Raw genomic sequence first — 288,358 nt, forward strand, 5'->3', positions numbered from 1 at the left:
TTGACTCGGTTTCAGACTGGAACGGTGTTTACGCTGACGTTCCCTGGCCTCTCCTCAGCAGGCTGCAGGTTCCTGGGGAGGGCTCCCACAGGCCCTGCTCATGCCTTTTTTTCCAGGCACTGTGGAACCCCATCTGTCCTCTGCCCCATTTTGGGGGGCTTTGGGGGAAGGAAAGAGCCCTAGCTCCTTAGATTTCCCACTTGGCTTCTTTAAGGTGCCGCTTCCTCTTGCCTTTCTGTTTTCTTGTGCTCTATACTCTTGTGCTTTAAGACATGTTCAGATTCCCAAGTCCCTGAGGGATAGCAGCCCAGGTGTCTATACCGGGTGCTTCCTAGGACCCCAGCGTTTTGAGAATCAGGGATCTGGACGGCAAGGGACTTAGCATTCCCAAGAAATCGGTGTGGTGTGTGTGTGTGTGTGTGTGTGTGTGTGTGTGTGTGTGTGCGCGCGCGCGTTTGCATTGGGGGTGGGGAGGGCATATTCCGGCTTCAGCACAGACCCTTTCCGACCATCCAGGGCTAGTCTCCTGGCGCCCCCCAGGGCAGCCGTCCCGAAAGGGCCACCCGTCTGTGCGCGCACCGAGCGACGCCCCCGCGCGGCGAATCTTTGCCTGGCAGGTGCCGGCCGGGATGCTGAGGAACCGCCAAGACTTGCAAGAGTTGCTATGGGAGTGCGAGGCCGGCCGTCTCCTCCCACCACGTGTGCGAGCCTAGCCCAGCCTTCCCTCCCCTGACAATGGGCGTCTCTGCAGGGGTTCTCCCTTTAGGCTACTTGAGTCCCTCCTCCACCTCCCCCGCCTCCTCTCAGCCTCCGCGAAGCTAAGCGGGGGCGTGTGTGCGCACCCGGGAGGAGTTGCCCTCGCGGCGGCGGCGGTCAGAGGCAGTGCCCTGGAGCCCCAAACTCCCAGCAAGTTTCCGGGCTCTGGGCGCGCGCGCGCTCCGGCCTCTGGCGCCTCGGTCCCCAAGAGCGGGCTCGGGCGGGCAGGCCCCGGCGGCGGGGCGGCTGGGCCGAGCGCGGCCGGCGGCAGGACCCCTCCGGTTCTGCCTGGTTGCGCCGGGGCGGACGCGGGGCGGAGTTCGGTGGTCCCGTCCCGGACTACGGCGTGCGGATGGCGGCGGCCGGCTCCGGGCCTCACCTGGGCTCGCCCACGCTGGCGGCCCGGGACGCGCGCCAGGCCTCGGCGCCCCAGGCCCCCGGGCCGTGCGGCGCGACCCCGGGCCCGCCCCCGAGCCAGGACGGCTACACGTTCGTGCCGGCCGCCCAGGCCATCCCTCTGCAGGTGGACATGGCCATGGCCCTGCAGCGCGTGAGGATTTCCGAGAAGTACGGCCAGAACTACCTCTGCCTCCTGCAAGCGGTCTTCATCGCAGGTAAGTGCCCTCCCCGCGCACGCCGCCCCGGCGGTCTCGGCTCCCGCCCGGCTGGCCCGCGCCTCCGCTCACCGCTGCGGTTCCAGCCCGGCCGGCAGGCGGGCACACTTTGTTTGCGCTCGCACCCCGCACCCCCTTCCCCACTGCAGGGGCGCCCCCGGCCGCCAGCGGCCGTTGTTCCTCGGGCCGGCCGCGGCGCTGCGGGCGGGCGGCGGTGCGGGGAGGTGTCCGCCGCTGCGGGGCCGGAGTAGCCTCCCCCCCCACCTCCACCGGCCCGCGCGCTACCGTGTGGCACCGGACAGGTGGGGCCGGACGGCTTCTTCCCAGTCCTCATCCCGCCGACCAGAAGCCGGCCTCCCCCCGGGCTGCACTTCCCTTCGAATAGTCCCTGAAGGCCGGGAAAGCGGGGCGGGCGGGGGGGTGAGCAACACGTGCGGGGGAAACCGAGTCCAAAAAGGCGCTGGAATCCGAGACCCGCAGTTGGAGGAGGGGTGGAGAAACGGGGCGGCCGCCGCTGGGGCTTTCCCCCAGAGCCGTGCATCTTTCCGGCTGGGTCCGCGAGCTTCCTGCCTCCTGGGGTCCTCGCTACAAAGGCAGAAGTTTTTGTTTGTCTGACAGGACAAACAAGAAAGCCAACAAATTCACAGAACTTTCAGGGCCGCTGCGGCGGTTTGGGAAAGGGGTGTGAGCGGCGTCACGTGGACCTGAAGCACCGGGCGGCTGCGAGGCACCCGCGTTTACCTCGTCGGAGCTGCCAGGCTCCGGGGCTCTTGAGGAGCTGCGTTCCCGTGGGACCGTGCAGACTGGGGCGCTGGGGCACCCCGCGAACAGGGTGCAACTCTGGGACCCTAAGTTCAGCCGGGGCTTTTCAGACAGGTCCCCGAGGTACCGCTGTTGATGGACGTGTCTTCCTCCGCTCTCGTTGTGGTTTTGGTTGAGCAGATGCTCAGCCCTGCAAGGGGAGTTTTGGCATCCGAAAAACAGAGTTGGCGGTTTTCTGCAAAGCACGTAGCCACAACACACGTTCCAAATATTCCTCCTTATTCCGGATCATCCACGAATCCAAAGGAGGCCATGCACCGGAGCCGTCTGTGCATCTTCGTAACACAGAACTTGCTGGTCTTGCCTGTTTGGTTTTGGAGGTGGTCAGTAGTATTTTCTCTGTATATGTAATAAATCATTAAGGGGGAGTGTGGTGATGGGACACAAACTCTTTCAGGTCTTAAGCAACTGAAATGGTTTTTGGATGCCACACAAAATCGTGTGCAGCTCAGTGAAAGTGGAAGGTACTTTGTGCCTTGTTCTCATTTACCCTCTGCATCTTCCTGAGGGTTCCAAAAAAAAACAAAAACAAAAACAAAAAAACTAAACCAAACAAAAAAACCTCCGTAGGAGATATGTATGCTTTATCACAGAAATTAAGTTAGCTATGCTATGAAATACAAGCTGACATTTCTACAGCCAGTGACTTATTCCTATAGTTCGTGAAGTTTCATCCTTTCCAAAGTTGTGAAGGCTCCTGCATGTGGCTGTTTTTTACATGGACTTGCAGTAGTTTTCTGCCTTTCAGCCTTTTTTAGCAGTCACGTCTTCCACCTTACGCACCGACAAAGTGTCCTGGAAGTGGTGTGTACCCAGGCTGTTAAACACATGCCACAGTACAATCATTTTACATGTGCAAAGGGTTTCACATGTAGTTCATATATTTAAAAAATATTCACATATTTTAAAAATATGTTTACAAAGCTTTTCATTGTGGTGCAGAACTTTCTGAAAGATTGTTCAATAATGATCATTTATAAACTACTCACTACTAGGAAAATGGTACCGTGTAATAAACTGAATTACACGTGCTTGTGCAGTATCTGCTGGGGGGGGGGGCCGCCAGAGAGGAAATGGTTGCCTCTTTTTGAGTCTTCAGGGTAGACCCACTTCCCGGTGGATTGGGGATAGGGGATGGAGTGTGGTGGGGATAGGTAGGGAGAGGGGTATTCTAGGCAAAGGAACTAAGAGTTAACAAAAATAAGCAGAAAGGAAGCAGCATAGTAGGTTTGGGGGGTTGTTTTGTTTTTTAATGATTGGAGTAGAAAGCGTAGACAGTACGAGAGAGAGAAGTTTGCAGAGGTAGGGAGGGACTGGGTCAGGCAGAGTCTTGCAGTGCATCCTAAAAGGCTTTACTTTATTTGTGTAGCAATGGGGAGCCAATGGAGGAAGCAGAGGAATCCAGCAAGGTTGCTGCATGTGGTTGTACAGCTTGTGCACTGCACAACCTTTGGGGGCTTCATTCACACTGACTGCATCATGAACAATGCCCTTGCTAGGGTTGTACAGTGGACAATGTGCACCATGGTCAACAGTGGCAGTGCCCGGTGGGGCTTCTTGTTTTTATGACTCTCGCTCTGGCGTTTGCGCGGAGGCCACAGCGTGTGGACTGCAGTAGAGAGGGAGCCCGGAAGTAGGGCGGCCAGGTAGAAGGCATCCGTAGAAGGCTGAGTAAGTCTGCGTGAAGGCCCGGACTTGACTTGTTCTGGGACCTGGGTGAGGAGGACAAGTTTGGGGAATTGAGAGAGTAGAAGAGATTTGACTTGGTGCCTGGTCGTGAGGTTTGAGGGACAGGGAAGGAGACTGGGTTAATTCCAGGTTTCTGGTTAGGGTGACTGGGTGGAGGAAGACGAGCATATTTTGGGTTCAACTTTGGGTATGTGGTTTCTGTGGAACATTCAGAGAGAGCTGACCCGTAGGCCTGGAGCTGGGAAGAAGGGAATCTTCCTTACTCTCACCTCGGGCATCCATCCTGTCACTGAAGTTCATTGAAGCTCTTTCCTCAAATGGACCTATGAGATGGGTTATTTTGATAACTCAGAAAGTCTAGCATAGAAGTAGCCCACATTTATTATAAAACTACCTTTTGAACTTGCCCCCAGATAAAGGTTTTTTTTCCCCCCTCACACTCTCCTTACCTGATGATGGGAAGAAAAAAAAGGAAAAAAAAAAAGAAGTGTTTTACATTCCTTACAGGACAAAAGAATGCAAACTATACTGATCTAAGGTAACCTCAGATAACTCAGATAAGTAGTTGTGAAAACCTGTTCACTGCAAGGTTTATTTTGTAAAAGTTCAGCTCCAGAAGACGTATAAATCACAACAGGAGTTAATTATTCATTATACGTGTGGTATATGGTGTACAAGTGTATTCCCCTGACGGGGAGTAATTTACCAGGCAGCACTGTGCTCTGAGTTGCTCCATATAACTGATTTTTCAGGGTCACTGAGGTTTAGCACTGTGGGGCTCAATCACCTCCTCCCCCCATCCTCTGTCCCCAAATCTGTAACCATTTTGGGTGGGAAGCTTTTCAGAAAGAATATTTCCTCAGCTGACTCCTGAACCTGGTAATAATTGCATCTTTTCTTGATGATTCAAGATTATCCTCATAATAACATTAGTTATTTCAATGTGCCGTATATAGTGTTGCCTCAAAGGCTCCTAAAGTCTGGAGGGCTGTTTGTCCCTACATTGAATTGGGCACAGATTGTTCTGCCTCTTAATTTGTAAAGCCTGTTTTTCTAATCTTTTCATATATCCCCTCTCCGTTAGCTGTCGTTTCTTTTCTTTTCTTTTTTTTTTTTTTTTAATTATTTGACACAGAGAGAGAGAGAGCAAAAGCAGGAGCACAGGCAGGGGGAGTGGGAGAGGGAGAGGGAGAAGCAGGCTTCCCGCTGAGCAGGGAGTCCGATGCGGGGCTCAATCCCAGGACCTTGGGATCACAATCCAAGCCGAAGGCAGATGCTTAACGACTGAGCCACCCAGGCGCCTGTTAGCTGTGTTTCTAGATGCTGTTGTTTTAACTGTTTCTGCCAACCAGCAGTTCGTGCCTAATCTTCGGGCCCCTCTGCCCTTGCTCCTTCTAATGTGTTGCTATGAGCTGGGCATGGAGATAACCGGTTAGAATCGTCTGCAAAATATGAATAAGTAGACCACAAGTAGGGCCATGAGGGGTCTACTTCTACTCCTGTATATGAACTTCAGCACATGGACTCTGTGCTATCCTGATTGCATAAAAGCCTTTTATTTTCTGTTTTTCTACTTCTTAGTTGTGTTTTAGATGGTTGATGATGTTAAATAAGCTATCAGTAAAACCTATGTTTCTCCTGTAAGTGAAGATACCACAGTATGTGAAATTGTAATATTTTAGTGTCTTGTAAAACAAATGAAGTTTGTTCAAAATCTATCGGGGGGGGGGCGCCTGGGTGGCTCAGTCGGTTAAGCGTCCAACTCAGGTCATGATCTCAGGGTCGTGAGATCGAGCCCCCCCCCTTCAACGGGTAGTCTGATGGGATTCTCTCCCTCTCCCTCTGCTCGCCTTCCCCCACCCCGCTCTCTCTCAAATAAATAAATAAATGTTTAAAAAAATCTATCAGGAAATCAAGATGCATTTTCCCCATTGCATTTCTCAGGCGTGCCTGTAAGCACTTGGCGGAGGAGGCATGGCAGTCTTAGAAGTTGCCCCCAAGGAAAGCAAGTGTCCCTATTCTATATATATATATATATATATATATATATATATATATATATATATATTTTTTTTTTTTTTTTGCAAGTGTCCCTAATCTAGCATCTTCTCAAACAAGTACCCTCTGAAGGCTCAGTGAGAAAGCTGCACCTCACCTGGCCCAGGGCAGAAGCCCAGGTAAGCCCCTTAAGGGGAGAGGCCTGCTATCTGACTGGTGCCAAGGTGAATTTCCCCTTTCTGTTGCTGCCAGGGGCTTGTCCTGGAGGCAGTTAACTCCTGGCGAGAGGCCAGCATCACAACACTTCCTACTATTTATTTTTCACCCAAACCATCCCCTCATTGTATATGTCTGACAGGAGTAAGGATCTGACAGGCTGGCTCCTTCTGGCACCAACAAGGTGGGGGCACCAACAAGGTGACATTGAGCGAAGACCTAACGGAGGTGAGGAAGTGAATCCTCAGCGGTGTTCCAGGCAAAGGGACAGTGGGTGTGTAAAGGCCCCAAGAGGAGAGAATACTGACAAGTTGAAGCAGTGTGTTTGCATTGCTGTGTGTGTGCGTGCGTGTGTGTGTGTGTGAGAGAGAGAGACAGAGATGGAGAGAGAGAGATACAGACAGAGACAGTGAGGGACAGAGACAGAGATGAAGTGAGAAAGGTAACGGGTCTGGATCATATAGGACTTGGTAAGGAGTTTGTCTTTTACCCTGAGTCAGCTGAGGAGCTCTAGGAAGGTGCCGAGCAAAGGAGTGACTTCTGTCCCTCTGGGTGCTGTGTGGAGAATAGGCCAAAAGTACGACAGAGGCCGAAGCAGGGAGACCAATTAGCATTGATAATGTTGGCTTGAGCCAGAGAGGTAGTAACGGAGGTGCTCAGATTCTGGAAATATTTTGAAGGGAGAGCCAAAAGGATTTGCTAATGGTTTGGTTTTAAGGTATGAGAGAAAGCGGAAGAGTCAGGGATTGGCTCTAAGAATTTTAGCTCGAGCAACAGGATGGCAGGAATTGTCATCAGTGCAGACTGAGATGCGTGCAGAAGGAGCAGGTCTGTGGGAAAAATCACGAGGAGCTGGAGTGTGGTTTGGGACCTGTTAACTTTGAGGTGCCTATTAGATATCCATGTGGAGGTGTCAAGTGGGCAATTGGATATAGGAAGGAATCTGGCGTTTAAGGAAGGGATTTTGGATGGGGATACGGACTGGGGCGCCATCAGACTTCTGGGTGGTATTTAAAGCCTGGTGGAGTGAGTACAGAGAGAGAAAAGATCAGTCAGAAGAGACCGTTGTTTGTGGCCCACTGTGAAGGCTTGCAGATGACCTCTCCCCAGAGCAACATTTACGTGAGGAGGACGGAAAGCACAGAGAAGAAGCTGTGCTTCAAAAGACAAAGCATTTCTGTGGTTTGTTGTTCAAATGTTTGTGCTGTCAGATCGGCTCACAGGTCACTTTGACCATCATGTTCCTTTGCTCATGGTCTGGAACCAGTGTAATCTATGCCTCGGGGTGAAGAAGAGGGCTTGTGTTCCAAGCTCTCCAGTGAGAGGAACCACGGCTTCAGTGGTAACCGGTCCTCCTCTCTGGCTTCACGACATCCGTACTTGAGTGTTTTGTGGTTTAAATTCATGCCGCAGATGAATCCCTTCCCATCTTATTCTTCCTCCAGTAGAAATATTAAGCAGCCACTCTTGCTTTCCAATGGAGAAGACCTTTATTCATTTATCTCCTGTCATTTTCAATACGTGGTATGATTTTCTTTAAAAAATTGTATTTTAATGGAAAAACCAAAGGCTGATGGCATATTGGGAAGAAGGACCACTTTACACTCACAATAAAGTTTGGGGCTTAGCTAATAGTTGAGTCGTGGTTTTCCAAGGTACCCCAGATAGCACAGTGGCATTTTAATATCCTGAAATGTACTCTTAAGGATCGAGTATCTTCTCTTTGACTTTCTTTCAAATATTTCGTGATGATATTGTCGTCTCTGCCATGAAGAAGTGAAGTTGGCTGTTAACCCTGCAGATTCTGGGAAAGCAGACTTTTTAGCCACACTTAGAGTTTACATATGTGTATTCTGTCTCTGGAAAGTTACGTTCAAGAAACTCTATGGAGGGGCGCCTGGGTGGCTCAGTCGTTAAGCGTCTACCTTCGGCTCAGGTCATGATCCCAGGGTCCTGGGATCGAGCCCCGCATCGGGCTCCGTGCTCCGCAGGAAGCCTGCTTCTCCCTCTGCCACTCCCACTGCTTGTGTTCCTGCTCTCGCTGTGTCTCTCTCTCTCTGTCAAAATAAATAAAATCTTAAAAAAAAAAACTTTATGGAGATGTGTCTACTCTGTTTTCAGATAAATTTTTGCATGATTTGGGGTTTTTGTTTTTTGTTTTTTTTTTGGATTATTTTGAAAAGGGAACAAGGTCAATTCCTAGCAAGGAGGAGCAGAAAAGAGTTTTTTTTTTTAAGATTTTATTTATTTATTTGACACACAGAGAGAGACAGTGAGAGAGGGAACACATGCAGGGGGAGTGGGAGAGGGAGAAGCAGGCTTCCAGCGGAGCGGGGAGCCTGATGCAGGACTCGATCCCAGGACCCTGGGATCATGACCTGAGCCGAAGGCAGACGCTTAACGACTGAGCCACCCAGGTGCCCCAGAAAGGAGTTTTGTTAACAAGAGAGCCATGTAAGAGAACCAGGATCTCATTCAAGTTTCTTTTTTTAAACAGCTTTATTGAGATATAATTCACATACCATGCAATTAACCTATTTAAAGTATACATTTCAGTGCTTTTTAGTATAATCACAGACTTGTGCAATGATTACCAGAAGCTTAGAACATTCCTAGCACCCCAAAAAGAAACGTGGCACTCCCCGTTTCCTCCCCGCAGCTCTTCCCACCAGCACCAAGTAGCCAATGCTATACAATGCTTTCTACCTCTCTAGACGTGTCTATCCCGGACATTTCAGAGAAATAGAATCATATAATATGTGATCTCTTGTTGCTGGCTTCTTTCTCTTAGCATAACGTTTAAAGATTCATCCGTGTTGTAGCATGGATCGTCATTTCATTCTTTTATATGGCTGAATATTACTGCGTTGTATGGAGATACACTATATTTTAATGATCTGTTCTTCAGTTGATGGACATTTGAATTTCCACTTTTTTTTTTTAAGATTTTTATTTATTTGACACAGAGAGAGCACAAGCAGGGGGAGCAGCAGAGGGAGAGGGAGAGGGAGAGGGAGAGGGAGAAGCAGGCTCCCCACTGAGCAGGGAGCCTGAAGCGAGACTCGATCCCTGGACCCTGGGATCATGACCTGAGCCGAAGGCAGACGCTTCACCGACTGAGCCACCCAGGCGCCCCGAGTTTCCACCTTTTTGGCTGTCGTGAATAATATTGTTGTGAACATTCTTATACAAGTTTTTGTGTGGACATATGTTTTCATTTCTCTTCAGCATATATCTAGGAGTGGAATTTCCAGGTCATAGAGTGGGTGTGTTTTTAATCTCTTGAGTAGTTTCCTAGACGGTTTTCCAAAGCGGCTGTAACATTTTACATTCCAGCCAACCCTGCGTGAGGGTTCCAATTTCTTCTTCCCAGGACTTGTTAATCTTGTCTTTTTGATTCTAGCCATCCCTGTGGGTGTGAAGTGGTTTCTCATTGTGGTTTTGATTTGCATTTCCCTGATGACTAGTGATGTTGAGCACCTTTTCATGTGCTTATTAGCCATTTGTATATCTTCTTTGGGAAACGTCAATGCAGATTCTTTGCCCATTTTTAAATTGGGCTATTCGTTTTTTTTTTGTTTTTGTTTTTTTACTGTTTATAAGAGTTCTTTCTATAGTCCTTATTCAAAATCCTTACCAGATATTTGATTTGTAAATATTTTCTCCTATTTTCTGGGCTGTCTTTTCATTTTCTTGATGCTTTCATTTGAAGCACAAAACATTTTTAACTTTGAAGTCAAATTTCCCTTTTTCTCTTTTTCTGTTTTGAGTCTGTTTTCAATTCGTTTTTTATTGAGGTATAATTGACATATAACATTATTCGTTTCAGGTCTATAACATTCGATGTTTGTATATATTGCAAAATGATCACGATCACTCTAGTTAACATCAGTCACCACACATAGTTTACAAAATCTTATTATGATGAGATCTTTTAAAATTTACTCTCTTAGCAACTTTAAAATATGCAATACAGTATTATTAATTATAGTCACCATGCTATACATTAGATCCCCATGACTTATTTATTTTGTAACTGGAAGTTTGTATATTTTGACACCTGTTATACTATGCACTCCCTCCTCCCCCCGCCCCCGCCCCGACCTCTGGCAACCACCAATCTGTTCTCTGTATCTATGAGCTGGCTTTTTTTTTTTTTTTAAGATTCTGCTTATAAGTGAGATCATCTTAATGCCCTCGAGGTCCATCCATGTTGTTACAAATGGCAGCATTCCCTTTTTATGGCTGAATTTATTCCATGATATATATGTACACCACATTTTCTTTATCCATTCATTTGTGGATGGACACTTAAGTGGCATCCATATCTTGGCTCTTGTCATGAAAATGGGGTGCAGATATCTTTTTGAGTTCGTGTTTTGTCTTCTTCAGGTAGATACCCAGAAGTAGAATTGCTGGATCTTATGGTTGTTCTATTTTTAATTTGTTGAGGAACCTCCATTCTGTTTTCCATAGTGGCCACTGCAGTTTGCATTCCCACCAACAGCACACAAAAGCTCCCTTTCCTCTGCATCCTCCCCAGTACTTGTTATTTCTTGTCTTTTTGGTAATCGCCGTCCTGACTGTGCGAGGGGATGGATAGCTCACTGTGGTTTGGATTCGCATTTCCCAGATGATTAGTTACTGTTGAGCACCTTTTTATGTACTTGTTGGCTTAGTTTTGACTCATGTCTCCTGAGCTTTTGGTGTCCTGTGTAAGAAACACTGGCCTAATGCAAGGTCACAAAATCACACCTATTTTTTTTTTAAAGATTTTATCTATTTATTTGAGAGAGAGAGTGAGCAAGTGTGAGAGAGAGCATGAGCAGAGGGAGAGGGAGAAGCAGACTCCCCACTGAGAAGAGAGCCCGATGCGGGGCTCGATCCCAGGACCCCGGGATCATGACGTGAGCCGAAGGCAGTTGCTCAACCAACTGAGCCACCCAGGTGTCCCTACACCTATGTTTTCATTGGAGTTTTATACTTTCAGTTCTTATATTTAGGTCTGATCCATTTTGCGTTGATTTTTGTGCACTATATGTGAGTTAGGGGTTTCTTCTTTTGTGTGTACATATATCCAGGTGTTCCTAGCACCGTTTGTTAAAAGAATATTCTTTCCCACTGAAATGTCTTAGTACCCTGGCTTAAAATCAGTTGACCGTAATGTAAGGGTTTATTTGTGGACTCAGTTTAATCCCACTGACCTACTCCTAAGTCTGTCATGTACGTATACCGCTGTCTTGATTGCTGTAGTCGTCATACGAAAATGTGAAATCAGAAAGTGTGAATTTTCCAACTTTGTTCTTCTTTTTCAAGATTGTCATTGCTATTCTGGGACCCTTGCGTTTCCATGTTAATTTTAGGATTAGCTTGTTGTTTTCTGCATAAAAAAAAAAAAAATAGCTGGGATTTTGCCGGGAGTCGCATTGAATTTGTAGATCAGTTTAGGGAGTGTCTGATCTTCACGTTTATAGTTGTACCAATTGAGATTTTCCTAAATATGGGGTATTCACGTTTGAGGTATTTGGGAATTATTTACAAGTGGTGCATGCTGGCCCCTCAGCGCTCATTTGGGGTGGTTATTCATCTGTAGTTTTTCATAAGTGTAGAAGGATTGCAATGTATTAACTCATTCCTATTAGGAGGTTTATTCTAGAGACCCTGCTAAAAGCTTAAGAGGCAAAATGTAAATATCCACAAGAGTTTTTCCAAGGAAAAACAAAAGCACAAATGAAGACAAAAACAGTGAACTATGATCACTAACTCAATTGACTTAGTGTTTGTGGTTCAGCGTCCGGTATGCGAGTCTGTGTGGGATCAGGATGGGACAACATCGGGGCAAATGAGAGGCACGCATTTTGATAGCACATTTACTAGGAATCTGTAAAGACCTTTCCGGGCTGGACAAGACCATTTGTCAGTCAAATGTGTGATCCCCATCCCTGTGGCAGGAGAAGTCTTTTAGGAAAATAGATCGCAGGGCCTACACAGGTAAGCTTAGGCCAGCTCTGCTGTTGCTTGAAGAAGGAAAAAACATGGATTTGTCCCTATTTTGACTTAGAGTAAATCACCTCCTATGTGTAGTTCTCTTTCTGGAATGATTTAGTCCCTCTGAAAATTTCCCTCCACGTATTGGGTAACGAGTAACGAATTCATGATGCTGTTGTATTAGGAAAACCCACTGTCTCCATTGGGTGGTTTTTAATCTGAAGTGGGGGAGGAGGGTGGCAAAGCTCCAGAGCCTTGCTCAGAAATAAACACCTGCTGAAGACCTAGACTAGGCCAGGCCCAGCAGCCTGGGGCAGCAAGCTCTTGGGTGGAGGTCTTCCCCCGTCCCTTCCCACCTGCTGCACCTCATTTTCCTCAGGTACTTTTTAGCCCTTCATCCCTTTCTCTCCTTGCTTTTCTTCTCTTTAGCTCTCTCTCCTCCTGGCCGAGTGCCTTAGGTACTCATTTTTCCCTGTGGATGGAGTGGTTTTGTTTGCTTGCTTTTGGAAAGAAGTATCTTTTATTTTTCCATTTTCTTCTGTTTATTTTTTATTTATTTATTTTTTTAAAGATTTTATTTATTTATTTAACTGACAGAGAGAGAGAGACAGCGAGAGAGGGAACACAAGCAGGGGGAGTGGGAGAGGGAGAAGCAGGCTTCCTGCGGAGCAGGGAGCCCGATGCGGGGCTCGATCCCAGGACCCTGGGGTCATGACCTGAGCCGAAGGCAGTCGCTTAACCAACTGAGCCATCCAGGTGCCCCTTCTTCTGTTTATTTTTAATTAAAAATTTTTTTCTCAAGGTTTTATTTTTTAAGTAACTTCTACACCCAGTGTGGGATTGGAGCTCACAACCCCGAGATCAAGAGTTGCAGGCTCCACTGACTGAGCCAGCCAGGTGCCCCTGTTTAAATTATGTTATTTATATATGATCTTTGTAAAACATCTAAACAACACATGCCCATAAACTAATAAATGAAAGTCACCTTTGTGCCTAGCCCAGTCCTACTCTCTGGAAGAAAACACAACTAACAGTTCAGGTCTGTGGCCATAGGAAATTTTCTATGGACACAGATATATCAATTCAGTTCAGTTCAGTTCAATAATTGATCACCTCCTATGGGCTAGACACTGTTGGGATATTTCAGTCAACAAAACAGACAAAAATCCCTGCCTTCAGGGAGCTTATTGCTAACTGGTGAGAACAACAATGAAAGAATCCACATATATCTAGGTATTTTACCAACCTCGGATCATACCCCGTATGCTGATACATGGCTTACATGTGAATGTGTTTATTTTTAAATGATTTCATCATGAAATTTTTGATGTAAGAGTACAGGAAACAAAATATATGAAGTCAGTCTATTGTGTTATTTAAACGTTTCCCTTGCATAGAGCATAAAGAGGCTACTGCATCTTTCCAGCCTGAAGAAAGCATTTGTCCAGTTTTGTCTTAGTGGGCTCATATTTTCAGTAAACCAATGGAGAAGCTGTTGTTTTCGAGAATGATGCATTCTTTACACAGTTATTCACACTGCTTATGTCTGAATCAGTACATACAATTTATTTAATCTTTCTGTATTTCCTTGATAAAGACTGGCCCAATTTTATATTGAGACCACCTCCCTCTACTTAGGAAAATAATGAACATTAATGGGAGATTTTTTTTTTTAACAGAAGATTCTAATACGGACATTATTTAAGAAATCGATCCTCATTTGTCTGATATATATTTATGGATGTAAAGAGCCAGTGGCTTTAAAATCTAATTTCAGTGTCACCATTATTAATTTATTGATATTCAAATGATCTCTTACTCACTTTGTAAGAAGTAGAAGTTCGAACTTTAAAAAATCAACTTATCACTCCCCCCCCCCGCCAAGACAGTTCCCTGATAACATTTTCTTCACTGGAAATCGAGTTTTAAAATCAAGTTATATAGATATTTTTATATGTGTATGCATATGTGTGTATCGTTATATACATATTTCATCTGTATTACATATCATTATATACTGACTTCATTTTCAGTAAGTTGCTAATGACTCTCTTTGTAAAGCTTCTAGGCAAAATAGAAAACTTGTAGATGCTACTGGAGTATTCATTTTAAATAACTTTGCAGCCAGAAAAGTCTGGTCCGGTCATGATCCAGCTGCCTTTTCGAATATACTTTGGCTGCGTCGGCACCTGCTCTGTCAGCCAGCCAGTTACTGTCACGTTCGGGGGATGTTGTGGGTTTTCGCTTCCTCAAGCCTTCATCTGCACCGTTGTGCCACTGTTAGTTAGGTTGGAGCATTGGCTCTTCAGCTATTCAATATACGGTCTGATGAGAAAAACCATAGGGAATGATTTTCAATGATCTTTCCTCTGCTTAAACGGAAGCGGTGTGATTAGATATTCTTAGGCTCTTTGATGACACCTACACTTACGTGTATTTGAGGGACAGCTTTGAGTGTGCAGTTGCGAGCTGGGTCACGTGAGTCATCACAGCAAAAAGTAGCAGCCAGCCTGGTTTTTATTTGCCATTTTGTACTTGACAGTTCACAAAAGAGGGTCAGGTTTGCTTCCTTAGTTAACACATTCCAAGGACCACGAACAGATGTTATGTGTTCTTCTGCATGCCTTATGAGCCAAAGTAAGTCATTTTAATTGGATTTACCATTGCAGGTGCTATGTATTTCAAAATTAGATTTTCTGAGCCCAAGAGGAGGTGAATAGCCACAGCATAGGAGATCTGGCATTTAGTCCTGTATCTACACGGGTATTGTGAGTTCTGACATTAGTGGGTCATCTCGTCTACTTTTATAGCTTGTGCTTTAAATAGCTACTCTCGAGAGGCCTGAAGTTACAATAAAAATTTAAGAAGAGGCTGTTAATATTTACCTATTGCCAAGCTAGTGTGTTCCGAATTATCTAGTGGTGGCAGTGGCTATAGGGGTTGGGTGGTAAAATTTTGTCTTGAAGCTCATGTTCAAACATCTCCCTGCTCCTTTGTACCGTGGGTAGTGAATCAGGATGATTTGGATGAATAGGATTTTGATTTTGATTTTGATTTTGATTTACATGCCTTTTCCCCAAGTTTCTTTTGTTAAGGAATAAATTGGAACATTTAAAATTGTGTGATGAGGAGGGTTTTTTTTTTTTAACTGTGCCTTCAGAAGTATCCAAGGGAGCCAATACTCAAAGATACTTCTCTTTTTTCTTAAGGTTTTATTTATTTATTTGAAAGAGAGAGAGAGCGCGTGCACAGTGGGGAGAGGCAGAGGGAGAGGGAGAAGCAGGCTTCCCGCTGAGCAGGGAGCCCGATGCGGGGCTCGATCCCAGGACCCCGGAATCATGACCTGAGCCGAAGGCAGATGCTTAACCTGCTGAGCCGCCCAGGCGCCCCTCAAAGATACTTATTTTCAAGGATTTTATTTTTAAGTCATCTCTGCACCCAACATGGGACTCAAACTCATAACCCCAAGATCAAGAGTCGCATACTCTACTGACTGAGCCAGCCAGATACCCCTCAAAGACATTTATTTTCCTAACAGTTTTATAGTTTTGAAATGATGCCGATACAGTTTTAAAAGTGCTTTTACTATAGTTCTGGCATCAGCGAAGCTTATGTCAATTTGGGGGGACTGTAAATTTATTTTATTTTATTTCATTTATTTTTTGAGTATCGTTGCCTAAGGGGCTGCAAATTTTAAGATACATGATCAAGTCCTGAAAGAGCTTTCGTGCTGGAAGGGTAAGAAGAGGCTCCCCACTGCAGTTTTTACCTTTTCCCATCACTGTGAGCTTCGTCATACTGCAGACTGACTTTGCAAGTGATTTTAAAGATGGAAGAGGGCACTTTCCAAACAAGCCATTTTAACTGCAGTACTTAAAGTTTTCGCATTCATGTACTACATGCATGTGCATAAACACATAAACATCAGTGTTTGCAAAAGTTGCAGAAACGAATAGTTCCCCTTCATCTGCAGGACCCGGTCACAAGTATGTCTCGTCTGTGAAAAGGTGGGGCAGCCCACTGCCATGTTGTTCTCCTCCTTGGAAGCAGGGCAGAGTCCAACGACCTTGGAGTAACGTGGAGTCATGACCTGAAACTCATATGCTGAAATTTGAGTCCCAAGAGATATTCAGCATAGGTTAGGGCATCAAACCATTTGTTTCTGTTTTTGCTTTTGTTTTATTATTCTTTTTTTTTTTTACATGTGATCCCTTTTATCGGGTTAGTGCTAGGTGTCCTCTCTCAGCGTGCGCCCAGCATCCTGGGCTCGGTACTATTTTAACTCTGCACCCTGGGCTGTCACTGCCTCTTGCTCCTAGGTGAAGAGCCCTGTGGGATCCAGGCCAATGTTTTAACTGGTTTCTCTGTCCCCGGCACCGCACAGAGCCTGGTATAAGATAGGAGTCCAACGAAGGTTTGTTGAAAGAAGAAATACATGAGTGATTAGAGTGGCTGATAGATAAATGAAAGACACCTAACGTGTTGAAATGCGGATTCCTGTTTTGTATTCCTCTTCTTTCCTTCCTCCTCTCATTTCTTCCTTCCGTTTCCCATATTCCCCTAGAATTCCACTTTGTGCTCCTGGGGGTAAAGTCATCCCACGGTTCCTTCCTTCAAAGCACAATTAAAAGGTTGAGCATCTGAGGACAGCCCGATCTGTGGACGTTCTTCCCCGAACTGGAAACTGTTCATTATTATGGGCAGTGTAAACAAGTGCTAAAACGATGTTGAATGCATAGTAGGTACTCAGGCTACAGTTCCCGACGTTTGATTTGATGTTCTACAGTGTCTTTAAAGCAACCTCAGAGTTCCTTTGGTCTTTGTTGCCCTATCTGATTTTTTTCCATTTTAGACTGGTCAAGTCATCGTATTGACTCTTCGGCTCTATCAGGGTAAAAACTCTACCTGATTTGTTCTCTTACTGTTGTCACTAAAACAACTTTTAAGGTGGTCTTTCAAAATGGATGCTTCATGAGAAAAGAAATCTATGGTAAGAACCAAGGCCAAAACCAAAATAGATTTGTGATTATGTTGTTGCACCTTTCAGTGCTTGCTAATGTTGATTTTTAAAAAATTGTTGTCTAAGTGGTTGGTATAAAAGATTATCTTATTGTCCTTGAGATTTGCATTTCACACATTACAAATGCAATCAAGGATCTTTTTAAATGTTTCTTCTTTGTGAAATGCCTGTTTGTGTTATCTTTTCGCTTTTCTATGAGGTGATTTGTCTTTTTTTATTGACTTATAATCTTTCATATATCGTTGATTCTATTTGTTTGTCACTGTATGCATTGCATAGATCTGCCCATGATTTGTGGCTTATCTCATCATTTTCTTTGTGATGTCTTTGATGAAAGAAAATTTTGAATTTCGTGTAGCCTAAATTATCAGTCTTTTATGCTTTGTCCTGCTTGTATTCTGTTTATTTAAGAAGTTCTGTCCACAGGTGGTACAGGTACTCTCCTATATTTTCTCTGGTCTGATTCCCAGTGCTGTAGGCTTTGAATCCTCACCAGCGCATGACTGTTCAAGCCAAGTTCGAAGTCACTGGGAACTGGCCAATGCCGATGCCCTAGGGCGGCTGCCATTCTCTGCTGGCTTCTCTCTCAGGATATGCGCCCTTGAAATGGTTTTAGCCTCTGAGGGTTTCCTTGTCTTCGTGCCAGTTTAGCCATGCATTTGAAAGGAAATTTAGTTTTATTTTTCCCACCATGCTTTTGTGTTTTGTAACAGGAAGGTTTTTCAGGATTTTGAGTTCCCCATGTGACCAATAAGGGGAAGCTCCTCTGTGTTTTTTAAACTTGAAAGTTCAAGTCTTTTACTTTTTTTTTTTAAAGATTTTATTTATTTATTTGAGAGAAGAAAGAGAGAGGGAGAGGGGCGAGAGCATGTGTTGGAGGGGAGGGCCAGAGGGAGAGGGAGAAGCAGGCTCCCCGCTGAGCACAGAGCCTGCCTGACCTGGGGAGCCCCCCTCCCTGGGATCATGACCTGAGCTGAGGTCAGAGGACGCTTAACTGACTGAGCCACCCAGGTGCCCCGAAAGTTCAAATTTTATGTTCATATATGAGATCTTCTAAGAGTTTTCCTGTATACAAGACCTGAGATAGGGACAAGGAACCATGACGTATTCCCCTATTTGCAGATGAACTAAAAGATGGAAGTGGTATTTTGGCCCCTGCACACTTGTGACTGGGGAAGGGGAGAATTTAAACCTTTGTAGGACCGTACTGCTAACCCAGTCATTGTCTGCCGCTTCCTGAATGCTCCCTTGTACACGAAACCTTTAACATTATAACGTTGGGGGCGCCTGGGTGGCTCAGCCTTTAAGCGTCTGCCTTTGGCTCAGGTCGTGATCCCGGGGTCCTGGGATTGAGCCCCGCATCGGGCTCCCGGCTCGGTGAGAAGCCTGCTTCTCCCTCTCCCACTCCCCCTGCTTGTGTTCCCTCTCTCGCTGTGTCTCTCTCTGTCAAATAAATAAATAAAATCTTTAAAAAAAATTATGTTGGTTTTTCCTTATTCTTTAACAATTTAACATTTATTGAGCACTTACCACATACTAGGCAGTGTTCCAAGTCTTTGTATTAACAGATTTACTCATTATAATCACCCTGTGAAACAGGGACTATCATTTTCGTCCATTTTACCAATAAAGGAAACTGAGGCACCTGTTTAAGCAGGTTGTCTAAGGTCATACAACTTGCAAGTACTTGAGCTGAAATTGGAATCCAGGCGCTTTGTCCCTGGAGCATGTACTCAGAAGTACTATGCTGTATTAGCTCTATAAGAAATATTTATTTTGTGAAAAAAAATCAGAATTTTGTGTATATACATCACCTAAGATAAAAGCCATATATAGCCGCCATGTCACTGTGGCTTATCTTTATGCACAACCTTCTTCTTTTTTTTTTTTTTTCCTTAACACGTATTTCCAAAAGTCGAGCTTACTTGTTTGTTTTTCATGACTAAATTCCATAGGAAGGGGAAGCAGAAAAGGTGCATCCTTTGCTCCAGGGAACATTTTTCTTACAAACACCAATTCTTCCCCTCATTTCTTTTTTTGTCAGTTTTATTGAGATATAATTCACTTACCACACAGTTTACCCATTTGAAGTGTAAAATTCAGTGTTTTTTTTTTTTTTTTAACACATTCACAGAGTTGTGTAGCTGTCCCTGCAATCAATTTTAGGACATTTCATCATTCCTAAAAGAAACTCTTTATCCTTCTGCCGTCATGCCCCCAAATGCCCCATTTCCCTAGCCCTAAGCAACTGCAAATCTACTTTCTGTCTCTCTCTATGCCTATTCTGGGTATTTCCTATAAATGGAATAATATAATTTATGACTTCTTTCACTTAGTAAAATATTTTCAAGATCCATCCATGCTGTAGCGTGTGTCAGTCCTTCATTACTTTATTGCCAAATAATACTCCATCGTATAGATATACCACATTTTGTTTATCCATTTTTCAGTTGATGGATATTTGTCTTGTTTCTACCTTTTGGTTTATTATGAATAATGCTATTAACATTCCTCTCATGTTTTTGTGTAGATGTATGTTTTCATTTTCTTTTTCATTATATTTCATTTATTTCATTTTATTTATTTCATTATATTTCATTTTATTTTTAAGTCATCTCTACACCCAGTGTGGGGCTCGAACTCACAACCCCGAGATCAAGAGTCGCATACTCCATCGACTGAGCCAGGCAGGCACCCCTGTTTTCAGTTTTGGGGGGTGTATGCCTACATGTAAAATTGCGGGGCGATATGGTAACTGTCCATTTAACCTTTTAAGGAATTTAACACACTGTTTTTCACAGGGGCTAAACCATTTTATATTCCTCTGTACAGTTTATGAAGCTTCTAATTTGTCCACATAGTTGCTAATACTTATTATTGTCCATCTTTGATTATGAGTGTGAAGTGGTATCTGATTGTGGTCTTGATATGCATGTCCATAATGACTAAATGATGTTGAGCATATTTGCATGTGCTTATTGGCCATTTTTATATCTTTTTGGAGATGGGTGTTCAGGTCCTTTGCCCATTTTTAATTGTGTCATTTGCCTTTTTATTATTGATCAGTAAGTGTTATGTATTCTAAATACATATTCCTTAACAGATAAATGATTTGCAAATATATTCTACCTTTCTGTGGATTGTCTTCACTTTCTTCTTAGTGTCCTTTGAAGCACAACAGTTTAAATTTTGACAAAGTCAAATTAACAATTTTTTTCTTTTCTTGCTTGTGCTTTTGATGCCATACCTATGAAGGTTTTGCTTAACACAAGGTCCCAAAGATTTATTTCTATATTTTAAGAGTTTTATTGTTTTAGATCTTACGTTTCAATGTTTGATCCATTTTGAATTCATTTTTATATATGGTGTAAGGTAGGGGTCCAACTTTATTCTTCTTTTCCCCCAACTTCATTCTTTTGAATGTGGATATCCTGTTGTTCCATCCCCATTTGTTGAAAAGACTATTCTTTTCTCATTGAATTGTCTTGTCCTTGTCAAAAATCAGTTGATAATGATGTGTCAGTTTAGTTTCCTCAATTGTGACATGTACCACTCTGGTGGGGGATGTTGACAATGGCAAAGACTGTGCATATGTAGGAGTAAGGGGTATATGGCAACTCTCTGTATTCTCCCCTCAATTTTCCTGTAAACCTAAAACTCCAAAAATACAGTCTTTTTTTAAAAAAAAGATTTTATTTATTTATTTGAGAGAGTGAGCAAGTGAGAGAGAGAGCATGAGCAGGGGGAGGAGCGGAAGGAGAGGGAGAAGCAGCCTCCCTGGGGAGTAAGGAACCCTATATGGGGATGTAGAGCTCCATGTGGGGCTAGATCCTGGGACTCCTCCGGGATCATGACCTGAGCCGAAGGCAGACGCTTAACCAATGGAGCCACTCAGGTGCCCCTAAAAAATAGTCTTAAAAAAGTGAACTTGATCATTGCAGAAGAAAAGTGGAAAATATGGCCCCAAAGTGAATTTTATGGCCCAGAGGAAAAACCCTATTAACACTGAAGTATATTTCTTTACAGATTTTGTTAAATATGTACATAGTTGACATCATGCTGAATGGACAGGTTTTTTTAAAAAGATTTTATTTATTTGTTTGTCAGAGAGAGAGAGAGAGAGAAAACATGTACAAGCAGTGGCAGGCAGAGGGAGAAGCAGGCTCCCCACTCAGCAGGGAGCCTGATGCGGTTGACTTGATCCCAGGACTCTGGGATCATGACCTGAGCTGAAGGCAGACACTTAACCACTTGAGCCACCCAGGCACCCCTGAATGGACAGTTTTGATTTCTTTTTTCATGCCACATTATCTTATACTATATGACATCTAAGACAACAGTTGTGGAGGTGCCTGGCTGGCTCAGTTGGTAGAGCACCTCTCAGGGTCATGGGTTCAAGCCTTACATTGGGCATAGAGCCTAGTTAAAAAAAACAAAATGACAATTATGAAATGTCATGACATATATGTGTGACATATATATATATACATATATATAAAATGATATATATGTGTGTGTATATATCTCAACCCCAAAGAGGTTGGGAATTTATTTTGTAATTTCCTATTTTTCCTTTTCGTGTTTGTAATTGATTTGTTCTAAGGTACTTAATATAGTTTTTTTTTAATTTAAATTCAATTAGCCAACATATAGTACATCATTAGTTTCAGATGTAGAGTTCAGTGATTCATCAGTTGCATATAACACCCAGTGCTCATTACATCAAATGCCTTCCTGAATGCCCATCACCCAATTACCCCATCCCCCCCCAACCTCCCCTCCAGCAACCCTCAGTTTGTTTCCTAGAGTTAAGAGTCTCTCATGGTTTATCTCCTTAACATAGGGTTTTTGGAAGGAGAAATGCAAAACTGAATAAAATGTGATGGCGAATCTAAGATAGCTCCAGATTTCAGAAATGTTAACAGTGAAAAAAAAATTAGTATTTTAGAATAGTACTCAAGTCAAGTTTTATCTGGAGTTTATAACATACAAAAGAGGGACTTTCACTCTCCTTTTTCTTCCCACACATTTTGTTGTATAGGTGCTTATAAACAACCTGAATCATGCGGACCTTCAGTGAATTGTCTGAGGTTCTACTGTAAGTTAGTGGCTAATTGATTATGGAATCCACCAGTTGCTACATCCCTGCTTTGGTGTTACAGGAATTGCCTGCTTGGAAAATATCTTTGCACTAAGTCAGTGGTCCTGGGTCAGAGGCATTTCAGAAGCCTGCTCCCCTCTCCTGGAGGCATGCAGACTTCTCTACCTTTTGCTTCTAGTCTTGCTTTCTAGCTGTAGCTAGACCAGACTGTGCTCTAAACTCAAACCATATCAGGCTACATGTAGTCCCTGATGCCTTCACCTACTCCTGCATTGGCACCTTGTTTCTTTTACCTGGAATGCCCTCTCTTCCCCTGTCCATGTGTGTGAATCCTAGTCAATTTTCAAGGCCCAGCTCAGATGTCACAGCATCTATGAAACTTCCCTTGTTCTCACTTGCTCAATTTAGATGTAATAATCTCACCCCCTATATCCTCTCTTGTATGTTTCTCGTATAGCAGATATTGTCCTATATTTTATGGCCGGGTGTCATATCTTCTGTTAATTTGTAAGCTTTTTAAGGTGAGAAACTCTTGTTTATATTCCAATGGGCCGCAGCACCCAGCAGAGAGGAACAAATGGAAACCCAGTAGATTTTTTGGTGAACTGAATTACAGTAGATTGGAAGGAGGCTGCAGTACATTGTTAGCAGAAGAAGGATTTAGCAAGAATCTTGGCTGTCTTTTGTTAGTACAGAATTATGTGAGCCTTTCATACTGTACCTTTGTTGTAGAACAGAATCTGGCATAGTTTGTTCTATTGTGGTGTAATAGGAATTCATTTTGTGTTGGTTTCAGAATTATCCTTTTGTTTATTCCACTGTTTAAAGCATAACACAAATCAAGACAGCACTTCAATTTGTTGCATGTGCTAAGACATTACTGTTTACAGATGGGTAGTGTATCTGCCTTTCACACTGAAAGGGAAAAATTACACTCGTAGAATCCCATCTGCCTTGCAACAAGATTTAGGACTCAAAACCTAATTTTATCTGAGTTCTGCACATCAGCAATAGGGAACTTTCAAAGAGATGATTGCTAAAAGTAAGCATCATTGTTAAGAATTTCAGGCTGTAAAAATAATGGAGGTCCTTGCAAAAGATTGTTTATAAACATTCCTGATATAGTTTGGAATGATACTCTTCCTGGAAGAAAATGGGAGGTCATGGAGACATACCTAGTTAGTAATTTGCATTAGAGCTAATTGAGTATATCCTTTTTTTTTTTAAAGATTTTATTTATTTATTTGAGAGAGAGAGAATGAGAGATAGAGAGCACGAGAAGGAAGAGGGTCAGGAGGGAGAAGCAGACTCCCTGCCGAGCAGGGAGCCCGATGTGGGACTCGATCCCGGGACTCCAGGATCATGACCTGAGCTGAAGGCAGTCGCTTAACCAACTGAGCCACCCAGGCGCCCTTGAGTATATTCTTCTGAGTGCAGATTTTAGATTGTCTGAAGAAGGTTAGGGAACCAAATAGATGATGCAGTAAAAGCTTCTTCTAAGGCCACTAGATTCTACCTTGGGTCTGAATAGTGCTTGGTGCCTGGCAATTGTTCAGTATGAACTTCTTGAATGAATAAATGTGAATGGGAGCCTCTCCAAGCCTGTTTCCTCATCTGTAAGGTGAGGGCTTTAACATCCATCTTGGAGGATTATTGTTGAGACCAGAGCAAACGCATCCAAAGTGCTCTGGGCTGAGCCTGGCAAGTAGGAGGTGATCAGCAAATGATAACTATTGTTAATCATATCCGACACTTTTCCCGTCTGTTTTCATGCTGGTGGTGGCAGTGGGTTGATGGCCATAGAAGAGACTGTATCCCTCTGGTGGACATTTTCATTACTTTCCCTTCTATTTTATTTTATTTTTTAAATGATTTTATTTATTTATTTGAGAGAGAGAGAGCACAAGCAGGGGGAGCAGCAGAGGGAGAGGGAGAAGCAGGCTCCCCACTGAGCAGTCCCGATGTGGGACTCGATCCCAGGACCCCGGGATCATGACCTGAGCCGAAGGGCAGACGCTTCACCGACTGAGCCACCCAGGTACCCCTTTCCCTTCTATTTTAACCTGAGCCCCATTTTTGCTTCTTATTTTTAGGAAAACTTGAGAATATAGAGCTATTTCCCCTTTGAGGCATTTTGTTTGCCATAGCTCTTTAGTGCCTGGACAGAACGGGATGTGTGTGCAGCATGGTTCAGAACTTGTTTTCTTCTATTGCATATGAACAGAAACCCCAGAGAAAGGATAAATGTACATGAGAGAGTGTCACTGTGAAATAAACCTCAAGGTTTGGAATTATTGCTCTTATACACCAGAATCTAGAGTAAAAATGCTTTCTATAAAATGAGAATGCTTACAGGGGCACCTGGCTGGCTCGGTTGGAGGAGCATGTGACTCTTGAGCTCAGGGTTGTGGGTTCAGCTCCACACTGGGTGTAGAGATTACCTTTTTTTTTTTTTTTTTTAAGTAGACACCATGTGCAATGAGAGGCTTGAACTCACAACCCTGAGATCAAGAGTCGCATGCTCTACTGTCTGAGCCAACCAGATGCCCTGGTATAGAGATTACTTAAAAAAAAATTAAAAATCTTAAAAAAATGAGAAAGCTTATAGATACCAACTTACTTAACTTTGCATTCTTTTTTTTTTTAACTAGGCTCCACCCACAGTGTGGAGCCCATCGTGGAGCCCACTGTGGGGCTTGAACTCACGACCCCGAGATCAAGACCTGAGCTGAGATCATGAGTCAGACGCTTAACTGACTGAGTCATCCAGGCGCCCCCCAACTTATTTAACTTTCTAAACTATCATTTTCCTTATAGGAGTTGATGAACTCAGTAGAATTTAAATTCCTTGGAAAGGTGATACATACATCATGGAGGCATAGACTCTTGAAGAAGTAGGACATGGAAGATCATTTATTCTAACCCAACTACACACTTGATTGTCTTCGCTAGCCTCCTTGCCACAGAGCAGCTTGGGCTTTGCTCAAACACTATTTGTGATAGGGTAGGGCTGCTTTCTGTACCTACCATGGCAGTCATTTCATCTACAAATAGATCTGACTTTTAGAACAAAATGCTTCTTTACATGGAGTCTCGATAGCTCTCTCTCTGTTGCTTTGTCTTTTCTCTCTCTCTCTGAGGGGAAAAACCAACCAACCAATGAACCAACTACCTAATTAACCAATCAGCTAATAAACCAAAAGAGTTCATAGTCAAATAGGTATGCATACTGCATACATAGCCCAAGGAGTTGCATTGTGTGTATGTGTATGTGCTGGGAAGTGTTGCAGTATGCTTAATATTCAGTATTTCACAAATGTATTTGATCAGGAACCTGTACTATCCAAACTTAACAGTATCTAACATATAGTAGGTACTCAATAAATGTTTGTTTAAAAAAGTGAATGAATACAAAATCAATCTTTAAAAACTGTGAAGGGCACCTTATATCAAGGTGACAAGTGTTCTCCATCTCTGCAAGTGACACAACCAAAATGAATCAACTAATTGGATGGGTATACCTGCCTCCTCTGTGAACCATCCATCTAAAATATATTATTTATTTCCACACCTTTTAGGACTTTTAAATTCTTCATATTTGAATTCTGAGCTTGTCTTCTTATTTGCACAAATCCTTTTTTTTTTTTTTTAGATTTATTAATGTATTTGAGAGAGAGAGAGAGAGAGAGAGATCCCAAGCAGGAGGGACAGAAGGAAAGAGGGAGAGAGAATCTCAAGCAGATTCTGTGCTGAGTGTGAGCCCAGCGCAGGGCCCGATCTCACAACACTGAGGTCAGGACCCAAGCGTCAAACACCTAACTGACTGCGCCACCCAGGTGCCCCAATCCTTTTTTCTTTTTTAATCTCTACACCCAGTGTGGGACTCAAACTCATGGCAGGAGACCAAGAGTCCCATGCTCCACTGACTAAGCCAGCCAGGTGCTCCTGCACAACTATCTTCTATAAAAGAAATATTAGTAAAAAAAAAAAGTAATACTAGGGGCGCCTGGGTGGCTCAGTGAGTGGAGCGTCTGACTCTTGGTTTCGCTTGGGTTGTGAGATTGAGCCCCGCATCGGGTTCTGCGCTCAGCAGGGAGTCTGCTTGGGATTCTCTCTTTCCCTCTCCCTCCGCCCCTCCCCCACTTGTGCTTTCTCCCTCGCTCTCTCTCTAAAATAAATAAATCTTTTAAAAAAAAGGAATATTACTGATGAGTTTGTGATTTATGGTCAAAAGCTTGTCTCTTTTGCTTCCTAATCGTGGATTGAATGAGTCAGCAAGCACTTTTCTTGTCTTTTGTCTGCAGTTTGTACTTGATCATGCTCAACTGTGCAGGTGCGTGGTTCTGCAGCAGAGGTGAAGACCTCCTCCATCGGGGGCGTTTTAGGGTGTTTGTCAGATTACCTATGGAGTTAGTGCCCTTTTTTTGGCTTCCCAGTCAGCTCTTTTTTTGGTTGAGCAACTAGTCCAAAGTAAGAAGAAGGCATGCCTTTGATTTGTGTGTAATTGAGCTTTCCACATGGGCCAGCCTGACAAGCCTCCTGTCAAATGTGAATCTGGCCAACTAGGAACATGCTGTAAAGGAAACTTGATCCAGCTTTGGTGACCTAGGCTATTTATTTCTCAGGCCCAGATGAAAAGAGTTTAAAGGGTCAGCTAGAGGAACGTTATAAATCATATTTGTTCTCACTTTTATATTTCAGGAGGAAATGTGTGTGGAAATTCAAGAGGGTCAGATATGAAGCTGGCTGTAGCTCAGTGTCAGCTTTGTCCCGAGTCCCTTGTCTCTCTCTCTCTGTTCCCAGCAACCATCTCACCTTGTGTTTGCACACAGACTACTCACTGATAACCTTGTGTCTTCTGTCTCCTTTCCTCTGCTGTCTCCTCTCTCTTCAGTCCGTTTCCCATCCAGAACTTGATTATTTCTTAAAGTAGTGACATCTTCTCTTTCAACCATTATCTCATCCTTTTCCATTAGTACGGAAATGTGACTTGTTTTGGCGCAGTCGTGGGAGACGTTTTACTACAGAAACATCACTATGTTTTCCTTGTAACTCTGGATTTTGCCTGCTCTTGAATCTCCTAGAACACGAGGGGCCCGAGAAAGCATTTGTTGTAGCGCCCTCACTTCTGAGATGGGGGCCAGTGGGGGGCAAGTGGTGGGGCGTGACTTGCTCAGGATCACAGAGCACTTTGGTGGCCGAGCCAGCACTAGGCCCAGGTCTTTCCACTCTCAGCCCTTGGCCTTTTATTTTATGCCCTGGTGTCTCTTATTACATGACTGGATTTTAAAGAATTGGACAGTAGGTGGACGTGGTTTCTGGAGTTGTGCACGAGCCTGAGTGGCAATGGGAGGAGTCAAGTTGCAGATGTTAGTACTTCCAGAGGTGCCATCTGACATAAAACTCACTGAGTTATCTCGAGAGATCTTCCTACTGATCAGGATGGGGGAGAAATTTTGGTCTTATTATACAGGAATGTTTTAATGCCTAATGCTGTGTCATTGAAATAGTACGACACCCATGGAGCATTGCCACCTTTGCAGGCCTCCAAGGGCAGAGAGACTTCGAGGCCTCTGCGTTATCCCCATTCTCACCCCTTCTCCACGTTGCCATACCTAAGCATGTCAATGTGGGACCCAGGTTTGTGGCTGCCACAAAGACATTCTTTTAGCTGAGGAGACCTGCAGCGTTAAAAAAGAATAACTGTTCAGCGGTCTGGATGTAGAGGCTCAGAAATGTGAATGCACACGCCTTGGCCTGTCCACTTGTTTTTGTAATTACAAGGCAGTTTTAGGGATTGATTTTTATGTCCTGACAAATTGCAGATTTTTAATGGTCTGTGTCTTAGGAAGATAAATATGTCACGTAATTTTTTTTTACCTTTCAAATCAGGAGTATTTAGGTGAGGGGAGGACCATTCTGCAACAGATACCCATTCCTCTGTCAACTGTGGACTCATGGGGAACTTGTTTTTCTAATGCCCTTGAGCAGGATTACTTCTGGTAAACAGCATCCATATGGTACGATTTGAGGAGCACTAAGGAGGGTAATGTGTCATCAGCCTGACACCACCCGATACCAGGCCTTTGAAGGCCCTTTGTATCAGAGAGCAGTGGAAAATATGGCTTCTATCAGAGATGTGAAACCACAGGCATTAAAACCAACAATCCAAAATAGCCTTGTTTGATGACCCGTTTTCTTTAAAAAGTTATCCTTGCTCATGGACCAGAGGCAGGTAGTAGACTTTGATTTTTGGCCCCTGGAGAGTGCCCTGGAATGGAACATTACAAATTAGCCCTTGAGATCTGGGGCAACTACAACATATTGAGCAAAGCGTGGATGTTGTTTTACCCATGATACTCAAAGACAAGTTCGTATGTTACCGTTGACTGAACACCAACTACTATGCCAGTTCCTTTGCAGCTACTTGGCACAGCACCCTGTGAGGTAGATATTATTGTGCCCAGTTTATAGGGTAAGGACATGTTTCTACGGCCAGTAAATGCAACAGGCTGAGATTTGAATCTGTGCCTGTCTGGCCCCAAAGCAACACGCTTGACCACTCCACTGTATTCTCTCTGACGCTTTTCCTGACTTCTAAGATGGAATAAGAACACCTTCCTCAGGGTTATTTTAAGGATCCAATAAGATAGAAGGTCCGAGAAGTGCTTTGTAATCGCTAATAAACTTTGCAGAATGAAAGGCATTCTCAGAAGTAGAAGACAGTCTGCCACCGTGTGTCTATGTGACAACCTACCCTTTAAATAAATCTGGGTGTCCTGTGGAGTGGGGACCTTTGCCCCTGCCTTTCTGGTGAGTGAGAGTGGTTTATGTCCTAGCTATCGATTCTGAGAACTAGGACCCTGGTCCTACTTAGCCACTGGTATTTTCAAGGGTGTGATTTCCTTGCCGTGTAGCTGGGAAGAGGAGAGAGATCAGCAGTGTGTCTGCGGGCCCCTCAGGGCTCCTTGCGGCGTAATGAGAAATCATGTGGATGCTTCCACCTGTGCCCTAACGTGCGCGTCATCTTTCTCCCTTTCTCGTTTGTCGTAGAAACTGAGCTGCTTCTCCGTGCAAAGGACATCAGTCATTTCTTAATGCAAGATATCGCCTTCTTGTCTGGTAAGCACTTTTCATATATTTAGACCATATAAATGTATGAGCCTCTTAGCAAAATGAGTGTGGTCTTTATATAATAAGTAGTCATACACACATGCGTGCGCGTGTGTGCATGTGCGCACACACAGAGTTTGAGAAGCACTGTTTTATTTTTTTTAAGTTTTTATTTATTTAAGTAATCTCTACACACAGTGTAGGGCTTGAACTGAAGACCCTGAGATCAAGAGTCGCATGCTGAGAAGCACTATTTTGATAAACATTTATGCATTGTGCGCGTAGTTGCTAAACAAATAGACATTTAGAGGATAGAGGTTTTAAATGTGTTTAGATATGTGATGAAAACAATCTTACCGCCCTCGTACATTTGACTTCCAGGCACGCCTTTGGAAATCCATGATAGGTGCAAGTAGAGTTCATCTGGGTAGGTGCACACTGAGAGAGACGGTGGCAACTGATGTGACTTCTTGGAGATTTTCTCCTCCACCATAGCTCTGATTATTTAAGTGTTTCTTGCAAATGCTGTCAAGTCACCCTAATTAAGAGCACATACTGAGTTTTTTTAGGGTTTCATTTACACATAAAATAAGTTTATTTTTCATATATATATATGCACTGGTATATTTATGTGTATTTTATATATAATTTTTAAAAATTATGGTAAAATACTCATAAAATTGACCATCTTAACCATTTTTTAAAAAAGATTTCATTTTTATTTATTTGACAGAGAGCGAGAGAGCACAAGCAGGGGGAGTAGCAGAAGGAGAGGGAGAAGCAGGCTTCCCGCTGAGCAGGGAGCCTGATGTGGGGCTCGATCCCAGGACCCTGGGATCATGACCTGAGCTGAAGGCAGACGCTTAACGACTGAGCCACCCAGGCGCCCCAATCTTAACCATTTTTTAAAGTATGATCTCCATTTTATTTTTTTCCAGAGAACAGTTATTCTTCAGTCCTTAAGGACTTAACTCCTTACATGAGCTTCGGTGGAGGTGGTGGGGTAGCGCCCGCCGGTGTAAATCGGGTGGCTCAGTCAGTGAAGCATCCGCCTTCGGCTCAGGTCATGATCCTGGGGTCCTGGGATCGAGCCCCGCATCGGGCTCCCTGCTTAGTGGAGTGGGGAGTCTGCTTCTCCCTCTTGCCCCTCCCCCCTGCTCATGATCTCTCTCTCTCTCATGCTTGCTCGCTTTCTCTCAAATAAATTAAATCGTTAAAAATAATAAAAAAATAAAATCGGGGTGGGGGTGGGGGTGTTGGATCCTTCCGTGGTTCAGGAGAGCCATTCTGGACTACGTGTGTGTGAATGGCGCCACTCGCGCATTCTCACAGCTTGGGACGCACATATGCCTGGAAGCCATTCGCTTTTAATGCCCCTGACGGAGGCGGTCTTTACTGTGGTCCCAGTAACAAACCTTTTTTTTTTTTTTTTTTAAGATTTTATTTCTTTGAGAGCGTGCACGTGCATGCGCATGGGTTGGGGAGGGGCTGAGGGAGAGACTCCTCAGTCGGACTCCCCTCCCAGCGCAGAGCCTGATGGGAGGCTCCACCCCAGGAGCCTGAGATCATGCCTCAAGCTGAATCCAAGAGTCGGATGCTGAACTGACTGAGCCGCCCAGGCGCCCTCGAATAATGAACTTCCCAATGGCCTTGTCTTTGGGCATGCAGTGGGCGCAGTGGGCACAGCTGGTGCTGTGAATAGGCTGCCGTGGCTGCGGCCCTTTGTGGCACAACCGTTATTCCTTCTTTTCTTGGTCATCTTGGGAGCGAGGGCCCAAGAGAGCCCATCTTAACCATTTTTAAATGTACAGTTTGGTGGGCATTAAGTACATTCACATTGTTGTGCAGCCATCCCCACTATCCATCTCCAGAACTCTTGATCTTGCAAAACTGAAACTCTGTACCCACAGAAAAATAACTCCCCTTTCCCTTCTCCCCGTCGCCTCTGGCAACTACCATTCTACTTTCGGTCTCTGGGTATTTGACTATTCTAGGTACCACATAAAATGGAATCATACAGGATTTTGTCTTTTTGTAACTGGCTTATTTCACTTAGCATAATATCCTCAAGGTCCATCCAAGTTGTGTATGTCAGTATATGTCAGAATTTCCTCCCTTTTTAAGACTGAATAATATTCCATTGCGTGTATGTACTGCATTTTATTTGTCCATTCATCCATTGATGGATACTTGGGCTGCTTCCGCCTTTTGGCTATTTTAAGTAGTGCAGTTCAATAGCCTTATTTTTAGAGAGAGAACTGGTAAACCATCCCTCTCTTTTTGACTCATTCAGAAATCTAGGGGAAGTTTTGCTTAAAGACAAGCAAATGACTTTCAGGTATTTATTTGAACTATACCATTAAACATTATTATATTAAACAGATATGAAAAATTTATGAGTTTGTATTGTCTGCATGAAAATGAATGCTTCTTAGGAGTTGAGAGTATAAGAAATGATCTTATTCCTTTTAAGTAGTTTAATTATTGCTCCTGAAGTGATATCAGCATGCTCAGTTTACTAAACAAGCATTTACTTTATAGATGATCCTAACTGGACACTTTCATCTGGCCTCTGCTTTAGTGATTATAATTAATGGTAATTGTGAATTAGTGGTGACTTAATTAATGTGGCTTTATGTTTTATTTTATAAGTGCTATAAATGTGTGACATACCGTCACTCTTGAGACTTCCCCAAATCCCCAACTGTGTTCCATACACAACGACCCTCAAGGCTTGTTCCCCCACCCAGACCTGTGCCACAATTTCCTTATCTGCTTTTGGTAGTTGTTTTCAAAATGCTTCAGCATATTGGTTCTTTTGAAGAAAGGGTTTCCAGTGGGAAAAATAATTAAAACCTCCCAATTTAGAATATAAACCCTTCTCGTTCTTTTCTCACACATTTACTACCTAGTGCAGCACTCAGTGGTAATAACAGTTTATAGATTGATTGATGATAATTTACTCTTATAAGAACCTATAAGCATTCTTTCCTTTGATAGATACAGCTTTCCTGGCTAGCTGGTTCTGTCTTTAACTGGAGTGCTTACCAGCTTGCTTGGCAAGTCTGTTATATTAAATATTATATATATATGTTGAATTATATGTCATATATTATTTATTTATTTTTTATGTGTTTATTTTAAGTAAAATAAACGAGCTCATGACCCTGAGATTGAGTCACATGCTCTACCGACTGAGCTAGCCAGGTGCCCTTGCTATATATTACTCATATTACTAGTTCTATACCATACTCTACCTGTAGAGGCCCTTTGTTTAATGATTTGCTGTATCTCTTGGTTTAGAGTTGTACAGTTTCTCCTTTGAGTTCCTTTGAAACTCTTGGGTAGACGCTGTCATTGTGCATGATAATCTTCATCCTGCTCTCTAAGCCTAGAAGATTTATCATTTGATGTAATACTTTGAACTAGTTTGATTCAAAAAGACTCGGGAATGGGGACTCTCCCTCATGTTTCCCTTGGTAAAGATTAAGGTAGTGAATGAATTTGATTTTTTTCCAAGTGCACTAGGGAAGAATGTATATTCTGCTTTTGTTGGATGGAATCTTCTATAAATGTCAATTAGGTAAATGTTGGTTAAGATTGTTGCTCAGGTGTACTGTATCCTTGCAAATTTCCTGTCTACTTGCTCTATCCATTATTGAGAGAGGGGTGGTGAAATTTATCTTTCATTTTTTAATTTTTATTAAATTTTTAGAAAAAGAGTTATTTAAAAAAAGATTTATTTATTTTAGAGAGAGAGCACGCATGTGAATAGGGGGAGGGGCAGAGGGAGAGAGAGAGAGAGTGAATCTCAAGCCAACTCCCCACTGAGTGCAGAGCCTGACTCAGGGCTCCATCCCAGGACCCTGAGATCATGACCTGAGCTGAAACCAAGAGTCAGATGCTTAACTGACTGTGCCACTCAGGTGCCCTGGTGGTGAAATTTTTTGACTGAAGGTGTGGATTTGACTATTTCTCCTTGTACTTCTATCATTTTTTGTTTCATGTATTGAATTTAGCTTGCTAATAGAAATTTTTTGAGAAGTTTAATTGTAATTCTCATTTGGCTGAATTTAAGTGAATAAAGATGTAAGGCTATAAAAAAATTAAATGTGCAATAAAAATATGTCAATGGCAGGGCGCCCCGCTGGCTCAGTCGGAAGAACATGCGACTCTTGATCTTGGGGTGGTGAGTTCAAGCCCCACGTTGGTTATAGAGATTACTAAAAATATATATATATATATATAAATAAAGAACTTTAAAAAATAAGATAATGGCAAAGGAGATAAAGTGGACTGGTAGAAATACTTAACCCAAAAGAAAGCAAAAATGGAGGGAAGAAAAACCAAAGAACTAATGGGACAAATAGAAAACAAATAGTATGATGGTAAACCATATGAATAATCACAGTAAATGTAAATAATCTTGACATCCCAATTAAAAGTTGGAGATGATCAAATTGAATTAAAAAAATCAAGACCCAACTATATACTGTCTATAAGAAACACACTTTAGTTTTTAATGTAATTTTATTTTTATTTTTTTACATAAGCTCTACACTCAATGTGGGGCTTCAACTCAGAAACCCAAAATCAAGAGTTGCATGCTCTACCAAATGAGCCAGCCAGCCACCCGAGAAACACACTTTAAATATAAAGCACAAATGTATTAAAAGCAAAAGGATGGAAAAAGATATACCATACTAATATTAGTCAAAAGGAAGCTGTCTAATTTTAGACAAAATAGATTTCAGAGTCAGGAATATTACTAGGTATTAATAAAATCATTTGATAATCAAACTGTGGTAAATTTATCAGGAGAATATAACAATCCTAAATGCTTATCTGATAACAGAGCTTCAAAAGATTTCTTAATTCAATTTGATCAATTTGATCATCTCCAACTTTTAAGTGGGATGTCAAGATTATTTACATTTACTGTGATTATTCATATGGTTAGGTTTAAATCTACCATCTTACTATTTGTTTTCTATTTGTCCCATTAGTTCTTTGGTTTGGGCTAGTAAGATTTCCTTTTAGGCAAATCAAAGGCTTTAAGTATGGTCATCACCACCCCAAGTTCAAGAGTCACATGTTCTTCTGACCGAGCCAGCCGGGCACCCTGCCATTGACATATTTTTATTGCACATTTAATTTTTTTATAGCCTTACATCTTTATTCACTTAAATTCAGCCAAATGAGAATTACAATTAAACTTCTCAAAAAATTTCTGTTAGCAAGCTAAATTCAAAGACCACCCTGTAATTTTCCTCCTAAAACAATCCTTCAACTTCCATTTAGCACTGAATATTTATTGAGCACCTATTCTGTGCCCAGTTGTTGGGCCAGCTGTTGTAGGGTGGGACCTTGAACATGTATGAGGCTCATCCTTGTACTTAGGTGGCTTTCATTCTCAGTGTTCCTTATCCTCCAAGCTGTGTAGAGGGCTCTAGAGTAGGGTGCACACTGAATTTTAACCCACAGAGAATTCATGGTCTTTGTTTATTTGCATTAGTAAGAGTCCTAAACCATTGTTGCTGTTACTTCTTATGTTGTTTCTTCGACAAATCCATTAGAACAGCACTTATTTCCTGCAGTTTATATCCAGTATTCTTTCAGGCTCACCATAGCTGTAAGTGGTTGATTATATCAAGTTGCCCAGTTTGAATTGAGGCCCATAGCATCGGTATAGAAACCATTATTTCCCAGTATCCTTGGTTGTCGAATATGAGGGTCAGCTGTGTTTTTAATTATATTTATTATATGTATTCCATGAAAATTTCTTCTGACTATAATCACTCATTTTGCCTTCTCTCTCTCTCTCTTTTTTTCTTTATTACATTCTGTTTTCATTTAGAAACTACTCGGCTACTTTTTTTCTTCTTTTTTTAAGTAGGCTCCACACCCATTGTGGTACTTGAACTCAAGACCCTGAGATCAAGAGTCGGATGCTTTACCGATTGAACCACCCAGGTGCCCCTTGGCTACCTTTTTTTTTTTTTTTTAAACTTAGGGGCATGGTGCCATTTTGTTTTATGTGGAGACCGTCATCCTTATAAAAGTTACATTGGCCCAAACCTGCCCCTCTCAAATCCTCTTTCTTGCATTGCTGTCACATGAATTGTTAATTTGGTTGATTTTTTTTTTTTATACGGTTTTAGGTGGCCGGGGAAAGGATAATGATTGGATCATTACTTTTCCAGAAAATTGTAATTTCAGATGTATACCAGAAGAAGTGATAGCAAAAGTGCTGACTTACTTGACATCTATTGCAAGGTATAGCGTTTCATTACATTTCTTTGAATTTGTTATATGTTAGATACCCGTTTGAGTATAATAACAGGAAAATGGCTTTTTAGTGTGACTCTTATTATTATTGTAAGTGATTATAAGACTCACCTTCAGAGTAGATAAGAAATAAAACTTAGAAGGGGAAGCTGACGCTACCTAAATTGCTATAGAAATTATACTGAGGATCTATGAAAACAAAATTGGGAGTCTAGAAATATTCGTCTTCATGAAGAAAAACATAGGTTGAAAATGATGATCATACTTAAAGCCTTTGATTTGCCTAAAAGGAAATCTTACTAGCCCAGAGTGAGGGTAGCTGTTCTTCCAAGGGTAAAATATGAAGACCAAATGTTAAATAGACTCAAAAGTGATATTGGAATTTATTAGGAGGAACTTCTTGATATTAGAAATCATTTGAGACTAGAATGCTTTAAAAGGTAAGTTTCAAAAGCTTCCTTGAAGATTGTATTTAGGTTGAAAATAAAATTCTTATCTATTTAATTTTATTTTTTTTAAGATTTATTTATTTGAGAGAGAGAGAGAACACGAGCGGAGGGGAGGGGCAGAAGCAGAGGGAGAAGCAGGCTCCCTGCTGAGCAAGGAGCCTGACACGGGGCTTGATCCCAGGACCCCGAGACCATGACCTGAGCCAAAGGCAGATGCTTAACTGACTGAGCCACCCAGGTGCCCCTAGGTTGAAAAAGAACATTTTTAAAGGAAACATTTTCCATTTATTAACCCTGAAGACTAAGAGGCCACAAATCTACAATGGTAAAAATACAGAGTTTCATGAACAAAAGTCAAATCACAGAAAACTGAATTTGTAGTGCATCCCTTAGAGCTTGAAAGTCTTTTAGGTCTTTTTAGGGCAAATAAAAGTTTTGTTGTTCATTAAACTGCCTTCTTAAGGTGCAGGCGAGACAGAAACCTATATTTAATAGTGTTTTTCTGAGTGAATAAATGAATGGATGGATCATTAGTTCTTGATGGATTGCCACGAAAAGTTAAATCTGGTATCATAAAGGACAGCTGTCTATAAGGTTTTCTCATACCCAAGATTGCAGTATGCCAAATTCATTTTAGTGACCTATCTGCATTATCCCATCACTTGACTATTTAAAAGAATGATGTTAGTGCCAAAAAAGAAATTTTAAATATTGAGTAGTAGAACATGGAATTAAATTGGTTTTCCAGCATAGCACTTTGTGATAGGTTTCCCAACCCAAATTTATCTTTAGTTAAGATATCAAATGTAAATGAAATAGTCAGAATTAAGGACACAACCTAGCAAATTTGGGTAGTTACTAAGAAAGACATTATTTCCTCTTATCTTGCAGGCAAAATGGATCTGACTCCCGGTTCACTATTATTCTTGATCGAAGATTGGATACATGGTCTTCTCTCAAAATTTCTCTTCAGAAAATCTCAGTAAGCACCAACGCATTCTTCAGTAACTTTTTATTTTTGTTTTACATAATGCTTTCTGTTTGTGGGAGTACAGAATATTTTGATATTAGGCAATGAAGACAATAAAAGTACACGATGGAAACAATAAAGAAAAGATGGGATGGTGAGATGGGAAAGTGGGAAGAAGGGTTGGTAGAGGACAACTCATCCAAAATAAAACCTAACGGGAAAGAATGAGTAGTTAGTGGTTCAAGTTAGGAGTGAGAAGAGACTCATGGTTCCCTAATGCCTTTCAGAGCAAGGTGAGTTTTTATGCGAGTTTTTTTTTTTTAATGGAAATAACTTTGTTGTATACTCACTGTATATGGAAAAGTATAAAGAAGAAAGTTTAAAACAGGAGTCAGTAATTCATCCATCTGTAAATAAACACCTCTTAACATTTTGATGTGTGTCTTTCTAGACGTTTCTCCCCCTGGGATAGAATAGGGAAGTGACTCAACTGCAATATGACTTATCTCCCCTTTCAGAATCGAGCCCCCAGCTTCCCAAGACCCAGATAGAGGAAACAGTTTCCCTAAGAGAAAAATAGGAGACTTGCAGTCCTGCCCCCAGCCAAGATGATCTTTCACAGTGTTAGGCTCAGCTGGATTACAGCGGCATTGTCTGACATTTCTTCGTAGAAGAGGAGGGAGGTGAGGAACCCGTAGATGACTGAGCTGGCAAGACGGGCTGTCTGCAGAAGTACCATGTGGCTAACTTCCTCTATCAGACCAGAGTAGCTGGGAATCAATATATTTTTTTTTCTTTGAGAGCCCAACATCGTCAGTCATCAGAAATTCTTTGTCTCCTGACTGAAACGGGAGGCCACTCTCACCAGAGGAAGTTGATTTGGTTGTGAAGGCAAGACAAAAATCTAAGTTGTTGGACTTCTGAGCCAAGTGTTCTTTTTGCTACGCTAACCTAGCTAATGAGTGAGCATAAGAAATATACTGGTGCTCACATGGTAAAATGGATGAGATCATTATTTTCATACCCAGCTCGAATTATTCTTCATCTTGAGCAAATCAAGGTGGTTTTTTTTTTTGTTTATTTTTTTAATAGAAGTGTGTAATGATAAGCAATGGAGAGAAGAGTTAACACGAAATTCACACAAGTTACTAAAATAAAATAGCAAAACCTTGACTTCATGTAATATATTTTTGCTTTGCAGGCAGGTAATATTATAATTGTCCCATAGATGAGAGAACTACATTAATATACACACTTAGGAGAAGGTTTTGTGATGAATCCAAGGTCAAATAGCTAAGGAACAAAAAGAGGCGGAGCAAGAATTGAATTTTCATGAACTTCAGTTGGTGCTCTTTCCACCTGCTGCTTTCTGTCGTTTTCCAAATGACTTGTGGATAGACAAATACATTCAGTGTTTTTTTATAAAAAAGTAAAATTCCTTTGGAGAGAGTAAATCTGCCCAGCATATACTGTTGAGCCCTGTCAATGGGTCAAAGTTAAGTAAAAACTATTTATTTACCTTGCTCTGGCCTTTTAAGATCCGTCCTTGAGCTTGTTGAGATTTCAGTTCACGATTCTTTTATACTAAATAAAACACTTTTTTTTTTTTAAAGATTTATTTATTTATTTGAGAGAGCGAGAATGAGAGAGAGAGAGAGAGTACATGAGAGGGGGGAGGGTCAGAGGGAGAAGCAGGCTCCCCGCTGAGCAGGGAGCCTGATGTGGGACTCGATCCCAGGACTCCGGGATCATGACCCGAGCCGAAGGCAGTCGCTTTAACCAACTGAGCCACCCAGGCGCCCCTAAATAAAACACTTTTTTAATAATACAACTTTTTTTTTTTTATCACGCAGCCCAGCTTTTTTCTTTTGGCCAAAACTATCTGCCTGATTAAATTAATTTTCACTGAGTGACCGTTTGGCACATGGCATTAGTTTCTTGTTAAGGTTTTATTTTTATTAATCAAATAGGCCACTTGGAACAGGTCTTGTTCTTTTTTTCTAAAAGAGAAATATAAGATTTGGTCTTGATCCTATTGGCTGGGGGTCAACAGAGCAATAATGATTTGTTTCTTGAGAGGTCAAGCTCCCCTTTCTGTTTCCCTAGGGATGGTCTTTCAGTGGGGAAGTATGAACCATATTCAGCATGGAGCTTGGCACTCAGGGTCCCTTCATTCTCTTAACTGCCAAATTGGTGGTGCTAGGCAAGATTGGGGGCACCAGTGATGATGACATGTAATCGGCTATAGATTAAGCGTCGTTTCTTTTTAACATGTTAAATGTTTCTACTTGTGGTATAGTTTCTATACCCATACTCAAGAGCACATTAATTACATCTCAACCATGACTAGGCATTGGGCACTGTTTGCATTAAAGATAATTGAATGCAAGCTAATTTCAAGAGCAAAAGTTACATTCAGAAAGGATTTCTGGTAAAAGTTGCCACTGTATAGATAGATGTAACTATCTTTGGTATATTACTTTAAACAAGTATCTTTGAAATAATTATACAGCTCAATTTGAAGACCTTAATTTGTAAATTGCAAAATAAACTATGCAGTTAGGTTATACTTCATAATCAATGATAGGGAAACAAGATTTTTTTAAAGAGCTTTTATTTATTTATTTTAGAGAGAGAGAGAGAGCAAGCATGAACAGGGGGAGGGGCTGAGGAGGAGGGACTGAGGAGGAGGGAGAGGAAGAGCAAAAGCATCCCAAGCCGACTCCGCACTGAGCCTGAGCCCAGGTGGGGCTCAATCCCAGGACTCCGAGAACATGACCTGAGCTGAAACCAAGAGACTGTTGCTCAACAGACTGAGCCACCCAGGTGCCCTGGGAAACCAGATTTTTTTTTTTTTTTATTTCTACAGTGTGGAGAAATGTCAATTTGGGAGAGAATCCTAGCCATATTAGAAAGTTTGTGTGTTCTTCCTGGATTATTATCAAAATTTCACAAACCGTTGACCTTTCACAAGGCTTAAACTCTGAATAGAATTTAATAATTAAAAGAAAAATAAACACCAAATCCTGAAGTGAATTCTAAGTTACCCATCCGGGTAGGACAAGAATAAAGGTATCAGTTAATACTACCTTCACAAAGATTCTTAGCATTCCACCTTAAAAATCAAACTGCGCAGAGGAGAAAGCCAGTCCCAGCAAGCCCCTATGAGGAGAGTCGTGTGTTTTTTTTTTTTTTTTTTTTTTTCCATCCTCCACTCTTAGGACATGCCTGATCTTCTAGAGCAGTCCGGCACCAGCTAATCCATGAGGCTCAATCTGGCTAAGTAATTGGGGGAATGTGTCAACTCTGAATTACAATGAGCAGCCGGGAAGGCTCTGTCAGCTGACTAATCAAGGATAGTGGGGTTTTTGCAGTACTGCCGCCGTGGTAATGGAAGCAGCTACCGTAGCTTTGTTTGATAGAGATTTTTGGCTGCCGCTTTTAAATACTACCCCAGAAGCAGCTCATATTTTATCAATGTTGCATTGACAGTTGGAAAAGAAGAGTGTTCTTGTGTATAGGCGAGATGGCAGAAGCAACTCCCCCGAGAGGCAAGATGAGGTTCAGAAGGAATGCGGTAAGGGCTCTGCCTGCAGTCCTGGAAAGCCTGTATTCCCAAGTTCAAGTGCAGGGATGCTGCAGCATGGTGTTACAGCACAAACTGATGCTGAATGGGGCTTTTAAGGACAGATAGAGAGAATGGAGACGTGTATTTGCATGAATTGCATTGATGGGATTACTGCGATATTGACAGGGACATGTAAAGGAGTCCAGGAGGTTGAATGTGATTTCAAAATCTAAATGTGATCAGGTTGATGAGAAAACCTCATTAGTCATGTTATTTGTTTAAGACCATATGAACAGTTTTGAATTGTTGGGCAGGGTAGCTTTAAATCACTAGTGAGAATAATATCTAACAAAAGGATTCATCCTTTCTTTCACCATGGTCAAGTAGAGTATGATAGCATGGAAAGGTCTGGAGCCGACTTCATCAGCATCTGAAAAGGCAGCCCTTCCTGGGTGTTACTGTTCAATTGAAAAATTTTAAGTCTAATGATTTGAAATCTTTCAGATTTCCTCTGTTCTCCAAATTCAAACTTTAAAGATGCAGAATTCTAGCCTGTTGACAACTTTTTTTTTTTTAAGAGAAAAAAGTGACTCGCTTTTCATTATAGACTAGAATTTAGAAATCTCTCCTGTCAGGTTTCAAACACTTTTCTAATTAAATTTTTCCCTTCATTGTTTCACTTGAATACTAAATTCCCAGCAAATTTCTAAAGTGATATTTAGATGTATTTTGGGGAAATGTGAAAGAACACTGCTAATTTAATAACTGGTCGTCTTTTAAATGCCACTCTTTTTCTTTGAAAACTTAACATTATCGATGTTATGATTCAAAATATAATACCTGCTCGTTTAAAAACTCGAGACAACACATGAAAACATAAGAAAGTAAAAATCAGCCTTCGGAAAAAAGTAACATTTGGAATCAAAAGTAAGATAAGGGAACTAAACCAGTAAGAGTTTTATTGTTGTTGGATGAGTGTTAACATCACTGGGTGAGTGAACGATTTTTTTTCTGAAAAAGCTTTTAGGACAGAATGATATTTTAAAAACTGCAGTTTAGTATAGGGATCTTTTTTCTTTTGACGAAATTGTATCTTCAGCTCTACGTGTGATTTTGTACTATGGGAATAAATAGTTTCAGACTTTTAACAGAAAATTTCTAGCGCACAGGAAATGCCTGTGTATGTGCTTAGCGGTATTGGGTGCAACTGGCATTGGTACTTTTGTTATCAAAAGAAACTGACTTAAACTTTCAGAAAGTTCCTAATTCCTTTATATGCATAGATGTTTTCTCAGTGCCAAACCAAGATTCATCTATATGAACATATGTTAATATACACACAAATAAATATAGCACACGAGTACTCATTGAATAGACCTATCTAGTCTGCTACTGTGCTACACACAATGTAGGTTACAAAGGTGACCGTGGCATGGCTACTGAGGTGAAGGGGCTCCAGTCTAGTTAGAGAAGGTAGGACACGTTCATAAATAACTATCGTGAAAGAACTTCTAGGAGCTGAGGAAGGCTTCATGAAGATGACATTTGTTTGGACCTTAAGCAAGAGCGTGTGTTTCTTTTACTTTTCTTTGTTTTTGTCCTCCATTTTTCTCTTCAATGAATTACTTTAAGTGGCCCCTAGGGAATACATGTCTTGAAATGAAATTTATTGGAGTAAGTTCAAAGCCCAGAACTATAGTGGAAGATACATTTGTTCTGTTTACATGGGTAGGCTTGACCAGAGTGAAAAATTTGAAACTCACTGGTGACACAATGGTTTGACCTTGCGGGATCTCTGGAGTTGGGCTGATTTTGGAGGCTGAGATAGGTAGCACCTGAAAGGATGGGACAATGGATTTAAAGTCCAAAGAGGGGATTAAACGGGTTACTCGGTGGAAATTGCAAAGACTGTGGCCATCGAGAGGGAGGGGATGAGAACAGGAAAGAAGGGCAAACCTCAAGGAAGGAGTATGGCCCAGTACTCTTCTGCCCCTGAGGTTACATGGCAAGTTGTGTGGAGGTCTGTGGAGTAACTCATACTTTCTGTACTCTTTAAGGGTGGGGTATGGGAAAAGAGTGTAGAAGTACTTGATGACGTTGGAAATTCTTTTCTTATAATTTGAGGTCATGAGATTTTCCCCAGGGTATTCTGAAGAGATAGTTCGGACCTTATCAAGGTCAATCACATGCCCACACCTCAACATTATATTCTGTTTTGATATTGGATTATAATAGTCTCTGTTCAGTGGGCTCCGTGTTGCTAAACTCTTTCCAACAATTTGTTGTGACTGTTAACATTTGTCCCATTTCCTAGATGTTAAGGTCAAGTCGTTCCTAAATGCTAGGCAGCAAGTCTGAGTGTGCGTTCAGTCTATGCGTTGTTAAGTACACGTCCCGGGAAGTGTTACATGTCTTGGAAAGAACTTACCCTTAGGATTCACAGAGGCCCAAGTGCTACCGCTCACCAGCTGCAATGTTGGATGCGTTCCTGCCCCACTCTGTGCTTCAGTTTGCTCACGTGTAGAAAGGCCACACTACCTATTTCACTGCAGTGTTACCAAGGCTGCATAGGATAATATATGTCATACCAAGCCTGGCACATAGGTCCTAGGCTATCAATCACGGGTTCCCTCTGTTACTGCATTACCTTGCCCTGAAGATCAAAAAAAAGAGAGAGTCTGTGGGAACAGAAGTTGTTTTATAGTAAAGGAACCAAACTTTCATGATGTATAAAACATTTTCAAAGAAATAACTAGAATAACTGACAAGTGTATATAGGGTATATGAACTGCCTCTCTTAGATACCGCACAAAGGATTTAAATGAGGTTAATTTCCAGACTCTAGTAGTGAAATGATGCATCAAGTTTATGCCTTTTGTTGTTATTGGTGTCCTTACCGCTGTAAGGGCCATGTAACTGGAGAATTTTAGGGTAGGCTTGAGAAGGGAGTAAATTTTCTCTAGGTGGGAAAGGTGAGAGCTAGCTAATTCTGTGCCCATTAACTTGAAGAACCAGTAAGAGCTGCTACTGAGGGCTGGGGAGGGCTGGGGAGGGCTGGGGGAGGGGCTGTGCACAGTGACAGAGAAATGGCTCTGAGCCCTGTGAAGGTGGGCAGCATGTTCATTTTACTGAGGTGCCTTTAAGCAGTCACATGTTGAAACTCCAAAAAAAAAAAAGAAAAAGAAAAAAGAAAAAGCCTGCAAGAAGCTTTTTAAAAGCAGTGCCGTTTCCTCTCTCATGCTGTCTTTTTTCTTCTTTTTATAAAAATATAAACAAAATAAGGCTGACCTTTGCCCACATCCCCTTGCTTTTTTGACAGGTTCTTAAAAACGATTTATAGTTTTAAAATGTAGGGTTTGATTGTGGAAAAAATAGAAATTGTGCTTTTTCATGTTTATATAACCATACAGATTAGAGATTCTTAAAGCAGCATACCAAAGAATTTAGAAATATAGTATCCCCAAACTGAAATGGAAAACTCAATGGTCTTGTGTGATCTTTGCTGTCAGATAGGTGCATTGGATACGCCTTATGAGAGGTGGTAGGCTGTTTGTTCATTTAAACACTAGTTTTAAAATGGATTATCTTGAAACTTTTAGACAAATATCTGCATATAGAAAATACTTATGTGTATGCTCACACTCGAATCCATGCAACCCGATCTTAAATCCCTGTGGCCTTTCAGGTTAAAATTTCTCAAGTGCTCTGTCCCCTCAAGATTCTCCTAGCCAGTGATCACGGAGGAGTACATACTATCGATACTGGCCCATGTTCAGATACTCGAAAGTTTAGTTCAGAGGTTGCAAACTGGGAGTCCAAAGATGTATTTTGTTGAGACAAATGTGTCTAAACACAAGGATGTGTTTGGTTTGTTTTAACAAACGTTGAACTTGTTCACCATCTTTAAAAATCCTGAAGTTTCACATGAATCTGGATTTCTGGCTTCTTTTGAGAAATCAGTGACTTGGCAAAGCCCACCTTTCTGTCTTACATTTAGCTGAAACTGACTAGTGAGTGCCTTCCCTCCCCCAACCCCTGGAGCTTTTCAGTTCACCAGAATCTCCACCATTTCCTAATACTTCCTATCATCTAGGGAGAGTGTGAGTTGTCATTTTCTACCTCATTCAGGCTGTCTTTTGATTAAGCCCTGCCTACTTCACATGTTTACGTGGTCCCCTAACACATGGTAGGCGTTCATGTTTGTCACCTTTGCTGTAGGTTTCAGGTTTAGACTCTAGACCTTGAACCTGATCCTTACACCGTCTTTGCTATGCTTCTCCAGATTCCTCCTGTTGCTACTTTTTCTGTCCATTAGGAGTTTCTCCAGAGGAAGGAAAGCTAAAGTGAAAAAATACATCTTCTTTTTATTTTTCACTCATAGCCCGTTTGAGAGTCTGGCTTGCAGTCAGATGAATCTGGGTTCTTCATTCTGCCACTTCCAAGCTAGAAGTTCTAGTGTATTAGTGCCCTGTTGCTGCTGTAACAACTTAACTACAAACTTAGCCGTGCAAAACAACACAGATACATTCTATTAACAGTTCTGGGATCAGGAGTCCAAAATGAGTCTCACTGAGCTAAAAGAAAGGTGTTATTAGCAGGGCAGCGTTCCTTCTGGAAGCTCTAGAGGAGAATCCATATTTTCTGGACTTTTCCAGCTTCTAGAACCTCCCCATATTCCTTGGCTCATGATCCTGCATCACTGACCTCTGCTTCTGGTGTCACGTCTTCTCTGACTCTCCTGCCTCCCTCTTTGTTTAATAAGGATCCTTGTGATTACATTGTTCCCATCCCAATAATCCAGGATTATCTCCCCATCTCAAGATCCTTAATCATATTTACAACATCCCTTTTGCCTTATAAAGTAACATAAGTTCCAGGGATTAAGATGTAGACATCTTTGGGGAATCATTATTCTGCCTACCACAGTCAGTTTCTCCAGTTGTGAAATGAGTATAAAAATAGAACCTAATGTATGTAAAGTACTTAGCGCAGTGTCATAATAATGCTCATGATGATCATAATTCTTATAATAGTGCTTTCAATAAAAAGCAGTATTCTCACCCATGGCCACCTAGCCAGTCTCCTTTCCTCTACCATAAGGCCTTGAGAGGTCCTGAGTATATATGAATGTGTGTGTGTGTGTGTGTGTGTGTGTGTGTGTGTGTGTGTATTTTAAAAATTCTGTATTTGGGATGCCTGGCTGGCTCAGTTGGGAGAGCATGTGACTCTTGATCTCAGGGTTGTGAGTTTGGGCCTCATGGTGGATGTAGAGATCACTTAAAAATAAAATCTTAAACAACTCTTTAAAAAAATATTTATTTATTTGACAGAGAGAGTGAGAGCACAAGCAGGGGGAATGGCAGGCAGAGGAAGAAGCAGGCTCCCTGCCGAGCAAGGAGCCCGATGCGGGCTCGATCCCAGGACCCTGGGATCATGACCTGAGCCGAAGGCAGATGCTTCACCGACTGAGCCACCCAGGCGTCCCTTAAAAAAAACAGCTTTAAAAAAAATTTTGTATTTGAGTCTAGTTGACACACAGTGTTACATTAGTTTCGGGTGTACAGCATAGTGATTGGACACTTCTTTGGGTTATGCTGTGCTCCCCATGAGTGTAGCTACCATCTGTCACCGTACGCTATACGATCTCATTTTCTGTATTCCCTGTGCTACATATATATACATTTTTTTGCTAAAGAAAGCTATGAAAAGTAGTCATTTATGTGAGGTTGTGGATTTGCTGTAACTGCACAATATGGCAAGCACCTATTTAGGTTTGGGATAAGTAAAGGGGACTGGGATTGAAAAATCCAGTATATCTGATTTGCACTTGGGATTTGATGGGTGTGAGGGATAGAAACCATACACACGGTCTGAACTTTGTGATTTCATTTTCTAAAAAAACATAACTGACCATTCAGATGGAATTGTTTGAGTGCTACCCAGCTGTTTGGTGGTTGTATAGCTGTTGCCTACAAGGTATTTATTGCTCCAAATGGCTATTAAATTTGAGAGTAGCTATTAGTTTAACAGAGCACATGTGTTCTAGGAACATCTGCATGGTAGCAAAATAAAGATTCTAAAATTATCGTATAATGAAAAACATTGTAAATGTAATCATACAGGCAATAACTGAAGTTTTCATCCTTGATAATACATTTTCTTTAAAAATCCTAATTTTTGTGGGCTTTTTGTGACAAGCGAATCACTAACATTTTGAAGGAATTAAGGAAGGAGAATGTCTGATAAAATAATCAGGAAATTTTAAGAATGATCTGATTAGAATGTAGAATTATCTTTAGAAGGATTTTTTTTTTTTTTTTACAGGTGTCAGTGTTTGGGATAAACTACTTTATCAAATATAGGCAGTAACTGATTTTTTTAGATTTTATTTATTTATTTCAGAGAGAGCACAGAGGAAGAGGGGGAGAGGGAGAAGCAGATTTCCCACTGAGCATGGAGCCTGACGCAGGGCTCGATCCCAGGAGTCTGAGATCTTGACCTGAGCCGAAGGCAGGTGCTTAACTGACTGAGCCACCCAGGCACCCTATAAGCAATAACTGATTTAATAAATCAGCTAACAGGGGTGCCTGGCTGGCTCAGTCAGAAGAGCGTGTGACTCTTGATACCAGGGTCGTGAGTTTGAGCCCCACATTGGGTGTAAGAGATAACTTAAAAATAACTAAATAAAAATAAATAACTTTGAAAAATAAATAAAATGGTTAAAATGTTAAAAAAAAATAGCTAACATAAAATCCCTGACTTATAAGCAGCTGAATACCCCCAAACCCTGTCTGTACTTGCTTTCTTATGGATTCTGTGGGCAGTGGTTCTGCTTTTCTTTCCTCTCAACTTTGTTCCCTCCTGTGCTGTCCTTGGACCTAGCTGCTGGGACAGCATTGCTCTCCCAGGAATGGCAGGCTGGAGACCAGGGCCTTACCTCAGGGCAGAGAGTTACCACATGGCCTTCTGTGTTTCTGATAGTATCTTCACCCTGCTTTTTTGCTCTGCACCCCCTGACAATTTGGGAGGTGGGTGAGTATTCCAGGCTTCAAGTTGGTCAGTCCTAGGGCCTTGCATCTAGAGATTTCCTATGTGATACCAGAGAATATGATGTTAAGGAAAGTCGGAGAGAAAAAGATGATGAGACCAGGTCAACCTAGAGTCCATGAAAGAATAAAACAAATTTTGCTTGAAGTGTTGGCAAAGGTAGGGTGCTTTCAATTTCATTTAAGAGGAAAAAAAAGTGAAAAGGCAAGCTGGGTCAAGACAGGTAAGTATAATAATGATTCTGGTAATTTACCTATTTGAAGAAGGAAAGGCTTCACTCCTAAAGTGAATGGGATAGAAGTAGAATCTGTGCTCTCAATCTAAAAATAGGTCCAGAGTTCTTACAAGTCTCTGTCAGAGATTCCCCATCAGCAGGCCTTTATCGATATCCTACAAGTTTTCTACCTAAACCCACTTGCTGTTAGATCCAAGAATCCAAGGTAAAATTTAAAAACTCTCCTATTTTTTTAGGGTTTACAGAATGCCTTTATATTCATTATTTATTTTAATCCCTACAATAACTATAGGAAGTATGTACCCTGTTTAGCATAAAATAAAATACACATTATGTACATACTCTAGGGTAGGCTATGTCCCATTGGGGCTCTCTGTCTCTACTTCTGGTTCTCTTTCCATGTTAGCTGTGTTCTTTGAGATAAGCTTCCTCTTGCCGCAGGGCTTGTGGCCGCCAGTAGTTCTGGAACTGCACCCTCCCAAGTTTTCCTCCCGCAGCACCAGTTTGAATAATCCCAGGGTGGGACTTGGGTCCTCCTTACATCAGCTTTTCATCCCACTACTAATCATGGTGAGGTGCATTGGGAGGGCAAGGTCAGGTAGAAAGATGGCAGTTCTCATTTGGAACCCATATTAACACTAATAAGAGGCTATCTCAGTCCGTTTGGGCTGCGATAACAGAATACCATAGCCTGGCTTATAAACAACAGGTATTTATTTCTCACAGTTGTGGAGGCTGGAAGTCCAAGATCAGGGTGCTGGCAGATTCGGTGTCTGGTGAGAGCCTGCTTTCTGGTTCAGATACGGCTGTCTTTTCTCTGCGTCTTCACGTGGCAGAAGGGGTGAAGGGGTCTCTCTGGGGTCTCTCTCTCTCTTTTTTTAAGATTTTGTTTTATTTATTTGACAGAGAGAGACCCAGCGAGAGAGGGGACACAAGTGGGAGAGGGAGAAGCAGGCTTCTCGTGGAGCAGGGAGCCCACCACGAGGCTCGGTCCCAGGACCCTGGGATCAACGACCTGAGCCGAAGGCAGAAGCTTAATGGCTGAGCCATCCAGTCGCCCTTGGGGTCTCTTTTATGACACTAAAGCCCTTATGCTTGCTCCGCCCTCATGACCTAATCACCTCCCTAATGCCTCACCTCCTAATACCCTCACACTGAGGGCTAGGTTTCAACAAGAATTTTGGAGGACATAACCATTTAGTATATAGCAGAGGGGAAAAGGTTTCTCATGAAGGGAGAGGGTAGCACACACATGGCCATCTGGGGGAGTAATGAGTTGTACCATTTGTGTCTATTTAGAATCACTGATTAATTTATTGATTTAATTTTAGCCTCTTTCACCTATTTGTGAGTCTCACACTCAGTCCTCTTGCCTGCTCTGGTTCTCATTACCACTTAAATGTTGATGTTTTATTACTGTCTCAAATTGAATTTAAAGATTTTATTTATTTATTTCAGAGAGAGAGAGAGAGAGAGAGAACACAAGTGGGGTGAGGGGCAGAGGGAGAAGCAAACTCCCTGCTGAGCAGGGAGCCTGATGCAGGGCTTGATCCCAGGACTTCAGGGTCATGACCCAAGCCAAAAGCAGACACTTAACCACCTGAGGCTCCCAGGTGCCCCTAAAGTTTTTTTATTTTTAAGTAATCTCTACACCCAATGTGGGGCTTGAACTCACAGCCCCGAGATCAAGAGTCCCATGCTCCACCGACTGAGTCAGCCAGGCACCCTCAAATTGAAATTTTTTTAGTTTTTAAAATTTTTATTTATTTATTTATTTTTTAAAGATTTTATTTATTTATTTGACAGAGAGAGACACAGGGAGAGAGGGAACACAAGCAGGGGGAGTGGGAGAGGGAGAAGCAGGCCTCCTGCTGAGCAGGGAACCTGATGCAGGGCTCGATCCCAGGACCCTGAGATCATGACCCGAGCCGAAGACAGTCACTTAACCGACTGAGCCACCCAGGTGCCCCTAATTTTTAAAATTTTTAAAGAAGATTTTTATTTATTTGAGGGAGAGAATGAGAGAAGCAGAGAGCGCACAAGCGGGAGGAGCAGAGGGAGAAGGAGAGAGAATCCCAAGCAGACTCAGTGCCCAGCCCGACGCAGGGCTTGATCCCAGGACCCTGAGATCATGACCTGAGCCGAAATCAGGAGTCAGATACTTATCTGATGGAGTCACCCAGGCACCCCCCCCGTTTTTTGGGTTTTTTTTTGGAGAGAAAAAAATCCCCAGTTTTTTTTTTTTAAATATTTATTTATTTGACAGAGAGAGAGAGAGAGAGAGCGCACAAGCAGGGGGAGAGGCAGAGGGAGAGGGAGAAGCAGGCTCCCCGCTGAGCAGGGAGCCCAATGCGGGGCTCGATCCCAGGACTCTGGGATCATGACCTGAGCTGTAGGCAGACGTTTAACTGACTGAGCCACCCAGGCGCCCCTCCCCAGTTTTTTTTTTTGTTTTAAAGATTTATTTATTTATTTTAGAGAGAGCGGGAGGAGGGGCAGAGGGAGAGGGAGAAGGAGAAAAGCAGACTCTGCGCCGAGTGCAGAGCCCGACATGGAGCTCAGTCCCAAGACCCTGAGATCATAACCTGATCTGAAATCAAGAGTCAGAGGCTTAACCGACTGAGCCACCCAGGCACCACACCCCCCGCAAAATTCCCAGTTTTAAATGTGTTTTACCCGAGAGTCTAGGTCTTCTACCTGAGTGAAAGTTACTCTTTTTGTTATGAGATTTTATTTTTTAGAGCAGGTTTAGGGTCATAGCAAATCGAGCACAGAAAGTGCAGCGTTCCCATATAACCCTGTCTCCACCGTATCTTATTAATTTTTGTTTTATAGTTTTGTTCTGTTATTAATATTGCAGCATGCCTGAAAGATGGCTCTATTTTAAGCATTTTTGTCATGTTTGTCTTTGTTCTGCTTTAACCCGCTGTTTGGGGGCTGATGACTTCCAGCTCAACATTCCCAGGCCAGACTTCTTTCCCTCTGGACTTGTTCACACATCTGTCTGATGGACATCATCTGAATGTCCTGCTGACCCTTCCAGCCCCTTGTGTCCAGGAATGGGGAATCAGTATCTTGTCCCCTCCTTAAAACCTGCTTCTCCTGGGGCGCCAGGTTGGCTCAGTTGGAAGAGCGTGCGACTCTTGATCTCAGAGTCGTGAGTTTGAGCCCCATGTTGGGTGCAGAGCTTACTAAAAAAAAAAAAAAAAAAATTAATAAACTTAAAAAAAAAAAACCCTGCTTCTCCTGCATTCCCCATGTTAGCAAGGGTCATGCCATGTACCCCATTACTCGAGCGATTGGTTATTGACTGGCCCAGTCTCTCCTTTCTTATCAGACACATTCTGTCATCATGTCTTGCAGATTGCACCTCCTAAACTCATCAGCCCTGGTCTGGATTACTGGACCGGCCTCCTAGCTCATCTGGCTGTTTCCACTCTTGTCCAAATCCAGTCCTTTCCTAAAGCCAAAGCGATCCTTCTAAAATGCAGATCTGATTATCTTGCTCTGCTGCCTAAAACCTCTTCGAGTCTCCCCTTTCCCCCAGGAAAAAACCCGAGGTCTTTCCTGATCTGGCTCCTGCCCATCTTTTTAACACCACATCCCATTGCCACATCACTTTCCTCTACCTTTCCTGACTGGGGCCTCTTGAAGAGCTGGGGCAGTGCACAGTGATTAAGAGCACAGACTCGGGTGCAGATTAAGACCTCACCAGCTGGGGCAAGTTATACTTAAAGTCTCTGAGCCTCACTTTCTTTATTTGTAAAAGAGGATGGCCTAACTACTTCACAGGATTATTACGAAGAAGCTCTATGATAATGTTGGCAAAATACTTGACACAGTGAGCGTTTGATATGTGGTGGTTTATTATTAATATTGGGCCACACTATTCTCTCTCTCACTAATTTTACATAGTGCTCTCCTTGTCTTGTAGCAGTTATGCCTTGACCACCTACTGCCTGTCAGTATTCTAGAAACTGGGGGAAACATTGGTGCTCCACAATGACATTCTGATCCAATTAATTCCTTTTTATGCTTCGAAGAGACCATTTTGACCTTCCTAGGTCTAGGATGCTCTGTGCTTCCACTTCCTGTTGCATATTATTCTATAATTCCTTCATTTCACTTACCAACTTGGGTTATAGAGTTAACACTTACTGATGGACTGCACTATTAGACTGTCATTTTCTTGAAAGCTGGGGAGGGACTACATCTTATTAATTTGGGCACAGTGAATGCTAACTGCATGATAATCATGCACTTAACTACATGGAGCGGACACGTAGATGATACTCAGTGAATGTTGCTTGGATGAAAATAAAAATAGGATTCCACAGAAACAGGTTTCTTCCATCGTTTACGGCAGGTACACAGTGTTGAAGCTCCCTTTGGCTTTTAGGGTTATCCCAGGAGCCTGCCTCCTAATTCTGTTTCCCAGGGAATAAATGCAATTCAAGTGCAAATGACTAACTTTAAAATGAAGTTCAAGAATAGAATTCTTTGTAACTTGGGATTTACTGTAGTGTGAGAAAATTCCATGTCGTGGACGTTGCGAGGGTCTGATCTGATGACCTTACACTAGTTTTATTTCTGTTTCCATGTTTTTAGATTATATCAATATCCATTTTTAAAGTTTTGTCCTTTTAGTGGCCTTTATTACTTTCAAAGTCATTTCCTTTAATTACATATTTTCTGCTACGTGCTCAGTTGAGTGCATGTTTTGACAATTTTTTCTTTCTTTCCTGTGTTTCTTCTTTCTGCAGGTTTCCTTTCCTGGGAACTTGCACTTGGTTTTGGTTCTGCGTCCTACTAGTTTTCTTCAACGAACTTTCACAGACCTTGGATTTCGATTTAGCCAGGAAGACTTCATGCTCAAATTACCAGTAAGAGTATATTATTTAAATGTTTTCTCTCTTTAGTTCTCATGAAGACTTTGTACCGTGCTGTTGGTGTTTTACCTGTGCTCACAGAGCATTTAAAAGAAAAAGATAGAATTTGTCTTCCCAAACTATAAATTTGAAATGCCTAAAAGTCTTCTGCTTCTGTTGTTAAAATAAAGGAATAGTCTAATCAGTTTGTAATAAGCAATTTCTTTTGAAAAAGATCTATGTCACATACGTTATGTGTGTGTGTATATGCGTGTGTGTGTGTGTATATAAAATCAGGACATTTTATTTTTAGAAAAAAAAATTGAGTGTGTGTTTTATGTATTTGACCCCCATGAACTTACATCCTGAGCTAGTTCATAGTACCATGATCTTTTTTTTTTTTAAAAAAAGCTATTTTTATACGTTTTTAGGGTAAGGAATAGAGTCCTCATAAATTATGATATTTTTGCAAAGATTAGTCCCTCCTCATAAGTTCTAACTTACCACATTAAAGCCCTTTTACTTTGGTGTAAGTGTAACATTCTTTCAGAAGGTTGGCCATTAACAGTGCAAAATTTTAGATCAAGGAGAATTAGGTATTTGGGTTTCTATGGAGATTAATTTTGCTTTACAGAGAAATGTTTTGTAAATGAAAACTGATTACTTAAAGAAAGTAGTGCATACGTGTGTGGGGGGATGTACAGGAGAGAACTGTTAGAACCATTTATAAAAGATAACTTTGTGCTAATGAATGCTAAAGTTCATTGTACAGTTGAATGGAGGGATGCCATGAAGGGCAGTTAACAGTATCTTTCTTACTTATTTATATAGGTGGTTATGCTGAGCTCAGTTAGTGATTTGCTGACATACATTGATGACAAGCAATTAACCCCTGAGTTAGGCGGCACCTTGCAGTACTGCCACAGTGAATGGATCATCTTCAGAAATGTATGTTGCTTTTGCCCTTACTGTAGAGCCTATAGTTCATATTCGCCTTTAAATCTAGTTCTAGAATTTTTTCCTCTTGGGGAAAAACAGATTTCTGGGGCTCCTATTTTTCAAAAACATATAATTCAACATCTTGATTTTCTTCCATAGGAAATATCTAGAAATGATGAAGAGTCACTGAGGATGGCAATTGAAGGAAAGGCTTAGGGAATAAGGAGATGATGCTCTGCCCACCCCCTCCTGTGGCCATGTAGTAACTTGAAGAAACAAAGGGTTTGGGTTCAAATCGTAGCACTGCTATTTTTAGCTATACAACCTGGCACAAGTTATATAACCTCTCTGATTCTCAGTTTTCCCAATTATAAAGTGGAAATTATAGTACTTTAGCTCAGAGGGATATTGGGAAGATCATATGAGATAAGCCCTCAAAAATGCGAGTAATATCATTAATCTCATTATAGTGATGCTTTTGAGACAGATTTATAGCAGAGACTCCTGTTCTAGAAAGTTACAAATAGGCAAGGGCCCCATGCCTCAAGGTGTGAGTTTATAGTATAAGAATCTTTACTCCAAATCCCAGAGATTAGGGAACCCTTCTGAAGGAAATGATATCTAATTAAATCAGGATTCTATTTTCCTCATCTTTATTTGTCATTCAGCAGTTCTGTTCACTCATGAAAGTGTATTGTCAAAGTTAGTGGTGTCTAGCCTTTAATTACCTATGAAACTGTAAATAAAAGAGCAGATAACCTTGAGCTGAATGGGAAACAGAGGGTTTATATGGTCTCTACATGTTGCCCTTTTTTTTCTGAGTCACTGATTTTGGAAACAATCACCACCACCACCTTACTTGACATTTTAGGGCAACAGAGCTTTTGGGATCACAATTTCAAATCTTCTGCCTGAATGAATTGTTGTGACCAGTTTGTTACCCCATCACCTTTGTCCTTTGCTGTGTTTGGAATGTTAATGCTTGCTCATAAGTTATAATAAAGGAATGTCAAGTGGCTTTGATGTTCTCATCTCTTCAGAAGTAAAGTTAGTATAAAGCAATTTTACACTTGCAGAGTTTAATAGGATAGGCCTAAACAAAGGCTGAAAACAAATTTCTTAGTACATGGCATCTTTACGGAATTGTTTTCAGGGGTGCCGGGCTGGCTCTGTTGGAGGGGCATGCAACTCTTGATCTCAGGGTCATGAGTTTAAGCCCCATGTTGGGTGTAGAGATTACTAGAAAAAAGAAACTTAAAAAAATTGTTTTCAATGGTGTTCAAGAAATAAGTACAGATGTTTGGATAAAAGACATTCAAGAAGACTCTTAACCTCACATTAGTTTTGTAGAGGCTTAGATGCAAAATTAGAGTTTATTGCCAAGGGCAATGCCAACTTTCCTTAGCAGAGGAGAGGTCATAGTAAAGTAAACACAATTACTGATCCAGGTATTGATATGCTGTCAGTTTCCATGGAATTAAAAGGATCACTGGCTCTTTGCAGGCTATAGAAAATTTTGCTCTCACAGTGAAAGAAATGGCTCAGATGTTACAGTCCTTTGGAACCGAACTGGCTGAGACAGAACTACCAGATGATATTCCTTCAATAGAAGAAATTCTTGCAGTTCGTGCTGAAAGGTATCACATGTTAAAGGTATGTCTGATAGAGTTAACAAACAAAAGTTATCCATGGTCTTTCTTTTCCTAGGAAGGTGTTCAGTGCATGTCCTTTTCATGCTGATTGGTGGGTAGGGAGACAACAGGGGAGAACGTCCTGGATGTGTTGAATCTAAGTGTCCCCTTTGCAAATGGTGCCTTCTCTTGAGAAGTTCTTTATTTGTTGATAGAATAGTTTTTAAGTGCCCCGGAAGTAGAAATCCATAGTGATCTTTGTTACCGTGTATTCTTTATCTTATCAAAAGGCCCTCTCATTTAGAAAGCTGGAGAATCAAAAGGCAGACAGGTGTTCTAGTTTAATATCCACCACAGGTGCAATGTGAAATGGAGAAGGAGAACTTGAGGAGGAGTCAGGGGGCCTGTGACCAAGGCAAACATTGCTAAATGATTACAAGCTTTCTTTTCCATAGAGTACTAGTTTGTTTGTTTGTTTATTTGTTTGTTTTTTAAGCAGGCTCCACACCCAACGTGGGGCTTGAACTGATGACCTTGAGACCAAGAGTTGCATGCTTTGCCAACTGAGCCAGCCAGGTGCCCCCAGAGTACTAGTTTTTGATGTTTTGTACAATAGACTTTAGATGGCAAGTTGATTTGGCCCTCCTGCCCAGTTGTCTGGAGTGCTCGCTTGTGAAGGATTCTGAGTCACCATTCAGACAATCACCAAGTACTTTGAGATTCACCTTCCCCAGAAAGTTTAAGAATGATCTGAACAAAAAAAAAGATTGATCTAAAGAAGCACCTGTATAGTAATCCATGTCCTTCATAGGATAGTAGGCTTCCTGGAGGGCACTCACAGGTACAAGCTCTATGTAGAGGGGCCATTTTTATTTTATTTTTTTATTTTTTTGAGGTGACATTTTTAAATTAAGAAGAGAGAAACTGAAATTTTGAATCATAATCTAGAAGTAAAACTGTTCAAGGAAAGACAGCTCTGTCCCTCCTAAGCTGTGTGATTGGAGAATTTGCTTACCCTCTCTCTGAGTTGGAGTTACCTTACGTGCACAATGAGGTTGATGATGATGATGCATGCATACCTTGTAGGGTCGCTGTGAGGATGAAATGGAGTATGTGATGTAGGTACAACAGTGTTTGGCACATAGCTGGTACTTCATAAATACTTGCTCTTCATGTCTGTGTTCTTATTCATATTGGTGGTGGTGTCATGAAACTTGTCCCCAGACAAATACATGTACCCCCGAATTTTTTGCTTAACATTTCAGAGAACCCTTGGATCTCCTGAAGGAAGTCATAGATCACTCTTAGGTGCCTGAAGAATCTACCCACCAAGGTTAAGACCTTCTGAATAGAAAGAAGCATATACTTCATGAGGAATTAATTAATCCAAACGTGAAGTAACGTCATACTTATGGCAGGCACTAATTGGTAACGATTAAGGTTTAGTAGGAAAGGCATCAGACTCTATTTGAATATGCATTAAATATTATTTTAGCTCTATGCTTTCTAGTGTGCTAGACTTCATTATGCTACTTCTGCTTTATTGGAGCATATTAAAAATATTAGTAGAAAAGAATAAATGAGAACTTTCTACCAGTAAGAGGAGACTACAAATGGAGCACCAGGTACTTCTGCCCATAAACATCTTGTAAAAATCCTGATTGCAACATCCATCTCCGCAGGCGGAGGCTTCTTGGAGATCCTCATGGGTTTTAGATTCTGTGGTACTGACATACTCTGTAAAGGCCGTTCTAGAACGGCTGTTTCTCCTGTGCGTGCTGTAAGTGTATGCTTCCTTCTCTTTAGGTCATTCAGATTAGGGGACTAGCTGGCTAATTCATCCTATCGTGCTTTTTTACAGAATGATATTACAGCAGTAACCAAAGAGGGAAAAATCCTCCTCACAAGTCTGGAAGTGCCTAGCATTGAAGACGCTGTCGGTTCAAGGCTTGAACACCGTCACCACGTAAACGGTGACTGGCAGACTGTTAATAAGTGAGTACTCTCCTTTTGGTTTGGAGTTACTTATTTTATACTTTTGAAAGGGAATTATACATTTTGCTGCCATCTGTTAAGTGGGAAAATATTCCTGGACCTCTGGGAATCTGAGAACACCTTCCCTGGAAGAGATTAGTTTGCTTGTGAAAGAGGTTCCGTGGACATCAATGGTCTCTTCATGGACCAAGTGTCACGGTGTCTGACGTTGCCTGGAATTCTTAATGTCCAGACCAAGTTTGTGTACATACCTACAAGACAAATCGTTGTTGTGAAGGAATTCTAATGACTTTTCTTTGTTAAGATTGCTGACTCAAGTACATGATATGGAGATAGCTTTTGATGGATTTTGGGAAAAACACCAATTAAAAATGGAGCAGTATCTGCAACTGTGGAAGTTTGAGCAGGATTTTCAAGAGGTCAGTTAAAACATTCTTTCTACGTTTTTTTTTTCACTATGCCAGAGGTTCTTACTCCTTGATCATCAGAAATATAGTCTCACAAGATGCCCATTTATACCCAGAGAGAGATGGAAAGGGGGCAAATGTGAGTGAACCCTGCCAAGATGTCTTTCTTTAAAAAAAAAAAATTATTTAAATTCTAGTTAGTTAACATATAGTGTATTATTAGTTTCGGAGTAGAATTTAGTGATTCATCAGTTGCATATAACGCCTAGTGCTCACTCCATCACGTGCCCTCCTTAATGCCCACCACCCAGTTACCCCATCCCCCCACCCGCCTCCCCAAGTTGTCTTTCTTGCTTACTTATTTCCTATAAGAAAGCATTTAAGTGCTAACATAGAAGACAGGACTAAGTTGCCGTTCACCCTGATGTTTATTATTGTAATTTATTTTACATATAAAACGTTTTCAGCCTGAAATTTCCTTTCAGCTTTCCAAGGAAATAATACCCACTTCCTTCTTGATTTTTTTTAAATACCATATACCTATACTGACCATATTTAATACGACGTAACAAAAACGTTTTTTTTTTTGGATCCAGTAATTTATTTCTATGAAAAGCCTGGTGTATGAAGCGGCATCATGTCTAATTATACATTATTTTAAAGGTTACAAAAAAGTGCCTTCTAGTTGGATGCTTCTGGAAAATACATCACACATGGCCAGGCTCCTCACAGTCTCTATCATAGTACTTTACCAGGAGGTCCAAGGAAAACTCACTGCTTTTCTCTCTCGCATGTGGCCAGCCTGTTTTCCACTCATGACTTTCTCACTTGCTTGGTATTTCATCTGTTCTGGACATGGGGCTCGGGTCCTGGCAGCCCTTTGCCTTCTGTGACGCCAGCAGATTTGGGAATGCGGTATTCTCCGTGAAACCTTCCTTAAGGAAAGAGTAGGCCAAGTTGCTCTCAGGCCTTCCAGATATTTGTGTCTCCCTCCTCCCCGGCCGAATACATGCAAAAATCATGCTCTTCCCCCAAACACACCCATTGGGCCTCTACTTAATATGTTAATTTGTACCCAGACAAAATTCTTGTCCTGTAGCTATATTGTTTCTTCAAATCATTGTTGCCTCTAATCAGTGTTGTTGTCATTGGCCTTGGATTGGAATTTCACTGATGTGATCTGTGTCTCCTGGTCACCTGCAAATAGGTTCTATATATATGTAGGAACTTAACTTCAAAAAAATCTTATTTGTAAATTCTAGCTGTACAGAAAAGTTTGAATATTCTCAAACTTGAAATGTTTTTGAATATACAGGGTAGGAATATCCTCTTGCATAACCACAGTACAGTTAGCAAATTTAGTACAGTTTAACCATGATGCAGTACTTTCTATGACCTACCGTTGGTATTCCAGTTTTATCAGTTGATTCAATAATGTCATTTCTATCATTTCTTCCCCTGCCAGTACAGGATTCAGCCTTAGAGGGTTGGGTATTGCATAAGTTGTCATGTCTAGTCACTTTTAGTCTAGAAGATTTCCATAGCCTTTCTTTGTCTTTTATGACGCTGCCATTTTTGAAGAATCCAGTTCTTTTTTCACATAAAATGTTCTTCATTTTCCATTTGTCTGACTTCTTCTCACGATTAGATTAATCTTTGTGTGCCCAGCGAGCATACTATGTAAGTGATGTGTTCTTCTGAGGGTATCGCATCTGGTGGTAAGTGAGGTCCACCTGCCCCTCATTGTTGATGTGCCCTCTGATTACCCAGTTCTCCACTGTATCATTACTTTCCTCCCACTTGTAACTAGTAGGAAATGGGTGGGGAGAAAATTTAAGGTCATGCAAACATCTTGCTGCTTATCAAAAGTTCTTTATAGGTTTAGCATCAATTAATGATTCTTTATATGTTTAGCATCAATTAATGATTCTTGCTTCAACCAGTCTTTACTATGATGCTTGCTTCAACCAGTCTTTACTTTCCAACTCCATTGTTCCCTCCATATTTCTCAGTTCCCATAGGCGTGCTGCTGGGAGCAAGAGTCTTCCCTTCTCCCCGTTTCTTTCTTTATCTGATTTTGGGGTTCATGACTTCCTAGTTTTGTAATGGTTTATAATCCTTTGCTGTTCTTAACTATTTTGGTGTTTCAGACTGACTACTGTGTCCTTGTGACATGTCCAGACTTTCTGGCATAAAGAGATATCCCAAGCTCATCTTGTACCTACTCTGCCTTAGCCCTGGAACCAGCCATTTGCCTGAGGATCCCTGGTTTCTTTTTCTGGGTTCCAGGTGTGCTCATTACTACTAGAGGATCTTTGTTCTGAGGACCACTGACCACAGAGCTTGGGAATATAATATGCAAGTATATACACATGCATATGCTTCCGTACATGTCCGCATATAGCTGCCAGCCTATGTACATAGTGATATCTTATATATCATAAGCACACACTAAGATCTAGGAGGTTAGATTTTAATAGACTTTATCAATTTCTAGGAATAAAATAACAAAGTATTCTCCACATGTGCCATTTTTCCATGTTGCATTTTTTTTAATAGCATTTCCTATAAAACTGGATTAAGGGAAAATGCCTAATACCTTGTATGCTTTTAAGACTTGTTTTTTTTTTTTCCTATTTATAGCTTGTGAGTGAAGTCGAACTTATGTTAAACCAACAAGCAGAGTTGGCAGATGTAACAGGGAACATAGGTCAAGTAAAACAAAAAATAAAAAAGTTGGAAAACTTAGATGAAAATTCTCAGGTAAGATTACATCTCAGATGTTCACTGTTCTAACAGTTACATTTTGATGGTTTTCAGTAGTATCAACCCTTATGGGCCACCTTTCATGGCAACAGTCTGTATAATTGGTTTAATAATGCTGGTCTGTATTCTTTTCTGATCAATGTGAGCCAGAGGTGACACTGCAGACAAGTCATGTAGTTGTAATAGGTGGCTTCTGAGATGATGATGTGAATGGTTTCAGGCCCACCATTAGGAACAAAGGCGTAAATCATTTTGAAGAAGCCAAAAAAAAGTCTTATCAAGAATGCTATTTGAGGGTTGGGGCACCTGGGTGGCTCAGTCGGTGAAGCGTCTGCCTTCGTCTCAGGTCAGGATCTCATGGTCCCGGGATTGAGTCCCGCCTCAGGCTCCTTGCTCACTGGGGAGTCTGTTTCTCCCTCTCTCTCTCTCCCCCTCCCCCTGCTTGTGCTCTCTCTCTCTCTCTCTCTCTCAAGTAAATAATAAAATCTTAAAAAAAGAATGCTATTTGGTACTTGGAAATGATGGAAGTATACAAAAGCATAATTCCTTAAATATCCATCATGTGGATGTGCAATTGAAGCAAACACAGATTCAGACAGATCTGCTTAGTTTTACTAGCTGTGTGACCTTGGGTAAATTAAATTTTCTAAGCCTTAATGTCTTCATCTATAAATTGGGGATAAAGTGACTTACTTTGCAGAATGATTATGAGGATTCTTTTAGATGTTGTAGGCAAAACACTTAGCGCGGTACCTGGGATAGCTGATTAGATAATAAGTAATCAAAAGAGCCAACAATTATCATTTTGCTGGTCTAAAAGGCTTGGACTCATAGATATAATAGTTAACAAACTAGCTTTGCTCTTTTGTCTTATATGTGAGAGCAAGGCCATTGTTTTTTAAGGTGCATTCCCAGCAAACAAATAGATTTATGGGTATACCGTAAGCATCTAAAAATGAAATTTGAGAGGCCGCAGCTGTGGTGACCAGTTCTAGAATTATGCTTGTAGGTTGTTGTGACTGTGGGGCAGTTTATAATCTCTGTGGCATACTAGAAAGAGAAGGCAAATTGGCTTGGAAATGAGGGGACTTTGAGGTTTTTGTTTGTTTTTAATTTTTTTTAGTTTTAATTGTGGTAAGAAAAAAACCCCACATAACATGAAATTTACTATCATAACCATTTTTTAAATTATTTTTTTGAGAGAGAAAAGGGAGGGAGAGAGAGTGAGCATGAACTGGGGGAGGAAGAGCAGAGGGAAAGAGAGAGGGGAATCTCAAGCAGGTTCCACACTCAGCACAGAGCCTGATGCGGGCCTTGATCTCAGGACCTTGAGACTATGACCGGAGCCAAAATCAAGAGTTGGGTGCTTCACCAACTGAGCCACCCAGGTGCCTGCCCCCCTTAACCATTTTTAAGTATACAGTTCAGTAGTGTTAACTATAGTCACATTGTTGTGCAACAGATTGCCAGAATGAAATTTTTCATTTTGCAAATCTGAAACTGTACCCATTTAAAAAAAAAGAAAAAACTCCCTGGGTTTCCCACCAGCTAGGTAGGCTAATCACTTTATCATTATGGGCTTCAGTTTTTCTTATTTTACCTTGACAGATATTCCTGACCACTTACTTATTTCAGTCACTATGTTGGGAGCAAGTGGGGGACCAGGGTAGGAGGGGGGGGATGCCAGTAGTTGATAGAGTAGGGGCAAGGCCACTAAGATCCCCTTTGACTTGGAGACCCGGTGGTGTTCCCTTCAGGTATGTAAAGTAGTCAGGTAGATGATGACTAATGAGATTTCCAAGGCTGAGATGGTATGAAATCCGTTAGCTTTCCTTTGGCCCCTGTGTACCTCATTGGATAGATGCAGTTCTGTTCTAAATCTGTATATACCAGGAGAAGCAAACCTCATCCACACTCTGAGCGGGCTGGTTAATTTTCTGTTTCTGGTGCCAGAAGTACATGTGTTTCTGATGGTGTCACTGCTGTAACTAATGACTGTGACTTGGAGCCTGCAGAAGTATGACATCAAATCATATTTTTGGCACTCTCTGTGCCTTGCTAAACCAATTTGCTTCACAATTACTTTCTTGTTTCTTCTCTATTTGAACAGATATCATACTGTTCTTGTTTTACTTCTTTCTTAAAATTAGGATCTGTTAGCAAAGGCCCGTTTTGTGATATTACACGGACACCGACTTGCTGCAAATCACCATTATGCCCTTGATTTGATCTGCCAGAGGTGCAATGAACTACGTTACCTTTCTGATATTTTGGTTAATGAGATCAAAGCCAAAAGGATACAGCTCAGCAGGATCTTCAAAATGCACAAACTCCTGCAGCAGGTAGTGTCTTGAGGCCTGATAACATTTCTGAGCAAGAAGATCATTTTGTTTTTTTCTTATAGGTTACAGGGTAAAGGTCTGTGGGAGAGCTTTGGAATTACATTTGTAAGACGTTCAAGGATTGGCTCTGATGATGTTCATTTAATCCACGTACCTTTGCAGTATTCGTGGCAAGTCAAGTATTGTAAGAATTTTGGCTTCCGTTCTGAATATTGAGATCATGGTTGTGATGGCTTCCTTTCTATTTTGGGTACATCTCTGAACCTCTCCTCTGGTGAGAGTTTGCAGTCAGCACACTTTTCAAAGCCCTAGAGGCATTTTGCTAAAGCCAGAAACTCCTCCCACACTTCATAGTTACTGCAATAAGAAATTCAACAGTGACGGGAAGATAGTCCTCCATGGCTTGGCGGTCTGACCCCTTTCAGAATTAGGCAGTGAAGAGAAGAGCTGGCCTCGGAAGTGGGATGTAAAATGAGGATATCATTTACACACGTCATATCTGAACATGAACATTTTAATCTGTACATCTCCTTCTTTGGCAGGGAAACTTTTATCCTTGTCCTTGACAATCACTACACATGTATATTACACTTTATGTTTTGGGAGGCGTTTCATATTTCACTTATTGATTTGGGGAAAAATAGCATGCAGCTGAAGTGTTAGTGTTGAGAGAATGGTCAGACTCTTCACTGCAGAATGAATTCCTTGTTATGAAATAAGTACAGTGCTTCCCAGCCTTGGCTGTGCTTCAGAAATACCTGTGAAGCTCTGCAGAAATTGAAATGCCTGGCTTAGGGCCCAGAGCTACTGAATCGGAATTTCTGGGGGCAGAACCCAGATACCTTTATTTTTAACAGCTCTGAAGACAACTCTGATTCACAGAAGCCAGGGCTGGTAAACACTCCTAAAGGACAAATATATTTCTATTTATTCATTCATGGTTTTTGTGTGTGTGTGTGTGTCTGTGTGATTTGCTCATCAGGCTCGTCAGTGCTGTGATGAAGGAGAATGCCTTCTAGCTAATCAGGAAATAGAGAAGTTTCAGTCTAAAGAAGATGCTCAAAAAGCCCTCCGAGACATTGAAAATTTTCTTGAGATGGCTTTGCCCTTTATAAATTATGATCCTGATACCCTACAGTATGAATTTGATGTAATTTTATCTCCTGAACTCAAGGTAAGAGGCTTTTTTTTTTTTCAAATGAACAAATGTTTTTAAAACTGTAATTCCAGTAGTGTTGGCAAGAGTTTTACTACTTCACAGCTGACTTTATGTCAAATTGCAGTTACATGCTTCTTTTAAGGATGAGGCATGATATTAGTACCACTGTTAAGCATCAGAGAATACAAAGGCTTGAAGCGTCATGCTGGCTCAGTTGGTAGAGCATGTGACTCCTGATCTCGGGGTCACCGGTCTGAGCCCCACATTGGGTGTAGAGATTACTTAAAAATAAATAGACTTTTTAAAAAAAGCATCCCAAGGCTTTATGCTTGTTATATAATGAAGAATAAATCCTCTTTGGGCTGTGATGCCATTATTTTTCAACTCTTTTCACATACTAGGAGTTCTTACATATACATCGTTCTGTGTATCCTTAGAGAAGGGGCTAAAGCTATCCTAGGACAATACTGGGCCTTTGTCAAGAGCATTCTACTCCAAATGTCTTGTTTTTCTGCTGCAGTTACTACCAACAGATGCTCTGTGGACACACATCTGGCTTTCCTACTGAGTTTGAGATTGAAGGGATAAAGAAATGATCTGGGGCTCCTTAGGGTCAGGGTGCAAGCAGACGTTGGTATTAACAAGGTAGAGACCTACGGGTTACTGCAGTACCACTCTGGTTGGGGATGTCATGAAGCACTCTCACTACATTGTAGTTAAGAGATTTTGTGATGCTATTGGTTGCCACAATGTTTAGTTGACTCAAGTTTGGAAGAAGATCTAAAACCATGCTTAGCTGCAGATCTTAGGGGACGCCCCAGAAAATCAGAAAAGTGGCCACAACAACAACCAGGTGATTTCTCTGGAAGCAACCAAGCTAATCTCTAACTGCCTCAAATCATCTAGGAGGGTCTAGGAGGAGCTTTTACACCACACAGAGAACTGTAGAACGTCCTGCAGGCTAACACATCACACACTGCTCTGACAGTGCTTAACTGGTGGCTTTCTTGTGCGAAACGTGCCTCCTTTTCCAGCCCTTACTCTTTCCAGCCATGACGGGTAACGCACTTTAGATAGTGACCTATTTCATGACTGCTCGATCAATTTCTTCGAGTTGTTTTGGTTGAGATCTTCTGGTTTTATGACCATGTGAAGGTAGTGCATCCATCTGTTTTCTGTTGCTTTCCTAATTTTTTCTAGTTCTATTTTAAACTCTAAATTAATTTTTTGACCGTCTGGGTCTGAGAAATGTCATAAGATTTGTAATGATCTCAATTCAGAAAGTATTTCACAGAAGTCTCGTGCAACCTGCAGGTTCAAATGCAGACTGTACAACTCAAGCTTGAACACATCCGAAGTGTATTTGAGAACCAACAAGCTGGTTTCAGGAACCTGACGGACAGGCATGTGAAGCCAGTCCAGTTTGTGGTACCTGCTTCTGACAATTTGATGAGAGCTAGAGCATCGTTTTCACCTAAACATGGTAAAGTATCTTACGTTCACTCTTCTTTTCCTGCTGTTGTCTGTTACTCTTGATGTAAATACTGAATGCATTCTTCAGTCCTGATAAACTGAAATTTTATTTAAGCATCCTTGGTCACGTTTACACTCTGTTGCACAAGGCAGGAGTCATGGTCAAGATTATTGTACGACAGTAAAACATAGTGGTAATGTAGTGTAGTACAGAATGAGGACAGTCTGGACTGAATGGCCCAACCTTGCAACGAGTGTGAACATTTCATAGGCATCAAGCCCACCCCTTTCTTCTGCAGGTGGAGGAAAGCATATGAATCTGGCACACACGGGTATGCGTGTGCATGCGCACACACATCTTTACTACTTAACGTGGATAGATTATTACTTGGTTCTTATTAGCTTCTAGTAAGTGAATGGTTAGGTAATAGAACGGATTGCCTTTTCTAAGTTAAGTGCAGGTAAACAGAGTAATTTTGCTAGTAATTAACAGAGTCCATTTTCTGGTTTTAATCTTTGTAGACTAGTTTTAACCATGTGATATCCATTTCCTTTCTACATTCTGTAGGATAAAATAGCTATCCTGACTGTGGTGGTGAGCTAATCTGGAAGTAAGATGATTCTGTTGCCCAAAGTTTCCCTTGAGCTGCCTCTGGGGCCGGGGCCTCTTAGGGGAGAGTAATTTGGCCTTTGGGGCCCTAAGTTAGTTGAACGGGTGAACATGGAACTAAATTTGGTCTGTCTGATCTGAAGGATTGGAGACCTCATTAATATATGGGAAGTGCTTTGAAATTCGGAGAGAGCTTGAACCAAGCATAAGGAGCATAAAAACCTCGGTCAAGTCCCCGCATGGATCATATGAAAATGAGGTGACGAAAGCATGTCACTCAGCTAGGACGCTAGAAGTTATGTTTAGTTAATAGTTATTAAATATAAAAATAGACTCACAAATGAAACTATGAACAGTGCCGTAAGTGAAGAATATTGACTAAGAAGATACAGGGCAAAAGAATAAAACAAACCAAAAAACCAATAGAGGGCTACAAACCAACAGCTATGGGAATAAAAATAGGATAGGTTTATATTCCTTAACAGAGGACAGAGCACAGTTAGATGTCTGGCTCTATTTATCGGCTGTGTGACCTGGGGTAGTTCACTTAACCTCTTTTAGCCTAGTCTCCTTGTTTGTAAAATAGGACCAATAATGCCTAGTGACTTGAAAGGGTTGCTGTGAAGACAAAGAGGAAAAAAACCTTACAGTATTCTTATTTAATGGCATTACACTTTTTTTTCTGCAGTGGGAGTTGGATACTCTTTCTTTCAAGCATGTAAACTTTTTTCCCAAGGTACCCATCTTTATTACTTTTCTTCAGTACATTTTCTGAGTTTGTGTCCATGTGAAAAACCAGTTTGACATCTAAAACCAGCAGCAATTCATTCTTGAATTTTGCCCACGATTAACTTTCTCCCTTTTTTTTTTTTTTCCATAAAATCATCCGTATTCTCCCAGCATTAAACTTACCTTGGAAAATGACTATCTGAAAAGTAGCTTATGCTTCTAAACGCTGATCTCATCAAATGACCACCCATAAAAAGAAACCAAGGAAAACAATTGGCAATGCTAAAATAAATCAAGCTTTCTTTCATTTTAGAGACTCTTGTGTCTTCCACAGTACAACTGTTTGTTGGGAGTAGCTTGAATTTTCTTCAGTTTAAGACTGTCTAATGTATTTATGTGGAAGAAGACAGCTGACTGAATAAATGATATGGATGGATAAATGATTTTACCCATTATTTATCGTGGTTTCTAAATTAAACCAAAACATCATTTGTGCTACATTGTTTTCTTTTTACCTCATTGCTCTGTGAGTAATGGGGATTATAACAATCAGGTCTAAATAATTCTTCAAGACTGTTAATTGCTAAGCCAAATATATAAGATTTGGTCAAATCAGATTGTGTTAATCTTTCATGCAGTAAGTCAAACTGGTTTTGTTTGTTTTTGTTTGTTTATTTTTATTAATTTGCATCAAACAGAATCCTACACCTAGCACAGTGCCTGGCAACTAGCAGGACAAAATAAATATTTGTTGAATTAATTTTTTTAAAGATTTTATTTATTTGAGAGGGAGAGAGTGGGAGAGAGTGCAAGCGGGGGGAGGGGCAAAGGGGGAGAATCTCAAGCCCACCCAACGCTGAGCACAGAGCCCCATGCAGGGCTCGATCTCATGATCCTGAGATCACGACCTGAACCAAAATCAAGAGTCAGTCACTTAACCCCTGAATTAATACTTAATACAGAGGGAAGTTAGCAAAGAACACTGTGAGGGGTAAAATGTGGTTTGAGCTCCTAAATCTGTAGCTCTAGTCTGCATCTTTCTCGTAAGCTTCAGAGCTCCATTTACAATTTGCTTCCTTGAATTTCCTATAGGCAACTCAGACTCCGCCTGATAGCCTCTCCTGCAAATCATCCCCTCTGTTCCTCATCTCAGTGAATAGTACTCACAGAATCCGCTTTTTTCCATCCCCACTGCTGTTGCTTACTGCCACGTCCTTAATCCAAGCTCATGTCATCTGTTGCCTTGACAACCGCAGCGGTCTCCCTGTCTCCCCACTTTCCCTTTCACATGCCTCTACTCGCCTTGCCCGTCAGACTTTACAGTACTGTTCTCCCTCTGGGACACTATTTCCTTCCCTCTCCTTTTCCCCTCCGCTGGCATCTTTTCCTCCAGCAGATTTCCTGTCCCTAGTCCTCTTCCTTCACGGAAGCTTTTCTTTCCTGCCTCTCCTCCTTGGCGCCCAGTTTGGTTGAGCAGCCATGCTGTGTGGTAACAAGTCCAGCCATGTGTCTTCACCGCTTTCGTGTAATTGCCTGTTTTCCATCTCTCTTGTTAGACTGTAAACTCTGTAAGGACAGGGCCTGTGTGCAGTTCATGTTTGTATCCCCAGCACCAGACATGGAGCTTAGCATATAGTACAGGTGCCCCATAATTTCATGTATCTATTTATGTTGTTGAAAGAATGAATTTCTCTACCTTGCTTTTCAGAAAAAGCTGCATTCCTCATGAGTTGTGTATATATTCCTTTTTTATCTTTTAATGTAGTTGCAAAGAATTAATTAGTAAAGCTAATTAGTAAGGCTCCCTCAGTTACCTTTATAAATAAGTTTGGATCTCTGTGTATCAGGTGTCTTTAAAGTGGTGAACATCAGTGTTCATTGAGAAATTGATTTTATGTGATAAGTTGCCACTAAGTCTAACTTACATATTTATATATATGATGCTATAAACATAAAGCTTGTATATAAAATATATATATTTTTAACTTTTTTTGAGTATAGTTGACACACAATGTTACTTTAGTTTCAGGTGTACGATGTAGTGATTCAGCATCTCCATATGTTATGCTATGTTTTATACATTTTTATATATATATATATATATATATATATATATATATATATGTATTTTAAGTAGGCCCACTCCCAACATGGGGCTTGAACTCATGACCCTGAGATCAAGAATTGCATGTGCTCCTGACTAAGCCAGCCGGGCACCCCTATAAAATATATTTTTATTTTTACTTTTTTATAGAAAGTTTATTTATTTAAAGTAATCTCTACATCCAATGTGGGGCTCGAACTCATGACCTCGAGATCAAGAGTCACACACTCTTCCGAAGAGCCAGCCAGGGGCCCCTAAAATATATTTTTAAATAATGAAAGTGAAGTATAAAATTTAGAGAACCTAACAGCATAGCCTTTCCCGGACTGTGCCTTGCAGTGGTTCCTGTCAAGGAAGAAAGGGCAAAAAGTATATTTCTTCCAGAGAGAGAAGAGACCCCTGCAGCCTGTGTGGGTGGCAGCCTTTTTTAGCAGCACTGAAAATAAGGAACTCAAATGACCTGGTCTTGCACTGGACCATGCCCTGGGGTTTGTAGGAACATTTGGACTCCTTGCTTAATAATATAGGGGCTCACCCACTGTAAACAGAACAGAAAGATGAAACAAAGAAAAGGAGGGGTGCCTGGCTGGCTCAGTCGGACGAGCATGCAACTCTTGATCTGGGGGTGTAAGTTCGAGCCCCCGTTGGATGTAGAGATTACTAAAAACAAATAAATAAACTTTAAAAAAAATACAGATAACTTCACTTTCAACATGTTAAAAAAAAGAGGAGAGATGAAACAGGAAGAACAGAAAGATTAAAGCTTGGAATTTTGATGAAGTTGTTTTGTTTTAGCATTTTAATATGCTTCAGAGTTGTTTCATGTAGTTGTGAGAAGCATGTATTCTGAAAGTAGACTATGCAGATTTGAACACTACCTCTGCTTCTTGGACAAGATACTAACCTTACTTACTTATCTATGAAATGCGGATAGAAATAGTACTATCTGTTATGGTTGATTTGAGGATTAAAATCCAAAATGGGTGTGTAGGGCTTAGAACTGCCTGGCATGTAGTTATTAGTTAAAGTCAGATGTTTTCCCAAACTCTTTTTGATACAGTTAGTCAGTGAGCTACAATCTGATTAAATGCTTATGTGTCAAAATGAACACTAAATCTGCAAATAATTCCAAATTCTAACACCTTCATGCTCGCTTGGCAATCACGTGGAATTTTGATGAGTCAGAGAATGTGTGAAGACGTAGCAGAGTGATACTCAATAAGAAGTTGAAATCATATAGATGAATCTAACCAGTCAACTGTTTCGTATAGTGTGATTTAAAAATACTAATGTAAATATGTTAGAATATTCGTAACTCTATTTAATAAACATGCATGCGTTTTAATTAAAAGTATTGATTTTAATTCTGGCTTGAAATTCCTCTTTCATATTTTTCTACCAGGAAAGAAGACTTGGAGACAAAATGAGAGCAACTTAAAAGTAAATACCATTAATTAATTCAAAATTAGCTTTATTGCTGTAGTTGCAGAATTGGTATGGAGGCTTAAACCATATTTTTAATCCACTAAACCAATATTGTATGTTCGGAAGCCTATTTAATCTAAAAGAAAAAGCTGTTGCTGCATTGTGTCTAATTGTGGTCCTGGCATATCCCCAGGTGTATGAGCAGTTTCTCAGGTCTTGGCTCAAGTTCAGAATTAATTTCCGTAAAACATCTATAAATCCCAGCTTCTCTTTCCCCCACTCCACCTCAATAAACTTAAATAAGTATTGCATCTTTCTACAAAAGGAGGTTTCTTTCATAACTGATTACATTCCTGTAAGTATAAAACATGGACAAAGGACAGGTTCTAATGGTCCATACGCTGGACTCAAAAAAGACATCTGTTCATTTCTTGATCGATGCAAGACTCCTTCTTAGTTGTCCATGATATTCTGGTATCTGCAGAGAGTAGCCTCATCATAACTGTAGGGCCCTACATTTTCCTTGTGTCTTCCCGATGGTAAATAAGGACAAGAACATGTATCTCCAAGAGGCTACACTATAGCAGTGATAGAGACTACCTGGCTTTTAATCCCAACTCCATCAGTTACTGGCTATATAACCTAGGGTAAGTTCTCTGGAACTGCATTTCCTTATCTATAAAATGGGGATAATAACAGATCACCCTCAGCATAGAGTTCATGTAAACATAAAATAATATTTGGGAAGGGCTCCTGGGTGGCTCAGTCATTAAGCATCTGCCTTCGGCTCAGGTCATGATCCCAGGGTCCTGGGATCGAGTCCCACATCGGGCTCTCTGCTCGGCGGGAAGCCTGCTTCTCCCTCTCCCACGCCCCCTGCTTGTGTTCTCTCTCTCTCACTCTTTCTCTCTCTGTCAAATAAATAAGTAAAATCTTTAAAAAAAAATATTTGGGAAGTATTTCGAATAAAAGCGTGGCATATGGTAGTGTTCTTCATGTTGTATACCATTGTGAGCAGGCTAGTGAATGGCCTGTACTGATATACCATGCCTGGTTATCAGGTTGTACAGCCACAACTTCTGTTTTCAAGAAGGAAACAGGCTGAATACCAAATTCCATAGTCTTACGGGCCTTTCAGTTCCAGTTTCCACTCATGGCACCCTAACGTTCCTCTATGTGGATTTATTCGTTTACATACCCCGGGGGGAAATAGGAGGCTGTGGCTCTTGTACATTTTCTTGGTGAGATTTCTAGCTAGTAAACCAAGTTCCAAAATGCACACGTTCTTCCAATTCAAGTCAATTTGCATAACCCTTAGGCATTTACAAGTATAAATTTATGTTTCAAAACTTTCCAAACTTGTATTTCGGAAACCTGTTGGGAATAAATGATGCATACCTATCTGATGAGTGAAGAAGTATGCAACATTATCAGTCTTAGTTATAGTAGTAAAATGATGATAGTTGGTACATTCAGATAGAATGAATCAAAGCATGGTCTTAAAAAGAGGGAGCATAATGGTGGCACACCATGGGCTTGACTCTCTCTCGTCGCTTATTAGGTATGTGACCTTGGCCCGGTTGCTAAACCTCTCTGAGCCTCAGTTTTCCCATATGTAAAATGAGGATAAGTATGCCATAGCTTGCTCAATTGCTGGGAAGATTGGACACAATGATTTGTGTTAAGTACCTACAACTGTGCCTGCACAATATATAGGAAATAGTCAATAAATGTTTGTTCCTTTCCACATGTGTTTGTAATGTTTTGTGAAAATGCTTTTTAGCTGACAGATCTCATACTTCATTTTGGGTTCTACTTGTGACAAAGTAATGCTACCTTTACTTGGAGTTCAGGCATTTTGCAGCCTCAAAAGTCCAAATACAGCCAGGATCCTTGGAAAATAATTCTGAGGCTTTTGAAGAACAAATAACCACCACAGATCTCATGTAGTTGACTCAGTAGGCCAGCCCAAGTCCTGTAGAGTCTTCAAAATAAGACAGTGGTTTAGGATCAGGGAAGTCACTTGTAGCAAAAACTGACGTGTGGCAGAGAGCAGAGACAGAGATCAACATTTTAAGAAAGAATAGACAGTTACCCACATGTTATTAGCCCTGGGGTGTATCATCAGATTTTTATCACATCATTCATGTTCCTGATGATACCACTGAAGCATTAGAAAGAGAGTCAATGATGTTGTGTATCCTTGGTTAAAGAATTCAAGGATTCATGTAATATTTCCTAGAAAGTTTCCATCAAAAATCATTAAGGCTAAAAAGCTGGGTTTTTTTTCTTCAATGAGTAAACTTTAGTTATCTGGAAACTCAACTTTTTACAGATTAACCTCACTTCCCCAAAGTGCCAAATAAATGAGACATTATTTAGTGTGTAAAATAAATTATTTTTTTCTTAGAGCTCAAGTGGGGATTGGGGGAAGGTGGTGGGAGGGGCAGAGGGAGAGGGAGAGAGAGAATCTTAAACAGGCCCCACGCCCAGCCCAATCCCACAACCTTGAGATCATGACCTGAGCTGAAATCAAGAGTCAGATGCTTAACCAACTGAGCGACCCAGGTGCCCCATGTGTAAAATAAATTCTAATTAGTATCTTACATCTGTCCTCTTTGGCAACTCAAAAAATTTTTATTTATTTATTTATTTATTTTTAAGATTTTATTTATTTATTTGACAGAGAGAGACATCGAGAGAGGGAACGCAAGCAGGGGGAGTGGGAGAGGGAGAAGCAGGCTTCCCATTGAGCAGAGAGCCCAGTGCAGGGCTCCATCCCAGGACCCCGGGATCATGACCTGAGCCGAAGGCAGATGTTTAATGACTGAGCCACTCAGGCGCCTCTCAAATAATTTTATAATAATTTTTTACCAGTACAGATTTTTTTTTTTACCAGTACATATCAAAGTCATTCCTGAAAAAAATAATCCTCGTGTTTTCAAGTTACCTACACAGGACCTAGAGAAAACTTAATTTGAGCTAGATTTTCTTCAAGAAGAACTATACTTACATAGATGCTAATTTAACTTTTATTTTCATCATTTCAGAATGAAGTGGTGCATGATTGTCGGGAGAAGAGAAGTTCTGGTCAATCCTCCAGTTTGGACAATGACAATAGCTTGGATGTTTTACAGAAGTATCTTTTCTTTGTTGACATATACTCATATACACATCTACCAATAGGAATGTCTGATTCTGTGTTGAAGGCGAATGTGCTTGGATTTTGAAATCACAAAATGGGTTTCTGTTAGGCTGATGAAAGGAGCACTAGAGGAGGTGTAGAAGTCCTAGAATTAGGGCTGGATAACCTATGCTCTCTTTGTGTGACTCAAAAATTAACTAGCGTTTTCCAGAATCCTCATTTCCTCTTTTATAAAAGAGGTAAAAGTGAATGAGACAGATGTTTCAAAAACTACAAGAGTTATGTGGATATACAATGTTATTTTATAAATGTTTACTTTTATATAATTATGTTACTATTCTAGACATAAGAATATTCACCTTTTGGGTGCCTGGGTGGCTCAGATGGTTAAGCGTCTGCCTTTGGCTCAGGTCATGATCCCAGGGTCCTGGGATCGAGGCCTGCATCGGGCTCCCTGCTCCTTGGGAGCCTGCTTCTCCCTCTGCTTCTCTCTCTCTCTCTCTCCCTCTCTCTCTCTCTCCCTCTGTCTCTCATGAAAAAATAAATAAAATCTTTAAAAAAAAACGAATATTCACCTTTGTTTAAGATTTTATTTGTGGTACCTGGCTGGCTCAGTCAGTTAAGTGACTGACTCACGATTGTGGCTCAGGTCATGATCTCAGGGTTGTGAGATCAAACCTCATGTCAGGCCCTATGCTCAGTCTACTTGAGATTCTGCTTGAGAGTCCCTCTGCCCCTTCCCCCATTCGCACCCCCTCTCTCATAAATAAATAAATAAATAAATAAATAAATAAATAAATAAATAAAACCTTTAAAAAAAAAAAACTCTTACAGCTCAATGGTAAGAAGGAAAAAAACCCACAATAAAAAAAAAAAACGATTTAATTTATTTATTTAAGAGTGAGAGTGGTGGGGGGTGCGGAGCAGAGGGAGAGGGAGGAGGGGAAAGACTCTCAAGCTGACTCTCCACTGAGCCCAGAGCCTGAGGCGGGGCTTGATCCCACAACCCAGAGATCATGACCCGAATTGAAACTAAGAGTTGGATGTTTAACCAACTGAGCCACCCAGGTGCCCAGTAAATTGATTCTTAAGCTTAGTGAGATAGAAATAAAGTGGGATTTTTTTTTCGTTTAAAAATAAGCCCTGAGCCCCCTTTCCTTTCTTCTAAATGTATTTTAGAGTCTTGTGGGTGGTACTTATTCTAGAAACCATACAATTAATTTTGTATTTTGTTGATAAAACCGAAACCATTGATAGTTCCTATGCATTAACCATTTTTACCTTGGACAGTTTATAATGAGAATGATTGAAAGGTCATAATAAAATTCTGAAGCAACAAAATAACTGATAAATATTGTCTTTTCACTTTAGCCATGTCCTAAATGAACTGATACAGACAGAGAGGGTGTATGTTCGTGAGCTGTTTACTGTTTTGTTGGTAAGTGACTCAAGTGATATTTTCTCATCTCTGCCCAAATGTTCTCCTGCTACATTCAGTAGGAGGTGTTGAGTTTTCTCTTGCTGTCTGCTTCCTTGATTGTCACACAACCAGCAGTAGGTACTTCTCCCACTGTTTGAGTCTGCATGTGTGTGAAATGTGCATGTTCAGCTTCTCCCTCAGTAGTGAGAATTGTGGAACCCAGATTTTATTATGGAAGAGATAAGCTGTTTTCTTAAGGATCCCGCAGATTGTTATAATTATTCCCAGGGTGCTATTTAGAAATTGTGATGTAAAGAACTAAAAGTAGGAGTAAAACAGTCATTTGATACAAATGTCATAATATTAATTTGGTCTGAAAAACCTAAACATGTATTGCCAGTTTGAGGAGAGGTTAATGACCTATAATATATTTTTTTCATGCTTGGTTTCTGTTTTGTTTCCTACACTATAAGCTACGCTGAAGGCCAGAGAGTCACTTTATTCTACCTCTTGAGTGGGGAACCATGATTCCCTTGTCTTGCTTTCTTAAAAAAAAATTTTTTTGTAAATGGATAACTTTGGGTACTGGAAGATTTGATTATTAAAATTACCAACAGCTTTACCCACTCATTCCCTATATATTCTGCTGTATCTGTGCCTTTGGTGGCCCAAACAAATATTAATGTGAATATTTTTTAAATGAATAAATGTATTTATTTTGGGTAGGGCTATAGAGCGGAGATGGATAATCCTGAGATGTTTGATCTTATGCCACCTCTCCTGAGAAATAAAAAGGATATTCTCTTTGGAAATATGGCGGAAATATATGAATTCCATAACAAGTATGTAATTGCTGAATTGAATTTTCTTTTTCATCCTATTATTTAAAGGGCTATTGACCAATTTATTATACTTCACATAAAATTATATCATTTTTTTCTCTGAAATTTTTACAGCATTTTCTTGAACAGCCTGGAAAACTGCATTGATGCTCCAGAAAGAGTGGGACCTTGTTTCCTGGAAAGGGTTTGTTAATTATTATTTTAAAATATATAAATATGGGCCACTAAAATAGCAGCTCATTTTATAGGGCCAGATTTAGAGACAAAGTAGGTTTTTTTTTTTAATGTCTTTATGTTTTTGTTTATGTTTCACTCCAGCAAGTATTTAATGTTAGACCAAGTTTTGTTACAGAAGTTGATGCAGTGAAGTATCCAGAGCATGCAAATGGCCATTGTCTTCCGTGGTATCAAATGCTTCAATGGCTCAGCTTGTGACCACTGACCTCTGGGTGATCCCAGGAGTCCAGGGACCATCCTGGCTAGGAAGATGTGAGACTTGGAATCACCTTCGCATAACCATTCTTGGTTTGGTTAATTTTTAGTCTCAGAGATGCCTTGGCATTCCCCTTGAATGCATGTAAAGGCTTAGCCTCAAACGTAGTCTGGCTTTCAGCACCAGAGTATCTGTCACAGGAACTTGGTGAAACAGAGGGCTGTCTGTTCTTTTTATTCTACGAGATCATTTAGGGAGGCTCATTTCTCCATGTCTCAAGAGAATGCTTAGCACAATTGACTTCCCAGACTTTGTAATCATACCTCTCCTCCATTAGAATTTTTTCTTAGACTGTTCTCTGCTTATCTATTTCCTCCTCTTCCTGAAAAATCAGTTCCATCTTGCTTTGAGAGTCAATTTGATAATGGTGGTCATTTGAAAGCTTCCGAATAGGTGTCTTATCCCAGAGAGTGTTAAGGGACTCAGAATATGATAAGGTGAAGAAGAAACGATTTGTCATTACGTTTCTCAATATATTCTAACTTTAATTTGAGTGATAGCCAGATTCTTCCCTGACTTCCCTAAGCAACACCAGTCTCTTTCCTTTGGATTTGTGTAGTACTTAATGTCTGTGCTACTCATTGGGGATTTTATATTTGCTATGAATTTTGACACATATTTGTGAATTCTGTCTCCCAACCAGATGAAAAACTCTTTGAGGCAAGGTCCATATCCTATATATTTTTGTATCTCTCATAAGGTGAGCAGAGTTATTGGCAACCACTGTTGGTTTGATAAATGCCTATTGATAATGTTCATTCATTCAGTACCCATCTACTGAACGCTTACTATACACCAAGCACTGTGCTAGGCAATGTGGAGAGCAAGACCAAGACTGTTCCCATAGAAAAAGGGGGAAAAATAATTGTATTCAGTGTGAGTTGTGCTATATCAAGGATATACAAAGGATCCTGTAGGAGCCAAGAAGAGGGGCATCTTACACAGACTGGAGGTATAAATGGTGGCTTTCTAGAAGAGATGACTCATGAGAAGGATGTTAAAGAGTGAGTAGGAGGTAGCCCATTAGATGAGGGTCAGAGAGAGATGATTCCAAGCAGAGAGAATAGCATGGGCAGATGCCTAGTGGGGTTATAATATGATGATGATACCCCAGTGATGAACCAAGGACCTTGGAAGTTAGCTCCAGCTTCGTTCATTAGGGAACTGAGAGACTAGTAGCATGGAAAGAGCATGTTTCTTTGTACTGTGTTAGCTCATGATTATGAGAAAAATTCGTCTGTTTTTATAGTTCAGAGAAGGTTTTTCTCTCTCTAACTCTCAGACTTGGGAAGTGAAAGTTAGGGAATTACTGGGATAATTATGTGTCCCTCTACTCAGTCTGGTGGGCATGCTTTTCTTGGAATACAAACCGGCTGCCAGTGTGGCAGGCCCTTCAGGCCACATTCCCTATAATGCTTGGCCCCACTCATTCTTGTTCAGCCTTTCTTGATAAGAAAAGTACATGTTCACAAATTGATAATACATTTGAATTTGCTTTTTATCACAGAAAGATGATTTTCAGATGTATGCAAAATACTGTCAGAATAAACCCAGATCAGAGGCAATTTGGAAGAAGTATTCAGAATGCGCCTTTTTCCAGGTACAGTAATTATTCAGGTATTGGATATACTCCTTCTGGAAGATACTGGGGTATTTCTTATAAATTCCTTTTCTACTCTGAGTTATATACAATACAGATCAAAAAACAATTTGACCCTGCTGCAAAGCACGCACATGCGCTCAAATATATATGCTGCTTCTCAGAGGCAATCACTTTCAGTTCTTTTAGCTACTTCCTTTGGTATTTACCTCCATGTTTCCAAAAAACATGTTTATATTGCTACTTTAGCCCTCTTCACTGCCTCTGCCTCACCACTGGACACATATACGTACTTCTTTTCTTTCTTTTTTTTTTTTTTAAAGATTTTATTTATTTATTTGAGAGGGAGAGAATGAGAGATAGAGAGCACGAGAGGGAAGAGGGTCAGAGGGAGAGGCAGACTCCCCACTGAGCAGGGAGCCTGATGCGGGACTCAATCCCGAGACTCCAGGATCATGACCTGAGCTGAAGGCAGTCACTTAACCAACTGAGCCACCCAGGCGCCCGTACATGTACTTCTTTTCCTCCAAAACATCCACTATGGTTATAAGTTTAATTATATAGATATACGGTGTTAAATTATTAAGACTATGTAATTCCTATGCTCAGATGAATCGTGTGGTATAAGATGGTTGCTTTTCCATCCCTTTCGTTTTTCTTGCAATTGTCTTCTTTACTCACTTAATTTTTATTTTTTTTAAATTTTATTTATTTTTAAAGACTTATTTATTTATTTGAGAGAGAGCGAGCTAGCGCCTGCAGGAGCAGGGGGAGGGGCGGAGGGAGAGAAGCAGAGCCCCCACTTCGCTACCTGGTGAATAAGGATCTGGTTGTCAGTGTCCTGGTAGCCAAGCTGGGGGAAAAGGCTACGTAAATAGTCAAGTAATCTCTTTGCTTTCAGTATGGTACTCTGTCTTCAACTAGATTGGTATTCTCTAGCTCAAAGGCCTTCCGTTTTACTCTTTTCAGATAAACATCCGTTCTTCTGCTCTCCAGAGGGAGAGGCATCCATCCTGTTGTGCATAGCAGCATGGCTTTCGGAGAGCCTTCTCTTTCCTCACCTTTTTTTTTTTTTTTTAATTTGCCATTTTAAATGTTTTATAAAGATTTATTTATTTATTTATTTAATTTATTTATTGAGAGAGAGAGAGAGCGTGAGCATGTGAGCAGGGGGAGGAGGTGCGGAGGGAGAGAGAGAGAATTCCCAGCAGACTCCATACTGAGCACGGAGCCTGATGCCGGGCTCGATCCCACGACCCTGAGATCATGACCTGAGTTGAAATCAAGAGTTGGATGCTTAACTGACTGAGCCACCCAGTGCCCCCTTTCTCTTCCTTTTTAAAAATACTTTTATGCCCGGGCGCCTGGGTGGCTCAGATGGTTAGGCGTCTGCCTTCGGCTCAGGTCATGATCCCGGGGTCCTGGGATCGAGTCCCGCATCGGGCTCCCTGCTCGGCGGGGAGCCTGCTTCTCCCTCTGCCTCTGCCTCTCTCTCTCCGACTCTCATGAATAAATAAACATTAAAAAAAATACTTTTATGCCCATTTAATTTTTTTGTAACAGCTTTATTGAGATGTAATGAAAATACCAAATAATTTGCCCTTTCCAAATGTGCCATTAAGTAGTTTTACTATATCCACAGTGGTGTGCAAGCATTACTGCAGTTAGTTTAAGAACAATTTCATACTCCTCAAAAAACCCACCCATACCTTTTAGTAAACACCTCTGACATTCCTCCAACCCCTACAGTCTTCTGCAATTAGTAAGCTACTTTCTATCTTGCTAGATTTGCCTGTTCTGAACTTTCCTATAAATGGAATCAAAATATGTGATCTTTTGCGTTTGACTGATTTCACAGAGCATCATTTTTTTGCAGTTCATCCACATTGTAGCATGTATCAGTTCTTCATTCCATTGTATGGGTATTCGACCTTCTATGTACCCATTCATCAGTTGATGGTAATTTGGTTCTTTTCCACTTCTTGTGTACAAGTTTTTTCTGTGGACATATATTTTCATTTCTCTCAGCCATATACCTGGGTATGAAATTGCTGGGTCATTTGGTAACTCTCTGTTAACTTTTTGAAGAACTGTTGGATTGTTTTCCAAAGTTGCTGTGCCATTTTACATTCCTTCCGGTAGGGTATGGTATTCCTGATTGCTCCACGCTCTCACCAGCACTTGTTAGTATCTACTTCTTTTTTATCCCCCTCCCCCAGTATCTACTTCTTTTTTTTTTCCTGGACATCTATTTTATTTTATTTTTTCCTTCTTTTTTTATTTTTTTTAATTAACATATAATGTATTATTTGTTTCAGGGGTACAGGTCTGTGATTCATCAGTCTTACACAATTATCTACTTCTTAAACAGACTTTCAACAACCATATTTTTTTCAAACACACCTTCATCTCCCACTTTCAGGGGTACTTGATGTCTGTGATTCTGGACTCTTTGTGGAGGGAGGGGGAAACTGAGTTAGTTGTTCCTTAGCTTTTCCCTCTGTCAGCTTGAGATTCACTCTTCTCTAGTGTGCTCACTTGCTTACCACCTGTCAGTTTGGTTTCAAGGTTCCAGATTTGGTTGATGGCTTTTCCTCTCCCATCTTTGTAACTTTGGGTTTTGTCTTGTAAAAATGACTTTTAAAAATCATTTTAGTTGGGCTTCATGAGTGAGGAGAGCTAAAGGCGTGTATCAGTCCATCATCTTTAACCATAAGTTGCTAACTGAATTGTTTTTAAAGATTTTATTTATTTATTTTTTTTGAGTCATCTCTACACCCAACGTGGGGCTCAAACTCACAATCCTGAGATCAAGAGTCGTATGCTCCATTGACTGAGCCAGCCAGGCGCCCCCTAACTGTTTGAATTAGATTGTATATTGGTTTTTATCCATATCCAGAGGCAGGTCCCAGATCTTACACATGTATATCCTCTCCTACTCCCTTTGCATTCTGTAGTTCTTAAATGCACATTTCGTCCTAATCAGCCCCATCTTGCTGTCATTATGGACCCTACAGCGTTCCCAGGACCCAAAGTCACGACCCTTATATTTATCATGGCATTGAGCCAATAATCAGATGAGCTATAGCACCAGTTGATGAGGTCTGTATTTTTCTTGTGATATAAAAAAAAAAAAAAACTCCCTCTCATACCCAGTTTGATTTATATTCTGGGCCTTGGCCTGTGGAGCTGAGCCTTTTGTTAATTTTCTTAAATACATTTTTAGTCATGTTTCATTAGTCATGTTCATTTCTGGCCATTCATTGTTTTCTCATCTTTCAAGCATTCCACATCAATGTGCATTTTATGTAAAAACTTATTCGTATTTGAAATTTTAGCATTTTCTACCTCTCAAATCCTTGAAATAATGTTTACAGTAGTTTTTTTTTTTTTTACGTTTATGGCCGCTTATAATTTCCATACGGTCCGTAACAGCGGCTTTCCCGGTAGATTTTCCTCGAGATGTAAGAAACCTGCATGCATTGGGTCTAATCAGTGTACACTTGGCATTTTCACAGGTACATGTCTTAATTTAAATTTACTGATAATTATATTTTAATGACAGGAATGTCAAAGAAAATTAAAACACAGACTTGGTCTGGATTCGTATTTACTCAAACCCGTGCAACGAATCACTAAATATCAGTTACTGTTAAAGGTAATTATGTGAAGCATTTGTTTCTTTCTTTACTTACTGCTGTGGGTCAGATGTGGCAAAGCCATTAAAAAGGAAGCGGCTGGTGTGGAAGCCCCAGGAGCAGGGAGGCTCAGTGAACGGGAAGGCTGGAGTTAACAGTACGCTTCCTCGCTTCACTGTGGCACAAGTGCCCGATGCCTAGATGTAAGCAGAGACTCTCTAGAGTCTTTTTAGCTATTTAATTATCCACACAAGTTACACTGGTATATGCGTAACGAATGCAGAACTTTTACGTCATTAACTAAACAAATATTATACATGTTCACCACGTTTTGTGGTCTGTGCAAAACAAAGAAAACAAATTGTTGCATTTGGAGGGCCAAAAAAGTGTGATTATTTTAAAAATCAATGTCTAGTGTGTCCTAATGGCTGTTTTTCTGCAGCTGCAAGAGCAGTGAGTGCCCTTTACTTGATACTGTTTAGTCACTATTCCATTTCTTCCCAAATTTTGACACAGTTTTTAAAATAGAGTGTTAATGTGACAAATAGCAAATGAAAGATATGATTCCAAAATGACACTGTCTTTAGATTCCTCCTTGAAAGCATGTTAGCCAAAAATGTATTCATTTTCTCCGGCTATTAATATCTGCCTGATATTAAGTTTAATTCTTGACTTCTAATTACAGGAGCTACTGAAATATAGCAAAGGCTGCCAAGGGTTTGAACAATTAAAGGAGGCACTTGACACAATGCTGGATTTACTGAAGTCAGTTAATGACTCTATGCATCAGATTGCAATAAATGGCTATATTGTGAGTAAATTTTAACGCTTGTTGCAGTTTTGTGGGTAAGCGTGTTAAGAGGTCTTTCTTTGTCTCCTGGAACCAAGTGAGAAATAAAAAGGGCAGAAGAATGGAGATCCAAATGTCAGCATTATTATTGACAGTGCTGGATGAAGAACTGGCTTCAGATCAGCAGCCAAATGGATTTGTGATATCCCCTTGTCCCTAAAAGCCTACCTCCAACTCCAGCCTTGAGATACCCTGCTTGAAGGAACTGTTGGAGTCTTCTAAGGAAATGTATTGTCCCAGAATTGCTGCTTGTCCTAGTCTAAGATAAATGTGGAAGAAAAAAAAAAATCAAGTCTTTAGAGTAAGCTCTGCCTAGTTGTGATGCTTGCTCTGGTAGATAGGTGTCAGTCGCCAATCAGGATTGAGAAGATGGGCAGAGCTACCCTGGTTGAAAGAGTCCACGTGGAGACCGGAAGCCAGGGAAAAGGAGGTTTCTTCTGTCTCTTGTTTCCACTATAATTTTGTACCCGTGCGACACAGGGCATGGGTTAATGTAAACAGTTATGAGGAATAAAATTGCAAAACCCGTACAAATTGCATTTCACGGTTTTAGTGGCTCAAGCTAAACGGTATCATGTTGATGGCAGAGGTCTGAAAGTAGCCGTGCCTTGTACTGATGAGTGTTGATTTTCCTTCATAGGGAAACTTAAATGAACTGGGCAAGATGATAATGCAGGGCGCATTCAGTGTTTGGATCGGACACAAGAAAGGCGCTACAAAAATGAAGGATTTTGCTAGATTCAAACCAATGCAGCGGCATCTCTTCTTGTATGAAAAAGCCATCGTTTTTTGTAAGAGGCGTGTTGAAAGTGGAGAAGGCTCTGATAGATACCCGTCATACAGTTTTAAGCACTGTTTGAAAGTAAGACAATTTAAATTGTGTAACATAATATTATTTCATATATATATATATATATATATATATATATAAAGTTTGTATACCTTTGCAAGTGAAATGAGTGGGTTTTATACTTTAGTTGTGTACCCCTTTTTTTAAATGAAATCTTTTTATTTGGGTATTATTGACATACAACACTATGTTCATTTCAGGTGTACAACATAATGATGTGATATTTGTATATATTGCAAAACGATCACCACGGTAAATCCAGTTAACATCCATCACCACACATAGTTACAATTTTTTTTTCTTGTGACAAGAGCTTTTAAGATCTACTCTCTTAGCAACTCTCAAATATGCAATAGGGTATTGTTAGCGAAAGTCACCATGCTGTGCGTTCCATCTCCAGGACTTACTTATTTTATAACTGGAAATGTGTATCCTTGAACCCCCTTCACCTGCTTCATCTGCCTCCAGCCCACAAAAGCTTAAGTAGACATCTTGTGTTGAAATCAGGTAACACAGAACTTTTGGAAATAAGGGTGAGGGAGAGCAGAGCCTTACCTCCTTCCTTTCCTCTCTCACTCCAGTCCCAGGCACTTGTGGGAAATGACCCAGGTTCTCCCATGAGCACTCTCTTACCAGTGGTACTGGGTAGAGCTGATGGTCTTGGTAGCAGGGAGCCTTTATTGTACGGGAGAGATGAGGAAGAAGGAGTTTCTTCTTTTTTCTCCACGCAATTTAAAAGTGGGTAACTTTTGTGCTTAGCATACTTCCACCTTTCTTTTTGTAACCCTCCTCCGTTCCTTAGCCCTTTCCCTCCTGGGTGTCCAAAGCCACTTACAGCTGAATCCTGCCCACATCTTCTTCCTTCCTATAACTTCTCTCCTATAACCCAAACTCTTTTTGTCCTAATACTAGTTTGGTATTAAAATGAGGTCAGCGTTGTTTGAGGGAGTCACTGGCAATCCAGTGATGTTCCCAGCAGGTTTTGACATTTGACAAGAGGAACTTCCAATTCATACAAACCTATAGTTGGTGAATTTGATATTTTTTATACCTAGTTAATTTTATCTTTCAAGTTTTAAATTGTAAAATCCGGGGCCACCTGGCTGGCTCCTTCAGTGAAGTGTGTGACTTGATCTTGAGGTTGTGAGTTCGAGCCCCATGTTGGGTGTAGAGATGACTTAAAAATAAAATCTTAAAAAAAAAATAAAGTGTAAAATCAACATCATGTTGGTTATAGAAAAATTGGAACATAGAGAAAACTATTGCCTCGATTCTCCAACCACCATCGCTTGAGTCATTTTTTATGAGCATGTTCTTTCATTGTTGGCAGCCATTTGCGAATTGATGACGTTTTCAGCAGCAGTGATAAAGAGGACAAGTAATGTATCCTGAGGTGTTTGTGTCAGGAGTCTACCAGATAGGCAGGCCCTGCTTTTGATTCTCCCCAGAAGGTCAACAGTCCCGTGCTGTTCGTAACAAAGTTCCTGCCCAGAGTTATGTCTCAGACTTCTTCCTACTGTCCACTTGCCCTGCTGTTACGTTTCCTTAAAACTTGCTGTTTTTACAGCAGATGCCCAGTTGCTCCTTTGCTATTAGCAACCCACCTCCACGTCCCCAAAATCTCCATTGGTCTATTTTATGTCTCTAATAAACATTGACAGAGAACCAAGATTTTATAGTTGACCTCAGCTGGGGTTTAGATCTCTTGCTGTCTATATATCTATTTCTGGGGAAGAGACTTGACCTCCATAGGCATGTTGGACCCAAATGCATTTGATTAACTTCGTATTTGTGGAGTGACCTAGTCAATACCAGATGTGGTATCTCCAGTGTGTATTGATTTTTTTTTTTACCTTTAATTTGTCACAATTATGGGCAACAGAATGTTTCTAAAGTACATTAGAGTAAGGAGGGACTGGAATGAGGGAACTAAGTCATGAGAATTCAAACTATAATGGTTACCATGGTAACGGTGGGATAGTTGCAAGACACATTTCAGTGGAAGGTGGACAGATGGGCTTGGTGACTTACTAGATACAGGAAAGAAATAATACCTGACAGTTGAAGGAACAAAAATCAGTGTGATTTTTCTTTGGTTTCCCGGAAATGCCTAGCTTTTTTTTTTTTTTTTAAAGATTTTATTTATTGGGCACCTGGGTGGCTCAGATGGTCGGGCGTCTGCCTTTGGCTCGGGTCATGATCCCGGGGTCCTGGGATCGAGTCCCGCATCGGGCTCCCTGCTCCTTGGGAGCCTGCTTCTCCCTCTGCCTCTCTCTCTCTCTCTCTCTCTCTCTCTCTCTGTCTCTCATGAATAAATGAATAAAATCTTAAAAAAAAGATTTTATTTATTTATTTGACAGCGTGCATGAGCCGGGGCGGGGGGTTAGCAAAGGGAGAGGGAGAAGCAGACTCCATGCTGAACAGGGAGCCCGATGTAGGGACTCGATCTCAGGACCCTGAGATCATGACCTGAGCCACCCAGGTGCCCCACGCCTAGCATTTTTTTTTTAATTTTTTTATTGTTATGTTAATCACCATATATTACATAATTTGTTTTGGTGTAGTGTTCCATGATTCATTGTTTGTTCATAACACCCAGTGCTCCATGCAGAATGTGCCCTCCTCAATACCCATCACCAGGCTAACCCATCCCCCCACCCTCCTCCCCTCCAGAAACCTCAGTTTGTTTTTCAGAGTCCATCATCTCTCCTGGTTCGTCTCCCCCTCTGACTTACTCCCCTTCATTCTTCCTCTCCTGCTATCTTCTTCTTTTTCTTTTTTCTTAAAATATGTTGCGTTATTTGTTTCAGATCTGTGATTCAACAGTCTTACACAATTCACAGCGCTCACCGTAGCACATATCTTCCCCAATGTCCATCACCCAGCCACCCCATCCCTCCCACCCCCGACCCACGCCTAGCATTTTTAATAAAAAAGATTATTCAGGGGGCGCCTGGGTGGCTCAGATGGTTAAGCGGGGTCCTGGGATCGAGTCCCACAGGGAGCCTGCTTCTCCCTCTCCCTCTACCTGCTGCTCCCCCTGCTTGTACTCTCTCTCTCTCTAATAAAAAATAAAAAATCTTAAAAAAAAAGAGTATTCAGTGATGCCTGCGAAGATTTAGACCAGGTATACTAGGAAAATGGTGATTACGCTGACAGAGAAAGATGGAAGTTTGGCGACTTCTTAAGCAATACTAGTCAGTGTGTGACATAACCATCAGGGTTACTGGTTTCAGAGTTTTCTCCTGGGTAGAGAGGATGGATGCAGAATGCTCCCCACTGCTGAGACGCTTCCTTGTCCCTTTTAGTGGTCTCTTGTCTTGACTTCATCCTATCAGGCTAGAACCCCATGACCTGATGATTGCGTGCTGTATTTTAAGTCGGCCACTTCTATGCCAAGGAAAGGCCCTAAGGTCACAGTCAAATGCCAAGATTTGAGTTCCTTGGATTCCTCAGTTCATGCATTTATGATCGTCTTTTTTTTAACTTAGTAAACATACACACAGTGCTTACTATTTGCTAGAAACTCTTCTAAGTGTTTATAAATAGCAATGTTAACTCACTTAACCCACATAGCAACTTTATATGAAGTAGGAACTATTATTAACCCCATTTTGAAGATGGGAAAGCCAAGTTCCAGAGAGGTGAGTAATTTGTCCAAGAGCACATAGCTAGTAAGCTGCGCAGCACAGATTCAAACCCAGGATGATGGTTCTAGAGTCCATGCTCTCAATTACTGCACCCTGCTGAAAGGCCTTGTGTTGTGTTCATTCCTCCTTTTACTCCTTCCTTCATTCCTTATTTTCCACACTTAATTTCCTCTCTACCCCTCTAGCAACGATTCTAATTTATTTGATGTATGCCCTTCAGTTTGTGTGTTTTTGTTAAATGCATATGAATATTCTGTGTACATCTAGTTTAATTATCATAAATTATATTCTAGTATGATCCTCTTTTTCTTTCTACTCTTTCTGGTCTCAGAAACTGTTCTTAAGATATAGCCACGTGACTGGTTTATACCCAGTATCTTGCTTCTAACTGCTTCGTAGCACTTAAGTTTAGCTATATTTCTTGTTAATGTGATTCAAGATCAATTTTTAAAATTATACTAACCCAAGAAGTAAATAAACTCTATTCCAGAGATAGAAATAAAAGTCTTAAGATTGGTAGTTGTTGGTCATAATCACAGAGTTCTTGACCCACTGGGTGACTTTTAACAAGGTGTTTGACATCTTTACACTACCTTGAGGACAAAAAGTTAGGTTAAAAGTTGGAGCCCTCAACCTTTGACACAGTGAGATGTCTTCAGATCAAATGCTTTATAATAAAGCATTTATATTCATAGCTACCAGGAATATCAATGAAAATGTGAAAGATAAGGCAGAGGCCACAGTTAGGGTGTGACTATAGAATCAGCCTTGTTATCTTGCTATTTTATTATAATATGTTATATAGTATATTATATAACTATACTCATATAGTTAGACCTTTAACTGCCTCTAGATTCTAAAACTGAGTGAATTTCATGGTATAGTGAACATTTCATGGTATAGTCACATTTAATAACATTTAAAAGCCTTTCAGTAAAACCTTTATAGTCTGTTACTTGAGAAAATATATACATCCACAAAATACAAATGGACTGTATTCCAGTGGAAGAAGTAAGTGAATTATTTGGAACTCAGGACAGTATTGTCTGATAGACATCATGGTTAGATTTCCAAGGTAACTCAAAAAAACTCATTTAATCTATAATGATGTGCTCTATGTATGCAATAAAAAAATCACAAAACTGTTTTGCAATTCAAATAAGGGAAAGTTTAGAAAGCAAACTCATATACTTCAAAAAGCTCATTATATGATCTAGGCATTTAATGTAAGCTATTTAATCCCTTAATAAACTCTGTGAAGTAGGTATTCTTCCCATTTTATAGTTGAGAAAACCGTAGTTCCGAAAGGTTAAGCACTCTGCACCAGAACACAGAGCTCCTAATGGTCAGTGATGAAGTTCCAACCCAGGCCTCTCAGACTCCAGAGCCCCGCACACTATCCATCTTATGCTACCAAGAGAAAAGTATGTGTTGAAACGCAGTTGAAATAGAGATTGAACATGAGATTATTATTTATCTCAAATCCTGATGCTGGAGCAAAAGTAGGTTTAGCTAGAGCAGTTGAGTAGGAATATGAAGATATTTCTGGAGATTCTGGAAGTCACTGCTGATTACATTCAGGATAGGTGTCAGAGACTCTTGTATGTGTAGATCTCCTTTCATTTTTAAGCACAATCCCTTTTCTTTCCCTGGCTATGAGACCTCACTAGCAATACTGTTAATGCTTATCAGCTCTAGTTAGGGCCGTTTGGAGGGCTTGTAAGTGGGACAGAGAGTGAGATATTCCTTTAGGTAAATAGACTGGAATTGAACAAAAAGAGGAGGCAGAAGAGGACTAAAAGAGGATGTGTATATGAGGGAAGGAAATTGCTCAAAATGGAATTAACCAAGCTATTAGCAGCACAGGATGAAAGAAAATGGAAGAGTTTGTGCTCTGCACAGTCATATGGAGAAGAAAACTCGTGGTAAGGAAGGGATATTGCATATAAAAATTTCACTGGCTACAAGAAGATCTCACTCTCCTATGACAGATCATTTGTTTTCTAGAGAAGCTGAGAGGTTGGTAGAAATAGAGGGGAGCCTTGTGTACCCAGCTGGTTTTCCCCCACCCCATAAATTGGATGTTTGTCACTTATAAAACTTCTATAGAGATAAGTAATGATCTGTAGGATAAATTTATCTGACAAATGATTTTTAAAAGTAACCATTTAACTTAATTTTGGATGAGCTTTTTTATTGATGTTTAATTTTAGTCCTGTGTTTGACATGATAATTTGTTTTAATTGTGTGCAGTTAATTTATAGTGGGATTCAATCTTAGGGGGACTAGTTGGATGTTCAGATTTATGACATTTGTTTCGATCACTGGAATGGAGCATGTAGTCTCTGCTACAAGGGTATGGTTCAGTGAAAACATTTAAGTAGAGCTGTGATTGTATTTATCATTTCATATTCTTGAATATAAAGTGTGTATTTTGCTAAGTGAGAAATTCTGGTTCACTTAGAAGATGATGGGGGGGTAGATTTAATGTAATTTCATATTCCAAGTAAAACGCTCATGAAAATTTTGACCAAAATATTACAGATGGATGAAGTTGGCATCACCGAATATGTAAAAGGTGATAACCGCAAGTTTGAAATCTGGTATGCTGGCAAGGAAGAAGTTTATATTGTCCAGGTTGGTCACTGAAATATTATTCTAGAAACCATAGAAACCATAACCTGTGTTAAGACACAAAAGTCTGAATTTGCAAACAAAAACAATGCTAGTTACGTTATTATAAAATCCTCATTCCTTTCATCTAGATCACTTAAAGATTATTTATTAATCTTTGTGAGGCAGTTACACAGTTTTCCAGTAGCACATGTTCTCTCTGACTTGAGAAGTGCCTCTGGGGCTGTCTAGGGCTTTGAGGTTTTACAACTACACCAGGATACTTATCGACTCTAGCTGATAGTCAAGAACATGGCTCCTCTGTCCCCATCAGGTTTCTAGAGTTACCGATTGAGAATGGTTCTGGGTTCCTCTTGTGCTTGGCATTCTGATGCGGGACACAGGATGGGACAGTTCACATTTGATCCTTGTCTCTAAAAAATATGCTTGAGACTGCACTTATCATGATGAAAAAAAAATATGCTTAAAGTCCTGGCCTGATGTGCTGTAAGGTCCAACCTGTTTCAGGGAAGGGGAGAGGAATGAGAAAATTTCAAGAGGATGATGTCATCTCAATAAGTATTTGTATCAGGACTTGTGACCGGCGAATGTGCTGTTACCCTGTTGAAAGTGCTCAGTGTTTTTTCTTTGTTTTAATTCTGTATTTGGTGATTAGGATCCATAGAAACACATTTTCTTGGCTTGATTTAGATATAAGACTTCTTGCTGTCCTTCTACAACCTTGTAAGTTATCAAGATTGCAGCAGATTGTCTTTTCAGAAACAGGAGAACTTGTTTTATTTTACCAAAATGAGACATAAAAAACATGTATCGTTTTAAAAGGACCCCGCCAATAAAATAAATAAAAAAAAACAAAGGGACCCTCCTACAAAGGAAAAAGAAGTTAGATTATATTTCACTTTTTCTCTGAGCAGTATTTTTTAAGGGCAGTTTCGAAATGGTTTTGACTATTATTTCATCTAACCGATGGCTACTTTCTTGCTTCTTAGAAGTTTTAAGAAGCAAAATGGCAGAGTTTGAATATAGTGGTTTAGGATGTAGACCATGCTTGATATACATAGTGACGTTTGTTTCATTATAAAGGGTTCTTTTTCAAAGGAAACATGTCCTCCCCTCCCCCCCCCCCTTTTAAAATCCTTAGGCTCCGAATGTAGACGTGAAGATGACGTGGTTAAAAGAAATAAGAAGCATTTTGCTGAAGCAACAGGAACTTATGACAGGTAATTTCAGAATAAGTACAGTGACAGCTCATTGACTTAGCTTTTGCGATAATTGGTGCAGGGAATGGGGCTGATATTTACTTTAGACTATAACGAAAGGGTTTGTTAAACTAATTAGAAGAGGATCAAGATTCAAGGGGTTGTTTAAACTATTTTGGAAATTGAACTTTACACTACAAAGGGAACCCTGGTGCTTGAGAAGCAGTTGCAAAATAATACAGCAAACAAACTGTGTTAAATTAATTCTAAGCCCTTCTTATGAGTCGACTGTACCAAGGACCTCAAGGAATCAGTAGTGCTTGGTAGTGTTGGCATGGTGATGGTTATAGTTATAAGCCTGAATTTCTTGATAAAATATTACACAGTTCAGTCCTTTTCCATACTTGAAATCCAGACTGCCCTTTCCTCTGGTTATTTCAAGCCTGCAAAGGTTAACTCTAACAGGAATGGTGTGTATGTGTGTATGTGTGTGTGTGTGCATGCACTTGCACATGTGAAGGACATTGGTTTCCAAGGAAGAAGTGTGGCTTCTCAATGATGATGCTTCCAGAAGCTTTGTTTTCTTTCACAGTTAAAAAACGAAAGCAACATAATCCGTTAACAGAACAGGATCAGCTTTCTTCTCAGCGGAATGATGAGTAAGTGATTATTCTTTAAGAAATATCACTCCTGCAATCTTCTGTTTTCCGTATGTACAGGAGTCAACGTCATTATCAAGTAGTGCGGACACAGACTGCCCTCCCTTTTAGCAGTAACTCATCAGGTTCCTTAAATGCATCATCTTCTCAGCTCTGTCGTATACTTGGAGCCTGATAGTCCTTAATCGTTTTCCCATTGTTCCCCTTGATGTTAAAAATATTACGGGAGTTTGGGCTAATTTTTAAACATGATCACAAATGCTTTGTTCTCAGTATAGCCTGGGGGGAGGGGCGTGTAGGTGAAACGTGGCTGCACTCAAGGTTTTCTCTTCAAAATATTTTTGGTCACCTCCCATCTGACTGGAGAAAGAGAGTGGTACGAGTGATGAAGGACTGGCAGTCACTGCTGGCCCCACAGCTCCACTGTCCCTAGATGGAGACCGCTGGCTGGCAGCTTGGCCTCTCTTTCTATGTGGTCAGAGAGAAGGTATGGATCCTGGGAGGGCACTGTGCCTGCATACAACCGTGAAATCTTTGAGGAAGGTAGCGGGCCTGAATGATAGCACTGCTGCTGGTCTAGAGATGTCTTCCTATTCTGCCTCTAGGAACCCTAAAAGACGCAGTTGCCCATAGATCATGTGCATATGTGCAGAAAGAATCCCCACACTGATTCCAAAGCCTTTGCACAGAAATTCACCGTGCAGCATCTGCATGATATAGGGATCATTGATCATGACCCCGAGATCATGACCTGAGTCAAAATCAAGAGTCAGAAGCTTAACCAACTGAGCCACCAGGTGACCCCCAAAATACTCTTAAAAAAATTAAAATAAAGGGGTGCCTGGGTGGCTCAGTCAGTTAAGTGTCTGCCTTTGGCTCAGGTCATGATCCCGGGCTCCTGGGATTGAGCCCTGAGTTGGGCTCCCTGCTCAGCGGGGAGTCTCCTTCTCCCTCTCCCTCTGCCCCTACCCCCAGCTTGTGCTCTCTCTCTCACTCTTTCTCTCTCTCTCAAATAAATAAATAAAATCTTTAAAAATTGTAAAATAAAATAAAAATACTCTTCTTCTCTTTGTTGCATATTATCTTTCAGAGGTAGCTAAAAATCAGGATCAATGTGTGCTGGTCCCATCTGGGGCTTTAGAAAAATCATTTAAAAGTCACAGTGGAAGTCTTTATCTTCCAGAGTCACAATACTCAATCTTCTGTCATAGATTATGGAAGGAAAATCTTTAGATTTCATATAGTAATTGACTTTACAGTAGGTGATACAGCCCAACAGTATTAATCAGATTAAGGTTTCAGTGACATTTATATACACCTTACCTAATTCACTGAGGTTAAAAGATCATACAGCAAGCAACAGGGATTTTTTTTTTTTATAGCTTTCTGATTTTCCCTTCAAGAACCTTCTCTGCTCTATTCAGTCCATATAGCTCAGATGACCAATCAGACTATTATCTTCTCCTAGTTCAGGGATGGACGTGTAGTCCGACTTAGGCTGTGATGGGCATCGCCACAACTTTTATCGGAGCTATCAGGAAGGAGGTTTTGTTCTTTGAAATGAAAAGTTCTATTAAGCCTCTGAGCTTAGGGCCATTTCTCCTTCCACATGTGACTGGGGGAACAGGGAAGCAGGGTTGAGAACCTACAGAGAGGAAAAGCAATGCTGAACCAAATTCCTGATGACATTACTTAAGCACCTGGATCCGTATGTGTTCAGCATTAATCCTTAGACATTCAGTTACATGAACCAATACATTCCTCTTTTTATGGGATTTTTTTGTTTACATTTTTCCAACTGTATTGAATTATAGTTGACACTTAAAACATGTATATCTTTAAAGAGTAAAACTTGATTTGATATACATATGCATTATGAATAATTAAGCCCAACCATCCTCTGTGTGTGTGTGTGTGTGTGTGTGTGTGTGGTGAGACCACTTAAGATCTACCTCTTAAAAAAAAATAAAAGCAAAGGCTAACAACAATAAACAATAGAATAATTAATAAAAAAAGATCTACCCCTTAGCAAATTTCAGGTATATAATACAACACACAATAGGAATTTTAAACAATATCCCTGCCGTGGGTCCAGAAGGCATTTTTTCCTCGCATATTAAAGAGAGACCTTGCTGGCTTGGAGCCTAAAATGTAAACTTTTGTTATATTGTGAACTGTCATTCTACAGACTTAAATTAAGGGGGGAAATCAGCTGTGTTTGAATGATTCTCAGAGCATGTTCCTAACATACGGTATCAGTGGGAAAAAATACCATTTTTAATGTCTTGTTATTCTTAAACTGGATAAAAGCTCACTTATTTTTACACATTTACTATTTCAGAAGGCAGCACGGATCTTTTCTGGGTGCCGAGGAAACCGAGCCGGAACCCAGTGGCGCTCTGGTGGAAGTCCGGGAGGCAGGTGCATCGGTCCCAGCTGAAGCTAACACAGGTATGCGTAATCTCCCCAGGGAGGCGAGGCTCATGGCTGTGCACGTTGTTTTCTGCCATTGTTAGCTCTGGAAATCTACCTCTCTCTTACCTTTGTATAAAGAAACCAGAGCGAAGCCATTTTTATAAGGCTCTTTTGTTTTCCACATGCAAGATACTCTGGTGGGCACTACAGGCGGCGGGTGGGGGGTGGTTGATCAGTAGTGTCGGCATCACGTGGGGACTTGTAAGGAAGGCAGATTTTCTGGGTCGGCCCCAGACCTGAGACAGAAACTCTGGGAGTGGGGCCCCGCCATTTGTGATTTCACACATTTTCCATGTGGTTCTTTCTGATGCATGGTCAAGTGTGGGGGAACCCCTGCTGTATAGTGCAGAGATGAACAAGACACATACACCATAGCTGTCATGAATAGAGAAGAGTCATTTACAGCTGGAATATTTATTTTTCTTTTGCTCCTTATCTCATTTAAGCTGATTTCAAACAAGGTGTTTAATTCAACAAATAGAACACAGCCCAGGTGCTGGGAATTGTGCAGAGCTTTGGGCATACAGTCTAATTAAGAGACACTCAGCTGCCATCCCTACGAAGCCAGGAGGGGAGAAAGAGAATTCAGCAAGCAATTAAAATTAAATGTGATCAGTGTTATAACAGAGACAGGATCACCTGCACAACCCTGGGGTCAACAGCATAGACTTTCCTAGAGAAATGCTTCCCGGAAATGCTCAACAGATGCCTGATACTCGATGCTCAGATATGGCGGTCCTGAGTCTGGAGGGGTTCTCTACTCATTGAAGAGAAACAAGTAATGACAATCTTGGTCGACTGAAAGCCACTGCCCTTGGGTCATCTGTGTGGCGGCCCCCTGAGCTGTCAGCAGAGAGCCTGGTACCAATACCTTCATTTGACAGATGAGGAAACCAAATCAGAAAAAGTTGACATGACTTTTCCAAGGCAACATGAATGGTTTAGTATGGCCAAGATGAGATTCTGTTAATTCTCTGCCTATGTTAGGTTGCTTAATCTGTGTCAATTCAGTGTATTGTATGAATTAAGTACCTCTTACACAGAAGGCTCTTAGAGAAGATACAATGCATAACGCATGGTCTCTGCCTAATAAGAGAGATAAGACAAGTTAAAAATAATAATATCACTAGGTAGGATGTTCTAAGTGCTATTTGAGTAGGACCGATAAAAATGCCCTAGAAAAATTTGGGAAAAGGGATTATTTTCTGTAAGAAACGGTAAATATTCTCTGGAATATTGTTTAACTTATTATTTTTGATAACTCCCACCAACTCCAACTTGAAACCATCCCAAAAAGTAAAAGGAGCATATGACATTCCAGGCCCTTTCTGAAATTTCAGAAATTCTAAAATAGTACAGGCTAATCAGAGGTTTTATTATATAAAGATAATATTCTTGGACCATTGAAGGTGACAGCCTTGATTATTATAGTTAGTTTTACTTCTCTCCCTGTGTTGGACCAGCATCATTAAGTAACTGCCCCCTTCCACATTTTTCTTATAGTTTGGACCCAGGTGTCCTCACCTGCAGAAATCTCTGAAGACCCCGAGGAATGGTCAAGCAACTATTTCTACACTTCTTACGATGACAATGAAGAAGAAAGGCCCCTAATGGTCAGTGATGACATATTCAAATAAAGAAATAAAAACTCTCAGGGCAGTATTACTGATGCAATAGACAGGCATTTGGGGGCAATCTTCTGTCCGTGTCCTCGAGGTCATTTAGGTAGATTTCATCGCCAAAACATTCGAAACCGGTCTTACCACGAACACTCAGTAGTAAGCACTTCTGTCTGCAAGAGCACGTGGCGCTCCTCCTGAAGTTGATGAGACAAATTGTCCATCATTCCAGTCTCTGTATATCGACCACTTTTATCTTTAGCTGAACTTGACCACTGTGTTTTCAATCTAAGCATAGGAGATAAAATCAGAACGAAGGAGAGTCAGATATACTTTAAAAATCAGCTTAGATGCCAGATTGGCAAATCTAGGGAATAAATTTGACACGTATGAAACTACCTGAGAACATCTGGGGAATATATTTTCGTGGGCTGCTAAAATACGTGTTAGGGATACCAAATCGGCCTAACAGAGCAAGGGAGCACCCCATAAAACTAAAGGAGTTTGCTTTAGAGTAAAGGTAACTGATAGAAGAAATAGTGTGCAGTGTGGTTAGGATCCTAGTAGATTTTTGTGGGGGGCGGTTAGGACCGTTTACGGTATACGTACAATTTCCTGAAGTCAGCAGCTCGGAGGGTGGGATGCTGCTTTGTAGCAGACTGCTCCTTGGTGCCCGTCAGAGGAACACATTCAGTTTGGCAGCTCTAATGTTGGCGTAAGGGAGTAATGGCTTGGGGAGTGGCAAAGCTGCGTAGTAGCATCGACTCTGGAATGCTTTCTTTAAAAAAGTAACAGAATACTCTTTCTCTCTTTTTTTAATATTTATTTATTTATTTGAGAGAGAGAATGAGATAGAGCATGAGGGGGGGGGGTCAGAGGGAGAAGCAGACTCCCTGCTCAGCAGGGAGCCTGATGCGGGACTCGATCCCGGGACTCCGGGATCATGACCTGAGCCGAAGGCAGTCGCTTAACCAACTGAGCCACCAAGGCACCCAGAATACTCTTTTTCTTAATAATACAGTGAGCGTAATATGTACGTGTAGGGTAGTTTCCCTCATGAATTCTGTCTGAAGATGGGAGAGGCACTTGTTCAGATGCAAGCAGAAAATCAGAGGAAACCAGTTTGGGTTTAAATGTTTTCTGCCAGGTCTTGAGTCAGCATGTTCCCAGCTCGGGTGTCAGAAAATAAAGCAAATATGCAGAGTTGATGACTACTTTAATCCTCGGGGATGGGAATGTAGAAAACCCCATAAGCTCTCTCTTCTCGCCGTCACTCCCTGACTTGTGCTACTAAAGAAAACATACAAAAGAGCAATACAGTGCATTCTAGATCCTACCACCTATACCACGCCTCCCCCCAATATCCCCAAAGCCAAAAAGCAAAACAAGTTGGAATGAGATGCTCTCTTAGCCTCACTTTATCAAGGCAAAAACTAAGAAAGAATGGGTGCTGCCTTCCTTGGAGAGGCCTGTGTCAGAGATGGCTCCTAATTCGATGAAGCTGTTCTATGAAATGGCAGGTAGCTCTTCCCTGCCTGCTCCTCAGCCCATTTGATAAAAGTACTTCTCAAAAGATGTTTAAGCCCAGGTGATGTGGATATTGTTTTCAGGTTAACTCCTTTGCATGTGCACAGAATCAACGCCACATAATTCCTTCATTTAAAAGATTTTTAGCCATGGTACTCCTTTTAAATTCACGTATTCAATGTGTAAGATACTGTGCTAGAAAAATCCTCATCTCAGAATACTTTTGGACTTGGGGCACCTGGCTGGCTCAGTCGGGGGAGCGTGCGACCCTTGATCTCAGGGTTGTGAGTTTGAGCCCCACTGGGTGTAGAGATGTCTTAAAAATAAAATATTTTAAAAAAGAGTATTTTTGGACTTTAAAATTATTTCTTCTCTGTCTACTTTGTAACGAAGTGCAATCAGTGTGTCTTGGGTAATTTAGCTTAGTAATAAATCAAGTTCAAATTATAGCTGCCAAAAGATTAAGGCCAAGTAAAGCACAACAGTATGGTTTAATATGCTTTTGTTGCACCCAGAGTTTTCATGCTTATTATTTTTACCTGTGCAAAATGATACAAATCCCAGAAATCCTTTTGAGGGCATTAGTGGGTCTTTGTTCAGGGCCGCTGCCTTTAATATGTGCCTAGATAAATTTTCCATGGGTGTAGTTTACAAATAACAGTACTTAAAAATTATTTTTATGCTGGGCTTTTTCTGAGTTTATGCTTATAATTCATATCAGTTAAATTAGTCATGCTCTTATTTTTTGTGTAATTCTCTTTTTGCGAATAAAAATGAATTCTTCAGGTTAAACACATGTTCTGCTCCGTGTTTGCTCATTCCTCCCTAAGCTGCTGTAACCACCCCTATTACCACTGAAGTAAAGAGTGCATTCTTTATGTCACAGAGCATGCAGTTAATGCAAGCTGTTTTACAAGCAAATTTGTAATGTAATTTCTCGAAACAACCTTCCAGTCTCCAGGCAAATACAAAGCCCTAGCAGATTGTAGGAAGAGGGACCCAGAAGACCTCCTGATTAGAAATGGAGATGTCATTCAGTTTCTCCATGAAGATGCTGCAGGTCAATGGTAGGTGTGTTCTCAGTGCTTATGATGACCTCGGCCGGGGGCACACGGATATCTAATCAGATGTTCTGCTTTACTTGTATCTTTGTTATACAGTCTCAAGAAGCAGAAATACCACATTTCTTATCAGTGTTTCATTTTCATTGCTTCAGCTATGCCTATATAGCTCACTGAAAGGAATGTTAACCTTTGGTGAGTGAAAAATGCTTTGAAAGAATGAAATGCTACGGGTCTGCATGCTCTTTTGTGGTTTACCTTTGGCTCAGACATTTCAGCTGATAGATCTGGCTTTGTAATGGCTACAGATCATACTACATTTGGTCATTTAAGTCATTCATTAATTCATCACATTTTTAATGAATGCTCACTATTACCAGGAACCCTGCTTTGCTACTCTACAACATAGCCACCCTTCTCTTTATCAATTCAAATATTGACTTTTTAGTCTTACCATTCTATTCTGATGCATTCGACTTCATATGGCACCAGTTGCAAAGATGGTTCTGCCAAATATACTGTGTAATTATAATGAACCCAGAGCAGGAAGGAAATACTGTTTGGAAGAGGACTGAATGAAGCTTCCATAAATCTTTTGGAACTTTTATGTGAAATAGTTCTGTCTCCATTGTGTCAATAACTTTAACTGAAATGCTACATTGACTGTGTACTTTGACCCTAAAGGTGGAAGAGTACACACAAGGGTGAAAAGTAATGACGGATCATTAAAGTAATAACCATTTTTGCTAATAACCTAAGTCCTTTGTAGGTTACTCAAAGGACTCAAGCACAATGTCATGAAAGTCGTTGAATACATGCAATAGCTTTGTGAAAATTTGAACTGCAATGCGATGTATTTGTTTTTTATTACTGTATATTACCATTGTTGGCTACTAATTCATTTATTATTTAGGTTGGTGAAAAATCTAAACAGCAGAAAAGAAGGTCTGATTCCAGGAAACACTGCGCAGATTTTAATCGGTGACTATAGGTTTCGGAATGCCAAAGTTACAGGTATAATATGAGCAGACTGTATACTATTTGTTTGAAGGCTAAAATTTTTAAAGCTCCACCAAGGATGCAGTTGACATAGGGTAAGAACCTCTCTGCACTTAGAAACAGAGCTGCAAACCTGTTATGTTTGCTAGGATTTAATATTTTCCTTTAACGGTTTTAAATTAATGAAGAAAGATTTTTAAAACATGTTAAACTTTTCCCTGCAAGGTTGATAGGTATGGAAGAGAGTTTCAGATACTGTGGTGTCTTGTAAGAGATCCTTCAGAACTAAATACTGATGATATGCTTTTAAGGTACCAGCCTTAATGTCTAAGAGTGTTTTACCAGTGTGTTTTCACCTAGTTCTAAGAGCACATTATTTCCTTATGGTGGCTTTCAGCTACGCGCACACACACACACACACACCCGTGTCTATGTCCAAGGCTTAATGTATGAAGGTAGTATGAAGCAATGAGTGCTAATCTGATATTTCTTTCTATTAACCAAACCCTTAATACATACAATTTCTGGATTTTGAAATAAGCCCCAGTATTCTTGTATATTTTCCCCCTAAGTAATACTGAGCTATCTATAAAGAGGTATCACAAAAAAAGAAAACAGACTTTTTTGTGAACAAGGTTATTATCATATGCACATATTTCCTTTGAATTCCTGGTTTGGGACTTGTATTAGAAGTCTGGGTGATGGTACACTGGGTTGAAATGAATCTAATATACCGGGAGTAACTTTTTTGGTTCTGAATATCATTTATGACATGAAACAAAATCTACAAGTGACAGGGCTAAATATAAATATCTGGACACATGGGAGCCCCACAATTAGGGTCACTTCTTATTTGTTTTTTTTTTTTTTTTAGGTAGTCTAAATCTGGATCACCTTTTAAAGTTTTTCTGTACCAGTGTTGAATTATTATTAATATTTTTTAAGTAAGCTCCATGCCCAGCATGGAGCCCAATGTGGGGCTTGAACTCATGACCCTGAGATCAAGACCTGAGCTAAGGGTTGGACACTTTACCGACTGAGCCACCCAGGCGCCCAGGTGTTGAATTATTTAGATATTTATTGAATTGCTGAATTATTTAGATAATTAGTAATCAGAAGAGTCTGACATATCTGAACTAATTGACATTTACTTAAAACATACACCCAACAACTGCAGAATACAGCATTACTTTTAAGTATGCATGGAACAGTCACCAAGATAGATCATATGCTGGGTCATTAAAATAAGTCTCAATACATTTCGGAAGAGTGCAATCATATAAAGTCTTAAAAAGCATTATAGTAGAAATTGATATCTAGGGGCACCTGGCTGGCTTAGTCGGTAGAGCATGTGCCTCTTGATCTCAGGGTCGTGAGTTCAAGCCCCACGTTGGGTGCAAAGCCTACTTAAAAAAAAGAAAGAAATTGATATCTGTAGCTATCTGGATATTAAATGACATACCTCCAAAGAACACATGGGACCAAAAAGAAAGCATAAGAGAAACTCAAATTATTTCAAATTGGATGTTTAAATACTTGCATCACACACTTAAAAATCAGTGTGATTCACCATATTAACATAACATAGGGGGAAATTATGTCATTATTTCAATAGATGCAAAAAAAAGCTTCACAAAACTCCATACTCCTCCATGATAAAAACTCTCACCAGATGAGGAATAAAGGGAATTTCCTCAATCTGATGATGTACGCTCATGAAAAATCACAACTAACATCATACTTAATGGTGAAGTATTCGGAAGCTGTTGCCCTGAGATTGGGAATAAGCGAGGGATACTCACTCTCCCCATTTCCATTATAGCCAGTGCCAATACCTCAGATAAAGAGAGAAAACAAAATGAAAAGAAGAGGCAGCGCTGTCATGCTGAGCAGATCATATATATGTACAAAACCATAAGGAATCTCTACACAAAAAGACCCTACTAGAAGTAATAAGTAAATTCTATAAGGCCATAGTATACATAATCATTATACAAAATAAATTGTGATTCTATATTCTGGCCACAGAGAACTGAAAAAAACTAATTTCAAAAAATTATACAATTTACATAAGTAATATAAACTGTAAAATAAGTAGGAATAATTCTGCCAGTAGGTATTATCTAAGGCTTCTATACTGACAACCACAAATCACTGCTGAGATACATTTAACAGGACCTAATAAAGGGAGAGAGAAACCATGCTGAAGTATTGGAAATCTCAGTGTTGTTACGAAATCCATTGTCCCCAAGTCAACCTCTAGAGTCTATGCAGTCAAAATCTGAGCAGCCCCTTCTGGAAAAAAAAATGCAGGTTTATTCTAAAATGTATACAGAGAGGCAAAAAAATCCAGAACAGAAGAATCCCCCAAATCTGGAGTACTTACATACCTGATTTCAAGACTAACTGTAAGGCTACAGTAATGAATGCAGTGTGGTATGGGAGTTAGTATAGAAAAATAGATTCCTAAAATAGATCCACATATACATAATCGATGAATGTTCAATCAAGGTACCAAGTCAACTGGATAGGGAAAGGAAGGCTGTTTTAACAAATGGTGCTCCAGCAATTGGGTATCCATATGGTAAAAGAAATGAACCTTCATCCCTATATCTTACTGCATAAACGAAAAGTAATTTGAGTTGGATCTTAGACCTAAACATAAAACCTAGAGTCAAAGTTTCTAAAAGCACAGGACAATAACTTCATGACCTCGAGCAGTTAACAATTTCTTTTTTGTATTATACAAGGCGGAAAAAGCACTCACTGTAAAAAGAGAGTATCGGGCAAATAGGAAGAAATGTTCCACATGCTGAATTGAGCACTTTACTACTTTAAAAATTTATATCTGTTGGGGGGGCCTGGGTGGCTCAGTCGGTTAAACATCACCCTCTTGATTTCGGCTCAAGTCATGATCTCAGGGTTGTGAGATTGAGCCCTGCGTCGGACTCCACACTGGGCCTGGAGCCTGCTTCAGATTCTCTCTCTCTCTCTCTCCCTTCCCCCCTCCCCTCTCCTCTAAAAAAAAAAAATGATATCTCTTAAAATAAGATAAAATCTAAGCTAGTAACACTATGAATGCTTTCAGAAGCCAAATGGTTGTAATGAATCACATTTTCCCCCAAATTTCACCGATTCCATTTTCTACATTGAAAAGCTAAGTTTGAAAGTAAACATGGCCAGCTTTCTGATAACTGCTTTATGCTTAGTTAAATCATTAATGAGGGAGAAGAAATACGTGAGTCACTTGAAGTATGTGTTCAAGAAGCTGTTTAAATTAACGTATGTAAATTGTTTTTTTATGAACCAATTAAAAAATCAATAAAGCCATGTGTGTACCAGAAAATCATGGCCTTTCTTGTGCTCAGGTCTCCAAGATTCAAAACTGAAAACACCAAGTGTATTCATCTAACTTCCATATAATATAGGAACTCGGTAGGTTTTCCCTAACGTGTCATCATTTTAAATGTAGAGCCAGATGTCCTCCTACTTAATTCAGGACAAAGTTAATTATGTTACATTTTAGCTAACTGTAATGTGGGACATGTAAAATTACATATTTGATTAGTTTTAATTTGAAGTGATTCCATTACTGTAACCGATCACAGTAGATTGAGTGTGTATCACTACCCTTTGAAAAGCGCGTGGCAAAACGACAACTTAAATCTGCTTTGGGCCTCTGTTTCAGGCAGTAAAGAGCTTATATGTTAACATATATCCACGTTAGCTGGCAAAAAAAATCCCACATTCTTCTTCTGTAGTCATTTTTATTTTCTCCCATCAGTACTGTTTTTCAATGCTACTAGATCAAGGGACTAAGTCCCCTTGGTCCCTGTTCTCTAGAAAGTTCTGACTTAAGACCTTTTAAAAGTATATAGTTCTTACAAATAACATGCACTTACGACTTAGGTCAATTGACAAATTCATACTTATTGGTAGATTTTTGTTGAATGCTATAATATCAAGTAGTCTTGATCGAGATCTAGCCTATTACAGTGCATCGGGCAAAACAGTATATTGTGGCCCTACAAAAATAGAATGTGTGCCAATTCGTGGATTAGGAAATTACAGTTGACCACCTATGCAACTGTTCGTAGCATTTAGGTTTAAAAATAGATATTAGACTATCTTCTTTGAGATCTGGCAAATAGAGTGATACTTATGTGCTTACCATGTCTCCTGTTCTCTATATGCACACAGCATAATTCATATAATATTTATGAAATCCAGTTATAGGAGTTGTGAATTCTGTTGATTTTGCTTCCAGTGAAGCTATGCCACTCATAAACTAGATGCCTCTAAGAAATAATTTTGTAACAGAATGACGACTTTCATAGACAACCAAAAGACATCACCTTTGAATTCAGGATGAACCTTTTGAATCCTCCCATTTAGTGTTAGAAGCCTCTAGCACCGACAGTTTGGGCCTTAGAAGTCACTTGAGTATTAACATCATTCTTCATTACTTTGTAGATGCTGCTCTGAGTAACACAAGGAAACTCAGTTCCCCTTGAATTAAAGGAGAATGAATAGACTTTTAAAAATATTTCCTTTGGAGGTGTGAACTAGATTATATTTCTTAAAAGTGTTACAGGGCAAACAGCACGAGAGTCAGGATGATCCGTGCTGCCCATGACATTCACAGAATTTCCTCAGGCCTGAGGAGGACTTCGTCATTCAGTTTGTCTCATTCTTGCGAGAACCATCTTCACACCTTCCGTTCCCCTCAGGTGAAAAGTGCAGTGTTGCTTCGTTTCCCAGTGGGGTTTTTCATGGCATGCATTCAGATTCCATCTCAAAATCTCAAAACCAGAAATCAATGATTTTGAACATGTGCAGGTAAAAGGCTTTACCTGTAATTGTTTGCATAACCTTTCACTAGCAAAACAAAACAAAAACACAGAGAAGAGAGATCATCAGAGATTTTAAACCCCTTTGTTGGTTGATAGTTTATTTTATTCTTTGCTTCTGTTACCTAGGGGACTATAATGTACGAAAGGGATGTATGTTCTGAAGGACCTCTTTTGCACTTTGACTGGTATTTAGGGTTGTCAGAACTGTCTTATGGTTCTGGAAAGATCCAAAGCCAAAAACTCCTCTAGTTAGGATGTGTTGAAGTTTACATTTTATGCATCGAAATTTAGATACACCTATCACAGCTTTAAGTTAAATATTCATATTTGCACAAGAGGTGTTCCTGTAACAAAGTTCTACGTTCCGCTGTCTTGAGTTGCTTTTGAATTTTGTAGAAAAACCCATTCTGGTAAAGGTGTTCTTAAGTTATATTGTGTTCCTTCCTAGGGTTTTTCTTTGATGATACATGTGTAGATGTCTTTCTTTTAAACATGTAAAAAGTATGATCACTTGTTTTAAAGCCCAGGACCAGTTGTTGCATGCAGTGTTGAATTTATGCTTGGAGTATTTTATAGTCTGGACCAGTGAAGACAATGGTTTGAAATTGCTGCCTTTTGAATCACAGACTGTGAGTTTTACTGTCAATTTGGCTTATTAGGTGCATGTTTTTTGATTATTGGTTTTACAATAAACAACTATATTATACATAAATTTATCTTTTAAATAGGTTTGTGTGTCATGTGAAGATCGTAGTTTATGCCAGTGGTATCATTTGATGTAGCAGTTTGTATGACAAACCCATTGTATTTTACCTGCAAATTATAACTCTTCTAATGTCCAATTTAATGAATTTATGATGGGTGATTTATATTATAACTCACTCATGAAAATGCCCATATATTTGATTGTTCACTTAATGCTTCTACGACAATAACAACAAAATGAGATTGAAGTACATTTCTTTTGCGTGCTGATCCTGTGGTTAGAAGACAGAATTCGGAAATAAAATGTTTGATGATGCCCCTCTGCACAAAACGTTTTAATTTTATGGTATTAAACTAGGGATTTTAATCCTTTAAGACAAAACTGAGTTCTGTAGATTCAAACATACAGTTATAGTCTTTTAATGTCTTAATCACTGTACAATGAATGCTACATTTGTATATGTATTTGTATATGGAACCGCACTGTATTAATTTTATTGGGCTATAAATGTGTGTTACTATAAAACATAGCAGCAATTTCCCTTTATGTCTTCAAAATTTAATTACATTGTAAATGTACTTACAATGTAAATGTACTTGTGTTAATTCCACATTAAAAATATTCAACCTTAAATTTATTCATGTATTTTTTTTCAGTTTAGTATCAATTATACATTGAAATCTCCTTTCCTCTCATTTATTAGTGACAACCTAAAGGCACCATAAGTATTTTGAGTTAAATGTTTACCTTCAGGTTCTTCATAACGCTGTCATAAATAAAACAATGAAAATGAGCTCAACGATAGCCAGATAGAGCGGAACAGAGAAGAGAAACCAGAAACAGAGTCTTACATATATGGAATTTGCTGGGTTATTGGATGTAGTGTTGCGTGTGGGGACATGAGACTTTAATAAATGATACTAGGAAAACTAGAAAAAAAATAAATGTTTACCTTCATCCTTGCTTCACGATTCTCTGAGAGATAGACAAAGACAGGGAGATCTGACTAGAACTAGGGTAAAATGTTTTGCTCAAAAAGTTTCTTCACCCAAATTTGTAGGATAGCAGCAAATGAGGTTTCAAGGGTTAGATAGCCGCATTTATGAGTGACTATTTCTACACGCTGAAAAACAATCTGCTTCCATTTAATGCAGCCCAAGGAAACCTGGAAGACACCTCGATATCTGCCGATGTATTCTGAACCATTGCTTGCTTTTGCAAGGGGCTCATAGTTGGGTGCACAGCCCATTAGGGAGCTAGAACTTCAGGCTTAATATAGAGAAGGAATAAAAATCTATCCAGTTGGTTTGACTCAATCTTCCTTTTTTTTTTTTTTAAACTGAGAATGTTTCAGATGCCTCAACGAGCATCCCATTGCAGAATCAAATTATTTCTTTTGCCTTTAAATTTATTTTGAGTCCTTTTGAGGAAGTGTTGTCAGTGAACTAGTTAATAGGTTAATCTGTCTCCCAAGAGCTCCTTGAAGATTAAAATGTGTATTCCAGTTTTTATTCCTCTGTTGGCAGAAGAGTAAATGTTATTGTTGACATTTCCAAAATTGTGTACAAATATCATACTATAGAGTATGGAGTTGTTAAGAAAGCCACCCTGACACCTGGGCTACAGTATTCTCTTAAGAAGAGAGAACTTCTCTGAGTATATTTTTCTAAGTGTAAGGGAGTGTAAGAAATGCTCCACTTGAAGAGAAATTAGTGATTTTGTTTGGGACTTAGAAATCAATCCAGTTTCACTCAATAGACTTTCTCTGAGAAAAATGCTTATTATTAATAGGTACTAGACCACAGAAACCCGCTTCCCATGGAGGTAGCAGACCTAACAAATCACGTCGCAAGCAAGTAATTGTGAAAGCAAGTTGTTTTTATTACATTTTAGTACATTTCCGTACATTGATTTGGAATGGTCGGTTTGCAGTTGGTTTTATGGGGCCCGCCTAAGGACAGTGAAATACTTAGGAACAAACCAGCGTTAAAGAGAAACCCTAAACCCTTTATACTGGTCAAAAGAAAATCATAGAAGTGACAGCAGGCTTTTCTTTTTAGTTCAAGATGTATCTTATATATTAAAGCTCATGACGTATTCAAGCCTTAAGTTCTTTGCATTTAGAGAGGGCCTACTTGATTTGTTGATCACCTCATTTTTACATGTGCAAATTAGCACATTCCATCCTGAGGAGAGAGTTTCAGCATATGTCCACCAAAAAGGACTACTAATGTGTATTGAGAACAATGAAGTTGAACTTCATGAAGATGTATTCCTTCAGCTCAATGAAACTTTCCTTAAAGCCAACCAAAATAAAATAGAAACCATTTCAAAGATACATTTCATCTACATATTTGTGAGATAGACTCACTAACTCGATCACTACCAAAATAAGCAAACAAGTACAACCAGGCTGGAGAAGAAAGTGAGGTACCACAATGGAGCTGAAGAGAAAGTCAAAGATTTGAAACTTGAAAAGAACGTGATGTGCCTAGGATTACTTCAGTTAAGTTTTAAACTCAGTTTGATCGTGACACGCTCTTTTATATGACAATCTCCGAGAAATCAACTGAGAACCAATAAAGTGTTATTAACTGAGTGAACTGTAACTCTTCAACCACAGTGGACATTTTGGAATCTGTCATTAGAAGCTAAAATGATTTCTTTACTGAGCCTGGGGAGCATACAGGGCTATACCCACCTGTGCATTTACAACTAGTTTCAAAATACCCGAATTCAGTGCAAAACAGCTATTATACATGCAAATAGTAACTTAAAAATTTGCTGGTATTTCTAAAAATACCAAGTGTTGGGGAGGATATGAAGCAAGAAGAATTCTTACACATTGTTACTGGGAGCATAAATTGGTACAACCCTTTGGCGAACAATTTTCTAATACTAAGTGAAGTTGAAATGAATACCACATACTTAGCAGTCCCATTGCTAAATATCTGCCCCAGAGAAACACACACATGCTCGAGGAGATGTGTGGCAGAATGTTCATAGCAGCATTGTGAAGAATTTGGAGACAACAGGAATGACCATGAACAGAAGAATGGACTATTAACAGAATATCCTACAACAAAGTACTGTGTAGAAGTTAAAATGAAAGATCTAGAAAAAAAAAAAGATGTAGAGCTATGCTATCAACGTCAGTGACTCTCACAGGAAACTGATTGCTGGATAGATATAGCATTCATATAAAGTTTTAAAATATGCAAAATGTGGGGGCAACTGGGTGGCTCAGTTAGGTGTCTGCCTTCAGCTCAGGTCATGATCCCAGGGTCCTGGGATCGAGCCCCATGTCAGGCTCCGGAGCCTGCTTCTCCCTCTGTTTCTGCCCCCTGCTCATGCTCTCTCTCTCTCGTTCTCTCTTGATCTCAAATAAATAAATAAAATCTTTAAAAATATGCATAATGTGTACTTTTAAAGCATAATTTAAAGTAAAAATATGTGCTAGATAATGATGAACATCAAATTAAGGATGGTAGCCGCCTCTGAAAGTAGGGGGAGAGAGAGAAGAAATGGATGGGTGTTCCTACTTGGGAGTTCATGATACTATTCTCTATACATTTTTATGTGTCTAAAATATTTTATACTGTAGAAAACTATACTCACTTTAATTTAGTACTGGAAAAGTGCAATATAATGTCTTATCCCCTGATGATTGAAAGGTAGTGAAACCCTGCACAAAATTTATATTCCACTCATCTCTGTGGGGATTTTTTTTAAATCTTACATGCTGGCTGAAAATAACAGTCAAGAACTCTTTTCCACAGTCTTTGCTACTGTGAACTAATATACCAGCAGAAAACTACCATAGAATAAACCTTTGTCAACCTAACGTGTGAATGTGCTCTGTAGGAGGAGAAGTTGCATTTAAGAAATGTTTTATTTTACAACATAAAATACCTGTTGCTATCTGAGAACAACTTTAATGGTCTGATTTTTTAATATTTCTAACTTGTGAACACTATCCTTCCTTAAATAACTTAATTAGAGTTTTATTTACATTGTTATTTAGTGCTCACCCATAGCAATAATTGAGTAGCAGGACTGTAAAAATGAAGGCTTTTTAGTCAAATAATCAGATTGTGCCCATTGGTTTGTTAGTAAATGTTAAACAATGGAGCCTCTTTAAAAAACAAAAATAGGGATGCCTGGCTGGCTCAGTTGGAAGAGCATGTGACTCTTGATCTTGGGGTCTTGAGTTTGAGCCCCGTGTTGGGTGTAGAAATTACTTAAAAAAATAAAATCTTGGAGCACCTGGATGGCTCAGTCGGTTAAACGTCCCCCTCTTGATTTCGGCTCAGGTCATGATGTCAGGGTCATGAGATCAAGTCCCACGTTGGGCTCTGCGCTGGGTGTGGAGCCTGCTTGGGGTTTTCTCTCTCCCTCTTCCTCTCCCCCTGCCTTCCCCCCTACCCAACGCGTGCACACTTTCTTTCTCTCACAAAAAAACAAAACGAACATTTGTAGCGTTTGTCAATATCTATAGTGTAAATATCCCTCCCGTGGCAGATTTCAAGCCACTGACGTGAAGTCACTGTACTGGGAGCTGGAAAGAGATGTGCAAAATTGGTGTTTGTGAGTTGGCATAATAAGCAAGTTCTAGCACACCACCGATATTTTTATGAAATACACAGTGTGAAGCCCACAGCGAGTGCTCAGTAAAATTTCTTATTAGAATGTGCTAAGATTTCTGAATTATAACCCACCCTTATGTAATATGTAGTTGTTCTTTTAGCATATCTATAACACAAATTTACATTTTTTAAACCAAGGAAGCAGATTGTGATCTCAAGTGTGATCATCTAGGACTAGAAACAGTATATGGAAGAGTGGACAGTGAAAAATAGGGGAGGCATATTTTAATGGAAGAAATGAAATCCTTGTGGCCAAGAACAGAAGTTTGATTCAGATATAAAACTTGAAAATCAAAGTTAAAGCTAAGAACTGACTCTATAAAAACAAGGTACAACAACAAATTATCTACCTAAATGAGGATACAAAGCACAGACGAGAGGTAAGTCCAGTTTCTATTTATTTGTTTGTTTGTTTGAGAAAGAGATAGCATGAGCAGGCGGTCGGGGGGTGAGGGGGGAGTAGAGCAGAGGGAGAGCGACAAGCAGACTCCCCGCTGAGCAGGGAGCCTGACATGGGACTCGATCCCAGGCCTCTGGGATCATGACCTCAGCCGAAGGCAGGTGCTTAACCAACTGAGCCACCCAGGCGCCCCAGTAAGTCCAGATTCTAGAGAACACAAACACAAAAGCAAGAAATGTTAACAGGAGAGGAAAAGGCCAGGGCTATAAGCAGAGATAAGCAGAGTCTTCTAGGCTAATCTTTTTTGCATTTCCTAGAAATTAGTGTTAACTCCTCTTTATATCCTTGGAAGTAACTGATTGTAGAAGGTCTCTCTGTTGGTCTGTCTCCCTTTCTATGTCATATTCCTGTATGCGTTCAGGATGATGACCTCTTTGCTACCTTAGACGCCTGAATTTTGCATTGATGTGGTCTGCAGTAGAGTTTGTCCTCCCATTTCATTCATGTGTTGGTTCATTCATTTAACAAGCATGCGCTGAGTTTCTCAGAGACTTGTTGCATTCTTAATTTGGCTTCCTTTAGAGCTGAGTTTCAATATCGTGAAAATGCATGCTTATTTTTGTCATGTTCCAAGAGGAAAATAGATTTTTATATATAGATGTTCACCAAAGCACATAATGTCTAAATCATGGTATCCCTTTATCTTTATGAGGTCGGTGCTTAAGCCACTTCACGGTCAGAGATCTGGAGAAGTTAGAGAGTACCGCATTTTCAAAAGCTTAAGAATGACAGCAATTCGGAAGATTTCCTATTTCGGCAATTTTTAGAGATTAAGATTTCATATTTAACATTGCAATGAAGCAAGCTTTTGAAAAGAAGTCTTTGGCATCAAGAATATCCCTGTTTCTATTTCCATCCTTCTCTGGACCAAGAGGGAAACTCCTACCAGAGGGAAAGGATCTGGCCAGGGGTTGGAGATCCTGCTGTCTTCCTGTGAGGGTGCAGAGAAGACACTTTGGCCCTGTTCCAGAAGCCGTGGCTTCTTTATCTATAAGAAAGTCTGCTAGAGGTTGAAATAACTCTGGAAATCTCCAGGCAAGCCATAACTTCAAGGATAGGGTAAAAAGGGTCTGCTTTGAAAGTACTGTCAGAGACAATGAGTCGCGTGGTCTGTGTACCTGTATAGGTTGAAAGGGCGGGGACTCCACAGTCTCTTGCCTCCTCTGACTCCTCGGCAGCCTCCAGAGTGTGCGGAACATGCTGATTTTTGTGGCTTTCAACCATGAGATGTCTAGATGGCATTAGCTTCAGATTCGGAAAGAGCCCGGATTTCCTGAGCGCTTTGCTCAGACAGGCCTGCCAGCCGCTGAAACCTGTTTCCTGGCCGCCCCCCGCCCCCAACCCCGGCTGCACCGCTTGGTCGGGAGCACCGCTGCAGTGGGCCTCCCAGCTTCGGGAGTGGCCTGCGGGCTCCCGCGAGCCCCGCGCGCCTTCGCCAGCACAGCGGCAGCGAGCGAGCGGAAATGGTGCCGGAATGCCCGTGTGCCCACTGACACTGACACGCTGGCTCTACAAGTCAGGCGTCCCATCAGGAAGGCCCCCCGTGCCCGCAGCTGGGCTGAAAGCTGGAGTCCGGCGCCCACAGCTGTGTTCCCCATGCCCTCCCTCCCCAGTGCCTGCTGGCAGCCGGCGGCTGCAGCCCCACCCGCCTCGTTCTTTGCCGGCCACTCTGCCTCCCAGACTCCCTGAGGGTCTTGAGTCGGTCCGCCTGTGTGTCAATGAGAGCATCCCTGGTAGGAATTCTGGGCGATTTGCGGTCCCAGGGTTGGAGGCCTGGGATGGCCAGCGGGGTAATACTTTCATGGTTCAGAGCGGGAGACCTGAGTTCTAGTTCCGACTCTGCCATTGTGTCACTCTTGGCCTCCATGGCCTCATCTGTTAAATGGGCAGAGTGGTTTTGATGGTGTCTGAGGGCCCTGGCAACTCTGACATTCTTAAATTGGACTGTGAGCCCTCGGGAGTTGTTGAGAAATGCGAATTAAGCGACTTTGTGAACTGGTCTGCCATGGTTTAGGAGAGCAGGGGGGAAAAACCTTTCTTTTTCTTGACAGAGCAAATTGGACAGTACTCTGTTCCTGCCATCACGAGACAACTACTCTTCCCAAGAACCAAAACCAGTCCTACTTAAGCAGCAAGTTACAATGACTGCACTGCATTAACACACTTTTCTTCGCTCAGCAAGAGCTCTATTTTCATGTCACTTGCAATATTGCAGCAGCATGTTTCCGCCCGTTTAGGTTAAGTAGCTACAGCGATTTCGAAAGCACCAATGATTCTTCCATGGCGACTGCACATGGCCTAGGGAGAGTCTAGCGAGGCCCTGGCTCCGAAGGCTCGGGCTCTCGGGTGGGCTGAGGGGCCCCACGTGTGTAGTGCTGCAGGGGGCTCGTGATGAATCCAGTCGTGTTTGAGCTCATGGGAAAAAGGCTAACTGTGGCTTGGAGCTTTGTGGGCCCAGGATCTTCTTTGCCACCGGGAAGACCAATCACAGGAGGTGTAAAGCCACCCCCCCCCCCCCACTGCTGCCTTTGTCAGGGGTGGTCTCCATGGCAACCAGGCCGGAATGGCTCACTTTTACCAACTGCTACAGACCTTTAGTCATTCAAACGTGAAGTAACTGGTTTTCTGGCAGGAATCAGTATCCTCCTCAAACCTAAGGCGGACGATTGTAGTGTCTCCTCTCTTTCGCTCCTTTAGCTAACAATAGCAGAACTGATTTCTTTTGTTTGTTAAGCGAAACCTCAATCCCACTCACTATTGTTATTTATTATGGCCTCCTTTCAGGACTCTCGATACAAGACTGATCCCTGCCTTGGAATAAACACGGGTTCAGATTCAGCTAACATTTGTTGAGCATCAACTGGGTAGTAATGTAGCAGGGATGGACAAAGCAATGTATATACGTTATTTTAGTTAACTCACAAAATACATAAATATGGATTCAAGTTTAATGAACACATTGGCGTTTGGCACACAGTACTCCTTGAATATTTGTCGAATGAAGGAATGAAAGAGCAGGAAATCACAGACTATCAAGGTCAACAAGGGCCTGTGGAGAGCATTCTGTCAAATGCCTTCATTGTACAAATGGAGAAATCAGAGCCCCAAATGTGGAGTGATTTATCCAAGGCCATATCCACAGCTATTTAAACTCGATTCTGTCCCAGGTGGATCCAGACCACTGTCCTCTCCAGGACAGGACACACCGCCTCATATGAAAGCCGGGTGACAGTGGAGCATCGAACTCTGATGTGTCGTATTGCCCTCGGACACATTATGCTCAGCGTTCTGCTGAATGGGGTGTTTGCGGTACTTCTCTGTGAATGATGCAAAAGAAACGCTTTTTGAGAAATTTGAAAATACGTTAATCGGTGCTTACGTTTGAAAGACTAAAGTAAAAAGGTATTAACTAGAAGCACTTGAAAGAAATCAGCAAGAGTGAGGCCTGGCTGGGGGCGGGGTGAGGGCAGCAACTTGGTGGGGTCAAAGCGGTCCCAAACCTGATTTCGTCAGTGGTCTGACACATCACGAAATACGGGATGACTGATTCACATCAACCAAATTCACAAAAAGCTGCGGTATGAACCAGAACACCAGTTTATTAATTCACAAAGGGAGCCATTCTAACACATCAAAGTACATGTGTAGGTTGGTCAGCAACCCTGTAGAAGATTCCATATGGAAGGCCTAATTATAATGAAACAGTTGCCTGGAGAGCATGAAACCAGAAAAGGGGGAGTGAGCCACCAGCGCACCCTTCTCCATGGTGGAGATATGCTAGTTCAGGAGACATGATGCTCATGTTCTCTGGTCTAGGGCAACTTCTTCCTTAGCCCCGGGTGGTAGTGGAGACACACTGAGGAATTCTTCCTTGAAGAGTCTACTAGTTCTAGATTGCAAACTGACTGTTCTCTTTCTGTTAACATTTTTTGAGATGGGGGACGAGACACGTGAGGTGACGTCACCCTTCTTAGTTACCTCCATCAGAGCGCAATGACAAGCTCTTAGGGAACTATTCTGATGGGTCAGTCCTTCCGTGATGTATGTATTTTAATAACATGACTCTCTCAGAGGAACTTTTCCTCCCAAGTTCTTCGGGCACCTTACTTCATCCCTATGCTCTGAAAAGCAAGTCAAAGACCAAACTGAAAGCAAGTCTGGGTTTGACAGACATGTATAACTGTGGACAGCAGGAAAACAGCATGATGTGCCCCTTCCCTCCTTTAATCCCGTGTAGGGAAAAGAGGAGAGAGAAAGAGAGAGGGAGGGAGAGAGAAACTGATTTCGGGATTAGGAAACGGAAGAGATCGAGGAAGCAGGAATAAGGGTACAGAAAAGGAAGTAGTGTTTTCTGGTGAGTTTCCACCTGTCGGCTCCCCCTGTGTTCATCCTTTATGAGTGTGGTGCTGGCCTTGTTGTGAACTAGACCAAATATCCCGGATACAGATCTAATACGTTTTGATGATTTTGGTGGGAGAGGTAAGAAAGATCTGGAACATGGAATGCTGCTAAGGAGGGAGAATCAGAGAGTTGCCCCAGTGGAGAAACTTAATGCCCGATGGGCAGGATGAAGAACTTAACTTCACAGTTTTGTCAAGGGCTGGACCTGTGGGAATGGTCACAATTTCCTATCACAGTACATTTCTCTAGTGATTACATTTGCTAATCCGCTTACTCTAGTAAAATAGGAATTCTAGATAGATTTCTCCCCATAAAGAGAAAAAGCAGTATTCATAGAATGCAGACAGTCAAATCTAAAGAGATAGGAAAGTGATTAGTCAGTAAAGGCCCTTGTCCATCTTCAACCCCAAATATGTCAACCTTGGAAATACATTGTTTTTTCTTTAGTTGAGCTTTGTCTTTTCTTTGATCCAGTTGACATACCGGGACACCTTGGTATATATTCCGTATTTTCCTTTCATTGCACACTCTTCACCCCAGCTAATGATTCCAGTTAAGAAACTGATGCCTTCCACTTCGGTAATATGGGGTCCCCCACTATCTCCCTGACATGAATCTTTACCTCCCTCGTGGAAGCCAGCACAGAACATGTTATTATAGATGGTGAACTTTGTGGAGCGAAGGCATGTGGCTCGGTCAACAAGTGGAACTTTAAGGTACTGAAGAATTGAAGCTGATCTCCCTCTGTTGAAGACTCTCCCCCAGCCACTCACGTAGCCGGATCCAAATTTGAGGAAGATGTTCGTGTATTCCCTGTCAGCAACGCAAATAGGTGTTACATAGCTATTTAGCGTTAAGGGTTCATCCAGTTCCAAAAGGGCAATGTCATGGTTGTACTTGTTAATAGTTGCGTTGTAGCTGTGGTGAAGAATAGTGCGAATCACATTTCGCTTTTGCTCCGTAGGTTCCCTCACCTCGGTGTTATATTCACCTACGGAAAATAAATTTCTCTTCAGTCACAGGTAGACGTACACATAAGGAAACAGATTGGCCAAGATTCTCGGCATCCCTGAATTAACTGGCAGTCAAGTGTCAACAATCTCAGTCTTACATTGCTAGGATTTTGGTAAAATGTAATGAGGGCTAATGCATACATTTCAGACCAAAAACCCATTCGGGACCATCATGGAGCTGGTTTGTTCTCCCATGCTGGTGCAAACCTTACATTGTTCAGGTGGTAATGAAGCTACTTGGCATGAATTACCCTAGACTTTCCTAATTTCAAGGATTTTGACCCCTTTTTTGAGCACAGATAATATAGTCATTGGGTCATTCATTCAAAGGTCGTGCCAGGCACCAGAGGTACAAAGGCGAATGATAGGACACAGCGTTGGGGAAGGCTCAGTCTGGGTGGGGAAGTGCACACATCATACATAATTGTACCCCCGTGAGATGGGGGATGAATCTGGGCACACCGAAAGAACTATGGGGGGCTTGGAGGTTGGAAGAAGTTAGGTTCTAGAAATACAGCTCCTCTAGCACTAGCCCAACTTATTTCGCGAAGAACTGAGTAGACCTTAGGAAAATACGGTGCACCAATTACATAGAAGATCTAGTGATACTGCCGATTCCTATCCTTTTTTGTTTACTTACCTGCAACCACGGTAATTTTATCATCAGGCTCAATGCAGTGGGCTGCAGTTACCACCCATTTTTCATTGATGATGGAACCTCCACAGAATGCATCAACTTTCCCATTCAAAAGGACCTGTGGAAACAAAATCATGAAACTTACTACATAAGGTGTTTGATCCAGAACAAAATAAATACAGGTGCTATTGATAGGAGTGGGCAAAAGTTTGAATCTAGGTGCTGGCAGAACTGGAGTGTTTCTGGGAAGTGTCAGCTTTGCAGATGAGTTGGTGTTTCTGGAGCACAATCAAAAAAGACATTTCTGTAACTGTCTTGAAGAGAATGTGCAAGGAGAGCCAGGGGGAGCTCTAGAGGAGGCGAATATGAGGGAATGGCTTCTTTTGGTGATTTGGGGCCCTTGGCTGCCTTTTCCAGGTGAGTCAGATTCTCTGATGGCACAGATTGTTTCATGGGAATATGGCAGGTAAATTCAGAAATTTACTTGACTCCTCCAGATCCATAGTTATTATTGAGTCTTCTGTCGCTGCATGAGGAAACCTTGCTACAGGGTGATTTGAAAGAGAAAAAGTACTGATTTTTCCCTGAGGTTTTTTTTTTTAAGATTTAATTAATTTATTTGATAGAGAGAGAGAGAGAGCATAAGCAGAGGGGGGGGCACAGAGGGAAAGGGAGAAGCAGGCTTCCCGCGGAGCAGGGAGCCCCATGCGAGGCTCCATCCCAGGACCCTGTGATCATGACCTGAGCCAAAGGCAGACACTTAACGACTGAGCCCCCCAGGCGCCCCTCCCTGAAGTCTTTTTAAGCCCATTTCAAACTATGAATTGAGACCACTGGCATCCGTAGGAGCTGTGCTTACAGCCATCCAGGCAGTGAGGAACAGCAGGGCACATGCGCTCCTTCCCTTTCCCCTAGCCATATTCCAGTCCCCTTGGCTGGACGTGGAAGCTGCCTCTGTCCCGACAGGTCTCCTTAGCCGTGCTTGGGCAAAGTGGACAGAGGCGTTCCGGTGCTGGTTTGATCCTGGGCATTATTAGATAAGAGGCCAGTCCACTCTTTCATCTGTACATTTTATTGTATAACCAGAGTGGACAATGAATATTTTTACCACCTCAATGTCTAGACCAACTCGGAGAATTTCACTTCCAGTGTGCCCAAAGGCCTCGAGCCACCTCTTCAGGAAGGAAGCTGAGAAGTATGGACACTAGAGGGTGCACTGAACATTTGGTAAACCCTATGTGGAAGCCGGCTAGCTCTTAAGAACTCGTGCCCTTTTACTAAAACCTCCTCTCACACATAAATCCATTTCTAAACCAAGGGAAAAAAGTGGTCAATGCCCTTAAGTGTGAGTCTGAGAAGGTTCTAGTGAAGATTCTTTTTGTCCTGAGTTCAATTTACTGAACACCTACTAAGTCCTAGACACTGAAGCATTGGCCTCCTACCCGGAGACCTCTAGGGCTGACTCACTGCAAGCTTCTGACCCCTTTTTCCACACTTTAGCCTTCTCTCTCCTTCTGGCTGTTGCTTTTTATTTTGAAAAGTTGTAAAAATATAGGAAAACTCACATAATAATATAATAAACACCCGGGTAGCCACCACCACCCAGACGTAACAGTGTTAATTTTTTTGAACATTTATCGATTGCTTACCATGGACGAATCATTGTGCTGTTTTACGTACATTTAATACACCACTTTGGAGTGATATTAATATATCCATTTACAGATGAGCAAACCGAGGTTTAGATATGTACATTAACTCCTTTAAGATCAGTGGTGAAGCTAGGATGCAAACCCTAGTCTACCAGGCTTCAGAATCTATGCTCCTAAGAACACAGTAGGTCTCCAAGTGTGGTCAGTGAACCAATTGCAGTAGAAGCATCTCAGATGCTTGTAAAATGCAGATTTGGGGGCCCACCGGAACTTAATTAGAATATTTGGTGGGTGTGACTGGAGGAAATGAAGATCTCCAGAAAATCCTTATGCGTGATTAAGTTTGAGAAATTCTGTTTCAGAATTTCCAAGGCTTCGTGAACTTTGTGTTTTAAAAGTGCTCGGTCCACACAGAGCTGGCTACATAATTTGTGGGGCTCAGTGCAAAATGAAAATGTGGAGCCCCTTGTTCAAAAGCCAGGAAAAAAACATGCCATTAAAAATATTTAAGTACAATTTTTTTTTTTCTTTCTTCTATGGTCTCTTGCAATCTATCATGGGGTTTTTATTTTTTTGTTATTTATTTATTTTAAAGATTTTTATTTATTTGAGAGAGAGGAGAGAGAGAGCGAGAGGGTGTCCACAGGTAGGGGGGAGGGGCATAGGGAGAGGGAGAGGGACAAGCAGACTCCCTGCTGAGTGGGGAGGCCAACACAGGACTCGATCCCAGGACCCCGAGATCATGACCTGAGCTGAAGGCGGACGCTTCACTGACTGAGCCACCCAGGCACCCCAAGGGGGTTTTTATTTTTTATTTTACTTTATTTTTTTAAAGTAGGCTCCATGCTGGGTGTGAGGCTTAAGATCAAGACCTGAGCTGAGATCAAGAGTCAGATGCTTAACCGACTGAGCCACCTGGGTGCCCCCATGGTGTTTTTAATTTTACTGTTTCATGTCATGCGTTCTCAGGCCTGGGGGCTATTTGTTGGGAGAGCGCAGACACTGATGGGTGCCCAGGAGCTGCACCCCATGATTTGGCATGCAAGGACAAATGCCCTGGGCTGCCAGGCCCCCTGTCCCACCAACCCCATGTCGCAGCAGGGGAAGGTAAGTCAATCTGCCCTTCTCACTGGCCCACTGCAGCAACCAACAGTGGAGGCGTGATCCTCAAGGGGTTACAACTTCCATGCTGGGACGTGCTCAGCACCTGCAATGGAGGCGGGCAAGAGGCTTGCCCCCACCATCCACCCTCCAAATGAGCTGTGACACACTTCTGGGCCTGAGATGCTTTGTGCCGTGCCCCCTCCCCAAATGGCATAGAGTGTGTATACCCAGCCTCAACCCTCCCTGTGCCGGTGCAGGAGGAGGGTGACATGGATGGCTGTTGGAGAAGTGGAGGGGAGTATGCCAGCGTGCCATGGGCTGAGGGTGGCAGTGGTCGTTGGGCATGTATGGGGAGGAAGATGCAGACCTGGCCAACGAACCAGGGGACAAGGGAGTGGGAGGTGAAGAATCCATCCCAGGGAGGTGTTGAGAGGTTCCAGGCTCCCAGCGCACTGCTGCTTCCCTGTCTCATCAGACTCGAGTTACAAAACACAAAGCGTTAAACTCCAAATTTGGGGCCCTTCCAAACGCAAGGCCTCATGCCGGTCCACTGGTTTACAAGCTCATGAAGCTGGCTCTCACTGCAGGTGATTTGTATCACTAGGCAGGTTTGGGTAACACTGTCCTACACGGGGCCTCATGGTCACATCTGAATACATCCGTTCCAGTAACTGGAGTTATGAATTCACATGCAACAACAGAATGGTGCTTTTCCTCTGTATTAGAGGTGACTGGGCTTCTCTCAGCTTAGTGGGTTGGTTAGGCCAGACTGAATGATATCCACAGCTCCTGGGCACAGAGACTATGATGTAGCTAGTCTGACTCCTGCCAAAGACTTGCTGCCTGGAGCTTCTATTCCTTTTTGGTGGATGGCTGAGAAATATAATTGTGTTTTTTTGAGCCCGAAGAGCTTTTTTTTTTTTTTTTTTTTTTTTTGCCAGTCCCTGATTGGTATTAGAAATTTTAGCAAACATCTTTGCCAATAAAACGCCCTAAAATATATTTGCATTTAAAGATATTACAAATGACTAGATTTTGGAATGTTTGCTTGGCTACCACAGGATCACAGCTATCTAAATATGAGCTATTTGGAGATGAGCTGTCTACTTGGCCAAGGACAAGTTCTTGTAAGACATCACTTTGGAAAATGAAGGGAAAAATGGGAAAGCATATGTTCTGAGCAAGGCATCCAAGTTCTGATCCGTCAACCCTTTTCATGTTTGTCCTATCTTAATAGGAGCCTGTTTTCTCTCTTTCAGACACATACACAGATGCACACCAAACACACCCACATCCATCTAGAAAATACACACTCACATATCTCTTCTGATGCTCTTCATTGAGAATGCCAGCCCCGAGTAATAGCTGTCGCCCTGTTATTCTCTTCCTAACCTTTAACTTGAATCTGGCCTTTCCCTGTGATTTTCAATAAACTCTTCTCTCTACGTAGCCACCTCCAGCTTTCCAATAACATCTTTTTCTGGTTTGCACACTCATTCTCTCAGATAGAAAGTACAACCATTTCTGCAGGATGTACAGCCTGTTATGCCCACAGGTGTGATTCGCCCAGCCATTGGCCGGACTTCATTTTTCCGGGCACAGAGGGGATGGTCATTCTCTTTTTCATTTTCAGATTTTAACGGTTAACTAAACTCGTCATTGAAATAGCTTTCACCGGGGTGCCTGGGTGGCTCAGTCCTTAAGCGTCTGCTTTTGGCTCAGGTCATGATCCCAGGGTCCTGGGATCGAGCCCCGCATCGGGCTCCCTGCTCCGTGGGAAGCCTGCTTCTCCCTCTCCTACTCCCCCTGCTGGTGTTCCCTCTCTCGCTGTGTCTCTCAAATAAATAAATAAAATCTTATTTTAAAAAAGAAATAGCTTTCACCAATCCATCTTAGAGAATAATAATCTAAATGTTCTGTCCAAAGTGGTTTTGTGGGGCCAGGTGAGATTACATATGTCATGTTTTTATTTCTCTTAATTGAAAGTTTATCATTTGAGGGTTACTTTTTCCAGGTAAAGACGTGTCAATAGTCTTAGGCCCATCATATAGAATCTTTCTCCCAATCCCCCCCTTTCCAATAAAAAGAAAGAAAAAGTTCTGATTCATACATATGGTAACTGTATGCTATCTGCCATAGGGATGTGTCTTAACCTGATGGAAAGGATTGGGTGTGCGTAAGTAGCTGTGCAGGTCAAGAGCTCAGGTAACCTTAAGGATAGCTTCAGGCCAAAGCTGAGGAAAGCTGAGACTGGGGAAAGTGCTGAGATGTTTTAAAGATTTTTTAGGCCAAGAACAGAATAAGGAATAGACAGACTGCTTCTCAAGACATTTTGCTGGTTAAAACATTTGAATATTGTCAGTTGTATACGATACAAACTAATATAAAGGTTAAAGAAAGCTTAACCACTTGGCTTCCATTGTATTCCATTTCTTCAATCTGGTAGAATGATCTTCAAATTATTAAATGTACAATAACTATGGCTAATACAGAGCTGAGGCCCATGATGAAACAGAAAATAGAAAGACCAGGTAGTTCACATTCAAAGCCAGACACCTCCAAACCCAAAACAGAAGAGGCTGGAGGAGCTCTTGGGGCAAGTTTGTGCATGCCCAGAATTATTGGCTGACAAGGTCAAGGGCAAGGGACCAAAACTAAAAGCTTTAGAAAGCCAAAACATGGGGTTGTTTTCTCAAATTTCTCTTTTAAGCTGTTGATGAAGGTGGTCTTGTAGTATAGGTGTTTTGATTTCCCTTTTTTCTCTAATATTCAAAGGTTTTCATGGCTTCCCTATGTACCTGTATGAAATTTGAGTCTTGTTTTTGTTTCCCACTCTAAGGATAATAGTGACTCTAGGAACTATCCTTTCTGTTCCTGTGCAGTGCACTTCACCCTCCAGCTTCCTCTCCTGGCTCCTGGAGTATCCCTGCAGAGTCCCTGCCCCCCCTCTCCCTGAGCTCTCCAGAGGCTCTGAGCCCTCCGGCGCCATCTGGAGGGAAAATGAAGGAACTTGGCCTCACGCCCGCCCCGCCTCCCCTCCACCGCAGGGAGGTTAGAGGTCAGGCAAGTCCGCCAGCGCCTTTGGCCTTAGGTATGTGTGTGTGTGTGGGGGGGGGGGGGGGGGCTGGCCCCACGGCTGGAAGCGAAGGGGGTTATGGGAACCCCCCCGGGGCAGGGGGCAGGCCCAGTGCGGCTTCGCCTCCAGCCCGGAAGCTGAAGGGAAAGCCCTCGAATAAGGTAAGGACTGAACATGGCCACGGCCACGCTTGAGCTAGGGGCAAGGTGAACCTCACCTCTTAGGTTCTCAACCTGGATGGGGTGGCAGAGGTCCCCTAGCCTGCTCTACTCTCCCACCGGACGAACCAAGGCCCTCGATGCTCTCTCCACGGCTTTATCAGGCCGGTGCTGTCCCCAGCTCTTCACCTTAACAGTTCAACAAACATGGGTTCAACCAAAGTTGCCTTCCAAAGCTGCCCAGCCCACCTCACCGACACTGTGGTTGGGGAGGGCTTTCTTAACCGGGGCCAGAATCTGCTTGCCTGCCTCTAACTTTCACCCATAAACCCTCAAAGGAAAAGTCGCCTTCTCCCTTCCTCTGTGGCCGCTTACCTCTTGCAAACAGCGAACTTAGCCCTTTTCTGCTAAACCTTTCCAGCTTGACGCCGTTCATTACTCCAGAGGAAAGTGACCTCCCTGCGTTCTTTTTGTGCGATTTGTTCACCCAAGTGGTCGCTTCGTCCCCCGCTCCCCACCCTTTTAGGAGGCATGGGAATTGGGAATCCTTTCTGGGTGATATCACTAAACTGTTTCATATTTCGGAGCCATAGATGTACTATTTTGGCCATGGAAGCCCCAGCTGTTGCTTGCTTTCTCTTGATGCCTTGGCTGCAGCAGGTGTATTGCAGTGTTGCCTGCAATCAAATCAAGTATTTCCACCTTGCAGATTAGCGGGGATGTGGAGCTGGCTCACCCACAGATGAGAGACTCTGGTTTGTTTCATTTCCTGTTTCGTCTTTGAAAGTGACTTTTGGTACATTCAGTTTATCTCTTATTTTTGAAAACCAGTAACCTTTTGTGAGAACGTGGATGGAGGTGGGTGTGGAGAGACTGCTCTTGGGTGAGAAGGAAACAGTGCAGAAGTATGACAGGGTCTTTCTCAAGAGCTCTAGGAGCTCAGCTCTTCACCCTTGATAAAGACTAAAACTTAGGGTTTTGTGCCTATACAGTCAGTAATCCTACTTCATATGGACGAAATAGGGAGTGAACATATGCTTGAGTGGTCTTGAACATTCCAAATGATCTTAGCTAGGCTTGATGGGAAAGAGGCAACAAGTATACTATGTAAGTGTGCAGTGAGGATGACATCACAAGATTTGAAATGATGTGTATCATTTGTATCTTCTTCCTTAGCAGTACAACTGCAACCATCACCTAATAGTTTCTTCTATTTAAAAGAAAAAAAAATAGCTTGCTAGAGTTACTAAAATTTCTATTAGGAAAGACTTGCATTGTTAAAACTTTGGCGAGCATCTGGCTTAAAGGGGGTGGGTGGAGAATGGAGAGATTATGTGACTAAATTGAGACTTTTACCCCCCATTAGCCCTTATTTAAGTGTGTTTGCCAATTTCATTTCTGGGTTGACAAGGGAGCAATGCTGAGCTCACAATGTGTGCATCTTGGGATATTTTTTTAATGCTGGAGTGTTTTTGTTTTTGTTTTTGTTTTTAAAGAAAAGTCATCTTTTAGCTAATAAAACACCCCTGGGTTTATGGATCCTCCACTCTAGGGACTGCTTTATGTCCCACAACCCTAAGGAAGATAATTATTATAAAGTAGGATCTTTTGTTCCAACCACCTATCCATGGAAGCTGGATACATAATGAAGGAGAATGCACAAGAACACAAATAGTAAAATTAGATAGAATTAGATACATGGATGTTAAATAGAATGAAAGCATAATTAGAGTGGCTGGATCCAGTTGCGATTGTTCAAGGAAAGATCAGTGGAGAAGATCATTCTTATTGAAGAGTCATGAAGGAGAATAGAGATGTGGATGAGTGAAGGAAGAGGTCATGGTGAATGAGGGAAGCGGTGCTGGTAGGATGCCTAAATAGGGCATAGAGGGGTTATCAAGGAACACACAGTGTATTTTAGTGGCTGTAAGATCAAGTCCAACACATATTCTTAAAAGCAAAGCCAAGGTGGGGCTCAGTCCGTTAGGCGTCTGCCTTTGGCTAGGGTCGTGATGCCACGGTCCTGGGATCGAACCCCTTTTCAGGCTCCCTGCTTAATGGGGAGTCTGCTTCTCCCTCTCCTTCTGCCCTGCCCCCTGACTTGTGCTCTCTCTCTTTCTCAAATACATAAAATCATAAAAAAAAAAGCAAAGCCAAGGTAAAAGAACAGAAAATATAGTCTTGGTTGTGAAGGCCTACCCCCCCTTCAGTACGGTTCTCTACAATGTGCCAATCCCTACCTCCCAGGCAAAAGTTCAATATCCTGAATAGATACATAGAATCCTGAATAGATACATAGTTTCAGAGAATTCCAGTGGTGTTGCACCTGGGACATTTACCTGATCCTGGCTTAAATTGTCACTGGTTTGATGATTGAAAAGTCTTTGAAGTTACTGGTCCCTGATGGCAAAAATTCAGACCTCAGTAGAGAAAATATTTTGGAGTGAAGTATTTTGAAATAGCCACAAAATCATATGACTGTGGCCACTAGGGAGTTTTGAGTTAGACTAAACTATTATAAGCACTGTCCAAGAGAACTTTCTGCAATGATGGCTATGTTCTGTATCTGTGCTGTCCAGTACCATGGTCACCAACCATATGTGGCTATTGTGCACTTGAAATGTGGCAGGTGTGCCTGAGATGAGTTTTTAATTGTACTTAATGGCAGTTATTTAGATTCAAATAGCTACATGTGGTTAGTAGGTACGTTACTGGACAGCACCACTTTATATAAGGACCAGCCTGGCTCCTGGCCTCTGGGGCCCACTTCTCGCAGCTGGAATCACAGACTTTAGCTGTAGGGTCAATGACAAGTTTTGCTACAAACCTAGTTCTTGGTAGTTGCCTCGGAAATGTGCACAGGTGATTCTCATGTGGGTTGTCTGAAGATCACATCTGGAGAAATGTGGGTCTAGGTACCATGAGTTTACTGTTTGGTGTTTGGTTCCTTTGGTTTCAAAATGTAGTATGCATCAAAATCACCCGAAGGGCTTGTTAACTAGCACTCAAGTTGCTGTCCCCCCAGAGACTGTGTTTCAGTACCCTTCAGTGGGGTATGGCAGGAAAATTTGCATTGCTAACAAGTTTTCAGGTGATTCTGTTGCTAGCACACTTTGAGCCTTGGACCAAGCCCCTATTTCAGACTCTAGTTCTAGTAACCCGGTTCTTGCTTTACTCCTTCCTACATGAGTCCTTTTAAAAATCCCTTCAAGGGCACCTGGGTGGCTCAGTCAGTTAAGTGTCTACCTTTGGCTCAGGTCATGATCCCAGGGTTCTGGGATCGAGTCCCACATGAAGCTCCCTGCTCAGTGGGGAGTCTGCTTCTCCCTCTACCCTTCCCCCCTGCTCGTGACCTGTCTCTCTCACTCTCTCAAATAAATTAAAAAAAAAAATCCCTTCAAAATAATCCAGTTTCTCTGGACCTAGACTTTCTTTCACCAGTTCTCCCATGAGCTGAAGTAGTACCCTGAACCCCAGTACCTGTGACCTCACTTCCAGACCTCCCAGTTTCATGTCTGGACTCCTGCTATGCTTCCCTTGGTGTCAAACTCTTCTTGACCTTGTATGGTAGCTGTCCCTGGACTTCTCTTTCACTAGCTCCCCACCACTGAGGGCTTCTTCATATTGCTTAGTGTTGAAACTTGCCTAAACACTTCCCCCGCTGCAGTAGGCCTGTCTGGTGCCCTCGCCTCAGCCCCCACCTGGCCTGTCCCTTGCCCTCTGGGCTCCAGTTTTGACACACCATTAATATAGAGTACCTGCCAAGGGAATTGACCTGGTTTGGCATCTTTTCCACCAACAATTCGAGTAAGGTCGTTGAGAGGTTGGGTGAGGTTCTCGAAATTTTTTTCCACTTCAGTGGAATTTTCATAGTCCATATTGGAAAAAAAAGTTTCAGCACGGGTGCGTGTCGTAGAAACGTGCGGGACAGAGACTCTTCCACATGGAAATGGCACTAGAAACATGGGAAAAAAATTTAGTATTCTGATATTTCTCATTGGCAAGCAGAGTGTGTATTACAGAAATCGAGGATGAGGCCTGTCCTTATCACTTCTGAGAAGCAGGCCCATCAATATTTTAAAAATGCAATCAATGAATATAGTCTCAAACTAAAAGGTTAATTGCATTATTTTCATGGAAAGTTTTCAAACCCTTCATGAAAAGAACATTTGGCTCAGGAATCCATCATCTTTACAGAAATAGAATAGGTGTTCCAGAATCAAATTTTGTAAGAGTTTTATAAAGTCTAATGACTTTTTTTTTTTTTTCCTTTACTGAAAAGTCTTACTCCTAAGTACTGTCCCTAAATGGGATTCTGATGACTGGTGCCCTGTAACTTTAGAATTAGGAAAATGGGACTTCTGCTGCTTATTGTGAACCAGGCTTTGTTTAGTAGACTAGAATGCCTTCTAGACACCAAGGTGGATTTTGGGATATGCTGGGAAGAAATTATGATTTAATTATTTAATTTGGTTAAGTATTAACCAAATAAATTACTGGGGCACCTGGCTGGCTCAGTTGGAAGAGCACGTGACTCTTGATGTTGGGGTCATGAGCTTGAGCCTCATGTTGGGTGTAGAGATGACTTAAACTTAAAAAAAAAAAAACCCTTTAACCAAAGAAATTACTAATATGATTATCATAGCCACATCTGCCTGGGAACTGGCCACCTTTTTACCTTGGGTCAGTTTATTTCCTAAAGACAAGAAATCATCTCCTGATATACTGGGGACAACCAGAACGGAAATTTGTAGTCAAGCAAAGTCACCTTACATTTCATTTTCATTTCTCACTTTCCTTCTAACCACATTCCTTATAACAGACATTTCTATAGCAACCAGCTGCAGCAAACTATCATGAAGACAGCATGTGGTTGGGAAAACAGGAAATTAGTTCAAAATACTTATGTATAAATATATATCATCAACAATGGCTAGAGAAAAAGGACCATTACTATTGAAAGGCAGGAAAGCTTATTTTAGGTTTGACCTACTTACTCTGCTAAGGATAAGGCTATATTCAAATATAACAGTTAATGGCTCAAGGTGGTTCTCAGTTCTTTTTTTTTTTTTTTTTTCTTCTAACATAGAAGGGCTTATAAGGGTTTAGCTACTCTGCCATCTGTCTATGCTGGAAGTCAGATTCTGAAGGTTCAAACATACAGATCTTCTTCTCCGGAGCTGGGCTAGCTGTGAAGCAGTGCATGTGAAGAACTGGGCAGAGGGATGGGTGGGTAGGTCCCTGAAGCATTAGAGACTCTTCATTTTAGTTGCAACAGTATGTATACTCTTGGCGTCTGGCCCTTTCTTTCATTTCCTCTGCCGGGTGCTTTGGTGAGATAGGTATCAAACCCCGTTAACAGAGGAATGGTGCATGATTTAATGTATCAATTTAATACCAGGCTTTGAAAATGCAAAAGAAATGATACCTAGTTTGCTTCCAAAAGGCCCCTCATTTATCAAATATAATTGATCCTGTGGAGCCTACTTTTTTTTTTTTTTATCAAAGTTTCTATGGCTTTCATTTCAGAGAAGAGCAATATGAGTGTGGAGTGGAGATGTTCTGAAAGCACTGTCAACATGGTGGCCTGGTTGACATGACTGGGAAACATTGTTTTGTCCACAGCTGTACAGACTGACTGTGTTGGTCAGCCTGGCACAACTTGAAAGAGATGGTTGTTGGAACTCTTCGGATGCCAAGCGTGTAAACTCAGCCCGAGACCCAAGGATAGGAAATAACCTTCTCAGAGTAAGCCAGCCACACCCTGACGGAATCAGTCTTAACATTCACCATTCCATGTACTAGAAGCCTATCAGTCAGTTATGTATCTTGTATGGCCTGCGATTACTACAGCAATTTGACTCGATAAATTACAGATATACAGAAATCACACAAATTGATTGCTTCGTGATCTAAAAGTCAGAAAAAAAATGGACATGGAAAAGAATTCAGACTGAGGACAGTTGCAGAATTTCTATTTAAAATGACGATGCCATTTGGAAAGTTGTCCAATTCAAGCTACTAATCTTTTCTATGATCTCAAAAGGAAGTAGAAACAAATAGGGATTATAAAAGTATGTATGTAGTCTAGTTAAAATGCCCTGAAGGTTCAAATATAGATTTGGAGGATGGATCTCCCCAGGTTAAAAGAAAAAAGCAACTTATTTAGATTTTGACCTGCTGGTTCACAGGACCTTTGGTCTCCCGCAAGTTGGTACCCCGTGGTACAGGAGCAAACCACCTTGTTACCAGCGCCCAATTTACAAAACTGCTTGCATCTGCCATTCTTAATGTTGCACGTTACATCTGAAAGAGAGCAAAATCAACAGCAATAGCATCATTTCACATGCATTTCTCAGGAGTACATAAAACCACTGACTCATGGATAGGTCAAATATAAGCAGGGGGCATTCATGGAGAGAAGCTTGGGAGCCTCGAGCTAAGAGTAGAAGGAAAGATAAAATTCTTAATAAGGCATACAAATGGCAGCAATATATTTGATTTGGGGCATAAACTGAAGGTTTGGGTGTTCTACTTTCACTAAATCTTAGACTGCAATTTTAAGAAGCTGTTTATTAAAGGATAATATATATTCAGAGAAGTCCCTCAAAACTTCAGGGTGAATTTTCACAAAGTGTGTGCACCTGTTTAAACACTAAAGCGATCAATGCATGGGCCATTATCCACATCCCAGAGGCTCTCTGCATGCCCCCTTCCACCACTACACCGGTCCTCCTTTCCAAAGTTGCCATCCATTACCAGATTCTAAGAGGGAATTTTGCCTGTTAATGAACTTTATGTAAATAGAAGCTCACAATATGCACTCCTCTGTGTCTTTCATGTAACACTTTGTGAGATTCATCCATGTTATTTGTACAGCAGTGGTTCATTTGCATGCTGAGTAGTATTCTGTTGTGTAAATGTTACTGTTTTATCCATTTTATTGCTGATGAATATTTGAGTTGACTTTCCAGTTTTTGGCTCTTAGGTGTAATACTGTAATGAACATTCCTAATACATATCTTTTGGTAATATATGCATGAATCCTGGGTATATACTTAGGAGTGCAATTGTTGGATCATATGTTCAGGTTTAGTAGATACTGCCAAGTAGTTTTCTGACATAATTGTACAAATTTAAATTCCCAGCATCGGTGTGTGAGGGTTCCAGTTCTTGGACATATGTACTGCTGGTTTCTTCTCCCACTCTGACTTGCCTTTTTGTCCTAAAATAGTGTATTTTGCTGAATAGACGTTCATAGGTTTTTTTTTAATGTTTTATTTATTTATTTTTGAAGATTTTTATTTATTTATTTGAGAGAGAGAGCACAAGCCGGGGAGCGGCAGAGGGAGAAGGAGAAGCAGGCTTCCCAGGGAGCCTGACGCGGGGCTCGATCCCAGGACCCTGAGATCATGACCTGAGCTGAAGGCAGACACTTAATGATCTGAGCCACTCAGGCGCCCCCCATAGTTTTTTTTTTTTAAGATTTGTTTATTTATTTTAGAGAGTCGGGGGGTGCAGAAGGAGAGAAAGAATCTCAAACAGACTTCCTGCTGAGTTTGGAGCCTGATGCAGGGCTTGATCTCATGACCCCAAGATCATGACCTGAGCTGAAATCAAGAGTTAACTGCCTGAGCCACCCAGGTGCCCCACTGAAGTTCATAGCTTTAGTGTAATCCAATTTATCTAAGCACACTTGAAGCTGGCTGAGGTGGGTATATATCAGCACAAGAGAATGAAATCAGGTCCTTTAAGGTGGCTAAATGCCAAAGATATGAAGTGTAGGCACTGATGAGCATTCTAGTGACCCACATTTTCTTTACTTTCCTATGCAGTCTCCCTTATTAATATGAGGTGGTGTTCTTTGTGTCTTGTAATTCTTTTTGTCTTGGATTCTATTTTGCCTGATATTAAGATTGCTTCACCAGTTTCTTTTCGTTAGCATTTCCCTGGAAATATTTTTACATCCATTTAGTTTAGCCTCCTGGTGTAATTTTATTCTAGGTGTCTTTTTTGGTCAACAGCATACAATTAGATTTTTAACTCCAGACTGAAAATTGCCATTAACCCCAATTCACATTAACTCCGACTTCTGTTAGAATTCTGTTAGAATGGCAAAAATGGACAAGGCAAGAAACAACAAATGCTGGAGAGGGTGTGGAGAAAGGGGAACCCTCTGACACTGTTGGTGGGAATGCAAGTTGGTACAGCCACTTTGGAAAACGGTGTGCAGGTGCCTCAAACAGTTGAAAATAGAGCTACCCTACGACCCAGCAATTGCACTCCTGGGTATTTACCCCAAAGACACAGATGCAGTGACAAGAAGGGCCACATGCACCCCAATGTTCATAGCACCAATGTCCGCAATAGCCAAACTGTGGAAAGAGCCGAGATGCCCTTCAACAGATGAATGGATAAAGAAGATGTGGTCCATAAATACAATGGAATATGACTCAGCCATCGGAAAGGATGAATACCCAACTTTTACATCCACATGGATGGGACTGGAGGAGACGATGCTAAGGGAAACAAGTCAAGCAGAGAAAGTCAATTACCGTACGGTTTCACTTATTTGTGGAACATAAGGAACAGCAGGGAGGACATTAGGAGAAGGAAGGGAGAAATGAAGGGGGTGGAAATCGGAGGGGGAGATGAACCATGAGAGACGATGGACTCTGAGAAACAAACTGAGGGTTCTAGAGGGGAGGGGGGTGGGGGGATGGGTTAGCCCGGTGATGGGCATTAAGGAGGGCACGTACTGCATGGAGCACTGGGTGTTATAAGCAAACAATGAATCGTGGATCACTGCATTCAAAAACTAATGATGTATGGTGATTAACATAACATAATAAAATAAAATTTAAAAAAACCTCTGACTTCTGATATATTTGGTTTATTCCTGCCATCTTATTTTGTATTTTTTAATTACCGTGTTTTCCCTTTGTTTCTCCTATGCAGTCTCAATAGCAGGAAGTAGCGTGGTTCAGGGCTGGCTAGCTGAGACCTGCTGCATTAAGAGAAACAGGCTCTGCCCTTGGGCTTATTTCTGTCTCTGGAGCAGCGCAGGAACACAATGGGTAGGAGATGCCTTCCCCCTTACCTAGCTGTTCAACAACAGTACCACTTTCAAGAGAAACGCTCACTTGTTGGTGTAGTAAGAACACAGAAAGTTTGAAAAAGAATGACTATATTAGACACCTGCTATGTGCCACTTTAGTTCCTCTCAGCCCCACGTCTGTCTTTGCCAGTGCTGTGGTCATCCGCCGCTCTGCCGCGCCTTCTGACCTCATACAGGTGCAGCCTTGAATTGCCTTGGCTCGCATCCGCACCATGTGCCTCTCCCTTCTTACCTTGGCACTTCCCTGTTGCCGCTGAGGCATGGGATCCCTCATCACCTGGGCGGGTCCCCCCAGTGAGTACAACCTGGAGATGCGGGGGAGTTAAGGGCCCCTTGGCTAAACTTCTGACTACTGGGAGACAGATGCTGCTAGACAAATTCTTTCATCACTTCTCCCCTCCCAGATGGACTGTTTTGAAGTCAGTTCCTCTGGCTCCATGGAAAATAGTCCCAGGAGATCCAGTGATCAGTTGCAGATGAGGAGAGATGACTCTCTCTAGGATCCGTTCTCCTTTCCTCACTGCCTCATGCCCCTGTCCCTTACTTTTGCTCCCCAGGATTGCACACCCTAATAAATAAGCTCGAGTCACAGACTTGGGGAATCCAGGCTAACAGAGTGACTATACGGGTTTGGAGTATATTATGGATTGTTGAGTGTCGGATCTCACTTTTCAAATTCCATTTTACATAGGCTCGCATAGGTTAATGTAATCATTTGCTCATGTTCCTTCCTGCCACTTCAGGAATTAAGGGGAAGCAAATCAACTGTTGCCGCGTAGGTAAAGGAACCCACCTGAGCTTTAATCTGTGCTGCCAATAATCTAAGTGCGTGAGCCAAAAAAGATGGCACTTGGTCCTTCATATTTATTTTTAAAAGACCTTTCTCCTTACTCATGGTGATTACATCCCTGGCTCTTTTCATGTTTTTGGCTATCATTTTGTTGTTACAAAGCAATACTAAAGTGTTCAGCCAACTCAAATACCACCTGTAGAAAGTGTTCAGTCAATATGAGATTGTGGTCAGTTCACAGAGGTAGGTGGTAGGTGCAGCCTGGTGTGGTTCAGGGCATGTACGACGGGAATGAATAAACTCGGGGTGGTTTTCCCAATTCTGATTCTGTGTCCTTGGCTTAAGTTACTAGACCTGTCCGCCATTTTCCTCATTTGCCGTCTTTCTTCATGGCTTGTGTTGTGTGTGCAGTGGGAAATATTGCTGTCTAATCAGCAGTCTTTTGCTCTCAGAGAAAGGACTCAAGATTCTGGAAATAGAATAGTAGCACAAGGAGTTCCAGTGGGGAGGTCTCTGGTCCAGGATCTAAGGAACAGTCACTATGGGACTCATTCATCAGTGCTTTATTGAGCATTTAGATGTCCAGCGCTGTGTTGGGTATGGGTTCTCCCTGGTCCCGAGGCTGGTCTCTGTGCCTAGAGTATCTGTTGAGCCTCTCAAAGCATCTGTTCTTTTTCCCCTTCGTATTTGCCCAAACACCTCTTTCTAATTCTGCCCCTGCCTACTACCAAAGTTATCCTGTTCTGCTTTATTTTACTCTGTCTTCATGTTCCCTCATATATTCTCTGATGTGAAAACTAAAGCTCAGACAAAAGATGTTCTATTTAACAAGCTTACCATAGAATATACTGGTATTCAGCTAAACTCAAGATATTTTCTTTCTCCAATCCACTGAAATACTCAGTAAATAAGAGCGTGGTGTCTACAACATGTCAGCAAAGTGTAAAAAGTGTTTATGTGCTTGTGATGTTTTTCTCTCCCTCCTGTCTTACTGTGGGTAGATGTCTTTTGTACTCTTCAAAGGGGAATGACCCAAGTTCTTACAGACCTTGATCTCTCTGGAAAGGCCTCAGATGTGATGTGTAAATGGGGACCTATAGCGGTCATTATTCTAACCATGGGGGCACAGTAGCCAATTCATTGTTATTCTTTTAACTAGAAAGCACGCCCTGAATGTTTGTACCTCTTTCTCCCAGAGAGGAGCCTGATGAACAAGGGAAGAGGCAAATGACAAGATCTTTACAATGGAAATCTACCCCCCACCCCACCACATACTTTTTTTTCTAAGACAAGGGTGAGGCAAGAAATTTGGGCCTCCAATGCTCTGTAAACCGTGCTGCCTAGCAGGCTTTGAGGTCAGTCTGTAGATCGGTTTGAAGCAACAGCTTAAATGGGAGTTTGTATATGCTTCTGTTTTCCTCTAGTGTCTGAGATAAAAAAGATTTTTGGGAGAATTCCCACTTTGTCTCTGAACTCAGTGCACCAAGAGGATTTTTCTTGACCTTGATCAGGTAGGCCAGGGGAGATCGATGCTCCCTAGAGGCCAGATATGGTAGTAGACGAAGTTGCAACTGTAGAGCCTTTCCCAAACCAATGTGTGTGGGGCCTGAGGCCTGAGGAGGTGGCCAGTATAGACGGCCCTTCTGCTGTGTGGCCCACAGCCTCACGTGGGTAGCAAACCCTGTTACAGAAGTCCTGTGCTTATACTTACATTCCTCAGTGTAACTCTCCTCCATTAAAGTGTCTTCATTTTAAACTAAAGACATTTAGGAATATTTAATGCAAAACATTATTTTTTAAAAAATTGCTCCTAATTTTATTTTATTTATTTCTTTTTTTTTAAAGTAAGCTCTGCACCCAATGTGGGGCTTGAACTCACGAGCCCGAAATCAAGAGTCGTGTACTCTACCGACTGAGCCCACCAGGCACCTCGCTAAATACTATTTTCAATTATACTCTACTACAATGTGCTCTTCATTTTGAACTGAGACTAATTGAGTTATTCGTTCCTTCAGCTCCAAGGCTATATTATTTAAGCTGCTGATGAGTAACTACTCCACAGATTTCCGTAGGTTTCCATAATAGCAGGATCAGGTTTGTATACGGAAATCTGAATTTGAAATTAGAAACTTTCAGATGAAAGTAACACTGCAGAGATCTTGAGCAAGTTACCACAACCACAGGAAAGGTAACCCAGGCATTGGTTTGCCCCCATGCTGGGAAATTTGAAGGGATGGGAGGTACCCCGAGCCAGGGGTATCAGATCCTCGACCTGCATCCATTCTTTTCTTTATTTTTAAATGTTTTTGCCCTGCCACCTTTTCCTTTTGTTATCTTCTATTCTTTTTAAAAATCTTTTAGCTCTTAAAGGTAGATGATCTGTGGAGTTCTCTTTAGTACTGAAAAGATTTCTGAACAACATTACAGGTGACTTTTTTTTTTTTTTTCCTTTCTCTGTAGGACAACCGCAGCTGCTGAGTTTCATTTTGTTTTATGTCTTTTTCATCTGTGTGTCAGGTGGATTGTGAGAAAGTCTTAATAGAGTCCTGCCAATTTTCTACTCTTTGCCCTTAGTCAGGTAGCCTGTGCTGTTGAATTCTTTCCCTAGGATTGCATCTCCATTCTTCTGGAGTTTCAGAGGAGAGAGAGAATCTGTCATTAGCATGGTGTGCCTTTCACAACCGCAATACCAGTAATCTTGCATCCAGAGATAATAAGCAAGTAGGAGAAGGACTTGGGGATTTACTGCTCCAGTTGCCAAAATCCCGGGGGCGGCGAATAGGCTATAAGGAGAAAAGATGGACAGTGCTCCTAGATTTGCTATGCAACTCTTTCAATGTGATCCATATAGTCAAATTCAGGAGTGAGCTCCGATTTTTGTCAACAAATTTAACACGTGAAGTGGTTCGTATGTGCAGAGAAGTGGCTATTTTATGGAGAATTGGCCTTGCCATATCTCAGTTCTATATTTCATGGACTTCCACTGCCTATGTTGATAACGATTTAGTCACGAGTTCAATTTTATGGGTTCAGTTTTCTTTGCATTTTGTGGATAGGAGAAGGGTGGGTTTTGGTCAGACAAAGTGAAGTTCAAGTTCTAGCTCAACCATTTACTGCCTCTGTGATTTTGAGCTGTCTGAGCTATAGTGTCCTCATCTGCACAGAATGGGGATAATAATGGTACTGAGGGCATATGGTTGTATTGAGGATTAATAAGTGAGGGGAGCATCATTACCACTTAATATTAGCGACCAAATATTATTATTGCTCTTACTGTAGTTTCTTGAACTCATCCAAGAAACTAGGACTACAGACCCAATGAATGTTTATAAGCTTTGAAAAGTATATGCTTTACACAATGGAATACTATCAGCCTTTTTAAAAAAGGAAATCCTGTCTTAGGCAACAACACAGATGAACCTGGAGTACATTATGCTAAATGAAATGAGCCAGTCACAGAAGGACAAATACTGAATGATTCTACTTATTTGAGGTGTCTAAAATAGGCAGACACATAGAAACAGAGAATACAATTGTGTTTGCCAGGGGCCGAGGGAAGGGGAAATGGGGGAGCTGCTGTTCAGTGGGTATAAAGTTTCAGTTACGCAAGATGAGGGAGTTCTAGAGATGTGCTGAACAACACAGTGCCTAGAGTGAACAGTACTGTATTGTACACTTCAAAATTTGTTAAGACTATTGGTCTCCTGGGACACGTGGGTGGCTCAGTCAGTGAAGCGTCTGCCTTCTGCTCAGGTCGTGATCTCAGGGTCCCGGGATCAAACCCCGCATCGGGCTCCCTGCTCCTCGGGGAGCCCGCTTCTCCCTCTCCCTCTGCCCCTCCCCTTGCTTGTGCTCTCCCTCTCTCTCTCTCAAGTAAATAAAATAAAATCTTTAAAAAAAGGGTATAGATCTCCTGTTAAGTGTTCTTTACCATGATAAGAATATGTTTTTAAGAGAAAATTATGATACATAAATATTGCATTTTCTAGTTTCATCCGGTTCCACAGGGAAGCGTGGAACCACGAGTAATCAAAAAATAGTTACTTACCTAATTCACAGTTCTTTCCTTCAAATCCAGCTTGACACCAACATTCATAGGAATTAATATCATCTTTGCATATGCCGCCATTTAAACAGGGATTGGACTCACATTGATCTCCATCTTTGAGATAGGTTAAGAAAGTTGAATTAGCAAATAAACTGCTTAGAATGCCTCCGTGCACAGACTCATGGGGAGGGGAGCCTGATTTTAGGGTCAAAACTGCTGCTGCTGCTGCTGCTGCTGCTTATGGGATGCCCCCTGTCCTCCTGAGTTTCTAAGAACAACCCAAGCAAAGGTTCTTAGGCTACTACAGTCCTAGGAAGAGGGAGAAGAATGTCGGAGGTTAGAAATGGACTATCTGAGCATAGGGGGAGAAGGGTTTTCATTCCTTTCTTCGAGAATGAGGACAAGTTAGCTCTGAATCAAACCCCGTCCCTTCAACAATTGGTATCTCTGTCATACAGGCCTGTCGTGGCAGGTCTTACAGAACATGCTGAGCTGGAGAGCAGACGGGACTTCTACTCAGAGCCCTGGCAGCCTCGGCTTGGAGCAAATGCATCTACTTCTTTCTGGTATCATTTAACTTCTTCAAGTATAGTATGCAGTGATGGTTCAAAACAATGGAAGAGATGCCAGAAGCATCTCTCCCTGCTGAAAGGTATTCTGCTGAGTTAGGTCCCAAATGGTCTAGGTAAAGTGAGAAGCCACTTTTCTTTTTTAAATTTTTTTTTAAAGTTTTAGTTTTTTAAAAATTTTTAGGTTTTTTTTTAAGTGTTAATTTTAATTCCTGCTTGTCGACATACAGTGTTATATTAGTTTCAGATAAGACACTGCTTCTCCCACAAAGAATCAAAAATGAAAATGTTCTGAAGATTTGCGTTATTTATGTATAGGTCCGCTGTGTTTCCTCTCTACCTTTCCTGAAGTTTGGACATTCATGGAGTTCTTGAGAGCCTTAGAAGACACCTGGGGTAGGAAACCAGGAGGAAGGAATAGGCAAGTGGGGAAGGGTCGGGATAAGAAGGGAGCCTTTGAGTCTGGTTTCTGAAAGCTCTTGCTCGATCCATACTGCTAAGGAAGCCTCGGGAGAAAGGGGGGAATAGAACCACAAGGGAGATGGGTACACACCTTGAACTAAGAGAAACAGCTCTGAAGAAAAAAAATAAGAGCTAGGTCGGCCAGAGTAAGAGGTAAAGATGACCTAAGAATGAAAGAAAGAGAAAGGGGGCGATGAAAGAGAAATTTCTAATTCTTGGTCCAACTTTGGAGCAACCCCCCCCCACCACCACCATCTAGTGTGTAGGTTGCTTGCCCCGGGGGGAGGGGCAGCTCATCTGTCATGCTCTTGGTCAGGAGTTCCAATCCAGCTCCCATGGACTAAGGGCTCCTATCCCTTTCTCAGACATAGTCCCTCCCTGGAAAATCTGCTTGCTGTAAAGATTAGACCTTGTCGCCTCTGCCCCATGATCCAGTGTGCTTTTGCACGGATAGTTCAATTTGTTCCAATTCTATGAAAACAAAATACGTTATCTCTGGCTTATTATTATTGATGTTCAAACTGGTCTAAAAAACGAGCTACATTTGCACTTTATATTATAGACCAACGGATCTGAATTATTTAGGATGTTTCACTGAAAGGGTCTGGGCTTGCAGCCAGCTACACAGCAACTCATTTGCTGAGACATATCTTTAAAGTGAGTGTCATTTTATCCTGCCTTTAGTCCTCCTTTGGGTGCTTGTCTGTGTGTACTTTGGGCTCAGGCAAAGCCACAGACAGTAGGGGTCAAAGACAACAAGGGACAAGACCTTGACAAGTAAGAGATTCCACTGAAGGCTCCTAGGTGGTTGTTTAATGAGTAACTGCATGTAGATCTGAAGGTCAGGAGGGGGTGATCATGAGAGCAAGGCCTGGCTTGTTAGAGAAGTTGGGTTCTCTTCTGGGCTCTGCGACTCCCCAACTGGATGACCTCTGGCAAGTCTTTTAGCCTCCCTAAGCCTCAGTGTCCTCTGTAAACTGAGGTTAACAATGCTTTGCTCACTGGGTTGGTGTGTGGATTAAATATGACAGGCACTCTGTAAACTGTAAAGTGCTTGACGGATGCTAGCTAGCTCTTGTGCTTGGGCGATCTTTCTTCTTCCACCAGGCTGTTGATAGTAGAAGATAAGGCAGGCGTGAGGGGCTTGCGCCCTGCAGTATGTGAAAGCCCACAGGGTAAGAAATAGCATCGGCTATTTTGGGGTGGTTAGGAATCTCGGCTGCAACTGAAAAGAGGCAGGGAGTTATTTTCTTTTTGCTTTTTTGTTCTCGTTTTTGGTGGATGAAGCAGTAGTGACAGAATCATGCCCCCGAGGTTTCCGAGCTATCTTTACCCTGGATACAGTAAACAACGTGGCCTTTGACCCAGAAGGCAGGGCTCAGCTTCAAAATATGGTGCTTAAGAGGTTCTGACCAACCCCTGCTGGGGAGTGGGGTGGGCAAACGAAGAGGTCATGGGAGTTTAAATACAGCTGGGATTTTTTTTGGGGGGGGGATGGGGAAGTAGAAATTGATTTGCTTTAAAAATCTATCACAAGGGGCACCTGGCTGGCTCAAGTCGGTGGAGTGTGTGATTTTTGATCTTGGGGCTGTGGTTTTGAGCTCCATGTTGGGGGTAGAGATTACTTAAAAAGAAAATCTTAAAAAAAAAATCACAAGATTTCAAGTTTTAAATATAATGGAAATAAAGAATAAAAAGACTCATTTGGACTAACGGCAGGGGAACACCTGAGTAGAGAATTGGCTTGGTAGTCTTCATTACTAACAGCAAGGAAAGGCCGAGAAAGTCAGTGTTAATGGAGTGGACCTCATCCTCCCTCAGGAGTTAAAAACAAAAGTGGGGAAATTGAGTTACTAGAGTATGAACGAGTTCCAGAATACCAAGTGGAACATAGCACTGGATCTCCACTTGCTGGAACTCAGTGAATTTGCTGTCTAGGTTCTGTCCGTGTGGATGGTCTTAGATAAGTCAACCTCTGGAACGTATGCTGCCTCAAAATCCTGCTGCTGGATTTTAAGTTAGTTTTAAAGCTCGGTTGTCATGGAAGTTTTGACTTTTCCTCCTTTTGGTCAGTTCATTCAACAAATATTTATTCAGTGCTTCTGTACCAGATAGTGTTCAAGGTACCAGGAATACATCAATAAACAAAACACTTGAACACCCCTGCCAATGTGAAGCTTGCATTCTAATGAGGTGGGGAAAATAGATGATAAATAGTAGAAGTAAGAACATTCATTATATGTTCCCTCAGATGGTGAAAAGTGCTGTGAAAAATAGGAGAGGAGGCTGTGGTATCTAGGTGATGGGGTTATAGGGAGGCAGGTTGAAGTACTAACAGATGGTCAAGGTAGGTAGGCTTCATCGCGATGGTGACATTTGGGTGAAGAGCTGAAGGAGGGGAGGGAGCGAGCCCAGGGGAACCTGGCAGAGGAGCAGTCCACGTTCAAGGAACAGTCAGGTTAGAGACCAGAGCGGAAGCATGCCTAGAGTGTGCTGGGAGCAGCAGGGAGGCCAAGATGGCTGCCCCTCTCCTCCCCCCAAACCTCCCCACCCCTACATGTGAGGAGGAGAGCAGGAGAGGAGGGTCTGAGGGCCAGTGGAAAGGGAGGGCTGGGACGATCATGGAGGGCCTTGTAGGCCATCATAAGGAGGACTTCTAAGCAATAAACATCTAAGTCAGTCAGCGTTTTTCACATTCTCTGCGGAAGACTGCAAACTCTCACTCAGTGCCCAGGGGCAGTCATCTTAGTTTCTTCCTTCCAGCTGCCTGGAGTACAACAATGTCTTGTTGAAGCCCTAGGGAAGAGTAAGCTTATCTGCTAGCTCATGCCCGCCCCCCCCCCCCCCCCCCGGGCATAAACCTGTCGTATATCACCATTCAGTCTTGGGTAAAAGAGTCAGACCCTTTTGACAGCGTTTAATATATTGTCTGTTTACACAGAGAAATGATACATAATTCTCAGATGTTTCCTATACCAGCTAGAGGAAAAAATTGCTTACCAACGTATTGCTTCCAAAATTCAGTCTATAAAGAAAAAGAGGACAAGTTAGTGGTAGTACTCAAAATATTTTGGATTCGAGTCTTCCCCTTTTATAACTTTTATAATACATATATATGGGTAGACATTTTAAAATTCCAAAGAGAAGTTTCTTTCTTTTTTTTTCTTTTTTCGTTTTCTGTACTTTGCTCTGCATCTGAAGAATATTATGTGGAGATACTCACGGTTTTTTCAGTGTTTTCAAAAACTTCTCGGGCTTCTTCAAAACTACACTTTTCTTCCATACATTCTCTCTCAAGGTTACCTTGAACAAACTCTTCCAGTTTACCTGAATTATACCTCTTTGGCCGATTCAGAATTTTGGTGGCATTTTTGCGATCAAGAAAAACTGAAATTCAAAAGAACAATTCTTTAGCTTTAGGAAAAAGAAAACATCATGAAAATTAAATACATCTCTTAAGAAAGGCTTTGTTTTTAATTCAAGTAATCCCAAAGCCAATTTATCTTTGGGGCATGGAACCAAAATCTGTGATGTCCTCATGGTACTACTGTATACACATGGAGATTTAGGAATTAAAATTCAATTTGGCTTTTAGTCAAGAGAGTTCCAGTGATGAAAGGTCAGATTTTCAATCATATTTGAATTTACTTTGGATGAAAGAGAAAGTTCTCAAATAGGCAGTTAAGTTCACACTTTGTCATCATTTGAAAATAGCTAATTGCAGATCCTTGCAAGGTGATCCATCACCCTGGCTGGGCTGCATTCTCGGGATGCGGTTGCCCAAATGACTTTGCAACAAATTTCTCTTGGAAGAACAGAAGCCTAATTGTGGTCCAGCTGCAAATGCAACCCCAGTGTCTCTCACTAGATGTTAAAGAAAAACCACTGCATTAATTTGTTTGTTTTCAGATTCACAGTACCTTCGGTTGGCATGTGTTAAGGGAATTCCAGTGACCTAAGTCTTTCTCTGGGATTCAGGATGTGACTGACTTTAGCTGTGACAGCCTAGCCTTTAGGGACACTCCTGAACTCTGGAGGATTGGGGTCTCTAACCTAATTCTCTCCTTCCCTCCCTCTCTCCCCACATTCAAATCTCACTGTCTCTCTCTCTGCCTCTCTCTCTCTGTGTCTCTGTGTCTGTCTCTCTAGGTAGATATTGAAAACATATCTATATCTATAATTAATAACAGGAACTCAAGAAGTTGCTGGAGTTGTTCCTTTCTTCAGGGGACTATCTGATATGATCTGAACAGGACCAGGAGCTTATAAGATGAACTTTCCAGGCATTTTGGGACTGCTTTCTCATAAATTCCAAAAAAAAAAAAAAAAAAAAGAAGAAGAAGAAAGAAGGAAGAAGAAGAGGAGCTAAACTGTATTCCCTTATTTTCATTGCAGCTGTTCACTTTATGGAGACTTCGGGTCCCCTGACAACCTCACTTTTCTCTTGCTCTGCGAGTCCCCTTGGACTTCACATTTTTTCGGAACTTAGCTTAGACTCCTTCTCTTCAACTCTTGCCAACTTTCTCAAATCCCTCACTCCTTCCTCTGTGCTGCAATACCCTGCAGTGCCAAGCGCTAGATGAATGCGGCCATCTGCCTGTCTTCCCTCTTGGGGCCGCTGAGCACTGTGGGAGAAAACCACCGAGCTGCAGATGGATGCCACCACCTGGTGATGCCTCCCAGCCGCCCCGCCAGGCCCTTCTCTCTGCTTGGCCCTGGGCACCCCGACGGTAGCATTTATGTCCGCCCCCAATTACAGTGGGGCTGAGTGGAAAAACAGGGGTTTGCAGTCAGATCAGACACACCTGGACTTGAACCACATATTTACCACCTGTTGGCTGTGAGACGTTAGGCAAGTGACAAAAATCTCTGAAGCTTAACTTAGTCAAATGCAAAATGGGTATACCAGTGGTATAATAAGAATTATCTACCTCACAGTGTTTTTGACAGGATCCGTGAGATAATACGTGTACACAGTACGTGGTGTACGTGGGTTCTCTCTCTCTCTCTCTCTCTCTCTCTCTCTCTCTCTCTCTCTCTCTCTCTCTGATCCTCTCATGCTGGCCTGCCTTTCCGTTTCTCAATTCCTTCTAGTGCCTTAATGCGCTTTTCTCTGGCTCTTTCCCTTCTTTACTCCCATCCATATAATGAAATGACTATTGTCAGGATCAGCAATGACTTCCTAAAGGATAATTATGAGTTTATGTACTTCTTGACCGCTCTGAAACATTTCTAATGCTTGATCTCTCTCTCTCTCTCTCTCTCTCTCCCCCCCCCCCCCCCCCCCGCCCCAGGGTACTCTTTCCATGAAGTCACTCTACTGGCTCTTCTCTTTGCTCTAACTCTTGTTATTCATCCACCACTTGAATCAATGCATTCCCCTTTGGCTGCCTGCCCCTTCAACGTTCAGAGTTCTCTCAGGTTACTGCCTTAGCCTGGTCATGCCATATGTCTTTACCGCAGGGCCGGGACTAGGGTGAAGTAAACAAGGCATCTAGGGCACAACATGTAAGGAGACCCTGTCTCTCAGTGTGCACATGCAAGTACAGTTACACTCTATGTATGTACCTTGCTTACCTCCCCCTAGGCTGGCCCTCACTCTCTCAACACCAGTTTCTTTTCCTTTTTTCTTTCCTTCCCTTCCCTTCCCTTCCCTTTTCTTTTCTTTCTTTCTTTCTGTTAGTCTTCTGAGCACTTGCTACAGCTGGGCCCTATGTCAGCCGCCACATTATCCATGCTCACTCCCGGGACCCTCACACACACCATCGGAACTGCTCTTTCTCCGACAGTGGGGGTTCCAAATATCTACCTTCTGGTCAGATCTATCTTCTGAATTCCAGATCCTCTTTCCAGCTCCCTAACTCTACATTGTCCTGCGACGAATCAGAGCTGGTGTTTATCTAATGCTTCGGAAGGGCTGGACCCTGTGCTCATTGCTTTGGGGCCATTATTTCATTCCATCCTCACAGTAGTCCCACGAGATAGGTACTGTCATCTCATTGTAAGTGAGAGGAATGGAGCTTCGGAGAGGTGAAGTCACTTGGCCCAGGGAGCATACTAAAGTGTCAGAGCCAGGATTTCGGGGCATTGGCAGTCAGACTGCACAGCCCATTCTCGAAGGTACGATGCTGTGTCCTGTAATCATGTCAGATGCCCAAGACCACCCTCCACGCTTCTCTGAACCGGTTCCCCTTCCACACCCAGACGGTGATGGGGGGGGGGCGGTTAAAGAGTACACGTATCAGGATGTGCACTGAGTAATGTATACAATTGTTGGGTCACTATATTGTGTACCCGAAACTCATATAACAGTGTATGCTACCCATACTGGAATCGAAATAAAAAACTTAGTAAGAAAAAAAATAGTAAAAAAAAAGAATGTTGCCAGACGGAGCATTCTAGATCAGCCATCAGCATTATTCACGTTTACACTTCTGATGACCCAGTAATTGGGTTCTGGTGTCCAACCTCCTTCATTTCAGAGTTTCATTATCTGATGACCTGACCCTGTCTAGCTCTCCTACCTCACTTGTCATATTTAATATTCAAAACCTACTGAGTTCCTGAAAGACCTCACATTCTTTGTGAATCTGGATCTTTGCACACATGTGATTCTCTCTGTGTGCAATGCCCTAGATCAGACATTTAAGGAGAGTGAACCTACTCATCTTTTAAGACCCATCTTTTAAGATACTGTCTGTCTGTCAAGTGTTTTCCCAGTTAACATATTCCTTTCTGTATGGTCTTTTAGCACCTGGCACACATTTTGTCACCTTACATTGAAATCTCTCACTTGACTTCGTGGGGCTTTAGGTCAAAGAGGGAGTCTGGATTATCCCCGTGCCCCTGATACCTCACCCCGGTACCTGGCACCATGTTAGTCACTCAGTTTTGTGACGTTTTGTAAAGTGTACGGACCGAAGCTGTCTTTCATTCGTTCATTTCATGCATTCATTCTGAACGAAAGACACCTTCAGCCCATGCGCCTTATAAAACTGAATTGGTTTCACAGAACAGTTTTGATTTCAAAATTCTAAACAGATGCAAATAATACCTAAGGGCCGTGGTCATGAAAATGTAACATCTCTGTAAGTCATTCACAGAAACAGCTTTTCGAAGCCAGTGACAGTTTAAGAGCAGAAGAGAGTCATGCATCAGTGCTGCCGTCCTGAGGGAAATCTCCTGGCTCTCTCCTCAAGGGCCTGTTATCTCCGACTACAAGGACTCCAGAATCACACTGCCTTTCTCCTCACTATTGTCTGAGGGTCATATATTTAGTCTCTCTTTGGGTTTATCTCTTCTAGTCCCTCCCCCTGCCCCTCCCCACCACCATACCTCTCCTTTTTTCCAACATCTGAGGTCTTCAAGGGAGAAGTAGCCCTCTTGAAACGTCCATTATCTCAGCACTTATCTTGAAGGAGGGACTTGGATCTTTTGTCCTCCTAGATCTCACACTGATGAGATATGTGTAAAGACTTAGCTTTATGTCCTACTTGGTGAATTTTCCGGCTAAATTTCTTTATTTCTTCACTCTACCCACTTGGCTAGTTTGATTTAACCTTTGCGTGCTCGGATCATCATTCCTGCATTTCAGTCTGACATCATGTCTGGAGAGGGAAACACAGGGCCAGTCTGCTTTCCAGGGACCCTTAGGGTTGGCACCCCTGATCCTGGCACTGTCAGCTACTAGATTTGATTAGAGTAGGTTGACAAGTAAGGGTGATAAATGTTTCCTGTGAGAACACACTGTCTGCCTAAATGGGGTAATTTCTTCCCTGTGTGCCTTCCTTTGGGAAATGCATAAAGTCACTGAAGTTGTGAAAAAACCAAGTGATATACATTGCATTAACTAAGTTCCTACTCCTTATGTCAGTTCTTGGACTTGTTTTGCTCAAGTGAGTATTGGGTTTCCCCATGTATTAACTCTGCGATGTTTAGAATCAGAGACAAAATAATTTTTCCTAATTCATGAAAAACTTTAGGGATAAGTAACAACTTAGTAATGAAAAGTTTGTTGTAAGTAAAACTTAAAATTGTAGGTGTATGATTTTAGGGATGTTTAAAATTAGAGGCTTGCCTCATTATGTAGTTCTAAAATTTTGAAACACGTCAGATACCTTAAAATCCAACTTTGTGTGTAAATAAAGCCATTGTTTGTAGCTTTAATGTGACACATCCCATTTTGATCTCAAAATGGTGAGTTAAAAAAAAAAAAACCAAAATGACAGGGTTAATGTCTTCTTCACAGTCTGCTGTTTCCTGGTTAAAACATTTTCCCACTCTTACTTTTCTTTAACCAAGGAGGTGACTGTTTTCTAAGCAGAATTACATTGTCAAATCACAAGCCTACCAGTGTCCATTAAAAATAAAAGTACCGTAAGCATTGTAGATCTATTTAGTTTTAACAATTAAGAAGACACAGCTACCAGAGAACGAGTACTTAGCAACCCACATGCTGACAACGAGAATCTTAAACGTTGCTGTCAAATCCTATAATCGTTATTTAGTGAAGATAGCTCCAGACATTTCTATATCTAAAAGACAAGCATACTCAATGTATCTTTAAAAAGGAAACAAACCTGTACATTCAGCACTGAGTAGATATCCTAAAAGGCAGATGGTGATGAGGCCCAGTGATTCTGCCATGATCCTATTCAGGCACTGCATAACCTTTGCTGACGAATTGTGCAAGTAGCAAGGTTGACCAATTGTTCCAAAGTACAAGCCGAGCTGTATTTACTTCTGGGAAACAATGTCCATCTCCCTCAGTGGGTCTTTGGGCTATTTCCAATGGCCTCTTGGGTGAAGTGAAGAGTATAGGCAGTGTTCATCTTTCAACTTCACCTCTGATTCCCTGGGCTTCTGCCACTGTGGCTGATGGGAGGCTGAAGCAGGGAGCAACACATCAGAACAGGGGGAGGTATAATGGCAGTTGCTGTGGCAGCAAAATTCATCAGTGAGATCCATCTTTATCCTTGTCAGGGAGCACTAATGTCATAGAGTTTAAAAATAAAAGAGACAGGGGCGCCTGGGTGGCTCAGTTGGTTAAGCCTCCAACTCTTGGTTTTGGCTCAGGTCACGAACTCAGGGTTGTGGGAATGGAGCCCCACACTGGGCTCCGCACTCAGCACAGAGTCTGCTTGAGATTCTCTCTCCTTCTCCCTCTGCCCCTCCCCTCCACTCGCACTCTTTCTAAAATAAACAAATCTTTAAACAAAAAAGTTATAGAGATAGAACCAAGTCATTTGGTGATCTACCTTAAAACACTCCCAGTGTTTACATACATTTAATCACCTGGTGGATCCTTTATGTTCCTCCTCATAATGAGTTTATAAACTTTATTGTGCCATGTTCCCATAGAGTGAAATGTGAGGACCCTGTCTCAGAACATATGTATGTGTGAGCATCTGTGTATGCATGTATACTTATATATTATGTATATAAAGATGTATGAATATTATAATAGTTTGTGGTAGTATATTATAATACCACTTCACGTATAATATAAAAACAATAGTAAACCAACATTTACCTGTCATTCTTTGTGCTGTTGTGCTACCTTTTATTTCTACCTGTTATAAACCCTGTATTACATTATTCTGCTTTAAGCAGTCAAGTCTTTCAAAGAAGTTTAAAAATGAGAAAAAACATTTTATATTTAGCCACATACTTACCGTTATGATATTCTTCATTTCTTTGTGTAAATCCAAGTTTCAATCTGTTAAAATTTTTCATCACTCTGAATAATTCTCTTTAATAATTTTGATAGTGTAGGTCTTCTTATGATGAATTTGCTCAAGTTTTATTTGAAAATGTATCTATTTTACTTTTCTTAAAGATTTTATTTATGTATTTGTCAGAGAGAGAGAGAGAGCACAAGCAGGGAGAGTGGCAGGCAGAGGGCAAAGCAGGCTCCCTGCTGAGCAGGGAGCCCGAAGCGAGACTCGATCCCTGGACCCTGGGATCATGACCTGAGCCAAAGGCAGACACTTAACCAACTGATCCACCCAGGCATTCCAATTTTACCTTCATTTTTAAAAAGTAATTTGGCTGCATATATAATTCTAAGTTGACACTTTTTTTTTTCCTTTTAACACATTAATGTCATCCTATTGCCTTCTGGCATGCATTGTTTCTGATGAGAAGGCAGTGAATATCCTTATCACTGATTTTCGGCAATTTGCCTACGGTGAGTCAAGGGAATTCTTGGATCTGTGGCTGGATATTTTTATTAAAATGAGGAAAATTTTTGGACATTAATTTTAAAATTTTGTTTTGAAATTATCATAGGGTCCCTGGAAATTGTAAAAATGGTTCAGAGAGGTCCCATATACCTTCCACCCAGTTACTCCCAATGTTTATATCTCACATAAATATAGTATAACATCAAAACCAGGTAATGAACATTGACAAATTGTATGTGTGTAATTCTAAGTAATTTTATCACATGGGCAGATTTATGTAACCACCACTACGGTCCAGATACAGAACAATTCTATCACCACAAAGATCTCCCTGGTGCTACTATTTTATAATCATACCCACCTCATTCCTCCCAATTATTCCTAACCCTGGCACTACTTACTAATCAGTTTTCAGCCTCTGTAATGAGAATGTTGTATAAATAGAATCATGGAGTGTGATCTTTTGAGATTGGCATTTTTCATTGAGCACAGTGCCTTTGAAATCCATCTGGGTTGCTGCACGTTTCAAAAGTGAATTCCTTTTTGTTGCTGAGTAGTATTCCACGATGTGGATATACCACAAATTGTTTATTCACCTACTGAGGAACATTTTGATTGTTTCCAGTTTTTGCTATTGAAATAATGTGCTATAAACATAAATGTACTGTTTTCTCTATGGATGTAACTTTTAAATTTCTCTGGGATAAATGCCCAGGAATGTAATTTCTAGGTCATATGGTAGTTGAATGTTTAGCTTTTTTTTTTTTGAAGGATATTATGCCAAGAGAAGAAATTTTTTTATTTTTATTTTTTAGCAAGAGAGAAAGAGAGAGCAAATGGGGAGAGGGAGAGGGAGAGAGAATCTTAAGCAGGCTCCACACTTGGTGCAGAGTCTGACACAGGGCTCAATCTCACGACCCTGAGAACATGACCTGAGCCAAAAGCAAGAGTCAGACGCCTAACCAACTTAACCACCCAGGTGCCCTGAATGTTTGGCTTTTAAATAAACTGCCAAACTGTTTTCCAAAATGGATGCATCACATTACATTCCCACCGGCAATGGGTGAATGATCCAGTTTCTTGGCATCCTTGCCAGCATTTTATATTGTCACTGTTTTTTTTTTTTTTTTTTTACTTTAGACACTTTGATGGGTGTGTTGTGATAACTCATTGTATTTTAATTTGTATTTCCCCAATGGCTAATGATGTTGAACACCTTATAATTTACTTACTCTCTGTATATCCTCTTCAGTGAAATGTATGTTCATGTTTTCTGCCTATTTTCCAATAAGACTGATATTTTACTGTTCAGTTTTAGAGCTTTTTAAAAAAATATTATGGATATGAGTCCTTTTCAGATACATGGTTTGCAAATACTGTCTCCAAGACCATAGCTTATCTTTTCATCCTCGTAACTGAGTCACATAGCCAAAGATTTAGGTTTTGATGTAGTTCAATTTATCTTTTAAAAAAAATTTTTATTTATTTATTTAGCATGCATGTGAGCTGGGGGAGGGGCACAAGGTGATAGAATCTCAAGCCGACTCAACGCTGAGTGCTGAGCCTGACACGGGGCTTGATCTCATGACCCCAAGATCATGACCTGAGCCTGAATCAAGAGTCAGACACTTAACCAACTGAGCCACTCAAGGGCCCCTCAGTTTATCATTTTTTAATGGATCATATCTTAATGTCCACATTTAGAACTCTTCCACTAACACTAATCCTGAAGCTCTTTCCCATTTAAAAATATTTTATACTTTTAGGTTTTAGATTTATTCTGGTGCTCCATTTTGAGTTAATTTTTATAAGGTATGAGGTTTAGATTGATTTTTTTTTTTTTGGCCTGTGGATGTCTGATTCCTCTAGCACCATTTATTAAAAAGATAATCCTTGTTCTGTTGAATTGCTTGTGAAGTTTTGTTTTTTTTTTTTCCACAAATCAGTTGAGTATATCGGTTTGGGTATATTTCTAGGTTTCCTCGTCTGTTCCATTGCTGTATGTGTTTATCCCTCTGCCACCCCCACCCTGTCTTGATTACTTATAGCTATATAGTAAGCTTTTGTATCAGGTAAAATGATTTCTCCCACTTTAATATTTTGTGGCAAGATTATTTTGGGGGGGGTTTCCAAATAACTTTATTTTGAAGGAATGGTACAAATGAAAGAAGTTAAATAGATGTTTTGGTACAACTTATAGAAAAGGTAAATGTAACCCCACCATGCATGCACTGCCTTGGTGACGAGGGAAGTCACCCTTGGGGCTATGGGAAGACCCTAAGGTTTAGCTCTCGTTATCACTGTTTCCCAAGGTATGTTTGTCAGAGAGATACTCTCCCATGCCAGATTCAGGAGCCCCCATCTTGTGCGGGTTGGTTACATGGTCACCCAATTCTTTGATGGATTTCACTTGTTTATTCAGGTAATGAGTCTCAGTGAAGTCCCACAGATGGGGTCATTTTTTTATCAGTGACAAGTTTGTGTAGTTCCAGTAGTGACTGATTCACACTCTTTTCCAAGTGTAACGCACACTCCATTGCATTTGGTCCCTTTTCCCAGTAATCACGGTCTGGTTTCTTGATATCCTGAGGGTCTTCCCTGCAGCTTAATCAGTTTCTCAGCATGTTCCCTCTCCTCATGAGATGGGTGAAGAAAATATTTGGCCAAGTTCTACAAAGCCTTCTTAGCAGTCAAAGTAGTAAGACATGGACTACAGGTAGACATAGGCATAGAGCTCCAGGTTGATCTGGCGGTCGAGGGCAGCCTCCGAGTCCTGGTGGTAGTTCTGGTGCACCTGTAAGAGGGACGCAGTCATCATGGCAGCCGCTGAGGAGAGGCAGTGTCAAGTGGTGGTGGCTGCAATGGGGATGGTCTGTGGGCGCTGTGAGGAGATGGTGGAGGGTTGACTCTGAGCAGCCACCAGTGTGGGGGACGAGTGCCGGGGTCTGTCCAAGCACTGTTGAAGCAGGAAACTTCAGTGACTTTTGGTGGAGACTCAATATTCTGTGGCAAGATTGCTTTAATTATTCTAGGGCCCATAAGATTTTATATAAATTTAAAAATAATCTTATCTGAAGCTACAAAAACTTTTGCTGGGGTTTTTTTGGTTTGTTTTTTTAAAGATTTTCTTTATTTATTTGACAGAAAGAGAGACAGCGAGAGAGGGAACACAAGCAGGGGGAGTGGGAGAGGGAGAAGCAGGCTTCCCGTGGAGCAGGGAGCCCGATGCGGGACTCGATCCCAGGACCCTGGGATCCTGACCTGAGCCGAAGGCAGACGCCTAACAACTGAGCCACCCAGGCGCCCCTTGCCGGGGTTTTGGTAGGGATTTCGTTAAACCTGAATGTGAATTTGGAGGAACTGACATTTTCACTGTGTTGAGTTTTCCACCTGATGGATGTGGTATGGACATGCATGTCCATTTCTTAAGGTCTTTGATTTCTTTCATCAGCATTTTGTAATTTTTAGCATACAGATTTTATATAGTTGATCTTTGAGCAAGACAGTTTTGAACTGCACACAGGTCCACTGTATGCGGATTTTTTAAAAGATTTTATTTATTTGAGAGAGCGCATGAGCGGGGGAGGGAGCAGAGTGGGAGGGAGAGGGACAAGCAGACTCTCACGGAGCAGGGAGCCGACCCGGGGCTTGATCCCAGGACCCTGAGATCTTGACCTGAGCTGTAGTCAGATGCTTAATTGAGTGAGTCACCCAGGTGCCCCTGCGGACTTTTTTTTTTTTTTTTTTTTGAGTATAGTTGACACACAGTGTTACATTAGTTTCAGGTATACAGCATAGCGATTTGACAAATGTATACATTATGCTATATCCACTGCAAGGGAAGCTACCATCTGTCCTGATACATCGCTATTACAGTATCGATTGTCTTCCTTATGCTGTGCCTTTTATTCCCATGACTTATTTATTCTGTAACTGGTAGCCTGTATCTCCCCCTCTCCTTTACCAATTTTGCCCAACCCCAAACCCCCTCTTCTTTGGCAACCATCAGTTTGTTCTCCGTATTTATAGGTCAATTTTGCTTTCTGTTTATTCTTTTTTTTTTTTTTAGATTCTACTAGTGAGTGAAATCATATGATATTTGCCTTCCTCAGTCTGACTTATTTCACTTAGCATAATACCCTCTAGGTCCATCCATGCTGTCTCAAATGGCATAACCTCATCCTTTTTTATGGTTGCATAATATTCCATCATATATATGTGATGTGATATATCACATCTTCCTTATCCATTTGTCTATTGAAGGACACTTCAATATTGTAAATAATGCTTCAGTAAACATAGGGGTACTTATGTCTTTTCAAATTAGTGTTTTCGTCTTCTTTGGGTAAATACCCAATAGTGGAATTATTGGTTCATATAGTATTTCTATTTTTAATTTTTTGATTAAAATTTCTAATTTTAATTTTTTGAGGACTTTCCATACTATTATCCACAGTGACTGTATTAATTTACATTCCCATCAACAGTTCCTTTTTCTTCACATCCTTGCCAACACTTGTTTCTTGTCTTTTTGATTTCAGCCATTCTGTGAGGTGTAAAGTGATATCTCATTATGGTTTTGATTTACATTTCCCTGATGATGAGCGATGTTGAGTATCTTTTCCTGTGTCTGTGGGCCATCTGGATGTCTTCTTTGGAAAAATGTCTGTTCAAGTCTTCTGCCCATTTTTTAATCAGATTGGTTTTTTGGTGTTGAGTTGTATAAGTTTGTTATATATTATAGATATTAACCCCTTGTCAGATGTATCATTTGCAAATATCCTTTCCCATTCAGTAGGTTGTCTTTTTGTTTTCTTGATGGTTTCCTTTGCTATGCAGAAGCTTTTTATTTTGAAGTACTCCCAAGAATTACTTTTTGCTTTTGTTTTCCTTGCCTCAGGAGACACATTTAGAAAAATGTTGCTATGGCCAGTGTCAGAGAAATTATTGACTGTTCTCTTGTAGGATTCTTATGGTTTCAGATCTCACATTTAGGCTTTAATCCATTTTGAGTTTATTCTTGTGTATGGTGTGAGAAAGTGGTCCAGTTTCATTCTTTTACATGTTGCTGTCCAGTTTTCCCAGCACCATTTATTGAAGAGACTGTCTTTTCCCCATTGTATATTCTTGCCTCTGCTGTCATAGATTAATTGAACATATAATTGTGGGTTTATTTTTGGGCTCTTTATTGTTTTCCACTGATCTATGTGTGTATTTTTTGCCAGTGCCATACTGTTTTGATTACTACAGCTTTGCAGTATATCTTGAAATCTGGGATTGTGATACTTCCAGCCTTATTCTTCTTTCTCAAGACTGCTTTGGCTATTTAAGGTCTTTTTTGGTTCCATACAAATTTTGGTATTATTTGTTCTAGGGTTGTGAAAAATGCTGTTGGCATTTTGATAGTGATTGCATTGACTGTAGACTGGTTTGGGTAATATGGACATTTTAACAGTTAACAGTATTCTTCCAATCCACGATGGAATATCTTTCCATTTGTTTGTGTCATCTTCAGTTTCTTTCATCACTGCTTTATAGTTTCAGAGTATAGGTCTTTCACTTCTTTGGTTAAGTTTACTCCTAGGTATTTTATTCTTTTTGGTGCTATTGTAAATAGTGTTGTTACTTTCTCTTTCTGCTACTTTGTTATTATATACATGGATTCTTTACAGTCCTGTAAATGTATTTTTCTTATTAATATTTTTTAGCTTATTTTATTGTAAGAATACAGTATAAAACACATATACAGAATATGTGTTAATCAACTGTTTATGTTGTTGGTAAGGTTTCCAGTCAACAGTAGGCTATTGGTTGTTAAGTTCTGGGGGACTCAAAAAGTATACAGGGATTTTCATCTATGTGGGAGTTGGTACTCCTAAGCCCCATGTTGTCAAGGGTCAACTGTACATGTTTTGGTGGGAGTATATATATGTATTTCATTTTCTTTGGAGTAATTTTAAATACTACTGTGTTTTTGATTTGTTTTCACATACACATTGGAATGCAGTTGAGTTTTGCACATTTTTTTGTATCTTCTGACCTTGATGAAATCACTCCTAGTTCTAGGAGTTTATTTTTCTTTTTGTAGATTGCTTGAGGTTTTCTATGGTGAAATCTGTAATTTCATATTATTTGCAAATAGGTATAGTTTTATTTCTTCATTTCTGATCTGTATGCCTTTATGTATGTATGTATGCATGTACACACACATATGTGTGTGTGTATATATATACACATATACATATATATGTATATATATATGTATATATGTATATATGTATATATATACACATATACACACACACATATATACATATACATACACGTATATATGTATATGTATATATACACACATATGTGTGTATGTGTGTGTGTGTGTGTGTGTGTGTGTGTGTGTATATATATATATATATATATATATATATATATCCTACTGTAATTGTTAGAACTCTCAGTACTGTGTTGAATCACAGTGGTGAAATAAAATTCCTTGTCTTAAACCAGAAACAGATTCTTTTTTTTTTTTTTTTTTTTTTTCACACGCAAGTGTACTTTATTGAATTCAGCTGTAGGCAGGCAAGTGTGTTAATGTAAAGGGCTGGACGCTAAGGGACAGGGCCAGCAGCGCACGGTGGAGGACTTGGGTCTCCTGCCATGAGCACCTAGTGGTACCCATTGTTCTCCTGCATAGACTTTAAAAATACACTGTAGGCTGTAGCGTAGACAAACACCAGAAGAACAATGGATCCAGTGGTCAGAAGGAGGCCCAGGACCAGGGCCCAGATGTTGAGGCACTTGGCGGTGGAGGCATAAGTCTGGGCCCCAGTCATGTCACCCACCATCTTCCGGTCCCTGGACTTCACGGAGTAGGCGAAGGCCACGAAGCCCAGGCAGCACCAGTTCATGAAGATGGTGTTGAACAGGGACCAGACGATGTGGTCGGGCACGGCTGTCTCACTGCGGATGTTGATCACAGTGGTCGTCACGGGAGCCGAGCTCTGGGGCGCCCCGAGTACAGCCACCTCGTGCTCCTCCTTGAGCATCTCATAGGTCGGGGGGACGCCGTTGTGGGCGCCGGAGAAGAAGTGCTGGGAGTTGTGGTTCATGGTGGGAGATGGAGCACCGGTGGTGTGGATGTGGGCGCCGGACCTTGCTCTGGGCCCTCCCTTCCCCAGTAGTTTCGATTTCTCCAAAGATTCCTTTTTTGGTGTTCCCAGAAACAGATTCTTAACCATAGAAAACAAACTGATGGCTACCAGAGGGGAGGAAGATGGGAGGATGGGGGGAATGGGTTGACTAGTTGATGGGGATTAAAAAGTACTCTTATCATGATGAGCAGTGAGTAATGTATGGAATTGTTGAATCACTATATTGTGCACCTGAATCTAATATAACACTGTATGTTAATTATACTGGAATTAAAATGAAAAACTTAATTTAAAAAATCCTTGTCTTGTTCCTGATCTTAGTAGGGAAAGTATTCAGTCTTTCTACAATAAGTACAATGTTAGATGTAGGCTTTTTCTAGATGTTCTTTATTGAGTTGAGGGTAATACTCCTCTTTCCTGAGCCAAGATTTTTTTTAAAAATCATGAATGGATACTGGTTTTTGTCATGCTTTTTCTCTGTCGATTGATAGGATCATAGCATTTTCCTTTTTAGCTTCTTGATAATGTGGATTATAGTGATTGACTATCAAATGTTGAAACAGTCTTGCATACCTAGGAAAATCCCACTTGGTCATGGTATATATATATTTATACATTGTTAGATTTAGTTGCCTGTTGTTTTGTTGAGGATTTTTGCATGTAATTTCATTAGTAATATTGGTCTTCTTTTCTTTTTTGTACTTTGTCTGGTTTTGGTATATGGTAATAATGGTCTCCTAAAATGAGTTGGGAAATGCTCCCTCATTTGTATGTTCCAGAACAGTTTATGTAAAGTTGAAGTGAATTCTCTGTATGTTTGGTAGAATTCTCCAGTGAAACAATGTGGTTCTGGAGATTTCTTTTTGGGGAATTTTAAAATAACAAATTCAGTTTCTTTCATGGTTGTGGGGCTATTCAACTTATTCATCTTGTTTGAGCTTTGCTGGTTTGTTGTTTTCAAGGAACTTGACTATTTCTTCTAAGTTGTTGAATTTATGAGCATAAAGTTGTTTGTAGTTTTGTATTCCCTTATTATATTTGATAGTTGCAGGATCTATAGTAATAGTCTCTATTTTATTCCTGATATTGGTGATTTGTTTCTTCTCTCTTTTTTTTCTTGTCAGTGTTGCTAGAGGTTTATCAATTTTATTGATTTTTTCCAAAGAACCACCTTTTTGTTTAATTTTCTCTATTTTGTTATTAATTTCATTGATTTGTGCTCTTATATTTAGTATTTCCTTCCTTCTGCTTGCTTTGGGTTTTTTTTTTCCTTGTGCTTTCTTGAGATAGGAATGTAGATTGTTTATTTGAAATCTTTTTTCATTCTAATGTAATCATTACTGCTATAAATTTCTTTTTTGGCACTGCTTCAGCCGCATCCCCCAAAATTGATGTCTTATATTTTTATTCAGTTTGATGTGTTTTTGGATTTCCCTTGAGACTTCCTCTTTGACACATGGCTTACTTTAAAGGTAGTTGTTTGATTTTCATATGTTTAGATATTTTCCTGTTGTCTGTCTGTTACTGACTTCTAGTTTGATTCCATTATTGTCAGAGAATACACTGTGTAAGTTCAATTTTTAAAATTTGTCTTATGGCCCAGAATGTGGTCTATATTTATAAATATTCCATGGCTCTTGAACAAAAGATGGTATTCTGCTGTTGGGTAGAGTGTTGATTGTGTTGTTCATATGATCCGTGTTGCTAATTATTTGTCTAAAAGTTCTGTCAGTTGCTGAGAGGGGGATGTTGAAGTCCTCAATTTTAATTTGGGATTTGCTTATTACCCTTTTCAGCTTGATCAGTTTTAGCTTCATGTGTTTTGAGGCTCTGCTTTTTGGTGTACACATTTAGGATCTTTATGATTTCCTGGTGGATTAATCCTTCTAGCATTCTATGTCCCTCTTCATCACCAGTTTTTTTCTTTGCTCTGATGGTTACTTTTTTTTTTTTAAGTAAACTCTGCCCCCATTGTGGGGCTTGATCTCACGACCCTGAGATCAAGAGTCACATGCTGTACCAACTGAGCCAGCCAGGTGCCCCTGATGCTTACTTTGATATTACTGTAGCCGCTCTTTCTTGTTTTTATTATTAACAATTGCACGAAGTATGTTTCTTCTATCCTTTTACTTTCATCTTGCCTATGTTGTTGAATTTGTAGTGAGTGTCTTATAAACATCTAGTTGGGTTAAGTTTTTTTAACCACTCTGCCGGTTTCTGTCTTTTGGTGTATTTAGACCATTTATACTAAAGATTCTTATTGATATGTTAGTGCTTAAGTCTGCCATTGTATTATTTGTATTCTCCCCGCCCCCATTGTCATTCCTTAATTCTCTTTCCATGCCTTTTTGTGGGTTACTTGAAACATTTTTAGAATTCTATTTTGATCTATTTATAATTTTTAAGTGTACCTTGTGTCATTTTTGGAGCTGTTGCTCTGGGTTTTTACAGTTATCACAGTCTACTGGCATCAGTGTTTCAGTACTTCAAGCGAAGTATGGAGCCTCGCCTTGATTTTGGTTCCTTAACCTTCTCCACTTTTAAATGTCATTGTCTTGATAACCAGTTGGTGGTGTTTTTTTGTTTTTAATTAAAATCGAATACGATTTATGAAACTCAGGAGAGGGGTAGCCTCATGAATATACATATATATGCTTTTTCCATTGCTTCATCTTTCTATTTATTGCTTCCTATTCAGTTCTTTCTTTTATCATTTGCTTCTCTTTTAAAAACTTCCTTTAGCCATTTTTTTAGCCATTTTTTAAGGATAGGTCTCCTGAGAGTGAAGTCTTCCCATTCTCCTTTGTCTGAAAATGCCTTTATTTCTCCTTTCTTAAACGATAGTTTCACTCTGTAGAATATAGACTATAGATATAGAGTTTGTGGTTGACAGTTTTTTTCCTAAGACTTGAAAAATGTGCCATTTTCTTCTGGCCTCCATCATTTCAGATGAGAAGTCTACTGTCATTCAATTGCTCCTCTTCTATAAGTAATGTATCAAATATATCTGGCAGCTATCAAGATTTTTTTTTTTTTTTGTCTAGTTCTCAGAAGCTTAGTTATGATGTATTTTGCCATGGATTCCTTTGGCTTTATACTGTTTGGGGTTCATTCGACATTTTGAATCTGTAAGTTTGTTTCTTTTGCCAAAATCGGGAAATTTTCAGCTATTATATCTTTGGTGCCACTTTCTTTCTCCTCTGCATCTGGGATTCTGATGACATGAATGTTCCATCTATTTTATTGTCATGCAGGTTTCTGAGCCTCTTCTCAGAGAGAAGTTAGTCTGTATTTTCTCTCTTATCAGGTAAATTCTGTTCACTGGTGAGTTGTCTTGCATTCTCTTTAAGTTCGCTGAGTCTGTCCTCTGTCATGTCCACTCTGCTTTTGAACCCATCTAGAGAGGTGAAGCTTTTTTTTTTATTGTTTTTTTCAGCTTTATAATTTCCGTTTTCTTCTTCTTTTTTTTTTTTATAACCTGTGCATTTTTGCTGAGGCTTTCTACTTTTTCAGTTTTTTTTTTTTTTAGCTAATCTGTAATTGTTGAAATGTTTTTATGATGGCAGCAATTTCAACATTTGATTCATTTCAGTGTTGGTGTCACTTGATTGTCTTTTCTTATTTAAGTTATGATTTTCCTGGTTCTTTGTATAATGAATGGTTTTCAGTTGTTTCCTGGACTTTTTATCTGGTATGTTAGGCTTAGCACACATGTTCAGGTTAATTTTTCTGGGCTGTGATTCCAATGGCAATTTAGCTTTCAGATCCTTTGTAGTAGTATTTTGGTAATTAAAGTTTCAAGTCAGTTGATGCTATGAAACGGAGATTATCTGGGTGGGCCTGACCCAATCAGGTGTGTCCTTTAAAAGCAGAGTTTTCTCCAGTTGCTAGCAAAAGGAGAAGTCAGATTCAAAGTACGTAACAGATTCAGTGAAGCTTTGGTAGCTTTAAAGGTTTGGGGTTGGGTGGGGAGAGCATGTGGAAAGACCAAAGAATGTTCTCTAGGAGCTGAGAGCCATTTGTGGCTGAGAGCCAGCAAGAAATCAGGGATTTCAGTCCTATAGCCAAAGGAAATTTAATTCCGTCAACAAACTTAATAAATCTGAAAGTGGATTATTTCCTAGAGCCTCCAGATAGGAGCCTGGTTGGCTGACACCTTGACTTTGGCCATGTGAGACTTGAGATGGCTTGCACTTCTATTTACTGAACTGTGATATAATAAAGAGATACTATTTTAAGCCACTAAGTTTATGGCAGCTTGTTTTGTGACAATAGAAAACTAACACTCCATTATTAGTGTTTCATTTGTGATAAACATTGCTTTCTCATGAATTTCCTTTTGAACTGTTGGTACCTCTGGGAGGGTAAATGTTCCCCTTTGAGAACATTAATTTGAGTTTATAAAAGCTTTATAGTTTTAATTTATTTTTTAGTCTATGATACATCTTTTTTTTTTCCTAAAGATTTTATTTTTAAGTAATGGGCTTGAACTCACAACCCCAAGATCAAGAGTCACGTGCTCTACTGACTGAGCCAGCCAGGTGTCCCTATGATACATCTTAAATAAATTTTGTGTATGAAGTGAGGTTAATATTTAAGGTTAATTTTTTGTTCTTTACAAATATGTATTTTTTCCAGTACTATTGATTGATAAGATGCTCTTTCCCCTTTCATATTACCTTTCTATCTTTGTCAAAAATCAATGGACTCTGTACATATGAGTTTATTATTGAACTCTCTGTTCTGTTTGCATATATTTGAATTTATACAGGTAGGTGTGTATTACATATCTCATTGTTTCTCTTAAATTTTTGCATTCAGTGCCTTCATATTAAGATTCATTTTTATTGCCATGCACTTACCTAGTCTAATGATTCTAACTGCTGCCTGCTGTGCATATACCACGTTTTCCCCCCAACATCTCTCCCAGTTATTGACATCTAGATTGCTTAAAACACCTTGCTTCCAGATACTGCCACAATGGACACCTTCTTATGAGTACCCCTCTGGAATGTGATAATTTACTTGGGATGTATATTCAGGAGCAGAATGTCTGGGTCTTAGGATATTCATATTCCAGATCTGTCTAAATGCTGCCAGATTTTTTTTTTCAGACTGGCTGTGCCAATCTACAGTCCTACCAGGGGTGCACATAGATTTCTATACTGCACATTCATGCCAGTTCTTGGCATTATCATCCTTTATAATTTTTTTAAAGGATTTTATTTATTTATTTGACAGAGAGAGAGCGAGAGCAGCAACACAAGCAGGGGAAGTGGGAGAGGGAGAAGCAGGCTTCCCACTGAGCAGGGAGCCTGATGTGGGGCTCGATCCCAGGACCCTGGGATCATGACCGGAGCCGAAGGCAGACACTTAATGACTGAGCCACCCAGGCACCCTGATCCTTTATAATTTTTGACAGTTTAAAAGAGAAAGTGCTATCTTACTGTTTTAATTGATGTTTGCCTTATTACCATGAATTAGAACATATCTCTTTATGCTTTTCAGACTTTTGCGTTTCCTCTTTGGTAAATTGCTTGCTTATAATCATTGCCCATTTTTGTACTGGATTTGTAAAATTGAAGGCTTTTCTTGAATGTTCTAGGTATTATTTCATTATCAGTTTTAGACATTGCAAATAATGTTTTCCATTCTGTCATATGTCAACTAACTTTGTGACTTTCTTATGCTTTGTTGAATAGAAGTCCTCACTTTGAATTAATTAATTGAATCAGTTTTGTTTTATAAATCTTTTTAAGTTTTGAAAAATACTTCCCCTAGGTCACAAAAATATTCTTTTACATTTTTATACTATATTTATAGCTTTATCTTTCACATCTAAACTTCTAATCTATAATCTAAGTCTGAAATTTGGATTGATGAGTGTGAGGAAAGCATACTCACATATATTGTTGGTGGGAGTATAGAATTCTGGAGGTCACTTTGGCCTTATCAAAAGCCTCAAAAATGTATTTTTTTGACATAGAAATTAAGGAGATATTTATAAATGTACAAAAATATTTGCCTCAAAGGATATATTTTACAGTTATTATGATTGTGAAATACTGAAAATAACCCAAATATGGGAATTATGGTGCCAATTAAACAATTGACTATTGAGCTATTAACATGGTAGAGTTTGCCAGAATAGCCAAAACAATGGAGAGTTGCTTTTCAATGAGTATGAAGTTTTAGTTATGTATGATGAGTAAGTCCTAGAGTTCTGCTGTATATTGTCATGCCTATAATTAAAATAAATAAATAAGAGCAAAGTTGGAGGATTTATGCTTCCTGTTTTAAAAATTTACTACAAAGCTATAGTAATCAAGAAAGTATAGTATTGGCATAAGGATGAGTGGATTGTATTAGTTTCCTATTACTGCTGTAACAAATTGCCACAAACTTAGTGGCTGTAAAAAATTTATTATTTTATGCTTCTGAAGGTCAGAAGTTCAAAATCAGTCTCTCTGTGTGAAAGTCAAAGTATCATCAGCACTGGTTATTTCTGGAAGCTCAGAGAGGACAATTTATTTCCTTGACATTTTCAGCTTCTAGAGCTTGCCTGCTTTTCTGGCTCATAGCCCCTTCCTTGTGTTAATTTCAGTCTCTTGTTCCCATCGTCATGTCCCCTACTGACTGTGATCCTATTGTCTTTCTCTTATAAGGATCCTTATAATTATCTTAGGCGCACTAGATGATCTGGAAAATCTTCCCTTCTCAAGATCTTAATCACATCTGCGATGTCTCTTTTGCTATGTAAGGCAATATATTCATAGTTTCTGGGGATTAGAATGTGGGCATATTATGGGGGCAGTATTCAGCCTATCATACAAAAGAGAGGATTAGAACTGAGAGTCCATAAATCCTCAAATTTATGGTTAATTGATTTTTGATGGGTATCAAGACAGTTCAGTGGGGCAAAAAAAAGTCTTTTCAACAAATGGTGCTGGGACAGTTGGATATCCACGTGCAAAAGAATGAAATTGAATCCCTACCTCACATTATATGTAAAAATTAACTAAAAAATGGATGGATCATAGAACTAAATGTAAGAATGAAAACAATAAAACTCTTAGAAGAAAACTTAGGCATAAATCTTCATGATTTTGAATTAAGTAATAGTTTCTTAGATAGGGCACCTAAAGCACACACACACACACACACACACACACACACACACACACCAACAAAGGAAACAATTAACAAATTGAATCTCATCAAAATTTAAAACTTTTTGCATCAGAAGGCACTATTAGAGAATGAAAATACAACCCACAGGAGAAAAAATTTGCAAATTATATATTTGATAATATTTTTAAAGATTTATTTATTTACTTGAGAGTGAGAGATTTATTTATTTACATGTGGGGGGAGAGGCAGAGGGAGAGGTAGGGAGAGAATCTTAAGCAGACTCCATGCTGAGCACAGAGCCCAGTGTGGGGCTTGATCTCACGACCCTGAGATCACAGCCTGAGCCAAAACCAAGAGTGGGATACTGAACTGACTGAGCCACCCAGGCATCTTAAGGGACTTTTTAAAAAAATGTTTTTAAATAGGCTCCATGCCCAGCATGGAACCCAACATGGGGCTTGAACTCATGACCCTGAGATCAAGACCCAAGCTGAGATCAAGAGTCAGACACTTAACCAACTGAGCCACCCAGGCACCCGTGATAAGGGACTTTTTAAATAGAATATATAAATAATTCTTACAACTAAGAGCACAACCCAATTTAAAATTGGCAAAAGATCTGATCAGACATTTCTCCAAAGGAGATATACAGGTGAATATTAAGCACATGAGAAGACACACAGCTTCATTATCATTAGGGAAGTGCAAATCAAAACCACAATTAGAGACTACTTTAAACCCACTAGGATGGTTATAATCAACAAATGGAAAATAAGTTTGGGGAAGATGTGGGGAAATTGGAACCCTCATACATTTCTCTTGGCAATGTAATATGGTGCAGCTGCTGTGGAAAACAATTTTTTTCTTTTTTTAAGATTTTATTTCTGCAAGAAAGAAAGAGAGAGAGAGAGAGAAAACAGCAGGGGAGGGGACGGGCGGTGGCCAAAGGAAAAGGGATAGGCAGACTCCCTGCTGAGCAGGGAGCCCAATGCAGGGCTTGATCCCAGGGTTCCAGGATCATGACCCGAGCCAAAGGCAGATGTTTAACTGACTGAGCCATTCAGGGGCCCCCAATTTTTTGTTTTCTCAAAAAGGGCTTCAGTTCTCCTAGGTATATACTTAAGAGAAATGAAAGCTTATGTCCACACAAAAACTTGTACATGAATGTTAATAGCAGTGTTATTTATAGTAGCAAAAAAAAAAAGTGGAAACAACTCAAGTGTCCATCAACAGATGAATGGCTAAGCAAAATTTGGTAAAGCCCTGCAGCGGAATATTATTCAGCCATAAACAGGAGTTAGGGGCTGATACATGCCATGGCACAGATGAACCTTGAAAACATTGTGCTGACAGAACCCTGTCACAAAAGGCCATTTTTTTTTTAAGATTTAGTTATTTATTTGACAGAGAGAGAGAGCACAAGCAGGGGGAGTGGCAGGCAGAGGGAGAGGGAGAAGCAGGCTCCCCGAGGAGCAGGGGGAGCCGGACATGGGACTCGATCCCAGGACCCCGGGATCATGACCTGAGCTGAAGGCAGTCACTTAACCAACTGAGCCACCCAGGCGCCCCACAAAAGGCCACGTTTTATATGATTCCATTTATATGAAACATCCAGAATAGGTAAATCTATAGAGACAGAAAGATTAGTTGTTTGCTGAGGGCTTTGGGGCCCGGTTGAGGGGAAATGGGTTACTGCTAATGGATACAGAATTTCTTTGGGGGATGATTAAAATTTTTTTTAAGATTTTATTTATTTATTTGACAGAGAGAGAGAGAGACAGCGAGAGAGGGAACACAAGCAAGGGGAGTGGGAGAGGGAGAAGCAGGCTCCTGGCTGAGCAGGGAGCCCAATGTGGGGCTTGATCCCAGGACTCTGGGATCATGACCTGAGCCGAAGGTAGACGCTTAAGGACTAAGCCACCCAGGCGCCCCAATTAAAATGTTTTAAAATTAATTGTACATGGTTCCACAACTCTGTGAATATAATAAAAACCATTAAATTGTATACTTTAAACTGGTGGATAGTATGGCATGTGAATTACATCTCAGTCAAAATAAAAATAAATGAATTAGAACTAAAAATATGGTTTACAATGATTCTCACCTGGAACATTTGTTTTATTTTTCATGAAAGCTTAAAATAAAAGCCTTAGATTAAAAAAAAAACAAACAATGATGGGAAAGTGTATTCGACATGGAGAGATGCTCACAATTGCTAAATGAGGAAAATCCAGCAGCACGTTAGTGTGATTATATTCACATGTGTGTATTCATGTGTATGTAAATGATTTTAACACAGACATGCACAGTTTTGGTCACAGTAGATTACCCCAGAGCTTTCTCGGAAACTCTATATCTCTCCTTCTATTCTGAATGATAGCCTTGCTAAATAGAGTAGTCTTGGTTGCAGGTTTTTTTTCTTTCAGCACTTTGAATTTATCATGCCACTCCCTTGTAGCCTGCAGAATTTTGCTGAAAAATCAGCTGATGGCCTTATGGGGTTTCCCTTATAGGTAACTGTTTTCTCTTGCTGCTTTTAAAATTCTCTCTTTAGGGGCCTCTGGCTGGCTCATTCGGAGGAGCGTGTGACTCTTGATCTCAGGGTTTTGAGTGTGAGGCCCACGAAGGGTGTAGAGATAACTTAAAAATAAAATCTTTAAAAATTTTTTTAAGAAATAAATTTTTTATCACTACTTTTTGACATTTTAATTATGTGTCTTGGTGTGGACCTTCTTCAGTTGATTTTGTTGGGGGCTCTCTGTGCCTCCTGGATCTGGATTTCTGTTTCCTTCCCCAGACTTGGGAGGTTTTCTAGCTATTATTTCTTCAGGTAAAATTTCTGCCCCTTTTTCTCTCTTTTCTCCTTCTGGGATCCCTATAATGCAAATGTTATTATGCTTGATGTTGTCACTGAGTTCCCTAAGTCTATTTTCATTTTTATTCTCTCACCTGTTTAGCTTGGTTGCTTTCCATTACTCTGTCCTCCAGTTTGCTGATCCGTTCTTCTGCTTCCTCTAGTCTATTATTTATTCCATCTAGTGTTATTTTTTTTTAAGATTTATTTAGATAGAGAGAGAATGAACAGGGGAAGGGGTAGAGGGAGAGGGAGAGAAAGACTCAAGCAGACTCTCCACTGAGCATGGAGCCTGGGCTTAGTCTCCTGACCCTGAGATCATGACCTGAGCTGAAATCAAGTCAGACACTTAACCGACTAAACCACCCAGACACCCCCATCTAGTGTATTTTTAATTTCAGTCATTGAGTTCTTCATCCTCTGATTGGTTCTTTTTTTTTTTTTTTCTGTTTTGTATCTCCTCGTTGAGGGTCCCACTGAGGTCCTTCACTCTTTTCTTAACTCCAGTGAGTATCTTTATGACAATTACTTTAAATTCTCTCTTAAACATACTACTTATTTCTGTTTCATTTAGCTTCTTGCTGTGACTTTTGTCCTGTTCTTTCATTTGGGACATATTCCTCTGTCTTCTCATTTTTGTCTATTTCTGCATGTCTGTTTCTCTGTGTTAGGAAAATTAGCTACATCTCCTGCTCTTGAAAGTAGTGGCCTTATGAAGAGGAGGTCCTGTAGTGCCCTTCAGCGCAATGTCCCCTCTCATCAGAACCTGGTGCTTTGGGGGTGTCTCCTCTATGTGTTGCATGTGCCTTATTGTTGTGGTTGAGCCACGTTTTCCTTCAGTCCAGTTGTCCGCAGTGGTTCTCTGCCTGTTGTGGGCTGGGTCTGGTCCCTGTGTTGTTAGTGGGTCAGTCTGGGGCTGCCTTGGGCCTGAGTTGAGTCTGACTAGGAACTTGCCAGGCATGCAGTAGTACTGAACTTCAGGGTGTTTTCTCTGTGTTGTCCCCTGTGGATCATTTGTTGGTGAGTGGGGCCCACAGTCTGACCTGATATGTGCCCCCAGCCAACTGCTGGGGCTGAAGTTGGACTGGGGTATGTGGTTATTTTCCCACTCGCTGGAGCAGGAGTCACTGTGGAGTGGTGCTGGCCCTGAGTGGGGCTGCTTGCCTACTGGCAGTCTTGTGGCACCATTTTGGATGGACTCTGACCAAGAGCGTATTAGAGGGGGCAGGTCCACAGGAGAGCACAGGGGTAGGGTGTGCCGTTAACAAGTTAGATGGAGAGTGTTGGTGCTGCACTGGTTCCTACAGGTGTCCATGTGTCCAGGCTGTGGGGATGGGGAGGGAAATAGCACTTGCCAGCTCCTTTGTTCTGGGACAAGTCTCCTAAAGATCCTTGCCCCTCCAGCATACTCTCTGAGATTAGTAAATACATCTTCCTCTGATATACCCCATGTGTTTTTCAAACTGCTGCTTCTATGCTGTATCTCAGTGGGGCTATTGGTTGTGCTGTCTCTTTAAGGGTGGGGCCTCAGTGTCCTCTTGCCCTCCTGGCTCTCCCAGAGCAGAGCCAACTGATTTTCAAAGTTCTAGGTGTTCAGTCCTGCTGATTGTAAGGACTTGTAAAGTTCTAGGTGTTCAGTCCTGCTGATTGTAAGGACTTGTGAAACCATGCCCCTCTGGTTTTCAAAGCCAAATGTTATGGGGATTCGTCTTCCTCGTGTGGGTTCCCCGCACCTGGCGTGCCTGGTGTGAGGGTTTGTTTCTCTCCTCTTCTGGCACCTGCCATGTCCCTCCCTCCCACGGACAGTCCTGTGGGTCCATTTAGCTTCCAACCGTATCTCTGCCCTTCCCACCCTCTTCAGTGTGGCCTCTTCTGGACATTTAGCTGTGGAGAGCCTGTTCTGTCCATCTTTAGGTTGTTTTCTGGGCTATTTACACTGATGTGGGTGTACCTAGGGGTATTCTTGGGACAAGGTGAGCTTAGGATCCTCCTATTCAACTGTCTCCTCTGGAAAGTGTATTACCCCAAAGTTTTCAAAGTGTGTTTTTCTTGAGCTAGGTTACAGGTTTTTAGTTTCCTTTTTTCCTTATTTATAATTTAATTTTTTTGTAATGAGCATGTATTTTTCTTAAGAATAGAACTTCTAAAGCGTATGTACTCAGATATAGTGGTGCTTAGGAAGTAGAAAAGTCCATAAAACCTCAGTTTTTGACCTATTGCCTCTGCTCTGGAGCAAGCGTGAAGGAAGACAAACTTTGCATCATTGATATGATAGAATGAGCGAGCAGCGTCTTTCCTAGAGTGCATTGGAAGAATTGGGGGATAATGGGCACAGCGTAGTGTTTTTGTTTGTTTGAGGTAAACCCTCAGAATAGCAGGTGTATCCACAATCAAAGGTAAGCACCCAAAACACCTAGAGCTGAATGGAAATGAACTTTTAAATGCCTATTATTTTTCTGATTAAATTCCCCACATCTTTGTTAATTTGTATTAGTACAGTGATATATTGTTTGGCATCTGTTTGTAAGTTGTTTCATTTTGTATGTTTGGTGTCCCTGAGCAGCTTGTGGGTTTTTCAAGGGTATGGGATCTTGGCTTTTATTCCAGTTCCTGCTCTCCTAGAACCCAGTAATGGTGCTTTGCATCCAGCAAGGACACAGCCAGTAGAAAATGAAATGGTTATATTGGCAGAAATCAGGAGACACTTTAATCACCTAGCCCTGCCATGTATTTGTAGCCAGAAAGATTTTCTGTATTTTATTCTAAAACTAAAGTTGTTATTTTTGGCAGGGTGTCCTCACCATCTAACTGCCTTATAATTAACAAATGAACTGCTGTTTTTGGCATACATTTTAGATTAAGTCCATTTTTGTATGTTAGGTACTTATTTTTGTACAACAAACTGCCACAAACTTAATGGCTTAAAACAATGCACATTTATTATTTCACAGTTTTTGTGGGTCAGAAGTCTAGGCGTACCTTAGCTGGGTCCTCTTTGTATGGTCTTACAGGGTGATAGTTGAGGTCCCAACCAGGCTTTGTAGTCATTTGGAGACTTAACTGGGCGAGAATCTGCTTCCATGTTCACTCAGGTGTTTGTCAGAATTCATTCCTTTTGGGTTCTGAAGACAGAGGGCCCCCTGGCTTCATGTTGACTGGCAGCTGCTCTCAGGTCCTAGAGGCCACCCACAGTTCCTAAAGGCCACCCACAGGTCCTAGAGGCCACCCACGGTTCCTAGAGGCTACCCACAGTTCCTTGCTACGTGGGTTTTCCCAATATGGCCACTTACTTCAATCAAGCCAGCAAGGAGTCTCTAAAGCCAGGCGGCTAACAAAATGAAGTCTGTACAATGTAACCTAATCACAGGAGTAATATCCCACCACTTTGGCCATTTGTATCATTTAGAAACAAGTCACAGGTCCCACCCACACTCTGAGTGAAGGTATTATACAAGAAGGTGAATACTAGGAGGAGGGCATCATGGGGATCCTTGGGATTTATTTATCAGCCACACTTTGTGATTTATTTTAAAGTATATACCAGGAATTTATGCTGTCCTAGGTTAGACATTTTATGATTATTTTATATATATATTTTAAATAACTGACACGAGTATTTGATTTACTACAGCTGGACTCATTGCTAACGCACATGATTCTGTGCTTAACTGGTAGTCTGAAAGAGCACCATTTCAGTGACTTGTCAGGGAACATTTCCTAGGACTTGCTGATGCTGAAAACCAAAGCTCCCACAACTGTGGGAACCGTATTTATGGAGAATTGCCTACAAATTATGTCACCTACCCATTCCTACAGAAATTCTACAACCTTTCTCTAAGCCAGACCTTTGTAGATCTGCTTACCTGAGTCCAATCACTCTGCCTCCCTGTAGCAGCGCTTTGGCAGGATTGTGCTTTGGCTTGAAATCAGCCTATAGCAATACAGCCCTGTGAAATGTGTTGCTATAGATGGTGTAATGTAATGTCTGGTCTCAGTACCAGGAATACTTGTACTTCTCTTGTTTGGCTTATTTTCTGAAGACACTGTAAATCATGTAACTGCTTTTCTTCCTTCACATTAGCCAATTTTGTGGCTTTGCTATTAGCAAGTCCTCCAGACTTTCAGTAGGCATTTTGTGTACTAACCTTTACTCCTGGCCTTGTTTTTACCTTTCCACCTTTTTAAAAAATCTTGCCCTGATTTCCTGACCTTTTGTCTTATTTATAATTTTTATTTTATCATGAAATAAAGAGTATCATATTCATATAGTAAGCTACCTTAAATCCTTAACAAGGAGAAGTATAAACAACTTGTCTGAATGCTACAGAAGTCTCAAAGTAAACATTAAAGCTATGCCCATAGAAACCAAAGCATTTTTCCTAAATGGAAGGGTAGATACTGTGCTGAATGATTTGAACCCACAAAAGCCACTGCTGTGCTCAGTAGTGAGTCAGAAAGATCATTCTTCCATGGCAGTCACTTGCCTTGGCTAAAGGGAATACCAGTCCAAATGGCTAGGTGCTGAGAAGTTAGAGAGGAGACGTTAAGCTGGGGTGGTAGTGGCGACTGGTCTTAAACTAGAACTGGCATAATGCAAGGAGGAGGGGTGAAAACAGAGAGAAGGAGGGACCCTAAGAGGAAGGTTCATTCCTTACGGATCTTATTTGCCCTCAAGTTCCCGCTTTTTGCAGGGATGGTTCTTGGGTTGCTGGTCCCCCTCTCCTAGTCATCCTTGTCAGTTCAGGGCTGTATGCAAGATCTGGTAGAACGGGTTTGAGAAGCTATGCACAGGGGCAGTGTATGGGCAGAATTTTCTATGGAGCCCAGTTGATTGAAGAAGGGTACCATCCTGCAAGTTATCAGCCCATGCCAAAGGGGAGAGGATAGAAACATTTGGCCAGGAGGGAAGCCAAGGCTTCAAGTTTGGATGGATGGAGATTACCTGTCTAGCTGAGGGGGTGATTTAAAGTTGGAAAGGTCAGGGGCCAGTGGATGAAGGAAGTTAGAGTGAAGAAAAAGCTATGGAGTGAGCGAGGGTGGGCAGTTGAGGAAACGAGTTTGTGCACCCAGGGAATGTGGCAGATGGTGGCAGGGGCAGCTTCTTAAACCACAGTAAATGCCGCACCCTATTTCTTCCTAGGAAAAGGCCAATTAAAAACTTCCTGGGAATTGACAGTTGTGACATGTTACCATTAAGATGGAATTAGCCATTAAATTAATGTCTGACTCTACTTGCCTGACGTCTACATTGTCTCTTTTTGGCCAGAATGGAGCCTCTAAAAATGTTTTATTCAAATGTCACACTATGCTTTCTTCCAGTAACCATGACCCCAGAGAAGAACTGTTGAAGCAGTTGTTGTTGTCAAGTGAATAAAATTGAGAAATAATCCCACATTCAAATAAAAATAGAACTTTTTTTCAGGACTAGTATTGGAAAAGGCTAAGCTAAAAATCTATCAGATTTCTTTCCATTCCCCCTGACTTCTTCCAAGATGGCTTGATTTTTCATTCTTTTTTTTTCTCTGCTACATTGCTTTCGACAAATCTTGATCTAATTTTTAAATTTAAGGAATGATAAGGTAATGTAAACACTCTTTTGCCCATTCCTTATTAAATTATAAAGCAAGAAGGAAGCCTAACATTGAATACCTGTTAGGTACCAGGATCTTTATATACATTAACCCCCTAAATCGTAGCAACAGCCCTGTGAAGTAGGAATGATGTATTTGTTACAGATGGGGGAAACTGACAATCTATAGTCAGACAGGGTCTAAGTTTGTCCAGAGTCACATAGATGTTAATTGGGGGAGCCACAAATCAAGTCCAGAGCTTTCTCGTTTCAGAACCCTTGTGGTTGGCTACTCCGTTGACACCGACCTCTTAGCGTTGTCAGGATTAAATAAGACAATGAGGATTAAGGTACTTAGCAGAGTAATATACATAAATTACATAAATAGCTCAATAAAGAGCAACTGCTATAACTACCACCACCAGTATTCTGCTTTCCAAGTAGTTGAGACTGGCTGGAATACAGATTGTGTGAATAACTCACTACAGAGTCTGAATCATTGAGATATATTTAATGTATTAGCGATGCTCACTGAATGTGAGCCATATACCAGAGTCTTGTCTCATATTCTTGCTCTCTTTTCATCCTGACAACATTATAAAGTTGGTAGTTTTGCTCTCTCTGCTTTACAGAAGGGAGACTGAGCCTGAGAGAGATGGGGTTACTTGCTTAAAGTTATACCTAGAAAATGGCACAGAACTTGGCTCCAGGTTTGTCTAATTCCCAGATCTATGCTTTTGCTGCTCCACCTTCATGCCTCTCTATAATTGTTAAGACCAAATTACTGAGGTTATTTCTGTACCTCACCCACATGTTGTACTGTAGAAATAATACCCTCCACTCACTAGGCCATAATTTATGTGGATTTATTCAAAGATCCCACTAAAGAGAGTTTGGTTGTCATCACAAATTTCCAAGGACCGTAATAAGTCCTCTTGAAACTGATTTGTTCAGTTTTTCTATAATGTGACATAATGAGTTGGAAGAAATCTGGGAGTGTTAAATGCTCTGATTAAAGTCTTTGTCAGTCACCAGTTCTGATCTCTGTGGCTTCAAAATGGGATCAGAGGGTGGTTCAGAATTCAATGTAGACCCAGTTATCAGAGCATGCTTAGGGCTCAAAGGGATATATCAAAGGGTGGTCCTGAGAAATTCCCACATTACACTTTCATAGTTAAGATAACTCAGAGTCTTGAATAGTGAGGCCTGTGAAAGGGAAGTTCTAATCAATTCATAAAGAAAAGCTTTTGAATATAAACAGTTTACTTTTCTTCACCAAAGCCTATGGAATGAGAATGATGATTAAATATACAAAGAATACTAAAATTAACAAAGTACTCTGTATTTTGGAGGTTGAAAAAGCAATTACTGAAAAATGGTATTGGAACAACTGAGTTATTAGGAAGAGACTTCTCCCAGATTTGCTTAGCCATCCACAAGATAAATAACCCTCATGATGCGATATATCTGGGAAATAATTATTACTGTCAAATGACCTCTTGGTTAACAAGACAAGCCGGCATATTCAGAAGATGAAAGCCCAAAGAGCCTGCCTGTGCAGAGCTGGGCAGGAGAATCTCATGCCAAGAATGATGATCTCTGGGTCTTGCTGGGAGAGAAAGCCTCCAGCATATGTCTCTGTTGGTATCCCCTAAAACACTCTCCTGCTTTTCTCCAGGAGAAACAGCCACAAGAAATGACAGAGATATGTCCTAGAAATCATTGCACTGATTTTTAGAGGTGAGTTTACGTTACAGGGCATAACAGTAGGTCATAGAATTGTTCCATTTCCATATATCAAATTCTGCAGGGAAGCCATGTTAGTTTCCTCTATTCAATAAACTACTGAGTATTCTCTCTGCCCAGAGATAGCTCTGGGTGTCATCCTCTGCCTTCTCCAGATGCTAGCCTGTGGACTCAGCCCCAACCAGCTCTGAGGCAGAAAGGATGTTAAGAAGTCCCATCCCTACGATCAGGTGAGGCCTGGAACTACTTCTGCTACCAGGCTTATATTCACTATGCCTGAGGTGAAACCCTCTTCCCCCATCCGGGCCATATGACTGGGTAGTTGTCTAATTTTTCTCCACCTTTTTGCCCACCAGTTCTCCACTCTTTCATAAACCTTCCATCAGGCTATATTCTCCCTGGAGCCTGGGGCTGGCCCTTATAATCTCAGCTGCTCATTGCTTCTCAGGCTTTTAGCTAAGATCAAGTGTCATCTCAGCTGCTCAGTTTCCAGTTCTGCAGTGCTGATGCGTGCTGCCAGCTGCCTTGGCCTATGGAAGCTGGCCCCTCTTGAGAGTCCTAGTTCCCCATGAGCCTGTGGGCTACATATAGTGGACTGTTGGCCACTTTATTCAGAGACCGGACCTTTGCCTGTTCACAGCTTTCTAGTTCACTCCTCTAGCTCACTGTAGAGGTCCTGTATGGCTCCTGTCTGAACTTGCAGTGCTTTTAGATCATTGTGCCTAGATGGATAACTATTCATCTCTGTGATATGATGGAAAGAACAGGAAAAGAGTGATTTTTCTAATTATAGTTAGCAATGGTCTTTTTCTTCAAAGACCTTTTGTGTGAGCTGGAACAGCTTCTCTTACGTACCATTTACTGATAGGTCTCATAACTTTGGGTGTGTTCATGAACTCAGGGCAGACAATTGGGACAACAGACATGGGTTCAAATTGCAACTCTGTTATTAATTGTCTAGGACCTTGGGTAAGATGCATTACTCTACTGGATCCTAGTTTCCTCGTCTATAAAAATGGTGGTGATAATGGTTATATATACCTCGTGATAGTGGCGCGAAGATTAATGAAAGATTGGATGTGAAAATGTTTTGTGAATTGCTCTTTATCCTGTGGAAGAGAACCTTGCGAATGAATAGAACTTTATAAACTGTTTCTTGTATGTGAAGAAATACATCAGGGTATCAGCACGCCTAGTGACCAAAAAGTTTGCCCACCAACAGACTGGTGCTTATAAGACAAATAGTAGAGTTTCATATCTTAGCATGAGGTATAGGCTTGTGACTTGGTACATAGAAAATCAAAGATTATTAATTTGATGGCAGCCAAAGTTTGAGGAGGCAGTATGCAGTAGTAAAAAGGGCATGGGCTTTAGAGTTAGACGACCTGGGTTCAAATCTCAGCCTAGCTATTTAATGGCTAGGTGAACATGGGCAAATTAAGCAATCTCTTTGAATCTCAGTTTCATCAAAATAATGCTACCCCCACACTATTGGTTTTTTAAAAAATCCAATCTTTGTCTATTAACTAGAACAGTTAGCCCACTTATATTTAATGTATTTATGAATATATTTGGGATCAAATTTTTCATTTTATTGTGTAGTGTTCTTGGGACCTTTTTTCCTTTGTCTTTCAGCTAATTATTTTTAATCTTTTTGTTATTTTCCCTTTTGGAAGTTAGAAAGTTAGGTACTCTTTTTCTATTCATTTAGCTATTAGCCTATAAATTATGACATACACAAACAACTTATCAAAGTCTAAAGTAAGTCAAAGCTTTTATCCTACTCCTAGGTACTTCTCTTTTTAATTCCAATAGACATTATTATTGCTTTTATAGTCAATATTCATTTATGTTCCAAAATTCTTATATTTCGTTCTCCCCTCCCCACCTTAAGCTTAAATATTTTATTGCCTGGTATTTAAAGTCTGTCATGTTTTACTTCTCTTTTTAATTCCAATAGCCATTATTATTATTGCTTTTATAGTCAATATTCATTTATATTTGCCCACATTTTTACTACTTTCTTTATTCTTCATTCCTTTTTACACCTCAGATATTCCATTTGGTATATTTTCTTTTGGCTTTAAGTAAATCTTTTATACTTTTTAAGTAAAAGTATGACTAATGCATATTATTATTATTACATTGCCTGTGATTGTCTCTGTTTTGTATGAATTCTTGAAAAGTATTTCTGTAGGGTATAGAATTCTGGGATAACAGTTACTTTTGTTCAGCACATTGAAATAGTATACTGTCTTCTTTTGTTGGTATTGAGAGCTCAGCTACTTATTGGTTATTCCTCTAAAGGTAAGTTTTGTGTGTGTGTGTGTGTGTGTGGCTACTTTTTTTTTTTATAGGTAGGTTCTATGCCCAACATGTAGCTTGAACTCACAACCCCAAGATCAAGAGTTGCATGCTATACCGACTGAGCCAGCCAGGCATCCCTCTGGGCTACTTTTAAGGTTGATCGATTCTCTTTCACATACACATACAACCTCTTCTGTCCCCCAACTCAACTCCATCTCTGCTCAGTTTCATTATTATGTATCTAGGCAGGGATTTCTTTTCCTTTATCCTCCTTGGAATTCACTGGACCTTTTGAATCATAGAATTTGTGCCATTATTCTGCCTGTGGTGACTATATAATTTATTCTCCCAACCAGGACTCTCCTTAAAGTGGAAGGAGGGGATATTAAGTACTAAGCTGGGGATAACAAGACTTGAGTTAGACTGTCCCAAGGAAACAGGATATATGTGGTCACCATACCTCTGTCCCTCCAGCCATCTTATGCTTACACTTTACAGGGTATATCTTTTTTTAGTCATTTACTCTTGACCTTTCAGTGTTTTCATAGTTTGTCTCTTGTTGGCAGCATATGGTTCAATTTTGCTTTTTGATCTACTCTGACAATCTGTTTCTTTTAATTGAAGTGGTTATACCATTAGTTTAATCTAATTATTGATATGGTTGGATTTAGGGTTACCATTTTATTGTTTTCTGTTTGTTTCTTCTGGGTGTTGTTGTTGCTGTTGTTGTTGACCCTGTCCAGTTCTTCTCCCTCATTTTGATTATTTGAGTATATTTTTGTATTCTGTTTAATCTATTGACTTTTTAGCTGTAATGGTTTGTATTAGTTTTTAGTGGTTGCACCAGCAATTAAAATATACATTCCTGAACTTTACTAGTATATTTAGAACTAATATTGTACTATTTCATGTAAAATGTAGAAAGTTTTTAATGATATCATTTCCCTTTAATCCCCACTCTCATCCTTTATAATTGTCCTATGTATTAAATCTACCTACATTGAAAATTAGACAAGAAAATGTTACTCTTTTTCTTTAAACAGTTGTATGTATCATAAAGAATTTAAGAAGTAAACCATTTCTAATGCTTTTCATTTGTTCTTAAAGAGTCAAACTTCTCTCTAGTACTATTCCTCTTCAGTCTAAAAAAACCACCACAATTGGGGCACCAGGGTGGCTCAGTCATTTGAGTGTCTGACTTTGGCTCAGGTCATGATCTTGGAGTCCTGGGAGCGAGCCATGCATCAGGCCCCACACTGAGCCCCATGGCAGGCTCTGTGCTCAGCAGGGAGTCTGCTTGTCCCTCTCCTTCTGCCCCTCCCCCTGCTTGTGCTCCCTCGTGCACGCTCGTGTGTGCGCGCTCTCTCTCTCTCTCTCAAATAAATAAATAATATCTTAAAAATCAAAAAATAAAAAATGCTAAGATGTATTTTCTTCATTTTCTTTTTGCTGAAAATGTATTTATTTTACCTTTATTCCTGAGGGATATTATCACTGGACATAGAATTCTGGGTGACTTTTTTTCTTTCTTCACTTTCAATATGCTATTCCACTATCTTATATTCTTCATATTTTCTGATGAAAAAAATCTATGGTCATCTCCTATCACTGTCATCAGATAAATGCAAATTAAAATCACTTTGTGGGACTTGTAGCTTCTGATATGGTGGTATAACCTCAACAGACCAGTCTCCTGCTGGTAACTTCACTTGACAAAATACAAAAATAACCACCTGAGGACTGATTGAAAAAATGTAGGCAGACAAACTGTGGAGGAGAGCTGAAACTTGGAGAAGAAATGGGCATGGATGTGAGTTGTGCTTTTTGTTTTTGTGGCCTTGCCCCAAGGGCAGGCATCAATTGTTCAGTGAGACAGGACAGCAAAGGCAGCCTCAACTCAGAAAAAAAAGATGCTGGCTTTCTGGTTAGGAGAACCAGGGAAAGAAACCCAGGCAACCATGACTACAGAGTGAGGGATAATTCCCAGACGGGAGAGAGCTGGGGGGAGGGATCTCCTAATCATGTATATGAATACCATGGAAGTCTTAGGCTGACCTGTGAGCCACAGATGTACAGAATAGACTCAAAGGAACAGAGTAAAACTTAAAGACTTGATCTGATATTTAAACCGCAATCACCCATAGATCATGGTTATTTTGTTTGCATTGTGTAATTATCATTCGGTTGAAGGTTTTTTTTTTTTTTTTAGTTCTCTGTTATTAATTTCTATTTTCATTCTATTCTGGTTAGAAAACATATTCTGAATGGTTTCAGTATTTCAAAATGTGTTGAGGTTTTCTTCAAGGCTCAGCATACCATTTATATCAACGTGGATGGAACTAGAGGTATTATGCTGAGCAAAATAAGTCAATCAGAGAAATACAATTATCATATGGTTTCACTCATACGTGGAATATAAGAAACAGGGAGGAGAACCATAGGGAAAGGGAGGGAAAACAGAATGGGAAGTCATCAGAGAAGGAGAAAAACCATGAGTGACTCTTTTTTTTTTAGGAAACAAACTGAGGGCTGCTGGAGGGAAGGCTGGTGGGGGGGTGGGGTAATTGTATGATGAGCATTAAGGAGGGCACATGATGTGTTGAGCACAGGGTGTTATACACAACTGATAAATTATTGAACACTACATCTGAAACTAATGATGTACTCTAGGTTGGCTAATTGAATTTAAATTAAAATAAAAGGCTCAGCACATAGTAGATTTTAATAACTGTTCCATGTGCCCTTGAGAAAATGTAAATTCTGGCTTTTTGGTTGCAAAACTCTATAAATGAATATTATATCAAGTTTGCTAATTGTGCTTTTCAGAACTTTTATATGTATACTGATTTTTTTTTGTCTGCCTGTTCTATCAGCTATTACAATAGATGGGTTAGGATTCTTTTATGATTGTAGAGTCATCTATTTCTCTTCTTTCCTCAGCTTTTTCACTTTTATAATACTTAGAAGCTATATTATTATGTTATACAGTTTTAAGATAGTGATATTTTCTTTTTGATGATTTTAACCTCTTTATCATCATAAAGATATTAAAGAGCTATTGACTTATCACTACAAAATGTTGCTCTTTATCTTTAATAATGTTTATTGCCTTAATATTTACTTTGCCTGATATTAGTGTAGTTATGCCAACCTTCTTTTAGCTGATGTTTGAATGACATATTTTTTGAGTCCTTTTACTTTAGACCTTTCTATGTTCTTATATTTTTAAGAAAGTGTTTTTTGTAAGCATGTTATAGTTAGCTTTAAAAAATTATAACACCTTGGGGCACCTGGGTGGCTCAGTTGGTTAAGCATCTGCCTTCGGCTCAGGTCATGATCCTGGGGTCCTGGGATCGAGCCCCATGTCAGGCTCCGTGCTTAGCTGGGAGCCTGCTTCTCCCTCTCCCTCTGCCCTCTACCCACCCCCCCCCCCGCTTGTGCACGCACGCTCTCTCTCAAATAAATAAATAATATCTTTTAAAAAATTATAACAGCTTTACTGGGATATAATTTGCATACTATACTATTCATGCTTATAAGTACAATTCAATGGTTTTTAGCATATCCACAGAGTTGTGAAAACAACACCACTAATTTTAGAACATTTTCATCACCCCAAAAAGAAACTCTGCATCCATTAGTCTTTTCCAATTTTCTCCTCACCCCAAGACCTTAGAAAACATTAATGCTCTTTCTGTCGCTATGGATTTGCCTGATGAGATATTTCATATAAATAGAAACACATAAAATGTGGTTGTTTGCATTTGACTTCTTTCAGTTGGCATAATGTTTATAAGGTTCATTCACATTGTAGCATTTATTAATCCTTCATTCCTTTTTATGGTTGAAAAATATCCCTTTGTATGTATATACCACATTTTTAAATCTGTTTATTACTTGATTGACATTTCAGTTGTTTCCACTTTTTGGCTATCATGAATGATGCTGCTATGAACATTCATGTAAAGGTTTTGTGTGGACATATGTTTTCAATTCTTTTGAGTATACACTTAGGAGTGGGATTGATGGGTTGTATCATCAAAATATAGGTTTTATATTTTGAAGAACTGTCAAACTGTTGGGCTCCCAATTCTATTCTGCTGATTTATGTTTATTTTTATGTCAGTATCACAATGTCTTAATTACTATAGCTTTGTAGTAAAATTTGAAATCAAGAAGAATAAGTCCTCCAACTTTGTTCTTTTTTGTGATTGTTGTGCTTATTCTAGATCCCTTGTATTTTCATTGATCAGCTTGTCAATTTCTGTACAAAGCCAGCTGTGATTTTGATAGGAATTGCATTGAATTTGTAGATAAATGTGGAGAGTATTGCCATCTTGATGATATTAATTGTTCCAATCCATGACCTTGGGGTGTTCTTCCATTTATTCAGGTCTTCCTTAATTCCTTTCAACAATATTTTGTAGTTTTCAGTGTGTGTGTCTCGCACTCCTTTTGAAAAATAAATTTGAAAAATTTATTCCTAAGCATGTTATTCTTTTTGATACTATTGTAAATGGAATTTTTCTCTTAATTTCAGAAAGTGCATTGGTAGTATAGGAAGCAAAATTGATTTTTGTATATTAATTTTTAACCTGCAACTTGGCTGAAATTGTATTCTAATAGGTTTTTTAAAAGATTTATTTATTTATTTGAGAGAGAGAGAGCATGTGCATGAGTGGGGGGAGGGGCAAAGGGAGAGGGAGAGAGAGAGAATCCTCAAGCAGACTCCCTGCTGAGCGTGGAGCCCAATGTGGGGCTCAACCCCCAGACCCTGAGATCATGACCTGAACTGAAATCAAGAGTCAGCTACCTAATCGAGCCACCCAGGCACCCTGATAGGTTTTTTTGGAGGGAGGGGCGGGATTCCTCAGGATTTTGTGTATATAAGATTGTATCATCTGTGAATAGAGATAGTTTTATTTTTTTTCTTTTCCAACTTGGTATCTTTTATTTCATGGCTAACTCTCCATCCAGTAAAATGTTGAATAGAAGCAATGAGAGTGTACATCTTTGTCTTGTTCCTGATGTTAGTGGGACAACATTCATTTTGTTTTCCCTAGTGCATATGATGTTAGCTGTAGGTTTTTCATAGATATCCTTTTTCAGGTTGAGAAAATTTCTTCTGTTCCAAATGTGTTGAGTGTTTTGATCAGGAAAGGGTGTCAGATTTTGTCAAATGCTTTTTTTTTTTTGGCATCTATTAAGATGATCATATGATTTTTGTCCTTTATATTAATAATATTAATACGGATTATTATATTAATTCTCGTATTTTTATTACATTTTTACTTTAATTCCAGTTAACATACAGTATTATATTAGTTTAAGATGTACAATATAGTGATTCAACACTTCCATACGTCACCCTGTGTAATTTTCAAATGTTCAATCACCTAGAATTCCCAAGGTAAATCTCTTATGGTCATGAGTGTATAGTCCTTTTCCTATGTTGCTGAATTTACTTTGCTAGTATTTCATTGAGAATTTTGGCATCCATATTCATAAGATGATATTGATTTGTAGCCTTATTTTCTTGTAATGTCTTTATCTGGTTTTAGTAACAGTGTGTATAGTTGTGTTTTTGTTTTTGTCTGTCTTGTCTGGTTTTATAATCTTAGTCTTTTACTTGGAACAGTTAGCCCCTATATGTTTATTGTAATTACTGATATGACTGATATATGTCATGTTGTCATTCATTTCCTTCTTGGCCCATCCATTTTATATTCTTTTTATCACCCTTTCTTACTTTCTTTTGGGTTAATATAAAAATATATTGTGCTGTTTTTTTTCTTATAATTTGTTATACTTTTTTTTTTTTTTGCTATTCTCTTAGTGGTTAGTCTAAAGATTTAACATGTGTTTATGAATTAGTTCATTGGACTACAAATTGTTATTTTGCATTATCCCCATAACCTTAGAGTCTTAGAATGTGTAAATTCTATTTACTTCTGTTATTGTTGTCATTTTGTTATTAATATTCTTAATGATAGTCAATGTGAATTCTACAAGACACTATTATTTTTACTTTGTGAAGTCAATACTTATTTATATTTATCCACATATTAGTCCATTTCTGTGTTCTGTATTCCTTCCTACATTTCCAGATTTCCTTCTGGGATCCTTTTCTTCTGTCTCAAGGACTCCCCTTATTTATTTAGTGTAGGGCTTGAAATGGTTGTATACACTTTAGATATGTTTTTAGGGTCATCTAGTCCAATTGTAACTGAAGCTCTCTCAAGCATTTAAAATATGAGTTTTGTAATGTATCCATATTTAATTAGTTATTACAGCAAGTGTATTTATTACTGTGATTTATTGTATTCTACCTGGAAGCAGAAGTTGTGAGATTATTTTACAACATCTGTTCCTTTCTTTTTTTTTTTTAAAGCAGACTCCACACTCAATGTGGTGTTTGAGGTTGTGACCCTGAGATCAAGAGTCGTGTGCTCCACTAATTGAGCCAGCCAGGCACCCAAGAACACTTTCTTTAAAAGTAAACTCTGTGCCCCATGTGGGGTGTATACTCACAACCTCAAGATCAAGAGTCATATGCTCTACCAACTGAGCCAGCCAGGCACCCCTAAATGTCTGCTTCTTAAACTTGATTATAACTTGCCTGGAGGTAGGAATGTTGTCTGCTGTGCTTGTTTTGGGTTGTCTGACATTTATAAGTTATTTGTGAATAAATTAATGAATAGGTGAGGTAATGTCTGTAAACTGCTGGTCAGATAGTAGGTATTTGAAAAAATAAATGGTTCTTCTCTATCTTAACTCCCTAATTCCTGTTCACTTTATATCCTAGTAAGGTGGGGGCTAAAATTTGCACCTATTATCAGTTATTTTTGCCTTTGAATAGAGGGCAAAGAGAATGGAATAGAATATTTATTAATAGATATTAATAATAGAATATTCTATTTGAATAGAGCAAGTAATAGCATAGGGAAGGCTACAGGGCTGGGATGTTGAGGTACAAATGACCTGACTTGTACAGGTTTGCTGGAGCTCAGTGACTGAGAACATGAGGATTTGACCTTTTTCATTTTATGGTTTTGAGATTTGGGTTGCAGTGGTGGATGATTTGTGAAGTAACCACTCTCCTATTTCCGCTGCAGACACATGTTAAGTTGTACTTAATCTATTTATGAATTCAAACTGGAGGATGTGATGATAATCACTTAGCATCCTCTCTGTGTAAGAACCTGCAAATGAGCAAAGGAGCCTGGGGAAAGTGAAGTGCATAATATGAATACATGGATAAAAGGAGCAGAGAGGACCCCATTCTATCTAGGTTACATAATAAGGTTTTTGACATATAAGAAAATAGTGGTGTATAAGTAGCTGGCTTTCAGTATGTATCTCAGGTCTTTGTAAAAGTAGTTGCTGCCTCCCTGCATTCTAGAATCAAGAGCCATATTGGTAGGGTATAGCCAATTATAAGTTAGCCAACCACTCTAGTTATCGATTGTTATGACACAAATTGAGGATAAAGGATTTATACTTGGTCATTTTTCAGAAAGGATATTCTAAGAGACATTCATTAGCTTGTCTGAAATTCTTAAATTATTATCCTCAAAGTTGTGACATTTTTAGAAGAGAAGCATCATATTGCTTCCAAAGATAATACATCATAGCAGATGAAACATAAAAGGAAAAAAAAAAGAAACATAAAAGGAATTTTTGAGTGATTCAACACAATGATGTTCTTTTGCTTTTTAAAACACTTTATTTCTGGGTGGAGCCAATAGTTTCTACATTTTAACAATTCCATTTGCTCTCCCATCTTGAGACTCAAGTTAAAATAAGCTCCTCCTAGTTCTCCCGGTAGTTCAGCTTATACCTGGACAGCATGGTTAAATTTATAGTGCTCACTCCCATTCATTATCTTTTGGGTCTCATAGTAATCCTTTGAGATAGGCAGGGAAAAGAGTAGCTATCTGTCTTACAGGTGTAGAAACCAGGAAACTGAGTTCTTGCCTTTATTCTACTCTGCCATCTGAGAAGCTGGGTTTATGTGGACTAGGTTGGTTATTATTTGTTCAGCCATTTTAAACCCCCACATTTCAATTTTAATATATTGGAGAGGAAATGAATAAATACATTTTTTAATTCTTGCTGGATCAAAAGACCTTTTTTCTCAAATATTTAATTAGACTTGTGTATAGTAACCGACCTTGAACTCTGCTTTCATCTGAGAGGCCCTGTCACAGTAAAATAGGTCTGGGAAGAAAAATATCAAAAGGTAAAAAAGAAAAAGAATGCAGGTTGAGATGAAATGCTTGATTTAAAGAAAAATTCTTGCAACAATAGCTTTCCCACTCAAATGATAGAAATAAGTGGTAAGAAAGGCAGGGTTTTACAGCAGAAAGGGCAAACATGATTATTAATTCATTAGGAAACCACATTTCCCTCCTGTAGCATTGATCATTTTCCTTCTGTTGAGTCTCATCTGTTTTTCTGTTGATGGTGAACTATTAGGCGAAAAAATAATCAGAGTTGGTAACTGTTTATAACTGATTATATCCATTTGATGTAGCAAAATGAAGTTTCAACCAGAGGTTGGATGAATCTGCCTTTTTTTTTTTTTTTTTTAAGAGAGGGATTGCGGGGAAGGACAGAGGGAGAGGGAGAGAGAATCTCAAGCAGGCTCCATGCCCAGAACAGAGCCCAATGAGGGGCTCAACCCCACAACCCTGAGATCATGACCTGAGCAGAAATCGAGTCAGACACTTAACCAACTGAGCCACCCAGGCGCCTCTGAATCTGCCTTTTTTGTATGGTTAATCGAATTGTCAGTAGCGCTTCATCATAAGCTTTGCAAGTTATTTTTACAAAACATTAGGCCAACAAAATTGACCTTTGCCCTAGTAGTGACCCAGGGACTGGAAACACCTCTGCTCAGCCACCTCACGCCCCTTCTTGTCTCTATTGCTTCATTGCTGACTGGTATAGGTTGTGTGTGTGTGTGTGTGTGTGTGTGTGTGTGTGTGTGTGTGTGTGTGTGTGTGTGTGTGTAGTCCCCAAATAATTGGTTGAGTGAACCTTTTATTCAGTGTATAGTTACTTTAATAGCCTTATTTTTATTCTGAATTTACTGTTGCCTTGGGATTTAAATTCATTTATTCATTTAGTGTTTATTGAGCACTCACTATGTGTTAGGTACTGTTCTAGGCCCTAGAGATAAATCAAAAAATAAGATAGGAATAACTCTTTGACCTCATAGAATATACATTCAAGTGTCAGGGGAGACAGAATCAAACAGTAAATAAAACATACAGTATGTTGGTGAAAAGTGTCATGGAGTCAAAAAAAGGAACATAGAGGGACAGGGAGTGTTTCTGTGGTATATGGGAGAAGGTGTCATTTGGAACTGGGTAACAAGCGAAGGCCTCACTGATAAGGTTCCATTTAAATAAAGATTTAGAGGAGTTGAGGGAGTGATGCATACAGACCCCTGAGAAGGAATATTCCAGGCAGAGGCAGAATAGCAAGTGCAAGGACCCTGAGTTGGGCCTACGTATAGCCAGTCATGTGAAATGCCAGGTGAGTGGAGCTGAGTGAGGGAGATGGAACATGGTAGCAGACAAAATCATAGATCACAGGGAGGCCCAGATCATGGAAGGTTTTGTAGTCCAATGCAAGGATTTGAACCTAGATTCTGGAAGAAGTTGGGAGCCAGTACCAGAGTTTGCACAGAGAAGTGATATGATCTGGCCTGTGTTACCTGGATCACTCTGCCTGCTGTGTTGAAAACAGACTTAAAGAAGCATGGGCCGGAACAGCTCAGTGAGGAGGCTGTTGCAGTAGTCGAGGGCAGAGATGATGGTGGCCAGACCAGGGTGGTAACTGTGGAGGGAGTGAGAAGTGATGGGGTTCTAGATGTATTCTGAAGGTATTGCCAGGAGGATTTTCTTGTACATGAGGTATGGGTGTGAGAAAATGAGAGGAGTCAGGATGACTCTAAGGATTTGGCCTGAACCACAGGAAGGATGGGATTGTTATTAACTTAGAAAGGGAAAATTGAGGAGGAGCAGGTTTTAGGGGAAAGTCTGGGTTTTTGGTTTTAGACATGTTAAATTTGAGATGCCTGTTCAATATTCAGGTGGAACTATTGAGGCAGCTGGATACACACATCTGGGCTTCAGAAAGAACTATGTGTGTACATCTGGGAGTTGTCTGCCTATAGATGGGACTTAAAGACATGGGACAGATGAGATCACCGAGAGAGTAAGTGTACAAAAGGAGAGATATCCAAAGACTGGGCCCTGGAGCCCTCTAGCATTTAAAGGTCAGGGAGATGGGGAAGAGCTAGCAAAGGCGACTAAAACAGAGATGGCAGTGAGGTGATCTTAGAGACCCCAAGTGGGTGCCTGACAGAGTAAATGCAGAACAGAATTCGTTTCCAGGAGTCTGTCACTCTATTCGGCCTTTGGGGGGGGGGACTTGAGAGTGGACTATGTGTAAAGGGACCCTCGCTTATTTTTGAAGTTTGGGGAGAGATAATCCCCTGATAATTTGGTTACAAGATGGCAAAGACAGTGGGCAGTGACAAATGTGTCAAAACAACCATTGTAATGGGACCACTTTTTGTTCTAGTAAATGCAGTGTGTTTTAATTAAGACATTCTTGCATTCCATCATCATGACAGGTCAATTTAGTACTTTGTCAATTTCTTTCTTTCTTTCTTTCTTTCTTTCTTTCTTTCTTTCTTTCTTTCTTTCTTTCTTTCTTTCTTTCTTTCTTTCTTTCTTTCTTTCTTTTTCAATTTCGAGATAGGCTGAGGTAGGATGGGAATATAAAGGTCAGAATGAGGCAAGAGAGAGACTAACCATTTGGACATTTGACATCGTTTATTCTGACATTCAACAACACGTTACACGAAAGAGGACCCAAGAGCTGTTTTTCCCGTCTGCCACCATTAAATATCATGTCACCAGTGACAATTTGGAGGCTGATTCCATATCCCCATTTGTCTGAAGAGCTATCCTTGATATACAAATATTTTCTGAAGCAGCAGGTCAAGGCCACGTGTGTTGTTAATTGAACACTCAGTCCCACGTTTGGTTCTTTGCTCTTTGAATTTTACCTTCCCTGAACTTCCCTGCCGGTATCTGTCATTTGTAAGAATCAATTTAGAAAATCAGTGAGCAGGTGCAAATTCTGAGAATACCTTCAAGTCCCAGGTGAGCTTGCCTAAAGCACAGTTGCCCTGCGGCATCCTTGCTGGTACCTAGGAAGAGTACTAATTACTCTCCAGTGCCTCTCCCCATCTGAGGATTTTGGTCAGAAAGACTCATTTCTAAAAGATGGCCTGGAGCAGATTTAAGCACAGAGCCCTGTAATTGGCGTGAGCGAGCAACAGTTGGACTTCCTGAATTAAGTTCTTCCATGGTTAACCAGAGCACGTCGAGACAGCACTGAGTGCCTCTTAGCTCCCAGAAGGAGAAGAGGAGGGGAGCAAAAGAAAGCAAAACAGTGAATGGTCTGACTGAAGTAGTCCACGGGCATTGTTTCTTGGATCTGTTTCTCCATGTGAACCCTTCTTTGAAAATAAAATATTCGAATTATAAACAGATAGTATAGCAGTTGGACTACATAATTTTTATAATTTGATGTAAAACTTCAAAAATCTGTTTCTGTGAATCATACCTTGAAGTGACAGGGCTTGATACTTGATCCTGTCAGGTTTTCTGGAACCTTCCTTTTCTTTTTGGGTTAGGCTTAGGGAATTTAGGCTTTTTTTGATTTCAATACTGAAATATTCTCTTGGTTATTACACATGTATGCGCACACAAAGTGTTCTGGTTTATGAGAGCTTTTCATTTCAAAAGAGAACCATCAAATTCGTGAAAGAAGAAAGAGTATAGAGTATGTGCTCAATTATAAGATGTCTCATTTTATATGGAATGACTCATGTTCTTAGGCAGGTAAGCTATATATAAACTCTTCCCATAAATAGATACTACATATATGAATCCAAGAGAAATTGTGACGGGAGAGAGAAGTACTGAGAGGGCTTCTGTGTTGGATTCTTGAGGCCACCGTTGTCCACGGGTACAAGGCAAGCGTGGCACCCAGGGGCCTTTTGGGTCACACTCTATACCCTTGCACTGCCTTGCTAAAAAGATCCTGGGGAAAGTGTTTCAAGTTTCTCCAATAGGCTTTCTTAGTTTGCTGAAATGAATATAATGAGATGTGGCAAGAGCCATACTTTACCAAGTTCCAGATTAGCAACACCATGGCCAACTCCATAAGGCCCTGCTAGAATCTCTGGAGCCCTGGTGGCTGGTCAGTCACCACCGTGTCCAAAACATCCATTTTCAAAAATGCCCATCATGCCCATCTGCAGGATTTGCACCTTATCCTAGTAGCTTCAGATTTTGACAACTAGATTGAAATACTGAAGTTCTAGGCAGTAAGACATCCTTTTCATTATAATTTCTCCTTATTTGATACAGTGTTCAGGTCCCACACTTAACTCCTGCTCAGTCTAGCAGGAAATGAGAATGAGGGGTTTTGCAGTTGTTTTCTCTGAGCGTCCTCTTATTGACTGGAGCATGCACAGCTGCAAATAAGGGCTCGTCTTTGTCACACGTCTCACCCCAGGTGTTGGCCTTGTTGACACCCTCGCTCCGGGGTCCCTCCCTGTCTGTCCACGCAGGCCTTTGCCTTGCTGTTTAATCTCAGCCATGCAGAGCAGTGTGTGAAGTTCAGATTTCAGTAGAGGCAAGACCTGATTATTTTGTCTCCTCTTTAGATTCATCTGTTCATTTATTCACTCATTCATTCAGACATTTTTCTGGAAATAACTGGGGGAAACATCCTGTGATACTTTGTATCAAGTGGTAAGTAGTACCTGAGAATTATAAAGTGGCAGATAAAACTGTTAAAAAGTTATAAAGCTGTAACTGCAAGTTGCTGAAGAAATAGGCGGGCTTCTGGAGAACCTGGGATAAGATTTGGGCATAGGTGATGAAGTTGTCTTCAGAAATGCACAGAACTATCAGTTGTTTAAATCTTCTCGCCCCTGGGATGCCTGGGTGGCTCAGTTGGTTAAGCGACTGCCTTCGGCTCAGGTCATGATCCTGGAGTCCCGGGATCGAGTCCCACATCGGGCTCCCTGCTCAGCGGGGAGTCTGCTTCTCCCTCTGACCCTCTTCCCTCTCGTGCTCTCTATCTCTCATTCTCTCTCTCTCAAATAAATAAATAAAATCTTAAAAAAAAAAATAAATCTTCTCGCCCCTTCTCCTTTGTTTCAGAGGTGGCGTCCTCCCTTCTTTGTGAACAAGTCCCACCTCCTCCCATTCCCTTCAGGACTCTGTTCCATCACTGTACCCTCTCTTCATAGTTCTTGAAGTTCTCTCTTTTTCTGGGGCCTTTCCCTTACCTGGAAAACATTCTCCAGCTTCCACTAGCCCCCAGGCAATGTCCATGACCTTATCATATCACAGCCCTTATCTGCTTTTAGTCAGCTTTCTGTACGTGCTACTGGGCTGAAAGTGCTTCTTGTGGGTTCAGTTGTGTTCCCCCCAAAATAGGTATGTTGAAGTCTTAGCCCCCGGTACCTCAGATTGTGACCTTATTTAGAAATAGTTTTTATAGGGGCGCCTGGGTGGCTCAGTCGTGCCTTCGGCTCAGGTCATAATCCCAGGGTCCTGGGATCGAGCCCTGCATCCTGCTCCAGAGCAGGGAGCCTGCTTCTCCCTCTCCCACTCCCCCTGCTTGTGTTCCCTCTCTTGCTGTGTCTCTCTCTGTCAAACAAATAAAATAAAGTAAAATAAAATAAAGAGAAATAGTCTTTATAGAGGTAATCAAGTTAAAAATGACATCTTTAAGGTGGGCCCTAATCCAATATGATTGCTGTCTACATAAAAAGGGGAAATTTGGACACAGGCAGACATGTACGGAGGGAAGACCATCTACAAGCCAAGAAACACTGGAGGCTATTAGAAGCTTGGAGAGGGACAACGAACAGATTTTCCCTCACAGTCCTCAGAAGGAACCATCCCTGCCAAAACCCTGATCTTGGACTTCTAGCCTCTGGAACTGTGAGACAACACATTTCTGTTGTTTAACCACCCAGTGTTGTTACTTTGTTATGGCAGCCCTAACACTCAAGTACAATGGGCACAACTATGGTTTCCTAATTAAATCCAAAGGCCTTTTCTTAATCTGGTCAACCCCTCTGTACATTTTAATCCTATTTGCCACCTCCCTTTTAAAATTTGAGAGTCAGCATGGTGAGGTGGCATAAACAGAGAGCTCTGGAGTTAGACAACCCCGGGCTCAAATTCTTGGGTAATTTAATTCATCTTCTCTATGCCCATTAAATGGAATTTGTATCTACCTCAAATGGTGGTTGTGAGGATTACATGAGCTAATGCATGAAAAATACATGTCCAATAAGCACAATATAAATAAAAACTTAATGTTAACTCTGTAGCCAAGTTGGGAAGGACCTAGACACTGAGAAGTTGGCTGAGATGACAAGTCAAATGGTAGGACCCTGGGAACGAGATTCTTGATGGTGCTTTAGCCAGGGTTAGTGTTTGCTCTTCCATGCTTCTACCATCCTCACTGTACCTAGCAGGCTGGATATTTTCATTTGTGCATTTCCTCTCCTAGTAGATTTTGAGGTCATTGGTAGTGGACATCGGAAATATTTGATGAATGGAGAAAGAACTGAATGGAACAAATCTAACAGAGCATTCTTGGCCAGTCCAGGGACTGAGTGCTCATGCTGTTGTGTCCACACTCAGTGTGGAAAGTAGTGAGCTGTAGGAGTCTGCAAATCATAGAAGCCGCTGTTAATGAGTTGATTGCACTAAAATGTGTTTTTCTGAAGTTCTTAGCAACTCCCTTAGCTAGGACTAGATTTTTAAAAAAATTATTTTTGGTAAATCATTACTGTAGTCAATCTGAATGAGTGATGAAAATGCACTTTCAACATAGTTTTTGAAATTGTGTATACTAGTATATCACTGTTACTTCTGTGATTTCATTGTCAGATTTGTCCACTTGTGCCACTCAGATGCAGAGATAACATCAAGATTGACCTTTTACTTATTTTTTAAGTAGTTTCTCACTTTAAACATGCAGAATGCCAAACCAGAAAGAGCACTCAATCTATGGGCCAAAATTCTATGGCAGTAATCCTAGAAATCATAAATATGAGTAGACTGGAACTTAGTAGTTCTTTTTTTTATTTATTTGACAGAGAGAGACACAGTGAGAGAGGGAACACCAAGCAGGGGGAATGGGAGAGGGAGAAGCAGGCTTCCCGCAGAGCAGGGAGCCTGATGCGGGGCTCGATCCCAGGACCCTGGGACCATGACCTGAGCCAAAGGCAGACGCTTAACGACTGAGCCACCCAGGCATCCCAGGAACTTAGTAGTTCCTATGTCACTTCAGAAAGTAAGCTGACTGTGCCCAGGAATGGACTTCCTCAGCAAATACTAATTTTCCTTAATGAACAGGCTGGAGGCTCTTTGTATTCCTTATTACATGAGACTCTGAGATAGGTTTGCATTGACTTTGTTATAATTCAGACATAAGGGTTGCCTTTCACATCAGTCTGAGGGCTATCTTTTCTAGTTATTCAGGAGTCTGAATGGCTTTCCAACAACTCAGTATTTACTCATTTTACCTATGGCCCTTCCCTTACCCTCCATTTGTTCTAGTCTAGATACAAATATTTCTCGGCTCAAATATAGAAGGAGAAAAATCACAATAGATTTTTCTAGTTCTAGTTCTAGTTTTCTATTCATTTCAGGCTTTATTATGGAGTTTAAAAAGCAGTATTTCTACTTCACTTGGGAGGTTTGCTTGGCTAGATAAGATGGTAAGCATTAATAAAACATTAATAATATTTAAAAAGAGGCAATGGTTGTGTTACCCCCTGCCCTTGAAAATAAAAACCACCTACAACTCTGTGTCACCTAATCTTTGACAAAGCAAGAAAGAATATCCAATGGAAAAAAGACAGTCTCTTCAACAAATGGTGTTGGAAAAACTGGACAGCCACATGCAGAAGAATGAATCTGGACCACTTTCTTACATGATACACAAAAATAAATTCAAAATGGATGAAAGACCTCAATGTGAGACAGGAAACCCCATCAAAATCCTAGATGAGAACATAGGCAGCAACCTCTTTGACCTCAGCCAAAGCAAACTCTTACTAGATAAGTCTCTGGAGGCAATGGAAACAAAAACAGAAATTAACTGTTGGGACTTCATCAAGATAAAAAGCTTCTGCACAGAGAAGGAAACAATCAACAAAACTAAAAGGCAACCTATGGAATGGGAGAAGATATTTGCAAATGACATATCTGATGAAGGGGTGGTATCCAAAATCTATAAAGAACTTAACAACTCGACACCCAAAAGACAAATAATCCAGTTAAGAAATGGGCAGAAGACATGAATAGACATTTTTCCACAGAAGACATCCAGGTGGCTTACAGACACATGAAAAGATGCTCAACGTCACTCATCATCAGGGAAATACAAATCAAAACCTCAATGAGATACCACCTCACACTGGTTAGAATGGGTAAAGTTAACAACACAACAAACAACATGTGTTGATGAGGATGTGGAGAAAGGGGAACCCTCTTGCACTTGGTGGGAATGCAAACTGGTGCAGCCACTCTAGAGAACAGTATGGAGGTTCCTCAAAAAGTTAAAAATAGAACTACACTACAGCCCAGCAATTGCACTACTAGGAATTTACCCAAAGGACACAAAAATACAGATGTGAAGGGGTACATGCACCCCAATGTTTATAACAACAATATCAACAATAACCAAACTATGGAGAGAATCCAAATGTTCATTGACTGATGAATGGATAAAGAAGAGGTGGGGCATATATACAATGGAATATTATTCAGCCATCAAAAAGCATGAATTCTAAGGGTGCTGGGTGGCTCAGTTGGTTAAGCATCCAACTCTTAATTTCGGCTCAGGTCATGATCTCAGGATCGTGAGATCAAGGCCTGCATCAGGCTACATGCTCAGTGGGGAGTCTGCTTGAGATTCTCTCCCTCTCCCTTACCCCTCCCTCTGCTCACAATGCTCTCTCTCTCAAATAAATAAATGTTAAAAAAAAAATGAAATCTTGCCATTTGCAACAACATGGATGGAGCTAGAGTGTATTATACTAGGTGAAATAAGTCAGAGAGACAATTACCATATGATCTCACTCATATGTGGAATTTAAGAAACAAAAGAGGTGAACGTATGGGAAGGGGAAAAAGAAAAAAAGGAGAGGGGCTGGGGACTGAGGGCACTTGTGATGAGCACTGGGTGTTGTATGTAAGTGAGGAATCACTGAATTCTTCTCCAGAAACCAATATTGCACTGTACGTTAACTAACAATTTAAATTAAAACAACAACAACAACAAAAACCCTTGAGGTAGGGAGTGGCAGGAGATGAAGCTGAATACCTAGGCATTGTTTTGAGAAAGAGGAGTAGATTGCTTCCCAGCTCCGGGCCAAATCCTTGGCCTAACTCTGACTTGACTGAGCACAGTCCAGTGCACACTTTACTCTAAAAACTCAGTGTATGGTATACATAATCAATATCCTTTTGTATCATACAACCCAAGTTTTCTTATAAATATCCTGTCATGCATGTTCTCATCTTAGTGTTACTTATAACACTGAAAAATTAGGAGCAGCCCGAATGTCAAACAGTACAGAACTGGTTAAACTATGATATAGTCATGTGATGGCATGTTAGGCAGCTGATAAAAATTTTGTTGTAAAAAGAGATTTAATGGCATGGGATCATGTTCACAATGTATCAGTAATTAGGAAAAAAGCAAATCATGCAATCATAAGTACAGTAGGAGCCTAGTAAAATATGTACATACATTCATAGAAGTCTGGAATATAATTTCTCAAATTGTTAACACTGGCTATCTCGGGGTTGTAGAAATAAAGAAGGGTTTTATTTTTGTGCCTTTTTAAATATTTTCTATACTTTTGGTAATGAACAGCTATTAACTTTACAATCAGGAAAAGAAAAAGAGAGGATACCACTTCTTGTAAACACTATTATAGTGGGTTGAATGGTGGACTCCCAAAATGTATGTCTATACCCTAACTCCTAGAACCTGCAAATGTGAACTTATTTGGAAAAATATCTTTACAGATATAACTAAATTAGGATCTGGAGATGAAATCATTCTGGATTATCTGGGTGGACCCTAAATCCAATGAAACTGTCTTTATAAGAGATGGAAGAGGAGGAGGCATAGACACAGAGGAGGAAGCTGTGTGAAGACAAGGCGGAGTTTATGATGTGGCCGTGAGCTAAGGAGTACTGAAGCCGCCAGAAGCCAGAAGGGGCTTATATACTCCCTCCTCTGGAGGGAGTATAGCTCTGCTGATTGGCACCTGGATTTTGAAATTCTGGCCTCTAGAACTGCAAAAAAAAATAAATTTCTGTTGAAGTTTGTGGTTATTTGTTACAGTAGCCACAGGAAACTAATATATACTGTAATGGACCATGCAGCCCACTGGCTAGTCCTTCTGCATGGAGAGTGGGATCTTCTCTCTTGTTCTCCTTCGCCCTGGATCACTGGGTTTGCCATCTTCAAAGAGCCACACTGAGCTCTGTCACCAGCTCACTGTCCATTTTAAATTGGTGTGCCTCCCGTGAAAAAGTGCTCAACATCACTTGGCATCAGGGAAATCCAAATCAAAACCTCCATGAGATACCACCTCACACCCGTCAGAATGGCTAAAATTAACAAGTCAGGAAACGACAGATGTTGGCGGGGATGCAGAGAAAGGGGAACCCTCCTACACTGTTGGTGGGAATGCAAGCTGGTGCAGCCCCTCTGGAGAACAGTACGGAGGTTCCTCAAACAGTTGAAAACAGAGCTACCCTACGACCCAGCAATTGCACTCCTGGGTATTTACCTCAAAGATACAAATGTAGTGATCTGAAGGGGTACGTGCACCCCGATGTTTACAGCAGCCATGTCCACAATAGCCAAACTGTGGAAAGAGCCAAGATGTCCATCAACGGATGAATGGATAAAGAAGATGTGGTATATATACACAATGGAATATTATGCAGCCATCAAAAGGAATGAGAGCTTGCCATTTGCAACAACGTGGATGGAACTGGAGGGTATTATGCTGAGTGAAATAAGTCAATCAGAGAAAGACATGTATCATATGACCTCTCTGATATGAGGAATTCTTAATGTCAGGAAACAAACTGAGGGTTGCTGGAGTGGTAGGGGGTGGGAGGGATGGGGTGGCTGGGTGATAGACATTGGGGAGGGTATGTGCTACGGTGAGCGCTGTGAATTGTGTAAGATCAATGAATCACAGATCTGTACCTCTGAAACAAATAATACATTATATGTTTAAAAAAAGAAGATAGTAGGAAGGGAAAAATGAAGGGGGGAAATCGGAGGGGGAGATGAACCATGAGAGACGATGGACTCTGAATAACAAACTGAGGGTTCTAGAGGGGAGGGGGGTGGGGGATGGGTTAGCCTGGTGATAGGTATTAAAGAGGGCACATTCTGTATGGAGCACTGGGTGTTATATGCAAACAATGAATCATGGAACACTACATCAAAAACTAATGATGTAATGTATGGTGACTAACAATATAATAAAATAAAATTAAAAAAAAGAAAAATAATAAATTGTTGTGCCTCCTTCTTCATGTCCCTCTTCTCTTTGCTCTTATTTGTGAGACCTTCCTTTTAATCACTACAAATTGCACCTGTTGTTTGGTCCAGGCTGAGAGCTTGTCCTCCAGTTTCGTTGGCAAGTGGACATTTGTTACTACATATTCTCAAAAGGGTTTTATTTTTTATTTTTTTAAAGTTTTATTTAAATTCCAGTTAGTTAACATACAGTACAGTATTGGTTTCAGGAGTAGAATTCAGTGACTCATCTCTTACATACAACACCCAGCGCTCATCACAAGTGCCCTCCTTATTTAGCCCATTCCCCACCCACTTCCCTCCATCAACCCTCAGTTTGTTCTCTATCATTGAGTCTTTTACAGTTTGTTTCCCTCTCTTCTTTTTTCCCCCCTTCCCATATGTTCATCTGTTCTGTTTCTTAAATTCTACATGTGAGTGAAATCATTTGGTATTTGTCTTTCTCTGACTTATTTTCCCTACCATAATAGACTCTACTCCATCCACATCATTGCAAGTGGCAAGATTTCATTCTTTTTGAGGGCTGAGTAATATTCCTGTGTGTGTGTGTGTGTGTGTGTGTGTGTGTGTGTGTGTGTGTACACATACCACCTCTTCTTTATCCATTCATCAGTTGATGAACATTTGGGTTCTCTCCATAGTTTGGCTATTGTGGACATTGCTGCTATAAACATTGAGGTGCGTGCGCCCCTTCAAATCACTACATTTGTATCTTTGGGGTAAATACCCAGTAGTGCAATTGCTGGATCGTAGGGTAGTTCTATTTTTAACTTTTTGAGGAACCTCCATACTGTTCTCCAGAGTGGCTGCACCAGTATGCATTCCCACCAACAGTGTAGGAGGGCTCCCCTTTCTCCTCATCCTCGTCAATACATGTTGTTTGTTGTGTTGTTAACTTTACCCATTCTAACCATTGTGAGGTGGTATCTCATCATGGTTTTGATTTGTAAGGGTTTTGTTTTGTTTTACTTACTTTTTATTTGTAAGGGTTTTAATGGCTGCCCAGGGCCTCTGTATTTTCGAAGGAGACCTTCCCCCATGCTTTAAAATATCTGCTTAAAGAGGCTCCCAAATGTTATTGGCATGCAGGATACTTGGGATACATTATTATTCTGTTAGAGGAGAAAGGGAAATTCTTTATAGCAAATGAGGAAAAAATATTTCCCAGTGTCCCTGAAGAAGTTTCCCCAAACACCAGAGGTAGATAATTTGTAGATATTTTGTTGTTCCTATTTGCCAAGGAGGTGAAGATAGCTCATTGGTGACTTGACTCAATCTACCATGCCAGGTTTATCTCCCACCTCTTGCTGACAGTAATCTCTAGGTGCTGTGTTCCTTACCCTCATGGTACTGTTCCCATTCTGCTCTGCCTGAAATGAGGCCCTCCTCCACCAAGGTCCTCTTAGCCCAACTCACTGCCCTCCCTTTCTCCTAATCGTTCAGCTTTGACTCAAGCATCACTTCTAAGAAGGCTTTTGTGACCTCAGCTTCTCAGCCTGGGCCAGGTACCAGGCCTGGCCTTTTGTGCTTCTTCTGTGGCATGACCTCACCTCTCTTTCTGCTCTAAGCGCAGTTCGTGGAATGCCTGCACTTAGTGCAGAGTTGGCACTCCTTAGATATTTGTGGAATAAAAGAGAAAATATCACCCTCCTGGCCCTGTGCTTTGTGTTCAGGAACCGTGAGGAGAGAAGCAGAGCAAACAATTTGATACCAGATCTGCCATTTGTCCGGATTAGTGTCCAGAACCCCTTAGACAAGACCTTCCTATCACCCATCTGAGAAGCATGAAAGCATGACAGGATTTTGAGCAGGTGAGAATGGGGAAAAGCAGATCATACTTTTCCTTTTCAGTCCAGAAAAAGTACCAGCAAGGAGCTTTATGCTGGGAACGTGGTAAGGACACCACACACAGTGAATCAGTTCATAGTCCCTCTGTGGTCGATCAACATGGAAATTTTGCTAAGAGACTGATCAGCTCTGGTCCTGACATCCCTCTACAATAGGACCCAGGATTTCAGGAATGATTGATGGAAGGTGGTGCACCCAGGCATTTTCAAGCTATACTGTTCAAGCTAAAACAAGACAGGAGGTGTTTTTCAGTTATTGCTCAGACCTAAACACACAGTTGTATGAGCCTTCCTGGAATGGGAGAGAACTATGATTCCTAGTTAAAAGGTCCTGGAGCCAAGCCAAATGGTATCTTGGAACTGAGTCTCAGGAAGTTCTGAGTCTGGAAAATGAAAGCAATTTATAGCTGGGAAAGAAAGCCGGAGAATCAAGAGCCACAAGATTGACCAAACAGTTCACCACACTGGAAGGGCATTGTTAGCTAGAAGCCAGATAAGCATAAGGGAGCAGGCAGAGAGGAGAGCAAACTGCAGGGGGCTGAGACAGGTGTCACAAGTCATTCCATGAACACAGCCTTCCTCTGCATGGCCTGGTATGCTCCACTGGCAAGGGGCATGCTTCTAAAGCTCTAGAATCACTGTCTTTCCTCCTTTCCTGGCCCAGTTAGGTCAGCCCAGGGCTGACAAACATGAAAAATTGTATGTTTTGGGGTGGAGTGGGATTAGGAGACCCCTGCCAAATGCAGTCTTTATGTTGAAGGGTTAGTTTGAGGATTAATGATATGATATCTTTTGTGATGTTCTATGTATTAGGTATTTACTGAGCTGTATTTATTGAGTGCAAGACACTCTGATTAGAGTAAGGAAAGTATGGAAATGGGCATTACATTCCATGTTCTCAGTAAATACAGTGTCTCAGATAGTAAAAGCGGAAAGAGATTAGAAAACGTTGGTCATATTCCAGGTAGAGTGCCAGGTAAAGGAGGGGTGTGACAGGGAACGAGGCTGAAAAGGTATGTCGGGGTAAACTCCATTGCTAGCCAGATTAGCTATTACTTAGAATGCTAGTTGGCTAGTACTGTATAGAATATCTTGGAACTGTGGAAGGCATCTGGCTACTACTGTAGTTTAAGTAGAGAGAAAGTGGGACTGACTTACTCTGGTGGCCGTAGCAACAGACTAGAGGAGACAGGACTGATAGACATTACTGGAGAGCTAAGTTGGTTGTGACTTGTGACTGTTGGAAATAAGGTAGAGAAGAAACAGAGATGACAGTAGGTTGGCAGGCCTGGGTGACTAGATGAGTAGGGTCATTCATAGAAATAAAGAGATCAGCTGCAGTCATTGATTTGAAGAAGGAGATTTGCCTGGCTTTGAACATGTTGGGTTTGCAGTGCTGGTTGAACATCTAAAGAGAGATCCCCAAATCGCAGTCAGAAATGTAGAGCAAGACTAGTAGGTCCCATTGCCGTAGGTTCCCATCGATCTCTGTACTCTCCCTACCTCTACACTCACCACCTTCCCTTACACCTATTTGTGTAATGAGTTTCTATTAGCTTCTTTGCTTGTTCAGCGTGTAACTGAGAAATCATAGGTTCACAATAGTGTTTTTTTTGTTTTGTTCTGTTTTAAAACAGGGACTAGTGATTGGGAGAGAGGTCAAGTCCAAGATTGATGGGTCACATTCACAGAAATGACCATTTAAGCCAGTGAGTAGATGAAATCACTATGGAAGTATTATTGGTTGAACTGTCTTCCCCAAATTCATGTGTTGAAGTCTTAACTTCCAGTGCCTCCGAGTGTGACCTTATTTGGAGATGGGGTCTTTACAGAGGTAATCAAGGTAAAATGAGGTCCTTAGGGTGGGTTCTAATCCAATATGACTGGTGCCTTTATAAAAAGGGGAAATTTGGATGTAGAGACAGACATGCTATATGTATTCATCCAGGATTAGCTGAATAATATTGCACTAAGTCAACCCCAAATTTCAGTGTGTTTTTAACCCATTTCTCAGTGAGAAATGCTGATTTCTCACTTATACTGTCTGACCATCATAAGCCAGGGGAGAGGTCTCTATTTGACTCAGACCGACAGAGGCTTCAATCATCCGGCTCTACCTAATGGAATGTGATGTCTCTTTAGTTGCTGCTTCAAGGAAAAATTGCGTGAACATTTCACACTGCTCTTCTAAGCTTATGTCCCAGAATGACATGTTGCTTCCACTCAAAATTCATTGGCCAGAACTAGCCACAGGAGCTTATCTAGGTGCATGGGAGTCCGAAGTGCAGACTTTATACATTTGGGAAAAGAGGAGAAATGGATATCGATGAGGATGCGTCTGGTTTGCTCAGAGGGTACAGAGAAGCTGAAGGAAGAGTGGTATAGCCTGGGAGGGAACTAAGCATGTGTGTAGGCCAAGACAAGGGTGCCAGAGGAGGAGGAATTTGAAAGGGGAAAGGAGGGTGAGAAAAAGCAAGAACAGATAGGGTAAAGTCCTAGAAGAGGGATGGGCACAAAAGCCCCACTGAGGGTGGGCTTAGCCTTGGAGAGGGGAGCTGTGTTTCTTCTTTAGAGTCAAATGTGAACAAAAGAGGGAGAATGAAGCCTTTGAGCTTTTGTAGGGCACACAAATTCTCATCATCACCATTAGCAATATTATTCTGAGACTTGACCTGATCTTCCTTTCTCCTTTCCAGATTTCTATTCACAATTCTTTCAGATGAGAGTTCAGACAGTTCCAGCACTTCCAAAATTAACCCAAGACGATTAGTCAACAGGACTAAATTAGCAGGGCATTTCAAGAGTCAATTGCATCGCTCTCATCTTAAAGGTGAAGTTCAGAGTTGAATCAGAGCAGGTACTTCAGGGTCGCCTAGGGAGTGGCAGCTTGATGTTTTCCTTTTTGGGTTACGTTTTCTAGTGCAGGGGTTTCCAAAGTGTCAGCTCTCCTGGCCATTAGCATATTGTTACAATTTGAATAGTGAATAACCTTACCGGGTTCAGGAAGTGGTAATGCTATTGTTTCCACTGTACTTAGAATTCAAAGTGATGAGCAACAGGATTCTATGTCTGCAAGGGAGGGTGCGGTAGGACCACACTAAACTGACTAAAGTAAATGAAGAACAATTTTTTCTATTTTTAAGAGCCTGCATCAGTGGCCGATTATCCAGTTGTGTCTTTACCACCTTTTTGCTAGCCTAGTTCACTCATCTTGCATTTGAAATGTCTGTTCACTTGTTTTGCCCTTTGTGGACATGGAGAAGAGTTGTACAAGCCTTTAGATACGCGAAGACCATTTATTATTTTGTCTTCCAGTCTTAATTTCAAACTCAAAATATCTTTTCTGTTTACAAGTCAATCAGGTGGCTAATAAGTGCCAGTTACTGGGGCTATAAAATTAATAATAAATCAGTCTGCTTTCACAGAACTTGTAAGGGAGGAAAAATAATTTTCCCTGCGCGCTTCTAGGTTCTTGGCTGAGACCCTGAACCCCACCCCCAGAGAAAATGTTTAACAACATCTACCCCTCCTGTATGTACAGGCCGTTTTCAGGCAAACAGGCTCAAGCAATGGAATGTAGAAAAGGCCCATCAGGGGACCCACCTCAAAATATCCATAGGCCGTAACTGACCAATGGGCTTCTTACAACCAGGCACCGTTACCAAAGTTGCCATACCTCCCCCTCTCCTCTCTGTAAATACAGCCCCTACCCACCACCTCATTGCAGGCCACCTCTCCTTTCAACCTCCGTGCAATTGGCTTCCACCTGATCATCGCCACCCCTTTGGGGGCCCCCAACCAATCGGACAGACACCCCCGTTTTGACACCACACACTATATATGGGAGATTCCCAGGAACACTAACTCCCCCAAATAGCCCAAAGATCACTTTAAATACCATCTCCAACTAAAGACAAGAGATGGGGGTGGGGAGGGGAGCCAGCTATAGGAGATTATCAGGCAAAGCACAGTAAAGGAGGACATTGTTGTTATGCAGATTTACGTCATCCCCATCTCCATTTTGGTAAGAGTTTCTAGAGATTTAGTCATCTTCCTCTTCCTGGGGCTGAGAGGGAGATACGTTACAAATAGAGATTTCCTTTATAAATGTAGATTTCTCTCACAAAAGGGTAACTTCTACAGGTTTTCAGAGCTTCTCCAGTGTCTGCTGTTTTTTAAAAATCACCAGCTCAAGATAATCCATATTACCAAAGAAACATCTTTTGGGGTGACACATCCTGCTCTCCTTCAAACTCATAATCTAGTTGGAGAGAGTCACACATTATGTTCTGTTGCTTTTTCCCCCCTGTGGCTTAACAGTGGTAGGTACAGGAACTGTGGAGCCCAAAGAAGAAATGAATTCCGCCTGGAGCCATCAGGAAAAGCTTCACAGAGCTGGTAACAGTTGACCTCAGTCCTTTTAAAAAAAAAAAAAAATTAATTATTTGTCAGAGAGAGAGAGCACAAGCAGGGGGAGCGGCAGGCAGAGGGATAGGGAGAAGCAAGTTCCCCACTGAGCTCTCCCCACCTGATGTGGGACTTGATCCCAGGATGCTGGGATCATGACCTGAGCCGAAGGTAGACGCTTAACTGACTGAGCCACCCAGGTGCCCCAATTGACCTCAGTCTTAAAGTCTGAGCTGGGGTTCCTCTCTGTCTGTGATCTTTAAATCTTCATGAACTCTACTTCCCTCTTTAGTTACATAACTACATTCATATGCCCAAATCTTCCCGTCTTCAGGTTTCACCCTATGCTTTACAGTGGACTTTAATCCCACCCAATACAAAGTGGGCAGCCTAGAGGACCTCCAGTATCTCTGGAGATTCTTGGTGAGGGCTGAGGACTGTTTTACTAAGGTGCCTCTGAATCCTGTTCTTTGGTGGCCACTGAATCCGTGATCTTTGCTCTGAGGCTTATCTCCTGAAGTAAACCTGCTTCTCTTTTCTGGAATTTCTCCATGAAAATTCTGCACTGGGTTGGGGGGGGGGCTTCACTGCCCCCCCCAACCTTTGACTTAGGGCTGTGTGCAGTATGCTTTGCTAAAGGTTTGAAGACCTGGAAAGGAGGCAGTATTGAGGGGCGAGTGGGTACTGAAATTCAGCCCATGAGCCACTCACCAAGCCCTGTGCCCTAGCTGGGTCCTGGGAGGAAGCAGTACCTTTTTCTAGTTAACCCAAACCTTTGGTATGGATTAGTGACAGCCCTGAGAAGGATTAGCACTCTTAGTACAGCTAAACAACCTCTGACAGAAATTCTTAAAATATTTATCATTTCTGCTCCAGGTAGGATTGCCAAATTTAGCACCTAAAAATATAGAGCACCCAGTTAAATTTGAACTTCAGATCAACAATGAATTTTTTTTTAAAGTGTAAGTATGTCCCAAACAACATTTGGGACATATTTATACTAAACATTATTCCTTGTTCACCTGAAATTAAAATAGAAGGTCCAGGGTGCCTGGGTGGCTCAGATGGTTAAGCAACTGCCTTCGGCTCAGGTTATGATCCCGGAGTCCCGGGATCGAGTCCCACGTCGGGCTCCCTGCTCAGCAGGGAGTCTGCTTCTCCCTCTGACCCTACCCCCTCTTGGGTTCTCTCTCTCTCTCTCTCAAATAAATAAAGTCTTTTTTTCCCCAAGATTTTATTTATTTTTTATTTGACAGAAAGAGAGAATGAGAGAGAGCACGAGAGGGAAGAGGGTCAGAGGGAGAAGCAGACTCCCTGCTGAGCAGGGAGCCCGACGTGGGACTCCATCCCGGGACTCCAGGATCATGACCTGAGCCGAAGGCAGTCGCTTAACCAACTGAGCCACCCAGGCGCCCTCAAATAAATAAAATCTTAAAAAAATTAAAATAAAATAGAAGGTCCAGTTAAATTTGACCTGCAACCCTTGCCTCTGGGAGATATTCTTCAGACCTTCCTTGTATTTGTGATTCAGCTGTCCATTGTGCTTCAAGGCCTCTGCTACTTCTCTCTCCCTTTCCGGGGCCTTTTCTTCTAACCACCCCAATTGTGTTAGTTTCTTATGGAGAACAGTTTAGCTTTTAGGCTGGTCTCAGCCCAGACCATTCAGGCTCTGCCTCGGAGCTCATGGTTATAACCAAACACATTTTTGTTCCTTTTTTTTTTTTAATATTTTACTTATTTATTTGACAGAGAGAGAAGGAGAGACAGTGAGAGAGTACAAGCAGGGAGGAGAGGGAGAAGCAGGCTTCCCGCAGAGCAAAGAGCCCGACGCGGGGCTTGATCCCAGGACCCTGGCAGACCCGAGCAGAAGGCAGACACTTAACCGACTGAGCCACCCAGGTGCCCCACGTTTTTTGTCTTAAATGAAAAACATTTCTCTCCCAGAGAGGCATACTGCAGCCAGCTCAAAGTCGAAAGTGTTCCTGTTGTTCAGTATAGTTGTGTAGCCAGATATTGAGCAGAGTTCATGAAGGGAGGGTTGACCCATTATTGTGATAATAGTTGGCCCATCTTTCTTATGATGAATAAACAAACATGATAACCTTAGTTGGGGAAGATAATGTCACTCATGTATTTTCAATCTGGCAATTGAATCACTGAGCTCAGGATGTTAGCCCTGAGATTATTTTAGAGATTCTCTAGTCCATACTCCTTTGTCAATTTGTGGATAGAGGAACTGAAGCCAAGAAGGCAGGTGGATGTGACTTGTTCAAGGTCCCAGAAGTTCATGTTCGAGCTTGGACTTCCCCGGAGCTTGCAATGCCTATTCTTGTCTTTCAGGAGATGCAAACGATTTGGCAGAATTTGCTTTTTTCAAAGAAGGACCCTCTCTCCCCTTGATTGTGATTTTGTCTGGTTGTTCTTCTGTGCTGGGCTAAGGGGAAGGGAAGCTTCACAGTTTGTTACTCAGCCTCCCTGGGAGACTCTTCAGTGGTATGTTCCTTCCCAAGCCCCCATGCCCATCTTTGCTGGACCTCAGTGGCAGGTGCCCTGAGGGAGTTGGTTGCCCTCTGCTTATCCCCCTGGTCCTACCAGGGAGTTGGATTTATCCCTAATGATTTCCACATAAAAACAACAATGACAGATGCATTTACAGCATCACTTTCATTGCAATGAAGAGTGAGCACTCAGCTCTGAGTTGAAGAGTAGATGTCTTCTCCCTGCAAGAATATGCCCAATGTGATTTCATGGCAAAAAAAAAAATATATATATATATATTTTTTTAAGTAAGCTCTGCACCCACCATGGGGCTTGAACTCACGACCCTGAGATAAGGAGTTGCACACTCCACCAACTGAGCCAGCCAGGCGCCACCCCCTTCACCAAATATTTCTTGTCAGTGTGCAATGGTACAGAAATTGCTAAGTTTCTCCCTCAGCTCTTTACCTTGAAGCCATTATGCAAGAGCCAGTCCAGCTGAGAGTGTTTCCTTCTTGTCACTTTTGTTTTTCCCATGTTTGTTGCTTCACTAAATGTAAAACACTACTTCCTGACCTTTCTAAATTAGACCGTGCTGCTAAAGGGAGCCAATCAGTCACGCTGCCAAAAGACTCAGCCCCTTTTGGTGAAGACTTGGACATTTTTAGGACTTCCTTGTCTTAACCTCCCCCTACTGGTGAAAATAGTCCACATACATTCTGTTCAGAAGCTGAAAATTTAAGGGCAGAGGTAATTTGAGTGTCGTGGTAACAAAATGCCTTCACTTACACAAAGGTAATGCTTTTGCCTTTTAAATAGAGAAGATATATGAATAATTCTCCCACCATCCATTATCTGATCATTACCTGGCTGCTGGTAAGAATGAGCCTGGGTTCTCTTGCCCAGTGTATTTATATATGACACATTTCACAAATGTCATGAAGTACTATAATCCATAGACTGACCCTGTGTTCTTTGGCATTTATGACGTATGCGTATGGCTGTTGGAATGCCAGTGGACCATGAGATGGGAAGGAATAGCCTACTGTGGGGCGACCTGAATCGTGCCGGTGCTTGTGGTGAGAGAATTCACCCAAGGCGGTGAGAGAATTCACCCAAGGCGGAACAAAAGAGATAGAAGTTCATTGAATACACTCTAAGGAGTTGTGGGCAGGACAGCAGAGAAGAGACTGCCTGACACAAGGAGGTGGTGAGGGGCCATGATTATAGGGTGGAGTGAGGAAGTATGGGGATGGATGGAAGTTTTCTTTTTTTGGTAATCTTAGGAACTGTGCCGGGTTGTAACTGGTCAGTTAGGGCCTATGGCTGTTTCAAGGTGGGTCACTTAATGAGCCTGTTTGCATTCACTCAGTGGTCACTGTGGGCCCTTTTGCTTTGTGCAAGTTTCCATTGCTCAAACCTCGTGCCTAAAAGCAGCCCCTGCACCGACTTCTGGCTGACCTTTTCCACTTTCTGTTTGTTGGTTTTCATTGGCTATGGGATATGAAAATTAGATGTTTGTGCCTGTTAGAACTTTGCCCAAACTCAAGAGTGAAGCATCCCAGAGTGAGTTCCTGGCACAGAGAAGGCATGAGCACTCCATAACTATGGAATGAATAAACATTACAGAATTAGTGCAGTATATTTCTCTAGTGTCTGTACTTTGTAAAATTTATGTTGGCTGCCAGAGGAATTTTCTGCTTCCTTTTTTATTTTAGGTAACTTCATCATGGTTGAAGTTGATTGGTATGTAGCTTTTAGATAAGTTAGATATTACTATACTATTTGTAATTCTGGGAATTAAATTAAGATGGGAAACAATGAAAAAAATTATAGGTTATTATAATAGAAAACAACATTTTCTAAAAATATGTGATCCTTTCCACAAGCTTAGCTCTGCAGTGTACATCTGTCATTTATGAAAGCTCCTGTACTGATGTGGGGGAATACTTTAAATGGTAGCATACTTTATAAATGTTACGTATCTAGCCCTTTGTCCATTTGAGATCTAAGGGTGTAGATAATCCATTTTTCTTATTTGCTACCATTATCACACATTCCACCCGTTTTTGGATTGCCTATGCTAATGCTGAAGGATGTATAGAGATGATTAAGGCACAGCACCCCCAAGTTGCTGACAGCCTATTAGGAAAAAGAAGCTATGGACACAGTGTTGATGAGAAGCATGGATGGAGACCTATAGTCTGGGCTCTGCTTATAAAGGCCTGACACTGAGCTCCATGTGTATGAGTTTACTCATCTGTAAAATAAGGGCTTTCTTTTTAATTAAAAAAATTTTAAGTAAACCCTATGCCATATATGGGGCTCAAATTCATAGCCCCAAGATCAAGAGTCACATGCTCTACCAACTGAGTCAGCCAGGCATTCCTGTAAAATAAGGGCTTTAGATGGCATGAAATTTAAAATTACTATTCAATGATTTTATGATAAATACCATAAAATGTATGACCCATGAGATCAGTATCCTTTCTGTGTCATTCAGTGCAATTTCTTTAGCATCTACCATAGAAGCTAGCACACAGTAGGTGCTCAGCTGTTTACTGAATGACTGAATTCACAGAAAATATACTAAAGAACTCAGAGCAAGGGGAGCTCATTTGTGTATTGGGTGATCATTGAGGACTTTATGGAGGAGATAGTATTTGAAACAGACACTTAAAAAAGATGTTTTCGGGGCACCTGGGTGGCTTAGTCATTTGGGTGTCCAACTCTTGATCTTGGCTCAGGTCTTGATCTCAGGGTTGTGAGTTCAGGCCCCGCATTGGGCTCCATGCTGGGGGTTCAGTTGAAGGCACTTTGTATCCAAGGAAGGCTGTATGGTGTAGTGGGAAGAACATAAGACTTTGAACCAGAAGATTTGAGTTCAAATTCAAGCTCTGCCACTCATTAGAATGTGTCCTTGGGCAAGTCACTAAACTTCTCAAAGGCTCAGTTCCTCATGTATAAAATGGGGGAGATGATAACAATTCCTTGACAAATTAGTTGTGAAGATTAGATGAAGTGGTACAAGGTGTATCATCTGATGCAGTGCTCAAAAAATTGTGAATCTGAAGGAGTAACAAATATCATAGAAGCATGGAGTTAGAAAATGAAAAGTATGTCTACAGACTGGTGGATATTCTGTGTTGGCATAGGGTACAGTTACAAAAGAAGTCGGATTCAGGCTGTGTAGAAACATGCATGATGTGGTTAGGAGTGTGGAAGAATCTTCTTTTTCCTTCTCATTAAATTAATTCAGTCATTTTCAGCTGAAGTTTCTTTGCCTTTCTGCATGTGTTGACAGGGCTTTAAGAGAAAATTCCAAAAAAACGACTGACCTTTTCCCTCCCCCCATCCACTTTTATTTGCAATTAGTCACAGGTGTTGAATGTGAAATAGGTAGAGTTCAAATAATTCAATGATTCTAGTTCAAGTTACTTAAAAAGACAAAAGTACCCAATAGATGTTTAATGATAGGGGTGTTGCTTGGTCCAGGTCAGCTCTTATAATCTGAGACTGTCTTTGGGAACAAAGAGCACAGGGGTAGTTCTCTAAGCAGGACATCTCTCTCTTCAGAGACCACTGCTGGGTGGGATCAGATGGCTTGTGTTCCCATCAGGACAGTTCTCCAGAAATGTCCATGTGCAAATCAATGATTGATTAATGGTGACTCACTTAAGCTGCTTTTAGATAGCCAAGGTGTCACCATGAAGGAAGGCTGATGGAGGCCTTTAACAGCAGCAAGAATTGCTAGTAAGCAAGGCCAGTGAATTATTAATCATTATTTTTATCCTTTCATTTGTACTTTATCCAAAAAAAGGTTTTGAGGTGATGTAATGAAACAGTACAAGATAGAAAAAATAAGTGAAGGCTTTGGGTGTGAAGATGGAAAAAGGAAAATGGGCACATGCTTGTCCTTGGCTGTGTCCTGGTGAAGCTGAGTATGCCTTCTCAACCTGGCCCCACCCTGGTTTTGATGGCTGATTTCAGTTGTAGGAGCACAAGCTCTTCCTGTTCTGACTTAGCTTGTGACTTGGGATTTCTGGCAAGATCTCTATTCTAGTAACATTGACTTGAAGACTTGGATCTTTCTCAATTTATTGGGTACCTCCAGTGCCAGCTCTCTGGGTCTCTCTTCAGGAAGCTGGAAGCCTTGGCTAATTAATGCATATGGGAAGTACTAGGATATTCTTCATTCTCACTTGAACAGGGGCCTGAGTGTCTGTTGAATTAGACACTTATCACCTCTTAGATTATCTACCTCACACCATTAGAATTCATAGGAGACAGTACTGGCAACCTGTAAGTAGCTCTGGGCCTCTCATTGAAAGGATTTTACTTCTTCCCATTAGACCTTCAATCTAATTTGATAATAGTAGTATCATTCATGTAGTCAATAACATTGAATGCAATCATCATGATTATCACTAATGATAGCTGAGGGCTGTACTAAAAGTCATTATGACTATTTCCTAGTGAATGTACATGTGAGGAGTATAACTTAGCATCAGTACCCAGGGGACTGCAGCATATCAGCAATCATATCATTAATAATTTGGTTTATGTTGCAATTGTCAAGAAGAGTTCAGAATTAATGTTATGGATTTATTTAGTTCACTTTCAGGGTGCAGCCTAATACTACTTTTCTGGTCATCATGCATCTCAAATTTTAATCACGGACTATCTCCTATGATTTATAACAGAGAATGAGAGATTCATTTTGCTAATTCATACGCTAGACTTCTAAATGGAATGTGGTAGAAAGGAAAAGACTATTCTTATACACCTCTAGATCTCACTTAGGCATGCATGGTGTGGAAACTGAAATGATTAAATGTTTAGCTTTAGGGGGGGCTTTGGTTGTATTATTGTCAGACATTCAGTGGTTCATGTCCTGGTGAGTTCTAGAAAGTTCTGATATATATTTTTTCTATTTGCTTTTCATTTTCCTTCCTAAGAATTACCTAATTTGTGTCTTATTGAAATTTTCCTTATCAGCAAATCAATTCAGTCACTTTCAGCTAAAGTTTGCCTTTCTGCATGTGTACACAAGACTTCTTAAAAAATTATATAAGTTTCAGGTGGACATTATAATTTGACACTTGTGTATGCTACAAAGTGATCATCTCCCAAAGTGTCATTACCATCCATCACCCTACAAATTGACCTCCTTCACCCCTTTTGTCCACCCTCCCAGCACCTTTCCCTTCTGTAATCACTGATCTGTTCTCTGTATCTGTGACTTTTTCTTTTGCTTGTATGTTTTTTTTTTTTAGATTCCACATCTAAGTAATATCATATAGTATTTGTCTTTCTCCTTTTGACTTAATTCACATAGCATAAAGCCCTCAAGATCCATGCATGTTGTTGCACATGACAAGATTTTTTTTTATGGCTGAATAGTATAGCTACACCACATCTTCTTTATCCATTCTTTCACTAATGGACATTTAGGTTGCTTCCCTATCTTGGATATTGTAAATAATGCTACAGTGGACATAGGGATGCATTGATCTTTCCAAATTGGTGTTTTTGTGTTCTTCAGATAATTACCCAGTAGTGGAATAGCTGGATAATATGGGAGTTGTATTTTTTAAAGATTTTATTTATTTATTTGAGAGAGACAGAGCACGAGCAGGGGATGGGGCAGACGGAAAGGGAGAGAGACAAGCAGACTCCGTGCTGAGCACAGAGCCCAACATGGGGCTCAATCCCAGGACCCTGAGATCATGACTCGATCCGAAGTCAGGTTCTTAACCCACTGAGCCACCCAGGTGCCCCAAAGATTCTATTTATTTATTTGTTTAGAGAGAGCAAGAGCATGTGAATGGGGGAGGGGAAGAGGGAGAGAGAGACTCTCAAGCAGACTCGGTACTGAACATGGAGCCCTATGCGGGACTCTATCTCACAACCCTGAGATTGTGGCCTAAGTGGAAACCCAGAGTCAGATGCTTAACCCACTGAGCCACCCAAGGGCACTGGGAATTCTGTTCTTAATTTTTTGAGGAATATCCATACTGTTTTCCATAGTGGCTGCACCAATTTACAATCCTGTGAATAGTATACAAGGGTTCTCTTTTCTCCACATCCACTGCAACATTTGTTATTTCTTGTCTTTTTGATTATAGTCATCTGACAGGTGGGGTGGGATCTCACTGTGGTTTTGATTTGCATTTCCTTAATAATTAGTGATGTTGTAGATCTTTCTATGTGCCTGTTGGCCATCTGTACGTCATCTTTGGAAAAATGTCTATTCAGATCTTCTGCCTATTTTTTGATTACTTTTTGTTGTTGAGTTTTATGAGTTCTTTATATGTTTTAGACATTAACCCCTTATCAGATGTGTGATTTGCAAATATCTTCCCCCATTCAGTAGGTTGCTTTTTTTTTTTTAAGATTTTATTTATTTATTTGACAGATAGAGACACAGCAAGAGAGGGAACACAAGCAGGGGGAGTAGTAGAGGGAGAAGCAGGCTTCCCGCAGACCAGGGAGCCCGATGTGGGACTCGATCCCAGGACCCTGGGATCATGACCTGAGCCGAAGGCAGACGCTTAATGACTGAGCCACCCAGGCGCCCCGGTTGCCTTTTAGTTTTGATGATCATTTCTTTCACTGTGCATAAGATTTTTAGTTTGATGTAGTCTTATTTATTTTTGCTTTTGTTTCCTTTGCCTTTGGAGTCTGAACCACAAAAACTTTGCTAAGACCAATGTCAAGGAGCTTATTGCCTGTGTTTTCCTCTAGGAATTTTATGGTTTTGGTCTTACATTCAAGTATTTAATACATTTTTGTTGTTGTTGTTTTTTCATTTTGTATTAATTTTTGTGTGTGGTATGAGATGGTAGTCTAGTTTCTTTCTTTTGCATGTGGCTGACCAGTTTTCCTAATACCATTTATTGAAGAGACTGTCCCTTTTCCATTGTATGTTCTGGGCTCCTTTGTCATAAATTAATTGTCTTTGTATGTGTAGGTTTTTTTTTTTAAGATTTTATTTATTTATTTGACAGAGAGAGACACAGTGAGAGAGGGAACACAAGCCAGGGGAATGGGAGAGGGAGAAGGAGGCTTCCCGCTAAGCAGGGAGCCTGATGCAGGGCTCGATCCCAGGACCCTGGGATCATGACCTGAGCCGAAGGCAGTTGCTTAACGACTGAGCCACCCAGGTGCCCCATGTATGTGTAGGTTTATTTCTGGGCCCTCATTTAATGTTCCATTGATCTGTGTATCTGTTTCTATGCCAGTACCATAGTGTTTTGATTACTCTAGCTTTGTAGTATAGTTTGAAATCAGGGAGTGTGATACATTGAGCTTCGTTCTTCTTTCTCATGATTGCTTTGGGTATTCAGGATCTTTTATGTAGGTTCTGTACAAATTTTAACATTATTTGTTCTAGTTCTGTGAAATATGCCGTTGGAATTTTGATAGGGGTTACATTGAATCTATAGATTGCTCTGGGTGAACATTTTAACAATATTTTCCAATCCGTGAGCATGAAATATCTTTCCACTATTTTTCTGTTTTTACTTTATCAGTGTCTTATAGTTTTCAATGTATAGGTCTTTCACCTCCTTTGTTAAATTTATTCCCAAGTATTTTATTCTTTTTGATATAAATATAAATGGCATTGTTTTCCTTATTTCTCTTTCTGATAGTTTCTAATTATGTATATAGTTTATAATTATGTGTGTAGTTAATTGTATGTAGCAAACCTCAGTTCTGATAAGCAGCAGAAATCATTTGAAAGGTTTCTTCACCTAGCTTTAGGCAATATCTTGGGGTTAGGGGAAAGAAGGAACTATGTTGAGAGACTTTACTAGAGCCTCTGCAGTGAGCAAGTATTGAGGGAGAAGCATTGGAAATAGTAAAAGTTAAGAGACAAGGCAGAGTTATAGGCTATGTTCCTGAGGCATGGCTATCTAACAATAGCAAGTGCAGTATCTCATGGAGTGGGGTGAACTCTTTTTGACCAAAGGCTATATGGAAATTTTCAAAATTCCAGCCTTTATGTGCACATGTAGGTTGGAGGGGGGCATGTGGCCAGGTTGGGAGATGCTCTTAAATCAAGTAGAGGGTATCTTTTGGTTCTTTTGTAGAGGGTCCTCAAACAATAGATGGACCAACTGAGAACAGGGTTTAAAATCCTATAGGAGAGGCCTGATCAGTTCTGGGGTGGGGTATGGTTGGTTTGCAAAGGTGAGATTAAGTCCTGGTAGGAAACTGGGACAGAAGCCCGTGCAAAAAGATTACCAATTCAGAAAGAATTCTAAGAAAATTATGACCAAATATCTCAGAACTTAGTTCTACTCAGTGTACATTTGTGAAGTATTTACAGTGTGCTAGATTCTGAGCCAGGCATTGAGGATATAATGCCCGAAGATTGTAAGGAACTGAGAGGCCAGTGGATATAGTATGTACCAGGCTGACCTAGGATCATATGAGGGCAGCAAGACACAGTCTTGATCCCATCTCTTGGTGTAGCTGGGGCTCCCATAAGACTCCGAACTCTAGTCAGGATTGGTTTTAATGTTTAGCATATTCCCTGCCTAGCTCATTATCACACTTAGAACTTATAGGTAGATAAAAACTTTATAGATGGGGCGCCTGGGTGGCTCAGACCGTTGAGTGTCTGCCTTTTACTCAGGTCATTATCCCAGGGCTCTGGGATCGAGTCCCACGTCAGGCTCCCTGCTCCTTCTCCCTCTGCTTGCTGCTCCCCCTGCTTGTGCTCTCTCTCTCTCTGTCAAATAAATTAATTAAAAAATTATAGATAGGTAGATAACTTAAAATTTGTAGGTAGATGGGTGGATGGATAGATGGATAGATACATACATGGACAGAAATGAAGCTCAGCAATCCCAGCAGAGTGGGTTTGCAGAAGGCAAGGGCTTAACAGTTTATAGCAATTAAACACCTTTCATCCTTGGAGAGTCATGCAAGGAGCATTTAACACTCAAGATATCAGTAAACAGATTGGTGCAGCTTCCTGTCACTGTGAATGTTTTCAGAGCTATGAAAAATCTGTAACTGACTAAAAATCCCTGAGTAATCTTGCTTAGGATCAAAAAGCTTTCATTAACATCTTTAATCTGTGTAATGAAATCTTAAACTATTTTTTTTGCCATTATTGCTTCAGTAACCAAAATCTCAAGAGAACCCAATGAATTAGAATGTGACCTAAAATCAAGAGCAAAGAGTCATCAGTCAAAAAGGAAGATTATTTGGAGAACAGAAATGATTTGAATACCAAAGAAGCAGTGCTTGTTGACAGAAATATATGTTTGTAACTATTGTTTCATTGCTCATGTAGGCCAGAGAACAAATCAAGAGCCTGTGTCATATCAAAAAGAAATTTGATTTTAGACTTCCCTCTACTACCTTGATTTTCTGGAACTTCAACTTACTCTCTATGAACCTTGGTACTTCGTTGACTCCTTGCCTTGTCCCCCATTTGTGATGCTCCCCATCTTTTTCCCACTGAGTTTTATTGAGAAATAATGTTCTCCATCTTTTCTTTTCTTCTTTCTTTCTTTCTATCTATCTTTCTTTCTTTTCTTTCTCTTTCTCTCTTCCTTTCAAGTTCAATTAGCCAACTTATATCCTTAGTTTCAGATGTAGAGTTCAATAATTCATCAGTTGCATATAACAGTGAGTGCTCATCACATCACATGCCCTCTTTAATGCCCATCACCCAATTACCCCATCTCCTCACCTGTCTCTCCCCCAGCAACCCTTAGTTTGTTTCCTAGAGTTAAGAGTCTCTTATAGTTTGCCTCCCTCTGTTTCTATCTTATTTTATTTTTCCTTCCCTTCCTCTATGTTCATCTGTTTTGTTTCTTAAATTCCACATATGAGTGAAATCATATGGTATCTGTTTTTCTCTGACTGACTTATTTCACTCAGCATAATACCCTCCAGTTCCATCCACATCACTGTAAATGGTAAGTATTCATTCTTTCTGATGACTAATATTACATTGTGTATATATACCACATCTTCTTTATCCATTCATCTGTCGATGGACGTCTCAGCTCTTTCCACAGTTGGGCTATTGTGGACATTGCTGCTATAAACATTGGGGTGCAGGTATCCCTTCGGATCAATACATTTGTGTCTTTGGGGTAAATACCTAGTTGTGCAATTGCTGGGTTGTAGGGTAGCTCTATTTTTAACTTTTTGAGGGAACTCCGTACTGTTTTCCAGAGTGGCTGCACCAGCTTGCATTCCCACCAACAGTGTAGGAGGGTTTCCCTTTCTCTGCATCCTCGCCAACATCTGTCATTTCCTGACTTGTTAATTTTAGCCATTCTGACTGGTGTGAGTTGGTATCTCATTGTGGTTTTGATTTGTATTTCCCTGGTGCCAAGTGATGTGGAGCATTTTTTCCATGTCTGTTGGCCATTTGTATGTCTTCTTTGCAGAAATGTCTGTTCATGTCTTCTGCCCATTTCTTGACTGGATTCTTTGTTTTCTGGGTGTGGAGTTTGATAAGTTCTTTATAGATCGTGGATACCGGCCCTTTATCTGATATGTCATTTGCAAATGTCTTCTTCAATTCCATAAGTTGCCTTTTAGTTTTGTTGACTGTTTTCTTTGCTGTGCAGAAGCTTTTTATCTTGATGAAGTCCCAATAGTTCATTTTTACTTTAGTTTCCCTTGCCTTTGGAGATGTGACTAGCAAGAAGTTGCTGCAGCCGAATGTTCTCCATCTTGCAGAAGTACTCCACACTTAATTTTTTCCATACTCTGTCACTGCCAGATTAGGTCATTAACAAACAATTCTCAAATGGCAATGGCTTAACACAATAAATATTTATTTCTTGGTCATGCAAAATTTAATGTTGAAGTTTCTGGCAAGTCCACTGTCATGGGCAGCTCTCTTCACTCTCCTTCCACCTTGTGATGCTGTCATCTTCAATATGAGTCTCCATGGTTATTGGATTAGGGAAAGAAAGTGCAAGGATGGAATACTTGACCCTTAGTCCAGAAGTGGTACATACTCCACTTCTGCTTTTATTGCATTGGCCAGAACTAGTCATATGGCCCCACATAGATGCAAGAAGGACTGGGAAATGTAACCCTTGGTGGGGCAGTTCCTTTCCAATGACAACAGTACACTTTGGTGTGCTGCTGGCTGTTTCTCTTTTACCATCCTTTGAAAACACTGTTCCATCAGAGTGCCTCAGCTCTCTTCTGATTCCTAAGTGAGCTTCTCTCTTTCTATTTCAGCTGATCTATGTGTAATCCCCAAATCCTCCACAAGTCACAGCCATTGATAAGAAATGCAATCCTTTCTTTGAATTTAAATAATGTATCTGGAGAAGAATGGGTGCCTTTTTATGTGCATAGCTGCCACATCATACTATATATGCATTCTGGAGCCAGAAAATCCCCTTTTAAAATTGGACCATCACTTAGAGGATAAAAATAACCAAATGCAATAACTGACAATAATTTCAGCTCAAATTTTCATATTTGTTTAATATCATGAATTTGGGGAATAAAACCTTGATCTATTTTTCTTAGACAGAAGCTGGCTGTTGATGGGCCCAGTTGAGTCCCATGAGTTGTATTCTCTGGTAGTGGTTTCTGACACTTATATATACAAGAGTGACTCACATTTTGTTAAGGAGCCTCTGTCTTTTTTTTTTTTTTTAAGATTTTTATTTATTTATTTGTCAGAGAGAGAGAGAGAGAGAGAGAGAGAGCACACAAGCAGGGGGAGCAGCAGAGGGAGAGGGAGAAGCAGGCTCCTCACTGAGCAAGGAGCCCGATGTGGGACTCGATACCAGGACCCTGGGATCGTGACCTGAGCCGAAGGCAGATGCTTAATGACTGAGCCACCCAGGCGTCCCAAGGGACCTCTGTCTTAAACACTTAGCTCTGGGGTCACCTTTCAGCATAACACATCAGCAAAAAGTCTAAATGTATATATATATATATGAATGGATCCTTCTAAGGGCTGAAAATACTGCATTTTATTGTCCTGCCTCCCTGGATTCTATTAACTTGCAGAGACCATGGAATAACCTGGGATTCTTAATCTTCTGCACTTAATTTGGGCCCTGTTATTTACATAACCATTTATTTTCTGACAAGGCCTGCTGTTCTCCAAAGATAGGGGAGTGGTTAAATAAATTATGCTTCATCTGTATGTTGGGGTATTAAGAAAACTTTAAATTTTGTTTCTCAGAATTTTAATGACCATAAGAAAATGCTCATAATATTTAGTTTTTAAATATATATAGAAGTGATCTCGATTTGTGTGTGTAAATATATGCATAGCAAAAAAGATTGGAAGAAAATATATCAAAATGTCAACTGTGGTTATCCTTGGGCCGTGGGATTGTGGTGACTCTCAGTCTTTATATTTTTCTGTGTTTTCCAAAGTTTAAAAATGAGCATGAATTATTTATGAGAAAAAAGTTAGTCAAAATACCTGTCAATCAAGTCCACCATCTAACCATTCTTGTGGAGATTACTAGAGGCTAGTCTAAAGGGGAACTTTGGCTGTCTTAAAGTGGTTGAATCTTGCGTCTTTAGATGAAAAAAAGTAGAGTGACATAACATCCAAAATAATAGTTTTATCACATTTTCCCTCTCTAAAATTTTACTGGTGAAACTTACTAGACCTTGCAGATAAACCTTTCCATGTGAACTACAGTTTTGCTTTTTCATTGCAGAAGCTTATTATAGAATTATAAGTTGTATAAACACGTGTCAGAATTGTTGTGAAATGTGAACCTCCAGGTGGTTAGCATCAGTCTTTAATTTCTTTTTTTTTTTTCACAGAAGGAGTCAGTATTGTGTAAGAGACCTGACATAGGCTTGAGAGTCCTGGGCCCCAGTCTTGGCTTTGTTATGTACTAGCTGTGTGAGTTGGAGCAAGTTACTCCAAGTGTCTGAAACATTTGATGGCCTTCCCCTCCACCAGTAGTAATAGTAATTCTGTACTGTCTAGCTGTGCTGAAGTCAGCCAGGTCAGTTTGAGTCGTCTAACTTTCACTTCCAGTCAAGGCTATATTCAGCTGCTTTCCAGGAGCAGGACAAGCCTTTTCATCCATTGCCCCACTCTCTCCCATCTAACAATTAAGGAGTTAAGTTCTAGTGAAGCAAAGGACATCCACTACCACTAGGTCCAGCCTTCGGGCCTGCATCTTTTCTGACTGTTCAATGTTTGTAGGACACTGATTGTTAAATATTTGGATATTGCATCTGATTCTAGTCAACTAAAAACAAAGGGGAGTCATTTATTAACTATGTTACAGAGGAAGACAATACCATAATGGCCAACTGTGTTTTAACACTGAAGCCTCACAAAGTGGATTTCCAATAAATGTAGGTTGGTAGATAAAATCTTTATTAGTCCTCTTTTCTTTCTGTGAGTTCCTCCCTCAAATGGCTCTGTTCAGGCCAGTATTGGTGAATGCAGCTGCCTTGATCCTTGGGAAGCATCTTTACAGATAGGGAAGATAGCACTGACACCAACTGGAAGTTTTTCTTTCCAATTTCATTTTCTAAGAGATATAAAATGTATCTCACCACAAGCAAACAACAACAACAAATAACTTCTACAACCTTCTTAACTATCTATTCTTTGGTTGGGATTTTAGGAGAGAAGCCAGAGACTGATATGTACCATGACTCAACATGAACTTTCTGTGTGGTCACTTAGGGTACATTGTCTGGTCCCATTATTACATTGCAAAGCAAGATCAATGAAGACAATCTCACTAGAGCATTAAGTTCTTGAACTATCATCCATATTCTTATGCATTTTAATTTGAGAGCTTGGTTATAATTGCATTAAGAAGGGAGAGAGATAAATCTTCCTTGAATTAGATGATCTGTATGAGATATAGTGTAGAATAGTCTCCAAAAATAATTTTAGTTTAACCCAAGCTCTTAGAATTAAAATGTCTTGACTATAAATTTGTCTTCTGTTCTCCAGGTACCTGTCTGGCTTAGTCAGAGGAGCATACAACTCTTGATCTCGGGGTCATGAGTTCAAGCCCCACATTTGATGTAGAGATTACCAAGTAAATAAATAAATAAATGTAAAAAAATTGTCTTCTGTTCTCAATCCGAGAAGGACACTAAAAGATGAGATTTCCTTGCCTCTGCGTAAAGTAAATGAAGGAGAACTCTCTTATGGACTTAAAGTTTGTGTCTCCTCAAAATTCATATACTGAAGCCCCAACTCCCAGTGTGATATGGGGAGGTGGTGCCTTTGGGTTGTAATTATGATAAGCTGAGGTCATGAGGATGGAGCCCCAATGATAGGATTAGTGCTCTTATAAGTAAAGGAAGAAGTAGCAGAGCTTTCTCTCTCCGCCATGTGTAGATATAGTGAGAAAAGAAGGTGGCTGTCTTTAAGGTACAAAAGGAGACCTCACCAAAAACCAAATCTGCCAGCACCTGGATCTTGGACTTCCCAGCCTCCAGAACCGTGAGAAATAATGTTTGTTTTTAAGCTGAACTTCAGGCTATGGTATTCTGTTATAGCAGCCTTTGCAGACTAAGACAAACTCTGTGACCCCCAGTCTTTTTGTAACATAGGTTCAGTTGTATTGCTGGCCAAAGCATGAACTCCAGATATAACAACTCTGTACTGAAATGGATATCAATGTTCTCCTTCAACACTAGCATCATATTGGGATTTTAGGTGGCCATTTTATAGGTATAAGTTTGTAGGAGAATGGATTTGTATTTTACCTGGGCCACATAGTCATGCCAGAGATTGCGGGTCTCTGCCTTGAGAAGTTCTTCATGAAGATCAAGTCATTTGGACAGTGGTTAGACTGAGCTGGTCAAGGTAAAGGCTTGAGATCATCTTTTTGAGTATCTGTATTTGTGCCTGGGGAGTTGACAGAACAATGTTAGACATTGTGGACATAGAGATAAGATAGTATCGCTCTCTAGAGACTCTTGTGCTACCAGCCAGGAGAGGCCCGTGACAGTAGTCATTTGTTTTGACAACTACTTGAGTGTGTCTGCAGTTTTTATTTTTTATTTTTATTTTTTAAAGATTTTATTTACTCATTTGAGACACACAGAGAGAGAGCACAAGTGGGGAGGAGGATCAGAGGGAGAGGGAGAAGCAGACTCCCTGCTGAGCAGGGAGCCCAATGCAGGGCTTGATCCCAGGACACTGAGATCATGACCTGAGCCAAAGGCAGATGCTTAACTGACTGAGCCACCTAGAGACACCCCAAGTGCTTCTGTTGTATTTAAAGGTGAACCATTTCAAGCCTCCTCCTTGGCCTACCTTGCCAGCCAATCTGCAATTAAGGAGATCAGATTGTTGCAACTTTAGCTTCCAACCTTTCTGTGGTCTTTAAAACAAATTCTGCTATTAATATTTAATCCACAGGAGTGTATTTTGTTTTTTGATTGTTCCTTTTCTTTATAGCATTGTGTCTTGTACATGTGTTCTATATTTAGTCTTTTGTCCTCATTTATGGTGTTTAGGAAGGAACCATGTGTGGTTCAGTTCGCCACAACCGGAAGTCTCCCAACATACACCATTTTAGCCTTTCCTAGAGACTGATCCTGTCCCTTCCCTATCTACTTAATGATTCTATCAGACTTAGTGTCCCATGTTAATTCCGGCCTGCTGGACTGTGTTCTCTGCTATTCCAGCTGCTACTGTTAAAGGAGAGGACCTGCTCCACACAAAGAAACCACTCAGATACAGGTTTGGTTTGTTTTCTCCCTGTACAAGTCTTGGCCTAGTGGATTTTGGAATTGGGTGGAATTGAGTTCAGATCCTGGTATAGTCATTTACTTACCACATGGAATGGTTAACTTCTTTGAGCCTGAGTTTTTCTATCTGTAAATGGACATAATATCATTATCTGAGTTTTAAGGAAGACTGTCTTGGAGAGGAAAAATTTATCTTTACCCTTTAAGATTCTTATGGCTAGTCTAAAAATGAAATTGACATGAGACAGATTAATAGGAGAAAAGCGAACAGAAGCTTAATAACATGTATATGTCCTGTACACATGGATGGGACCCAAGAAAACTGAGTAACTCCCTGAAATGGCTGAAGCTATCACCTTAAATACCATCTCTAGGTAAAGACAAAAGAAGTTGTTGGGGTGGGGAATCCTTTATGGGAGGTGAAAAGGAAAAGCGCAGTAAACAAGGGTAAGGTTGTTAGGCAGACTTAAGTTATTGCCTTCTCCCTTGATGACTGATTCAGCCTTACAAATGGAGATTTCCTTTATACATGTAAATGTCCCCTATATAAGGGGTAACTTCTACTCAGTCTTCAGAGCTTCTTCTGTACCTGCTGTTTCTTAAATTTACCTGCTTAAAATAATCAAAAGGGCATATCTTTAGGGTGGCAAAATTTGCTCCTCTACAGTTATATGAGTTGAGAGTTTAGCAACACTTGACAGGTTACCAACACTATAATAGATACAATGAAGGAAAGTTCTTCTTATATTTATAAAAGGCAGGGGGAAAGGCGGAACAGCTGTTCATCCACACAATTGATTACCTCAATGGGAAAAAAAAAAAACAGGCAAATCAGGTATTTGGTATTAAATACAAAAGAAGTATGTTATTAGATACTTCTGATTAGTCTAGAATTGACTAATATAGTCACTTTAATCGGGAGAGACATTTGTGTGGAAAATTTCCCTAAGTTAAAACAAATGAATTTTTTATTGGGTTTACCAACACACCAGCATCTTTAGATTAGTGGCTTACTAAAGTGAAAGCATTCTCTAGTTGAAATGTATCAACAATTTGGGTGCTTGCAAATCTATTTCACATGTAGCAAGTAAGTACAGAGGACTTGGTGTGGCCCTTTTCTAGGCCATAAAATGAGAAGGTGGAGGGGTGAGTGATAAATAAAGCATACATGGGGCCTGCTCTGAAGGTACTTGCAAGAGGGGCTACGAGATGGATACGTACGTCGCTACAACAAGCATAATGCACGCTGAATAAATTCTGAGAGCTTATAGGTGTCACGGTTCTTTTCCCCTTGCTATCCTTGTGGGTTAGACGTGGGGGATGGCATTCTGGAGGGAGTGGGCTTTCATCTGGGCTTTTAAACAATGTAGGCTCCTTGTTTGTATTCTTTGATGAAATGGTCAGTCAGGTATGGTCACGAGGGGAGGCAGAAGAGAGGCTCAGGGAAATAAAGTTTATTATGCTCCGATGTGCTAGAGACAGGAGTCACCGCTCAGCACAGAGGGGCCATAAGAGAAGGGCACCAGGTAGTCAGAAGGCAGAAGACAGGAATGAGGGAAGTTTTAGGTGAGGCCTTTATTGGGGTTTCGGAGGGAAAGGCAAGGGAGGGTGAACAGTTTAGGACTGGCTCATTTGAATAATTTCCACAGGCTTTGGGCAGTAGGGATGATTAAGGCACAGGAATATTGTTTCCTGGGGTGTGGGGACCAGACAGAGGAGATATGACTCTGCATTAGTTGGTTTGCATATCAAAGTAATGCTCCTGGCTGGGCCCTTTGTTATCTCTCAGACTTGGCTAGTCTGGGAGGGGCAGATTTTTCCAGCAAGGAGGGTTTTTTTAGGATGTCAAAACACCATAATATATAGAAAATTTCAAATAATTGAGAAATACACTTCTCTGGCTTATCCATGTTTTGACTTCTGAATGTGTAGTAAGCCACCTGCACTGTCAGCACAAAGATGCAGGGGACAAACTGGTAGCAGGAGTTCTAACAGGAGAAGCGAAGCTGTTCTTAGATGTGATTGCAAATATGAAGGCTGATGATATACAGCCCCATGGCCTTCTTTTGTCAGGGTCTGGAGGTCTGGGTCAGCTGATCTCCGACAGGGCTCAAGGCAGCTGTTCTGTCTAATACATCTTTGCTTGAACAATTGGATTAAGGTGATGTTTTGATATATTGCTAGTCATCTTTTATAGCCCCAAATCTCTGACATTCTTGGCTTCCTAGATGATTGTATTCCTGCTGGCTGTGGCAGCCCTGTGAGTGCAGCAGTTTGAGAGTCAAAGGAACAGAAATACCCTTTCCAGCCCATATCCAGGAGTGTTCTGAGATTCTGCTTAGTATAATCAGCCATACGGTGAACATTTGGCTTCCATTGGCCATCTTCCTGGGGAAGTAATACAGGAAGGAATACTGATAATTCACTTTCTTTTTTTTAAAGTTTTTTCCTACAGATTGGAGTGTCATATTATTTCTTTTATAACAGATGATAAAATATTAGCATTAAAGAAAATTTCAAATCAGATAGACTCTGGTATCTCACTGGCTTATTATGGTAGATATTTGTTCCTTGATTATTAAAGCCCATACTCAGGGCCTCAGACCGACAGAATCTGCCATCTTCAATACATGACTTCTTGTTATTGACGTCCAGCTGGCAGACAAGGAAAGAAACCACATGGGAGATGTGTGTGGATCAGGCAGGGAGGCTGCTGACATAAATTCTACACAGGTCAATTGGCCAGAACTCAACCACATGGCTCTACAAGGATGCAAGAGGAACTGGGAAGTGTACTGACAGGGCAGCCACTTCCCAGCATCAACTCACTTTGGTGCGGCTGCACACAGCTACTGTATTCAATTCGGCATCATTGCAATTATAATCATTGTGTATCTTACTTTTTCACTTAATATATTAAAACCTTTCCTATTTGCATAGTTTGCATGATTATTTTTAGTGCTATTCTATTTTATTGATGAATCATAATTTGAGGCCATTTCTTACTGGACATTTAGATTATTTTTCTGGTTTTGAGAACTGTACCTTTTCTGTGAACATTCTTCTGCTTCAATATTTATCCTCCATTAAATCATTTTCTTAGAGTAAATTCTCTTAAGTTGATTTAGTGAGTCAAAGAAGATGGCTCTTACATATTGCTAACCTGCTTCCAAAATGATGTTACTGTTTACAAGGCCATCAGCAGAGTGTGGAGATTCTAGTTGCATTTGAGCCTTATCAGGCACTGAGAATTAAAACTTTGCTTTTCTGATCTGCAGAGAAGCCTGGAGTAACCATAGTCTATTCTCTAGCTATTACTTAAAAATTATCCTCAAATATTTGCAGAATGTTTCTTGGCCAAAAATGGATAGTGAAAAATTCTTCTCCCCAAGTGGTTGAATGAACTATGGCACATCCATACAATGGAGTATTATGCAGCTGTAAAAGAAAAAGAATGAAGGAGATTTTTTTTTTATTTTTCATTATGTTCAGTTAGCCAACATATAGTACATCATTAGTTTTTGATGTAGTGTTCAGTGATTCATTAGTTGCATATAACACCCAGTGCTCATCACAACATGTGCCCTCCTTAATACCCATCAGCCAGTTACCCCATCCCTCCACCCCCCTCCCTAATGAAGGAGATATGTAATGAACTGATTTGGAATAATTTCAATGATATACTCTTTTTTTTGAGAGAGAGAAAGAGCTCTCACAGGAGCAGGATGGGGGGTGGGGGAGTGGCAGAGGGAGAGGGAGAGAGAGAATCCCAAGCAGGATCCATGTTCAGCATGGAGCCCAGTGCTGGGCTTGATCACACAACCTGAGACCATAACCTGAGCCAAAATCAAGAGTCAGACATCCAACCATCTAAGCCACCCAGGTACCCCAAGGATATCCTTAAGTGAAAAAGCAAAGCACAGAAATCTATCTATACTGTGCTATCCTTCATGTAAGGAAGAAAGGGTATAAGAAAATGTATAGAGATCTGCTCATTTGTACAATGGATACAAGGATAGATCAGAAACTGAAGACACTGAAGATCTATAGGGTCTGGATGAGAAAAGGGTAGAACGAAGAGAAGAGTGGAAATGAGGCAGTAGGGATGAGAAGGCAGTGACATTTCTTAGAGTTTATCTTTTTGTAAGGCTCTGATTCGTAGAATGGTGCTAATGGTCCGCATACCCAGCCAAAAATGAATGATAATTAAAATCAACCAAGATGGGTGGGAGGGAGAACCCAATTGGAAGACAAGTAGTAACAAATGAACCTGACCGTATTTTAAATGAATAATATAACCACACTGAAGGGAATGGTGAGAAAAGAACAGACCTCAGTTGCTGTGGTACGTAGCCTCTAAGATGGCCCCCTAGTGATCCCTGCCTCCTGGCTTTATTACATCCCTTGTGTAATCCCTTCCTTTTTTTTTTTTTTTTTTTTTTTTTAATGTAAGAAAACTCTATGCCCAGCATAGGGCTCAAACTCATGGCCCCGAGATCAAGAGTCACGTGCTCCACCAACTGAGCCAGCCAGGCGCCCCTGTGTAATCAATCTCTTCTTGGGATGGGCTGGATGTAGTGACTGCTTCTGACGAAAAGAATGTGGCAGAAGTGATGGGATGTCACTTTTGAAATTAGAGTAAAAAAGACAGGGGTGTCAGTCTTAGGCACCCTTTCTTCCCTGCTTACTCTCTTTTTTTTTAGCCAGGGAGAGAGAGAGAGGTGGGGGGAGGGACAGAGGGAGAGGGAGAGAGAGACTCTCAAGCAGACACCCCACTGAGCGTGGAGCCTGACACAGGGCTCAGTCTCACAACCCTGAAATCATGACCTGAGGTGAAATCAAGAGTCAGATGTTTAACTGACTGAGACACCAAGGCACCCCCGTCTAGTGTATTTTTAATTTCAGTTATTGAGTTCTTCATCCTCTGATTGGTTCTTTTTTTTTTTTTTTTCTGTTTTGTATCTCCTTGTTGAGGGTCTCACTGAAGTCTTCTACTCTTTTCTCAACTCCAGTGAGTATCTTTGGACTATTACTTTAAATTCTCTATCAAGCACATTACTTATCTCTGTTTTATTTAGCTTCTTGCTGTGATTTTTGTCCTTTTCTTTCATTTGGGACATATTCCTCTGTCTCCTCATTTTTGTCTATTTCTGCGTGTCTGTTTCTCTGTGTTAGGAAAATTAGCTACATCTCCTGCTCTTGAAAGTAGTGGCCTTATGAAGAGGAGGTCCTGTAGTGCCCTACAGTGCAATGTCCCCTGTCACCCCCTGTCACCAGAAGCTAGTGCTTTGGGGGTGTCTCCTCTATGTGTTGCATGTGCCCTATTGTTGTGGTTGAGCCATGTTTTCCTTTAGTCCAGTTGTCCACAATGGCTCTCTGCCCGTTGTGGGCTGGTTCTGGCCCCAAATATCAAAATATCCATTTGTCCATACTGATTTAAATAAATGATTGCATGAATAAATGAAAGGTATCTCAGTCTGTTTAGGCTGCTATAACAAAGTACCATAAAGTATGTGGCTTATAAACTGCAGAAATTGATTTCTTACCTTTCTGGAGGATAGAAGCTCAAAGTCAGGGTGCCAACGTGGTCATGTTCTGGTAAGGACCCTCTTTAGGGTTGCAGACTCCTAACTTGTCTCCTCACATGGCAGAAAGAGAGCAGCAAGCTCTCTCTTGACTCTTAAGGGCACTAATTCTTTATGACCCATCTAATCCTGATTACTTCCCTAAGGCTTCACCTCCCAGTATCATCACATTGGAGGATAGATTTCAATACATGAATTTTAGAGGGACATAAGCAATCACTGCATAACAGAAGAGAAAGGGTAGTTCTTCCTTACAGAAGAATTCCAATTAATACATGTGGAGTGAATGAGCAAAATACAAAATCACCATTAGGCAAACACCATAGTGATAATTATTTATTATAAGATCCACTGATGGATTCAAATAAATCAGTAGGTGAAAGTTTGAGGAGAGACAAGATGTTGGTATAGTCTCAAAATATCCCAAAGATGTTTACCAATTGCAAAGGTAAAAATATATTGACAGTGGAGAAACCAATCAAAAGCCACCTACACCAAGCAATCAGGATTAACATCAACTAATAAGACACATGGGCAGGATGTCCATGATATGTGCACTAAGAAAGGCACTACATGACTTCTGTGGCATTCATGCCAACACTATATAACCTCAACCTGTCCATGAGGAAAGTCAGACAAACCCAAATGGAGGCCTATTCTGCAAAATAATTGTTCAGTTGTCTTTAAAAGTGTCCAGGTCATGAAAGACAAATGAAGACTGAAGAATTGTCGCAGGTGAAATAACAATTGAATGCAAGGTGGGATCCTAGAATAGAAAAAGGACATTAGTGGAAAAAGTGGTGCAACTTGAATAAGGCATGTAGTTAATAGTATCTCATTAATGTTCATTTCCTGGTTTCGATGATTGTACTATGGTTATGTAAGATGTTAACATTAGGAGAAGCTAGATAATGGGTAGGTGTGAACTCTCTATTGTTTTTGCACTTTTTCTGCTGGGAAAATTCCTTTTTAAAGATCTCTAGTCCCATCCTGAGGGCAAGACTTGCCTGGTTTGCAAGGGGAGGAACTTGATTCGGAGTCTGATGAATATTTCCCTAGGACACACACACTTATTAGCTATATCTTCAGTGGGTTAGTAATCTCCAGTTTTATAAGTCTATAAATAAAAATGATCTTGTATCATTTGACCAAGAACCTCAGAATTATGCTGTTTCTGCCTGCTTCTAAATAGGCATTGTCTCTCTCAGGCTCTGCTTTGGGCTATGTGTAATGACACATGGTATGCTCTTGTATGTTGAATGGTAAAAGGCCAGGATAGTTACCATGGTCTCCAGCAGCCTGCAAGAGTATTGCAGAGCTATTGCCACCAGGATCCTTTTGCTTTCTACCTCCGAATAGCTCCTAAACCACTGCTGCAGACAATAAAAGCCTTGGTTGCTTCTTTAACTCACCAGATAGTTTATGTCTTCTGTCAAGTGTTCTCTTGGCCAGAGTTTGTTTCACCACAAGCAGAAGGAGAAAGAATTACATGTCGGAACAGTAAGGCAGTACATGTTCAATAACTGATTTAAGTGGTGACCCTGTAAAGCTGTTCTGACATGGGAGACTTGCAGTGAAAGCCTCATTTTAGGGTCAAAAATAAATTTTTGCCTTTTTCCCTTTCCTCTTTATCATTGATTGATCCTCTAATTCATTTTAATAGGAAGGAGTAAAATATAAAAATGACATAGGCTAGCTATAAAAATTCAAGCAATACAAAAAAGTACAAAGAATATATTTTTAAAAAATCTGAAATCTCAGTGCTCAGAAATGAATAATATTATCACACTTTGTGGCCATTATTATAGATAGCCCTCTCCATAAAGGTAGAAGTGTGAATAGATGTGTAGGTCTGCAGACAGAGACAAATTTAAAAGAACTGGATCATATAGAAGCATGTTATTATTTTAATAATAAAAAGTATTAGATTTTATTTTTCCTGAATTTAACACAAGAAAAATAAGATAGAGCTGAAGAAATCACTGGTGAGATAAAACTCTCTTTGCCAAAAGAGATCTTGGTTCCCAAAAGATCCCTTTAAGATTAAGAAAACAGATTCTAAAGATCATTAGGAAACTGAAGTAATTATTTGTTGTAGGACCCAATATTTTAATTTTAACAGTATGAATGGGCTTACCACCTTAAAAGACTACATATTTAGTTCTCTTACCACTTGTCTTCCTTCCTGCCAATCTCAGTATTTGCTGCTTGTATTGGTTTATGTCTTCAAGGCTTATAAATGTTTACATGTTCTTTTGAAAGCACATGTCCCTTAGTTGTTTAAATTGTATGCTTAATTAGACTCAGTGCTTACTGTCCCATTACTTTATCTGGTCGTGTGATCTTCCTTAGGTTCCCCCCTTGGTGGGCTGAATTTCATTATCAAAGAGTATTTCTTTTGAGAGGTGCTCATTAGGGCTACATTTCCTAAGTTTAATTTATTCATATTTGAGAATATCTGCCTGTTGTTTTTATACTTGAACAATTTGGGTAAAGTATTTTGGAGTCATATGTACTTTTCTTTAGGATTTTGTTCTACTAGCACTGAAAGTTTCCAGGGAAGAGTTTGATACCAGAAAGAATCCCATTCCTCCCACTGCTCCCCCTGCCTTGTAGATAACTTATTTTTTCCTGTCTGGATTCCTAAATAGTTTTTCTTCATAGTTCAGGTTTTTTTTTTAAAAGATTTTATTTTTAATCTCTACACCCAACATGGGGCTCAAATTTACAACCCTAAGATCAAGAGTCACATGCTCTATCGTTGGAGCCAGCCAGGTGCCCCTTTCATAGTTGAGTTTTGATAGTGGTTGCACTGTGTCAGTGTTTCCTGGCATATAGTGTGCCCTTTTGACTGGAAGATCCAGTTTTTCCTTCTTGGAACTGTGTCTTATTTCAGAGACACAATTGTTGGGTCATCTTTATTTGTCCTTCATTATCTATTATCTTTTCTCTAGTTTTTTAATGTCTTTTTCCTATACATACACTGTGATATGATTTACAGTGTTAAAAAACAAAATTCAACCAAGTAAATTTGAAGATCTAATTGGCTAAAGCGAATTAAATTAAGTGATTGATAAATTAGGCAGCTTTCCACCTAGCAAGTAGAGTGATGCTCTGAGTTGTACAAAATGGAAGGTTTTGTTAGGAAGGAGGGTGGGGCAAGCAGTTATTAGCAAAAAAAAGAGAAAGGATTGTATCAGGCAAAGTCACTTTACCTTAGGGGGAATCCCAGGGGGTCTTATCATGTTGGTACTTCATCTTTGGGCAGGGGAGAGGGCCCATACAACAGATGATCTCATTGGTGCTGACCAGAAAATGCCAGAGTGACTAACTTAGAATTGTATTCCTGGAGTCGTGAAACTGCAATTAAATCTTGCTTTGCTGTTCCAGGGGCAAATGACTCCATCTTGGGCCTATGGTTTTCTTTTTAACAATAATATGAATTATATATATTTGGTCTTTGTCCAGTTTCAGGTTCAAAGCTCCTAAAACCCTTGGAATTTCTTAAGTGAAGAGAGTTATAAGGGTGTGTTTTATTTATGTTAATAGTGACTTTTGGAATCCTCCTAGATTACCTAAGAATGGGGGTTGACCGCCAGAGGAACCAACCTGGTGATTAGAGGATTAGGGAACTTTCAGTCCCACCCCCGATGACCCTGGGGCCTGGAGAGGGGCTGGAGGTTGAATCAGTTGTTACTTAATGATCTAATTGGTCATGTCTGTGTAACGAAGCTTCCTTAAAACTCCCAAAAAACCAGGTTCAGAAAACTTCTGCATTGGTGAACACATGGGAATTTGGGGAGAATTATACTCCCAGAGGGGTTGGAACTTCCATATCCTTTCTCACATAGATTTCCCTGTGCATCTCTTCCATCTGGCCATTCCTGAGCTATAACCCTTTGTAATAAATCATTGATCTGGTAAGTAAAATGTTTCTGAGTTCTGTGAGAGGCTCTAGTAAATTAATCTACGCAAAGGAGGGAATTGTGGGAACCTCCGATTTAAAGCCAGTTGGTCAGAAGTATAGGTAACAACCTGGACTGGTAATTGGCCTCTCAAGTAGTGGGAGCTAGGGTAATCTTGTAGGATGGAGCCTTTAACGTGTGGAATCTGGTTTTCTCTTTGGGGACATAGTGTCATACTTGAGTTGAACTGCAGGATGCTCATTTGGTGTCAGGAGAGTTGCTTGGTGGTGGTTGGAAAACCCCTCCTGCCCATGAATTGGAATTGGGATCTGGATGGTTACCCACTTTCATTAATCTCAAATCTTTCCTCCAGGCAATTGATTCTCTTTTCTTGTCATTTCCTATTTATTTTTTATAATCTATATTAGGACCATTTTAGTTTTCATTTTATTTTCTTGGTTCCTCTAACTCCTCTGATTTTATATTATATTTTAATTCTTGTATTATTCCCCCCCCTTTTTTTATTAGCATGAAGTACTTCCAGAAAAAATTAAAAAAACTGCTTTGGTTGCTTAAGTTTTGTTTTCCTCCAGCTTTGCTGAGGTTTCATTTCTTTCATCCCAGTCCCCTTCTTTCCCTTCCCTTTCTCCTTTTCTGTAGTAGTTTTCTGGCATAGTTGCTTTGTAATTTTACATCTCATTCCTACTTATTTTTGGCAGCTTTGTCCAAACCTTTTATTTATTCTGCAGTAGTAAGTGATGATGGCCTTTGATGCCCATCCTGCTTTACCTACGTTCATCTTTTAAACCCCAGTCCCATGCTAAGGTACAGCTCCAGATATTGGTTTCTGTAGTCTCACTGCTGGAGGAACGTTCTTTTAGGTGAAGTGGTGTTATTGGTGGAGAACTTGGCTGGTGCAGCATGAGCATTGTAGAAAAACCTGTGGTGAGGACTCTCTTCTAAGATCTTATTAAACATGTCAGGGCCCCTTTACCCCTTCAGGGGTGTATTTCACTAGTGTGGGCTTTGACCTGTTTCCTCCTCTCAACACACTGCTTTGGAAAAGGTGATGAATCCTGATGGTTTTTGCTGCCATTGCTGAGGCCCCACAGGGACCAATGGGCCGCTTTATTCCAATTCTCTATAAGTTGAAGGTCATTAATAAAACTCTCATGATTTATTTGACTCATCTTCCCTTTTTCAGTTCTGTTTCTGAGATGTGGGATTGGGGTTAGGAGCCCAGAGAGGCTATGCTCTGCTGGGTTCAATATCCCTTACCTGTCTCATATCTTTTCCTCCTACCTTTCCGGGCTTAAATTAACTCATTCTCTTGGTCCTTGTAGATACCCTCTAATCACTTGCCTTCATCTCTCATGTGGCAAAACCATAGTACTGGCTAAATGGAATGCTGCCCTCTCTGTGCATTCACCTGTGTAGCTGAACATGGCTAATAAACACATAGCCTTGCTGACTGGTTTCATGAACCTTAAGTGGGCCCTTAGTGCCACCTAACAATCTTACTACTTTTTTCTAGTCTGTTTGTGCACCCACTCTCCCAGATGACTGTTCACACATTCTCCTCTCTCCTCAAACACCCAACACCTCCTCCCTCAAGTTCTCTTTCAGATAATGTTCATGTTTCCTACTCCACTGAGAAAATTGAAGCGATCAGAAGAAAACTTCTGCAGACTTCTACCAAAACATCTACCCACATACATTCATGTGTACTCATATTTTCTGCCTTCTAGTTACTAAAGATGAATTCCCATTGCTTTGAAAGCCAACTATTTCATCTCTACATTAGACTCTATCAGCCCTCTTACCTACTCAAGGACATCACTCCAGCAATTGTACCTTCTCCCTCATGTATTTTTCCTTTTCTACTGGATCAGTTTCAGCAACATAAAGACATGCTATTAGTCCTCTGAGTTTAAAATAGTCTTTTGGGGGCACCCCAGGGTCATGAGGTTAAGCCCCATGTTGGGCATGGAACTTACTAAAAAAAAATAAAAAATAGTGTGGGCAGCCTGCCTTGCTCAGTTGGTAGAGTATGCAACTCTTGATCTTGGGGTTGCAAGTTCTAGTCCCACACTGGGTATAGAGATTACTTAAAAAATAAAATCTTTAAAAAAATAGTTTTCTGTTGACCCCATTTACCATCCTGTTTTCCACCTCCCATTTACATAAGAATTCATACAGTTGGAACCTGGAAAAGATGGCAGAGGGGTAGGGGACCTTATTCCAACCGGTCCCCAGAATTGAGCTGCATATCTACCAGACCACTCTGAACACCCATGAAATCAGCCTGAGATGTAAGCAGATAGTTCTGGATCTCTACAAACAGAATATCGTGGGCGGTTGGTTTCGAGGTACAAAGCGGGGAGCCGTGATTCCATGGGCAGATATTGGAAGATAGACAGCAGGGGGAAGGAACCGTGGGGATCCTACACCGCCGGTGAGTGATAGCCTCCCACGCTGGGGATGGGGCACAGACTCACAGACCAGTAGCAACAGGGAAAGGACTTTAGGGCAGCCCACCAGACGGAAACCCAGAGCAGTGGGGTTGCATGTGCAAACTGGGGGCGGCTGGTGGTTGTAGAAGCACAAAGGGCAGTGACATGGTCCAACCTGGAGGTGAGGACTGGGAGCGCTGCAGAGGGGCACACAACCCAGGATGCTGCAGTTTATAGCAGCACTGACAGAAAAGGAGATAGTGTGGCCTGGAGCGTTCACTGAAGAACACACCGATCTCTCAGCTCTGAAGCAGAGGGTTGGAAACAATCTCTTCTGCTCTGACTCTCAGAAGAGACGCAGAAAGCCACCAGGGAAAGCCACCGGAGAACAAAAGCCCCCCCCCCCCCAAAACCGGTTTTCACTGAGCCCATCCCCCACCACAGGGGGCAGGGCAACTCTGCCCAAACAGGGTTGCCTGAGTAACAGTGCAGCAGGCCCCTCCCCCAGAAGACAGCCTGGGAAAACAAGAGGCCAGCAACCCTAAGGTCCCTAGAAAACAGGTGCATCTTGCTTGGGTTGTGGTCAATAATTTGGACTCTATACATTCCCTCAACCACCCCTCAACAGAATGACTAGGAGGAGGAACCCCCAAAATAGGAAAGACTCAGAGATTATGATTTACGCCACAGATTTACAAATGGATACAGATATAACCAAGATGTCAGAGATGGAATTGAGGGTAGCAATTGTAAAGACAATAGCCAGAATCTCCGTTCTAGCTAAATTCATTAATGGCAACATAGAGTCTCTAAGGGCAGAAGTAAAAGCTGAATTGGCAGAACTTAAAAATGCTATCTATGAGATCCAATCGAGTCTAGATAATCTAACAGCTAGGGTAAGTGAGGCAGAAGAACAAATTAGTGATCTAGAAGACCAATTAATAGACAAGAAGGGAAAAGAGGAGGCCAGGGAAAAACAACTCAAAATCCACGAAAATAGAATCAGAGAAATAAGTGACACCATGAAACGTTCCAATGTCAGAATTATTGGGATCCCTGAGGGGGTGGAAAGAGAGAGAGGACTAGATGATATATTTGAGCAAATCGTAGCTGAGAGCTTCCCTAATCTGGGGAATGAAACAAACATTCGTGTCCTAGAGGCAGAGGACCCCTCCCAAGATCAAGGAAAACAGGCCAACACCCCGGCATGTAATAGTAAAACTCACAAATCTTAGAACCAAGGAAACCATCTTAAGGGCAGTTAGGGGGAAGAGATTCCTTACGTACAGAGGGAGGAACATCAGAATAACGTCAGACCTATCCACAGGGACCTGGCAAGCCGGAAAGGACTGGCCAGACATATTCAGGGTACTAAATGAGAAAAACATGCAGCCAAGAATACTTTATCCGGCAAGGCTGTCATTCAGAATGGATGGAGAGATGCAGAGCTTCCACGACTGGCCGAAACTGAAAGAATATGTGACCACTAAGCCGGCCCTGCAAGAAATATTAAGGGGGGCTCTATAAAAGGAGAAAGACGCCAAGAGTGATATACACAGAAATTTACAGAGACAATCTGTAAAAACAAGGACTTCACAGGCAACATGATGACAATAAATTCAAATCTTTCAATAATCACTCTCAATGTGAACGAACTAAATGCTCCTGTAAAACAGCACAAGGTTGCAGATTGGATAAAAAGACCCATCCATATGCTGCCTACAAGAGACTCATTTTGAACCTAAAGATACATCCAGACTGAAAGTGAAGGGATGGAGATCCATCTTCCATGCCAGCAGACCTCAAAAGAAAGCTGGGGTAGCAATTCTTATATCAGACAAATTAGATTTTAAACTAAAGACTGTAGTTAGAGACACAGAAGGACACTGTATCATTCTTAAAGGGTCTATCAAACAAGAAGATCTAACAGTTGTAAATATCTATGCTCCCAACATGGGAATAGCCATTACATAAGCCAACTCTTAACCAAAATAGTCATATTGATAACAATACATTAATTGTAGAGACCTCAATACTCCACTCTGTGCAATAGACAAATCATCTAAGCAGAAAATCAAAAAGGAAACAAGAGCTTTGAATTACACACTGGATCAGATGGACCTCATAGATACATACAGAACATTCCACCCTAAAACAACAGAATACTCATTCTTCTAGAGCGCACATGGAACTTTCTCCAGAATAGGCCACATACTGGGTCACAAATCAGGTCTCAACTGATACCAAAAGACTGAGATTATTCCCTGCATATTCTCAGACCATAGTGCTTTAAAACTGGAACTCAATCACAAGAAAAAATTTGGAAGAAATTCAAACACTTGGAAGCTAAAGACCACTCTGCTCAAGAATGTTCGGGTCAACCAGGAAATCAAAGAAGAACTTAAACAATTCATGGAAACCAATGAGAACGAAAACACATCGGTCCAAAACCTATGGGATACTGCAAAGGTGGTCCTAAGGGGGAAATACATAGCCATCCAAGCCTCACTCAAAAAAATAGAAAAATCCCGAATTCACCAACTAACTTCACACCTTAAAGAACTAGAGGAAAAGCAACAAATGATGCCTAAGCCATGCATTAGAAGAGAAATAATTAAGATTAGAGCAGAGATCAATGAATTAGAAACCCGAAACACAGTAGATCAGATCAACGAAACTAGAAGTTGGTTCTTTGAAAGAATAAGATCGATAAACCACTGGCCAGACTTATCCAAAAGAAAAGAGAAAGGACCCCAATTAATAAAATTATGAATGAAAGGGGAGAGATCATGACTAACACCAAGGAAATAGAAACGTTTATTAGAAATTATTATCAACAACTATATGCCAATAAACTGAGCAATCTGGATGAAATGGATGCCTTTCTGGAGACCTATAAACTCCCCAAGACTGAAACAGGAAGAAACTGACAACCTGAATAGGCCAATAACCAGTAAGGAGTTTGAAACAGTGATCAAAAACCTCCCAAAAAACAAGAGTCCAGGGCCTGATGGATTCCCTGGGGGAATTCTACCAAACATTCAAAGAAGAAATAATACCTATTCTACTGAAGCTGTTTCAAAAAATAGAAACAGAAGGACAGCTTACAGACTCATTCTATGAGGCCAGCATTACCTTAATCCCCAAACCAGGCAAAGACCCCATCAAAAAGGAGAATGCCAGACTGATATCCCCGATGAATATGGATTCCAAAATTCTCAACAAAATAGGATCCAACAATATATTAAAAGGATCATCCACCACGACCAAGTGAGATTTATCCCTGGGATGCAAGGGTGGTTCAACATTCGCAACTAAATCAGTGTGATAGAACACATTAATAACAGGAGAGGGAAGAACGATATGGTCCTCTCAATTGATGCAGAAAAAAGCATTTGACAAATTACAGCATCCTTTCCTGATTTAAAACTCTTCAGAGAATAGGGATAGTGGGAACATTCCTCAAGTTCATAAAATCCATCTATGAAAAACCCACAGCAAATATCATCCTCAATGGGGAAAAGTTGAGAACCTTTCCCTTAAGATCGGGAACACGATAAGGATGCCCACTCTCGCCACTATTGTTCAACATAGTACTAGAAGTCCTAGCAACAGCAATCAGACAACAAAAAGAAATAAAAGGTATTCAAATTGGCAAAGAAGAAGTCAAACTCTCTTTTCTCAGATGACATGATACTTTATGTGGAAAACCCAAAGACTCCACCCCCAAATTACTAGAACTCATACAGCAATTCAGCAATGTGGCAGGATACAAAATCAATGCACAGAAATCGGTGGCTGTCTTATACACTAACAATGCAACTGTAGAAAGAGAAATTAGAGAAACGTTTACAATAGCACCAAAAACATTTACAATAGCACCAAAAACCATAAGATACCTGGGAATAAACCTAACCAAAGAGGTAAAGGATCTATACTCTAGGAACTACAGAACACTCATGAAAGAAATTGAAGAAGACACAAAAAGCTGGAAAAACATTCCATGCTCATGGATCAGAAGAATAAATATTGCTAAAATGTCTCTGCTGCCCAGAGCAATCTATACCTTCAATGCCATCCCGATCAAAATTCCAATGACATTTTTCAAAGAATCCTGAAATTTGTACAGAATCAGAAAAGACCCCGAATTGCCAAGGAAATGTTGAAAAAGAAAAACAAAGCTGGGGGCATCACATTGCCCGATTTCAAGCTATATTACAAAGCTGTGATCACCAAGACAGCATGGTACTGGCACAAAAACAGACATGTAGACCAATGGAACAGAATAGAGAGCCCAGATATGGACCCTCAACTCTATGGTTAAATAATCTTCGACAAAGCAGGAAAAAATATGTGATAGAAAAAAAGACAGTCTCTTCAATAAATGGTGCTGGGAAAATTGGACAGCTATATACAGAAGAATGAAACTCGACCATTCTCTAACACCATACACAAAGATAAACTCAAAATGGATGAAAGACTTCAATGTGAGACAGGATTCGATCAAAATCCTAGAGGAGAACATAGGCAGTAACCTCTTTGACATCGGCCACAGCAACTTCTTTCAAGATACATCTCCAAAGGCTAGTGAAACAAAAGCAAAAATGAACTTTTGAGACTTCATCAAGATAAAAAGCTTCTGCACAGCAAAGGAAACAGTCAACAAAACAAAGAGGCAACCCACAAAATGAGAGAAGATATTTGGAAATGACACTACAGACAAAGGGCTGATATCCAAGATCTACAAATAACTTCTCAAACTCACCACCCAAAAAACAAATAATCAAGTCAAAAACTGGGCAGAAGAGATGAACAGACACTTCTCTGAAGATGACATACAAATGGCTAACAGACACATGAAAAAATGTTCATCATCATTACCCATCAGGGAAATTCAAATCAAAACCACACTGAGATACCACCTTATACCAGTTAGAATGGCAAAAATGGACAGGGCAAGAAACAACAAATGTTGGAGAGGTTGTGGAGAAAGGGGAACCCTCTGACACTGTTGGTGGGAATGCAAGTTGGTACAGCCACTTTGGAAAACAGTGTGGAGGTGCCTCAAAAAATTAAAAATAGAGCTACCCTATGACCCAGCAATTGCACTACTGGCTATTTACCCCAAAGACACAGATGTAGTGAAAAGAAGGGCCACATGCACCCCAATGTTCATAGCAGCAATGTCCGCAATAGCCAAACTGTGGAAAGAGCCAAGATGCCCTTCAACAGATGAATGAATAAAGAAGATGTGGTCCATATATACAATGGAATATTACTCAGCCATCGGAAAGGATGAATACCCAACTTTTACATCCACATGGATGGGACTGGAGGAGATGATGCTAAGTGAAATAAGTCAAGCAGAGAAAGTCAATTATCATACGGTTTCACTTATTTGTGGAACATAAGGAACAGCATGGAGGACATTAGGAGAAGGAAGGGAGAAATGAAGCGGGGGGAAATCGAAGGGGGACACGAACCATGAGAGACTGTGGACTCTGGGAAACAAACTGAGGGTTTTAGAGGGGAGGAGGGAGGGGGGATGGATTAGAACAGTGATGGGTATTAAGGAGGGCACATACTGCATGGAGCACTGGGTGTTATATGAAAACAGTGAATCGTGGATCACCGCATCAAAAACTAATGATGGTGACTAACATAACATAGAAAAAAAAAAAGAAATCATATGGTTGTCTGCACTAGCTGTCTCCCATTCATCTCTTGCCATTCTCTCTTAAACCCACTCCAGAAAGGCTTTCACCCCTACCAGTCCACTAAAATGCCCTTCACAAGATGCTTATGACTTCCTTCTTTCAAATTCAGTGTTCTATTCTCAGTCTTCATTTCACTCGATCTGTTAGCAGCATTTACCACAAATTGATCACCTCCTCTTCTTGTAAACACTTTATTCACTTAGCTTCTAGAACAACAGTCTACCTTCTTTGTTTTCCTCCTACTTTACTGGCTACTCTTTCTTAGTCTCCTTTGCTTCTTCTGTATTATCCTTTGAATTCTTTTTTTTTTAAATATTTTATTTGTTTATTGGAGAGAGAGAGAGGGAGAGAGAGAGAGAAAAAACACAGAAGGAGAGTGAGAGGGAGAAGCAGACTCCTCGCCAAGCAGAGAGCCCAACATGGGACTTGATCCCAGGACTCTGAGATTATGACCCAAGCCGAAGGCAGACGCTTAACCAACTGAGTCACCCAGGCGCCCTATCCTCTGACTTCTTGACTTTGGCGTGACTAAAGCTTAGTCCTTGGATCTTTTTTCTTTATACTTACTCCCTTGATAGTCTTATCCAGTCTCATGGATTTAAATGCCTTACATGTGCTCTCATCTACCAACTATGTATCTCTTGCCTGAATCTCTTCATTGAACTTCATGCTTGTATATCCAACTTCCTACTTGACATACTTACTAATAGCTAATAACCATCTCAAAACTAACATGCTGTAAATAGGAGTCCTGATCGCCACCCATTCCTCATACCTGCTCCACTAACAGTCTTCTGTATATAATTTAATGCCAACTCCATCCTTCCTTTTTATTAGATCAGGCCAAAAACTTTGGAGTTCACCTTGATTCTTCTCTGCCTCATATCCTCTTATACTCTATGTCCAGTCCAGCAGAGAATTCTGTTGACTTTACCCTGATTGATTGATTTTTTTTTCTCCCCTCCTTCTCTCCTTCCCTTTCTTACTTCCTTTTCCTTTTTTTCCATTTCATTCTGGAATCTGACAACTTTTTCTCCCTCCCATCACTATCTTCCTAGTCCAAGCCACCATCGTGTTTTATCCGCATTTATTGCATTAGGTTCCCCGCTGTTCTCCTTTCTTCCATGCTGCCCCCTATAGTCTTTTCTGAGTGATTGCTTTACTAGTACATGTCTTTACTCAAAACTCTACCATGTCATGTAGTGACCCACAAGGCTACACATGATCTGGGTCTTTGTCTCTCTTAACCTCATCAGTTGTTTTTCTTTTCCTTGATTATTCTATGCCAGCTTCCTTAGCCTCCTCACTATTTCTCAAACATGACAGACACACTCTTACCCATGGCCTTTGTACTTGCAGTTGCCCTCTACTTGGACTTCTCTGGTAGGTTAGCAGTACCTGGCACTAGTAGGCACTCAAATGTGTAGAGCTGAATTCACTGCGTTCACAAATTAAGCAATAGATTTTCTGAATGTAGAAGTTATAAGAGCACCCAACAGATCCAAATAATCTACTTATTCTTTAAAAAATTTTTTTATTTGTAAAAAATTTTATTTATTTATTTGACAGAGAGAGAGCATAAGCACGCAGAAGCAGAGGGAGAAGCAGGCTCCCCTCCCTGAGCAGAGAGCCCGACGTGGGGCTCGATCCTAAGACCCTGGGATCATGACCGGAGCCAAAGGCAGATGCTTGACTGACTGAGCCACCCAGGTGCCCCCTCTTTATTCTTCATTGTATTTTGGCTTCATTCTTTCCCTTGGCTCTTCTTTCATGTGTTTAGCAAGGAGAGGAGATAGGACATTAGCTCCTTTAGATTCACATCATAGGTCCCTTTCTCATATGTGAGAACTCACCCTTTTTGCCTGTTTGCACAAACACCAAGGGTTTTCTCTTGGTGACATGAGCATTCTTGGGCATCTGGGAAATATGAGTATCTTCTGCTTTCCAGTTAGCAGAGCAACAAATGAGTATTCAGAGGGCACATTCAGTCAGTTCTCTATTTGAATATTCTTTCTGGAACTCCTAATCCACCAGTTAGAACATTACTACTCAACAAAAAAAAACACTGCTTTAGTTTGGAGAAACAATGTTCAGATTGCAGTTTCCCTCATCCTGCTGGGTAAAGCCATTGCCTTTGGTCTGGCACACATGTATTTGCACTATGTTTCATTTAACAAGTACTTGTAGTCTAATCCTGACTTAATTCCTGGGGAGACCTACTTGTGTGTTTACAGTTAACAACATTGTTTCCAACTAATTAAACTCATTCTTAACTTTTTTTCTCAATTGACTTTTCTTCATTTAACATGTATGTGCCTACAGGGTTACTCTGTTACAAGCCTCTATAATTTTCTGATGTCAGATCTGACTTTCAAAGCTTACTGACAAATACTACTGTTGGCTACCTTTTAACATTGCAATGAAGTGCAGTGGTTGTTTAGTTTTAAGCCTTAACTTGCATTAATGTGCTGGGGAAATTGTATTCATTGGTAACGAAGATTTGGAACAGCAGTTGGTATGACTGCAATGTGTCTCTACTCTTTAGAATCTCTTCCAGGTATATGTTGTGGGTATAAGTGGAAAGACAAATGATAAAGAAGGAGGAGGATAAATTTGTCAGGATTTCCTATCCCTTGGGCTTATAAAAATGGATTTTTAAGGACACTGCTCATATTCATCAGGTCTAAGAGAAAGTGGGCATTACAGCATCCATAAAAATTTCATTCTGCAAACACTTTCATTGGTGCAATCATCGCTTTTTTTTGCCTTTGGATTTTTTTTATCTTATCTGACTAACCTGTAAAAAGTGTTATGCTGGGGGCAAATCATTTATTCTAAGAAAGCACATATGATTAGAATTTATTTGGCAACCAAGCACTGGGACTTTGAAAACTGAAGAACTGATGAAGTGTTCTTATTTTCTGGGTTGTATTCCCTCTTGCCATATACAACCCTCTATCTGAGAAGTGTTTTCTTAGTAAGCTGAAAAGGTCCTGAGACTGTATTTCTATGCAGTTATGTGGTACTTGATTGCAGTTATAAAACACTTCTAAAGACTCCAAATTGTTTCATATGTACAGAAGTATTTCTCAGAGGTCTGAAGAAAAATGCTATGGTCATGTTAAATAAGAATCAGGTTATAAAACTGTGATGTACTTTTCTCAGCAGAGAGTGGTGAGGATATATAGATATATATATATATATTTTAGTGACAGTTGTGGGTTAAACTGTGTCCCATAAAAGATATGTTGGAGCCCTAACCCCTAGTACCTGTGAATATGACCTTATTTGGAAAGTAAGGTCTTTTCATATGTAATCAAGTTAAGATGAAGTCCTCCTGGAGCATGATGGGCCTTTATCTAGTATGACTGCTTTCCTTATAATGGGAGAAGGGACCCTGACACACATAGAAGATTGCCATGCAAGGACAGAGGCAGAGATTGGAGTTAGGCTGCCACATACCCAAGAAAGACTGGGGGTACCAACAGGTGGAAGAGCCAACCAAAGAAAGGGCCTCCATTAGAAGGTTCAGAGGGAAGATGTCCTGCCAACATCTTGATTTCAGACTTCTGGCTTTCATAACTAGGGAGAATAAATTTCTGTTATTTTAAGCCACCCAATTTGTGGTAATTTGTTACAGTGGCCCTAGGAAACAGATACAGTTACTGAAAAACAGGCAGGACATAATTCTCTAAAATGCTTTAAAACTGCCTACATGGAGGCATAATTTGATGAACAATGAGGTATATGGCCTGATAAATCTAATTATGGAACTCTGCATATGTTTCAAAGGTAGGAGGCAACGGTTTTTGTTTTGATGCTCCTTACCTGTTTAGACAGCAAGCAAAGAATTGTGAGCAGATATGAAAGGGACCTCAGTGAATTTGATGGTCAGTGAGAGGACTTGGTTTCCCATAGCAATTTCATTTTCTAACATTGGGCATCTTGTTCTCAGTCCGGAAGTCTCCTAATCAAATTGGTACCATAGCAATGATGACAGCATCTGTGTCAATGAGACAGTGCAGCGCAATCCACTCTGAAATCTTGGTGATGGTACAAAGGCAACGTAATTAAAACTTGGATACCAAAGTTTCCGGATTTCCTATCATGAAAACTGTAACCTTTAGTCATGAGCACAGAAAATCAGGTCGGTCATCCCTAGGTATCTCCTACTGCAGGGTTACCAGCTGTAGGGAAGTGGTTATAACAGTTGTGCCAGTCTTATGCTGAATCTTTACAATATGGACTGACATCAGGGACCCCTTTCTAACTCCCTGTCTAAACAAGATGAAATAAAAACAAAGTCATGTTCCTAGGTCTCTCTCAGCCTGTGTAGCATATTCATCCACACTCTCCCTTTATAGAACATAGCTGATCTCTTTGACATTAATGTTCCCCTTTCTGTTTAGCAAACTACATGAATGGTTTCTTGCATTATTACATACAAGTAAAAAACTAACAGTTTTGTTTAAAAGTCGGCAAACACAAAGAAGAAAAGATCCTAAATATCATCATCATCATTATCACGATCATCATCAACAGTCATTTATTTAGGATCTACTGTGTAAGGTAGCTAATGTCTTGGGAGTACAAGGAAGCTTAAGGCATTATATACTGACTCTCAAGAGCTGACAATCTAGTTGGAAAGGCAGAACATAGAAATGAAGCAAATGTGGCATGTGAAGATTTAAATGAATGAGACTTTTTTTAAAAGATTTTTATTTATTTATTAGGGAGAGAGAAAGATAGAAAGAGCAAGCATGAGCAGGGGTGGAGGGTGGGGAGAGGGGAGAGGGAAAAGCACACTCCCCACTGAACAGGGAGTCCTATGTGGGGCTCTATCCCAGGACCCTGGCACCATGACCTGAGCCAAAGGCAGACACTTAACTGACTGGGCCGCCCAGGTGCCCTGAATGAAACTTTCAATAGGTATACCTGCAGTTGGTGGGAGATAGAAGTTTGCAATGAACTGTAGAGTTAGCAAAGATTTCATGGAGATGGGACTTGAGCTTGAACCAGGGGAGATAAATACAGCTTATTTAAGGGGAGATGATGGGAGAGTTCATCTCCTTCTAGATGAAAGGACTGTAGTGAACAAAACCCTGGACAAGGGAATGCATGAGGTATGTTTAGGAGACCACAGCTAGATCTGTTTGATTGGATTGGAAAGTTACTAAAGAGGAGCAAATGGAGGCTAGATTGTGGAAGATCTTGAATGTCTGACTTGGGTTTTTTGACCTTACCTATAGGAAGTTGCTGAGCATGAGGATGTTTGCAAAGCAATATTTTCAGAGGTGCAACTAAGGCGAACCAAGTAGAAAATTCAACGATACTTTGACGATCTGGACTAAGGCACTTGGAACAAAAAGGAGTTGATTGATGTAATTGCTATCATTAGGGCAGATTTTGGAGAGTTGACTTACTGGATTTGGGAATGGGAAGAAGGAACATGGGAAAGGAAGCAATCAGAGATTCCTTAGACTTTAAGTTACATTTACACCTGCTTAAGAATGTTTGTTTTTATTTTTTAGCTGATTATTAAGCTCTGATAATGTGTCAAGCAGCATGCTATGTATTGAGGACATAATGATGGATAGGGAATGATTCTCAGCACCTAGGACCTCACACACAAACTTTCCAATAATTAAAATCTGTGGCCAATGTTTTATCTAGTTAATATTCATTGGTTCCTGTCTTCATAGTGTGATAGATCCCTTTGAGAATCCAAGAAAAGCTATTGTTTAGAATGTGCTTATTCCAAATATATACACAATAAAGTACATATGCCTATCCATGCACCCAGGTTAGGAAGTCTTATCATAGATCCAAGGGCAAAGTGCCATAGGAGTCTCAGGGCAGGAGTCACAACATTTTTAGGAGTGTTGTGGGAAGTCCTCACAGAAGGATGGTATTGTCTCACAAGAAGAGAATGCTGTAGTATAGACATGGGAGTTAAGAATTCAGGGAAAGGCATAAAACTATGAATTTGTATATGTTTAGGTGATAGCAAGTAACATGGTGTGGCTGGAGTGTAGATATGTGTGGTAGGAACTCAGGGCAAGATTGTGAACACCCTTTTAAGCTATCAGTAATAATAATATCAGTGATATTAATGAAAATGATAATGGTAAGAAGATTTGCTATTTATGGGGCTTCTACACCCTCTGATAAGTATTTTATTTTTAAAGATTTTATTTATTTGAGAGAGAGAGCGAGAGAGAGCATGAGCAGAGGGAAAGGCAGGTGGAGAGAGAGAGGCAGACTTCCCTGCTGAGCAGGGAGCCCAATGTGGGACTCAGTCCCAGGACCCTGGGATCATGACCTGAGCCAAAGGTGTCCCTCTGATAAGTATTTTAAATACACTGAAAAATACAACTGAGCCACCCAGGTGCTCCTCTGATAAGTATTTTAAATACATTGTCAGTAAGCTTTATATCAACCATGTAAGTCAGGTATTATATACATTTTATAATGAAGAAATTGAGTTATTGGTGAGATTAACTTCTTATTTATTTATTTTTTATTAACATATAGTGTATTATTTGTTTCAGGGGTACAGGTCTGTGATTCATCAGTCTTACACAATTCACAGTGCTCACCGTAGCACATACCCTCCCCAGTGTCCATCACCAAGCCACCCCATCCCTCACACCTTCTTATTCAAAATTACACAGATAGTAAGTGGTAAACTGAGAGTTTAAACAAGGTCTGATTCCTGTTCTCATTCCACTCTGTGATACTATTTCTTTAAAAATATTTATACTCAGTCCTATAAGCACTAGGGAGCCATCAAAGAATTCAATGCAGAGAAGTAGCATAAAATAGGTAAGTGCTTTAGAAACATAATTTTGTTGGTAATATGGAAAATTGAATGGAATGGAAGGGAATGGAAACTTGGGACTTGTTTTGTGGCCTAATATGTAATCTATTCTGGAGAATGTCCCATGTGCTCTTGAAAAGAATGTGTATTCTGTTTTAGGATGGAATGTTCTGAATATGTCTGTTGGATCTGTCTGTTCCAATGTGTCATTCAAAGCCACAGTTTTCTTATTTTGTTTGAAAGATCTGTCCATCAATGTAAGTGGGATGTTAAAATTTCCCTACTATTACTGTACTACTATTGATTACTTCCTTTATGTTTGTTATTAACTGCTTTATGTATTTGGGTGCTCGCATTTTGGGTGCATAAATATTTACAGTTGTTATATCTTCTTATTGGATTGTCCTGTTACGATTATATAGTGTCCTTCTTTGTCTCTTGTTATAGTCATTGTTTTATGTATTTATTTAATTTTTTTTCATAAAGATTTTATTTATCTGACACAGAGAGAGAGATAGCATACAAGCAGGGGGAGCAGCAGAGGGAGAGGGAGAAGCAGGCTCCCTAGCAGAGCAGGGAGCCTGATATGGGCCTCAATCCCAGGACCCTGGGATCATGGCCTGAACCGAAGGCAGTCGCTTAACCAGCTGAGCCACTCAGGCGCCCCACAGTCATTGTTTTAAAGTCTGTTTTGTCTGATATAAGTATAGCTACCTTGGCTTTCTTTTTACAGCCATTTGCATGATAAATGCTTCTCCTTCCCTTCAGTGTCGAACTGCATGTGTCTTTAGGTCTGAGATGAGTCTCTTGTAGGCAGCATGTAGATGGGTCTTGTTTTTTTTTTTTTTTCCGTAAAGTAGATAGAAGTCTATTGAATACACCGTAAGGTTACAACAGGACAGCAAAAGAGGCTGTCTGCCTAAATGGGTCTTGTTTTCTTAATCCATTTTGTCACCCTGTGTTTTTTGATTGGAGTGTTCATTCCATTTGCATTCAAAGCAGTGATAGGCATATACTTAACTGCCATTTTGTTACTTGTTTTGTGGTTTTTTAATATTTCTTCACTGTTCCTTTCTTGCTCTCTTCTCTTATGATTAGTTGATTTTAGTGATATACTTGGATTCCTTTCTCTTTATTTTTTGCATATCTATTATTGCTTTTTGATTTGTGTTGAATCACTGTATTATACACATGTAACTAATATTACACTGTATGTTAACTAACTGGAATTTAAATAAAAACTTTAAAAATTTTTTTACATCATAGTATTTAAGTTATGGTGTATCAAAGATAAGAGTAAACGTCACTCAAGGGCTTTACTTACTTTCTTGGTAAAGAGATTGGTGTGTTTTCAGTTGTATACAAATTTCCATATCATGTCAGGTGAAGTTATGACTTTGTTATTGTCTTTATTTGGAGATTAAGTATGGTTTAAGTAGAAGCCTATGGGTGCCAAGTTGAGAAGGGGTGGGTTTGTGATGGTTAATTTTATATGTCAGCCTTAGTAGGCCACAGATGAGATTAACATTTGAATCGGTAGACTCTCGAGATTCCCAATGTAGGTGGGCCTTACCCAATCCTTTGAAGTCCCTAATAGAACTAAAAGGCTCAATAAGTGAGAATTCATTATCTCCGCCTGACTATCTTCCAGCTGGAAGGAACACTGATCTTCTCCTGCCTGTGGAGTCAGACTGGAACTTAAACCATTGGGTTTGGTGGTTCTGAGGCCTTCAGACTCTGACTGAAACTATATTATTGGCTTTCCTGTGTCTCCAGTTTGCCAACTACAGATCTTGGGACTTCTCAGCCTCCATAATCATGTAAGTCAATAACTCCTATAAATCTCTTTATCTAATATATATTCTCTTTCTCTGAAGGATGCTAATACAAGTAGTAACTTGCTATAAAAATCTAAGAGACCTTGGCCTGTTTAGAATACATTGCTTCTTTACTTAATGACCTTGTGCTTGAACAAAACTTTCTCCTTTTACAACATTGCCCTTCTGTGGCTCAAGACTGTGCTCAGATGTGTTTGTATGATGCTTATAGCTATATTTTGGATGAGCTCAGCTAGGAGGCATGTTGGGAATTCAGTGAATGATAGGAAGCTGGGACTGAGGGAACTTGGGGCAGAGGCAGTGAGGAAGGTAGTAGCCAGAGGTGCTGTGTGTATGGTTCTAAGGTCTTTTGTGAGGTCAGGCTTCTGTGACCAGCAATGACCATGACATCCGGTATCTCAAGAAATGGAGTGGTTAATGTGAGGCTGCAACCAGTGTTACAATTCTAGGTGATCCATCTGTTTGTAACAGAATGTCAGAGAGTAACAAAAGCTGGAGTAACAAAGGAGAAGAGGTTGTCAAGAACTTCCGTAGATGTCAATCAAGTGGGCCGACTCTCTGGACAAGGTTCTAGTCCCAGCAGAGGAACTGGTGGGTTAAATGGGAACCATCAAAGGTGGCTAAATATATACTGTGGGAATGAAGAGAATACTATATAGCTCGATAGAAATGGGGATGCCCAGGGCTCATTCTAGAGATCCCAGATATAATTCTGTACCGTACCCAGTGGTAGTATCTGTTCTATTTCAGCCCTTTTAATGCAAGCCAGTGAAGGAGTTTCCAGAGTCTAACAATCAGATTAATCATTTCAACTGTCTTCTTGTAACTTTTACAGATTTATAGCCTTCTGAAAGGGACTACAATATGATTAGATCAGTAACTGTATGGGCTTGAACCCGAACCAGAGAAAATGGAGATGATTCATCATGAAATGAGCATGAGAAATTAGAATCCGAGATCACGCCTTTTCCTAACAGCAACAAAAGGAGCATTCTTATTGGGTGACTGGGCCAGGGCTAGGGTGGAACAAGCAAGGTACCTAGAATTTGTGCTCTAGGTGCCTTGCTTGCTCACCCTATTAGTGACCCTATTGGTTGGCAATATTAACCCAAAGTTATTGGTGTAAAGCCTAAGGAATGTGGGGGAAATAGCCAACAGGAGATGAAAATTGAAAAGGGGAGGGGCACCTGGCCGGCTCAGTCGGCAGAGCCTGTGACTCTCCATCTCAGGGTTGTAAGTTTGAGCCCCCTGTTGGGTATAGAGATTACTTAAAAATAAAATCTTTAAAAAAACTGAAAAAAGGACACTAGAATCGTAGACATTAAGCTCTGTGTTCTGGAGTTAGAGCGCTCAATGGCAACAGCAGAGATGAAAAGCACTAACATGGAAGGGGAACAGTAAACATTCTCACAGGAGAGTGGAATCGCTCAGTGCTAGTGGGGAACCTGACTTGGTAAAAAAGCATGATGCCAAAAGCAAAGGGTATTTGAAACAGGAGAGGTAAACTCAGAGTGTGCGCTTGTGTGTGTGTGTGTGTGTGTGTGTGTGTGTGTGAGAGAGAGAGAGAGAGAGAGAGAGAGTCAGTGTCCTTTTTAAATATAAATTCTGGACTTTGTTGTGACATTATACTTTATGGTCATGTATTTGCCTGTTCTTTTTCTTAAGATTTATTTCTTTATTTTAGAGAGTGAGAGGGTGCATGTGTGAGTAGGGGGAGGGGCAGAGGGAGATGGAGAGAGCGCCTCAAGCAGACTCCACGCCCAGTGCAGAGCCCCATACGGGGCTCAGTCCCATGACCCATGAGATCATGGCCTGAGCTGAAATCATGAGTGGGACTCTTAACCAACTGAGCCACCCAGACACCCTGCCTTTTGTTATTATACCTGGATTTAAATCAGGAGTTCTTCCATTGTAATCTTGGGCAAGTTGCTTAACATTTCTGTGTTTCAGTTTTCTCAACTGTAAAGTTGGTCTAATATGGCACTTAATACATATAGTTACCCTGAAAACTAAATGAATTAATGCACATAAAGTACTTTGAATAGCACCTGAATATCATATGACATTCAGCAAATATTTTTGCTGCCACTACTGTTGCTGTTCTTATTATTAGTAGCAGCACATGAATCTAATTACAGCAATATCAAAATATGTTGTACACAGTAATGACTGTAGCTCTGTTTTTTAAAAGATTTATTTTAGAGAGAGAGAGAGTGCATGAGTGGAGGGGAGGGGCAGAGGGAGGGAGAGAGAGGGGAGCTGGATGCATGGTTCGATCATGACCTGAGCTGAAACCAAGAGTTGGACACTTAACTAACTGAGCCACCCAGGTGCCCCTGCTCTTTAATAAATCATTAATTATGTTAATTTAAGAGTGCTTGAAAATATACATTGGATGTTGGAATGACTTTTGTCATACTGTGGTTAAATAGGTAAGGTTGGGATTTAAAGGGTTCACATTTGCTTATATGGAAAACTTACCTGTCTTAAATTGCCATTTTTAGATACTGTTGGTTAATTAAGATGTTACCATAAACAGTTATAAAATATTCTAAATTTATTTTTTTATTTTAATGACAAAAGAAGAGTCTGTCGTCATACACACACATTCTCCTAGGAATCATTTCTGCTTGGCATATTTGCTATGAGATGGTAGGTGCACCCAAACCTGCTACTCATAAAAACTAAGCTCCTGGGGGCACCTGGACAGTTCAGTCGGTTAAGTGTCCAACTCTTGGTTTTGGCTCAGGTCATGATCTCAGGGTCGTGAGATTGAACCCCACATTGAGCTCCACACTCAGTGTGGAGTCTGCTTGCTTCTCTCCCTATGCTCCTCCTCCCTCCTCGTAATCTTTCTTTCTCTCTCTCTGAAATAAATAAATAAAATCTTTAAAAAACAAACCAAAACTAAGCTTCTGATCTCTTCTGACCTCCTGACCTCTTTTGATCTGTAGTATGCATTGATAATAAGGCGTTGCTCTACCACTATCTAGTCATTCATTCACTTAACAAACATTTCTTGATTACTGAGTGTATATTGGACACTCTTCTAGGTTCTGAGATACAGCAGTGAAAACAAAAACTTCCCATAAGGGAGCTTTTATTTCACTGGATAGTAGAAAAACAATAAACAAATATTTATGATATCATCAGGTAGTGATAAGAAGAAAAATAAAGCAGGTTAAGAAGAGAGGGAAAAGTGGGTGATAAGTAACAGGACGGTTTTAGATAGGGTATGTGGGAATTGAGGGGCCTACTTATAAGCAGCTGAAAAATTAAAAATTAAAAAGAATAGCAAAGCCAAGAGAATAGCATAATCTCTCCCAAATTGCCACCCACAGCACAATCCTCTCTTAGTGAGAGGTGAGGAAAACTTTTTACATGTGTGTGTGTGTGCACACAGTTTCAGGGTTAATGAGTGCACAGGAGGAAATTCAGGGTTTAGAGAGTGATACTCCTCCAAGGATTCTGAGATCTTAAAAAAGAATTCCGCGTTTTCTAAATGGTAATGGGAGAAATCACTCAGTAAGTAAACAAAGTTGCAGCAGCGTATTACAAGACACAGCAGGTGGCAACAAAATGTTTTGGCAATTGATACTGTACAATTGCCAATTGGGAAAGCCTGTTTTTGCAACCAGTTGAAGAAGTGAGAAACCTAAATGACATGATCTCACTTTGTCTTGTGCCAAAAAATAGAACGAGGAGGTGGATTCTCTCTAGCGAGGATGGTTGAGACTGATACATTGTCTTATACTAAGCAATGCAGGCCCTGCCTCCGGTGTGAGTTATTTGGCTTTGGAACAAAAGTAGTACAGAGGATGTGCTCAGGAAATATTGGCGTAAAGAAGATCCACAGTCTCCTTGAGCAGCTCATTCTTTAACAATTCAGCTCTAGGAGAGCTGGCTATGGCACCAAAGCTCAGACTGAATTAGAAAAATCAATCTCTTAATTTACGGTGAAAAAATAACCGTCAAATGATGACTCATGTTAATGCTTTACCTTCCCGGAAGAGAAAACCATAGTAGGATTATCCTTCTCTACTGCATGGGGGTGTACAGTTGGTTGGTTATTTCATTTAAATTTTTTATTTTAACAAAATTTTAAAAATATAAAATCATTGTGAGGAACTACCATGTGCCATGTATCCTTTACTCAGATCCATCAACTATTTACATTTTGCCCCATATATGCTCTCTTTTTCTCTAGATTATATCAATTTGTACACAACACACACACACACACACACACACACACACTCACACGTGTATTTTTTTTCATGAATCTTCTGTCAGTAATTTACAGATATGGTGCCCCACAAATACTTCAGTATGTGTTTCCCAAGAACAAGGATAAATACATGATTACCCAAATCAGGAAATTTGACATCGATACAATCCAAACCTGTTATCTCATTCACAGTCCGTTTTCAAATTTAGCCAATTATTTTATTTTATTTTATTTTATTTTATTTTATTTCTTTTTCTCTTTAAATTTTTTATTGTTATGTTAATCACCATATATTACATCATTAGTTTTTGATGTAGTGTTCCATGATTCATTGTTTGTGCATAACACCCAGTGCTCCACGCAGAACGTGCCCTCTTTAATACCCATCACCAGGCTAACCCAGCCCCCCAACCCCTCCCCTCTAGAACCCTCAGTTTGTTTTTCAGAGTCCATCATCTCTCATGATTCGTCTCCCCCTCCGATTTCCCCCCCTTCATTCTTCCCCTCCTGCTATCTTCTTCTTCTTCTTCTTTTTTTTACTTAACATATATTGCATTATTTGTTTCAGAGGTACAGATCTGTGATTCAACAGTCTTGCACAATTCACAGCGCTCACCATAGCACATACCCTCCCCAATGTCTATCACCCAGCCACCCAATCCCTCCCACCCCCCACCACTCCAGCAACCCTCAGTTTGTTTCCTGAGATTAAGAATTCCTCATATCATTGAGGTCATATGATACATGTCTTTCTCTGATTGACTTATTTCACTCAGCATAACACCCTCCAGTTCCATCCATGTCGTTGCAAATGGCAAGATCTCATTCCTTTTGATGGCTGCATAATATTCCATTGGGTATATATACCACATCTTCTTTATCCATTCATCTGTCGATGGACATCTTGGCTCTTTCCACAGTTTGTTAGCCAATTATTTTAATAATGTCCTATATAGCTAATGTTTTGCCCGGTATAGGATATAGTTCAGGATCATGCATTGCACTTAGTTGCCATGTGAATTAAATCTCCTTTATTATTTTTTAATTGAGGTACAGTCATTGTACAACATATTAATTTCACATATACAACATGATTTGGTAACTGTGTATATTATGAAATGATCAACTCAGTAAGTCTGTTTAACATTACATATCACACATAGTTTTAGAATTTGTTTTTCGTGTGATGAGAACTTTTGAGATCTACTCCCAGTGATTTCCAAATACGCAATACACTATTATTAACTAGTCACCATGCTGTACATCTACATGGCTTACTTATTTTATAACTGGAAGTTTGTGTCTTTTGATTCCCTTTGCCCATTTTACCCATTCCTTGCCTCGGCAACCACCAGTCTGTTCTATCTATGAGCTCAGTTGGAGTCCACATATAAGTGAGATCATATAGTATTTGTCTTTCTCCGTCTGACTAACTTCACTTAGCATGTTGCCCTCTAGGTCCATCCATGTTGTCACAAATGGCCAGATAGCATTCTCTTTTAATGGCTGGATAGTATTCCATTGTATGTATGTATATATATATATATACACACACACCACATTTTATCTATTCATCCGCTGATGGCCACTTAGGTTATTTTCATGTCTAGGCTATTGTAAATAATGCTGCAGTGCACATGAGTGTGCAGATATCTTTTTGAATTAGTATTTTAGTTTTCTTTGGATAAATACCTAGAAGTGGATTTGGTGGATTGCATGGTAGTTATGCTTTTAATTTTTTGAGGAGCCTCCATACTGTTTTCCATAGTGGCTGCACCAATTTACATTCCTACCAACAGTGCACAAGGGTTCCTTTATCTCCACATCCTCACCAACCCTTGTAATATCTCACTGTGGTCTTGATTTGCATTTCCCTGATGGGATTTGATCTCTTTTAATCTGGAATAGTTCCTCAGCCTCTCTTTTCTTCTTTGATCTTGACATTATTGAAGAGTATATGGCAGTTATTTTTTAGATTGTCTCTCAATGATTTTTTCTCAAGTTTCTTCATGATTAGATTCAAGTTATATATTTTTGGCAAAAATACCACAAAAGTGATATTATGTCTTTCTCTTCATTGTGTCATTTTGATGCTACTGTAAATGGAGTTGTCTTTTTTTTTTTAAGATTTTATTTATTTGACAGAGAGAGACACAGTGAGAGAGGGAACACAAGCAGGGGGAGTGGGAGAGGGAGAAGCAGGCTCCCAGCTGAGCAGGGAGCCTGACGTGGGGCTCGATCCCAGGACCCTGAGATCATGACCTGAGCTGAAGGCAGATGCTTAACGACTGAGCCACCCAGGTGCCCCTGAAGTTGTCTTTTTAAATTTCACTTTCAAGTATTTCCTTTTAGTATATAGAAATATAATTGATTTTTGTATATTGATGTCATATTCTTATACTTATTAGTTCTAGTAATTGTTTTGGAAATTCTTTATAATTTTCTATATAAATGATAATGGCAACTACAAATAACAAATAGAGATTAATTTCTTCTTTTCCAATCTTTGTATCTTTTTTTCCTTGCTATATAAGATCATCTACTAAATAAAAATGACAAGAATGGATACCCTTCCCTTATTATGAAGACAGGGTATAAGAGTAGCTGTAGTTTTTTTGAGGATAAACTTTATAAGATCAAGGAAATGCCCTTCTGTTCCTAGATTTCTGGTGGTGTTATTATGAAAGGGTGTTTAATTTTGTCAAGATACTTTCTGCATTAATTGAGGTATGTTTCTTATTTTTAGTTAATGTTGGCTGACATTGGTTTTTATTTATTTAAAGATTTAAAGATTTTATTTATTTGAGAGAGAGAGCACATGCGCACAGGAGGCGGGGTGAGGGGGTGGGGGCAGAGGGAGAAGCTGCTGAGCAGGGAGCCCGATGTGGGACTCGATCCCAGGACTCCGGGATCATGACCTGAGCCGAAGGCAGACACTTGACGACTGAGCCACCCAGGCACCCCTGGTTTTTATTTATTTAATTTTATTTTTCAGTAATCTCTACACTCAATATGGGGCTCAAACCCACAATCCTGAGATCAAGAGTCACATGCTCTACCAACTGAGCCAGCCAGGTGCCCTGACATCGATTGATTTATAAATGGTAATCCATCAATTGATTTATAAATGGTAATCCAACTTTGTACTTATGGGATAAGCTCTTCATGGTCCTGATGTATTTTCCATTTTATGTCTCGACTGAATTGTCTTTGATAATACTTTGTTACAAAATTTTTGTTTGTTTTTATGAAGGATATTAAAATGTAGCTTTCTTTCCTTGTAATATTTCAGCTGGGTTTGTATCAGGGTAACACTAACCTCATTACCACCTCTTATATTTTTGAGAAGGGAGTGGATAGAAATGGTATTTTTTTTTCTTTCTTTCTTTCTTTTTTTTTTTTTTTTTAAAGATTTTATTTATTTATTTGACAGAGAGAGAGCCAGCAAGAGAGGGAACGCAAGCAGGGGAGTGGGAGAGGGAAGCTGGCTTCCTGCCAAGCAGGGAGCCTGATGCAGAGCTCGGTCCCAGAACCCTGGGATCATGACCTTAGCCGAAGGCAGACGCTTAATGATGGAGCCACCCAGGCACCCCTTTTTTTTTCTTTCTTAATTGTTTGTTGGAATTCACTAGTGAAGCCATCAGGGCCTAAAATTTTCTTTGTGGGAAAGTTCAACTCAGCTTGTTAATAGATACAGGGATGATATTCAAATAATATATTGCTTCTTGGGTAAGCTTTGGTACTTTTGCATTTCAAGAACTTTGTTAATTTGGAGTTGCTAAATTGTGGGGTATGAAACTGTTCACGAAAATCTTTTTATCCTTTAATTGACTGTAGGGTCTATATTGATGTCCCCTCTCTTATTCCTGATATTGGTATTTTGTGTGTGTGTGTGTGTGTTTTCTATTTTTTTCTTACATTAAAAAAAAAAAACAGCTTTTGGGGTGCCTGGGTGGCTCAGTTGGTTAAGCGACTGCCTTCGGCTCAGGTCATGATCCTGGAGTCCCGGGATCGAGTCCCATGTCGGGCTCCCTGCTCTGTGGGGAGTCTGCTTCTCCCTCTGACCCTCTTCCCTCTCGTGCTGTCTATCTCTCTCATTCTCTCTCTCAAATAAATAAATAAAATCTTTAAAAAAAAACAGCTTTTAGTTTCATTGATTTTTGTCTATTGGTTTTCTTTTTTCTATGTAATTGATTGATTTCTGCTTTATTCTATCTTCTTACTTCGGCTTAAATTTGCTCTTTTTTTTCAGTTTTTTTAAGGTAAGATTTTAGAGCATTGATATGAGATCCTCTGCCCACCCCAATATAAGCATTCAGTGCATGATATTTCTTTCTAAGTACTGCTTTAGGTGCATCCCCCAAATTTGGATGTTTTATGTATTTGGTTATATCCGTTCAAAATATTCTTTTTAATGCTGCGTTTCTTGGTTTTATTTGAAACTGCATATTTTTAGCATTTTATGGTGGGATTTTATACTCATCATTTATACAGATTACAAGGTTCTGCTTCAAGTCTTTAAAAAATTTGGCCCATGTGCAGCAAAAAATATGGAACGCTTCACGAATTTGCATGTCATCCTTCCACAGGGGCCATGCTAATCTTCTCCGTATCGTTCCAATTTCAGTATATGTGCTGCTGAAGCGAGCACCAGTTCAAAATATTTTTAAATATTTTCCCTCGATCCTTGATCCATGGAATCATATGGAACCATATTTAGAGATGTTTGTTTAATTGTCAGATATTTGGAGATCTGCCAATATCTTTCCGGTACTGATTTCTAATTAAAAATTTATTGTGGGAATCATGGAACCCTACATCAATAAATAAATAAATAAAGCAGTAAAAAAATTTATTGTGGTTAGAGAATATTCTTTGTATCAGTTCAATCATTTAAAATTTATTTAGACTTACTTTTTGGCCCATTACATAGTATATATTGGTAAGTATTCCAAGTGTTCTTGAAAAGAATATTTATTCTATTATTTTTGGGTGGCGCATTCTGTAAGTGTTAATTAAGTCAAGTTGATTGACAGTATTGTCCCAGTATTTCATATTTTTACTGATTTTCTGTCTAATTAGTTCATAACAATTGAGAGTTTGGTGTTGAAATGTCCAAATATAATTGTAGGCATTTATTTCTTTCAGTTGTATCAGTTTTTCCTGATGTACTTTGAAACTCTGTTATTGGTAGCATACATATTTAGGATTGCTCTGTGTTTCCAAAGAATCGGCCCCTTTTATTTTATGTGACCTCCTTGTTTTACTCCTGGTGATAATATTCCTTGTTCTCAAACCTACTTTGTCTGATAATTGATGTGGATACTCCATCTTTCTTTTGATTAGTGTTTGCATAGTATATCTTGTTCTATCATTTTACTTTTAACTAAACCATATCTTTATATTCAAAGTGGTTCCTTTTAGATAGCATATAGTGAAATCTTGCTTTTTTGCACCATTTGTCCACCTCTGACTATTACTCGGCAGGTTTAAACCATTTGTATTTAATGTGTATTTTAAGATAGTCAGTTTTGTGTAATTATTTATTTTAACTTAGGTTTACCATTTTGCTTTTTTGTTTTCTATTTGTCTCCTATCTTTTTCCCATTTATTTCTTTTCCTTTTTTGGGGAGGTTAATTGAATGTTTTTGGTATTCCATTTTAATTTCCCTATTGACTTTGTAATTTTACCTCTTTGCTATTTTCCAATGATTGCTCTACAGATTGCAACATGAATCTTTAATTTTGGTGGTCTACATAGAATTAATACTGCATTGTTTCACATAAAATATAAGAAATTTGTAATTGCACAATTTTAACCTTGTCTTTTGTCCTATACTTTTCATATATATATTACATCTATGCATGTTGTCAACACAAAATTATTAAAAATTTAGGAAAAGAAAATTATATATTTTTATACTTACCTACATATTTACTAATTCAAGTGCTGTTAATTAATCTGGAGACGTGAGTTACCATTTGGTGTCCTTTCCCTTCAGTGTGAAGAACTTTCCTAGGTATGGTCGTGACATATATTCTCAGCTTTTTTTTTCTTTAAATATGAAAATGTCTTTGTTTTGCCTTCATTTTTGAAGGATACTTTTGTGGATGTAGAATTTTGAGTGAAAAGTTTCAAAATTTTTTCAGCACCTTAAACATGTTAGTTCTCTGTCTTCTGGCCTCTGTTTTGTTCTTTGGGGGAGTCCAGGTATCATCTGCGTTACTGTTCTCTTATATGTCGTGTCATTTATCTCTTCCTGTTTTCAAGATTCTCTTCATCTTTTCATCACTTTGACTGTGATTGATTCAAGTGTGGTTTGACTAGTTAAGTTTTCAGTGACACTTGTAGGGATTAATAAAAATGTTTATATAAAAATACTAACATTTTAATTTAAAACAAAAAATGTACATTACTGATCAGTATTTAACATCAGGCTGTTTTTTTTCCTTTGCATTAACTGTACCTCCTTTAATGTTTACAGTTTGTATTTCTTTAAACTGGGTGATGAATTTGATGACACTACAGTGCAACTGAGTATAAAATCCTTCTAGATCTTTACTGTTCTCTTCATTGGTTCACAGATATTGTGCCCATATAATTTTACAGTGACTTGCATTTGTAAAGTCTTTTTGAAGTATTCATTTTAACTTGTTTAGAATTAAGACTATTTTTAAAGCCACTTTAGATTTGTTAAAAAATTGAGGGGAAAGTACAGAGATTTCCCAGGTACCACCTGTCCCCCTCTCCCACACATGCATAGTCTTCCCCATTATCAGTATTCCCCACCAGAGTGAAACATGTTTCCATGGAGATTCATCAATTGTACCAAATCTATAATCACCCAAAGTCCATATTTTACATTATGGTTCACTCTTAGTGTTGTGCATTCTATGAGTTTAGACAAATGTATAATGATATGTATCCATCATTATAGCAGCTTATAGAGTATTTTCACTCCCCTCTCTAGTCTCTATAGCTTTGCCATTTCCAAAACGTTGTGTTGTTGGAATCGTAAAGTATATGGCCCTTTCAGATTGGCTTCTTTTACTTAGTGGTATGCACTTAAGGTTCCTGAATGTCTTTTCATGTCTTAAAAGCTCATTTCTTTTTAGTGGTGAATAATATTCCCTTTTTGGTGTATCACAGTTAGTTTATCTGTTCATTTCCTGAAGAGCACTTTGGTTGCTTCCAAGTTTTGGCAGTTATGAATGAAGCTGCTGTACACGTCCATGTGCAGGTTTTGGTGTGAACGTAAGTTTTCAGCTCTTTTGGGTAAGTACCATGGAGCATGATTGCTATATTGTATGGTAAGAGTCTGTTAAGTTTTGTAAGAGACTGCCAGACTAACTTCCAAAGTGGCTATACCATTTTTCATTCTTACCAACAATGAAATGCTCCACATCCTCATCAGCATTTGGTGTTGTCAGCATTAGATCTTTGCCATTCTAATAGGTGTTAGTGGTATCTCATTGTCTTAATTTGGACTTCCCTGATGACATGTAGTGGGGAGCATCTTTTCATATGTTTATTCGCCATCTGTATGTCTTCTTTGGTGAGGTATCTGTGTTTGGCCCATTTTGTAATTGGGTTGTTTGTGTTCTTGTTGAGGTTTGAGATCTTTGTATATTTTGTGTACTTTGCAAATTATTTTTCCAATCTGTGGCTTTTCCCATTTTGTTGACATTGTCTTTCACCTAACTATTGAGTCTAACTTTTATACAAAGAACAACTCACATCTTTACTAAACTTTTGTTTATTTGACTTAACTAATATTTTAATTAAATCTGATAATTATAATAACATGTAAAATTTGAAAAAACAGACTTGGGAATAAAATGAAACTTACATTTAGTATGCACAATGCCTGATGGTGGAAGCAGTGTGGGTGGATATACTAGAACATAGCTTTTTATCCTTGAGGATTCAGCATACAGTGGCCATTGGACAATATATTTTACAGATGGAATGAAGTGTTTCATTAATTTTTCAAGTAATTTAAATGGAAATTGTTTAACAAAGATTCTGTTTTACTTTGGAAACTTTGTAAGAGCAGAAGGATGCGTGATTAAAACAAAGTCACAGCAAATGGATTTGGATAATCCTAAAGTGTATATTCAACCAGCCATTGTGACCAGATAAATTACCCTTTTACATTGTAGGGATATTTACACCTGCCAAGTCATATGGGTATTTAAGTCACCAAGAGGCAGGAGACATTCAGTCCCACTGATTAGATTGAGAGTGTTATGGTCTGAAATGAAAAACATGGGAAAAAATGCCACAAATTAGGTACTACGGAGGAAAAAAGATAAAGCCAAGTTGTGCCACAGGAAGCTTTTTGAGTATGAGGAAATACCTCTGGGACTCAAACAGATGGTAGAGAAGGAGTGGGAGGGGATTTGTATAGGTGAGGCTTCAGACCTCCTCCAGCTGCTTACCCAGAACAACTTTAATTTTTATCCATTTGCCTTTTGGGCTTCTGTTTAAAAATTTATTGAAGAAGAATTATGACTTTAAAATAATCTTTAAAAACTTGCTGTAGAGGACTGGAAAAGGAATAAGGTACCCAGTAACTCACAAGGTAAATATATGAAGACACTTTCTCATGGCTTCAGATATTAATTTCCACTGTATGTAGAATGGGTCATGACCAAAGTGAACTTAAAGATTTCGTATATGGAGTTAATATTATCTCCTAGGTTTTGCTGAGATATATGAGGGGAATTCATGATTAGAATACTGTAATAGATGTAGGCACTTTATCTAAAAAACTCATCTTGTGTAAGACTGTTGAATCATCTTGTGTAAATATCCCTACAATGTAAAAGACTGGTCACAACGGCTGGTTGAATATACACTCTGAAACAAATAATGCAATATATGTTAAGAAAAAAAAAGAAGAAGAAGATAGCAGGAGGGGAAGAATGAAGGGGGGAAATCAGAGGGGGAGACCAACCAGGAGAGACGATGGACTCTGAAAAACAAACTGAGGGTTCTAGAGGGGAGGGGGGTGGGGGGATGGGTTAGCCCGGTGATGGGTATTAAAGAGGGCACGTTCTGCGTGGAGCACTGGGTGTTATGCACAAACAATGAATCATGGAACACTACATCACAAACTAATGATGTAATGTATGGTGATTAACATAACAATAAAAAAATTTAAAGGGAAAAGAAAAGATAAAAACTCATCTGATAGGGGTTAAGAGTTGCAAGATATTGTACCTCACAGTCTAAATCCAAAGACACAAGGAGAAACATGATGAAAAGCAAGTGGGTGGTGACATTTCTGGGAGAATACTATGGACCTCTTGAACTGATAGATGGCTGTTTTGGATGATGCTTACATGGTAAAATAAAAGCAAGATTAAAAAAAAAGCAAGATAGAGCAGTGATGGCACATTTCAACTATACTTACAATGGCTAGAGTTCTCCTTCCATTGCATAGCAACCAGAAGGTGCTTTACTCACCTTGCTGGCAGTTTTAACTCTCAAAAAGAGGGCTTTATGCGCTTGAGGTTGAGAAAGGCATTCCATAAATCACAGAACTTGTTACCTCTATATTGGCAAGTACCGGTCAAAATAGCGATATGAATTAATCTCTAGAAGTTATCGCATGATTTCTAGTAACATCGTTTTTGCAAATGGTGGACCCCTCTCTTTGTGATGGTGTGTCCACTTTGGATTCTCTTTTTCCTCATGCTTTCTAATCAGTAATAGGAACTTAGGCCACATTCTTTCTTAGAGAAAGCCCCTTTATTAGAATTTCTTCCTTGTGCATCGTTAAACTCACCTCTACACATCAGCCACTTTAGAATCGTCTGGCAGGACAGGATGGGGCTAAGGAAAAGTGCTCTAATTCTCAGGGTTGGTTTTTCTGTACTACCCATGGAAGATTAAGTCAGAAGGCCAGGATTTGGTGGGTGGGAAGGTGGGTTGTTCAAGAGAAAGGCAGAGGCTTAAGCTGCATGGCCTTTTCCATATCCGAGCAAAAGGAATTCTTTTTTTTTTTTAAGATTCATTCATTTGAGAGAATGTGAGAGAAAGAAGGGGCGAGAGGGAGAGAGAGAATCCTCAAGCAGATGAGTGTGGAGCTCAGCACAGAGCTTGAGCCTGGGACCTCAAGATCATGACCTGAGCTGAAGTCAAACACTTCGCTGAGCCACCCAGGTGCCCCTGAGCAAAAGGAATTCTTAAAGCTTCACCCTGCTAATCAGATAAGAGAGCCCACACACAGATTTGGGACAGTGTTCTAGCTAAGTGTAACCAGTAGGTATTTGACTTTAATGTTATGTTCCTTAGTACAGTAGTGACAGTAGGACTGACTCACAGATTCAAAGATCCTCAGCTTGGGTACATTGTACTAAATTAAGAGAAGTAATGATAACTGTGAAAGATGTGGAGTACTATAGTGTTTATAAAAGCAAAGAGAGGGATTGGGGTGCCTAGCTGGCTCAGTCAGTGGAACTCACAACTCTTGATCTTGGGGTTGTGGGTTTGAGCCCCATGTTGGGTGTAGAGATTAAAAATAAAATCTTAAAAAAAAACACAAAGAAAGGGGAAGGTGTGCACAAAAGCCCATCATAGACTGTGATTTCAGAAAGTTCAATAAAAAGTCAAGTATGAATCCATGGCCCAAGACTCTAGAAAGGGAGATTAAATCAGGAAGATTAAAGCTCAGATTGAGTTGAGAGTGTCAAAAGAAGACAGAGCATGACTAAAGTGCTTTTCTAAAAAATATTTTTAAATATTTTATTTACTTATTTGACAGAGAGAGAGACAGTGAGAGAGGGAACACAAGCAGGGGGAGTGGGAGAGGGAGAAGCAGGCTCCCCGCTGAGCAGGGAGCCCAACACAGGGCTCGATCCCAGGACCCTGAGATCATGACCAGAGCTGAAGGCAGACACTTAAACAACTGAGCCGCCCAGGCACCCTGGGTTTAATTCTTAAGACAAATGGCATATGATAAGAAAAGTGTCAAGAAGGCTGATTTGGTTAATTTTTATTTTACTCCTCTCCTTTCTCTCAAGAGAAATGGCCTTCATCAAATTCAACACTGATTGCTAGTGACCTCCTTGTTTCTTCAGGTCATTGTAGGCATGAGGACAACCACACCATGGATTGTCCCTTTACTTTACTGCCTCCATTCTTGACCTGCCACTAGCACCACCATTCCACTGCTACTGGTAAATAGAAAGCAGTAAGAAGCTGCTGGTGCCATTTGCTGCTAATCCTCTGCTCTCTGGCTGAGAGTGCTGCTAGATTGTTTCTGCTGTGTTGAAATTTGGTGGTTAAAGGCAGCAGTTTAGGGCGCCTGGGTGGCTCAGTCGTTAAGCGTCTGCCTTCGGCTCAGGTCATGATCGCAGGGTCCTGGGATCGAGTCCCGCATCGGGCTCCCTGCTCCGCGGGAAGCCTGCTTCTCCCTCTCCCACTCCCCCTGCTTGTGTTCCTGCTCTCGCTGTCTCTCTCTGTCAAATAAATAAATAAATAAAATCTTTAAAAAAAAAAAAGGCAGCAGTTTACGGCAGAAAGACTTGGATTCCAAATCTTCAACATATACTACTATATGAACTTGGCTGCTTTCTAAACTCCAAGCCTCAGTTTTCTAATTCTACCAACATATTCCCTACTTCCCCAGGTTTCTGTGAAAATTAGAATGTTTTAAAACCTGTAGAATAGTGTCAGAGTCGTTATAGGAGCTCAGTAAATATAGATTTCCATGTCCAAAGTATATCTGGATACTTGGTCCTGAAGAAATGATATTGTGTTCACACAGCTGCTGTTTGCCTTAATGGCAGGCCCAATGCCTCGTAGGAACTTATGTCTCATTAGTCCTAGCCTCAATATCGAAAGCTTAAAAGTTGCCTCTGAAGCAATTTTTTGATCATTCATTTTTATTGCCACCTAAACTCAAAAGTGTGCCAGCTTAAACTACAGAGCAAAGATTGCCAAATGTAAAAACATTTCTTTTGGAAATATATCTTTTGAAGACTCAATTTAATTTAAAAATTATTGATGATCTTTATATCTGTCTACATTCTTTGGCATATCAGAGGGCTTGGCTAACCATATGCTCCCCAGATGGGCTCCACTTTGAGAAAACCTAGTAAAGCAAAAAATCTGAACTTATAGAACATAATCAGTGTACCTTGCTTCAGGGGGTTTCAGTGTGTGTGTGTGTGTGTGTGTGTGTGTGTGTGTGTGTGTGTGTGTGTTTAGCAGGCAGGTATAAGATTATCCTGTAGGGCTTTGTAAAATGACATATATTCCCATATTCCTCCTCTCCTCTTTTACTATCTCAGTGAGGCATATAGCTCCTCAGGGAGCAGGATGAGCAGCTTAAAAATTCAAAAAATTGCAGGTGACTCTGAAACAGTCCTAATGTATTTGCTTTACCAAAGTTTTGGTTTACAAAATTACTCGTCAATGATGCCACAGGGAAGGTATATATTGTAACTCCATTCATTGAGAAAATACAGCTAAATTTATAATGAGTCACTTCACACTCTGGAAACCTATCTACTGCCTAATGTAAGGAATGTGTGGAAGTGTGATTGTCACTACAATCTCTCCAAAGCGATCTCTCTTCCAGTTAGCATTATTTTTTTTTACTTCTGTCAGAGAAGAGTTGGGTGCTGGAGAACAAGGAAGGCACGAGGGAGGGAGTTTTCTACAAAAAGGATTTTGGGTACATATACTGGTTCCTTCCACCCTCCACGCATTGTCCGTCCGTAAAGCATAGAAGGCTATTATACTTTCACAAGGAGGTGACATCTAGGCTGAAACCCAAAGGAACATCAGACTGGGACAAAAGAACAAGAACTGGCAGAGAGCAGGACTGGTAACTCCATCTTGATCGCGTTACGGCATTGTCACCTGTTATCCAGAGACACAGAACCAATAGGAGACATATATCTCTGTGTAGCTAGGCCCCCTCCCTCTGTGTGTGTCTGTCTGCCTCTCTCTCTCTCTGTCTGCTGGTGACTCGTGTTTGTGGTAGGAATACAGACAAGAGCTGAATGGAGCTCTCTATAGAAAGAAGGAAGGGAAGGGAGTGAAGGAAAGGCTAAAGGGCTACTTGTGAATACTCGCCACTACAAGGTTTGAGGATACGCCACTGCAACATTGCCTATTTCTCAAAAAGCAGTATAAATAACATAGCCTGTTTAAATCTAGTTAGGTGCCCTCTGGCACATATAAATACAGACGTTAATCAATATGCATGAGTTCAATACATGTCCAGCTAAATTTAACAAAGCAACAGGGAAGGGGCTCATTTTCATAAATGCTATTGAGATAACCTGACATTACCATAGGGAGAAATTAACTTAGACCTATATCTCATGCAATATATCATGATCAACAACATAAAAATTAAAGTGTCAAATGTTAAGGAAAATATAATTACAGGGAAAAAGAGAAAATAGAGCAATTATTCAGTCTGTGGAAGGAGATAATGTTCGATTAAAGGAGAAAAAAAATTAAAAGGAAAAGATAAGCAGTGTGATTAAACAGAAAATTAATATAACTAAAATACAACAAAACCAAGATAAAAGTTAAGTGACAAAATAGAAAATATTTAATACATATGATGGCATTTCAAAATATACTGCGTTTTTATAAATTTGAATTAAGGTCACTGTAGACAGTGGTCGAAGCATATGAAGAATCATTACATAAGATGAAACACCATTAGTAAATTAACATAGGAAACAGTGTATAGCCTTGCCAACAATTAAAGAAGTGCAAATTAAAACAATGATGAAATGTCACTTTATAACTCTAAAGTTAGCAACAATAAAGGGATGTTATTAAAACTAGTGAGACAGCTTTTGGGGAAATTGAAACATTTATACATTTTTAGTGACATAGTAAATTATTTCAGTCATTTTGATGAACAGTCTGGCTGCTTTTAGCAAGAGTCATAAAAATGTTCATACCTTTTTAGTGAATAACCTCATTCTAAGGTATTTGTTTTAAGGATATAATTCAGAAGAAGGAAAGCATTATGTGTTATTTATTATCATGGAAAACTTGATATATCCCAAATAGCCATTAATAGAGAGATGGTTATAAAATTATTGTATTTTAACTTAATGGACTTGCATGCAACCAATGGAAATGATACATATGAACATTTTTGAGACACATAGAAAATTATATACAAAATATTAAATTAAAAATGAAATAATAAATTATAAGAGCCCATGTTAAGAAGGTCTGAAGGGGCTGGAGCTGTGTATTCCCTATGATCTATTAAAATTGACCTACTAGGATGCCCTGTCCATGATGGAACCTCATATTGAGGAGAAAAATCTTAGAAGTTGAATAAAATTTGAGTCAAAATCAATTGACATTAAAATAAGCCAAAGAAATGTCTCATGTTAAAATCTCATATATAGTTACTATAAGAAAAGAGAATAAGGAACAAAATAATACCCCTTCAGAACATGGAAACATATCAGAAAAGCATGATTTAAAAATAGATCAATATTGCCGCATATTATTTTAAACCCAAAATATATAAAAATGATACCAAATATGAAAGAATAATATAAATCAGAATGAGACAAACTCATAAATTAGGGTACCAAACTTGAAAAGTAACTAGAAATAGTGGGGAAAGTTCAATCTAGAAATGAATAATAAACTAGAAGAAATATAAGAGCAAATAAACACAGCAAATCATGCTTTAAAATAAGATGTACCCTCTTAGCAAATTTTTGAGGAAGATTTTTAAAATAAAAAGTAAATGAAGAGCTGAAATAACTTGAGCAGAAATAACACATACGGAAGACAAGCAAAGAAGGTCCCACATACAGATTATCAGAGTCCCTGAAGAAGGAAAGTAGGCAAGGGAACAAAACAAATACACACAACACACACACACACACACACACACACACACACACACACACACAAATATATATATATATGTATATATATATATATAAACTTAAAAAAAATACTGTGTACTGAGCATATTGACCCAGAATGACAAACACCAGGAATATATTCTAGTAAAATTACTGGCCTTTAAAGAAAAAAATTCTTTAGGCATCCTGGATAGAGAGTGAAGCTTACCGGGAAAATTAAAATCAGATCATAGACTTTAACAAGAATATTTTATGCCACAGGGGAATTGAGATATTCAAGGAAAGCAAATGTGAGCCAATAATTTTATATCCAGGAAAACTGACCTTCCAGTATAGAGGGCACAAATTGTTCACAACATGTAGGAACTAAAAGAATACTGACTGTGTAGTTATCTCTCATTATTTTTAAAAAGATTTTATTTATTTGAGAGAGGGGGAATGGGAGAGAATGAACAGAGGGAAGGGGCAGAGGTACGAGGGAGAAGCAGGCTTCCCGCGGAGCAGGGAGCCTGATGCAGGACTCAATCCCTGGACCCTGGGATCATGACCTGAGCTGAAGGCAGACGCTTAACCGACCGAGTCACCCAGCCACATCCCTCTCTTACGATTTTTTAAGATTAGTATAAAACCCTCAAAATAACGTATGAAAAAGAAGGGTATATAATCATAACCTAAATGTTTGTTGATAACCTATAGGGCATAATCAGTAGGGATGAGTTAATATGATTAAATATTAACTCAATTTCACCTTGTTAAAGCATTATTGCCATTGAATACTATCTGTATCTGAGGACATACTTTATGTTTTTAAAATTTTTTTTCTGAGGACATACTTTAATTTTACTTGCTCACTCCCTACTATAACTTTACTTTTATGTGAATTACAAAATGTGGTATTTTTTAAGTTATAAACTTATTAAATCAAAACCAGTTGGGGAAAAAATAAAAGAATATTGATATAAGCCCTTCCTGAGGAAAATAATGGGGAATGAACTTTTTTAAAAAGATTTTATTTTTAAGTAGTCTCTACACCCAATGTGGGGCTTGAATTTACAACCCCAAGATCAAGAGAACGAGAGTTGCACGCTCTACTGACTGAACTAGCTAGGTGCCCTGAGAACGGACTTTAGATAACCAAAAGATCTCTATATATTTCTAGAGATATGTCAACATAAGGATTAGTGGTGAATATTAAATATATTCTGCAAGGAAGTCTAAATGAGAGTTAAAAGGGAGATAATATGGTAAATGATCAAGCATTGTATATGTAGCATGACCATAAAACAAATGGGAGAAGAAAGGGGTTAGCAAATGCCAAATGTTTAAATGAGTCTATAATGATATCGGTGGAGGCAGTAATAGTATTGTTATGCAGGTATTTCTGTGTGTGTTATATGAGTGTGGAATATTCTGTCAGGTATACCCAGCGGGGCTAATATTGCTCCAAATGGGGGCAAAAAATAATTCTTGCAGAGTGAAAAAAAATTTGACACAGAGTTCACCTATTGCAAGAAGACTTTTCCCTGGAAGTTTTTATTAAAATTATTTAGGGACAGTTGTTCAACTTCTGTTCTGTCTGAGCCAGTTAAATGGCATAAACAATAGCTAATGAAAAGCAAATGAGGCAAACATTGGCCGATCCAAAAGCTTAAGAAAAACAGCTGGGGAATGAGAGGTCAATAGAGACTTTGACAATCTCCAACATATTCCTGGGAATTTAAAGGACACACTCATTTGTAGGGCTGGTACGTGCTCAGTGAAAGCACGAGAAGACCAAAACTCACATTCAGGCTGGCATTCATTCTCTGCACAAGAAAGAAGTGAAGACTGAGGCATGGTTGAAAACTGCCTGGCTGACTGTTGGAGGTATGCCCCAACATGCACACAAAACCTCTGGGTGACGACTGGGAGACTTCATGGTCGCAGGTATTTAAGGACATCTGTATGCTCATTGACGGAGCACTAAGCTAGTCAAGCAGAGACTTCAGTGACCACACACCACAAAGAATGCTGACTTTATATAATTAGTGTAGGATGCTCTAAACAAACACATAGCAATAGTAACACATTGTGGTGATGATTGTGAAAATACTAAAAACCACTGAATTGTACCCTTTAAAATGATTAATTTTATGATATGTGAATTACAGCTCAGAAAACATCATTCCAGTCAGAGTGAAAATAATATTGTAGAATGTGAACATTTTGAAACTGAGCACTAGTGGCTGCTAACCAGTGAATCCATGAGACTGATCCAGACCTGACCCACCAGGATATAGAGAGGAACGTGGTGAATTGCACCATGAATATGCAGTCAGCAATATGTAGGCTATGGGGAACTCTGCTAAACAGCATCTTTGCCATTTAAATTGTACAGAAAAAGAAATGGATGGAAGGAGAGCTTACAGATTAGTAGAGGCTTAAGAGATATATCAAGTTTTTAAAAAATTGGGCAAGATTATTCTGTAGTGCCTAGTGAGTCACGCTTGAGTGTTGAAACCATAAAGAATACAACGCCATCATGACTAAAATTCAGGGTAGTGGTTATATCTGGAGGGGAAGAGGGAGCTGTGTTTGAGATTGGGCATTTGGAGGAGTTTCTGGGTGGCCTTTTTTTTTTTTTTTTTTAGTCAGGATGGTGGTCACGTAATAATTCACTGAGCTCTACTTTTGTTTTATGTGGTTTTCTGTGTCTGTTTTAAAACAAGAAGAGGGGCGCCTGAGTGGCTCAGTCAGTTAAGCATCTGATTCTTGATTTTGGCTCAGGTCATGATCTCCGGGTCGTAGGATCCAGCCCTGCGTCAGGCTCCACACTCAGCACAGAGTCTGCTTGTCCTCTCCCTCCCCTTTCTGCCCCTCCCCTCACTCTCCTTCTCTCTCAAATAAATAAGTAAAATCTTTAAAAAATTTACAAAAACAAAATAAAGAAAAGACCCACATAAAGCTAAAGGTTGGAAGAGGTTAGAAGAACAAAAATATGAGTTATGGGTATATGTCTTCAAGTAAAATTAATAATAAGACTAATTATTAGGAATTGACATTCTGTCCTATCCTAACTATTGCAATGGAGGAATTGCAAAGAAGAGTCATCTCACACTATATCTAGAATGATTTTTTGGATAAAAGGAACAGTGTCCTACTATGCTATAAATGGGGCCACTCTACACGAAGAACATCCATCTTATACCCATGAATTGTCCAGGATGAATTTTTAATTTAGTCAGCCTCTACAATCATTTTTCAAAAACTACAAACAATAGGACCTTGATTTAAGAATGTCATGTTGACTCAGGATCCCTGATGCAGAAATCCAAGCTTGTCCATACCCAGGGGAGCTCCTCCCACCAGTTATTTCAGATCTCGCCTTCTCTCCTCAAGCCTCAATCCACCTCCAGCCTTAGCAGATGACCTCTTCTACTTTGTGGAGACTCGGTCCCTTGTATGTCCTCTTACCCCAGCCTCAACTCATCTCTGCCTCTATACATATTTATCGTTCTGCTTTCCATTCTCACAGGGAGAACAAGGGCAATGTCCTCCTCTCTAAAAAATGGTCCTCCGCCTCCATCTTAGTTTCCAAATGTCTGTCGAACACTTCAGCCTTGGTACATTGCCATGTACATCTTACTTTCATCAAAGACACCTCTAAAGTATGTAGGTTTGGAGACTGGAAGATTCTCTGTGCCACTGATGCCAAAGACAGAAGTGTAAGGGAGATGACAGGCTGGTTTTGGGAAACGAAGAATTCCATTTGGGATACGACCCATTTGGAAAAATGGCAAATGAGCACAAACTGCAAGTCCATGGCCTGTGGTATGTCTGCTATTAACCTGTCACTGTTGTTATGCTTTATTTAAACAATGTTTATTGTTCACCTAGTATGTGAAAAGTAATGTCCTGGGTGCTATGGGGGAGGGTGAACACTGAGATGAATGAGGCGTAGTCCTTGCCTTCAAGGAATTAACAACACGCAACTTATTTCAATATTCATAATATACAAGGCAGTGGATAAATATAAGGTTGGGATGGGTGGGAACGAACGGAATGCTAAGTGTGGGGTAAATATGGAAATAAGCACTTGCAAGTTTTCCAACTGGAAAGTTCTAGGCAGCATTGGTGTGTTCCATACTCAAGAGTCCTTCAGAACGGCTGGAAGAAAAAAGTAGCTCTTTTGGGCATTATTTTACCCCTGTCTCTCTAGTATTTCAAAATTTCTTTTTTTTCCACAGACAATGTGAGGTAGATACAAAGACATAAAACCATGACACCTGACCTCAAAGAGTTTACATTCTAGTTGAGATAAGGCACATCTATGAACCTAGAGACAAATCATGAATTAAAGGGTGCTACAGAAGTAAATACTGTTGGAATGCCTTTTACAAGTTAATGCTATTCCAGGAATGAGAAGAAAGATACCAAGATGATGCAAAGAGATCCTTGCACCTACTGTGGTTAAGCCGCGTTGATCTTGGTTTAGTTCCTGGAATATGCCAAACAGAATTTGATAAGATTTAGAGGGCAATGATAAAAGCTATTAGTAAAAGCCGTGCTTTAGCAAGATTAATCTGAAAACATTTTGTGGTAAAGGCTGAAAAGAGACAGTAAATAAGGTCTAATAAGGCAGTGGAGTTGGACAAGTGAGAATTAATAAAGGGTCTTATCTCTCACAGTGCATGCATATGTACTTTGATGTCAGACATATGCAGGCTAGAGCATCAACTCTGCTGTTTATGAACTGCGTGAACTTGGACAGGTCACTTGTCCTGCCTGAGCCTCACTCCCTGTACTAGTCAGGGTTCTGCAGAGAAACAGAACATCTGTATATGGTGATTTAATATAGGAATTAATTGACGTGCTAAGGAGGCTGAGAAGTCCCACAGTCTGCTGTCTGCAAGCTGGAGAGCTGGGAAAGCCAGTGGTATATTTCAGTCCTGATTCTAAAGGCCTGAGAACTGGTGGAGAGCTAATGGTGTAATTGTGGACCAAAGGTATGACAATCAGGAGCACAGATGTCTGAGGGCAGGAGAAGGTCGATGTCCCAGGTGGAGAGAGTGAACTTATGTGTCCTCAGCCTTTTTTTTTCCGGTCACACCCTCAACAGAGCGGATGATGTCCACCTGCATTTGTGAGAGCAATCTTCTTTACTCAGTCTACTGATTCAAAAGCTAATCTTATTCAGAAACACCCTCATAGACACACCCAGAAGGAACATTTACTATTTATCAGGCCATCCCTTAGTCCAGTCGACTGACAAACAAAATTAGCCATCACAGTACCTTCAGATGTTGGAGATGGAGAAGAGGCAACAGATGGGAGAGATACTCTGAAGGTAGAATAAAGAAGACTTGACAGTGAATTAGAGGTGGGGAGTGAGGTGGGCAGGAATCAAAGATGCCAAGTCTTTGGGCATGGATGACTGGGATGTCATTCATAGGTCCGAGGAGCACAAGATGAGAAAGTAGGTGACAATGGCAGGCAGAGAGCTGGAAACATAGAACTCTGGAAAAAGTGGTTGGGGCTGGGAGTAAGTTTGGGGGGACATACACCGAGTGGCTGTTTACTCTTCAGATGGCAGGAAGCTGTATGTGTCTTACCTTTTCCCCTTAGCTTTCTGAGAACATTGAATAGTGTACGCGGAGATGCAGAAATCTATAATCCAGGGCATATGCACTTCTTTCAGAATCAGCTCAAAGGACAGAACACAATAGTGACTTATTTCCCCTGGATCCTGCTGCCCCTAATTGTAATCATCGCACTTCAGATAAATAGCGAAGTAGATGCCACACAGGAGGGCAGAGGTATAGACTGTGAGCCTTGGGGAGTTCCTAAGATTGGCTGTTAGTGGTTTTAAGCTCTGAGAGCCCAGACTGACTATCTGGTTCATCACTCCATGCTCATCCCCTTGCACAAACTTGGTACATAGCAAGTGCTCAATAAGTATCTGTGGGATGCATGGCTATTGAATTAAAATGGACCCATTAGTCATGATGATTTTATTTTGGAAATATCTGTTCATTGTCTTCCCACAGCCATTGCCCAAGTTCCAGAAATAATTAAGATTATTTCTCATCTGATCTCTGTGGAGTCAAACAGACCTGGGGTTCTGGTCCTGATTCAATCCCTTATTGTTCCTTGACTTGTTGGAACTGTTTTTGGTTGATCTCCTTCCTTCTGAAACAAATATTAAACATTTCTCAACAAACGAAAATGTGACCTCAGAGTCACTGTGAGTTTGGTACAATCCACAATTGATGCTGATTCCCTTGACAGAATGCTGCTTCTATTTTAATGTTTTCATAATACAATTGATGGAGAAGAGAGAGCATTTTTAAAACATTTCTCAACAAAGGAGAATGTAAGTGGCTCCTAGTCCTTTGTAGATTGTTGAGAGGATGTGGCAAATAAAGGGAAACCTGGAAGTTGCTCAGTCATGGAAATGAGGTCCTTTGGACTCTTGGCAGTAAGACAACACTGATATTTTTGGTCCTGGTGCAAATGGACCTCAGATGTGGGTTTGGAGCTCAGGCAAGTAATTTATAGGCAGTCAAGAAGCAGCCATCCTAGAAAGCTTCCAGGAAGACGGATCTGCCTTATTCATAGATGTATCCCCGGCACCCAGCACTGTGCCTGGTAGTGGTTGCATAAATGAAACAGGGGCAGGGATGCTTCTCAGTATTTACGACTGAACTGAGTTGGATACTGGGCTTCTTGTCCTGGTTCTGCCACTCTACCACTTCTGTGACCTTCGGAAAAATCCTTTCTGTTCTTGAGACATCAGTTAACCTATCCAGAAAATGATTTTCAGTGTTCTTTGTGTTCTCAAGTTCTGCAGCTTATATCACTATGTGTGGTTCTTCACAATGAATCTACAGAAAGTCTGCCCAATTTGAATAAACTCATGTGACAAAACGGGGCAGAGAAGCAGATTCCCTCAGTCTGACAGTACACAGTGTGATTTTGGCTTCATCTTTGTGCCTAAAAAAAATTGTCTTCTCTGTGCCCAGAACGTTGGATGCTTGTGGTGCCATATTAAATAACTATCCTCTGATCAGGATAAAGACATGCCCTTCTGCAAACCCTTATTACCTCCCAGAATCTTCAACTACAAGCGAGGCAGTCTTTTATTCATGAGGCCATGGCATCAAGACATTCCACCAATGAAGTGCTCTGTCTGTGACATAAAGCTTGTTCGAAGTGGTAATTAGAATAGAGGCTCTTAATAGTAGAACCATTCAGTGTCAGCCTCAGGGGGCTACTAACTCATGTTGGAAATTCTCTCGGCTGCTTTTAATCAGGAATGAAGGCTACAGAGACTTTTTTTTTTTTTAAGTTGCTACTTCAGTAGGGAAAGAACAGTACGAACGTTGCTACTTTAATGTAATGACCTTCAGCTTCACAAAGCATCATGGGAACTTTTTTCCCAACGGTGCAGAGCAGGGATCCCAAAACAATTTACTAGAATGGGCTTATGTATCTTGAAGCCTTATCTAATTGGTGTTCAAACCTGTTGCTGTCTCTTCTCCTTTTTCCTTATCTCTAAGGGTTTTCAGCAGAGAGGACAGAGCATCCATTAATCACCCCTTCCTTCTCCCCACACACTCACTTGCATGCACGTGCTCACATGAAGACACACACCTCTCCCATGCCATTCCACCCCAATCCCTACACACACTCAGGGCCTTGGAATAGAATTGTGTTAGATCTGGAAAGAACCAGAAACGTCATCTGGGCCACCTCCCTCTCTTTTGAGCTGAGGCTCAAAGAGAAGTTGGACACAACAGAGACGGCACCCAATCCCAGTTCTGGTGCGGTCAGTCAGCATCATGTTTCTGTATTTCCCCACCATGCACTCACAGTTTCAAAGAAGTGCATGAGCTTATTCAGTTCCACTCAATATATACATCATTCACTCTCTTTGTTTATGAAACATTATGCTAAGTCTTGGAGGTGTCTTATAGGGGAACCAATTATAAGCCTGATCTAGTGGAGGTAAATGGACATGTGTGTAAATGTGGTGAGTACAAGCAGGTTGCTAAGTGTTTACGTAGATGCACCAAGTAATTTGGAGACTAAAGTCAGAAGAGATTTGTTCAAATTGAATTGTTGATTGGAGGTACCTGTTCTGGGTTTCATGGAGAGAATTTTCATGATGCTTTGAGACGCTAAAGATTATATTAAAGTATTAGCATTGGCATTGATTCTTCTCCCCTTGCTTAGGGAAACTTCAAAAGTACCTCGAATGCAAATAAATACCATCTTTTAGCTTCAGAAAATGTCAAAAAGTGAAAATAGGTAGGTTTGGGGAGGGTGCAAGGAAATGGATAGATGCATACGTTACTGCTGGCAATCACGAACAGTTTCACAGTGTGTACTGGGAGCTTTAAAAATGCACATATCTTGTTACCCAGTATATTTGACTTCTAGAAATATATCTAAAGGAATGAATATGTGTTCATGTGTGTTTAATTATATATATATATTACGTGTCTGTGTGTGTGTGTGTGTGTGTGTAAAGGATGAATACAAGAAATGTTATAGTGCTAAGTTAAAAAATCAAGGGACAAGACAATTGTTCTGTTAAAATGTCACTTTATGTATTTTATATACCCATGTATATCATTCATAACCCAAATGTAGGCCTGTCCTGTTTCTACCATTTGTCCACCTTGAGGTCTGTAACATAAGTCACATTAAAATACATCCACAAATCCAAGTCTAAGAATAGACAAATGCTGTGGGTTTTAAGGATTTCATGAGAAGATAGAGTTATTTCATATATCAAACAGCAAAACCTGCAAATCACTTTCCCTTCAACCTTCCTCTCTTGTTGATGTTTGATGTCCTTCTGTAGCTACCTTTCTCCTTTTCTTTTTTTCTCAAACCCCTTCGGAGATTCTCCCCCTTTCTGTTGCTGACATCTCCTCCTTTTCTTCCTCCTCTACTACCATGACTGCTGTGGTGCAGCCTTCTTTGGTTCCCTAGTCAAGCATTATCCAGCAGAATTCTCTGCAGTGAATAAAATGTTTTATAAACTTCTCTGTCCAGTATGGCAGTTGCTAGCTACATGTGGGTATAGAGCACTTGAAGTGTGACTGTTGCAACTCAGAAAATGTTTTAAATTTTATTAAATTTTATTTTTTTTAAAAGATTGATTTATTTTTGAGAGCAAAAAAGCATGCACTTGTGAGTGAAGGGAGGGGCAAAGGGAGAGAATCTTCAAGCAGCTTCCCTGCTGAGTGCAGAGCCTGATGCGGGGCTCAATCTCAGGACCCTGAGATCATGACCTGAGCGGAAACCAAGAGTTGGATGCTTAACCAGCTGAGCCACCCAGGCACCCCACAAATTTTATTTAATTTTAATGTAAGTTAAATTAACCACATGTGGCTATTAGGCACTTGAAATACAGTTAGTGCAACTGAGGAAATTTATTTTAATTTTATTTAATTGTAGAGATTTTAAATTAAATTACCTGTATGTGGTTAGTCACTATCATATTGGGCAACACAGCTCTAGTCCCTTCTTAGGCAGAACAAGCTAGGTTTCCTTTGTATCTTCAACTTGGCTTTGTTGAGTTCAGGGGATTTGAGGGGTGGCTCAGCGACTTTTCTTCAGCATCCACCTTGCTTAGAAAATACTGGAAAGGGTAGGAGGCATTGTAAATAACCATTAAGTTTAGTTATTTTCATGGGTACGCACAGGGAAAAAAACAGACGTAAATGAAAGTTGTTATGGTTAACTTGTAGTAGTTGGATAATGATGATTTTATTTTAGAGTGAGCATTTATTACTTTTATATTTAGAAAAAAATGTAAAATACTATTAAAATACCTCTCATGTCTGATTTTTTTTTAAAAAAAGCAAATTAAGGAAGGCAACTCTTCTGAGGGTCCCGTAACCAGTTCCCAGAGCAGTATCTCACTTAGCAAGTGGGGAAAAGCCCAATGGCAGGCCCCTCTGGAGCAGAGCCCAGGAATGGCATGTGTGTACGTTCTCCCAGCTGCTTCCTCACATCAAGTAGCTAACAAACCAGAGCTCCAAAGCCAACCCAGTTCCTGCTGTCATCATTGATGAAGCCTGCACACAGATGGAGAAATAAATAAAAGGGAGAGGTGATGAGTTTTCTATATTTGACCCAGTTACTATTTTTGCCGAATAAGGAAGAAAAAAAGCTTGGGATGTCAAGCATGAAGACATAGGTCCTGATTTTGTGAGCAAAATCTTGCTGCTGTCTTTTAGCCTTTACTGGATGTGTGTTTCCTTCTTGGAATCAAGGCAGAATTTGGCAATTTGGCAGAATCCATGTGGACTCAGAGTTGTGACCTTACAACCCAGCCCAGAAGAAGGGGCTGTTGGAGTTAGGCACAGAAGAACCACACGGAGGGTCTGAAAAATGCCAGTTGACCTGGAGATCCACGGAGTAGGCATGGGACTGAAACTTTCAGTTTAATATTTAGAATTGTCATTACCCAGCCTCCAAATTTGGATTCCAAACCTGCTTAAGAAAAGGGGTCCCCTCTGGAAATGGTAAACACAGCAGTAGGTTCAATGAAGACCTTTGTGCAGTCTTATTTCTGGCTAAGCCACACCAAGGCCAGCCAAATGGCCATGTCTTTGGCAGTATTCTGCCTCTCTTCTCAGTACCTCCTCCTCAGGATACAGTGCCAGAAAATCTCTGCGAGCCTCATTTACTCTCTCCCTCATACATGAGAACTGTAAGGGTTCATGCTTTGATACCTTCTAGCGTTTTCATGGTTTATTTCTTAGAGGGCTCTAGAAGGCTGAAATGCTTTATGGGACACAGAAGAATGAAGCTAGAAAGAGACAAAATGTTATGGTAATTGAGGGTTACTTAGGGGCAGGGGGCAGGGCCTTTCTACCATCATACAAGCAGACATTTCCCAGTGTACTTGCTTGCTGAGTGGCTTTCCAGGTGAGCTGCCGCACGCTGGGCCTAGTTGTGTGGCAACGAAAGGTAAACCACATTTCAGCCTTTGATTTTGTGTTATTTTCACTGGTTATTTTTAGTTGGTTCAAGTCTAGGAAAACTTAAAAATTACTCCTTCCTGAAATGGCTTTAGTTCCCTGAAATTGGAAAACTAAGATGCTCTCAAGTTGCAAGTCACTGCATTGATGATTACAAGACATTCTTTCTATTAAGCAGCCAGAGATTAAGTGAGCAGGAAATAGACCCTCTGGAGTCCTGAGGTGTCCAATGCCTCTACTCTGCTTGATCATATTGCTCTTGAACAGTGCCCGTGGAGCAGTTTCTAAAATGTTCTCTTCTGGCAGACTTCAAGTGGCTCTAGAGAGGTAAATGCACATGCTCCTTGTTTATTATACACAACAGTCTTGACACCATTCATTTTACAAAGGGCTGTCTTATCTCTAATACAGAAGTGCCTTGAGGATGTTACTTGTAGCACACCCACACTGGGCCATTCAGCTCTCAGTTGGCTAGAGCCCGGCACTGATGAGGCCAAGAGCATAGATTTCATCCCAAATGGACCATTTAGCTGTAGATGGAATAGAAAGTTATATTTTTGTGCTTCTAGATTGTAGTTCTCCCATACCTTCCAAGTTGCAAGGCAATGTGCTCATAAGTAGGACTGTGGCTTGGTGTCCAGCCTAAGGGTCTCTCAGAGCTTTTTCTAGGAGGTAAGCAGGGGCGTGAGGATTCGGAACTCTAGGTCACAGTAGAAGGACCATATTAGGAAGGCAGTGGAACCAGGAGAAAAGAAATGAACCCCAGAGTAGTGCAGGTGTTTGGAGGGGCATAACCAGGGCCTCAAGTAGGAGATGGCTCACCAAGCAGATTGAGTATAGTAGCTAGAGAGCAGTGGGTCAAGGAATGGTGAGCTTATGTGAAGGAACCACCAAAGTTATGTGAGGAAAGTATGGGAAAACTTGCTGTGCCTTTGGAATATTTCTTTATCTCCTCCCACCCCAGATTTATTAAGATATAATTTACATATGATATTGTGTAGTGTGATAATTTCATATACATACATATTGCAAAATGATGATCAAAATAGGGCCAGTTAACCCATCCTTTGCTCCCATAGTTACCATTTTTTCCAGGGTATTAGAACTTTTAGGATCTACTCTCCCCGTATACTTTCTTTTTTTTTTCTTTTTAAGATTTTATTTATTTATTTGAGAGAGCGGGAGAGAGAGAGAGCGAGAGAGCACGAGCCGGTGACGGGGGGAGGGAGAAGCAGACTCCCTGCTGAGCAGGGAGCCCGACTTGGGACGCAATCCCAGGACCCTGGGACCATAATTTGAACTGAAGACAGAGGCTTAACTGACTGAGCCACCCAGGTGCCCCTCCTTGTATACTTTCACGTATAAAATATGGTATTGTTAACTGTAGTCACCGTGCTATACATTGGATCCTGGAATAGTCACTATGGTGATTCAGGACTCTGTTGATGTCACTTCCATACATACCACCACTCTCCTCGTATCCGGGCAGTTTGGGATGATTCAGCTCAACTTCCATAGGATCCTATGATTACCTCTATTATATCACTAACCACATTGTGGATTTGCTTGCATTCATATTTCAGTTTCTCCCACTAGACAGCAAGTTTCTTTGTCTTTGGGTCCCTAGAACCCAGATACTATATAGGCTTAACGCATGTTAAAAAAGAGATATGTGTGGATTCTTAAAGAATGAGTACGTGTTTGATAGGAAGAACCCACCATGTTCTGGAGAGAGGGAGATGTTACATTTGTGACCTGCAGAGACACCCAGAGGCCGCTGTTGAGGAAATGGATCCCCAAGGGTCAGAGTAGCAGAAATTCCAGGTGACTTCCTAGAAGCTGATGTACCACTGGAATTTAAATCTTTGGATTCATAGTGAGTGGTGTATGGCTGTTGACGCCTTGAAAAATTTCAGCAACACTCACTGGCCCTTCCTGCAGAAATAACGGTTGTGGTTGTATTTGCTTATCTCGGCTCTCCTCTTCCCATTTCATCTGTGGCAATATAATGTCATGGTTAGAGTCAGACGGAAGTAGTTTTGACTCCAGGCCCCGTCTGCATCACATGTCCTAATCTCGTGCCATTCTCTAAGCCTCAGTTTCCTCATCTGTAAAACAAGGATGCTATTCCCTACCTCACAGGACTGTTGACACGTAAAGTATAGCACAGTGCCTGGAACATTCGTAGGTGATCAGGTGGCTATCTGGAGGGTGACACATCAAATACCCTTAGTGGTCACCTCTGGGCAGTGTGATTGGGAGGGTGGAGGAAATGGAAGACTTTCACATTTTACTGATGTATGGTGTTAAATTTATAGATGGTACAACTTACCTTTGTAATTTTTCAAAGTACCCCCCAAAAAACAGACACCAAAGAAGCTGACCTCCACATCATGACCCTAGAGAATCTCCGAGTAGGAAATGAGGTTAGAGGTCATCCAGCCTGTGCACCCTACAAGTGCAAGAAACTTTGTTACCATCACCCTGAGAGGATGCATTCACTTTTTACTGCACATTCTTTAGGGAAGGATTTCATGTCCGGGCCGTTTGATTTTTCATGCAATTCAAAATGCTAGAAAGTTATCTTTCTATACTGAACCTAAATCGGTCTGCCTGTGATGCCCTCCCATTAGACCTACCGAGTTTTGCCTCATGGAGCCTCCCAGAATAAGTTTAATAGATTCTGCTGTATCTGATACCTTCTGACAAGCCTTGATACATTTAAAAAGAATTCTCCTGTCATTCTGAAATTATGAAAAATCTTTTCATAAAACCCCCAGATGTTTCAGCTACTCCTCAGAGGACATAGCTTCCCCACACCGTCACAGATTTGGATCTGTGGAGGTAGACATTGAAAGGACTTCCGGGTGCAAGCCTTTTACTATGGATCAATGCTTGTGAAAGGATCGAGGAAAAATCCGATTGCAGGGAAGAAGAATTGGAACTACAATTCAGGCTCATCAGAGTCTCAGCTAACCAGGCAGGGAGCTCTGGAGAGAGCATTACCTGTCAGAGTTGCCCAGTGGCGGGCTGGAATGGCTAGGCATTATGCCCCACCTCCCTCAGTCTCCGTATATGGGAAGTTGTCACCTCGGGTGAGGCAGTTCTCCACAGTTGAGGCTGTCTGCTGACTGCACTATGCACAACTGGGCAGCAAGTCCTTCCTTGGAGAAGGATATGGGTTAGCACATTCCCATATCTATCACAGTCTACTCACTGTATCGTGTTGAATCACTTCTCCACACAAATTCACCACCTGCCTTAACAGTTCCAGCATCTCAGCTTCACTCAGTATGGGCCATCACTTTTTCCTTGCTTGTAGGAGCCATCCTATTAGGGGGTTCACACCATCTCTTGGGGTCCTCGCCAGGGTGTTAAATCCTGCATCTCTGGAGAGTACTCACAAGTCAATAGGCTCTTCATATCTAATTTTATGATCCCTCCCCCCAATCAGGCAACCTCATATGTTATTCCCCGAGCTCCTATGGTACATGCTGACCAGTTCTTGCAGCTTCTATGGGGGGATGAGTCCCTTTCCCCTGCTGTAAGGTATACCACCATCCCAGCCAGGTTATGCTGCAATTTAGCCCTAGTTAGAGGTCTAGTTGTCAGGAGTGGGAGGGGGGGTTTACTAAGGGAAGAGCCTGTTGCCTTTTGGTTAGAGACTTTCGAGTTATCTTCCAGCAATGATATGGAGAACTTGTTCCTACTAGATGGACCACTTCTGTAGGCTCACAAGGTTCAGAAGTAACTACTGTTTCCTCCATAAAAGCTTGATACATCTTGCCCACGAGTGCCCTCTTTTCCATGGAACCACCCTTTCAATTCTGGTGAAGGTTTTAACCCCTGGACCACCACTTTGAGCTAGGAGCTGTTTGTGCTTTACCTATTACTAGTGAGGGCATCCTCCTCGCTGGCCAGGCTGTGTGTGATCCAGCTTCAAAGGCCTATTTTATTACCTGCTTCCTTGGACCACTCCTGGCCCCAGCTTCCTTACCCTGGGTTTCTTGCAAGCAGACACTAAGATGGAATTTAGAGTACAGCATATATTTTAGGGACTGACGCCTGTGAAAGGAAGCACGCTTGAAGTAGAGGAAGGAGTCCAAGTGCAATGGAGGCCCGACAAAGCCTTGGCCAATCTAGCAAGGAGCTCTGGGGCAAAGGTTGCCTTCACACTTGCCCTGTGACAAGCTGAAGTGGCCAGAGCTTTTTATCCCCCAACCCTTCATCTGTTTGGCTGTTGCCAGATGATGATGGCAGCGTTGGGAAAGGCATTATACCCCAGGTCACTTGGTTCTCGGCAGGCATTACCTCAGGCGAGGCTGTTCTCTGCATCTGAGGCAGACCCTGAAGGAGCGGACAACTGGAGGCTGTGTGTGAGCACACTTCCCACAGGTGGGCAGCTAGTCCTTGAAGCAGGATCTGGACAGTGTGTTGGACACTGCCTATTGACAAATGGTGCAGCATCACTATTATATAGCATGCTTTCCACATTCTAAAAAGCACACTCTTTCTACTGCTGCAAGTTTTTCTCCCACTCTTCCTTAGCCTTGTGCCAATGTTTGCTGGTAGCTTGGTGAATGGAATGCTGGGAGACTTGAGCATGGCCCTTCCAAAGGGAATTGCCCCCAGAGCACCAGCACGCTCTATTTACCAAGCTCAGGTCCATTAAAAACCTTCTAAGAAAACACTGATTTCAAGACACCCCAAGAGCCAGTTTGGGGCTCTTTGTTGTCCTTCCTCTCCTATGTCTTTAGAATCCTGAGTACAGCAAAATGTTCTTTCTGGCCAGGTGGAACTAGGCTGTAATTAGCCTTGCTCAGGGCTCTCAAATGTCCAGGCAGCCCTGGATCTTCATCTTTCATCTTGAGACCAGGATCTCATGTGCTTTTGAAAGTGTGTAAAGCATGTTATATAACACTCATTTCAGTGTTGGCTCACAGCTGAGATTAAACCTTGACTGATGAATGAACCTTGCATATCTAAAGGCAATAGCTAAGTATTAAAATCCTTGAACCGGCAGCAGTGCAATAGCGTACATGCTAGGAAAGTGTAAACAACTTTAAAAACAAGCATCTCCTGCTGATTTTAGCTTTCCTACACTGTAAGAAGACTCACCAACTCTGGGGCTCCCTATTTCAAACTAATGAGAACTGCTATGCTCTTACCCCTTATTCTTCGCTTTCTCACACGAGTGGTAACTTTCTCTAGGCAACCACCATCAGACCATTACCTCACTATCTACAAATTATATCCATTACTGTCATCATTATTATAGAACGTGATCCTGCCCTTGCCTGAATTCCCCTCCCCAGGCCTGTTTTCTTCAGGACCCTTGTCTAAACCACTTTAGAATTCTGTACTCTGACAACTGTCATCAACATTCACTTGAAATGCAGTGATATTATGTTCTTTTGGTCTAGTGTATGCTTCTTCTGTTCTGACTCTACAAAAGAGAAAGTGTGTGTGTGTGTGTGTGTGTGTGTGTGTGTGTGTGGCAGTCACCAGCAAATCCAGTTGCTACACCTTCAAAAAACATCCAGAATGTGATTGTGTGTATTCAGTATTTTATATGTAATCTCTAGCCTGGACCACAGCCAAAGCCTCCTAACTGGTCTCTTTGGTCACTCTGAGTGATCACACTTGCTCCAGGAGCAGCCTGAATGATTCTTTAGTAATGTAAATGACATCATGTCACTCTCCTGTGCAGAAGCCTCTGACCACTTGTGATTATATTTGGAATCATACCCAGACTTCTTGCCATGTCCCACGAGGCCTGTCTGGCCTCTTAAGGCTCATGTCACTCTCCTCCTTTCTCACTGCCTCAGCTATGCTGGATAAAATGAGCTCAGGCGGACGTTATAGCATGCATGATGGGACATTTCCCGTAGTCCTGGAAATTTGGCTGAGGCTCAAAACCCGGAGCAATGGGTATTAAGTAAATTAATAACAAAAGCTTGCAGTCATTCATCACTTACTATGTGCCAGGCATGTTCCTAAATGCTTTCACATGGGTTGACTCACTTAAACACAACCCCACAAAGCAGGTACTATTATCATTCTCAATTTACAGATTAGGAAACTGAAGTACAGAGCTGATAGGTCCCTTGTCTGAAGTCACACAGTGAGTACCAGGGTCAAGAGCGGAACCTGGGTGGTCTGGTTCTGAGTCCAGGCTCTTCATGGCCACATTTCAGCTGCTCCCCACAGTGTTAAGGGATCAGCCAAGGAGCCACCAAACACACTTTTCCAATATTTGCAAAGAGGTGGCTAAACTGCCCCTTTTGACCCTCCCTCCTTCCCCCATCCACCCCGGATAAGCAGAAGAATGGGGCTTTTAGAAGATAGGATAGTCTTGGAAGAGAAGGAATTTGTATTAGTGAGGCACTATCAAGCCACATGGGGACTTCCACTTGAGAAAGGGGGGCTTGCTTCCTCATAGGGGCCAAAGACTCCTCAAGTTCAAGCCATGTAAGACTGAACTGCTGATGCGTCCTGGAGTATTAGTTGCACTGAGCTCTTTAATGGCAGGCGCTATGTCTTTTTAGGTCTGGGTATGCACAGTTCCTAGGACAGTGCCAGGTACAGGATAGGAGTTCGGTACCTGGAGTGAGGCACAGATGCACCGGGGAATTTGTCGGTGGAGCACTTGCTTCAGCTGGCTGGGGGAACACCCAGAAAATGAGATCGATGGGTTGGGCCTTGAGCAGCTTATGATTAGACAGAGAGATGGAAAGCAGGGAGCAGATGCAAAAAAAAAAAAAAAAAAAGAGAGAGAGAGAGAGACAAGGAGAGACAAGTACAGAAAGACACAGAGAAAAGTCCAATTGCCAAGTATGAAAACTAAACTAAATCAGCAAGGAGGGCTTAAAAAAGGTTGTAGTTATTGTAATCTTCATTTAGTAGATGTCAAAACAAGAGGCAGAAAGATGATGAAGGCCGCGGATTTATGCCCATAGTGTAATCAGACATACCATTACCAGGAAGATTGAGTCACTCTGATTTGCTGGGTCTCACCTTCTAATTCCTGTGATTGAAGGGCCCCAAGGACACGGGGATGTTATTGCAGGAAAAAGCTTGGTAATGAAACTTGCTGGAAAATAATGACTGCATCTTACAGCTGCATCTGATTTCACTACGTCTGTGCCCATCACCTCGGTCAGCAGTACCAGAGTCACTTGAGGAATTGTAGCCAGAGTTAGGTAGCCAGCTGTGGCCCCCACAGCAGGTGCTGGAGCTGGGAAATGGAGTAAGGAGGTGAGGGAGAGGGGTACACTTTCAACAAAAAACATGGGCAAGGGGATCAGAGAGGTCTTTTCACAGATAGGTGGCAGGGTAGTATAGACTGTCGCCTTTGAGTTAGGGGTGTTTCAACCACGGTGTCTGGCTTCAAATTCTGGCTCTGCTCTGTAACTGTGATTAACATGAATTCTGGCACCGGCATGTGACATGCTAATTAACTCCTATGTGACTGTTTTCTCATCTGGAAAATGGAACTATTAACATTGCCTACCTCACTGGATTGCTATGAAAGTTAAATGACATAGTGTGTGTATAGTGCTTGGTACTTAGCTAGTGCTTAAAAAATATTTGCTCTTTTTTTTTATTTTATTATGTTATGTTAATCACCATACATTACATCATTAGTTTTTGATGTAGTGTTCCATGATTCATTGTTTGCGTATAACACGCAGTGCTCCATGCAGTACGTGCCCTCTTTTAATACCCATCACCAGGCTAACACATCTGCCCACCCCCCTCCCCTCTAGAACCCTCAGTTTGTTTCTCAGAGTCCATAGTCTCTCATGGTTCGTCCCCCCTCTGATTTTGCCCCCTTCATTTTTCCCTTCCTAATATCTTCTTCTTCTTCTTCTTTTTTTTTTTTTAACATATAATGTATTATTTGTTTCAGAGGTACAGGTCTGTGATTCAACAGTCTTACACAATTCACAGCGCTCACCATAGCACATACCCTCCCCAATGTCTATCACCCAGCCACCCCATCCCTCCCACCCCCCACCACTCCAGCAACCCTCAGTTTGTTTCCTGACATTAAGAATTCCTCATATCAGTGAGATCATATGATACATGTCTTTCTCTGATTGACTTATTTCACTCAGCATAATACCCTCCAGTTTCATCCACACCGTCGCAAATAGCAAGATTTCATTCCTTTTGATGGCTGCATAATATTCCATTGTATATATATACCACAGCTTCTTTATCCATTCATCTGTCCATGGACATCTTGGCTCTTTCCATAGTTTGGCTATTGTGGACATTGCTGTTATAAACATTGGGGTGCATGTACCCCTTCGGATCACTACATTTGTATCTTTGGGGTAAATACCCAGTAGTGAAATTGCTGGGTCGTAGGGTAGCTCTATTTTCAACTTTTTGGGGAACCTCCATACTGTTTTCCAGAGTGGCTGCACCGGCTTGCATTCCCACCAACAGTGTAGGAGGGTTCCCCTTTCTCCGCATCCCTACCAACATCTGTCGTTTCCTGACTTGTTAATTTTAGCCATTCTGATGGGTGTGAGGTGGTATCTCATTGAGGTTTTGATTTGGATTTCCCTGATGCTGAGTGATGCTGAGCACTTTTTCATGTGTCTGTTGGCCATTTGGATGTCTTCTTTGGAAAAATGTCTGTTCATGCCTTCTGCCCATTTCTTGACTGGATCATTTGTTCTTTGGGTGTTGAGTTTGATATTTGCTCTTATTAACTCCTACCAATATTTTTCACACTGTGGTCTCAATCCATTAACAGGTGAGACAAATCATTTAGGTAGTCATGACTTGGATATTTCATTAATAAAATTGCATTAGGTGAAAAATAGGAGTGCCTTGAATGTTGCAAATATTGTTTCATGAAACTTGTTTCAGATATTTATGTGTGTGCATGTGTAACACACATGGATACATGTATTGCAAACACAAATTTGTGGGCATACATGAAAAAATGTACAGATTTATATGTGTAAATAGACACATATGCTTATACAAACACAAACCTAAAAACACATATCCACATGTACATACATAGTTGCACACATATTTACAGATATACAAACATATACAGACACAGACACATGTATACAGATACACATCCATACCAGTATCTGCACGTATATACAAACATGCAGTGCATGGATACATATAACCCTGCTCATATAAACATACTCCTATAAACCCATACACACAACACATATATGCACATTAATGTACATATACACATACATACTTACATACAAACATACAAATGAACATACACACAGTAGACACACATACACAGCATACATACACAGATACATGTTCACACACATGCTGCACACACAAGTGTATACATATGTATTCATACCACATGCACGGATACAAGCACACTCACATATACCTACACAATACATACACACACACACACACACACACACACACACACACACACACACACACACACACAGCACTATTTTGTTGGCATGAGAACCAGGTTCTAGATTTCAGATATGCCTTTGCCTCTGATCCATGTTCAGACTAGATCAGTCTTAAGACCCTAGAACACCTGGTACCAGTGGAGAAAAGGATCTGATCACACCAGAAGCATTTTAAAACAATTATTTGCAGATTTCATTACTGCTCTTAAACCCATTATATTACCTACCAAAGCAAAGATTTTATAAGTAGCTTTGACTGGAATTCATTTACAGATTTGCCTTTGGGTCTTTAAAAGGAGAAACAAAAGACATCAGTAGCTACCTCTTCAGCCAAGGAAGGACATTTTGTGGAGTTACTGAGGTTGGGCCATTACACTCAGTAAAGACTGGTGACAGGGTGCCTGACTGGCTCAGTTAGAAGAGCATGGGGCTCTTGATCTTGGGGTCATCAGTTCAAGCCTCATGTTGGGGGTAGAGATCACTTAAATAAATAAACTTAAAAACAAAACAAAAAAAAAGACTGGTGAGGTTAGTCATTCCTGTTCAGATCCTTTAGCTTCTGGGAGATGTTTGGACTTGGGTTGTATCACCAAAGCTTGACTCCATGGGACAGACTAGTGCTGCTGGGAATTGTTTCAACTGACTAATTCCAGAACGGCTGATCCCTCACTAGAATTCAAGGAGAAAGGGAACTTGCATGAACAGCACATATCACAAAACAGACAAACAGAGAAACCCTGAATTAGAAGACCTTTTATATTTATGCAATATAAAGGAATTTTAAAATAAGTGACTAGAGAAGTACTGAACTGTAACTTTCAAACTCTCTAAAAAATTGTATGGCTCACTATCTTCATTAGGTGGAAGAAAGGGGAAGTACTGCAGGTATTTGAAAGCCAAGAATCCTGGATCCCTCTTCTGTGGTAAGGGAAAAGACTTGGGGAGCTCTAGAGTTCAGTCCATATATGAAGGGTGAAGGGGACATAATTATAAAGGTTGAGGATGGAGAGTACCAGGTAGAGAGACCCAGTAGAGATAGGTCACAAGAAAGAAGAATTTAAGATTCTCCTGGCACAATGCCAACTTGACTTCTTTGTCCCCCACAAAGAAATCATCCCTGTGCTGAGTCTGAAGATACCGAAAGAACAGAAGACAGCCTCTGATCTCTAAGAGCTTAGAGTCTTACCCCACCCTTACTCTGCCCATTCCAAGCTTGTTACCCTAGAACCTAGATAGAGATGGCTAGCTGTCCAGTGAAATCCATGTTCCCTTCCCACCACATGGAGTGGTTGCTGGAAAGTGGCTGCATACCCAGGGACTTATAGTTTGATGGGGTCATGTGACTAGTTGTCCCCAATAGCATTAGAGAGAAGAGAGGTGTGTCACTTCTAGGCCAATCATGTTCATTTTCTGCATCCCATTTTCCCCTTTCATTGGCCTGATGCAGAGGAGCATGGTGATCTGGGAAGCCATGTGTTGAAGATAAAGGAGCCACAAGGTAGAAGGAGCCTGGATTCCTGAGTCGCTGCTTAGAAGAGAGCTATCTGCCTAGCAACACCCATTTGGGCTTTTAAATGAGAGAGAAGTGAAGTTCCATTGTGTTTGAGCCTATCACATATTTGAGTCTGTTTTTTCTAACAGTTACCCTACTTTAATTAATACAAATACTTTCTGTGAGATGCATGTTTCTGGATTTATAATTTATATCAGAATATTCCTTGAGTTTGGTCATTGTCTTAGTCCGTCCTGGCTGCTGTAACAAAAATACCATAGACTCGGGGCTTTTAAGAAAACAAATTTATTTCTCATAGTTCTGGAGGCTGGGAAGTCCACGGTCAAAGTGCTGGCAGATTCCATGTCTGGTGAGGGCCCACTTCCTTGTTCATAGATAGCTGCTTTCTTACAGTGTCCTCACATGGTAGAAGGGGAGAGAGAGCTCTCTGGGGTCTCTTTTATGAGGGCACTGATCCCAGATGCTGCCTCCACCCTCATGGCCTAATTATCTCTCAAAGGCCTTACTTCCTAATACCATCACACTGGAAGTGGGTTTCAACGTATGAATTTTGAGGGGACTGTTCTGTCTATGGCAGCCATGGATCCAAAGTAATGTGAGGCTATCTAAAACCCTCTCTGCTGATTTTGACCATTAGTCCTTGTGCTCTGTAAGTAGGCTGAAGATTTTTAATAAAGGAGACAAGCAGCTAAATTACTATTGACCTTCAGCTACTTTGTTTAATAATTAAAAAACACACTCTGCCAGGCACTGTTATAACTGCTTTATACATATTAACTCGTTCAGTTTTCTCAACACTTCTGTGAGCCAGGCTCTATTAATGTCTCTGCTTTACATATGAAGAAACTGAGGTGCAGAGAGATTAAATAATTTACCCAAGGTCACACAGCTAGTAAGCGGCAGAGTGGGGAGAAAAACCCAGGCTATCTGGTTCCAGAGCTCATGCTTTTATCCACCAGAGCAGACTGCCCCCATTAATGGGTAAACTGTTTTTTCTGCTCTACTCTTAGTAGGAAGCAAATCTGATTCTTTCTCTTGACCCTAAAAGAGGTAGTGGTTTTTCAAGGAGTATTCAGGATCATAGTTTTGCTTTGAGCAGAAGACAGCCTCCAATCCCCAAACTCTTCCTGAATTAAAAAGTAGATGACTGCTGCCTACTGCCTCCATGACACCACTTTTGAGTGTTCTTGGAGGTTGCATGTGTGCACAGGGAGGGAGGGAGCCAGGCTCACATAGCTGCTTTGCTTGTGAGAATTAATAGGATCACAGCACACAGTGGTATGATTGCAAATAGAAATACTGCTCTGTTCAAACAAATCTGTTTCTTGCTTCATGCCAAGAACTACAGTGGGTAAACTTGCATTCAAATTGGCCTTGGTGCATGGAGTGTTGTTTCTTCTGTAACAAACCCTTGGCCTTGGCCAGATCTTGCTAGTCCACGGTCCCCATCAGCGAGTGTTCAGTAGGGCAGAAACGGACCATGGGTCTGAGTCATCAGGGGTCTGTCTGCCATGTCTTTGGTGAGAGGGATGCAGAGAGGAGAGTAGCCCACCACCTGCAGTCCTTTCTTGTCATCATGAGACCTATTGAGGTTGGGTTGTTGACTCTTATATACCCCTTTCTGTACTCCCTACTTAGAAGTTCCTGTGGAAATTTTGTAGCTCTTTTCTCTACCACTTTTTATTCCTAAGGGTTCAACTCATTACGACCTCCACTAACCCCATTATTGAGGCACTCCCTCATCCCTCTGCCTCTATTGCTTCTTTAAAAATCTCAAGAATGTGGTGTTGCTACATGTTTATATCTCTCTCTATAAAATCATGAGAACTTAGAGAATCAGAGATGACCTTCTACCCTAACTCCTTTATTTTAAAAGCAAGGAGGTGAGGGGCGCCTGGGTGGCTCAGTCAGTTAAGTGTCCGACTCTTGGTTTTGGCTCACGTCATGATCTCATGGGTCATGAGATCCAGCCCTGTGTCGGGCACTGTGCTCAGTGGGGGAGTCTGCTTGAAGTTTCTCTCCCTCTTCCCCTCCCCCATGCACATAGACATGCTTGCTCTCTCTTGCTCTCTCTCTCTCTCTCAAATAAATAAATAAATCTTAAAAAAAAATAAATGTGAGGATGTGAGGTCTGTGGGAGGCTGACCTGTTGCAGGGATATATACCTGCACGTGGAAGTGAGTAAAACCGGCATTGAAGTTTGACCTATGTCCCTAAGTCAGGGCTGTTAAACTAATGAGCCACATTTTCCCAGACAAAATATTGGTGTTCCATGGGGTTGGGCTCCTAACTTAGTGTACTTGGCAGAGTCCTGGCTACTGTTCAAAAGGCCACATGATTTAATGAGTGTTCTAGGCTGGTAAGCAAAAGTGGGAGCCAGTGCAAAAATTTGAATAATAGATGCAGATATCAGATCCCCTACTCTAGCTCAGCTGTTGTGCTGTGTGCTTATGTTCTCAATTTTTGAGGCAACTAAGGGTTAACTATCACAGCTAGAGTATCTCATTTTGTCATCTCACTGAAATCTTCCAAGGTTGGTTTTATTATTTTACAGATGGGTAAACTGAGGCAAAGAATAACTTGCTCAAGGTCACATAGCAGGTAGTTGCAGACCGAGGATTCACACCTAGCTCTGTCTGGCTTCACAGTCTCCATGTTAAATACTGTGCCAAGGGGGGACTATGTGGCCACAATATGAGATACTCAGATGACCCCAGAAGTATGTGTACATTTGCTTTCACTAGTCTGAGAGCTCTTTGCCTGTTTGCTTTGGAAGAATCAGTAGTAGCATCTCAGAGCCATGTCTTGGCTGGTGACCAGGCCTTAACTTAGACCCCATTTTGTAGCGGGAGGAGTTTGGCTTTCACAGCCTGCTGGCCCCTAGTAGCTCATCATTTCCCCAGGTGACCCACTGCCAGGTGGCCTGCTGAAGTTGCTCTACAAGTGACCTACACCATAAACTCCTTCCCAATAAGGTACTAGAAAGTTTATAGATTTGATTTCTGAGGAATTATTGCATTTTGAAAGAGAAGGAGTTTCCTTGTGGTTTCATTGTATTCCAGAGGGAGAAACCTGTAGTGTGACTGGGGTGCAGACAATGGTGGGAGAGGACAAGAAGCATGGAGGGAGTTCTCACTGGAGTAAAGCTGCGATTCCCTTCAGTACCATCCTGGTCTTACCTGCTTCTGTCTTTAACCATATAGTGAAGGACAGAAATGATAAATCAGTTTGTGTCCTCTGAGTATGTTCTTGAATGAAG

General features: G+C 40.6%; 3 protein-coding genes and 1 non-coding gene across 8 annotated transcripts; 1 reads left to right on the forward strand and 3 right to left on the reverse strand.

Annotated features, from left to right (window-relative positions):
* Positions 1-1,264: 1,264 nt before the first annotated feature.
* MCF2 (MCF.2 cell line derived transforming sequence) lies at positions 1,265-105,156 on the forward strand. 3 transcript variants are annotated; one of them, XM_027609467.1, is made up of 31 exons: positions 1,265-1,370; positions 29,258-29,326; positions 35,479-35,593; positions 36,946-37,036; positions 52,638-52,757; positions 53,574-53,690; positions 55,185-55,334; positions 57,174-57,307; positions 57,612-57,726; positions 60,358-60,477; positions 62,631-62,822; positions 63,805-63,996; positions 65,296-65,464; positions 66,753-66,800; positions 70,300-70,337; positions 73,373-73,461; positions 74,839-74,905; positions 75,614-75,729; positions 75,844-75,913; positions 77,730-77,822; positions 81,388-81,480; positions 82,146-82,271; positions 82,951-83,172; positions 89,355-89,447; positions 90,586-90,664; positions 91,236-91,302; positions 93,644-93,753; positions 95,281-95,390; positions 97,878-97,990; positions 98,898-98,998; positions 103,457-105,156. In XM_027609467.1, the coding sequence occupies exons 1-31, from the start codon at positions 1,286-1,288 to the stop codon at positions 103,495-103,497; spliced, it is 3,345 nt and encodes a 1,114-aa protein (XP_027465268.1). In that variant the 5' UTR covers positions 1,265-1,285; the 3' UTR covers positions 103,498-105,156. The 3 variants fall into 3 exon arrangements, with proteins under 3 accessions (XP_027465268.1, XP_027465269.1, XP_027465271.1); XM_027609470.1 differs by lacking the exons at positions 1,265-1,370; positions 29,258-29,326; positions 35,479-35,593; positions 36,946-37,036 and adding exons at positions 40,315-40,411; positions 40,517-40,601; XM_027609468.1 differs by lacking the exons at positions 1,265-1,370; positions 29,258-29,326; positions 35,479-35,593; positions 36,946-37,036 and adding an exon at positions 40,280-40,601.
* Positions 105,157-112,635: 7,479 nt separating this feature from the next.
* Positions 112,636-145,375, reverse strand: F9 (coagulation factor IX). 3 transcript variants are annotated; one of them, XM_027608250.2, is made up of 9 exons: positions 145,256-145,375; positions 139,900-140,063; positions 139,677-139,701; positions 135,646-135,759; positions 127,867-127,995; positions 125,448-125,644; positions 115,703-115,817; positions 114,672-115,040; positions 112,636-112,965 (listed from the first exon to the last, which is right to left on the reverse strand). In XM_027608250.2, the coding sequence occupies exons 1-9, from the start codon at positions 145,341-145,343 to the stop codon at positions 112,859-112,861; spliced, it is 1,308 nt and encodes a 435-aa protein (XP_027464051.1). In that variant the 5' UTR covers positions 145,344-145,375; the 3' UTR covers positions 112,636-112,858. The 3 variants fall into 3 exon arrangements, with proteins under 3 accessions (XP_027464051.1, XP_027464052.1, XP_027464050.1); XM_027608251.1 differs by lacking the exon at positions 112,636-112,965 and having other exon boundaries at positions 113,228-114,862; positions 114,947-115,040; XM_027608249.1 differs by lacking the exon at positions 112,636-112,965 and having other exon boundaries at positions 113,228-115,040.
* Positions 145,376-153,401: 8,026 nt separating this feature from the next.
* Positions 153,402-154,056, reverse strand: LOC118356536 (interferon-induced transmembrane protein 1-like). The gene has a single exon (XM_035725636.1). It carries the CDS (start codon positions 153,964-153,966, stop codon positions 153,523-153,525), a length of 444 nt encoding a protein of 147 aa, XP_035581529.1. The 5' UTR covers positions 153,967-154,056; the 3' UTR covers positions 153,402-153,522.
* Positions 154,057-252,843: 98,787 nt separating this feature from the next.
* LOC113931596 lies at positions 252,844-252,950 on the reverse strand. Its single transcript, XR_003522763.1, has one exon. It is a non-coding gene; the product is annotated as a U6 spliceosomal RNA (small nuclear RNA).
* Between the last annotated feature and the right edge of the window lie 35,408 nt (positions 252,951-288,358).

This window comes from Zalophus californianus, chromosome X, assembly GCF_009762305.2.
Source record: "Zalophus californianus isolate mZalCal1 chromosome X, mZalCal1.pri.v2, whole genome shotgun sequence".
In the NCBI taxonomy this organism is placed as follows: Eukaryota; Metazoa; Chordata; class Mammalia; order Carnivora; family Otariidae; genus Zalophus; species Zalophus californianus.

Excerpts from the sequence above, each read along its gene's own strand:
- LOC118356536 (XM_035725636.1), bottom strand. The coding sequence starts at position 153,966 with ATGAACCACAACTCCCAGCACTTCTTCTCCGGCGCCCACAACGGCGTC.
- MCF2 (XM_027609467.1), top strand. The coding sequence starts at position 1,286 with ATGGCCATGGCCCTGCAGCGCGTGAGGATTTCCGAGAAGTACGGCCAG. Across the intron at positions 82,272-82,950 it reads TTGCAATAAATGGCTATATT|GGAAACTTAAATGAACTGGG; the intron begins GTGAGTAAATTT and ends TTTCCTTCATAG. Across the intron at positions 83,173-89,354 it reads GTTTTAAGCACTGTTTGAAA|ATGGATGAAGTTGGCATCAC; the intron begins GTAAGACAATTT and ends AAAATATTACAG.
- F9 (XM_027608249.1), bottom strand. The coding sequence starts at position 145,343 with ATGCAGTGCCTGAATAGGATCATGGCAGAATCACTGGGCCTCATCACC. Across the intron at positions 140,064-145,255 it reads ACTCAGTGCTGAATGTACAG|TTTTTCTTGATCGCAAAAAT; the intron begins GTTTGTTTCCTT and ends TTTGAATTTCAG. Across the intron at positions 115,041-115,702 it reads TAAAATTACCGTGGTTGCAG|GTGAATATAACACCGAGGTG; the intron begins GTAAGTAAACAA and ends TATTTTCCGTAG.